Here is a 261,608-nt window from a genome sequence, read left to right as displayed (position 1 = left end):
TCTGGCCCAAGAAGACACTTTGGTGTCCTTTTAAAATTATAGAATGAATGTTAACTCCTTTGGGGCCCCTACTTTTTAGTTCCCAGCTATTTTTCTTTGGAAGAAGCCTCCAAACAGTAGAGTGTAAAGGTTCCACCACAAATCCGCAAAGCCCTTATCTGCAGAGACATAAGCGCGAAGACTAATTTGCGCCGTTCGAAGCGCTAAGGAAAAACGTGACCCTACCGCAATGGGGGGTTGGTACCTGTGAGACTGAGCCTCCGAATCAGGCTGGTGGAAGGACGTTCTGCTGGGGTAGGGGCGTGTCGGTTATCTGACCGTCTGGTCGTGGCTGGGAGGACCTTCTTGTTTTTGTCCTCCACCAGAAGCAGGTCCAGCGAGGCACCGAACAGTTTGTCCCCAACATAGTCTGCTCCTGCAAGGTGCCATTTGTCTCGGGACTCCGCCTGCCAGTGGCGCAACCACAGTAAGCGCCTGGATGCTACAGAGGAAGATAAAGCTCGGGACGCATACTTAACTGCATCCAGGGTGGCATCCACAGAGAATTGTGTGGCTGCCAACACCTTCAAAATGGCTTGCAGCAGTTGCACCTCCGTGGCCGGTGTTCTGTCCCTCAGCTCTTCCAGCCACAACACTGTGGATCTGTTAAAAAAGGAAGCAGAAGCAGCCGCCCTAATGGCCCAGGTTATTGCCTGAAATGTTTTACGTATCACGGTTTCCGCCTTCTTATCCTCTGGCTTAAGACAGTTTGCAATGTCTCCCATCACCACGGATGAGGCTGAGACTAGAGTGGCAATCGGGTTGTCCACCTCCGGGAGCTGGAGTGCCTGGTCAAAGGTGGGGTTGAGGTTATAGAACCTCCGCTCATTGCCCCCCGGATTGGGGAAAGACCCTGGTTTAACCCACTGGGATTTTAGGACCTCCATGAACATCTCTGGAGTTGGAGTCTCCTCCTTTTTTACCGGGGGTCTATGAAAGGGGCCATTTTTCCTCCCCTTACTGGTGCTAGGTGTGGCAGTGGTCGGCCTGGGTTCTGGAGGGGGATCCAGGTCTGCTGTGTCCCTGGCCTTACGGAGTAGGGAACTAAATAAGGAGGGGGGAAACAGGCCCGTGATGTTGGGGGCCTCTGTAGACTGAGCATTCTCATCCTCAGAGAACCCCACGTCTTTCAGCTCCCCTTCTTCTAAATCTGAGGCTTCGCTGGCAGTGGAGGGAGAAGGGGACCTGTGCTCTCTGGGCACAGAGGCTCTGGGAAGAGTCTGATGATCTCTGGGCTGGTCCCGGGATGATCCCTGTTGTGAGGCCTGGGGTTGGTGCTGCATCCCAGCGGCCATCACTTGAGCTAAGGCCCTGGCTAAAACCTCCTGGAAACTCTCAGGTAACTCTGGGTGTGGCACGACAAAACTGCGGTCCACTAAAGCGTGCCTGATTAAAGTGCGTCGCTGACGTCATCAGCAGCGTGACAACAGCGACCGCGGAGAAAAAAGGGCCCTTTAAAAAGCGCTTTGAAAGCAAGCTGATTCATGTTAAGGTAAGGGTTAGGTTTAGGGTTAGGGTTAGGGTTAGGTTAAGGGTTAGGGTTAGGGTTAGGTTAAGGGTTAGGTTTAGGGTTAGGTTAAGGGTTAGCGTTAGGTTTAGCGTTAGGTTAAGGGTTAGGTTTAGGGTTAGGTTTAGGGTTAGGTTAAGGGTTAGGTTTCGGGGGGTTAGGTTTAGGTGTTAATTTTAGGTTTAGCGCTCAAAGCGTGCTTTTTTCGTTGCGCTGTGATGACGTCAGGTACGCGGTTTCATCAAGCGCGCTTTAGTCGAACGCGGTTTTGTGTTGGAACCAACTCTGGGAGGGCAGGGCGGAGCTCTGGAGGTTGCAGGTGATCCCTTGCCTCTGGTGAACTTGGTGCCAGCCTGGGCCTAGCTGGGCTGGAAACCCTGCAACCAAAGGGATCCCCCCTCGTTTCAGAGGAATGAGCAGGCGAAAGGGGGGGCGGCGAAATGGAGCTATGCCTTCTGCCTGAGCTCCTGAGGGAGCCAGAAGAGGATGCCTGGGCCTCTGCCAGTGCAGGAAGCCTGCGGGGGGAGCGTGACCTAGAAGGCGATGGGCTGATGGTCGCCCTAAATCTCCTAGATGAGGCCCTGGTAGCTCTGCCTCCTTTAGGGTGACTCTCCTTAGTGGATGCCCTGGGGGTGTCCTTCCTGGTGGGGGACCTCCCTCTGGTGGCCTGGGAAGCTCCCCTGGAGGTCCCTTCAGCTGGATCTGGGTCCCCTAGGGATCTCTGCCCAGCACCCCCGCTCCTCGCCGCGTCCACCTTGCACTTACTCTTTTTCCCGCTCATCTCTCCTCTCTCTGCCGGCTCAGCTGCTGACACGAGCCTCCTCAGGCTTCTTCTTCCAGCCGCTGATCCGCCGTTCGAGTGCCAGCCTGCACCGAATTCAGGCCCCTCTGCGGATCCACCGGCATAGTGGGGGGCTGCTCTAGGGCTCTTCTGGACTCCTTGGTGCTTCTTGAGCGCTCCCGGCTACAGTAGATGATTGCCGGTCACGTGCTCAGCCACGTGCTCCAATTCAAAATGGCAGCCGCCGGCCTGCGACCTGAGCCTCTCTGAAGCTGGAGAGTGCTGGGGCGATCCTCTGTGGATCCCCGGTCCTCCAGAGTCCTAATCAGGCGGCTGAAGTGCGAAGGCCTCTCCATGCACTCCGATCAGTGCGGAGGTTTCCTTCCCTCTTGTGCGACCGTCGCTAGCAGCGCTGAGCATGTTGGAGGAGAGATGCAGCGCTGGATCTTCTTGGTGAGATGAAAAATGCTAGAGAAAAACCTACACTAGAAAAACCTCTAGATTTCCAAAGTGAGGGAGAATCAGAAAACACTCCTTCTGGGCTGGAGTCTGAGGTTAATCTGGGGGAGCAAGAGGAGGATCAGAGGCGTGGCTTCAAAAGATTATCCTCAGACTCCAGGGCAAAAGGGCTGGGTTAATACCCAACTGTTACTCCTCCCACACCTCACTCTGGAAACAATGATATAGTGACAATGATCATAGTCCAGGAAAGAGACGAGACAGCAGAAAGAATGGAGGAAAAGTTAGAACAGACAAACCACCAAATATCCAAGAGGACAAGAACATTTCTTTGAAAGACATAAAAATTGGACCACAATGGGATAATCTGGAAGAGGTTTTTGAAAGAGAGAAAGGGGTAGGGGCAGGGGTGGGTTCCTACCGGTTCGCACCGGTTCTTGCGATCCGGTTCGTCAGTGAACCCGGAAGTAATTAACTTCCGGGTTCCTAGCTCCTAGCCCCTGTCGCTGGGTGCCTGCAGGGTTTTTCTTTTTAAAAAACGCCTCTCCGGAGAGGAAGCCCTGTCAAAGCGCACCTTTCCCGCCTCGGCGGCTGCAGGGACCACCCCACCGCTTTACCTTCCTCCTCCTCCTCCTCCCCTTCCGCCCGCAGCAGCAGCAATGGCAGCCGAGCCGGGAAAGGAGCGCTTTGGCAGGGCTGTCAAAGCGCACCTTTCCCCCGTCGGCGGCTGCAGGGACCATCCCGCCGCTTTATTTTCTTCCTCCTCCTCCTCTCCTTCCGCCCGCAGCAGCAGCAATGGCAGCCGAGCCGGGAAAGGAGCGCTTTGGCAGGGCTGTCAAAGCGCACCTTTCCCACGTCGGTGGCTGCAGGGACCATCCCGCCGCTTTATTTTCTTCCTCCTCCTCCTCTCCTTCCGCCCGCAGCAGCAGCAATGGCAGCCGAGCCGGGAAAGGAGCGCTTTGGCAGGGCTGTCAAAGCGCACCTTTCCCGCGTCGGCGGCTGCAGGGACCATCCCGCCGCTTTATTTTCTTCCTCCTCCTCCTCTCCTTCCGCCCGCAGCAGCAGCAATGGCAGCCGAGCCGGGAAAGGAGCGCTTTGGCAGGGCTGTCAAAGCGCACCTTTCCCGCGTCGGCGGCTGCAGGGACCATCTCGCCGCTTTATTTTCTTCCTCCTCCTCCTCTCCTTCCGCCCGCAGCAGCAGCAATGGCAGCCGAGCCGGGAAAGGAGCGCTTTGGCAGGGCTGTCAAAGCGCACCTTTCCCGCGTCGGCGGCTGCAGGGACCATCCCGCCGCTTTATTTTCTTCCTCCTCCTCCTCTCCTTCCGCCCGCAGCAGCAGCAATGGCAGCCGAGCCGGGAAAGGAGCGCTTTGGCAGGGCTGTCAAAGCGCACCTTTCCCGCGTCGGCGGCTGCAGGGACCATCCCGCCGCTTTATTTTCTTCCTCCTCCTCCTCTCCTTCCGCCCGCAGCAGCAGCAATGGCAGCCGAGCCGGGAAAGGAGCGCTTTGGCAGGGCTGTCAAAGCGCACCTTTCCCGCGTCGGCGGCTGCAGGGACCATCCCGCCGCTTTATTTTCTTCCTCCTCCTCCTCTCCTTCCGCCCGCAGCAGCAGCAATGGCAGCCGAGCCGGGAAAGGAGCGCTTTGGCAGGGCTGTCAAAGCGCACCTTTCCCGCGTCGGCGGCTGCAGGGACCATCCCGCCGCTTTATTTTCTTCCTCCTCCTCCTCTCCTTCCGCCCGCAGCAGCAGCAATGGCAGCCGAGCCGGGAAAGGAGCGCTTTGGCAGGGCTGTCAAAGCGCACCTTTCCCGCGTCGGCGGCTGCAGGGACCATCCCGCCGCTTTATTTTCTTCCTCCTCCTCCTCTCCTTCCGCCCGCAGCAGCAGCAATGGTAGCCGAGCCGGGAAAGGAGCACTTTTGCAGGGCTTCCGCCGCGCCCCCAAGGACCGCTGACCTCGCGCTGCCGTTTCTTCTTCTTCCCCGGCCTTCCCAGTTAGCTTGCTTGAAGCTCCGAGGAGGCGGGAGGAGGGTCGCAGGAGTGGAAGTGGGGGGAGGTCTTCCCGGCCGGGAAGAGCTGAGAGGCTGCCGGCCCCTTTCGCAGGAAAGTTAACTTTTCTTGGCGAAATCCTGCCCCCCCCCCCGCGTGGGTGAGCTGTCCTCTTCCCGTAAGCCGCCCGGAGTTACCTGTGTGTGAGGTGGGCTGCCCTATGCATTTGCGTGTATGCGCTGGAAAGAGAGTGAAAAAGAGAGGGAGAAATAATTATATTAATTAGATAGATCAGTCTTTCTCCACCTTGGAGACTTGAAAGTGTGTGGACTTCAACTCCCAGAAAGGGAGTTGGGAGAAAGGGAGAAAGGAGGAGAGAATGAAAGGAAGATGGGGGAAAGAAGAAAGAGGTAAGGAGAGGAGGATGGAAAGGAGAGAAAGAGGGGGAGAGATGGTAGAAAGGGGAAGAGGAAGAGCAGGAGTAGGAGAAAGGTAAGGGAAGAAGGAAGGGGAAGGAGAGGAAGAAGGAGGAAAGTAGAGAAGGGAGGGAGAAAAGAAAGGGAAAATAAGGTGGTGTTATAACAGGAGGAAGGGATGGTAAACAAAGCAACCCAAACTGTATATTATAACCTATTAAACGAAATAATAAATGTATAAGAATGATAAATGTTAAAACACTTGTAACCAAACGACATGCTATATGTGATGATGGGTTTTTTTCTTTTTGTTTTGTTTTGTTTTTATTGTTGTGGGCATGTGTCGTCTATGTAACAAAAAAAATTAAAAAAAATATTTTTATAAAAAGGTGGAGAAACACTGAGATAGATGATAATGAGGGAGGGAGAGGGAGAGAGAGAGAGAGACCATAACTAGATAGACAGATAGGCAGGCAGATAGACGGATGGATAGAGAGAAAGAGAGAGAGATAGGTAGGCAAGCAGATAGATGGATGGAGAAAGAGAGGGGGAAAGAGGGAGAGGGATACCATAACTAGATAGGCAGTCAGTTAGACAGATGGATGGATGGATAGAGAGAGAGAGGATGTATATAATTAAGGTGACCAGACGTCCCTAGCGAGGTCGCGGGCTGGCAGTAACTGCCGCGGCCTAGCTCCCCCCCCCTCCGGTCAATGGTGTCCCTCTTTATCAATCTGAAAATCTGGTCACCTTACTTGTTTAGGTAATTCTGAGGTGGTTGATGGTTCTGTGAGTGCCTGTCCTTTATAATTTTCCACATTGCCTTGATGGTTTTTATTCCAGTGACTTTGTCTTTCCTGTTCTTAGGCTTAGGAAAAAAAAAACTGGTTTCATTGGCAGTCTTTTTTTTTGGGGGGGTGGGTATTTTTTTGGTGTTTTCCTAGCACTGTCATAGTTTGTGGGTGTGGGTGGGTGTGTAATGTCCCACAGTTATCTATGCATTAATAATGATCTAGTAATATTAATAATATCTAGTAATTAGTAATATCTAGTAATAACATCGTCTTGGACACTCCCATCCGGTCACATGGGCGGCAAGCCACTCCCATCAGGTCACATGGGCGGCAAGCCACTCCCATCCAGTCACATGGGCGGCAAGCCACTCCCATCCGGTCACATGGGCGGCAAGCCACTCCCACAAAGGAGGCCACGCCCACAGAGGTGGTTCGAACAATTTTTGAAACCCACCCCTGGGTAGGGGTGAATATTTTGGAGATCTGGCAGCCTAGAAGGATAGAGATGGGAGAAATACTTAAATGGAATAATGTTGCTAGAGACAAGGATCCAAGAGAGGAGTATGGGAGGAATGTCAAAAAATGAATAGAACTGGGCAAGAGATGATAGAAAATAATTATTTCTTTCTTTTTTAGAAAAAAGATGGCCTGATTAAAAACTAGAAATAGATGTAGAAATAAGAATATGCATCTTGAAAGGGGCGATGCCTTAATTAAATATGCGTATTATTAGGATTAGTAAGATTGACTTGATTAGAAGTCAGAATAGAGGTAGAAGTAAGAATTAGAGGGAATTTAAGCAGTTATAATATCTATATAAATTACTAGTTAGGGATGCAGTGGCTCAGTGGCTAAGACACTGAGCTTGTCAATCAGAAAGGTCGGCAGTTCGGTGGTTCGAATCCCTAGTGCTGCTCAAAGGGATTTAGCTCCCATTACTTGTTCCAGCTTCTACCAATCTGGCAGTTCAAAAGCATGTAAAAATGCAAGTAGAAAAATAGGAGCCATCTTTGGTGGGAAGGTAACAGCATTCCTTCAGCATTGAGTCATGCCAGCCACATGACCATGGAGACGTCTTTGGAGGGCGCTGGGTCTTCGGCTTTGAAACAGAGATGAGCACCTCCCCCTAGAGTCAGGAAAACTAGCACATATGTGCGGGGGAACCTTTACCTTTACTAATAACTAGAAAGTTGAGAGATTGAAAGATGGTATTAGTATGCATGTTTAAGAAGATTATTAATATTAGAATGGAACATGGAAACATTGAATAACTAAAACCATCTAGTATGTTAATATTAGATTATAAAAGTTTGATTAATGTTAACAATTGACTGCTATTTGTATTAATGAGTTATACTCAGTGGCCACACTGTTCATGTATTGCTGTTGTTTTATGTTTAAAAATCCAATAAAACATTTTTTTAAAAAAGCCACTTGGGTGAAGAGTCAAAATTTACATTTTTGCAGATAGGCTAATTAGAAAACTCCATGAGAAAAATCCCAAGAGGGCAAAAGGACAACTGGGTGATGGCAGGGGTGGCTAGAGGGGGAAAAAAAAACTCTGTGCATTTGGTACTTCTTACTCACTAGGGGGGAGAGCTGACTGTCAACTTCAAACCGAACCTGGCAGCAGCCATTTTTCTGCTCCTCAGTTGCCACACAGAAAGGGAAGGCGGGTGGGAGGAGATTGGAATGAGTTATTAGACACTACAGACAGCCATGTTCATGAGGTCACCAAGGTTATCTCTATGGGCAACAATAAGGTTGGGGAAGGAACACCTGAAGAGCCCGGCAATTAATCCAATTGGTCAGTGTCACTGTGACTCTTGGGTATGGGGTTATTTCCTAGTTTAATTATATTGAAACTGCGGGAAGGATTTAGAATTTGTTTTCCTTTGAAGCTGTGCTGATATAATATGATGTAAAGAAAACCTTTGAGAAGAAGCTGTGGGAAACAGAGTATTGTTTTTACCAAATTATAAGAAGACATGCTGGCCTGTGAAGAAAATACATTGTATATATTTCTAATCTCATGAGCTAGGCTGAAGTTTGAGAATTGCATGTAGCAAAACCTCCGCTATGCTAGAAACCAGCCTTAACCAGAATGTACTGATATGCTAGTTATTCTGGAGACAACCCTTAGGAACTAGGACCATAAAAAGAAATTCGTAAATAAGGACAGGGGGAGATAGAATTAGAGTAGTGGAAGATGTAACCAGGGGCGGAGATAATGTATTCATTTTAGACACTTTGAATAGGTTGTGACGGCATGAATAATAAAGGCAATGGTGGGAGGAAAATTTGGTGGGAGGTAAATTTCTAACTGCAGTAAAGAATATCCACCCTTGCACAGTCAGTCAGGTGGTACAGGCTAGTCGTATTCTCCAGAAGTCGTAGATTTGGCCTGACTCGCCCTGCACCAGGCAGGAGCAGCCCAGCAGGGTAGCCGAGAGCAGCATGGCAGAGGGCAAAGAGCCCCCGCAAGCCAACAGCAGCATGGGATCTGGTGGCTTGCATCCCAGAGTTCTAAAGGAACTGGCAGATGTCATCTCAGAACCACTGCATCACATATTTCAAAAATCCTGGAGCACCGGGGAACTACCAGAGAACTGGAAAAGAGTAGATGTGATTCCCATCTTCACAAAAGGAAAAATAAGATATAACCCTTGCCCTAACCCAGGAAACTACAGATCAATCAACCTAACATCAATACGTGGGAATACCTAGATAGTGATGCTAAACTGTGTTTAATATTTTTCCAGATCTCCTTTTCCTCCAGGGGGTTGGCATGTTAAGAACCACTTAGCTCCTTTCAGATCATATCACTATGAATAGGGAAGGGTGGAATCGTGAGTCTGGAAACCATTACCGCTGCAGGTGCTGGGAAGATGGACTATTCTCCTAAATTGGTGGAGACAGTGGTCATGCATGGGTTAATTCAGTCAGTAACCAATAGAACTGAGTCTACCAAAGTGATGTTATCGCCTCTGAGGAGCATGCTCCCGCATTTTTTAGATTCAGTTCGATTGGAACTGGCTGTGCTAATTGCTTTCTCCTCAACTATTTCTTAAAAATTGGAAATTGTAATTGGATTTATCAAAATTACTAAGCAAATTGGTCCTTCTAAATTGTCTCTCTGGTCTGGGCTCCTTTAAAATCTCTCAATGGCCCCTGGGGCTGGAGAGTATTTATTGCGCTTAATTGCAGGCTTGCCTGTGAAAGTTTCCGGGCTTCTGCGGCTTAGAATTTCACCAGAAGCAGCTGAAATCGTCAGGAGACTCCTATCTCCTTAGCGGGGAAATGCCAGGCCCCTGCCTTGCTGCCCGCGCCGCTAATTGCCACCTCTGCCTCCAGGAACCTCCAAACGCCACGGGGAGCTTCATATCAGCAGCAGAGCCTCCTGCGGCTGCCTCCGCTCCTGCCCCTTGTCGCTCCGGCAAGCTTTAAAGGTCTGCGGTGTCAGGACTGCAATTATATTCCTTTTAGAATTTTGGCCTGCCACTTTCTCTTATTTCAATATGCTGTTTCATTAGTATAGTTGATGGGAGGGGGGAATAGACAGGAGTGAGATTGTGGAATGTATTGTTATCATTCTTTTCTAGAAGCTCAAGGTCATATTTTGTCTCCGTACTTTCACACCTGACCAGAAGCAGCTGGGTGTGGGTGCCAGTGTGGAAGAAGAAGATTGGACTATGTGATGGATTGTGGGTGTGGGGACAAGATCATGAACTTTTAACTGGGTGGAATTCTGATGTCATTTCCAGTATTGGGATTAACACAGATGTGTTAAGATGTCTGCTTTATTAAATTGGAACTTTAAGGATTGTTTTGCCTTTGATTCTGATTTAATTCTACATGATACTTGGAATGCTGACATTACCCCAATACTCTTTTCAAAATAAATCACCAGCAGCCCCTCCCTCACGGGGGGCGGGGCAGGTGAGGGTTGCTGTTTTCCCAACACGAGCCACCCAGTCAGTGTAAAATATCAGTGAACAATTAGGAGCCAGCCTTTTGAGATAAGAAGCTGAGATGAGATGCAATTCTTCAAATCTTCAAAGACGAAGGAGTTTTCTGTTTTAAAATTTATTGCCGCTGGCAAGAAGCCCAGCCTGTGGGGAATGGAAAGAAGAGGCAGGAAGGAGCTTATTCTCAATGCAGAGAAAGGATGGCCAGCTGATCTGATGAATGGAGATCCCAGCCACCCTCAAGCAGCCAGCTCCGATGACCTTCCCAGACCTTTCCGGACAACTAAACATACTACCCCTCCTTCCCCCCAGCCAAGGCTTGGAAAAACCCCTGGAGATTTTGACTCCTTCCAAACGGGGGTAATTGAAATGAACCAATGCCCTGCAATTGAGATGAAGACAGAATCCCTATCAAGATGGCATTTTCAACCCAGCCAGGAAGAAGGGATTTGGCCAGCATCTTTCACTTGCCAGCCACCAGAAATTGGGCTGCAGCTAGTGGATGAAGTACCACTAAACTGGATTTTCTTCCCAGAGTATGGATGGTTAAGATGCCAGTGGGCACCTCCAAGACTATCAACATGGGAAAGTCCGCCAAGCCAGCAGAGGGGCCCTTGGGCCAGAAATCCTCCAAGCCAGCGGAGGGGCCCTTGGCACATAAAACCCCCTAACCAGCCATCATTGGGTGAACTGCAACCTGTGAATCAGGCATCCTCGGGATGGGTCTTAATCTCAGGTCATAGATGGAAGAGATTCCAATTGGTACCTGCCCTTCCTCAGCAGATGGCACCATGGCAGACAACTGGACAGTGGCCAACCGAGGGATTGACCTCCCCACCGGTTCGTCTCCCCTACAATGCCCCAAAAGGTTCTTGCCCAACCTTCCTTCAGAGAAATGTTCTCAACAATGGAAGAAGGGATTACCAAGGGGCAAGCTACAGAATGGACGGTGGAAAATTGTGATGAGGCGGTTCCTAAGTTTAGAGATGTAACTAGGTCCCTTTCCTCATGGGGGCCAATAAAATACCACCTCAGCCGTCAACTTGGCCACAAAGCGTCAGAGTGCTTGGCTCCAGCCCCATTGCCACAAATGTGTGCACCAACTGCCACGGCGGAAAAGAGAAGGCCCCCAGGTGCCATTACAAAAGAGTCATTTGGGCCAACAACCTCTAGAAGAGGATCCCCAACTTAAGGTGACAAAGAGTCCTACCAAGGGGGAGGCCTCAGGAGGAAAAGGGTCAACAATCTCTGGAAGAGGATCCCCAACTTAAGGTGACGAAGAGTCCAACCAAGGGGGAGTCCTCGGAGGAGGAAAATGCTGAAGATGACCCAATGGTGAATGCACCCATCTGCCCCTTCTCCCTCCAAGTCAACCTCCAAGTGCCTAAGAAGTTGAAGCAGTTGTGAGCACCAGTTGCGCTTGATGCTTAATCAGCATGTCGATTGTCAAGCAACTAGGCATTAGCACAAGACCTCTAGCCTGTCCCATTCGGGGTGAACAGGTAGATGGAACGCTAATTGGAGGGGCCCAAGCCACGTTAGTAACTGAACTGGTGAAGTTACAAGTGGGCCGCCACTGCGAGCTTCTCAGATTCATTGTGGCTCCAGAGATGCCGGAAAAAATAATCTTGGGGCTTGCATGGCTTGACAAGTGGAAGCCTACGATAAACTGGGAAGACGGTGGTAGGAAATTGATGATAGTGGTTGAGCCGCTACCACCGGTGGAGGAAAACGGCCAGCCAGGGATGATTGAATCCAAAAGCCCAGAACCTGCAGCAGAGACAAAAAACCCAGCTGTCCAACAAGAACCCAAAAACTTGTTGGTGGATGTCTTGACAAGAAAACCGCAGCATGACAGTAATGGAAGCCAGGATAAGTTGATGACAGCTATGAAATTGGCGCTCCCAACAGACCAGTCTGGACTGCTACAACAAGTGGCCAGCCCTAACAGACCATGGGAAGAGGTCACAATGGACTTCATCGTGCAACTCCCAGACAGCAGTGGAAACAGAGTAATCTGGACAGTTATGGACTTGGTTTCTAAGCAGGCTCACTTCATCGCTTGATCAGAGTTGCCCTCCGCAAAATATTAGCAAAAATGTTTGTGAAACACATTTATCGCCTGAGGTTCAGAGGTTCATCCCAGCATGAACTGTGCAGTAGAGAGAGCCAATGCGGTAGTGGAAAAATACACTCGGTGTTTTGTGGACTATCAGCAAGACAACTGGTCAGACTTGCTACCCTTCGGCAAAGTGGTGTACAACGATGTGGTTCACAGCAGCACTGGATTTATTCCTTTCCAGATCGTGGCCCAACAAAACTGCGCTCGTCAAAATAGCGGTGTCAAAACCGCATCGCTAAAGCGGCGACGTCATCACTGTGGCGACAACAGCGCGGTGACAGAAGGGAGCTTTAAAACAGCGCGGCGGCAGAAAGCCAATTTAAATTAAGGTAAGGGTTAGGATTAGGTTTAGGTTTAGGTTTAGATTTAGGGTTAGGTTAGGGTTAGGTTTAGGGTGCTGAGTGTTTTGGAAGGCGCGGATTTGCCCTCCGTGGTTATGTCGTCGCGCTAGGGTCGCCTTTTTCCTTAGCGCTTCGGACGGCGCAGATTTGCCCTCCGCGCTTGTCGGCGCGGATAAGGGCTTCGCGGTTTTGTCGGTGAACCCTTTCCAGATTACCAGTGGCATGGAATTTGTTCCCATGCCTGAGCTGCCTAGAGACCCTCCCTCCTCCATGTCTTTGAATGAATGGATGGACATGCTAAAGAAAGGATGGGAGAATACGAAGAAGTCTATAGCAGTTGCAGCAGAAGCCTACCAGAAGCAAGCTGATAAACACTGCTCGCTCCAGAACCCCTTCCTTGCGGGGGACAAAGTTTTTGTGTCTACCAAATACTTAAGATTAGGAATGCCTAGCAAGGAATTTGGTCCAAAATTTCTAGGTCCATTCCCAATAGTGAAGATAGTTAACCCATTTACAATTCAGTTCAGTCCACCCAGAAGTCTAGGGAAATTTGGCCCAGAATGTCATTGTAGCTTGTTGAAACCAGTAAATGGGTCTACCATAAGAGCATCCACCCAAGCTTTCTCTCCTCCTTTACAGGTAGAAGGGGAAACACTATCTATAGTGATAGGAGGGGAACCACAATCTGAAGTGGAAAAGATTGTAGACTCTAGGTTGAATAGGGGTCGCTTGCAGTATTTAGTGCAATGGAAGGGTTACCCTTTGTCTGAAGCCACTTGGGTGAAAAGCTGGAACTTAAAAGTGGAAAAGTTATTAGAACAATTCCACGAGAAGTTTCCGATAAGCCAAAGGGTCCCCTAGGGGTGGAAGTAGGTGGTTAATTTTTTATATGTTAACTTTTATGTTGTTCTCTTTTTAGGAAATGTTTTTCTTCTGAGGAGAGGCCGCCTGTCAGGCCTGCATTTATATTCCTTTTAGAATTTTGGCCTGCCACACTTTCTCTAATTTCATTATGCTGTTTCTTTAAGTATAGTCAATGGAAGGGGGGAATAGAAAGAGTAGGATTTTGGAATGTATTGTTTTTCATTCTTTGCTAGAAGCAAGGTCATCCTTTGTCTCCACACTATTACACCTGGCCGGAAGAAGCTGGGCATGGACGCCAGTGTGGAAGGAGGAGATTGGACCATGTGATGGACTGTGGGTGTGGGGACAAGATCATGAACTTTTAACTGGGTGGGATTCTGATGTAACTTCCAGAGTTGGAATCCCCACAGCTATGTGCCAACATGCCTGCTTTATTAAATTGGAACTTTAATCATAGTTTTGCCTTCGACTCTTGATTTAATTCTACATGGTATTTGGAATGCTGACATCCATCTCTTCAGGAGGATGACAGGGCCCCTCAGGCCCCAGCTAAGAAGGCCAAGTCTAAGATCAAACACGCTGAACCTCGCATATTCCAGGACCAAGGGCCTATTCATTCCAGTCCCCTTCCTGATTTTTCTTCGGATTCGGAGGATGACTTCTCCCCTGCTGCATTCATCCTGCAGCCCGAGGAGGCTAGGGGCACAGACGCCTTAGCCAACAGTGGGGACGATTCAGATTATGGCAGGAGCGTTACTCCTGATGAGGATCCCCTCTACTGGGGAAATATTTCTCCCACTCCCCGTCGGTGCCGTTCTTACTCGCCAGGCATGGCTGATATGATCTCTGAGGCCATAGAACGTGGTATTGCAGCCAGCCCTAAACACAGGTCCTCTAATCCTTCTGCTTCTCGCAGGTCTGCTTCTTCCTCTAGTTCCAGGTGCAGGGATGGTGATCTCTCGGCTTCTTCTTCACACGAGCTGCCTGGCACTTCCAATCAACCATCAGTGTTCGGGGAAGAGGAACGCCTTGCAAGAGACTCGGATCTCTCGGAGGATGAAGGCCTACCTCCCGACTCAACTCCCTTTGTTGTTTTGTTTAAACCTGCTGTCTTTCGTTCTCTCCTTCTCAAGGCCAAAAAGATCGCAGGCATTCCCTCTTCAAAGGCACCTCAGAGTTCGGAAGCTGACAAGGCTGATACCACTGACCAACTCTTCATTAGCCTACAGTGGAAAAGGAGGTTCTTCATAGATGTTGTCCAGAATCAATGGGCTTCTCCAGGTACCGGATCCTTTCCCAATGCTTCAGACAAGTGCCTGTACAATGTTGCTCCTGATCTTGCCAAGGCTTTGGAGGTACCGTCTATTGATTTACCGGTAATTGCCCTTTCCTCCTCCAATGCAGCCTCAGCAGCACCGGAGGAGGTTCTGCGACCGGAAGACAAGAGGTTAGAACAAACTCTGGTCAAGGGTCACCAGGCCTCAGCTTGGTCCATTAGAGTGGGCGCCTCAGTCTCCTTCTTTAATCGCTCCGCTCTCCTATGGCTGAGACAACTCCAGGCTCGCCTTCCGGCCAGGGATTCCAGGGCTTGCAGGGACATTAACAAAATTAAGGTGGCCCTGGAATACACAGCAGATGCCTCCTTGAACGCGGGCAGATTTGCTTTCAAGTCCATTGCATCTTTCGTCTCCACCCACTGGCAGAAGTGGCTGCCTGGAGAATCTCCCAATAGGAGGACGTCTGGCGGCCTTCGCGAATCGTTGGGACGACATCACCAATGACCCACAATCAGATTCGGCCTCCTGGATTTGCGCTCCAGCCCTCCGAACCACTTTGTCACGTGTCCAATCTCCAGGGACCCTCAAAAAAGGCTCCTGGTAGAGCAGGCCGTCCAATATCTGCTCCAGATTCGGGCCATTCAACCTGTACCTCCAGGTCAGGAGGGACGAGGGTTTTATTCTTGTCTTTTTATCGTGCCAAAGTCTTCGAGGGGCTGGAGGGCAATCCTCGATCTCAAATTTTTAAATCAATTCATCAGATACAGGAGATTCAAGATGTACTCTCTCCTATCAATTCTGGAGAGTGTTCGCAGAAACAATCTCCTCACATCTGTGGACCTTACGGAGGCTTAACTCCACATGCCAATTCACAGGCGGCACAGGCGGTTCCTCCGCTTTGTGCATGCGGGACTCCACTTCCAATACTGGGCCCTCCCCTTCGGGCTATCCTCAGTGCTGAGGGTCTTTACGAAAGTTCTGTCAGCTGTAGCAGCCCATCTGCAAGCCAGACCCATCCGGATCATCTGCTACCTGGACAACATCCTGTTGTTGTCCAGGTCATGCACCCAGGCCCTCAGGGATCTCCAGGACACCCTTCAGGTATTAGGGGAAGTGGTGTTCTCCATCAATCGGGAGCCCTCATAGATTCTTCCCAAGGCATGGTTTTCCTGTCCCAGGAACACCAGAGCAGGGAGTTATCCAAGGAGGTACGAGGGAGATGGTGGGTCCTTCTTCTTCAGCTGTCCCAACTGCTGGGGGAGATGGTCTTCTGCTTCTCCATTGTCTCTTGGGCACGGCTTCACAGCCGCTGTCTCCAGTGGTTTCTTCTGCCATTCCAGAAGACCAATAGCAGCTGTTCCCTAGTGAAGGTCAATCTGACCCCAGAGGTCCTGCTATCCCTGGACTGGTGGATCTCCCCGCCCATAGCTCAGGGCTCTCTTTTCAGGGATCCTCCATGCCTCGTAGTGACAACGGACGCGAGCCTGACAGGTTGGGGGGCTCACCTGGAGGATCAGGTAGCTCAGAGGCTTTGGTCTGAATCCGACCTCTCCCACAGTATGAACTGGCTGCAGCTGAGGGCCATCCATCTAGCCCTCTTTCATTTCCAGACCTCTCTTCAGAACAGACATATGCTGATCCGAACAGACAACACTATGGCCAAGGCGCATGTCAACTGCCGGGGGGGACGAGAGCCGTGTCTCTCATGGAGTCTGCCTTTCATCTAGGAACTTGGGCGGAGGCCAACTTTCTCTCCCTACACGCCGAACACATCTCAGGCTCAGACAACACTACAGCAGACTGGTTGAGCTGCACAACAATCGACCTTGCGGAGTGGAGCCTGAATCGCCACATATTTCACCAGCTGTCGTCCAGGTACGGGACTCCAATCTGGATCTCTTCGCAACATCATCCAACAACCAGTTGCCAAGGTACCTGTCTTGATACACGACACCAGGCACAGAAGAGACAGACGGTCTCAGGTGCAGGTGGCCTCGCGGTCTCCTGTACGCCTTCCCTCCCTTCCCCCTAATACAGAGGGTGATTCAGAAAGTGATAGAAGATGCCAAACTCCTAATCACCTCTCATTGGCCACGCCGGCCATGGTATGCAGACCTGATCAAACTGTCAGTGGAACCTCAGTGGTCCTTACCAATGATCCCATCCCTCCTTCATCAGGGCTCCATTCTCCTCCCCGACCTGCGCTGGCTACACCTAACCGGCTGAGCGGGCGGTCCTGAGGACGGATAACCTTTCCGAGACTGTAATCCATACTATTCGGGCCTCCCGCTGCCCAGCTGCCAATAGGATATACGAATCTACATGGCAGACTTTCGCAACGTTGTGCCTAGGGTGAGGGAAGGATCCCTTGAAGACTGCAGTACCCCAGCTTCTAGAATTTTTGCTGCAGGGTCTTGATAAAGGGCTTTCTCCGAATACCTTGCGGCGGCAGGTATCGGCTCTCCCCTCAGTTCTCTCTCACCACCAGGATGAACCCCTCTCATTGCATCCTCACATCCTTAGATTCCTGAAGGGAGTGTCCAATCTCTGCCCCCGTCACACGCTGGTTCCCCTCCTGGGATCTGCCCAAGGTCCTCGACTTCCTTATGGAGCCACCCTTTGAACCCCTCAGGTCAGCGACTTTGCATTACCTCACTCTCAAAACTGCCTTTCTGGTGGCCATAACATCGGCATGAAGGGTGTCAGAACTGGTGGCTCTTTCCATCCGGGCTGACTTGTGCATCTTCTACCCAGACTGTGTGGTCCTTTGCATCGACCCCACCTTTGTTCCGAAAGTGAATTCAGCATTCCATTGCTCTCTGGATCTCACCCGCCCAAATTTCTGCCCGGATCCATCTCACAGTCTGGAGCGCAAATGGCATAAGCTAGATGTCAGGCGTGCTCTTAAGACCTACATTGCCAAGACGGCTGTCTTCAGACGCAGCAAAGCCCTCTTCGTCTCTTTCCACTCTACCAACAAGGGTCTAAAAACCTCTCCTTCCATGACTGGCTGATGGATCAGGTCTGCCATTGCTCAAACATACATCACGCATCATCTCCCTCCTCCACCCAACACTACGGCTCATTCCACGCGCAGTGGGGCCATGTCAGCAGCATGGGTGCGGCAGGCCTCACCCTTCTGTGGAGGAGACCTGTAAGGCAGCGACCTGGGCTACCCCTAATTCCTTTATAAGATAGATCAATATGCATCTGCGGATGCTGCTTTCGGATGGCAAGTGCTCCAGCAAGTCCTTCCGTCCTCTAGTTCTTCATTCCCTCCCGGGGACACACCAGCTTTGGTATGTCCCATGCATGACCGCTGTCTCCACCAACTTAAGAGAATGGGGCGTTGGTTCTTACTTGATAACTCCCTTCTCTGGGCAGGTGGAGACAGCGTTCATCCCCACCCTTAGAATTCTGGCCTACCTCGCAGGGGTGTTCTAGGAGCATGTTGTGTTGAATCTGGAAAGCTATTGTTCACGCACAGCAGTCTAATCTCCATCAAGAAAAGTGGGAGCATGCTCCTCAGAGGCGATGACATCACTTTGGTAGACTCAGTTCTATTGGTTACTGACTGAGTTAACCCATGCATGACCGCTGTCTCCACTTGTCCAGAGAAGGGGTGTATCAGGTAAGAACCAATGCCCCATTCCCATACCATAATTGGACAATGTGAACATCCAGGGGTTGGGAGAAAGGAAAGCTATTGTTTAATCTTTGCACGGGAAAACCAGAGCTGGTTTTGTTTCTTCAGTGCCGAAATGGTGTATCCAATTGTTTTACTTTTGGGAATTCAAAGCTCCTGAATATTTATTTGTTTTGGGTCTTCTAGTTGACACATACTAAGACTGGTTCAAGTTATTGGCAAATTCCCTCCAGATGCTCCTGATTCTGAATGAGCTTCAGCAGCTGAAAACAAACCTCCCACCGCTGTGCCTGTTTTTTGTTTTAATATTCATTTGCCTTCAAATATTTTAACAAATGCAATCAACAAGATGTGTTTACTTGGGGTAAACTACTGCTTCTATAAAGTATCCCATCTCTTGCAATGAGCGAAGCATTTTCAAAGCAAAATGGTATGATTTTTATAGCAGGTAGGCAACTGCTTGCGAAATTGTAAAAGTGTGGCTGAAGAATGTCATTTTCACCAAGAACATCCGGTTTCTTGTGAATGGTGCCCATTCACTTTCTGAAACTTTATACATACATTTCCCATTGAACACCATATATATGGTAACCATAGAATGTAATGTAAGGCATTTGCACTTTGACATTAATCCTGTGCCTTTTTGCTTGGAATCTTTCACTAAAGAGGCCAGGTCTTCTTTCTGAATAATGAATATACAACATGCTAGGTTTGTGAGGGATACTGGAAAGTCAAACAACATCCCAGAACAAGGCAACAGCATACAATTTGTGCATTATAGCCAAGAAACCTACAAGGACATGACCATAATGTCAGCCAGACTTGAGCTCATCTGATTAGCTGAGCATGACTATAGAAGACGGCTCAGATTTGGTTCATGCTTCAATTGGATACCACTTGGAAACCAGGAAAATACTGCAGGTTCCAATCTGGGTCACTGATAAAAAAGGTAAAGAAATCCCTGCAGATTTTATTTTACTATTTGTTGCCAACTCTAGGGGGCAGTGCTATTCTGTTTCAAGTCCTGAACCAACACTGCCTGAAGATATTTCCATGGTCATATGACCAGCATGTTACAGAGAGCTGTTACCTTCCCACCGAAATGGTATCTATTTATCTACTCACATTTGCATATTTTCAAACTGCTAGGTTGGCAGGAGCTGGGGGAGGACAAGAGTTCAACCTGTCATGTGATACACAGGTCTTGAACCCAGATTTCAGCCAACAAGGCCAGCTGAGGCACCACTGAGCCCCTGCTCTATCACTGGAGGTTTTCAAAAATAGATAGACCTCTTTGACTGGGATGGTATAAGGTTTCCTGCTTGAAGAGGGGTTTGGACTGAAGACTTCTAAGATCCTTTCCAGCCATAAGTTTCTACATTCTGTGTTCATCTTACCCAATTCCCCATAGTTTCCTAAGTACTGTATTGTGAATCCTGAACTTTTTGGAATTAACCTTGAGTGGGGCCTCAATTTTGACTTCATGTAATAAAAGTCCTTTTAACATTGTGCTTATTTTTCTGTTAGTTTAAAAATAAAATGAAAAATGTTTTGCTTTTCTGATGAGCTGTAATGTGGAAGGTGTTCAGAGAACAAGAGACATTTGCTGCTTGTCATGACTTTAATGTTTAACTGCAGAAGGCATACATACAAGAAGTGGGAGAACTAAAGCCCAAGAGAACTAGAAAGGCTACAAAATACAACACATGGACCAATACATTTACAAAACATTCAAAATCCTTACAAAATGGGCTGTATTGGTCCTTTTTGTTCTTTTTACAAACTCAAACTTTGTGGCCATAGGGGAGCAGTTAACAGATTCACATCCTCCCCCTCCCAAATTTACAAGCATAAAGAAAGGAAATCTATAGGCCTGGTCATTTCTTTTACTAAAAGGATCAGCCCTTTTCCAAAGAGCTGGAAGTTTATCTCTGCCAAGGAGAGCCGGACTCTACTGGCTGGCCTCAGGTGGCAGGATCTGGTACGGGAAAAGCAACATCCTGAATCCCAACACTCTCCCACCTTCCCCTTAATAATAGGATCCTGAGCATCCTGTCTTTTTGGAGAATTTTGTGATTTAGAAGTCCCACCCCCAAGAAAAATAAGTTACATAATATTTAAACTGGCTTTTCCATACTCTTTGGGAGTCCGGGAATGTCAGATAAGCAGATCTGCCCCAGACAAGGGCTTGGCATCAGCAGCCACCACTTTATTATAAGCTGGTCAGGCACACATTATGTGTGAAACACAATATGCACAAATCCAAAGTTCCAACAAATATTTCTATTCTGTGTATTTACAATAGTTCAAAATTATATTCACAGTATCTTCTCAATTTTGGCCAAGAATGAGAAACTTTGTTTTCAACTTTGTAACATGCCCACGTAGGAGGAGATTTCAGGCCAAAAGACCTATGGTTTAAGCCCAAGAGGGGGGGAGGGAAGGCAGCCCCACCCATTTTCTTCTGTCAGCTTGATACAAAGCTCCAGGCTGGCACCATCCCCATAAAGTTCGCTTTTTCTAGCTGGCTCCAGTTCCTTCCATTACTTGCTGTGCCTGTTTCTGCCCCATACAACACTGTGCGACTGACTGGAACAGCCTAGAACAAGGAGGAAGGACTTAATTTCAAGACAAATAGATTAATCTCCCAATACAGTCATGAGGCTTCAAATTTACTCACTTTTCAATTTCTGGAGCACAGTGAACAAACTCATGGTTCCAGAATTTAAATGCTGGATTTTTAATCAATTCAATGAAGGTGATTAAGAGACCCCAGGGATGAGGCCTATTTACAATCAGTCGTTCTAACAAAACCCTGTAAAAAAAAAAAACCAAGATAAAATTATGAAAAAAGGCAAAAAGTAGAAACAATTACAAAGCCTTTTAGGGTAAACAGCAATAGCTCACTAAAGTAGCTGCAGTGACTGTCAACATCTTAATTTTAGATCTGGAGCTTGCGCTCCCCTTAAAACCTAACAGGCATAATCTGGCTTTCTGGTTAAGGAGATTTTTTTTTTGCAACTTTTGGCCTGCAGAGGGGTAAAAACCTGCTTATCTCTTGAGTCTCATATCTTCTGCTCATTTTCAACAGTACCTGGTGATCTGCTCTTGAATAGCTTCTGTATTGGCTTCTGCAAACAAGTAAAGCATGGTGCAGCTGAAGTAATGCGTGTGGCTGTTGGGATACCGCAACTGATTGGCAATTGCATTCAAGAAGAGGTACCGACCTGGAATGGAGCACCAAGAAAAAATGACAGAAAAGACAGGTTTGCTTTTGTCTAACATGTAGTGCACAAAGTGTGGTGCCCTATATTTTGTGCAAACTGGGAAGAGGCTCAGAAAATTGGCCAGGTTTACACAACTCAAATGAGTCAGCCATTCTTCCCACCATCAACAAACATTTTGTGTGGGATTATAAAACAAAGGATGCTGGTGTCCAGCTGTGCACAGGTAGTCCAGAGAGGCCCTGCTTTTGCTCTAGTCTCAGCAGGGAGCAAGGAAAGCCAACAAATTCTCCAGGAAAGAGGTTGGCTGCCAGAGGAAGCTTCTTTGGCCATAAGCATGTCACTGGCTGCAAGGGTAGTAAGAATGTTGGGGTTTTGATACATGCAATTTTGTGAGTTACATTGCTATCCAGCATGTTTCAGGGGGCATTTCATGATGGAGGCTGGGTTACCTAAGGGATCATCTTCTCTCAGTCAGGACCCCTAAAAGAAGCTACTTTCCCCAGGTCCTGTACTTTGCAACACTTATAATAATCTCCATGCTTTTGGGGGATAATAGATATTGATGGGGACTGTGGGGGAAACAGACTATCTGGATTCCTGTCAATCAGAATTCAGAATAGTCATGAGGTAGTCAAGGTGCCCCTCTTGACTACCCATGGCCATGTTATCCTGCTGGGTCATTGCAGGAGCTGGCAGCGTTTATTCAGGGGTTCCACTTCTGCCTAGTTCAGTTCAGATATAATCTAAGAGAGCAACTTGAGGCTGCGGTTGCTCCAGAAGACTTAAAAATGTCTCTCCATATTACTGGAAGAAGGGGTCTATGGTGATCCCACTATTTGGAATTTCCCCTGGTGGTCACCTTCAAAATATTCTGAAAAAGCAGCCAAATGATGCCTAATTTGTCAACATTCTCTTTCTTTAGAATGCTATTTACAGCCCACCTTTCTCTTCTTAACCTCTCAAACGAGAGGGATGTGGATTGCATTATGCCATGTCCTCACGCATGAGGGTTCACATGAGTCCCAAAAAGAATGAGAATAATCATCCTCCTTGTGGCCAGTATAAGTTAAATAGTTGTCACTCTAGTTGTGAAATAGTTGTAGTTAAATAAAAACCATTTTTGGAAGCTTAGTTAATAAAGGATGGTTTCATGACCCGTAAAATCATATTGGCTGCTTTGTTCCTGAACCCCCTCCTGCTTCTGGATTACCTTCTGTGTCCAGATCAACAGCAAGGTTCTGGAAGATGTCCATGTGGGCTGAATGAGTGATGGTGCTCATGGACGGTGTGCTGCCCTTATTATGAATGTGTGCAATTGCTTGTGTACCAACATAAAGCACCAATGCATTGATCAGCTGAATATTGTAACGATTGCCAGGCTCATTTGATACCTGGTGGAACAAAGGCAAAGGGAGGAGAATCATTCATCATTCTAAGGAAGAGTGAAATTTGATAAAGTTCTGGGAGTGAGCAGTTTCTACGCTTTTCCTACCAAGCAAGACAACTTAAATATACAAGATTTTAAAAACAGTGATATCTGCGACATATTAAGCATGTAATGCAGTAAAACCTAAACCTTGCTGGCTTTAAAAAAATGTCCAGGTGGGCGGGGTGCGGGTCTGAAGTGTGAGGGACTGTCCCAGGAATTAGACTTGCTTAATAAAACACCCATCTGTATCCTGAGAGCAAATGTCTAGTACCACTCACTACAAATTTGATCTTGACAAAGGTCTCACCTGCAAGTTGCTACGCAGGTCGGAGAGGAATGTGACTGGAGAACGAGTTTTGAGATAGGAATCCAAATCCTTCTTGAACTGAGGTGGCATCACACCAGTAAAATTGGTGAGGATCCGTGGAGCAATATTGATCTCGCTCAGCATGTCAACCTGTCAGGAATGCACCAACAATTTTAGCACTGTCTAAAAGACTGCAGTTAGCATGTTTCTTAAGTAGCACAAAGTAAGTTTACAGGTAGTTCCTGTAAATCACTGAATGGTCCTCAACCATTCAGTGATTATTTGAACTTGCAAATGGCACTGAAAAAAGTGACTTATGATCATTTTTTCACATTTACAACTGTTCAAGCATTTCCATGGTCACGTGATCAAAATTCAGACACTTGACAACTGGCATGCATTTATGATGGTTACAGCGTCCCAGGATCACGTGATCCTTTTTGCAACGTTCTGACAGGCAAAGTCAATGCAGAAGCCAGATTAGCTTAATAACTGTGTTACTTAGCAATGGAAATTTTAGTTATAAATCAAGGACTACCTGATATATACACAAGGCATGTCAACTTTTCCTTTAGCAATATTTTAATTCATAGTTTACTCCTATATTTGTGAGAAAGTTTAAAGAGCCATAGGAATCTTTTAATCACGTCTCCAATGTGACCATTGGGATATAAAAGCAAGATTTCTTTGACAAGATTATCCAAATGGCAAGATGGCTGCTTTGGTCCTTCAGGCATCTCAAAACCACTGGTTGCTTCCTGCTCTTCAGGACAAAAGCCTTCCCTGCGCAGACCCCCTGAGCTCCTTAGATCTCGAGGCTTGTAACAACTGCACTTCATCCAGGGGTGCTGAGACATTCTTTTTCCCCCATTCAAGGTTTCTTATTTTTTAACACAAATTATACATATTATAGGAACAAAGAGTTGTCCGGGTCTTTTCTTTTACATCCTCTTTTTATATCACAGTTTTGTTTTCACTTTCAGATGAATTATTCTCTTCCATCATTTTTCATCTTTATAGTTATTTTTTCTTAATACATAAACAATATCTTCAATTTCCCTTTCAAAGTTACACCAACATTTCATTTCTTATTTTCTCCATTGATATATTTTGCTATAAACAGCATACTTTCTCTAATTCAATTTAAGCATACAGAGCATTTTTTCAATTTTTTTCTACCATTAACAATATACTATCATTTCTTTGTTTCTTAATTAGTTACATAACAATAACAATCTTACTACTATTCTCTTTAGTCTACTAATGTAATTCCCCCCCCCTTCTTCCTCTTTTAATCATTTTCTCTTGGGCTCCCAAAATCCCAGTTTTAATTCTTTTCCTCCTTTTCCCCTTCCCCTAACTTCTTCTTTTCTCTATTTTTTGTGGTTGTTGTATCTTTTCTTCAGACTATTTACTTTTTTTTTATTCTAGTAACTTTCCCCAGGGTTTTCCCTGTTTTCCTCCTTTCCTTACTATTTTGTGGTGGGTTTTTTTGTGAGATCTCCTCCTTTGTCTACTTTTCCTTTGTGACTGTAAATCCTAGTGAAATCGTCTATCTGCATTTTATTTTCAATTCTTCTTTTACCTAATTTGTGTCCTCTATTTCTTGTTCTGTATGTTCCCTTTGATTTCCTAGCTTTTCTTTACCAATTAAAGTTTCATGTGCACTTTTCAGCATCAGGAATAATTTTTCATACATCCAAATCTCCATTATGCAAGTTTAACTATTTTAACAGATTTTTAAATTTTTGGGTTATACCACATTTAGTTGCAAATTTAGGATCTTCCAGATTCTGTTGCTCAATTTTAAAATTAGTCCAGTCCAGTTCACATTAAGGTTTCCTGTCTCTTCAACAGCTGTAGCGTGGCAGAAGAAAGGGGGGGAGCGGACATTGCTCTCCCTCCCTTGGGTCAGCAGCGAACGGACGGAGTTAGATAGAAGAAAGGAAGTGATAGATCTTGAGAACTGCTTAAGGATGTTAGAAAGCGAATTGGAAGTCATTGGTGTTTAACTTTCACTCTATGCCTAGGATTTTCTTGGTAACTTGGTGACTTTTGAGAATCGCTTAGATTTGCTTTCGAAGCCAGGAACTTAAAAGAAAATACATTGAATTAATTGTCTGCGTTGCTGTCTAGTAACAAACAGTACCCAGTAAAAGATGCCTAAGAAGAGTTGACCTTGAAAACATTGTGGATAATAACGAACTGATAAAAGTCCTTTAGAAGAAATAAATAAGACCAGCTGTGTAAACATTACCCTGCTTTCCCTTGCTACATTATAATGGGCTGCTGAAACTGCCTTCCTGATAGTGTGTGCTTCCCCTTCTTCCTAAGGGTGGGGGGGTGGGAAAAGAAATTTGGATAACCCAGACAACTCATACTAAAGGTTCCTCTTTTTTTCCTTCTCTCTAGTCATTTGGCTATGTTGGGTCATTTTTTACCTGCTCAATTTTTATCTTTTTATCTCATTTTTTTTAACCTCTTGCAATGAGGTGTAGATTACCATTATGGAATTAATTTTGCGGAGGTTTTTTCTCCCCCATTTTTTTTTGGGGGGGGGGAGGTGAGTGCCTTTTGACCAATATTTTTTAATGTGTATTTTTTCCCCCTGTTCCCTATTTTTTCCCCCCTTTTGTTACTTCATGTGGCCATTATAAAGCAAATAGATTAAGGTAGCAAGAACCTGAAGACGGGGCCCAAGAACAGGGGGCGTGGTGCTTGGGCCGGTGTGGGCGACTCCAGGACTATAATTAATCTACTAACCTATTTTTTGGATTACAAAACTTGATTACAACTTAAATACAACAATGTCACATCCAAATACCAAGATGAAGAAAATAACATCATATGTGTCTGCAACAACCACCCTGCCTGCCTTTGACACAGAAATCAGCAGGCATAGGGACATAACAAGACAAAGCTATTTTGGAGCTAAAAAGTATGTTGCAAGACATACATGCGGATATCAAGGAGCAGATAAACAGAGTAGAAGAAAAAGAGGGCAAAGAAGAAGACGAATTGAAAGAAGTCAAGGAAATGATGGGGAAAAATGAGCAGAGGCTGCAGAAGGTGGAAGAAAAGGCTGGGATAACAGAGAAAAAAAGTGGAGATGGATTATAGGCTGACAGCAATTGATAATTGATGTATTCTTATTTTCTTATTTTCAGGCCCATTATTTCCTGGTCATCTCTAATTTTTATTAACAGTAACTACAAGGTTAGAATGAATAATAGAGGTGATAACAGGTAACTTTGTCTTACCCCCTTTGCAATATTAAATTTTTTGGTGGTATTGGCATTTATTACTACTTTAACTTTTTGGGTTGTGTATATTTTTTCCACCATCTTTAAGAATTTCTCCCCAAAATTCATATTCTCCCAATTGTAAAATAATAAACCTCCAATTTATATTATCAAAAGCTTTTGGGGCATCCAAGAAAATTAATGTGGCTTGCTTTCCGAGGTGGGTAAGTCCACAAGTCTTAAAGTTGTCAAGTTTGGAGACTCCTGCTTTATAGACCTGTCAAAGTTGTAAATGTGAGAATCACTGTCTTATCTGTGAAGGGTTGCTAAACAAATTACTACATGAGAACTAGCTGCAACACCAGTCTTGAATCTGTCAATGTTACAGAACTTGCAGTTTATTTATTTATTGAATGGTGCCCATCTCATAACAAACAACTCTGGATGGCTTCCAGCAATGAAACAATAAAATCCTAATACATAAATATCTTTAAAAAAAATGAAAGTACCAAGTATCTTACCTTAAGATTGGGAGTGAAGGGGTCAGGAAGCCTCATATTACGTGGAAAGGCACTCAAAATCAGATTTCTTAGCTGAATACAGTTTGGAGGAATTACATCACAAAATCCATAGTGGTAATCACAAAGGAATTCTGGGAAATCGTGTAATAATACCAGTAACACACGCAGTGTCCCCTATAAATAGGAACATTAAGAGGAGAAATTACCCATCTATCATGAGAGAGTGTGAGAAATAGCAGAACTGCAGTTATTTATTTAGCATATGGCATGTCACACAGACTAGCAATATATATTAACATTTCATATAAATGTTAAAAAGTTCTATGTTGAAATACCAATGTCTAGGCCATCTAACCACTGAAGCGGAGCATCATTTATATTAAAATATCAGATACTGGACCGGTAGATGCCCTCAGCTTTCAGCCAGTCATGGTGTGATCTACAGTGTGAAAGAGCTCCGGCAGACACCCTGTGAGGTGCAAATCCTATTCAGGATTGTCCATTGCTGATGTAGTTCAAAGCCTGGCCCCTTTTTTGTGGCGTCATTTATATGCCTTCCTATGTCTGGGTGTTTGGCAACCCATTTGGCTTTCTATTGGGAATCGATGTTAAAATTGCTGGGCAGATGTTGTGCAAGGGCCAATGGAGACTTCCTGGATTAGAGTCTTCTGGCTGATAAATGAGAGGTCGGCATGCACTAGTAGGAGTTGTTCATAATTTTTGCAAACTGAAAGTCAAAAGATATGGACTCTACCAATGAGTTATATGATCAGTCATAATGGAAAAATCCTAGAAATATCACTGATGACTTTACTGTAATCAACTAATTTTGTTAGAAGTGGCACTAATGAGCATTCAGATCATATGTGCATTTAAATTCCTTGGTTTCAACTAGATTTAAGAGTGTGTGTTTTAAACAACAGTAAACAAGTAATACAGCAATCTTTACATGGGAAACTGTAAGGAAAAGCATTCTGTTAACTACTTCAGTTTGTTAAAGGAATTAACTAGCCATTCTACTTTATTCTGGTCTATTCCAATTTCCCTTCTTCCCCTCTTCAAACTGTCTCCTAATTTACCTTGTACAAAATTTGCATAGGCTTGGCAAGTTCCACATTTCTCAGGAAAGGAGCCAAATATTTAAATAGGTCAATCAAAAGTTGTGCATACATGGGCCAACCCTAGAAAGAGAAAGAAAGGAATGAGAGCAATGCCATTTTTGTTAGTATGTTCCCAACACTTTCCATTTAACTCCAGTGATTAAACAACTTCTATTCAACAGCAAATCAGGAAGATTCTAAGGATCTTCAAGGTCTCAGAAACCAATATAAAAGCATACATTGGAGGGAAGTGAAACAATGAATTGGTTTGCCTGGATTGTTTTAATAAATGTTAAATTTATTTCCTACTCCGGGCAGCTTACAACAATAAAATGGAAAAAAGTAAAAAAAAAAGAAAGAGTAAACATAACAATAATAACACAATCAACAACAGACGTACAATAATAGGAAATTAAAAATATTTTTGTCAAACTTGCCCAAAGAGCTACAGTAAAGCATATCAGAAGGTCTACTTCAATGGCTATATCGAATATAGCATTGTCCTATATTGGATGAAAAACCAAGAAACTTTGCTACAGTATATTGCAAACTTCTTTCATGATCCTTTGCTAAGTCCCTGCTTCAGCATCATGTGTCAGTACAAATCGAACTAAGGCTAGAACCACAGCAGCTTTCAAAGCACAATTCTCTCATTTCAAAGCAAAGTAACTTTGATTCCTAGGAAGCCTATGCTGAGAGCAAAGGGGGGCTGTTTTCTATATTTAACTAAAGAACACTACCCTGGGGCCTAAAAGTCTCAAATTAAGGAAGACTGAGAGATGATTTTGATGGTCTTGATCTTGAAAGGTGCCAGGAATAAGGGGCCGAATGACACAGGAAGATGGTCTGATTCCCAGCATCTGGTTGAGGGAGGTTAACATACAGCCTTTATCCATTCTATCTTATTCAGGATGAAGGTTGCGACCACTTGACCACTGATTTCTTCAGTGTTGCACTTGAATGGTGCTGGGAAAGAACATGGGAAATCCCAGAACTTTTCTAATAATTTGAAACTGACAGCATGACGTGGAGGTCAATAGATAAACATAGATTCTGTGGTCTTCAAACCTTTTCCCCCACAGCTGTGTCAAGTGTTTGTGTGGCACGCTTGCACAGCAACCGCCTGGCAATGATTCGAAGAGCAGGTAGCAGTTGTGGCTAGGAAAGCCTTTATGCAGTTTATCCTCTCTTGGATTAGGAATCCCTGTGCTCAGTCACTCAGGTCATCTCACGTTTAACGATTGCAACAAACTCTACATGGGGCTACCCTAGAAGAGTACTCTACAGAGAAGCTACAGTTGGCACAAAATTCAACTTTGTGCTCAGTTCTTGGGAGCCCTTTGCCATCTTCGTTAATTTAAAGTCAATTTTAATGTTAATATTTATTATTTCAATATTTAAATGTTTTATTTTATTGATTTTGCTTTGTTGTTAGTCACGAGAAGGGCATTGTATAAATTAATAAAAGGTCAGCCAAAGGAGACTGTTTGGTGACCCAGACGGCTCAGAGCCTGGGTGTGGCTTAGGTTCACTGATCTGTATATACTGTATATGAGTGCTTCTGTGAGTTCTGGCTTCTGCTGCAAGGGTATTGTATAAATGCATAGTGCTTTATATTATTGTATATAAGCATGTTTCTTTTATACATGAATCCTACTGAATTATTTACTTGTGTGCTGGTTGAATAACTGCAAATTCTAATAAAAGGTTACAGGTATCCATTATGCATTTATCTCAATGGCATATAATCCTTCAATCAATCCAACCAGAATAGACCTTGGAGGTCTTCTAGTCCAGCTCAAGTAGAAGATCCTATATCATTTCAGACAAGTGACTGTCCAGTCTTTTCTTAAAAAATCCCCAGCATTGAAGCACCCACAACTTCTAAAGACAAGCAGTTCCACTGCTTAACTGTCCTCATGGTTAGACAGTTTCTCCTTAATTCCAGGTTGCTTCTCTCCTTGATTAGTTTCCCTCCATTGCTTCTTGTCCTGCCTCCTGGTTAATAAATTGACCCCCTTCTTTGTGGCAGTTCCTCAAATACTGGAAGATTGCTATCATGTCACTCCTAGTCCTTCTTTTCTCTAGATTGGCCAAATCCAAATCCTGCAACTAAAACTGCATGTGTTTTAGTCTCCAGGCCTTTAATCATCTTACTTGTTCTTCTTTATACTTTTTCCAATCTCAACATATTTTTTGTAATATGGTGACCAAAACTGGATGCAGTATTCCAGGTGTGGCCTTACTAAGGCTTTATAAAGTGGTACTAATACTTCACGTGATTTAGATTCTATGCCTCTCTTTATACATTGTTGTATTAGTTTTTTGCTATTTTCTTCTTTTTATGATGATTATTAAAAACAACTTGGAGGGAAAAAGAACATTCCTAGTCCACTGAACAGATAAAGATGTGCTACCGAGGGGATGAGCTGGTCCAGCCTCAAGCTGGCAGGTCTGTTGAGAAGGCCTTGTTCCTGTATAAACAGTTAATTTCTATGAATGGGCTCTATATGTACAAAACATATAGAATGAAAACATGACCAAACTTGTTTATGATTTAACTTGCTTCCATGAAGCAAAATTGAGTTTTGATATCTTAAAACAAACAAACTAAACTTCTAACCTACTTCCATATGGCAAGCTCTTCAACCTTGGGAACTTTTAAGACTTGTGGACTTCAACTCCCAGAGTTGAGAGAATTCTGGGAATTGAAGTCCACAAGTCTTAAAGTTCCCAAGATTAGAGATCTCTGTCTTATGGAAAGATAGGAAGTAATTATATTAAACATCATACAGTCATATAACCCAAATCTACAACCAAGATTCATTTTGATACTCTGCCAAAGCTTCATAAGTAAGAAAAGATAAACTACAGTCACACCTTCTGCTGTGGTGTATGTGCCAGCATCCTTGCAATAAATATCCGATGGGAGATCAGTTCTAACCAAGCATAAACAAAACCTGGAGCTTTTGTAGGTCGCAGGATGTGAAATGTATTGCTAAAATAAAAATATAGTGATCAGTGAAATATTAACCAGTTAAAAATCTGCATTATAATCTAAGATCATCATCAATAACAGCAACAAATGGAAACTATGATATAAATAGCTTTTTCTAAAAATAAAAAGCTGACTTTTATATCACATTATACCACAGAAATGTAAATATCATTAGATGAAAAGAGAAAACCAGAAATTTCAGAAATCAATTTTCATGGTCTCTGGAAAAAGGTATTTTAAAAAATTATTCCTTCTCTTGAAGACCTTATGTTCCAAATTATATCAGTATTATCAGATCACAACATATAGATTAAAATAGATACAATTTTCTTTAAAAGCATACTAAGTCATTCTCTAAGAAATGAAGTTGACTCAAAAGCAATTAAATCTACTATCTCTTTATTTAAGAGGCACTCATAATAAAAGTGCATTGAAAGGTAGTCCACAACTTATAACCCGACAGTTTCGTGACTGCTCAAAGTTACAAAGGCACTGAAAAAGGGACATGACTGGTTCTTGCACTTATGACCACTGCAGCATCTCCATGCTGAAATAATCAAAATTTAGGCATTTGACAACCGGCATGTATGTAAATTGGTTGCAGCATTCCAAGCATACATGATCGCCATTGTGACCTTCCTAGCTGGCTTCTGACAAGCAAAGTCAAAGGTTTCCCTTAATGATGAGATTCACTCAACAACTGATTCATTCAAAAACCGTGTATCAGCATTGACTTCATTTAGTAATCAGGAAAGGAAACCACTGGACTCCATTTGAATTGAAATCAAGTGTACTTTTACTAATTATAAATGAACAGTTGCAAAGCAAAGCTGGTTAATTAGGCGCGAAAGCGGATAATATCAAGTACAACTCAATGCCCTCCCCTTGTCACCCCTGTACATAGTCCAATTATAATGCACCCAGCTGTCAGGTGGGAGATAACTTCAAAAAGTCTCATCAGGATGGAATGCCGGACCGTTGGCCTTGGCGGGAAACTCCTTTCTTCCACATGCGCAGTAAGGTGGTCAGATCAGCGACTAGAAACTTTCCTCCAGCACATAATGATTCCCCTCCCAGATCCCATGCCCCCCCCCCCCCGTTTCAATGACAGCCGAAGCAGCAGCAAAGCAGAGGCTGACACCGTGGCAAAAAAATTTGTAAAATCAGGCATGAGTCACTTTAACAATGGCTTGCTTAGCAACAGAAAATCTGGTCCCGATTGTTGTAAATTGAGGACTACCAGTATTGCAACTTGTTTTAATTGCTAGGTCCATAAAACCATCTGTAATATACCAATCAGACTTGCTTTTCATATATTGCTATTTCTAGATTTCCACAAATGCTTTTACCTTTCCATTTGGTTTCTATTTGGTTAATAGAGTGGTTTGAGTAATGAATCTTTACTTACTGAGGGACAGTAAGTAAGCACAAGAGGAGCATTTGATCACCTCTGCCCATCATCTCCCCTGCTTATAAGAGACAGCCCTGTAACTCTGGCTTATTGCCACATGCTGTCTGTTTTCAGGGGCTCTTCTACACCTACCAGAAAGCTGTGAGGGTCTGAAAGTTGATAGTTTCCAGGACATGTTCAGGAGCATTTAATTCTAACAGTAACATGATGAAAATGCGGTGGTAGGGAAGTTGCTGAAATTCACTCTGACGAACATCATGATCCTGTAAAAGGACTCCCACTACTATCCCAAGAACCTGTAAATGCAAAGGAATGAATTGACTCAGCATGTGATAAAATCACTTTGAAATTTTACCTTCTACAAAGGTAGAATTAGCGAAAACCCTTATAAATAACAGTTTACGGAATATTTTATTTTTAAATGTTAAAAATATTTTATTTGGGGGAATATTTCCCCTTTATCTGGTTGTAGATATCTATGGCAAAGTGACTAAGTACTTATCCATTCTTTTATTTTTCCCTTATTTAACAGAGCACAAATTCATCTCATATTCATAAATATATTCCTTAAGTAGTCAAAACATTTACTATCTAATAGCAATCCATACAAGTATGCCAGTATTCCACAGGCTAAGGGTCAGAAACACTGAATTTCTCAACAGGTAGGTATGCAGTACCAATTTATACACTTCGTGTTTGTAACACCATGTTGTGTTAGTGGAATAATGTCAATGTTTTATAGCTCCCCACACAGCTTATCATCTGGGGAAAATAAGGACACCACTAACCTTATTAAGCAGGTTGATTTTTGTGACTGTGTTGGTAGCCTCTCCAGAGTGCTTCACCAAGAGTGCAATAAGGCGCACAAAGGCATCCAGGTTGTGATAGCACTTGGCACGGATCATAGTGGGGTTTGCAGCAGGATTGTGCTGCTGCTCAGCTTGAGCACGATAGCTGATTTCAACACACATTTCAGTGCAAAGACGGAAGAATCTTGTGATCAAGTCATCAGTTTTCAGGATTCCTTGTTGATGCATCTGTTTGGGGATGGCAATGAATTCATATTTAACAAAATGTATTTTTAATACAAAGTAGTACTGATGTTCTACAGAGCATGTTGGAAGGCCGTGAGTATAATTGGCTAATGATGGATTAAATCTCAGCATTCTGCTCACTAGGTGTCGCTGCTTTAGCAGAGTAAGGAAGATACTCAGAGATTATTCACACCCTGGTCAGTGTCTCTTTGCACTTCTACCTTCGAAGCATAACCAGCCGAACAAATAGGTTTAAAAATAGTTTTTATCCTTGGGCTTTCAGATTCTTAAAACACAACCACAATCACTTTACGCACAGGTGGAAACATATGACTGGGTTCCCCCTTCCCTAATTACTTGCATAGGCATTATTCTTTATACTATTTATGTTGTTTGTATTTTTTGTCATGGATTGCACCAGTGAGGCTAAAGTCAATTTTGTTATATACATGATGTACAATGACAATAAAGGCTATACATTAACACTTGGGGTGCATTATCGATGTCAGTTATAAAGAACCAGGCAAGCACTGTGGAGCTGTGTGCTGGCTGGGAGGCCCACAGGGTCAGTTTGCCCTGTTGGTTGAGATCCTAATGCTATACCCTCATGGGGTAAGATAAAGGAAAGGTCACTCAGACCCAAGAAAAGGTGGAAGGATCGCATCAAGGAAGGCATTGCCCTGAAGATGTCCTGGATTGACCCAAATGGAGATGGCTTTGCTGACAAGTGGACCCTGCTATAGCGTGGGGATAACACAGCCCTTATGGTCAGTCCTGCTGACAAGAGGACCATTCCCATTTCCATGAAGAGAAAGGAAGACTGACAAGCAACTTGAGCACTTCTTGTGCGCTCTAAAGTGAGGCACCATTTATAGTAAGGAATGCTCTCAAGAGACTGAAGAAACTGATATTTCATTCAGAATGAAGCATACAACATACAAACTACTTATTGACAATGACAGTATTTCAATGTCAACTTATTCAATAGCAATACCAAATTTGTTTATTCTAATGAATCTGACTCCATAAAAAGTTTTCTATTTACATTTAATGCTAAAGTATGACAGACATTGCAAACTGAATGCAAATATAATATTAATTATATATAACTGTACCATTTAAACATAAATGAGAAAAGGGAATTAAAAGTATGTGGCCAGCTATGGATTCTAAATATCCTGGAGTTATAAAGCTAAGACAACAGAAATAAATATAAATTCATTCTTAGATTGATGCATACTATAAGTCATCTTTCACAAAGCACACCTGGGATATATACATTGTAAAAAGAGCAGAAAGGTAGCTTCACTAACACTGTTGCCGTGGACTCAGTAATAAAACATTCATATTCAAATACATTTTCAGACCTGTTAAGTATAGAACTTAATTTTGTGTCACTATATCGCACAAAATATTACCTTCAGGGAATGCTAGCAAGGTGTGATACTTATCAATGCCAGCAAGTGAAACCTAGAGAGTTCATGAGCTCTACTAAAAGAAACCATCATTTCCATTAAGAAAGCATTCACTAGTCTTTTATTGTCTGAAATATTAATATTTATCTCACAGTGTTATTCTTTGAAGATGTAATATTTCAGAATAAAATCTTATTTTTTGGAGGGTTCAGGGGAAATTTCATGTAAACATGTCATAAAATCAATCTATACTGAAGCAAATTGAAAAAAAAAACCACCAAAATGTTCAAGGTCAATCAGTATAGAAGACAGGGTTTTTGCTTTACATCTCTTAGCTTATATCAATGAAGTTTTTAAAAAACACTGTTAGCTCCTTGGCAATTTTTAACTTAAATGTTCAGTTTATTCTGTTATCTCTATTCCAACTGTGAACAAGGCATACAAGTACCCCTCTTCAGACAAGGGCTCTGAGCCAATAGGTAATAGATGAGCATGAAATGACAAAGGTGGATTTAAGAGAAATCTGAAGCAGTGGATATTAAATATATTCAGGCAAGGGTGGGTCTCTCTGCAAACATGTCTAATTTGTTTCATCCAACAATACTGACAATTACTGTCAGGGATCCTTGGTATTCTCTGAGTTTGGTTGTTTTCTTGCAGACATTTCATTGCCATACTAGGTCACATCACCAGTGCTAGTAAGAAGTGGGGTTTGCTCTCAGTTGTTATTCTAGTGCAGTGATGGTGAACGTTTTCAGCACTAAGTGCCCAAACCGCATGCGCATGCCAGAGCCCTGGAAAGCTGAAGAGTAACTGGTCGGGTTTTTTGGGTTTCTGGCGCATGCATGCATGCTGGTCAGCTGGTTTTTGCATGTGCTGGAAACCCAAAGACTAGGTAGCCATTGCATGCATGCACACTGGCCAGCTGGTCTTCAGGTTTCCGGCACGCCAACGCACACAATGGCTGGCATGTATGCGTGTACTGGAAACCAGAAGAGCAGCTGGTGACAGCGCGTGTGCCCACGCATGCCATAGGTTCACGATCACAGTTCTAGTGGCTTACTCTGTCAGTGTTGGTGTGGTTGTAGAAGTTCTTTGGTGGGGCTGTTTACTGTTGGCGTGTTTGGCAGTTCCTTGGGGTATTGTTCACTTGATTATTGTCTGATTTTAATCTTGGAGTTACTCTATGCTCATCTGGGTACTGAATAATGATGTGGAAGTGTTTTGGCCCTTTTGTTATAATCCCATCAAGATCCCAAGGCAGCAGCCTACGCAAGGGTGTTGAAAGTAGCATCTTTAAGGGAAAAGGATCTGCCAGGCATTCCCAAAGTGGTCACCACAATACCTATTCAGTTATGGTTGGCAGCAAACTTTAACCAAAGCTCAGCAAACTTTGTTCTCTTTTGCTTTCTGCCTGTTTTTATTAGCATCCTGTAAAATGTTCTCTCTATTTATAACTTTACATGACTTAACTTTGTTTGCTATTTCATACATACTGTTTATTTTTTGCTCTGCATCTGATTTAAGCTTATAATTTAATGATGAAAGTAGGTAATTTTCATTCAAACTATTTAATATGGAATTTAGTACAATGATGCGACAGAATTAATATACAATTCTTTACAAGTTCCATAATCATTATGTCATAGTTTTGTTGAAAAAAAGCACCTCTCTTTCCCCAAGTTCTACCTGTCCAACAAATGCAGAGAAGGCTTTGGTGCTGTCCCTGCCAGCGGCTGCAGAATGGTAAAGATTTACCCACTCCCTCAGGAGATACTCTGCCTTCTCCCTCAGACCTGGAGGATCATCATATTCTGAGGCTTGAGAGATCCCAGAATGCATCATAAAGTTGGGACCGCCATGAGCACGATCAATCATGGCTTCATAGTTGGATCGTACCACTTCCATCAACTGTGGCAACCTGTAAATATGAAAGTGACATGGTCGGCTTCTGTACAGCTAGAGCCCATCCATAGCATACATTATTTTAACACTTGCATCTCATTTTTCCTCAACACATGCCATATACGGGTAAATCCCAAGTTACAAATGTGCCTGCCAATTACACTGGTAACCCAAGGATTTGATCATGTTAAATGAACGTGATCCCTTCCTGCTTTCCCCAATGCATTTGTTAATTGAATGTGCCGTTAAGTGCACATGAGATATCTCAGGGTGGGGAAGACTATGGAGGGCTTAGTGCTGGAACAGGCCACTTGCTTCTGAACACCCAAGGATTATCTCATGTTCTGCTTACAATCGCCCATCCCATTATCAATCACTCACTTGCCTTTCAAGGAGTTCCAGAAGAGGCTGACTGCTCCTTCTTTCTCGTGAGCTGTCTCCTCTCCAGCCTTTCTGCCATGGGATTTGCATGGCAATGTGGTTTTCTTGCTTGCCCTCGGTGCTCCAAAAGCAGAGTGATAACGAAAGAGGCAGAGTGGGGCAAGTGTGCTCTGCTCAGCTTGGTTGATGCACTGAGGTTGCCTGTGCAGGACAGCCAATCCGCTTTTAGAGCGCCAAGCAGCCTTGGTGAGTCTGAAAGAGCACTTCAGGCCTCCGTCCCCTTTGCAAAAACTTTTGGTGTGAAGAACGGAAGCCTTCGGGGCATGATCTCATGCCCTTGCAGGACTCCGTGCTCCACACTAAAAGCTTTTGCAAAGGGGATTGAAGTCTTTGGAGGGATGATCTCACACCGCTGTCTGTGCAAAAAGCTTTTGCAACAGCTACACCAGCGTCTGAGAAGATGTCAGCTTTTCTACCATATGGCCCTGACTCTGCAGATCTTCAAAAGGTAAGGAGGGAGTGATTGGTGAGGAGATGGGGATGAGCCTAGCAGGGCCAGTGCCTGTTAGGTCCATGTTTTCGGGGGCGGGGGGGGGGATAGGCAGGGGCAATGTTGCAGTCTCTCAGTGGTCAGTTGTAAGGATAACAACTACCGTGGTGCTGCAACATTCAGAACTTTGGGACTGTGTCGTAAGTACTTTTGGGAGTGATGTCATTTGAACCATTGCTAAGCGAACTGTTGTAACTCAAGGACTACCTGTATTATCCTGTTTTTTTCTTCCAAAGGAAATTGACAAATTATCTAAGTCAAATGCATGAATGATAATAACAGGTAGCTCTCAAATTATGACAATTGAGCCCAAAATTTCTGTTGCTGAGAGACATTTGTTAATTAGTAACACAGTTGTTAAGAAAATCAGGCTTCCCCATTGATTTTGCTCATCAGAAGATCACAAAAGGACCCTAGGTGCAATGTAACTGTCATAAATGTGACCAGTTGTCTGGCATCTGAATTTTGATCACGAGACTATGGCTAGAATGGTCATAAGGGTGAAAAACATAATTCACTTTTTTCAGTTCCATTTTAACTTGAATGGTCACTAAATGAACTATATAAGGTGATGACTATCTGTATTAAGTATTGTGGACAACACAGTGAGCCTAAACAGATTCCAGATCGGATAGGATAGCATTCTCTGCCATTCCTGACCCAGGAAGAACATGGGGTGGGAATGACAGAGCAGCTATTTCTGCAAACAGCCATCAGCTTCTCTGGTCACACACACACAACAAACGCCTGAGCATTACCCTTCTGGAGCATTTCCCCTGGAGTGAGCATTTATCCTCATTCAGAGTTTCAATTGGTCTGGAACAAATCTGCTTCTGTCATGTGAGCCCACACTTCTCTCATCCACCAGCAGAATCTTCACCAGCTGCATTGCAAACGCCATGCCATGTAGTTCAAGCCGTTCTCCATGGACTATAAAGAGCATAGATGCCAAAAAGAATGAGCCATTTCCATCCCAGAGCATCTGTATTGTCTTAATGAAAGCCAATGTCAACAACTCACCTGAGCCAGGTGAAGGTCGTACTGTTGCATGTTAACTAGATGGTTACGAATCAGGAGCTCCACTGCTTCTACGTTGTATTTATATTCATCTCGACACTCAATCAGACATCTGGAAAATATTGTCACTTTCTCATGTTAATTTAATTTTCTTCTAACTCTTAGCAGGCAAAGATTGATTAATCTCTGCTTCATGTCTATTCAGCTTAAGCAGACACAGGTCATGTCTTGGCTTGCGGCGAGGAGGTCAGCAAGAAGTAGTAGCAAATCAGTTCTAGCTGAGCCGTCCACAAAGGACAGAAAACAGCTAAAACAAAACCATTTGGGGTAATAATAAAACCACCACAAGCTTTACCTGCCGCACAGCAATAACTTTCAAAGCCGAGGTGGCGCAGTGGTTAAATGCAGCACTGCAGGCTACTTCAGCTGACTGCAGTTCTGTGGTTTGGCTGTTCAAATCTCACCGGCTCAGGGTTTGATTCAGTCTTCCATCCTCCCGAGGTGGGTAAATGAGGACCCGGATTGTTGTTGGAGGCAATATGCTGACTCTGTAAACCGCTTAGAGAGGGTTGAAAGCCCTATGAAGCGGTATATAAGTCTACCTGCTATTGCTATTGCTAATGTCATTTGTTGTGACTTCACAGGAAGGATTCAGAGGAAGTAAAAAAACAGAAAGATACTATAACTAACTAAATGTTTATGGAGATTCTCAGGCATCCTGGTCATGGTTGTCCCAAAGGTGCTTTTTTCAAGGCAACTGAACTGTATGGTTTTTCTTTGAAAACATTTCGCTTCTCATCCAAGAAGCTTCTTCAGCTCTGACTGGATGGTGGGGAATGGAAGGATTTATATTCTTTGCAGACAACTGGTCATTTGCATTCTTTAGTGACTTGTCAAAACCACTTGGAGGTTTATCTGTGTCGTCAGGGTCATCTATGTGGTGCAAATGGGTTTGGAGCCTTCTAGGAACTGTTGAAAGGACCGTGTTGTAGATTGGAAATAGATGATGTTGCATCCCTCCCCCTTTGTTGAGAGAGGGCTGGCAGTTCACTTTTGACAAAAATGGTCTCTTTAATCCCTCTTTCAAACCAGTGATCCTCTCTGTCCAAAACTTTTTTGTCTTCAAAAGAGTGGCCTTTGCCTTTTAAATACAGGTGGACTGCTGAATCTAGTCCTCATGTGTTTGTTTTGCTATGTTGTGCCATGCGTTTATGAAGTGGTTGTTTTGTTTCCCCAATCTACAGATCTGCACATGGCTCGCTGCATTGTACTGCATATACCACGTTGCTCAGTTTCTATCTGTTTTATCCTTGAGGTGGATAAGCTTCTGCTTTAGTGTATTCTTTGGTTTGAAAAACCTTATCATCAAAACCTTTAACATCACAGTAGTCCAAGTCTATGGCCCAACCTCTGGTGCTGAAAAGGATGAAGTTGACTGGTTCTATGAAGCCCTACAACACCTTCTAGAATTAACATCAAAAATGATGTCACCATCATGGGGGATTAGAATGCTAAAGTAGGAAGCCAAAAGATAACTGAAATAACAGGCGAATTTGGCCTTGGAGAAATGAAGCAGGGCACAGGCTGGTAGAATTTTGTCAAGAGAATATGATGGTCATAGCAAACCCTCTTTTCCAACAACCCATGAGATGATTCTATACATGGACATCACCAGACGGTCCACACAGAAATCAGATTGCCTATGTGCTCTGCAGTCAAAAATGAGAAGCTCTATACAGTCAGTAAAAACAAGATCAGGAGTTGACTGTGGCTCAGATCATGAGCTTCTTGTCACAAAATTTAGGCTTAAATTGAAGAAAGTAGAGAAAAGCACTAGGCCACTCAGATATGAACTAAATCATATCCCTGGTGAATATACAGTAGAGGTGACAAATAGATTTAAGGAATTAGATCTGATAGACAGAGTGCCTGAAGAACTATGCACAGTGGTTCGCAACATTATACAAGAGGTAGCAACTAAAACTATCCCGAAGAAAAAGAAATGCAAGAGAGCAAAATGACTGCCTGAGAAAGCTTTACAAATAGCTGAAGAAAGAAGGGAAGCAAAAGGCAAGGGAATGCAGAATTCCGGAGAATAGCTAGAAGAGATAAGAATACCTTCTTAAATGAATAGTGCAAAGAATTAGAAGAAAACAATAGAATAGGGAGGACCAGAGATTTCTTGCAGAGTTCTCTGCAAGAAAATTGGAGATATGAAGGGAAGGTTTCATGCAAAGATGGGCATGATAAAGGACCAAAATGGCAGGGACCAAGAGAGGCGGAAGAGATTAAGAAGAGGTGGCAAAATTACACAAAAGAACTGTACAAGAGTTAGCTTAACATCCCTGATAACCACAATGGGGTGGTCACTGACCTTGAGCAAGACATCCTGGAATGTGAAGTCAAATAGGCCTTAGGAAGTCTGAGCCAACAACAAAGCCAGTGGAGGTGACAGTATTCCAGCTGAGCTATTCAAAATCTTAAAAGACAATGGAGTAAAAGTGCTACACCCAATTTGCCAGTAAATTTGGAAAACTTAACAGTGGCCATAGGATAGGAAAAAGTCAGTTTACATTCCAATTCCAAAGAAGGGCAATGCCAAAGAATGTTCAAACTACTGCACCATTGCACTCATTTCACAGGAGGATCTTCAGCCAACATAACATACATGCACACTTCAAATCCAAGAATAACACTAAGGCAGAAGCTTGTCTACTCCAAGGATAAAACACCTGCATTTAAAAGACAGGCCACTCTTTTGAAGACAACGAAGTCCATATTTTGGATAGAGAGGATCGCTGGTTTGAAAAAGGGGTTAAAGAGGCCATCCGTGTCAAAATTGAACAGCCAGCCCTCTCTCAACAGAGGGGGAGGGATGCGACATCATCTATCTCCAATCTACAAAACAGTCCTTTCAACAGTTCCAAGAAGGCTCCACACCCATTTGCACCACTCAGATGACCCTGACATCACCTATCTCCAGGTGGCTTTGACAATTCACTAAAAGAATGCAAATGATCAGCTGTCTGCAAGGAGTATAAATCCTTCCATTCCCCACCATCCAGTTAGAGCTGAAGATGCTTCTTGGATGAGAAGTGAAATGTTTTCAAAGAAAATCCAGAAAATCCTGTGGCCTCTTGAAAAAATCACCTTTGGTTATAAGCAACTAAGTTTGATTTCTGTCATTTTTGTGAGATGGTATAATTCATTGTTTCTCAGATATAACCTGTTTCAATAGTCATCTCAGAATATATTAATTATACCAGAGGCATTTCTTTTATTCTTTTAAGGAGATTAGAACAATACTCACACAGCAGCACTAAGTGCACTATATAACCTTATACAGAACTAAGAGCAACATTAAGCCTGAATTCATCAGGACAACATTTGTACACTCAGCAATTACAAAAATATTTTATAGGAGGTATTCTGCAAATCCAAAGATTCAATCAAATCCAAATCTATGCAAAAGCCCCAAATAGTTACTTCGATTGGACTAAGCTTGGGAGAAAAAACCCACATTCAGAGAGCTTTCTGTCAGCCTCAGAATAAAATCCAGTTTTATACAAAACATTGGTGGGGGCGGGGGGGGGGGGGGAGAGACAGAAGACAAGGCAGTTTTGAATACATTTTGCTCAGCAGAAAAACCGAATTGTTTTTTTAGTTTTGAAATGTAACAGCATGTGTTCTATATCTACTCAGAGCTTTCTTTTGGAGACGGTTGATACTTATGCAAATCCTGCTTGGCTTACTTGATGAGAGATATTAGAGTTAAGCCAGATTTATACTGGAAAAGTACACTGATGTACAATATTCCCTCTAATTTTTTTTTCAGTGTGTGCCGAAAAGTCTAGTGTTTGAGCGGCACATTTTCATGCCTGAGATTTTTTTTTAGCCATAATTGCCATCAGAGCACATGTTGGGGAGGGGGGCAAGGAGGAAAAGGGTCCCCTTCCTCTCCCTCAGACCCCTCAGGAAGGAAGGAAGGGAAGGGGGAGCGAAAGGAAAGAAAATGGGAAAGAAGAAAAGGAAAGGAAAAGAGAAAGGAAAGGAGAAAGGAAAGAGGAAAAGAAGGAAAGGAAATGGGAAAGAAGAAAGGAAAGGAAATGGGAAAGAAGGAAAGGATGAAAAAGGGAGGGAAAGGGAAGGGAAAAGAAAAAGAGAAAGGAAAAGGAAATAAGGAAAGGAAAGGAAAAGAGAAAGGAAAGGAAAAGAGAAAGGAAAGAAAAAAGGAAAAGAAATTGAAAAGAAGGAAAGGAAAAAGGAAAGGAAAAGAGAAAGGAAATGGAAAAGAAGGAAAGAAAATGGAAAAGAAGGAAAGGAAGGAGAAAGGAAAGGAAAAAGGAAAGGAAAAAGAAAGGAAGATAGAAGGACAGAAAGGGAAAGGAAAAAGTGGAATGGATTGGTACTGCTCAAAAATCAAGTCTCAAGATCCCATGGACCCCTTTGTCTCAGGCAGTCCAACTCCACGCTGCTTCCCTCTCTCCACAAAGCGAAGGGATCACAGAAAGACTGCCGAGCCCAGAAGGGGGCTCCAGATGACGCAATGCCTGAGAAACCCTGGATGTGCAGAGAAACGCAGGCTACAACCAGCAAATCGCATTTTCCCAGGAACCAACGAAGCCGCAGAGGACTAATGGAAATTCTCCCTTCTGCAGTGTCATCGGTCTCCGGGCAGTCTTCCTTGATTTCACCAATCACCAGATGGAGGAGAGAGTTTGGTGCAGAGAGAGGAGGGAGGGAGGGGGGATATTTTCAGTCATATTTTAAGGCATTAAAAAACAATGTGCGGCAGTTTGAAACTTCTGCGTGGTGTTTTCTTGTATTGTGCGCAGCCGTGCATCTTACAGGGAACATTGCTGATGTACTTTTTAAAATGTCATAACAAAGAATTTTTAACAGTCTTATAGCCAGAGAAGCTTGTGTTTCAACGTGGGGCTTGCTTTTTTGCTTAAATTGTTCTTATTGTATCCTATAGGAATTTTAAAAGAGCGATTTTTTTAAAATTAAGTTTTCTATGGGTCAGTAATGGAATAGGAGCTTCAAACATTTTGAAGACTTATTCTACAGTAGAGAGCCTATGACACCTTTGCTCCATTTTTTGTTTGACTAAATTCAACACAGAAGGACCTTCTGACTGGACCGTTTCATCCCATATTCAAAACAACATACTTTTTCAGCTTCATGCATTTATTTTATAGAGATTGTCTTTTGAAGGTGCATGAATCCTAGTCCTGATACTTTTTCTTCTACATTGGCTTTTTTTCTGGGAAAACTATGATGTAAAAACCATGTGATGATCTTTCAAAACTCCCCCACCCCCGCGTCATGATGATGACTGACCTTGTTATCTGCTTATTACACCAGGGAGAGCCATAGGCACGGCCATCTTGCAGGGCTTTTAATACAAGCAAATGACATTCGCGGTACCGGAGGAGGAGATCTGCATCTGCACCACTGGTGGCATCTAATAATCCTTCAACCGCCTGTCAGAAGAAAAAAACATTTCTTAATGGATTTTCTGGAAGAAAAAAATTAGTTCTCTCTTCAGACTGGATTTTATATCTTTTAAGAATATAATGAAATAGTTAACAACTCACTTCTTTTATGATGCACAAGCCCCACAAAACCTATAAAGGTAAGTCTTCAACTTACAACCATTCAGTGATCATTCAAAATTACAATGGCACTGAAAAAAATGACTTATGACTGATTTTCACACTTATTATCTATGGAGCATCCCCAGAGTCACATGATCAAAATTCAGGAGCTTGGCAACTGCTATGTATTTATGACAGTTGCACTATCTCAGGGTCATGGGATCACCATTTGTAACCTCCCCAGCTGGCTTCTGACAAGTAAGGTAATATGGGAAGTCAGTATTGGTTAATGCTTAATTGCTTAATGATTCACTTAACAATTAGCATTTTGCTTAACAACTAGGGGGAAATAGGTAGTAAAATGGGGCAAAATTCACTTAACTATCTTGCCTAGCAATGAAAATTTTGGGCTCAGTTGTGGTCTTAAGTTAAAGATTATCTGCAGTAGGGTTGATTCTGTCCTGAATAGATGCAATTCACCTTCTGTTTTCAAAAAAGACAATCCCAACATTTATCTTTTTATCCAGATTTATATTTCCACAGGGATGGATGGTTCTATTCTCCCCTGCCTTGGTTAAAGCACTCTTGGAGTACCATGCCCAGTTCTGATGGGCACAATACAAAGAGGACAATGAGCAACTGGAAACAGTACCGGTAGTCCTCAACTTACAAGTTTGTTTATTGACCGTTCAAAGTTACAACAGTACTGAAAAAAGTGACTTGACCATTTTTCACGCTTACCACTGTTGCAGCATCCTCATGGTCATGTGATCAAAATTTAGACGCTTGGCAACTGACTCATATTTATAACGGTTGCAGCATTCCGGGATCATATGATCACTTTTTGAGACCAAGCAAAGCCAATGAGGAAACTTGATAAACTTTACAACTGTGTTATTAATTTAACAACTGCAGTGATTTGCTTAACAACTATGACAAGAAAGATTGAAAATGGGGCAAAACTCGCTTAACGGTATTGCTTAGCAGCAAAAGTTTGGATTCAACTGTGGTCATAAGTCAAGACCAGCTGTCTACACAGAAGACTAAGATGATGAGAGGCTTGAAAGCTCAATCCTACGAAGGACACTTAATTGGGTACATTTAGGCCAAGGGTGTCAAACTGGCGGTGTCACGTGATGTATCACAACTTTCCCCCCCTTCACTAAACCAGGTGTGGACAGCACGTGATGCATTTGGCCCACAGGCCACAAGGTTGACAGCCCTGATTTAAAGAACAAAAGGGGTGACAAAAGGATCTTTTAATGCTTAAAGGACTATCACAGGAAAGATCCGGCAAAAGCAGCTCCAAATGACCACCAAGGAAAGGGTTGAGCAGGGAGTCACTTAGCCCTGCATAAAGGTATGTTGCCAGTACCTCGGAAAGGCCTCTTGGCAGGCAGTGAAACCAGTGTCAGCAGGCCAAAATGGTTGTCTGCGAAAGTAGGGCAAGGATCTGTGGTCCACTTGCCTGTAGCTATAAGGCTTCTTATCTTTGGTTTACACTAAGATGGGATCTAGAGGCTCCCCGAAAAGATTGCCTCCCTTGAAGGGAGTTGATGCCAGATGCCATTTTCACCTCATATCGGCCTGCCAATGACAGAGCCACGAGAGGCAACGCAAAGTTACATTAAATGCTAACGTTCGCAAGGTGAACTTGGCCGCGTTGAGGGTGGCATCTGCAGAAAATTCATTGGCTGCAACCAACTTATCGTGGCGTAGTCTAGTCTCCTCTGGGAAAACCCTGGCTAATAGCTTGCTGAGCCAGAGGTCCTATTGAAGGAGGCCGCTGTAGTTGCCTTGATTTCCCATGCGGAGGCCTGGTGAGTCTTGTGGAAAGAGGTTTCAGTTTCTGCCTTTTTATCCTCCACCTTCATACCCTCTGTCAGATCAGAAGGAAGGAGAGCTGAGGAGGCCAGAGATGCTATCCAAGCATGTACCTTAGGCCATTGGAATAGCTCCTCTAGGCCCGAGCCTACTATATAGGCACGTCTGTTGCTTCTGCTAGGGGCCACAACAGAACTTGGCTGAGTCCATTGATGTTGAACCATGTCAATGAACAATTGTGGGGACGGGATTATGTCATGTTCCACAGAGGCTCAGCGAACAGACGTTCACCTGGGTCCTGTGGTTCCTTGCATGGTTCTGTGGAACAGCCTGTCACTCCCGTATTGGTTGTAGATCTGGCCTTATAAAGGAGAGATTTAAAGGGGGCTGGTCTGAACAGGCTGGTGAAGGTGTGTCTATCTGGGGCTATAACCTTGTCCTCTGACAATTCCTGGTCATCAACCTCCCCTTCTTCTACTAGTGATTGCTAAGAATGATGGCCTTGGGGAATGGAGCTTTTGCAGAGATATCAGCTCCACATCCATCTGGGCCTGATGATGGGATCAGTTCTGGCTGATTGGGAAAAAGCTGGCTTCTACATTGAAGGGCTGCCTCTACTCCTTGAACTATGGCCTCAGAAATATAATTATGCATTTATTGAGTTAGGCTAGAGCCTGGGTTCTCCCCTGAACAGAGCCCCGTTGCTGTTGGGGTGAAAGTTGCTGAGGGATCTGAAACCCTGGAACCTCTGCTAAGTCTCTACCTGCAGCTGATAAGCAAGCAAAAAGAGTGAAATCCTCTTCAAAGTAAGCTGCCTGTAACACTGGAGGCTCAGAAATGCCATCAAGAGACCAATATTGTCCCTCTCTAGGCTGAGGAGAAGGATCAGACTTTGGTGGAATAGAGATTTTTGCTTCCCCTAGTGAGGCCCTCTGTGCCTTGGTGAACTGTTTTTGGCATCGACTGGAATCCCTGTCTGAGGCAATTGGAGGCTTTTGGGATGAAAGGCCTTGAGATCTTGCACTCTTTTGAGCCCCTTTGGTGATAGATTTAGCCACTCTAGAGCTTGTCCTCCCTGAATGTCAGTCGGGAGAATAACTAGGCCAAGTATTCTTCCCTGTTGGGCGACAATCCATCATCTTTAATATAAGGCTCGCCATGTGTTAAAAAAGAAGGCCTGTCAAAGCGCAATAACTCACCATCTCCTACTGGGGAATGAGGCTTGAACTGGTCCAGCGGCTCTAAAATGCGTGCTAGATTGTTTCAAAATCCCTGGATTGTGACCAAGTTCTCTGACAGTGACTCTGGGGTAGATGCGCCTCTGTGCACTGAGAGCCACGTTGCGGTCAGGGCTGGTGCTCTTCCTGCGGCCCCCTACCTGACGTGAAAATGATGGTGGCGACTGAGCCGAAGGAGCACCTAAAGCGCGAAGCCTGACAGCCCGTTATTGACCACTTCCTGTCTGTGCCGCTGTTCCCAGGTGGTCTGGGGGCTTCTAATCTGTTCTGCTGTTCCCAGGCGGTCTAGCTGTTACAGGCAGCCTGCCGATGAGGGCTAAAATGGCAGTGGCCAAGGAGGAAGGTTTTGGCGTGAAGCCGGCAAGTCGACAGTAAGCGCTTCAACTCTTTGCTGCGGTTTGCTCCTTGGTATTAGCTGGGGCAGCAGTGCCTCGGGGGGCTTATGGAGCCGAGGTTGGTTCCTCAAGACTCAAGGGAAGCGACTTCTCATCCGACAAGAAGTTATGTGATCCCGAAGGAACACAGCGAGCCGCAAAGTGGATAAATGCCCTTTAACGCCTATTCTCTGACTTCTCAAGGTGTCTACTGAAGAACCTGAGAAATGATGGAGAAATTTCTGTATTTCTGCTCAGTTGACTAAGAGACGAATTAGTCACGTCTCTTTGGGCTCAGACTGAGTTGAGAAACTGGAAGCAGTCGAACCAAGGAGGTGTAGCCAAATTTTTTCAAACTCAGTGGGCAGATAGACAGAAGTTAACCCACGCTTGGATTCTCCAAGCAGTGCACAGAACATACAAGGACTCCTGCTTTATAATTTGGTTCAGCATTTTCATTACTTAACCATGGAAAGACCATTGGTTTACCTGAACTGCGAGAGAATCCAAGCATGGGTTAACTTTTGTCCATTTACCTTGAGACTGAGTTAGAAAAGTCTTGGCTATGCCTCCTCTGGCCGGAAGGGTGCAGTTATTTCATGGAGGCGCAGCCGATCTGAGAGATGGAAATAAGGTAAGTTATGGAAAAATGAGTTACAGGTGAGTAGCCCCAGACCCAGGACTGAAGAGCCACAAGTGTGAGGTTGGATTCTTCCAAAGTGCACACAGAAGGACCGTTCAGGTAAGCCAATGGTCTTTCTCCTGTGCACTGCTTGGAGAATCCAAGCATGGGATATGCCAAAGCAGAGAGTCTTAAGGGTGGGTACTAGAACGGTCTGCGGTCGCAGGAATGTCAATAACCCTATGTAGTACATGTTGCCCAAATGATGCCTCAGCGGAGGCAAACACATCCAGTTTATAATGTTTAATGAAGGGTGATGCAGATGACCAAGTCGCCGCCCTGCATATCTCCTTCACAGAAGCTTGTGTTGCCCAGGCAGTCGTGGTAGTTGTACTCCTGGTGGAGTGGGCCGTTATACATCTGGGTACTGGCCTAGCCTGGATTTCATAGGCCTGGGTGATGCAGGCCTTCCACCAATGCCCCATAATGCTGGATGACACCTGCCCGATGGTCGCAGGTTGAAAGGAGACAAATAACGATTCCATTTTTCAGAAGGATGCTGTACCGACGCAGAGCCCACCTCACATTGATGTGGTGCCACCTTCTCTTGCGTGGGTGGACAGGTTGCGGGCAGAAGTTCAGGAGAATAACCTCCTGTGCCCTGTGAAACCACAAGTTGATTTTGGGCAAGAAGGAGGTGTCTAGCCACAAAACAACTCTGTCAGGATGAAATATGCAGAGATTTGAGGATATTCCTTTCCTTTCTCCTTCCTTTCCTTTTCTTCTTTTCCATTTTCTTTCCTTCTTTTCCATTTCCTTTCCTTTCTCTTTTCCTTTCTCTTTTTCTTTTCCCTTCCCTTTCCCTCCCTTTTTCATCTTTTCCTTTCATTTCTCTTTTCCTTTCCTGCTCCAAACCTCTTTACAGAATCAGGTCAGAGTAGTGGAAAAAACAATCCAAAGAGCTCCACAAAGAAGACTGCATTGTTCAGAGTCGATCCCATGCTGGGAGCAACCTCAAATTTCTCACAATCTCAGAGCCATAAAAGTTGGCATGAAACCAGGGTAGCGGTTACACCAGCCTCACCGAGGACCATGTCCGCACTAGAGAGCTCAGCCCAAGTGATCGAGTATGTAACAAAAATCAAACAAAGCAAATGACGAGGAGAAGCAAGGAATATTCCTGTTTCTCTCTAAATGCGCCTGGGTAGTGGCAGACTGGGGGAAACAAGCACACTGACCCGCATCCAAGGAGTAGACAATAATTCCATAGTCACAACACAGGAAAAGATCACCAATACAAAATAAAAATATAATACCTCAAATTAAAACCTAAACCTAGTAAAAAAATTAAAACCTAAATAATATAGCTAGAGCTTAATTATTTAGGCTGGACTGAGTTAAAAAACTGCACTCTTCCAGCCAGAGGAGGTGTGGCCAAGACTTTTCTAACTCAGTCTGAAGGCAAAGGGGCAAAAGTTAACCCATGCTTGGATTCTCCAAGCAGCGCACAGGAGAATCAAGCAATTTATAAGCAGATAGTAGATAATTTCAAAAATGGACAATGTTTGCATTTATTGAGGAAAGCAACTGGCTTCACCAAAGAGGCTGGGTTTGAATTCTTTTCAACATTTTATACACTTGAGGGTAACGCTTAAGTGAGATGGCAGACAAGTTAATATTACTAGTAGTAGCACCAGCAGATGATGTGCCGGAATCTAAGGTTGTATGTAAACAAGTAAAATGTAATAAATAAATAGGCTGATTAAGTAACTTCAGTCTGACTGGTAAGCGGCTCACTGGAAAGAAAAGTCCACCAATGAAGACTCTACCGATCTACCTCTCATCTTATCTAGTCATCCATTTCACAAACTCTGGGTATCGTATAACAAGGCTAAAATGTTTAAATTAATAAATAGTAAAACAGTAATCATTACTATTACAAAAAACCCTATAAAAGACACAACTAATAAGGAAAAAAAGTGAGGAAATGTTAATTATAGGGGAGCCAACCAATAATTCCCAGGTCCTGTATTAAGACCATCCTCTCTGCTTGTAACTGTAGCCACCATGGAAATTTGACCAAGCACAACCAAAGGCAGCTAGTTTTCCAGCTTTCTTGCTAGGAAATCCTCCAATGGGAGTTCTTCTTAAGAACAGGTAGGAAGCTCAGTCTTCCCTGATTCTTCAGATAGGGACTTTGTAGGGACATATCCTTATCATCTTTTTAGAGGTGCTTGCACTCCACTATGTTTATGGAGACTCAGCAACTATTCTCTCCCCCAAAAAGTGACCATGTTTAACCTGCAGTTTATGCACATACCTTCTGTAGCAATCCAAGGGCTGCAATAGCATCTCGAGAATTACGAGCCACAACGACAGCCTCCAAAAGGCTCCGCAGAGCTTGGGTCTGGGGATTCATGGCCAAAGTGTGGGGAACAGACTGCAGGTGCTGCTCCAGCTCTGCCATGCATTTATCATAGATCTGTGCCACGTCATCAGTTGCCCAGGCTTGCTATATTGGGATGAACCAAAGATGCAGTCAGATCACTGAGGAACGATCATTTTAAATGCTTGCTTTAAAAAAAATGCCTTTGGATTAGTTTGCATCAGGAGCAGTATCTATCAGTGTCTTCAAAAATATTGTTGTTCAAATGGACACTGCTGATCTTCAAAGCCCCTTCCAACTCTTACATTCAGTGATTCTATGAAATGGATAAACATTAAGCATTTAATACAGGGGTCCCCAAACTTGGCAACTTTCAAACTTGTGGGCTTCAACTAAGACTTGTGGAACTGAAGTCCACAAGTCTTAAAGTTGCCAAGTTTGAAGGCCTTGCTTTAATAGATCATACATGATTTTTATATTTCCCTCTACTGTAGTATGTGACTTTTGAAGAATAGCACTATTCTTCAGAAGCCACTGGATAAGACCTTGAACGGCCTTTTCTGACTCGAGTGGACAGCTACCTTCATAGGCTGGGCCAGGATTCCTGTTGGTTGACTTGAATCATTTGTTGGCAGGAAACCAGGAACATTCCGTGCAAATTCTTCATATACAGCTAGCTGCTTTGGGTCCACACCACCAACCTTAAAAAACAAATAATGAATGTCAGTAAAATATTTCCACAGCTGTATTCACATCAAGATTCAAACTCCTATATTTGAGAGTGGATTTCTTAATTACTCTTGCTTGCAATTACTTCAGGAAAGGAGACTACAGTTACTGAAGAATCTACTGATAAAGATATTCAACTAAAATTTATCACTTTAAGAGCAGATCTTTCTAGTTTAGACGTTTTCCTGCTATTTTCAGGTATATTTAATGCTACTTTCACACAAATACTATAGAACTGAGCAGTTGCTTTCAGCATGATTCTACTATGACAAATGATATAGTGAATAACAACTTCCCAGCCGCACAAGGGAATGCAGAAGGTGAAGAGGCTGCTGGGACTTTCATTTCAGCAATGGCAGGAGAGCTACACTCCCAGCCCCCACAGCAGTTGAAAGAATACTCCAATAGATATGCACAACTTTTGCTTCATGGGGGTTAAAAGCAAAAAATACACCAACTTTCAAACACAACTTCTTTACAATCAACTTCTTCAACAAGTCCACAGAGGAAGAGAAAGCAAAAGATACACAGCATCAGTAGAGGCCTGCAGTTTGTATTATTGCTAGAAATCTAGCTCTGTATTACATGTATACAGTACACATCACTCACCAAGCTCAATCTGCCTGATGACAATTTCCAGGTCTTAGGCAACTAGCAGAAGAGCAGGCAAGAAAGGGATTCCACCTGGTTGGTTTTCTGCAAGCTATTAAAAACAGAATTATTCCAAAGAGTATTTGGAATATGAAGTATCTCCTCTGGTTTTGGTTCTCTATTTATATGTTAACTGCTGACTATCTGTTTTATAGGTGCATAATGAATATTTAATGTATTGTTCCGTATGGTGTCTTCATTTGTACTTATTACACTTATGATAAACATTTTATCATTATTTATTATCATACATATTATCAAGTGTCTCTTTATTGCTCCAGGAAGAACCTGAATATATATTTTTTAAAAAGTTAGGTCCTATTTGGAACAAGGCAGAGAATAACAGATTCTGCTTTGATGAATCATGGTGTCTAAAGGAAAAGTTATTGAATCTATAAGGCCCATGTTTGAATGGACACTGTGGTACAGACAAATAACTTACTTTCTAACAGTATGCTGATATCAAAAATTTCCTTCTCCATCATGAAGAGGGAAAAGCTTTCAGCTGAGCAGATTTTAATGACCAGAGAGTCACAGAAGCAGCTTTGGAGCCAGGGCCAGGGTTGGAGAAATAGAGCCCGCTGAGTGTTGGGGTCAAATCCACCTTGGCCAACTGTCTCCATAGGAGAAGAAAGAAAATGAAGACACCAAGACTGGAAATGAAAAGTTTTCATCTCTTCAAATCTCAGGGTTTACATCTTGGCATTGAGGAAGCCATAATCATCAGAGCTGCTAAGTTCAGAAGGGCATCTCAGCTATATTGCTATCCCTAAGCTCTCCACTCTCTGCTAGCTTTGGAAATGACATGAAAATCTGTGGGAGGAGATTGGACCTCAGAAATTATCCTGAAGTCGAAATTGACACTTTCAGATATCGTAAACAGCAGCAGCCCAGAACATGCTAGAACTGCCCGCAGGCAACTGCTCACAGCAGAAGTCAGACGCAGGGCAAAGCAAGGCCAGGATGGGACTTCTGCAAGTGTGGAAACAGAACATAAATTCTGTCAGGCTGATATTTCTCTATTTTTTATTCTGTTTTTTAAAATATTTTGACTGCCAAGAGTCACAAGACTGGTTTGGAGTCAGTCAGGTGGTGCCTAAAGAATATATGGTGCTTGGAATAGTTAACAAGTATAATCAATAACAAACTGTTGTGGGATGTGTGGCTCTTTAATTAATTTAAATAAATAAATTTAAAGTAATTAAAACAAGAAAAAGCAATAAGAAAAACATTATCTAAAATCAATCAGTACATCATTTAAAACAACTGAGAAGACAAAATGGCTGGATGAGAAGGATATCTGTTCCACACAAGTTCTTATTACTTCTACTGACCCTGATAACAGAGCTTTTAGTGTGTCCTTGGATGTCAGAGATAAAAAGAAACTACCCAGAATTAAATCTATGGGGAAAGATGCTGGTTTCCAACAAGAAAAAGTGAGACCCTCTCTGAATGTCTTGCAAATAATAGCATAAAATTAAAGTATAAAAGTGATTATACAGGCAACAAGGCCATAAATTGCCACCATTTGGGCAGCCTCCCCATGCTCCTCTGAACAGCCATATTTTCACAGCTGTTGGAAAATGTAATACAAAAGTGATAGTCCAAATATCTGTGTGCAGACTGCTTCAGAGATGGTGAGATGAGGTTCACTAAGAAGTCTGGAGCCTGAAATTCCTGCAAGCCCCCAAATTCAGAAGCCCCAGAAGCCATCAAACAACCATACAGATAGTGTCAGGCCTGCAAGCCATCTTTTCTTTTTTTGGACTTTAAGCCTGCCACACTTTCTATTATTCTACTATTCATTTTTTATTGTGGAAAAATGGGAGGGGGGAATTATATGGAGTTGGTTGATATGTAGCCATAACAAAATTCTTTCTAGAAAGCCAAGGTCATCCTTTGTCTCTGCACCTGGCCGGAACTGGATGGGTGAAAGCTGCCAGCATGGCAATGGAAGATTGGACCATGTGACGGATTTGTAGGTGTGGGGGCAGGATCTTGAACTTTCAACTGGGTGGGAAAACCTGGAAGCTTTCAGATTCGGGTTATCCCAGATTTGCCAACATGGCTCCCTTAATAAATTGAAGCTTTGAGGAATCCTTTGCCTTGGACTCTGATTTACTTTTGGATGCTATTTAGAACCTTGACAACCCTCAACTGGCATCTATGTACTACAATATGAAAAGACTGTTCTATGTGCACTGCAGGAGAATCCAAGCATGGGTTTTATTTTGTCTGCTTGTCCAGACTGAATTGGAAGAAAACTTGACCACGTCTCCTCTACTTGGCAGAACTCAGTTTTTTCAATGAAGGCGTGGCTGGTTTGAGAAATGAAATCAAATGTGGTGAGTCCTGTTGTCCTGGAACATCCTGACTGCCATTCTTGAAGTGACCCTGGACCGAGTCGGTCATCAGAGCGGGGTTGGATTCTCCTGCAGCGCACTTAGAATGACTGTTCAGGTAAGCCAACAGTGCCAACTCCTGTGCGCTGCTTAGAAAATCCAAGCATGGGATATGACCACGCATAGTGTCCTAAGGGAGGGGTGCAGACCGGTCCAGGGTCCTGGAATCTGAATGAACCACCTGCAACACCTGTTTCTCAAAGGACGCCGAGGCAAAAATATCCCGTTTGTAACACATGATGAATGCGATGGAGATGACCACATCCTGCATATTTCTTCAACGGAAACATGCAATGCCCAAGCTGCGGTTCTGGCAGTACTCCAGGTGGAGTGGGCCATAATACAGTGAGGCAATGGTCTGGCCTGGATCTCGTAGGCCTTGGCTATAGAGGCCTTTAACCACCAACCCAAAGTGGTAGGAGTCACTTTCTGACTCATAGATGCAGGTTGAAAAACCACAAATAAGGATTCAGTCCTCCTGAAAGATGCCGTTCATTTGACGTACCTACATAGGGCCCTCCTTACGTCGAGATGTTGCCACTTTCTCTCGAGAGGATGCTTAGGACGTGGGCAGAAGCCTGGGAGGACAGCCTCCTGGGCCCTATGAAACCACGAATTAACCTTTGTCAAAAAAGAAAGGTGTAGTCATAGGGCCACTCTATCTTGGCAGACTAGCTCTGAGACCCTCCTGGCCAAGGTAATGGCCACAAGGAAAACAACTTTGATAGTCAGAAATCCGAGGTTGATGGTCCATAACTGCCCGAACGGAGTGGAGGTCAGGGCCTGGAGCACGATGGACAAGTTCCAAGTGGGGTAGTGATGTACCTGATTTTTGAAGCTCCTTTCAGGAAGGTACGCACCCTATAGTGATGAACCAGAGTATGACCATCACCATCCGGAAATACCGTTGATAGCATGGCCAACTGTCTAAGAAGAGTGTTGAGAGACAGCCCCCTGTCAAGTCCATCCTGTAAAAATTCAAAAACCTGTGGAATTGAAGTAGTCATGGGAATTATACGCACCAAACGGCACCAGCTGCAGAAGGCAGTCCAGGTGGCATTATATATACGTTGGTGGAAAGTCGTCTGGCCGCCTGAATTGTCAGGATGACTCTCCTGGATAAATTCTCTCATGTCAAGATATCCCCAGCCAATTGAAGCCACTGGGGCTCCGGATGGAGTAGGGCCCCCTGGCTGAGGGACATCTTGTCGTCTGGAATCCTCCAGGTCTAGCATTTGAGAGGTTGACCAGGTCGGCATACCAAAGGCGTTGGGGCCAATGGAGAGCAATGAGCAGCACCTCCGTTCTCTCCACAAACACGTTGCAAATTACTCTCGGAATGAGCGGGAGAGGCGGAAAAGTGTACAGTAGCCCCTGGGGCCAAAGGCTACAAAGAGCATTAACCTCTTCTGCCCCCAGCACCAGGAACCTGGTGAAAAACCTCGGGAGATGAGCATTGGTCGGATGAGTGAACAGGTACACAGTCGGTTGACCGAATCTGCGGGACAGCTCCTGAAACAGAGCAGGATGAAGCTGCCATTCCACGTGGTCCACCATGGCCCTGCTCAACCAATCCGCCTGTACATTCACGATCCTGGAGATGTGTTCTGCCCCAAGCAATAGAATGTGCGACTCTGCTCAAAGTCGCACATTCCTGTAGCATGAGAGACCTGGAGTGGGTGGCCCCCAGACAACTGATATGGGCTTTCATGGCCATAACGTCAGTGAGGATCAGAATGTGCCGTCCCATGACCAACTCCCAGAAGCATAGGAGGATGAGATGGGTGGCCTGGAGCTCCAATCATGATATTGATATTGTTCACTAGGTCTTGTGAACTCCAGCATCCCTGAGCCACCCGAGTCTGGGCGCTCCATCCGAATAGATTAGATTAGATTAGATTAGAAGGTTTATTTATATGCCGCCCTTTTCCCTGGGGGGACTCAGGGCGGCTCACAATCCAAAGGAAAGGGGGGAAAACAGACTTTTTACATATAAGACAATACATAATTAAAACACAACATTCATACCATTCGGGCGGGTTACAATCTTTAGCCCCAGGCCTGACGGGATAGCCAGTTTCTGAGGGCTGTGCGGAAGGTCTGGAGGGTGGTGAGGGTACGAATCTCCACGGGGAGATCGTTCCATTGGGTCGGAGCTACCACCGAGAAGGCTCTCCTCCGCGTGGTTGCCAGTCGGCATTGACCAGCGGATGGAACTCGGAGGAGGCCTAATCGATGAGATCTAATAGGTCGTGTGGAGGTAATTGGCAGGAGGCGGTCTCTCAAGTACCCAGATCCACTACCATGGAGGGCTTTATGGGTGGCAAGTAGCACCTTGAAGCGTATCCAGAGATCGACAGGTAGCCAGTGCAGCTCGCGGAGGATAGGTGTTACGTGGGTGAAGCGAGGTGCACCCACAATCGCTCGCGCGGCTGCATTCTGGACTAGCTGAAGTCGCCGAATACTCCTCAAGGGCAGCCCCATGTAGAGCATGTTGCAGTACTCCAGCCTAGAGGTCACAAGGGCACGAGTGACTGTTGTGAGAGCCTCCCGGTTCAGGTAGGGGCGCAACTGGTGCACCAGGCGAACCTGGGCAAATGCCCCCCTGGTCACAGCTGACAAATGGTGTTCGAAAGTCAGCTGTGGGTCCAGGAGGACTCCCAAGTTGCGGACCCTGTCTGAGGGGTGTAATGTTTGACCCCCCAGCCTGAGGGGGGGTCAAATTTCAAATTTTTTGGCAAGTATTCCAATTTGGAATACTTGCCAAATTGGCGGGAGGGAAACACAACAGCCACTCGGTCTTATCTGGGTTGAGCACAAGTTTGTTAGCCCTCATCCAGTCCCTAACAGCTTCAAGTCCCTGGCTCATCACGTCCACCGCTTCATTGAGTTGGCACGGGGCGGACAGATACAGCTGGGTATCGTCCGCATACTGGTGGTATTTTATCCCGTGCCGAATGATCTCGCCCAGCGGTTTCATGTAGATGTTGAAAAGTAGGGGAGACAAGACCGAACCCTGCGGCACCCCATATGTTAGGGGCCTAGGGGTCGATCTCTGCCCTCCGACTAACACCGACTGCGACCTGTCTGAGAGGTAAGAGGAGAACCACTGCAAAACAGTGCCTCCCACCCCCATCTCTCGCAGTCGTTGCAGAAGGATACCATGGTCGATGGTATCGAAAGCCGCTGAGAGGTCAAGGAGAACCAGGATGGAGGTGAAGCCTCCGTCCCTGGCTCTCCAGAGGTCATTGGTCAATGCGACCAAAGCGGTTTCTGTGCTGTAGCCAGGCCTGAAGCCAGACTGGAATGGGTCAAGATAGCTAGCTTCCTCCAAGGCCCGCTGGAGCTGAAAGGCTACCACCTTCTCAACAACTTTCCCCACAAAGGGGAGGTTGGAGACTGGACAGTAATTGTTAAGAACGGCTGGATCCAAAGATGGTTTCTTCAGGAGGGGTCTCACCACCGCTGCTTTAAGTGCGGGGGGAAAGACCCCCTCCCAAAGGGAGGCGGCAACAACCGCCTGGATCCAGCCCTGTGTCACCTCCCTGCTGTTGACAACCAGCCGGGAGGGGCACGGGTCCAGTACACATTTGGAGGCACTCACAGCTCTCATGGCCTTGTCCACGTCCCCAGGGGCAACATCCTGAAACTCAACCCAGCGATGGTCTACCAGATTATCCCCTTGTGCCTCGGCTGTATCTGCAGAATCTGAGTCCAACTCCGACCGAAACCGAGCAACTTTGTCCGCTAAGAACTGGACGCAATCTTCAGCCCTACCCTGCAGGGGATCCCCCGTATCCCTCCTATTTAGGAGGGAACGGGTTATCCTAAACAGGGCGGCTGGGTGCGACTCAGCGGAGGCAATCAAGGTGGCAATATAAGATCTTTTTGCCGTCCTAATTGCCCTGATGTAATCCTTGATGCACGATGTTAGAAGTGTTAGAATAGACTGGCATCGGATGTTGTGATGCAGTCCGGCTCCTTGAATAGGCATCCTTTCTGCAGAAAGGAAGAACTCCACCAACTTAGAAATCTGATCACCTTGGGTGGCACCCGAACCCTGAGGTTGAAACTGCTGCTGCCCCTCTGTTGATACCGAAGCAAGAACCACTGCAGGTGTCATGCGTGTAACCTTATATCTATGCAGGATATCAATTTCCCTAGGAGTTTGGAATGGACTGCCAAATGTACTGACCTCTGGATGAGAAGCTGATTCAACTGGGCGTGGATGCTGGAACACTGTTCCTGGGAGAGGTAGACCTCACAGCATGCGGTGTCTATCACTGTTCTCAAATACAGTAGCTTGGTGGACAGCAGCAGGTGATTTTTTCCCATATTCTCAAAAAACCCTTGGCTTTGCAATGATCATAGTGCACAGATCTACATGTGCCTGCTGTGGTGACAACAACTGTATCAAGTTGTTGTCGAAATAACATTGGAGACTTATGGGCAGCAACCTGAGATGGGCTGCCATGGCTGCCAGCAGTTTGGTGAAGATCCTGGGGGCCAATGACAGGCCGAATGGCAGGGCCCTGGTTTGATAGTGGTGCCCTGTGAAATAAAATCTCAGGAACCTTCTGTGGGAGAGCCGGGTGGGCACATGAAGGTAGGCTTCCTTGATGTCCACGGACGTCAGTAGATCTCCCTGATTGATGCGGCCCAGGATGGAGTGTAGGGACTGCATCTTGAAGCGTTTGTACAGCAAGTGAACATTGAGCTGCTTGAGATCTAGGATGGCTCTCTATCCCCACTCCACCCCGAGTTCTTGGGAACCAGAAAAAGGATAGAGTAAAGCCTCTGACCTTCCTGTCCTGATGGAACCAGCTCGATGGCGAGAATGTCCAATAGATCTCAATGTCCATGAAGCCCTTCTTGACCTGAAACCGTGAAACGGGCATCTGATGAACCATCTCGGGGGGGGGGGGGTGGACAGGAACTCTAAAGTGAGGCCTAGCCGTACCGTCTCCAGTATCCATGTGTCCATGGTGGTCAGTTCCCATTGGCTGATGAAATGTGTTAACCAGAGTAGGAGTCACTTGTATCTACGAAAGGGCCGGTTACAAGACCCTCAAAATGACCGCCTCATCTGAGGTGGCTGCTGTTGCTGTCTACCTCAATCTCTGAATCTTGATCTATCCTGAGGCCGATCAGGACCCTGGTAATAGGACCTATGATGCTGGGGTCCAGTAAACCCCGACTCTGCCCAAAAGGGCTGCTGCCGAAAATACAACTGTACTCTGCGGTTGGCACGCCCATGCATGAAAGAAAGCACATTGTGTTTGTTCCTATTCTCAACTAGAATGGGATTCAGAGCCTCCCTGAGTAGCTTGCCCCCTTTAAAAGGTGCAGCAGCGAGGCGCCATTTGGAGCACATGTCCGCTTGCTAGTGTCATAGCCACAGGAGGCGTCGGGAAGTGACATTGGATGCCATGGCCCTCAACACAAACTTCGCTGCATTAAGAGTTGCATCAGAAGAGAACTCAACAGCTGCTACTAATTTGTTTACCTCTTGATGTAGACGCATATCCTCAGCTGCTTAAGCCAGACGAGGGAAGTTCTGTTGAACAAGGATGCAGGAGTTGCCGCACAGATTGCCCAGGCAGCCGCCTGATTCATCTTGTGGAGAGTCAACTCTGCTTTGCAATCTTCCGTCTTCAACCCTTCTGATACATCCAAGGACACCATGGCAGAGGAGGCCAGAGCAGTCACTGGAGTATCTACAGATGGAATCTGGAGGAGCCGCTCCAGATCGAGACCTGGCCCATATAATCTCTGGTCATTATTATTAGGGGGAGGAATGGCCGCGGGTTGGGACCACTCTATCTCGTAACATCCAGGAACAGTTTTGGGAAAGGTATGGCCTCCTGCTCTAGGACTGGCTCAGAGAACAGCCGCTCCATAGGATCCAATCCCAACGAGGGCTTAACTGGAGTACCTGTATTGGCCGTAGTTCTGGCCTTGAATAACAAGAAATTTGAATAAAGTGGGCCTGAAAAGCTCTGAAAACGTGGGCCTGTCAGGAGTCAGGCCTTCACCTTCTGATAATTCCTGTTCTCCCAAATCCTCTTTTGCAAGTGAAGCCTTGCTACGCAGTGATGGCAATGAAGAAGGATCCCGTAGGGGAGCTGAAAGTGACCTAAACTGACCTAGGGAAGGCCTTGCCCTACGCTGTAGCTCAGAATCTACTTCCTGTGATATGGCTACAGAAATCAGGTTCCTGATTTTCCTGGGAAGACTCATAAGCTGACTGTCCTCCGAATGGAGCCCTGCTGCCATGGGAGTGAACATGGCCTCAGGTGTGGGGTATCTGGCCACTGACTCAGGGCCAAGACCCAATGCAGATAGGCACGGAGGGGAAGCAGGGCCCAAACCTACATCCTCTGTTGAAGGCCCTGAATATTGATATTATCAATCTCAAGTCGCTTCTAGGGCTGGAGGAGGCACCTGGATCGAAAGAGAGGGCAAGGACTCCAATGGTAATGCTGGAGGGGGCCTGTTGGCCTCTGCTCCTCTTGTGGCTTTGGAGAATTGTTTCTCCAATGCCTGCTGCCTACGTTTGGCATCATTCTGAGCAGCAGCAGATCTGGATTTGGTCCTGGATCTGCTGGTTGTGCCCCTAGTAGTAGGCCTGTCTGCCCTGGCAGTCGATGCCGCTGTAGGCGGTAGACTCCTGGGAGAAGCCTCCGCTCTAACCGCGCTGGTGGAAATGTGTAGCATGTGGGATACTCAGGACAGCACTAGAAACCTGGAAGAGGCTCCCTGCAACAGGACCAAATTGGGCCTGCGGTTTCAAAAGCCGCACACTCACTGCGATGGCTCCACTAGGCTAGAGGTTCAATAATATAGGCGCAACCAGGAAGTTCACAGAAATAAAGAATAAAGTCTGAATTTCCGATAAGAAAGTCTGCACTGATCTGATCCGATGAAAGAGTCATGAGAACTCAGCGACGCTACCTCCTCCAATACTGCTGAACTTGTGACTGGTTTTGCAAACCAAAATGGCATCTGAGTAACATAACAGCTCTTCTGGCTCCAAGAAAACAACCGCAAAATTCAAAATGGAAACAAAAAGGCCGTGAGAGCGGTGTACCAGCTCCCCAGCACTGAAAGACACCCACACAGTCTGAAATGGCTTGAAGATGGTGGACCAATCTTCCAAACGCCGGAATCACAAGCTGCGCTCTTTAAATTGTGAGGGAAGCTCAAGAACAGCCTACCGATCTCCCAGTGCCCAAACGAGACAATTAGCGGCGGAAGGGCTAGCCTGGATGGTCAGGAAATAACGCCCGGTTGCAAAAATCCGTCAAGAGACCTTGGAATCAAAAGGGAGTGGTGGCGGTTCTAACCAACTGGCTGGGAAAATAACTGCGATAGTGACCTTTTAGAGACCGAGTGCCCAAACTACCACTTATTTATCGCAAAGTGCCAACACTGCAATTAAACCTGAATACTGAGGTTTTACTACCTAATTTAATGATAAACAAGGCAGAGTTCAGCAATTGTTCTAAGAAAAACATGATAAATGCACTTTTATGCCTTCATTTTTTTCTGTTTTTGAAATATTACGTTTAGTAACAATAAAAAACTGAAAAACCTCTGTAATATCATTTCTTTCCCTCCCTCTCTCTCTGCCTGTTTCTCTTTCCCTCTTTCTCCCTTTCTTTCCCTCCCCTTCTCTTTCCTTCTGCCTGTTTCTCTTTCCCTTCCTCTTCCCTGCTCTCCCTCCCTCTTTCCCCCTCTACCCCTTTCTCTCTCCACTTTCTTTCCCTCCTCTTCTCTCTCTCCCTCCCTCCCTTTCCCCCACTCTCTTTTCCTCCCTCTTTCCATCTTTGTCTGGTTCTCTCTTCTTCCTCTCCCTTTTTTCCTGCCTCTCCCTTTCCCTTTCCCTGCCTCTCTCTGTTTCTCTCTTTCTCTCCCTCCCTCTCTCCACCCGGGGGCGGGGGGGGGGGGGGGGAAGAATCCCTGAACTGGTGCTAGGTGTTGGGGATCTGACGTCTGAAGGCCAACAAGGCCAGGAGCAGCGTGCCTATGCTCAGCTGGTCTGCTGAGAGCTCAGCTGGCCTGCTGAGAGCTCAGCTGGCCTGCTGAGAGCTCAGCTGGCTGGTGGGGAGACAGGGCATCCTAACAAAGACGGCTCTGCAGAAAAAACAACCAGAAGGCAAGAGTGAGCCCACACTGAAGCAGGGTCGCATTATGGCTCTGCATTGTAATGGGCTCCAGGAGGAGGAGGGGACCCTGTCTCCCCCATTGTGAAGCGCACTAAATTTCACTCTGCTGCACAAGGGGCAGGCCAGGGAGGCAACAACAGTAAATGCACCGCCATGAAGACAGATTGCTGTTTCACACATTTTTTTTAGTCCTGCAAACAATGGCGAGAAATGTGATGGAGAAATGTAATCAACTCAGATCTTCTACTGATCTCTTCTGGTGTCAACATGCTGTGGTAAAATTGAGCTTTGATGACAGGGCTGAAGCCATTTGAAACTGGATCCTCCGAGAAGTTCAAATTAAATATCTGACGTGGTAAATATATGAGAAGATGCTTCATGCTACTCAAGAACATTGTACTACTTTATATTTGCATATCTATGAATCCACTTTCCTTAGGTAATCCAAATGTCCTAAGGAGGTAGCCTGGTACTCTTAACCTAATGTAGGAAACGTACAATGTGGTCAGAATTCATAGTCATAGTCAAGAGAAGACAAGACTTCATTATCCTGGGCTACTGTGGCTGAAAGTAGCATGGCCACTTAAGGAACAATTTATCCTTAGCTTCCTACTCTCCTGTTAGCTTGGGGATATAGTACTATTGCTCGCTGGAGCAGTTTCAAAGCTGTAATGGTTTCTTCTTGAATTGTCTTGAAATGAAATTCTACCTGATTTCTAAAAGACAAATTTAACTGAAAAGCATTCACTACTTTTTGATATACAGGTAGCCAAAAATACATGTGATACTGAAAACGTACAAAAGTAATGTACAATACAATATCATGTCCAAAATATACCGTTTCCCTGAAAATAAGCCCTCCCTGGATAAGCCCAATCATGCTTTTGAGCACATGGGCTAAAATAAGCCCTCCCCTGAAAATAAGCCCTCTCCAAAAATATTGCAACACAACGGCAGCTGTGAGGTGACCTCCCCAAAAATTAGGCCAAGCACTTATTTCGGGGATCAAAAGAAAATAAGATCCTTATTTTCGGGGAAACACAGTATGTAGGTGAGCAATTTCATTTGACACCCACTAATTTCTTGTTCACAGGTAGAAGACTTCAAGATGCTTTGCAGGACTAATTTCTCACCTTCAGTCTGATCTGTTCTGGCATCCGCTCAGCCTGGTAAGTCAAAACTACAGGATCACAGTACCTGCGGCCCTCTTGCCGGGCATGTTTTCGGAGCTCAAATTCCTATTAAAGAAAAAAGAAAGAGGTGAATGACAGGAGGACTACATAAGATTGCCAGAGCCATAAACCAACCAGATACTTACAGTTGCCAGCCTCTTATCCATTTCAGGACCTGCTTTTTCCACCGCTGTTTTCTGAATGAAGCAGCAGGCCAACTCACAGTTATCTTGAGCCAACTGGGCTGCAGCCTGCTCCATCATCTCCCTCTGCTGTGGTGAAGCTGCCTGTTAAAAACTCAGACATTAGAAGTGGACGGTGCCCATCTTACAGACTTCACTTTATATGGCTTAACATGAACAAGTCTGTTTAACCAATTATATTTTCTTTTTAAGTTAAGGGTTCAATGTGATAGAGTTCAGTGGAGCTTACTCTTAAGAGCACAGAGTGTTTTCTATGATAGAGATCTCTTCCCTCATTGGTTATAGAGAATCAAAAATTAAATCTGTAAGAACTGATTGAGTTCAATGACACACTCCATCTATTTTCTCTGGCAATTAGGAAATCCTATTTGCAAATGGACATTTTTCTCAGTTATTACTTCTAATTTTGCTCAAATCTATCAAATTTTACATAGGCTCTAAATTAGACAGTAAAACTCAACATTCACTCAACATTCGGGAGGGGCAAAAATAAGATTATCCCCAGGCCTGACGGGCTAGCCAGTTCTTGAGGGCTGTGCGGAAGGCCTGGACGGTGGTGAGGGTACGAATCTCCACGGGGAGATTGTTCCATAGTGTCGGAGCCGCAACAGAGAAGGCTCTCCTCCGAGTAGTCGCCAGTCGGCACTGACTGGCGGATGGAATACGGAGGAGGCCAACTCTATGCGATCTGATGGGACGCAGGGAGGTGATTGGCAGAAGGCGGTCTCTCAAATAGCCAGATCCACTACCATGGAGCGCTTTATAGGTGGTGAGTAGGACCTTGAAGTGCACCCGGAGATCAACAGGTAGCCAGTGCAGCTCACGGAGGATCGGTGTTATGTGGGCGAACCGTGGTGCGCCCACGATCACTCGCGCGGCCGCATTCTGGACTAGCTGAAGTCTTTGGATGCTCTTCAAGGGCAGCCCCATGTAGAGCACATTACAGTATTCCAGCCTGGAGATCACAAGGGCTCGAGTGACTGTTGTGAGGGCCTCCCGATTCAGGTAGGGCCGCAACTGGCGCACCAGGCGAACCTGGGCAAATGCCCCCCTGGTCACAGCTGAGAGATGGTGGTCAAAAGTTAGCTGTGAATCCAGGAGGACTCCCAAGTTGCGGGCCCTTTCTGAGGGGTGTAAATTTTGTCCCCCCAGCCTGAGTGATGGTATGTTGGTCAAATTTTTGGGAGGGAAACACAACAGCCACTCGGTCTTGTCTGGGTTGAGTATCAGCTTGTTTGCTCTCATCCAGTCTTTAACGGCTTCCAGACCCCGGTTCATCACGTCCACCGCTTCATTGAGTTGGCACGGGGCGGACAGATACAACTGTGTATCGTCCGCATATTGGTGGTATTTTATCCCATGCCTTCGGATGATCTCGCCCAGCGGTTTCATGTAAATGTTAAATAGTAGGGGGGATAAGACCGACCCCTGAGGCACCCCATAAGTTAGGGGCCTCAGGGACGATCTCTGCCCCCCCACCAACACCGACTGCGACCTGTCCGAGAGATAGGAGGAGAACCACTGCAAGACAGTGCCGCCCACCCCTATCTCCCGCAGTCGTCGCAGAAGGATACCATGGTCGATGGTATCGAAAGCCGCTGAGAGGTCCAGGAGAACTAGGATGGAAGCATGGCCTCCATCCCTAGCTCTCCAGAGATCATCAGTCAATGCGACCAAAGCGGTTTCTATGCGCTATCACAAACTGCTCCCAAACTGGAGGATTTTCTTTCAGAAACTAGCAGAGCTGCCAGAGCAATGGACCTCAAAGGACAAACAGAATGATCCTTTCCTGAAATGGTAGGATGTGCATACTGCTGCCATATTCCTTTTAAAGAAAAGTTGCCTGCATGCCGAATTTCATCTATTAAACAGCCATACCAAGTTTTCAGATGAAAACACATGAATTTATATACAATGGCTACATGTTCTGCATTTCTTAATCTGAGCTGGTCACATACTCTAAGAAATCCTGTATTACAGACTTCGTAGGAAAATTAAATTGTATGCCAACAATATATTAAATTATGATTTAATTATAACATGCCCAGCATAAAATTATTTCAGGATTTTCCAATTTGCAATAAATTTCATCAGATGTAAGTAAGTATTAATTGTTGAGATTGATTTTCTTCAGAAATTATTTTAATACAAAATACATTTGTGATTAATTGCTGTCACCCTCTTGTTCAAATGCAGGATACTACGTTTAATCTTAATTATGATTTGTTTCTAACCAATTCAATATACTCTAAAAGAGGTATGTTTCAATAAATCATAGTTAATCTAAATTCTGCATGCTATTTGAATTTTAAATTGTAGTTAATTTTAAAAGCTTCCTGGAATCACTGCCGTTTTAAAGAATTTCACTTAAATATGCCTTCATCAGACATGCAATCTTATCAGACTGGTACATACAGTCCATTTTCCCTTAAGCCCTCAGAGCAGAGGAATAGGAATTTTACATTAGGTCTTACTCATGTATAGGCTTTATGCAACCTTCACACCATCTTTTGTGGTGGTGGGATTTTCTCTTATTTTTATGCAAGTTTATATCCTGTGCACTTTATCTAATTGGGATCTGTCAGACATAGGTAGACAGATACTATTCTGTGGCTTACATGTCTGGCTATTTACATCTAATGAGTCTAAGATAGGATGAAACAAATCACGTGGTGTTTCTTGGTGGCCAATCTCATTCTTTGAAATACCCTTGAAAGTATCAATGGCAATCTTTATGTAAGAACTATTGACCTGAACGTTCAAGTACATCCTAAAAATGCTAAAATATAATGCCAAAACTGCATCCTAAAAATACTTTCAACTCCCTTTGTTCCAGACAGCCTTTCTTGTGAACAATACACTTACCCGCAATGCAGTGGCAAAGCTGTTCTTTAGGTTGGTTGCAATGCTCATCAACAAGGGCTCCCTGCAGGTAATCATGGCCATGCCAGCTGTCAGGTTCCTCATCATGTGATGTGCTGCCACACGCATGCGTGACTCTTCTGAGTCCAGTGCAAAATCCTTCCTCACTATCTGTTCACAAGTAGTCATGGCAATTTTAATTGAGCGATCCACTACTGGATGAACCAGTTCTTGAACTGCACGCTCGATGGCTTGGCGCACACACTGCTTTAACTGTGGATGGGCTTGGAACAAGGGAATCTGAAAAGAGAACAGCCGTTACAATCCATCTTGTCTAGCTTTAACACCAATACACACAAGTAACACCCATCCCAGCCCACAGGAAAGCTGATACTTACAGTTGGGTTCAGAGCAATGTGTGGAGCTAGCCCTCCTAGGGAGTATACGTTGATATCATGGTAACTGTATTGTGGCTGTGGAGGAACAGTAGCTGTGCATGTGGTGCTGGTAGCAGAAGTTGTGGAAGTAGCTAAAAAATTCAAGAGCATAAGAATTTTCCCCCAGATTTTTTAAATTAAACATGCATTCAGTAACATAGTTGATGTATTAGGAGCCGTGGTGACACAGTAGTTAGAATGCAGTACTGCAGGATACTTCTGCTGACTCTGTAAACCGCTTAGAGAGGGCTGGAAAGCACTGTGAAGCAGTATATAAGTCTAAGTGCTATTGCTATTACTAGAAATAAAATGCTTCATTATAATAACAGAAAAGTCAAGTAAGTGTAATAGAAAACATAGCTCTGCTCAATTTTACAATTGCATTAGTAAATATTAAAAAATTATAATTATTTAGAATACCCAATATATTGAGTAGAAGTCCAAATAAAAGCTATGTTGGCACTGGCAATGACAATGACAATGGATACCCATCCATTGTCATTGCCAATGCTAATTGTCCCAACATCAATAAACAATGTGTGCTTCATAACCACCACCAGAGATGCTTCTTGAAAGACAAGCAGGTGTCACTGGGTACTTAAATAAGTGCACACAGTTGCCTGTAATACATGGAACAGACTCCCTGCACTTATCCTTCCTATTTGAACATGTGAGAAGGTCTTCTAGGAGGTGTATCAAGCAGAACCAGGTTTTCTATCTTCATATATAGGGGTATCTCCTCTCCTCATCAGGGGAGGGGGACAATTTAAAGCACAACTGGGAAAAGAGGATCCTAATGATATAGGAAAAAATGTGGGTCTGTTTTTCAGAACTAATATGCAGCATAAGGTTTTTTTCAGATGTCCACTAAGAGAAATGCATCTGAATATATCTGGTAGATTACCATGAAAGTAATCCTGTCAGCATCAAAGAGAACTGGGTTTTATAACTAGTGCACCTTCTTTAACTCCTCTAATGCTTGTGTTACAGACTGAAGGAATTATGTAAAAGCTTATGATTCAGAGTTTGGAATAACAGTTGATTACAAATGGAATACAAGCTAAAAACAATAGGTGAGATGCACAGCATATAAATCCAGTAATAAACAAACAAACGGCAAAAGCAATTTTTGGTTGCATCCACAGAAACACAGTTCCCAACCATGTCAAAAGAAATGCAGTTCCATTCTATCCTGCTTGAAGTACTGGGTCCAGTTCTGTTTATCACAGAAAAATGTCTCTAGCACTCTGCAGACCTTCGGAGATCACCGCCCTATGTTCTCTGCCTAAAGCTCTGGTTGGTCTAAAGCACAACTCAGGATGAGGAACTCTGCCTCTATACTTACCCAAGCCTCAATAATGCATGGTATTCAAGACTAGAAGCTGTAACAGAAGACTATCAGATCTTACTTCAGAAATGAGGTTTGGGGCCCCAAGAGTGGACTGGCATCAAATTTGATCTTTCTTCCTATGTCTCCAACCATAAATTCCTCTAGGTATCATTGCCATGAGCATCCTCCCTCCTGTCCACTTCCACCAACTTCATGAACCTCATAATGCCCCATGGAGGCATTATTTCCATCTTCAATCTACCAAACCCCTATAACAACCACATCCTCTCTTCCAAAGGACTGTTCTCTAATGCCCCCATGGATCAGGCCAAGACATTGTATCCAGCATCTTACTTTTTATAGAGGTCAGTTGGGTAACTGTGGCACTCACAAAGAGGAGGTTAGGATCTGCCATTGTTCCCTGCAACTAGTATTTGGTTCTACACTCTCCCCATGTTGAAGGTAATACTAAATCTTCGAGACCAACAGCCCTTGATAGACCTGTTCTTCACCAATGTTTATAGTGCTTAAAACTCATCACCAAGCAACCAAGAAAAGAAGACATAGCAGCAGACTTTTCTTTTTGTTTTTAAGTATTTTGAGTTCATATGAAGCTGGTACATAAGATTGGTGACAATTGTTAACAAAGAATAAATCTGAGAACAACCTTGTTTTACTCATCACTCTGGGAAATACAAATTATATTAGTATAGTGCAGACAAGAATTATTCTGATACTTACTGGTAGTAGTAATAGGTGGTAATTCTTCTACTTGTTTTATATCCTTCTTTGGAGCAGATAACTGTTCATCCAGGTTTTTCAACCGGTCCTTGTCTTTTAGGAGACTACCAGGTTTTAGATCATTGATGTCAAGGGCCAGGTTTTTGCAGAGCACTTCAATTTCAAACTTCAGATTCAGCTGTACAATATTTAATAATTTCAGATTTAATAATGTAATGATTTTAAGCTATACAGTCATTTTTCACAATTATGTCCATACACCATTCCAAATCATGGCATGCTCTGCAAAATAATTATTTCTTTCAAGGTAAGATTACATAGAAAATTAAATTGTGCTAGGAACATAAAATAAAAGTAACTGAATTACAACTGCTAACAATTGCCTCAGGAAAATACTCTTGGTCTAATATTTTGATCAAATTTAATAACATTCAGCAGTTGAGCTCAAACCTTGAAGCAAATTCATGTTCTAAACAAGAGACAGCTGAAAACTATAAGTAACTTAAACACAATTTACCTTTAAGTCATGCTCCTGATGAAGTTCTGCAAGAACATTCATGATTGCCATGGTCCATGGATTTGGGGGTCTGAAAACCTATAAGGTGAGAATGAAGAGAAAATCAGCACCCTGGTGTTAAAAATGGCATTGGGGAACATAAAATAGAATTGACACTACTACATATTAAAACGGAAGCAGCACAATTCTATCCAAAGCCGAGTAGTGGTTTGCCATCGGACTGCAATCTTAAATGCCAAAGGAATGGAGTGATTGGGGGTGGGGTGGGTGGGGTGTAGCTTAGCAGAATCACAGATTTTCCACTCTTGCCCCATTTTCTAAGCAGAAGATGCCCAATATACTTATTTACTCCAATAAAAATTGATATCCTCTCATTTGAATGCATATGGATTTGGGACAGCTTTTTTCGACTGATGAGGACAAATCTATGTAAGGGCTGAACAAAAGCTTTGTGGGCATTTTCTATGATCAATATATTAAGTGGCGACTGACACAGAAAATCACATAGAATTAATGCCACCAAGCAAAAAGTATACTGTGTTTTTGGCTCATTTCCACTTTTTAGAGTGGAATTCTGGTTTTCTCCCTTCAACATTATAGTTGGTTTAAGAAGGTTTAAAGGTTAACCCTGTCTAGTCATGCTGTGTTCATCTCCATTTCTCAGCCGAGGGAGCCTGCATTGTGTGAGATACTTCTGTCATCAAGTGGTCAGCATGAAATATGGAATGCAATAACTTTCCTGCTGCATGCATTTGCATGCTTTTGAACTGCTAGGTTCAGCTCGTCAGAGATTAAAATCCAGGAAAAGCTTTTTAGGCTGATGGAAAACTTTGAAGAATTTGAAAGTGAAGTGGACCTATGGAAAGCTACAAAGAACCAACACTGGATGGAACCAACAGAGGAGCTGGCACCTGGGTCTGGCAAAAGCTGGGAAGTATGGAAATCATTGAATAGACTGTGCATGGGTAGGATTCAGAGCCCCTCTGAATAAATGGGGCTATTTGGTTGCTTCTGTTCTTTGCAATTGTGGTGACATGCAAACAACAACACATATGTATATCTGCCCTTTATATTCTGACTAGGATACACTTGATGACCTCCTGACAGCATGCCATGGCCCCATCAGAACAAATGTGGGATCCAACCTCAGAATAACTCTGTCAGTATGAATGATGCAAAGGTCCGCCCTGACAGACAAGGCCGCCAGTTCAGAACCCTCCGAGCAGACTTGATTGAAACGCTGTCTTCAGAGTCAGATGGTGAAGACTTGCTTGACGGAGAGGTTCGAATGGCGCCTCCGTCAAGGCCCGAAGAACCAGAGGTAAGTCCCAAGACGGGTAACGGTGGACCGGTCAGGGGCTGACATTAGAGGCTCCCTTCAGGAAGCTCTTGACCTGCGGATGTTGGCTCAAGGGGCGGGAGGACCCCTTGCCGAGGACCGTGGACAAGGCCGCAACCTGATGGCGGAGGGTGTTGGGAGCTAACCCCTTGTCCAACCCCTCCTGCAAAAAATCCAGCAACTCTGGAACAGAGGCTGAGACGTCCCTTACACCTGTTCTCTGGCACCAGGCTGAAAAAGCAGCCCAGGTGGCATCATATATTCTGGTGGTGGATGGTCTCCTGGACACCTGGATAGTACAAATGACCTTGTCTGAGAGTCTTTGTTTCCTCAGGAGTTCCCTCTCAAGTGCCAGACGGCTAACTGCAACCACTGGGGATCCGGGTGGCTGATGGCTCCCTGGCAGAGGGAGATCTGGACTTGAGGAATTCTCCATGGTCTCTGTACAGAGACACCTACTAGGTCCACATACCAGGACCTCCTGGGCCAATGGGACACGACCAGGAGGACTTCCGCTTCCTCTGCCAGTATCTTGATCACAACCTGCGGAATGAGTGGCAGAGGGGGGAATGCGTACAAAAGTCCTGGGGGGCCACTTGCATCTCAGCGTATCCGTCCTCTCCGCCAATGGTGAACGGTATTGGGAGAAGAATCGTGGCAGATGTGTATTGGTGTGGCAAAGAGGTCTACTTGCGGTTTGCCGAACCCCCTCATGATCTGCTGGAACAGGTCCGGATGCAGCTGCCATTCGGTGTGGTCGATCTGTTGTCTGCTTAGCCAATCTGCCTCCTGATTGCTGGTCCCGGAGATGTGGTCCGCTTTTATGGACGCCAGGTGGCGTTCTGCCCACTTACCCAGCGCCTCCGCCTCCGTCATGAGCTTCTTGGAGTGAGTCCTGCCCTGCCTGTTTATGTGGACCTTGGTGGCCACGTTGTCTGTCAGCAATAGAACATGTTGACCCACAACCAGGTGCGAGAACTGTTGTAAGGTGTGGCGAGCGGCCCTCAGCTCCAGCCAGTTTATGCTCTGGGCATCTTCCCCCTGGTTCCACAGACCTTGAGTGAGCTGGCCCTGACAGTGACCCCCCCCCCCCCAGCCGACCAGACTAGTGTCTGTGGTTACCACGATCCTTTCGGTTTCTTTGAAGAGACACCCCTTCTCGACCGCTGTCGTCCTCCACCAAGAGAGGGACCGGAGGACCTTGGGGGGGGGGGGGGAGAGACTCATCTTCCTTGAGGAATTGCTGGTTTTGGCCCTCTGCATCGGCAGGAGGAACCACTGTAGTTCCCTGGCATGGAGTCGTGCCCAGGGAACCACCTTCAGACAGGAGATCATGATACCGAGAAGTTGTGATAGCATGATGATCGGGATAGATCTGGATCTCCGACACTGCTATCTTGCGCCTGGGGTTCTGCAGTCGGTCTGGAGAGAGGAAGACCTGACAAGTGACTGAGTCTATGACCGCGCCTAGGTGTTGAATGCGCGTGGTCAGCTCCAAATGGCTCTTATCCATGTTCACAGAGAAGCCGTGTTGTTGCAATGTGAGTATGGTCAGCTGAACGTCCTGCCTGGCTTGACTTCGGCTGCTGGAGTGTATGATGATCTCGTCCAGATAGCACTCCAGACAGATTGGATGGTTCCTGAGATGGCCTGCCACCACAGCAAGGATCTTTATGACTGTCCTGGGTGCGGATGAGAGGCCGAAGGGAAGGGCCCTGTACTGGTAGTGCCTCCCATCGTAGAAAAACCTCAGGAACCGTCTGTGAGCCCCGTGGATCGGAACATGCAGGTAGGCCTCCTTCAGATCCATTGACGTGAGTAGATCTCCCCGCCTTATGCACTCCAGGATCGAGTGGAGGGACTGCATTTTGAATTTCTTGTAGGCCAGATGCTGATTCAGACATTTTAGATCCAATATGGCCCTCCATCCACCTGAGTTTTGGGGTACTAGGAAGAAGATGGAGTAGAATCCCTGCCTCTCCTGACCCTGGGGTACGGGTTCTATTGCCCTGATCTGTAGAATGACCGTTGACTTACTGAACGGTCCTTCTACGTGCGCTGCGAGGGGAATCCAAGCATGGGTTAACTTTGTCCATTAGCCTAGAGACTGGGTTATGTAAATGTTGACCACGCCTCCTCTGACTGGATGGGTCAGAGGAGGTTTGTACGAAGTAAGCCATTGAAAGATGTGTATCAATGTCACTTATGGCCGTAGCCAAGAACAGAAAGTCAATAGTAATATTCAGAGTAAGTCAAGTCAGTAAGTAGAATAAGGTCAGTCATTGAGTCAGAGTCCTGAGATAGCCCTGGTCAGTCGCAGCTGCGGGCAGGTTTGGATTCCCCTCGCAGCGCACATAGAAGGACCGTTCAGGTAAGTCAACGGTTGTTCTCCTGTGCGCTGCTTGGGGAATCCAAGCATGGGACATGCCAAAGCAATTAAGTTCCAGGGCGGGAGCTAGGCTGGTCAGGGTCCTCTGTAGAAGGAAGCACCCATTGCAACACTCGCCGCCCAAAGGAGGCCTCAGCTGAGGCATACACGTCAACCTTGTAGTGTCTAATGAATGGTGATGGCGACGACCAGGTAGCTGCCCTGAAAATCTCTTCCACTGAGGCTTGTGTAGCCCAGGCCGCTGTGGTAGCCGCACTGGTAGAATGAGAAGTAATGCGCCTGGGGACAGGTCAGGAATGACTGTCATAAGCAAGAGCGATGCATGCCTTTAACCATCGGCCGATGGTATGGGAAGACACCTTCTGCCCCATGGATGATGGCTGAAAGGAAACAAAAACGCCTCTGACCTTCTGAACGATGCAGTGCGTTTCACATACCACTGAAGAGTTCTGCGGACATCCAGGTGATGCCACTGGCGTTCCTGCAGATGGGAAGGGCGGGGCAGAAGTCCGGGAGAATGAGCTCCTGAGCTCTGTGGAACAACGTGTTGATCTTTGGGAGGAAGGCCGGATCCAAGCTAAGGACGACTCTGTAGGGATGGAATATGCAGAGGTCCGCATGAACAGAGAGTGCCGCTAGCTCAGACACCCTCTTGGCCGATGTGATAGCTACCAAGAACAGCGTCTTAAGTGTCAGTAACCGGAGGCTGATGGAATGAATGGGCTCGAATGGAGAGGTTGTGAGAGCCCTGAGGACCAAGGTCAAGTCCCAGGTAGGGTAACAGTGCATGGTCTGGGGTCTGAGATTAGCTGCACCCTTCAGGAAGGATCTGACCCTTGAGTATTGAGACAATGAACGGCCCTGGCCGCCCCCAATCACCGTGGCTAAGGCTGCGACCTGTCGGCAAAGTGTGCTGGGTGCTAAACCCTTGTCAAGTCCCGTTTGCAAAAAGTCCAAGACTTGGGGCACCGAAGCCTTGATATGAGACTGACAGGTGCATGAGGTCTTCGTACCAGGGACGTCGGGACCACATCGGAGCCACCAACAGAACTTCCACCTGCTCTGTCAGGATCTTTTGACCTGCTCTGTCAGGAGGATCGGGAGAGGTGGGAAAGCATAGAGAAGGCCGTCCGGCCATGGGCTGCATAGAGCATCCACCCTCTCCGCCCTGGGAGTCTCGTACCTGGTGTAAAATCGCGGTAGTTGTGAGGCTGTGCAAACAGGTCTACCTTGGGTTGGCCGAACCGGCGAGAGAGGTCCTGGAATAGGTCAGGGTGGAGTTGTCACTCCGCTTGATCCACGGTGGCTCTGCTCAGCCAGTCTGCCTGTGTGTTGGAAACGCCCGAGATGTGTTCTGCCCGAATTGACAGTTGTTCTCTGCCCAGTGATGTAGTCTCTCCGCCTCCAACATCAGGGCCCTGGAGTGGGTGCCCCCTTGGCGGTTGACGTGGTTGTGTGACATTATGCCCCGGAACTCTTGGAGGGCTAGCCGGATGGCCCGGAGCTCCAGCCAATTGATGCTGTTTCTCAGCTCTTGATTCGACCAGCAGCCCTGTGTGATTCAGTCCAGGGCATGGGCCCCCCACCCGAAGAGACTGGCATCCGTCGTAACTTGGATGCGGTCCGGTTCCTTGAATGGACACCCTTTGAGAAGTTTGGAGGATGTCCACCACCGGAGGGACCTGTGAGGCTTGGGCGGGAGCCAAACCTTGATCTGGGAATGGCTGATGTGTGCCCTCTGGAAGGGAAGCAGGAACCATTGAAGTGGACATGCATGGAACCTGGCCCAGGGAACAATGTTTATACAGGAAATCATTTTCCCAAGTAGTTGGGAAAGCGTTGCCAGTGGTAAGAGATAATACCTAATTCGCTAGGTGTTGGATGCTCTGTCGCCGTGGAGGTATGCCTCCTTGATGTCGACTGATGTCATCATGCTGCCCTGGCGGATGGATGCTAAGATGCTTTTGAGGGATTGCGTCTTGAACCTTTGATACTTGATGTACAGATTGAGCCTTTTCAAATCTAGGATGGCCCGCCATCCCCCCTGAGTTCTTGGGCACTAGGAATAAGATTGAATAAAAGCCTAGCCCTCCTAACCCTTTGGAACCTGCTCTATGGTGTTGATGGAGATAAGGTGTTGTATTTATGGTGTCCATGAGACGCGTTTTCACCGAAAACCTGGGTACAAGGCACTTGATGAACCGCCTCGGGGGAATGGAGAGAAATTCTAGAGTGAGACCCAGCCTCACGACCTGAAGGGCCCAGGCGTCGGACGTGGTCTCTACCCACTGATGAGAAGGCCAGGAGACGCCCGTCCATGGGTTCCTCCCCTTGTGAGTCACCGGTACCTTTGAAAGGACTGGTTGCTGGCCCCATGAAATGGCCTTCTGGCCTGGGATTGTGCCTGGTTCTGCTGGCGGCCCCTATCCCTGGCCCCTATGCGATCCTGACCGCAGTTCTGCGGCTGGGTAAAGGCCCTGTTATAGTGGGGAACATAAGGGGTGGTAGTGAATCCAGAATCACCGGCGCGAAAGGGCTGGCGCCTATTGTAAGGCTGTTGTCTCCTGTTGGCGCGCCCACTAGTGGAAGGGAGGACCTTGCACTTATCCCTAGTCTCAATGAGAATTGGGTCGAGAACGGATCCGAACAAGGCCCCACCTTTGTGGAAGCAAGGCGCCACTTGGATTTAACATCAGCCTGCCAATGGCGAAGCCATAGCAAGCGCCGGGTCGCAACATTGGACACAACAGCCCGGGATGCAATTTTTTCCGCATTAAGAGTGGCATCTGCAGAGAACTCCAGGGCTGCCATCAATTTGGTAACATCTTGGTTAAGACGCATGTCATCAGGGGCAAGTCTACCCTGCAACTGCCTGAGCCAGACCAAGGAAATCCTATTAAAGAAGGACGCTGCAGTAGCAGCATGTAAGACCCAGGTCTTTCGAATGATTAACTCGGCCTTACAGTCTTCCGCCTTCAGAAATCTCTGATGGAATTAAGGTTGGGAAAGCTAGAGCAGCAACGGGTGGGTCCACTGTTGGGAATTGCAGAATACCCTCTAATTCTGGAGTGGAAGTGTACAATTTCCTATCCCTATTGCTGGGTGGAGTAACCGCAGTCGGTTGATCCCATTGCTTTTGAACAAGATCTAGAAACAGCTTGGGGGAGGGAATAACCTCCTGCAGTGAAACCTGTTCAGCAAAAAGGTGTTCAGTTGCATCTAGGCCAACTGCAGTGCTAGCCTGAGAGGACGCCTCCCCCATGTGAGTGGTGGTCTTTGCCTTATACAAGAGAGACTTAAACAGCGTGGGGTGAAATAATCCAGAGGAATTAGGCTGATCCAGAGCCAATCCTTCATCATCAGAGAAATCCCTGTCTATTACCTCACCTTTTTCCACCAAGGCCGAATCCTCACTATAGATTGAGGGAAGAGGTGAGGATGGGCCTGCCTGAAGATCTGGGAGATCCACCTGCAGGGCCTGGGGATTAGGCCCACTCTGGGTACTGGGGGCTCCAGGAGCCTGAGCTCTGCGATGCAGCTCAGCATCCACACCCCTGGATATCGCTGCAGAGATCATCTGATAGAGATCTGGGGGAAGGCCTAGATCTTGGCCTTCCACAGGCTTCAGGCCTGCAGCATTAGGGTAAAAGTAGCAGAAGGCCCAGCACGTGGGATTGCGTAGGCCGAAGCTGCACTGGCTTCCGAAAGGACCGGAGTGGATTGAGGCCCCAATGCCCCCTCCCCAGAAATAGAAGCCTGGGGTAAGGGAAGATCCGGTGACCAACCCTGATTCCCTGCTGGGCGCAGTGAGGGGACTGGTGAAATACGTTGAGGAAGCAACACTGGGGGTGAATTGGAAACCACCCCAGTGGCCTTAGCTGCTGCCTTGGGCTTGTCTTTTCACCTATGGTCTCTATCCGGAGTTGCGGATGCGTCCCGAGGCTTTTGATTGGAGGCCCTGGTAGCGGCCCTGCCGGGCCTCGAGCTAACCCCAGCCTAAGGAGGGGATTGGGATTCAGTAGAGGGATCTACAATACCTCCTGAGGTGGATTGGTCAGCCATTATTACTGCAAGAAGTGAAAAGGCTCAACCGCACTGTATCGCAAGGTGTTAAATGCACCAACGGAAGCAGGCCGCGTGGCAAGAAGGAACTGCGCTAGAACGATCCTCTCACTAAGCTAGCCAAGCTGAAGTGAGGGAAATGGGAGGAACCAATGACTCAGCGGCTCCTTTGGGCGCGTAAGGCTCGCAACACCCCTTCCGGTTGCTTTCGGGCGTGCACGTGAAAAAATGTCCCAAAATGGCGACTGTAACTGTGGCGCGAAATTTGAATCTGGCCAGCAGCCAACGATGCCGCCCTCAGGCTCTCCACCATGTGGATGCCTTCGGCGGAGCCAGCGCGCTAGCACGAACGAGCGGCGGCCGGCCAATAAACACGGGGAAAATACCACGCCGCGGCAAACGCGCAAACGGGCAGAAAGTGGCAAAGCGATCCCACGCTGGCAACCGCGACTGCTGAGCTCACAGCATAACAGCTCCTATAAGCCTGCAATTACCTGGCCCCAGACGCTGTATGAGCGCTGAAAGGTCTGGGCTGGCAGCGAACTGCCACCTCTCCCTTTAGCCTTGCAACAAACATTTCTGAAGTGCTCCTAGCGATCTGTTGAATCCAAGAATAGATGAGAATTTTGTCGATTAGTCTAGAGAAAATTGGTATACGTCTCTTCTGGCTGGACTGAGTTAAAAAACTGACCCATCCAGTCAGAGGAGGTGTGGTCAACATTTACATAATTCAGTCTCTAGGCTAATGGACAAAGTTAACCCATGCTTCGATTCCCCAAGCAGCGCACAGGGGAAGGTGGAGGATTTCTGCCTGCATGAGATCCCTTTTCAGGCGGCTTTTTGGTGTCGGGCACCGAATGAACGACCTCTGGGGAAAGGACAGAAACTCTTAACACTAGGCCCCTCCAGATCGTGTTGAGGACCCAGGAGTCTGTGGTGATCTCCTTCCACACGTCAGCGTACACTTGGAGCCGACCCTCTATGGGAGGATCCCTGTGGTGGTCTTTTGCCCCTGTGGAACTGACCGAAAGAGTTCCCGCCCCTGTATGGCTTCCAAAAGGACTGCTGTTGCTGCCTATAGCAATAGCAGTAGACTTATATACCGCTTCATAGGGCTTTCAGCCCTCTCTAAGCGGTTTACAGAGAGTCAGCATATTGCCCCCAACAATCTGGGTCCTCATTTTACCCACCTCGGAAGGATGGAAGGCTGAGTCAACCCTGAGCCGGTGGGATTTGAACCGCTGAACTGCTGATCTAGCAGTAGCCTGCAGTGCTGCATTTAACCACTGCGCCATCTCGGCTCTAATGTAATCCGAAGGAGCCCCTTTCCTGACCTCTGTCCCCACCCTGGGAATAGGGTCTATGGTAAGTGGAAGAGGTGGATGGTTGGTTAGTATCCTGGTTCCGAAAGGATTGGTTTTGAAAGGAACCAGAGTTCTTACGTTAGTTCTTTTTCAAAGTAGCCGGGAGGACCTTCTGTTTGTCCTTCGTTTCGCTGACAAACTTATCTAGGGCGTCCCAAAGAGTTGCCCCCCTTTAAACGGAGCCGAGGCGAGTTTCCAGTTAGCCTTCATGTCGGCCTGCCAGTGGCGAAGCCACAGCAGCTGACACGAGGTAACGTTGGATGCCAACGCCCTAGAGGCAAATTTAGCAGCATTCAACGAGGCATCTGCCGAATACTCAACTGCTGTAATTATCTTGCTGAGGTCATGCTTCCACCGGGATCCCCTGGTGGGAGGCTTAGCCCTCAACTGTCTCAGCCAGAGAAGGGACACTCTGATGAAGAAAGAAGCCAAGGTGGATGCCCTGATAGCCCAGGCGGCTGCCTGGTGCATCTTGTGGCACGCCTTCTCAGATCTTTTATTCTCTACCTTAAGACCCTCTAGGAGATCAGCCGGCAGGTTTGAAGTAGAAGTCAAGGAAACCACCAGGGCATCCACCTCGGGCAATTTCAATACGCCCTCCATCTTACCCTCAACAGAATAAAGGGATTTGTTCCCTCCACTAGGATTGGTCAACGTACTGGGCTGGGCCCACTGACATTGGACAGCATTCATGAATAGGTCCGGGACAGGACTGACCTCCTGAGTAGGAGTTGTCTCCTTGAATAGACCCTCCTCGGGATCTCTGGAAGAAGAGGGCGTAACTGGCATACCTTGGGAGCTGAGCCCAATTCACTAGCTGCTTTGGCATTATGTAGGATAGATTTAAACAAGGTCAGCTTGAACAGGCCAGTGAAGGCCGGCTTCTCAGGGGGAAGATCCTCATCTTCCAATAACACAAAAGCCTTCAGCCTCCTCTTCCTCCTCCCAAATTGACTTCTCCGTGGCCACTGAAGTGCCCAGAGAGGCCGGCGCCTGAATAGGACTATTGTCTCGGGCCCGCTTAGATTTGGATGAGCCAGGTTTACTGGCCTCCCTGTGCTTCATGCCCTCGGCTATGCCCTAGGAAATAGCAATAGAAATGATCTCCCTCATTTCGGCTGACAGAACAGGTCCCTTGTCCTCCCTGGCATGAGAACCAGGACGGACAGGCCTGCTCCTGCGACTCCCAGCGCTACTCCCTTCCTCCGGCGGAAGTAGGCTCTGGAAGGGCTCCAGTTCTTCCCTGAGGGACGAACTTGGGGAGTCTGGATACCCCCATGATGCATCTGGGGAGGAGGCCCTGGACCCTTCCCCCATGGGAGATGGAGATCTGCTGCCCTGAGGGGATTGGGAGTCCCCGCCCCCCCAGGAGGTGGGTGAGCCTGGCTTTTGTCCTGCCAGAACAGGGGATACCTGCCGCTGTGGGGCCTTGGCCTCCACAGCTTCTTGCTTCCGGGGGCTCTCCTTGGTCTTGCTAGTGGCCCCAGAAGCCTCCGGGGAGGCTTTCATGGTGGTGCCTTTCCCTCCCTTACTGCCCTTGGGGGGAACCTCAATCCTGCTGCGCTTGGCGGAGGGCCCTGCCTGCACCTCCGTTCCATCGTCTGCCATGCTTCCTGACCGAAGAGAAGTTTCGCAGCTGATAGGCACCAGACGCTTAGCCAGCCGGCAGAAGCACATCCACGGATCCTCAGTGGAGGGAGGGCCATCCAAGGGTCGGAAGCCTCCCTTCCAGACACCCCCAGGAGAACTGGGCATAGGAAATGAAAGACAGGCCTGGCCGGCGTCCAAGACAAGACCTGAGCTTTCCGGCGGCGATCCACAGCTGAGGGGCTCGGGCAATCTCACTTGCGATCCGACGGCACGCTCCAAACGACCTGCTCTGCATGAGACTCAAGAAAAAATCGCAGCCGCTGCGCCCGCAGCTCTAAGCAAAAAAGCCTGTGAACTACCAAAATGGCCGCTGCCGTCCCTGCCGATCGTATGGAGCACCGCTGCAGCCGCCGGGGCGCCCAGCCACCGGCGCGGCTCTCTAAACGCAGCGGAGGGGGACCCACACGGTTCGAGAAGCCTCCTGCCCGTCCCCTTGCTCGCCGGCTACCACCGGACAAGCTACTCACTGTTTCCCGCCCCGCATGCGACCAGCGGGCAGAGAAACGGACCAGCGTCCTCTCAGCGGATACAATTAAGTAGAAGGTATGAAGATATCGTAGAATAGTGAAAAGGAAAAAAATTTGTAGAGAAATCAAGCTTGGGGAGTCCAGATATCTGCTCTAGGATTGGAGCGCTCCAAAAAACAGTACAAATGGGCAGACTGAGTTTTAAAACTGAAATGGAGGCAAAGGGAGGCGTGGCCAAGAGAGAAAAAACTCACTCAGTCCTAGGGCAGATAGACTGTGTTAACCCACGCTTGGACTCTCTAAGCAGCGCACTGGAGAACGACCGGAGAAGTAAGACAAAGGAGTCCCAGGTCCCTTGGGTCTGAGAAGGGTTGCTCACAAAGGACAGAGGGCGCAGGATGATCAAGCAAGGAGGGAGGAGAAATGGTTTGGTTACATATAAAGATTAATAAAAAAGAACTAAATTATGATAATGGATACAGTCAAATAAAGGAGAGATAATGATAACAATGTATATATAGGTATGGGTACAACGTGGGGAAATTGGATGTAAATTGTAATCAGTGATTTGGAAAGGAAGATTAGAAACCTTTGTTACTAAATGTTATTGATGTTTAGCTAGAATAGGCCTTAAGGAATAGTGTTATTGGGATACTAGAAATAGTAAATGAGATGCCAGTATGTGGTTATGTCTTGAGTTTTGGTATGTTTTATGATGGACATTTAAACAATTATAGTCAAATGAGAATGGGAGATGATGGTAATACGTACAAATATATTTGATTTAAAATACTAGAATTAATATGAATCATGGGTGACTGTGAAAGAAATGCACGAAGTTTTTTTGTAACCAACTGATACACTTTCTACAGTATGTTAAGAAAGAGGAATTTTTGTGTGTTTGTTCTGAAAACTAAAAATAAACTTTTAATTAAAAAAAAGCAAGGAGGGAGGAGAGGACAGGCAACAATAGCAATAAGTTAGACTTTTATATAAGTCTAACAGCAGTTAGACTTATATACCGCTTCATAGGGCTTTCAGCCCTCTCTAAGCGGTTTACAGAGTCAGCATATCGCCCCCACAGTCTGGGTCCTCATTTCTCCCACCTTGGAAGGATGGAAGGCTGAATCAACCTTGAGCTGGTGAGATTAGAACCGCTGAACTGCAGATAACAGTCAGCTAAAGTGGCCTGCAGTACTGCACCCTAACCACTGCGCCACCTCGGCTCTAAGACACAGAGGAGAGGAGAGGAGCTCCAGAGACGAGCAATCCACCCCCACCAATCCTGAGAATGGTGGGATCAGCGCAGGGCGACCTGATAACTTGGGTGCCTTGCCCCTCTTTAGAAGGGTCTCCTGGGGAATGAGATTTAAAGACACCCCAGGAACAAGTGTTGCCTTTTTCCAGTCCCACATGCTGTTACCAACGTCTTGATACTTTATTATGCCTTGCCTTGCCTTGCTTGGCTATGTGCAAGTTCGCAGTGACAGAGTTCTGCTCTGGGTTGTGCTGTAGTCCCAGTGACCTCTTCTTGTGATAAGGAGTCCTTGGAACCAAATTCCCTGAACTGTGGTTGCTCTCAGAACTGTGTTCCTCTCTGGACTAATTGCAGCCAGGAACTATTGGAGGTGGGCTAGGGTTAAGTTTAGAACTTTGCTCCTGGACTTGCAGTGAATGGTGGGACTTTTGGGGGAAAGTTGGAGCAATAAAAGTTCCGGCTCTGTTGCTACCATGCCCAGCCCTAGGTCATCACACAGCACAACAGAACACAAAGTTAAAGTTGCTAGTTGCTAGTTTCTGGGCAAGATTTAACTTGTACATATTTTAACATAATTGTTATGCTGTGTAGTATGCCTTATTTTAATTCTGATGTTTCTGACACAAATAAACTGTTTGCTTGGCAGAAGCTGAGGTAAGTAACAGGAGCTTATCCCATTTAAGACAATGTTTCAAATCCAACTTCAGGATCTCATTGTGGACATGTCACAAGATACTTAGAAACTATTAAAGTTAAATTTATTTTCTTCTTCTGTAAAAGAAATTTGTGGAAGGTTCTTACTTCTATACGTAATTTGCATTCTAAGTACTCTGTGCTTTAGACTTACCACACTTCTTACACTGGATTCCAATACTTTAGCAACAAATGGCACAACATACAGCAATTCCTGCTGTCCTTTTACATAAGCTTCTAGCAGCAAAGATTTGACATCCAAGTCCTAAAATAAACAAATGATGAAGACAATGTCAGAAGCTAAATTGGTTTCTTTTACATATTTCATTTATTCTTTATATGTGCTGTGTTTGTAGGTCAATGCAGAAGCCAGGGAACAAGAAAATATGCAAGGATCCTCACCGTGTGCAAGATGGGCTTATTCTTTGCCAGTGTTATCATCCCCAGCCAGTGACCCAGGTTCTTCAGCAACGAACGGTCTGAGAAGTTGGCAGCAGCTTTATCCGATGTAAGCAACACCTACGTTTTTTCCAACATAAGAGAGAGCTTTTGTCAACAAGGAGTGTAAATATGACATGATAGCAAAACTCTTCTGGGAATGCCCAAGCTATTCAGCATACTGTCTGATAAAGATTACAGCCTCAGCTCACTTCTTTGACACACGGGGGCCACTCTACTATGTTCTGCCATTCTGTGGCTTCTTGACCTGCGAATACATTACTCATAAGGACAATATCTGGGATTCCCATTTAACAAAAACATTCTGCACTTCATGTGATTGACACAATGGAAGGCCTTTGTTAATTAATGGAGCATAAATTGACTTCTTTGGTTTTCTCCATTTTCCAGTGTATATTATAAATAATGCCTTGTATGTCTTGCCATTTTCTAAAGCCATCTTGAACATCTGAGATCTGTTTTTCTTTTTGTGTAGGCCTCTAATTTGCATTGGATGGAGCTGATAACACCTTATTATAAACAGAAAAATAATGAAGGAGGGAGGAGTTATGTATGTTACATTACATAATCATGAGGAGTGGTTTGTTCACTTTAAATTAATGCACTCCATATCTGTTACACAATTGATCTACTCTTGCAAAGTGCAAGGATGAAAATATGACTGTGTATGGCACCCACCTTGATATTTCTGTATGTTTCATTCAAAACCATTTTATTAAATTCTGGATTTTTAAGAGTGTCAAGGAAATTTGAATAAAGACTATGGAAGTTTGGCTCAATGCTAACTCTCTTCATCACGAGATATTGTGAAACCCAAGGCATGAATTCTTCTTTCACCGTTTCCTTCAGTTCCTCAACCTGGCTCCATAAACAAAAAAGGAACAGAAAGGGATTAATGAAGTAATAGGACTGGAAATGATTCCGTAACTCATATAGATGAGGGATTATAAAGATCTGAAATAAAACAATAACTCCTGAAAATTTTAAGTTGCCAAAATGTGTATTCTGTTTTGAATAAATTGCTCAAATACAAATTATACTAAGGTATTTAAATTCTGCAAGTTTTCTTTTGAAAAACATTAAAATTTGTGGCACCTTGGTCTTTCCAAAAAGCCCCTTAGAACAATTGTGTTACTAAACACATATTTGCTTATGCACACCGATAGAATGAAGGTTTACAGAACAATAACTTTAAAAACTCATCAATTGCAAATAAAATTGTTTTACAGGAAGCTGGCCTAAGATAACCTTTAACATCTTAAAATATATGGATATGTGGGAAAATAACAAGTGCAATGTTGAAGAAGTTCCAGATTTACATTTCAAAGACTGCTACATCAATATAACCATATTTAAACATTCCCAGGAAGAAACAGAAGAATGGTGGGAAAAGAAAGCCTTCACGTATGCAAACAATATCAGGTCAGTTAGTCACTCCTTTTTTTGTATGTGACTATAACACAGGAAGTCTCTCTATACTCCCCTCCAAATCAGAGTTAAATTTGTACAATATTTACCTTCTGAGTCATGTTGGATTGAGACAAATTATTAAAGATAAAAGCAATCTTTTCTTGAACATTTTCAGGAGGTTCTACAATCCTCTCTGTTTGATCAGTGGCTACTAGCAGAGTATCAATGTTGGTTGTATTAATAGAAGGCTGCAAAAGACAAATCACATGAGTTAATGAATATGAGTTAATTTAATTAGGAATGCATTCACAGGCATTCTTAGATAACAGGAAGTCCCAAAAATGATACGATCCAGAGAGGCCTTGATGCCACACTCTACCGTGGCGAACAGAAACTAAAATCCTCCCTTGGAGAACCAACAATAAATGAAGTTTGCTAGATTCATGCAATGTAGCTGTTTAAGAGAAGCCTTTCTACATCCCAATGAAAGCAATAATCAAGAAGTCCAGTCAGATCTTCCTTGGCTTAACTGCTGTTATCTCTGGTTGTGCACAAAGACATGGAATGAGCTGATCATGGGAATCAATTCCTCTCATGGCCAGATTCCCTGGGAAGGGGGGGGGGAGACAACATGACAGAGGGACACTTTAACCTGAAGAATTTCCATCCTTGTTTTAAAGCAAGACAACTGATAAGATATTTGAAGAGCTGCAAAGCAAAAAGGCAGGCAGAGAGCAGAATGTAGGCAATAATTGGTATAAGTAATACAATTGAGTTAATTATATACAGGGAGTCCTTAACTTACAACCACAACTGAGACCACTTTCTGCTGCAAGGTAGCTATTAAGTGAATCACATCTGATTTTATGACTTATTTTGCCTTGATTGTTAAGCAAATCATTGCAGTTGTTAAGTGAATCACTAAGATCATTAAACGAATTCAGCTTTCCCCATTGCCTTTGTCCGTCAGAAGCCAGCTGGGAAAGTTGCAAAAGGAAGTCACATTTGGATTGTGTGACATGGGCATGCTGTCACGGTGGTAAGGACTGATTATAAATGGAGGACTACCTGAAAGGCATTAAATACAGCAAAGCAACTTGGCTGTTTGACTATGTCATTATTTAAGGACCAAAGGTTTCGGTTTCAAATGACAAATTAAACAATTACATTCATTCATCCCAAACCTCCTTCATGTGCTTCCTGCAAGATGCATGGAAGCAAAGACTTACTGGCACATCTTTCTTGAAGCTGACTCGACCCACAGGCGCAATGGCTGTCTTTGCCACAGTGCTGGTGGTGGTGGCGGTGGTGACTACAGTGCTAACCTGGCCGGCGAGAGGCGTCTTTGCTGGGGCCTGGGCCTGAGCCTGGGCCTGGGCCAGGGCAATACTTCCAGGGGTGGTGATGGACCCCTGCATCTTCACAGGAGGATCTCTTGATTGCTGTCCATATTCAATGTACTTCAACAGACAAGGAAAGGTTGTTAAAATTCATAAACAACAATCCTTAATCCTAGAAGCCCTTGCAAAAATTTCTAATCTTGATACGTGACTAAATAAAATAGTTATTTTATTTCACGCATAACATCTACAGAGATCATGCAATCACTGATATACAAATTTGGTTTAAATGAAGTTTCAGCAAATACATAAATTTGTCTCAAACTACCAGCAGGAATATTGAAGTTTGCAAATACTAGAGGGAAGTTCTTGCATATTTCAAGAAAGCAAACAAAGAATCCAGGGGAAAAGCATTCTAAATCAAACAGCCTTGGAAAAAAAACCCCAAAGGTTTCTGTAATAACTTAAGAAGCCAACTTCCATTTTGAACAAATAATGAGTACAGAAATTCTGAAGTAATAGAATAATCTTTATAGTTGACCATATGTTTTTAATCCCAGGTAAAAAAGTACAATAAGACTACTTCATACAGAAACCCTTCCAACTGGCATAAGATTAATGCAGAGGTCCTAAACCTTTTGGGTTTGTAGTATTACAAGACCATCAAAAACTTAACTCCCCTGTTCTTCTTCTGGGCAACAGGCATTTGTTCCACCCCTTTCATAATTCTTTATAAAACATCTGGCAAAAATTAGAAGGAGTTCAAGTAACTATAATATACTGAGAGTTAAAGCTACAGCAATTTTCCATGCAGAAACTTGTTTTCCTTCCCTTAAATGATGAGAGATTGTTGCAAAGAATTTTTATAATTCCTTACATGCCTCTTTGTGTTACTGAACACAAGCATAATTTGTTTCATATTGCTTTACTCCCCTTATTGATTTACTTTCCATAAATTTGTTAATACACACCTCCTGCAGGTGATGAGGGAACTGTATAAAGTGACTAATAGAAGCCAGGTGCTGACAATACTGAGGGTAGTCCTTCAATCTGTCAATAAAATTAGCTATTAGTAGTAGGAAATAAACAGTCTGAGCCACAACTATTAACACAATATAGAAACCGTTAATATTTGCAAAAACAGCCATGCCATTGCCTCATGAATGTTTTGCTTCTGATCAGCAATTAAAAATAAGCCGAGAGGGAAAGTCAAGGAGGGAAGTGACAAAAGCAGTATTGTAGCATTGCGACACAAGGTCTCCACCTTCGGTATATGCACCCTGATGTCCTATACATAAAGTCACATGACTGTGCAATAGTTAAACTCTGCTTTGATCATTTTGATGAAAGCATCAGATCCTGCAGACACCTTTGCCAACAATTACTTTAAAAAGACTGAGCTAATAGTTGTGACTACATGTTGCTAAGAAATAACCTATTGCAAACAAGCCAATTTATCAGGCAAAGGTTCATTTTTATAGCAAGGAAAATACAGCCACAGTAACAGATTTTCATATGTGACTGGAATCTTCAGCAAAGACCAACTCTGCAGAGATCATTTCCCCAAGAACTCTTATGGACAGAATATTTCTTTTCATTTCAATATAACCAACAGTAAAATAATCCCGTGCTGTGGAGTGTCCAAGCCATACTGACCTTATAAATAGATAACTTTGGCATTCTTTTACTATGAGCACACTGGCCCACATTAAAAATGAAATTCTGTTGCCTGCTCTTAAAGGAAAGTATATATCTACTCACATATACACATGCTATATACATATATACCTGCACCACACATGCACACACACACACACCACATCCATTTTGAATACAAAGCTCACAAGATTAATGTTAAGTTTAATGGAACAAAACTGTAACTGAATCTAGATGTTCTGCTTCCTCTCAGACGGTAACAAGGAAAACGGGTTGTGAAGAGGTGTAGTGTCCCAGAAAATCCTGCGGATTCTGCTCAAACAATGTTTATATGCTATGGCCTGGACAGAAGGAAGTGAACTACCAATTATCTTTTCTGCCATCCTCACCACTCTCCACCCTGCCTTCAATAATGCTTCCAAACCAGACAATAATGCAACATGACAGGATGCTCTCGATCGTTCCTATATAGAAAGTGGTAAGGACAGAGGAAGATGTTGTCTTATGCAATGCAGAAAATGCAGGCGCTGCTGTGCCTGCTTCACCAATATCTCACTGTCAAGCTAGTCTACTCTTGATGCTGTTAACCACCTCCACAGCTGAACCATTAATACATAGAGGTGTGTGGCTGTGGCTGTGCCTGCTTTTTCTGAAATTGATAATGATCTCTTTAGTTTTTTCTATGTTTTTTCTATGAGATGTTTTTGCTACACTAGTCCACTAAACCTTCTACCTCCTTGCCTGTTTGTCATCTTGAATAAGGCCCACTACTGTCATATCACCCGCAAACTTCACAATATGGTTGGCGCTAAACCTAGCACAACAGTCATGGGTCAATAAGATGAACAACAGCGGACTTAGCACACAGCCCTAGGAGACCTGTGTTGAAGAAAATGGTGTTAGAAATATTAGTCCCAACTCGCACATACTGGGATATATCAATAAGAAAATCAAGAATCCAGTTGCACAAAGGAGTATTAAAGCCTAAAAGGCTCAGTTTGTTTACAAGATGCTGAGAGATGATTGTTCTATATGCGCTGCAGGAGAATCCAAGGAATGTGTTAATTTCGGTCTGCTTGCCCAGAGACTGAATTGAAGAATTCTTGACCACGCCTCCTCCACTTGGCAGCTCAGTTTTTCAATGAAGACATGGCAGGTCCGAGAGATAAAACCACATAAGTTGAATTCTGGAACATCGGCACCTAGTTCTAGTAGAGAACATGGAACGAGCTGGTCTTCGGGTGGGGTCTTTCTCCTGTGCACTACTTGAAGAATCCAAGGAATGGGATATGCCCAAGCATAATGTCCTAAGGGCGGGATGTAGACCGGTCCAGGGTCCCAGAGTCCGAGTGAACCGCCTGTAATACCTGCTTTCCAAAAGAAGCATCAGCTGAAGCTGGGTCAAGCCACGGTTGTAGCTACACTCCTGGTGGAGTGAGCCGCAATGCGGCGTGACAAAGGTCTGGCTTGGATCTTGTATGCTTTGGATATACAGGCCTTTAATTACTGACCTATGGTGGAAGAAGACACCTTCTGACCTATAGAGCCTGGCTGGAAAGCACTGAGTAAGGAGTCAGTCTTTCTGAAGGATGCTGTGTGCTTGACGTACTGCCGTAGGGGCCTCCGAACATCGAGGTGATGCCATTTCTGCTCGAGTGGATGTATTAGATGAGGACAGAAGTCAGGAAGTACAATTTCTTGGGCTCTATGAAACCACAAATTGACCTTTGTCAAGAAGGAAGTATCAAGTCATAGGACCACTCTGTCAGGGTGGAAAATGCAGAGGTCATCGCAGACCAAAAGGGCCGCCAGTTCAGAGATCCTTCTGGCCAAAGAAATGGCCACGAGAAAAACCACTTTAAAAGTCAGAAAGCAACTTTGATGGTACATATGGGCTTAAACAGAGCCAATGTAAGGGCCTAAAGAATGAAAGACAGGTCCCAAGACAGATAACAATGCACCACAGGTGGCCTAAGATTTGAAGCTACCCTCAAAAAGGCCGTACCCTAGGATGATGAGCCAGGGTGTGACTGGTCTTACCCGGAAAAAAAGTCGAAAGCACCGCCAATTGCCTTCTCAGAGTGTTGATCACCAGTCCCCTGCCTAGTCTGTCTTGCAGTAACTCCAACACCTGCAGAATAGAAGCAGTCCTTGGAATGATTCTATGGGGACGGCACCATTTGCAGAAGGCAGACCATGCTGCGTTGTAAATACACATGGTAGAGGGCCGCCTGGATGGTCTGGATGACCTGTCTAGAAAAGTTGTCCCGTTTCAGGATATCCCCTTCAAGTGCCAGACGGCCAATTGAAGCCACTGTGGCTCCCGGTGGAGTAGGACCCCATGGCTGAGGGATATTCTGTCGTCCAGGATTCTCCAGGATCTGGCAATGGAGAGACTGACCAGGTTGGCGTAACAAGAGCGACATGGCCAGTGGGGGAAACGAGCAATACTTCTGCCCTCTCCACCAGTATCTTGCGAATCACCCTCCGGATTAGCGGGAGAGGTGGAAAAGCGTACAACAGCCCGAGGCCAGGGACCACGAAGGGCGTTGACCCCTTCCGCCCTGGGAGTTGAAGAACCGTGGTAAGTGGGCATTCTCTAAGGCTCGTTGCCTGTGCTGGGCATCTTTATTGGCCACAGCAGCCTTGGACTTAGCCTTAGATCTGCCGGCTGTGCCCCTTGTAGAGGGCCTTCCTACCCTGGCAAATGAGGTTGCCGGCAATGGTGGGCTTTCGGGAGAAACCTCTGCACCAGCCACGTGAGCAGTCATCCGATCTGCCATTGTTGTGAACTGATAGCCTCCCAGGGTGGTAGGGTAAATGCAAACCTGTAACCGACACCCTGTGATCCTAACTGCCAAGTTATAAAATGGCCACTCAGTGCGGTAACTCCGCTAGACAAGTCAGAGGTAGACACTGTGAGAAGATCGGCTGGAGAAAGATTGACTCTCAAGGCAAATGGAACCAACCGTAACGGAAAAACAAAGCGAGATCGCAACCACGCTGTCGTTCTTGTTGTTGCCTTGCTTGAAATGCACTTTGGGGAGACAAAATGGTGGCTGCAACATGTAATAGGTTGTTTGGCACCAAAAAAAAGCTGGGAAATTCAAATTACAGGAAGCAAGACACAGCTGCAGCAAGGCGCCACCAACGCAGACAGGTGACTCGAAGATGGCGCACCAAGCTTCAGAACACACCAAAAAAAAAAACACGACGCACACTTTAGAGCCAGGAAGGACCCGAGAACAGCGTACCGATCTCTCAGCACCCGGGAAAAACAATTAGCAGTGAACGGGCTAGCCCAAGCGATCAGACATTAGCGCCCTGGCTGCAAAATCTGTCTATCCGAACCTGGAAATGAAAACGTGGTGGCGGTCATTTCTGGCAGACTGGGGAAAACCAGCAGTCTCACTTCAGCACCCCACTAACATCAGACAACCAGGCTAAATAGATAACCAGTGCACTGCAAAAATAATCCAATTCTTTGAAATATTGCCAACTGAGCTGGAGAAAACTTGATTACATCTCTCGGACCAGTCATGCCTCCATTGAAAAACTGAGCTGCCAAGTAGAGGAGACGTGGTCAAGATTTCTTCAATTCAGTTTCTGGGCAAGCAGACCGAAACTAACCCATTCCTTGGATTCTCCAAGCAGCACAGGAGAATGAGTGTTTCTTTCCTCTAAGTGTGCCAAGCTCAGATGGAGAACAGAAGAAATAGCATGCTCTGTAGAGTGATTTGGAGGGTAAGCAAAGTGAAGCAAGTCAAATGCTGGAGGGAGACTGGATACAATCAGCCTTCCAAAACATTCCATTATGATGGATGTACCTTTTTTTTGGAGTATAAGACACCTTAGTTTTTGAGGAGGAAAATAAGAAAAAAAAATTCTGCCTGTCTACCAGGTATTCATCTGGCTAACGTCCTCAGCCTGGTCAGCTTCAGCACATTAGTTCACTGGTTATGAGCTGTAGTTGGGGGTGATAAGCAAGTTTCAAAAGCACAGCTGATCATCGCAGAAATGGTCTTTCTCCTGTGGGCTGCTTGGAAAATCCAAGCATGGGATATGGCAAAGCATAGATTCGTAAGGACGGAAGCTAGATTGGTCCAGGGTCTCAGAATTGGAAAGAACCCTCTGCAGCACATGTGACCCGAATGAATCCAGTTTATAATGCTTGATGAATTGCGATGGGAATGACCAGGTTGTTGCCCTGCAGATCTCTACAACAGAAGGTTGCGTTGCCCAGGCTGCAGTGGTAGCTGCACTCTTGGTGGAGTGAGCTGTGATACGCCAAGGCCTGACCTGGGCTATGCACACCTTCAACCAGCGCACCACTGTGTTAGGTGTTATCTTCTGACCCATAAATGCTGGCTGAAAGGAAACAAACAATGATTTGGTCTTGCTAAAGGATGCTGTTCACTTGACATACCTACAGAGGGCCCTCCATACATTGATGTGGTGCAACCTTTTCTCTTGTGGATGTGTGAGCCGCGGATAGAAATCCGGGAGAATAATCTCCTGGGCCCTGTGAAATCATGAGTTGACTTTGGACAAGAAGGAAGGGTCTAGCTATAACACAACTCTGTCAGCATGGGAGATGCAGAGATCGTTGCGCAATGAAAGGGCCACCGGCTCCGAAATCCCCCTGACCAAGGTGATAGCCATAAGGAAGGTGGTTTTAAGAGTTAACAGTCAAAGGCTCATGGTGCATAATGGCTTGGACGGTGTGGAGGTGAGAGCCTGTAGCATGATGGACAATTCCCAAGTAGGGAAACGATGCACCACGGGTGACCTGTGATTCGCTGCCTCTTTCAGGAAACTGTGCACCCGTGGGTGGTGAGTAAGGGTATGGCCCTCCCCGTTCGAAAGAACCATAGACAAGGCAGTCAGCTGACAACGCAGAGTGTCAAGACCCTGTCTAACCCATCCTGCAAAAATTCCAACACCTGTGGAACTGAAGCAGGCCTGGGAACATGTCCAGAGAGGCACTATCTGCAAAATGCAGTCCAGGTGGCATTGTATATGCGTGTTGTGGAAGGTCTTCTGGCCGCCTGAATCGTGTGGATGACTCTCCTGGAGAAGTTGTCCCGCACTACAATATCCTTTTCAAGTACCAGACGGCAAGTTGCAGTCACTGGGGTTCCAGATGGAGTAGGGCCCTCTGGCTGAGGGATATCCTGTCCTCCGGAATTCTCCAGGGCCTGGTGATTGAGAGATTGACCAGGTTGGCATACCAGGGGCGTCTGGGCCAGTGGGGAGAGACAAACAGGACCTCCGACCTCTCCGCAAGCACCTTCTGAATGACCCTCGGGATGAGAGGCAGAGGTGGGAAGGCGTACAGCAAGCCCTGTAGCCAGGGACTGCAAAGAGTGTTGACGCCTTCTGCCCCCAGTATGGGAAACCTGTCGAAAAGTCTTGGTAGGTGAGTGTTGTTGGGATGGTTAAACAGGTCCATGGTTGGCTGGCCAAACCTGTGAGACAGGTCCTAGAACAGATCCGGATGAAGATGCCATTCCGCGTGGTCCATTGTGGCCCTGCTCAGCCAATCCGCTTGCATGTTTGCAGTCGCGGAGATGTGCTCTGCTTTGATCGATAGAATGTGCGACTCCGCCCAGAGATGCAGTATCTCCGCCTCCTGCCTGAGGGACCTGGAGTGAGTTCCCCCCTGGTGATTGATATGAGTCTTTATGGCCACGTTGTTGGTGACGATCAGGACGTGGCGCCCCATCACTAGGTCCTGAAAGTTCTGAAGGGCGAGGCAGATGGCCAGGAGCTCTAGCCAGTTTATGTTGTTCGGCAACTCCTCTGGGCTCCAGCACCCCTGAGCTAACAGAGATTGGGCATGGGCTCCCTACCCAAATAGACTGGCATCGGAGGTTACTGAAAGGACCGCTGTCTCACTGACCTCTGTGACTGCAGATGACTTACCAGCGATCGAATGCTGGAGTACCACTCCTGGGAAAGGTAGACCTCATAGACTTCGGAACTGATCACAGCCCCAAGGTGTAGTAGTAGACTGGTGGATGGCTGCAGATGACTCTTTTGTAGATTCACAGAGAACCTGTGTTGCTGGAGGACCTGTATTGTGGTGTGAAGGTCTCGACTTCCCTACGTGGGGGACGACTGTACTAATATGTCGTCAAGGTAACACTGTATCCTGATTGGCAACGACCATAGATATGCCACAACAGCTGCCAACAGCTTCGTGAAAGTCCTGGGGGCGATGACAGGCCAAATGGCAGAGCCCTGTACTGATAATGGCGCCCTGCAAAGTGGAATCTCAGAAACCTTCTATGCGACTGATGGATGGGCACATGGAGATAAGCCTCCTTGATGACTACGGAAGTCTTCCAATCTCCCTGATGGATGCAGCCCAGGATTGGAGGAACTACATCTTGAAGTGCTTGTACGCCAAGTGCACATTGAGCTTTTCAAAATCTAAACTGACTCTCCACCCGCCCAAGCTCTTCAGGATGAAAAATAGGATTGAGAAAAACCCCAATCCCTCTTGCCCCGATGGAACTGGTTCGATAGCGAGAATGTCCAACTGGTGTTGGATCTTGGTATCTATGACACCGTTCTTGACCTGGTACCTGGGTATCTGATGAAATGTCTCGGGGGAGTGGTGAGACATTCTAGAGTAAGGCCCAGCCTTACTGTCTGCAACACCCAAGCGTCCATGGTGGTCACCTCCCATTGGCTCCTGAAATGCCTTAACTCAGTGGTCCCCAACCTTTTTATCACCGCGGACCAGTCAGCCTTTGATAATTTTACCGTGGCCCGCTGAGCGCGCGCAGGGGTGGGGAGGCGTTGTTCGCGACGACACATTGTCGCAGGTACACGTCAGCTTTGGGCCACACGTGCGTACCTGCGCGGGGCTCTCTTCCCTGGAGCCTTTGCGCACGGCCCAGGAGCTTTTGCGCACAGCCCAGGAGCCTTTGCGCTGCAGCGATCATGTCCCCCGGCCGCTGCAGCGATCATGGCCCCCGGCCGCTGCAGCGATCATGGCCCCTGGCCGCTGTGCGGCCCGGTGCCAGGTACTCCACGGCCCGGCACCGGTCCGCGGACCGGGGGTTGGGGACCACTGCCTTAACTGATTGCCAATGGGACGAACTGATTGGGAGTAACTTATATCTGCGAAAGGGCCGGTTGCCAGACCCTCAAAATGGCCACCTAGCCTGAGGCTGTTGTTGTTCCCTGTCCCTATCACAAAATCTCAACCTGTCCTGGAATCTGTTGGGGGCTTGGGGGATATGACTGGTGATACTGGGGTGTATATGGGAAGCATTGAACCCCTTGTCTGCCAAAAGGACTGATGCCGAAAATAGAGTTGGGCCCTACGGTCTGTGTGAGAAAGAAAGTACCTTGCGCTTGTCCCTAGTCTCCTCTAGTGCTTCTCCAAACAGTGTGCCACCCTTGAAGGGCGCAGAGGCCACATGTCACTTAGAATGCATGTCCGCCTGCCAGGGGTGGAGCCACAGGAGACGATGAGACAAATTAAATGCTATTGCCCTAGAAATAAACTTAGCTGCATTGAGAGTAGCGTCAGATGAGAACGCCACAGCTGCCACCAAGTTGTTTATATCTTGGTGCAGATGGAGATTCTCAGGAGATATTCTGGCCTGCAATTGTCTGAGTCAAAGTAGGGGAGTCTTATTAAAAAAGGACGCTGCTGTAGCACTCAAAGCACCCAGGCAGCCACCTGATGCATCTTGTGAAGCATCATCTCTGCTTTGCGATCCTCCGATACATCTGATGGAACAATGGCCAATGAGGCCAGGGTACTGGGAGATTTACAGGTGAGATCTGAAGGACACCCTCCAAGTCTGGTCTGGAACTATAAAGTTTCTGATCATTACTGCTTGGAGGAATAGAACGCAGCTGGGCCCACTGTTTGTGAAAACATCCAGGAAGAGTTTGGCAGATGGTATGATCTCCTGTTCCAGAAATTGTTCCGTTAAGAGGTGTTCCATAGGATCCAACCCCATCGAGGTCCCAGCTGGGGTGGCAGAATCCCGCATACTGGCTGTGGTCTTAGCTTTGTATAAAAGAGATTTAAACGAAGTGGGCTGGGGAGGGCAAAAACAAGCAAAGAATGGCCTGTTTTTGTCCCCACCCCCAGCTTCCAGGAGCACTCTACAAAGCTTGGCATACCCCCCCCCCCACTTTTTTTTTGTTGCAAAAAACGAGGCATGCAGACGGTTTGGGAGGCCTGCAGAGTGCAAAAACATTACTCCGGTGCATCTTATAGTCTGAAAAATATGGTAAATGCACATGTGAACTGTATGTACTGGTATACTCTATCATTCAACCATTCAAAGGGAGCAGTATGTAGAACAGAGAATTATCATTAGTCATCATTTTAGCAAAGATTGAAAATCCTACAGCCAGGATCTTCAAATCAAATCTTGTACCTATGTCTGGGTTAGAAACATTACCTTCGTTCTAAAATGTGAAATCTTTTTATTAATCTAAATGTCTATTGGATGTATATATTTGTTATAGAATTCATCTAACAATCGCAATATGAAGTTTATTTTAAATATTCAATATATCACCAATTTTGTAAATCTAAATATACTGCTAAAGGGGATCTATATAAAGATTCCCTCAAACATTTCTGAAAAAAATTAACAAAGAAATAAAAAGATACCCACCTATTTTTAAATCTATCTAGTGCAGCAATTCCAAAATAGTACATTTTGGATGTAAAAGGCTTTCGTAAGGCTTCAAGCACGTAGCGCAGGGCCAGGCCCAGGGCCATATAGGTTACCAATCCCTTCTCAATTATCCCACCAAAGAGGCAGGCTGTTATGTGGAGCTCTTTATCAGGATATTGTGGGAAAAATCGATATTCTTCAAATAAATTCCTCAGCATACAGTTAAATACTTCTCGCTCCCGTTTAATGTTAGAGTCCTTAAATCTCTGTAGCATTTCTAACACCTGTAAGAAAATCAGAATGTTATAAAGAAAATTCATTTGTGCAGAGCCCTACATAAAATGTAAAGTTTTTTTAGTTAATCCAGCTAAAGTTTGGCTAGAGCTCACTGTAAACAAACTCATAAACATAACTTTCATTTGTTAAGCTTGTTATCACAAGATTTTAAAAATAATTATTACATTCTTTTAAGGAAGAAAAGGTCAAGCTTGCCACAAGTTGACCTTGACTCCTGATGAGTTCATGGAACATTCAGTTAAAATTCAGTTATCTGACCATCTTTGTTTTTTCAAGACAACCCAGGTCAGCGGCCATCTGCTATGATATATTACAGTTATGTTTCTTAATACTGATGAATCACAAAATGAGTGTATTTTAAAGGGACTATAAAATGATTCAACTGATACTTTTAAGCCTTCCTGACATTTAAAGATGGAAAAATTCGGTGTCAGCCTCTATATCCTTGCTTGCTATCAGCTGCCATAGTAATGGGGAGGGAGGGGGTTTCAGTATTTGGGAGGGGAATTGTGCTGGAGGAGATATCTCAGGACGAGGAGGGAGTTTTGTTCTCACCATCTTCTGTGCATGCTGAATGGTCTTGTTTAGGCCTGGTCAAGGTCAACCGTCTCTGCATACCAGATGGATGAGGCCATCTGAAGATGCACCCCACATTACACCATTGGGGGCTGGAGATTGGACATATAGCTTGGGGTTGTTGGGGAGGTATTTGGGTAAACTTTTGATATGTACAATTCACGCCTTTAGCCCCAGAACTTGCTTTACTTTCGTTGTATTCACTTCAAATTCAGTAAAAGTACCTTTTCTCTAAAACCATGGAGTTGGGGATTTCCTCTCTTGAATTTTGAAGGAGGCACATCTGACTTTAAGCATGATCTCTTTGCAGCCATCCCGGAGTTAAACCTACCGAGGGGGTTGCACAAATCATGTCTAACCAATGCAGAGATCAGGAGGACCTGGGTGCTGCTGGATTCTCTCCTCCCCTGGCTCATCCTGACTGGGAAGAAATGGAGTGGATGGCTGAACTGAAACTTGAGGTCCGGCCCAGATGGTCATTGGGAGTGGGATGGATGGATGTTCCAGAGGATATTCCCACAGGACTTACAACCACCCGAAGCCAGCGGGTACAGGCTGTCTGGCAGGAAGTCGACAAAAAGGACCTTCTGCTGACACAAGCTTTATTCTTCTTGCACAAAGCCCTTGAAAGTCGGAGAATGCATGAAAGGTACACCTTACCGGAGTGTGGAGGGGCTGAGCAGGCGGGGAGGAGGGGGAGACAAAGCCCCAGCCAACCCAGAATCAGCCCTGGGAGCTCAACCAGGACCAATGCAGGAGGCCGGAGCTCTAGCAACAACAGTGGCCCAGCCATCCCCCCCCCTCCCCAGGGGGGTTAGCTCCATGAAGGCTCCGAATTCCAAAGATTCCTCCGCTAGGAGTGAAATATGGAGGGGATCCTAAAGTGCTGGGATTTTTCTTAGCTCAAGTTTGGAACTACATGCAAGAGTATCAGAAGGATTTTGCATCAGAAGCCGCAAAAGTGAAATGTGTTACCATGGTGTTGGAGGGTGCCGCAGTTGAGTGGATGGTCACCCTTCACAATGATTACCCAAAGCTGAGAGTTTACGATAGTTTTATTACAGCTCTGAGAGCACGCTTTGAAGACCCCCTTGCTGATCAGAAGGCAAGGACCAGGATGAAATCCTTAGCCCAGGATCGGAAATCAGTGGCAGGATACACTCAGGAGTTTTGCGAGCTGGCTGTATACATGCGGGGATGGTCGCAGAAGGTCCTGATGGAGAGTTACAAAGATAGTCTTTAACGATGACGTCTACCAGCTCTGTGTTAACTGAGGGGCTCCCTGAGACTTTCAGCGCTGGTATGTGTTGGCTGCGGATGTGGAAATTGATCTGGCCAGAAACCAACACTGTGTGTGTGTGGGGTGGGGGGTAGCAGTTAGAGCAAAAACCCCTCCTCTGCTTCGAGAGAGGCTCCTAGAGCGACAAAGGGAGAGCCAGCAACCAAGCCCAGGTCGACGGCATGTTTCAGATGTGGGAAGGAAGGACACCAGGTTGCCAATTGCTAGGCTAAGCCTGGCCATAAACTGACCTCAGCTGGAGGGAAAAAGGGGGAGAAGCAGCCAGTAAAACATCACAAAACAGCTACAAAAGATGTGGAAGTTGTTGAGTTCGCTCCTCCAGACCTGGAGCAGTTGGGAACTCCAGCCACCCCAGGAGAAAGCGAAACCGACTCCAATGACGACCTCCTGATACGTCTGCATGTGCAACTGGTGCACAAGGGAAGATACTGGCCCTTTTAGACTCTGGTTGTACCAGATGTGTTATTAGCCCAGAGGTGGTGGAGAAAATGGAGCTAAGACTGAGAACAATGAAAGTACCCATTGCTTTTTGCCAGCTGGATGGGTCAGTAGCTGCCGGGGGGGGGGGGGGATTTTGTGATTGAACCAGTGGAGAAATGGATGGGAGACCATCGAGAGATTTTAAGTTTCATCATCATACGTGGGATGAAACGGCCCCTCACACTTGGATTACCCTGGCTACGAAAGTGGAACCCTGAGGTGAATTGGAGGAAGGGACTGCTACACATCCATTCCATCCAGCAGGGAAAGGTGGCCAAAGCTACGAAGTAACTGGCAGCAGTCACAAGCAAGAGAAGTGAGCAGGAGGAGAAAATCCCCGAGGAATATTGGGAGCTCAGGGAGGCATTTAGCAAAAGGGCTTCTGATAAAGTCCCACCCCATCGCCCTACGGACTGCAGTATAGAAATCCTCCCTGGGGTGAAATATTCTGACACTTCTGCCTTAAGTAGATTAAGTAGGCATGCAAAGGAAAAAAATATTCCAGACTGGAATGTATCCTTAAAATTGGGTTCAGTTAAAGCCTGAATTGTTTTCAAAAATACCACTGTAGGTTTACTTGCTAAGACACTCTTATTATCTAGCATATAATAAGGGATACTTAATAAAATGCATCAGCAATGAGATTTACTAATAGTTTAATGTTTAAAATATAGGTAGTCCTCACTCACCAACTACAATTTGAACCAACTCTTTTGGTAAGCGGTACAGTCATTAAGTACAAATCAAGTGACCATACCAATTTATGACATTAGTGGTCATTAAGTGAATAACCACTAGTCGGTAAAAGTGATGTGATGTAACCATCTCTTGGACTTTCTGTTTCTATAGCAATAGCAGTAGACTTATATACCGCTTCATAGGGCTTTCAGCCCTCTCTAAGCGGTTTACAGAGAGTCAGCATATTGCCCCCAACAATCTGGGTCCTCATTTTACCCACCTCGGAAGGATGGAAGGCTGAGTCAACCCTGAGCCGGTGAGATTTGAACCGCTGAACTGCTGATCTAGCAGTAGCCTGCAGTGCTGCATTTAACCACTGCACCACCTTGGCCTTCCCATGGATTTTGCTTATATAGTCAGCTTTGAAAGTCAGAAATGGTGATCACATTGCAGGATACTGCAGCCATAGTAAATGAACATGTTGCTAAGTACTGAAATTGTGATCACATGACTGTGGGGATGCCACAATGGCTGCAACTAAGAGAACCATTTGTAAGTCTCATTTTTCACTGCTGTTGCAAGGTTGAAAGGCCTCTGAATAAGTGGTCGGTAAGTGAGAACTACCTGCAGCAATTTTGTTTTGCATACAGCATGTACTGAAAATGCAAAGGGTCGCTGTAACTCTACAAAAGCATTATTTCAAAACTTTCAATATTTATTATCTTGCAACCCAACAGAAAGTACCATTGTCAGCACCTGCCATGCCAGGAGTTTGATAATACTTGAAATAAAAGCATTTGCTCTCCAAACTCACCTCATCTACAGACATGGTGGGATGGGGTGGGTGATTATAAATACGCTGAAAATAGCTGTTGGCTTCATCATCAATCTCTTTGCTAAAGTGCTGATTAGCCTCTGGCCATACCTGAGATAAGTCAGCTGTTGGAAAAAGGCATGTACAAATTAAGATCATGAAATGCTGGAAAATGCATTAATTTTATGGCACCAAGTTAACAGAAGCCACCATACAGTGTTTCAACTGCCTGTACCAGTCAGGGAAGTCATTGGCACACAGCACACTGATTAGCAGAGGCTGAAAGGTGGTCATGATCCAAAAAAGCAAACATATCTCAGATGAGGATGCTCTACGTCAGAGAGGAGATTTGGGAAGAGGTTGACAGCACAACCTTGGCACAAAATATAAAGTAGAACACAACTTAATAATTGTGGGGGAGTTAAGTACCTAGGTCACATCATTAGTGCTAGGTTGTCATCATCATTGGTAGACTAGCTCTGACTATGTGACCTAGTTTATATAATGAAATGTCTGCAAGAAACAAACCGAGCTCAAAAAATACAAAAGCTAAAGATGTTTGGAACAAAGTACTCTCGATTTAACAGAACAAAAAATAAATTATTCAGTAACAGCCACAACCATTGAGAGAAAAATAAGTGAAGTATTTGCAGAATCAGTTGGGTAGTGGTTAAGATTAGAAACTGGGAATCTCTGAGTTCTAATTTTGTCTTAGGCATGAAGCCACCTGGGTGATGTTGGGCACTCTCTTGGCCCTAAAAAACAAGCAATGGCAAACCATTTTTGAAAATGTTGCCAATAAAACCAAAAAGGCTTATTCAACCAACGCACAGGAATATTTGTGCAGGTGGAAGAAAGGATTATTCAATATTAATATATCCTACAGGATATATTACAAAAATATTGGAAATTCCAGTAAGACAACAATCTAGCATACTGTGTGGCTCCAAACAGGACACAAAAGGTACACATTTTGGAATGGTCTTTGGATTCCCACACAATATGAGTGAACATCTGTGGGAAGATCTCAAACATGCTGTACATTAAAATAGTCTTGAGAACTGAACTGGAACAGTTCCTTAAGGAAATGGGAGGGGTTTTTCAAAAGAAAAGAAAAGAAAAGAAAAGAGAAGAGAAGAGAAGAGAAAAGAAAGAACAGAGAGACCTCTTTAGCCGGCTAAAGGAAATTTTGGGAGCTGTAATTTATTTTAAAGGGAGCGTTAAAAAGTACTGGCTGAAAGGGTGTCCACAGCTCTGCACCTGCCAGAGTCCTTTTTTATTACATATACAGCACCATCCACCCCTACAGCCTAAATCAACAAAGCTGTGGGCTGATCAACAATCAAACATCACCACTTACAAGGTTTCACCTTACTCTGCTGGAATGTTGGCTGGTTCAGTCCTGATGTGTTCAGCTTTCTTGGCACAAATGGATCATTATTCACTGCAGGGAGGCCAAGGTTCCCAGTTCCAATACCCAGACTACCTGTTGTGAGACCACCTACTGAAAAAAGAAAATTATTATTTCTGACTTTAGAACAGTATATTTATCCTTGAAAAGATACCCTTGATAAGGCCAACTGTTGATTGATTGACATTATATATCTATATCTACACAATTTATTTATTTATATTTCATATTTCTTAGCTGCCCATTCCAAACAGGCCTGGTGGTGCAGTGGTTAGAATGCAGTATTGCAGACAAATTCTGCCCACAGCCAGAAGTTCAGTCCTGACCGGCTCAATTCATCCTTCTGAGGTAAATAAAACAAGGACCCAGATTGTTGGGGGCAATACACTAACACTTGTAAATCACTTAGGGAGAGTGCTGTAAAGTATCATGGAGCACTATATAAATCTAAGTGCTATCGTTATTGCTATTTCCTTTGATATAATGATCCAATGTACAAAGGAGTGTTCAAATTATAGGACTGAAGGATTCTGCTACCCTAAAAATATAAAGGGTAGAGGTCAACGATAGTGATAGTTTTGTACATGCCAAATAGCACTAGTTATACTGAAATAGCTTCCTCTATTTTGCATGTATTCAGAAATGCATTATTGCAAATCCCATCTTCCCCCAACCCTTTCATCTGCAAGCTCAGAAAATTTGGGCTTTGGGAATAGGAAGCAGTATCCCTTCAAAAAGAACTGATTCTTGGGAACAGAAGGCCATCTGTAGAGTTTCTGGATACAAATAAGAAAATGTAACAAAGATAAGTTTCATCTTGTGAGAAAGGAGCAAGGGTATTTAATATCTGGCTCCAAAAGGAGGCTGAAGCAGAGTACCTGGAAGTTGCGAAGAAAGCCCACCAATCCCGCTAAAAGGTGCGTTCTGGGTTTGTGTAGAAAGCGGTGGAAATGCTTTTGCTGGTGACTGAGGAGTACTAAAAGCAGAACTCAGGTTTGGAGGAAATCCAGGCACACTCTGGGTATGAGGAACTGTTGGGCCACCTAAACTGAGAGATGCCATCCCAGCAGCAAGTGGATCAATCTGACAAGAATAAAACATCAAGGAAAAGAAAACAGTTATTTATATATTTGTATCAAATGGTTTATCATCTTTATTTAGATCACACCTGTCAAATCAGTAACATTTTGCATCAAATCCTAACATGATAGGTTTGTTCCTACCAACATAAGAAGAATCATGAAGATCAGATCCGAAAGCCCATCTGGAGTGGCCTTTTGTCCCCCAAATGCCAATCATCAGCTCTGAAAAGCTAAAAAATCAACTGGAGTTTTGCCTACAAAACTGGAAATTAGACGATACACAGAATGGCCCTAAAGACTGAAGGTAATCTACGCTCTGAGACTAGAAAGAGACAGGACATAAAAACAATAAGCAGAGGTAGTCAGAAAGGTTAAGATGAGAAATACACACAGCAGAGCTATCTGGAGAGGGAAAATGCCATAAGCCAAAGTGAACTTGGAATTGAAAGTGTACATAAATTAAAGCATAAATAAAGGACAGTTGGTGGAAAGCAATGAGTTTGACGCGGCCTCTGAACATATCAGCACAATAAATAAGAGTGAAGTCACTTTATCCATCAGAGACACTTCTGCAGAATTCTGTTGATGGCTTTTAGATTATAAATTAACTGTCAACTCTCAAAATGACTTTAGCTGAAGCCATTTTTTTTTACTTCGTTTCTTAGTTGCCATACATAAGGGGGGAGGGGAACTACAGGATATGGGGTAATTTCCTCCCAGATGCCAGACATAGTGATAAGGCCCATGAGAATCACGGTTGTCTCAATGTGACCTCACAACAGCTGGAGGGAGTAGCTGAGCAGCCTGCCATTCACCTGGTTGGTTAACATGACTAGTGACAATAGGGGGAAGGGAGTAATTACAACAAAACATTGGAAATATTTAGAGTTAATTTCATATTTGAATGTGCTAATATGATGTATCCAATATAAAATGGATCTTTGAGAAAATCCACAGCCTCAGAGTTCTGAGTTCATTCGGCCCATTACTTGGAACCATGACTTTAACATGCAAGACAACTTTCAAAGAGCAGTTCAGCTTGAGAGGCAAAGAGCCCTATTATCACAAGCCCTTACAATCTAGCACTGATGCTTGGCCTGAGAAGCTGTAAAGGGCTAATCAGGTTCAAAGGCTGTGCTTAACCTGCAAGGTAACATTCACCATGCCAAGAAAACAGGATGAACTCTTTTTCAATGAGACTGAATTCTGTACACCGAAAAACCAATAGGCAAAAGAACTATTTATCTGCTGCTCTCATGCTTGCTACATACCTGCAGAGGGGAGATGGCATCCAGGCTGCTAGCACTGGGGGGACGTCCTTTGGGCATCACGCCAGGCGGTGGCTGTCTGGCTTTGTTCACTACATTGCTGCAGTTCGCTACCATGGTGAGAATAGTTTCCGACAGCTCTTGTGATACACTTCTAATGGAGAAACCAAGTCATTTTTACTAATAATTACCAGAAAGTCAGTTTGTTTTAGTACTGTTCCAAGAACTACATTTGGTCCTGGCTATAAACATGGCTAGATGGAAAGGATAGCAAATTCTCTATCTTATTTATTTATTTAGTATATGGAGAATACATGGACTTATAGTAGTTCAAATATTAATGTCCAGTCCACTCAGCAATTCAAGTACAGGATAGTCGATGTTGAAAAAATCAGACATTGGGCTGGTGTAAGCTCTGGACATTCGGACACAATGAGACGGATATTTTGTCGAGTAGCACCACAATCACATGGAGGGATAGAGACAAGACCCCACTTAAACAATAAGTCCTGGCAGACACTATGTTGGGTACAGATTATGTTCAGAATTGATCAATGCTGGCGAAGAAGGTCAAAACCTGGCATCTTTTGTGTAACTGCCGGGACTAAAAGTCAGGGGTTCTACGAAGATGTCTGGCTGCCTTAGAACTGGCTTGTTTGAGCCTAGATCTCTTTCTCCCAATGCATTCTAATATCCTCTTGTATAACTGAGGGACAAAAAGCTCAACCTATTTTAACAGTTTTTTTCCAGTAAGCAAAAGCTGAAGGACATGAAAGAATCTCAAAGATAGCTGATGAACTTAGTTGTCAGGGATTGAGACGTTGGTTATGCCTACATCTAGGAAGTGAATGATTGTATTGATAGTTCCTTTTTATTTTTAAAAAAGTTTTGTATGGCTTCCCAACTTACAGCACAATTCTGGGCTGTCACAACAACAAACTTACAAAATCATAAAACTGTCTGAGGAGGAGCCAACGTTGCAACGATACAGACGTGCGGTCTCAATGCTCTGAGACCGCAGCCGATACTTTTGCCGCTGGATGGTCCAATCGAACCTAAACTGTCCCGCATAGATGGTGAACAGAAAGAATATGTCTTGCTGATCTCAGGGACATCGCAAAGTTCCTGATCAATGCAAGAGACGTTCTTCAAGCCAGCGACAAAAAATCCAGCCAAGGCTGATGAAGTCGGGGCGGCTCCAAAACGGAAGGATACGGAAAGAGAAAGTGTTTCCAGCTGGTGACGAATTTTTACCGTTTTAAGAGAGACTGCCTATAAAAAACTTAAAATTAATTTAAATTGGAGAACAGAAGAAATAAGCAGCGAAATTAAGTTTGGAATGGTTTTGGACAGTGAGTTATCTTACTTTTTAAATGCTATGTTGATGGATGGAATTTATGCAAGCTTTTTAAAACGAATGGATTAAGTTTTCTTCTTCTATTTTTTTTCTTTTATTATTCTTTGTAATCTATGGACTAAAATTCTCTTTCATTACTGTGGGTATTTTTCTAACTCATTCAAGAATAGGACCTTTTTTAAAACTTGAAATACAAAAAAGATACAAAAAGAAACAAAATTTTTTGCAACAATAACCCTGCTACTTGGAGGCTGGAGGTATTGGAAATGAAATACTTTTACTTTTCTTGCTGACTGTCCTGGTTTGGTGCTCCAAGGTCTCACTGCTTGTTTATAGAGAGTGATAAGAGGAAGGGCATGCAGATGTCCCTTTGAAGTATATCTTCAACCAGAGAAAAGTGAAAATAAAACTTTATTGTGAATCTATGCTTAATCTGATGAGTCCCCCTCGGGGGAAAAGGGCGGCATACAAATGAAATAAACAGTTAATCTTGTAAAAACCTTCCACGCTAGAGCAGCAGTGTTTGTTAGCTGGAGATAATGGCACAATTTCAACAGCAGAAAGAAACTTTAAGCCTGCAAAAGATATTTTTAGAAATTCAGAAATTCTCAAACACATTTGAGAGGACAGAGAAGAAGTTGGAAGACTTAGAGCACCTAACAGTAAAATATGATGAAGAAGTTGGAGATGTTTATCAAGTGGAAAAAGTGGAGGTTATAATCCTAAAAACCGAAGAGGAAAATGACCATAAAGAAATTAAACTTGCTGATATTTATGGTGATTGTTTTGTTTCTGGAAATGGAAAGAGTGGAATACTGAAAGAGGAATTAAATGGAGGGGAACTCTACCCCAGATGGCAAGACACAGAAGAAGAAAAAACAAAAGAATTTATGGATTTAAAGAGAGAATTTTTATTAGCAACATCATTGATAACACTACTGGCAATCAAAGATAAGCTGATTAAGGAAACAGAAGAAGGACATCGAAATTACATGAGAGATTTTATAAGCAAGGAGTTGCTAAGAGGAGTCCATACAAATTTGATTAAGGAGATGATTAGAGGACTGACACCACAAATGGCAGAAGACATGAGACTGTTTTGCTACTGGAAAGATACAGGTTGATAGATGGAAGTATGTAATTTAAAACTAGTTAAACTTAGTGAAATTTAGTGACAATAGATATAGTTAAATAATTGATAATGATAATAATGTATACAATGTGGAGTGTTATGATAAGTAATAATTGGATATGAATATTGAATGGTACCCATGAAAGGAAGATTAGAAATTTTTTTGGATTATATATAAAGGTTAATAAAAAAGAACTAAGTTAGATTCAATTAAGTCTTGATTATTAGGGGGAAAAATACAGGATATAGTCAAATAAAGGAGGGATAATGAGAACAACATAAATGTATTTAGAGAGATTTTTTAGAGATTTTATTAATATTTGTAGGCCGCCCTTTTCCCTGAGGGGACTCAGGGCGGCTCACATAAAATCGGGGATGTATGTATGTATGTATGTATGTATACGTACAACATAAGGAAACAATGTAAATTCTATACAGTGATTTGGAAAGAAGGGTTAGAAAATTTTGTTACTAAATATTATGGATGTTTAGCTAGAATAGGACATAAGGATTCAGTACTGTACAGGATGTCAATGCACCTCTATCCAGAGTCACAAAATGGTATAACACCAGACTGGGGGGACAGGGGGCAAAACCCAAAGCTCCTGTGCCGTGCCAGAGTTGAGTTGAACACTGTTCCTCACCCACCTCTCCCGGAGCATCTTACAGCCTCCAGGCACTCAGACATCCCTGCAACAGCATCATCTGCCCGGCTAGGGACTGGACATCCTCAACATACTGAGGATACTGGCTCTTGTGCCATCGATTGACTTTTCCCAGTGGCTTCATGTAGATATTAAAGAGGAGATGCAAGAGACATGACCCTTCAGGTACTCTGCATGCTCTCAAAAAAGGAGAAACATCGCCAAACAACATCTCCCATTCCTAGCCCGAAGCCAGCCCTGAAGGACACAATGGTTGATGGTACTGAAAGCACAAGAAAACACAGAGTGCCAGGATGATTGTACCACCCTGTCCAGTCTACCAAAGGTCATCTGCATTTGCAACCAATGCCATCTCAGTACTGTACACCAGCCTGAATCCAGCATGAAAAGAGTCCAAATAACCTATTGTATTTTTCGTACTGTAAGACGTGCCTACCTTTTGGAGCGGAAAACAAAAAAAAATCTGCCTCTGCCTCCCAGCAATTTGCGTCCTTGCAGCAAACAGCTTGGTCAGCTTCAGCACAGCCTGATTTAGCATGAGCATGCTGATTGGCAGTTGGATTGGACTCCCAGAATACCACCGATCAGCTGTTCCAGGCAGCGGGGATCGCCACTGGCCATCGCCGCCTCCGCACACCCCATTTTCAGCCTCTGCGTGCCCCATTTGTGGCCTGTTACAGGCACTGCCACCTACAAACAGGACGCGTGGCGGCGATCATGCAGCCTGAAACAACTAATTGGGGGTATTTGAGAAGGCCGATCCAACTGCCAATCAGGTGCTCGTGTTAAATCAGGCTGTGACACAAATTGCTGGGAGGCAGAGGCCGAAGGGTGCGGGCCAGTGGGTGGGTGGGGCTTTGGCAACATTTGCTCTATAAGACATCACCACCCACTTTTGGTGTGTATGTACCTATGCATCTTATTGACCAAAAAATATGGCATTTCCTCCAAGGCCCTCAATGGCCGAGTACCAATTCCCCCTCTCAACAATCTGTTCTAAAAATGAGTCTGAACTAAAGTTATCCAACACTGTTGAGTCCAAGGATGGCCTTCTGAGAAGGGAGCATGCTACAACCCTTCAAAAACTGATGATGCCACCCCCTCAGATGAAGAGGTAACCAAAGTGCTATCTATGATTCTACATTTCTGGGAAGTTACAGAATGATTAGAAGAAATTCAGAGGAAAACATCTAAGGATATGCCAAACCATGACAGGTTTAGATTGAAAAACCTAGGGCGGTCAGGCTGGAGAAAAAAAGATGATGGGAAGATATGATGAAATTATGTGGAGATTCATAAACAAAATAGGGAAGGTGGTCAAGAACTACCTTCTCCAACTACAGACACCAGATCCAAAATGGCAAGTTGCAGCTACATGTAATTTGTTTAAATATAGGAAAACTTCCTGACTGTAAAACATTGATGTGAATGTTGTGGGTACTTCATCTCTATATGGTTTAAAGGAGAGGGTTAACATGCTGTACATGCCTTCCAAAGGTCATCCACAGGTTTACCCAATGCCATCTCAGTACTGTATACCAGTACTGTATCCCAGACTGACAAGGGTCCAATAATCCACTTGATTCTCTGAAGTTGAGCAGTAACCATCCTCTCAACAGCCTTCCTCAAAAAGGAACTTTGGAGATTGGATGAAAGTTATCTAACATAATTGGGTCTAAGGATGGCCTCTTGAGAAGGGGTCACAGACCCTTCTGTCATTCACCTCATCATTTTACATGGAAGGAAATAATCTTATACTAAGCATGGTTACACCTAACTAGTACTTGGAAATGCATCAAGAGACTCCAGACAACACAGGGAAGAAAGCAGCACTAAAAACACCTCCATATTGCTGCCAAGAAAATTACCGTATTTTTCAGAGTATAAGACGCACCTTTTTCTTCAAAAAAGAGGCTAAAAATCTGGATGCGTCTTATACGCTGAATACAGCATTTTTTTGCCTCCTGAAGCCCCGCCCCTTCACCAAAATGGCTGTGCATACCCCTATGGAGGCTTTCATAGAGCTCCTGGGGGCTGGGGAGGGCAGAAGTGAGCAAAAAAATGGGCCGTTTTGCGCCTCCCAGCAGCACTCTATAAGCCTCCACAAGGGTGGATTTTTTTTGACAAAAATGGGCTGTTTTGGGGAGGTTGGCAGAGTGCAAAAACTTTTCCCCCCCTTTTGGGAAGCTCTTTAACTGATTGATGAGAATTACATTTATCAAGTGCTCTGCCAGTAGAAACAAAGTCTTAGGTGCTGCAGATTGTCAGCGATTTCCTTCTCCAGCACATGGATAAATACACTTAGAAACATCTACCTACCTACCTACTCTCTCCCTACCTATCTACTATATTTCTCTCTCCCCCTCTCTATCTATCTACGTACCTACCTACTCTCTCTCTCCCTACCTATCTACTGTATTTCTCTCTATTTCTCTCTCTATTCCTCTACCTACCAACCTACCTACTCTTTCTCTCCCTATCTACTGTATTTCCCTCTATCTCTTTCTATTTCTCTATCTATCCCACCTACCTACACACCTCTTTCTCTCTCCCTACCTACTGTATTTCTCTCTCTCTCTATCCCTTTCTATCTCTCTATCCACCCACCTACTTTAAAAAAAAACTTTTCAAAACCTTGGTGCATCTTATATTCCGAAAAATACGGTACCCAAGAAATAATGATGAATCCATTTTGACTCTGTAATATGTAAATTTTAAACGCAGATCCAATATGGGATATATAAATAGAAGAAAATATCATTTATTGGTTTAAGACAAATAATATTTTGCATATTAACAATGTTGAGGATTATCCATGTGTTCTATATTTAAAATTCATACCTCTTTTCAACTTTGTCCACAAAGTTCTTACCTCAATCTTATTAACCAAGTGGATGAGTAGCTGAGCCACAGAATATCACACTCTGAACTCCCCCTCCTCTGCTTTAGCCCCTAAACAGACATTCTTTTAAAGACGACCATAATTTGCTTACCCAGCACAAGCCTGAAGGCAAGCTAGCATTGTTGCTAGGGTCTCTGGTGGAAGTTGAGCACTTTTGGGCTGGTCTTTCTCTGGAGCAAGACCACCCAAGATAGAGGGACATCTTCTTTTCAAGAAAGTCATACAAGCTTGGATGAAGGGCTCCTAAGGAGGAGAAGTGCAAAACTGTAAGAGATGCATATAGTATCACGAAAATAGCTTCATATTTATAAAAAAAACAAATAAAGGCAGGAAATAAATAAATAGAAGTAGATAAGCATTGAGTGAGTTAAAGTTCAACACATTTCATGTCATACTTTGCACACATGAACAGGACATTTTAAAATAAGCAACGGTTTTCATCAGAAAACAATTTGCAGAATGAATTAAGAAAACCTTACTTACCCCATGCTCTCGAATTTTATCTGTGAGCCATTTGTCTAGTTTGAGGTATTCCCGCCGAGAGGCAAGGGCAGCAAGGTCAATAACAAAGGCAAATGGAGTACCATTCAGCAGCATAGACAAAGCCTAAAAAAAAAAAAAGCTGCTAGTCCATATGGCAAGCCTGACTTCTCTACTAGCCTTCCTGGCCTTCCTGTAGTGGTCTGCAAATTCATTTCCACTGCACAGCATTTGTGGTGGGAAGAAAGCAACATGTCTTCCCAGGTGGAAGTTCTTTGGGAATCCTAAAAATCCTAAAAAATAGCAGGGTGAATGTAGGGTGTGTGCTAGAGAAATGAATGGCCCCAAGAAGGACATGTCTGCTGAAGACGGAAAGGTGTTCAGAAGCAGAAATCTAGTCATCCTTCTCATTTTTCCTTCACCTGAAACAATCGTCATCTTCAGCATCACAATTGGTGGCTATATCCTTCTAGTTCAGATTTACCATTGTTTCACCCTGGACCAGGAACTGCAGGTATTTTGATGGAGCTCTCAATAATATTGGAATATACTGAATATTTGAAAGCTAATATACTGGAAGAATGAAAGCTAATAGTTTGTAAAGGTTCCACCACAAATCCGCGAAGCCCTTCTGCGCGGAGACATAAGCGCGAAGACTAATTCGCGCCATTCTAAGCGCTAAGGAAAAACGCGACCCTACCGCAATGACATAATCGCGGAGGGCAAAATTGCGCATTCCCAAGCACTCAGTACCCTAAACCTAACCCTAAACCTAACCCTAAACCTAACCCTAAACCTAACGCTAAACCTAACCCTAAAACAAACCCCTAAACCTAATCCTAACGCTTACCTTAAATGAAGTCGGCTTTCTACCGCGGCGCCGTTTTAAAGCGTCCTTCTGTTGCCGCGCTGTTGTCGTGGCGGTGATGACGTCGCGGCTTTAGCGCCGCAATTTTGACATTCGCGCTTATGTCGTGCCACGGTTTGTAAATACCATCTCACAAACTACTAACTAACAATTAATTAATTAATTAGTGGAATAACTTGCCTCCAGAAGTTGTGAATGCCGAACAGTGGAAGTTTTTAAGAAGAGATTGGACAACCATTTGTCTGAAATGTTATAGGGTTTCCTGCCTGAGCAAGCATTAGACTAGAAGACCTCCAAAGTACCTTCCAACTATCCTACCCTACCCTACCTTACCCATATAACCGCTAATGGACTATTCTAAATAATAACTAATGGACTAGAAGATCTCCAAAGCAAATATAATTATTTGAGAACTGAAGTACCTTGTTCATCTGTCAAATCCAACATCAATGTATTATATTATGGCTACCTAGATTCTCTTGCACAAACTGGGGAATAGTTTGGCTTGGGAGCAGCTTAAGTGCAGGGCTGTCTCTCCCCAGATGTATCTACCTATCCCATTAGATCCAGGAGGGCCATGGTCTGTATTCAATCTACCAGGGAAGTAGACTCAGGATGAGATCTTTTCTTCTGGAACACATTCCCCTGGAGAACATACTCACCCTAACCCTGCTGGCCATTTTGAAAGAACTTAAAAGATCTGGTTTTGTTACTAAACCTAGGCTAAGCCCAAATTATGGTTGCAGATTTTTTTTCTCCCCTTGATATAATGTTTATTTCCTTTTTTGTTCTTCTTGTTATTTTTATCCTCTTTATATATGTGGTCTGTACACATACACAAAAGCTATCATTAACAAACACAATCAAGTCATTAGATAACAAATATGCAAGACATTCAGAGTAAAAATGTTCAGAAAACACAAAAATCTATTTAAAAATAAGTAAATAGCCACTGCACCACAATGGCTCTTATCATATATGTCAATAATGTCACTATTATATGTTAATATTGAGATAAAGTATAAAATCTATGAAAATTTAATAGCTGTGGTTCCTGCTCTGATGTTTCATTATTTTAAATTTGGCTGTGATTTTTCTAATCTAGCAACTGAAAAACCTTGAAAAGTTTTACAGCATTTTAATTGCTAAAATTAAACAGATACATTCCTTATTTTTAAGTTTGGGATTCAATCTTCTAAATAAATGCAATATACTAAATCTGGTAGGCATTTAATTACTTGATTAGTAATGGTATTGTATGTCCCCAAGGTATTATGCCAAAAAAATACAGCATTACCGTACGACTGCTACTAGTGAAAGTATGGTCCTCTTTTTTACTATTTGGAAGAATAATCCCGATATATATGTCCCAGTCTAACTAGAGAAATATGGTTGAGTATCAATAGTTAAGTTCCCAATCTTTCATAAGAGCCTAAAGACCTGGCTCTGCCAGATAGCTTGGGGATCCAATAGCGGAGCATCCCAGTGGAGGTGGTTGAGCGATTAACAACAGCTACAACCTCCCCCTCATCCTGCCCCCACTCTCCCCATCTTTTAATAATTCATCTTTTATGATTGAGCAACCAATAAATTTCGCCAATAAATAAAATAAATAAATACATCTCAAAACTGTTGTTGAGGGAAAATAGGAGAAAGGTATGTTGAATATATCTGCTCTCTTGAGTTATTTATAAAAATAATAAAGGTGGGATACACTGACTTAAAGAAATGTGCACAAAAAAAACAACAACAAGCAGCTTTCCTCTGGGCCAGAACTGCATGTTTGGCACCAACACTAGTACTATAATGATCCAAAATAGAAGCAACAAAAAAAATTAGACTCACCTTCAAGTCTTGGGCCACATCTAGAATACGTGATAATTTTGCTTGGTCATATTGTTCTCCTCTCATGTACCATTCTGCCATGGCATGCATGATGAGCTGACGAATCGAGGGGGACTGACCCTAAGAACATAGTTAAATGTTAGTCTATTCCCATAATTAATTAGTTGTTGGCTTGGTGAAAGAGACCAGATCCTTGCTTCCAGAGGTGGGTGTCACATAATATAACAACCGGTTTGCCCAGGACCGAAAATGTGAGCATGCTGGCTCTCCTTTATTCCTGGCTCTGCTAAACATCAAAGAGAGCTGGGAAATCATCAGGCTATTTAGAGTGAACTCCAACACTCTAGACCAGGGGTGTCAAACTCATTTTCACTGAGGGCTGCATCAGCATTGTGTTTGACCTCAGGGGGTCTGGGTGGGTGAGGTCAGGGTGGGCATGGCCAGCTCGATGTCACTTGTGTCGAGGGTGCCTGTGGTGGCCTAAGAGCTCTGCAAGCAAAAATGGGCTCCTGAACTCTGTTTTCGGCTGCAACGACCACCTGCAACCCTCCGTCAGCAAAAACCGATCTCGGGAGGGCCACCTGCAGCCTTCACGAGCTCCGTTTTCAGCTGCAGCAGCCTCCTGCAACCCTCTGCCAGTGATAACAGAGCTCAGGAGGGCCACATGAGGCCCTCCCAACCTCCATTTTTTGCTGGCAGAGGCACCGCGAGCCGGTCTTTCGCTGTTTCCACGCTGGCCCTTTAGGCCAGATCGAAGCACCCCACAGGTCGGATACGGCCCCTGGGCCTTGAGTTTGACACCCCTGTTCTAGACAATCTCTCTCAATGACTTCATAGCATACAACAGGGTCCCCAACCCCCGGCCCACAAATCGGCCACCAGTCCACAGCGTGCCAGAAACTGGGCCACACAAATGAGTGAAGCCCCATCTACAGACATGTGGGATGCAGGCAGACTGCGTAACCACGTCTCCCCGGTTCACAGAAATGCCTCTTTCCACATAGCCGGTCCTTGGTGTTGAAAAGGTTGGAGGCCACTGGCATATTCAACAACAGAGTGCAGCTCGAAACACATCACATAACTTAAACCATACTGACACCATTCTTCTGAGCCCAAAGAAAAAGCAAGAGATCTCCACTTTTGCCCTTACCTGCCCGTGCCATGCATAATGCAAGATGATAGCAGAATTTGGGTGGTTGCCAAGGAAAATGGGCATAAGTGTGGAGATGAGTTCATGACGCAAAGTATGCCAAGAAGTGTTGATCTGTAGCAAAGCCAAGACCAACATATCTGGACAGTGCTTGATAGGGAAACTGAAGAGCTGCTTGACTTGTTCATACTGGCCCACCTCTGCCAACCGCAACAGGGACTCAATCAAATCTAGGCTCTTCCTAACAAAGAAGAAACAAAATTGAAATCTATGAGCAAGTTCGCATGACTTTAGCTTTACTTGTGACTATCAAATACTTCTACATTTATACTTGCAATGAAAATGCTGCTATCCTTTGTACACATCAATGAAGATCACCTTCTAATAAAATCCCATTTGGATTCTTAGAGTATAATGTCCCACAGGAGACTGCTTTGAAAAGTGTACAACTGGCCCAGAATATGACAGCCAGATTGATCCTGCACCTGCTTATGATGTACATTGGATTCCTTCCTAAAATAGCTAGTCTGCTTCTGGATGCAATTCAAAACACTAATTATCGCACAGAAAATCCCACATTTCTGAGACCCAAAAGACTATATTCACTTTGTACACTGGAAATATTTGTGAACTGGCTCTTTTAAAGAGTTTTAATTGTCCTGAATTATTCTGGTGTTTGACTACATTTATCAGTGGAAAGAGCTTGAAAATAAATGTTCAAAGCTTGGAAAAGGAAGGCTAAAAATTAAAAACATAGGCTGCGAAGGCTTCAGAGTTACATAAGTCCCTCCTAGAGTCTCTCATCTCTCATGATTGCAAAGTATAAAAAATAGGATCATCCATGGAATTTACACATCTAATGTTTATGCAACTGATTATAGTCTAGCCAATACATTTAGTGCTTGGAACTATTCCCCTACTAACCTTACAATTTAATTTATTTAACATATCACCTTTATTATTTTTATAAATAACACAAGGCCGCAAACATACCTAACATTTCTTTTTCTTTCCTTTTTCCCCATAGCAACCCTATATGGTAGTTTGGATTGGGTGAGAGTGACTGGCCCAAAGTCACCGAACTGGCTTTCGTGCCTAAAGCGGCACTAGACTTCAATGTCCCCTGGTTTCTATCTGGTGCCTTAACCAAACTGCCCCTCTTTGGTTGATTCATATAACTATCTGTGCTTTTGCAGCTTCAAAAAATTATTTCCATCAGAGAGGTCTCATGATAAATCCTGTCCTCACTATGACCCGGCCAAGCAAGTGCATTTTAAGAAAAGCAGTGCTGCTTACCATGTGGCAATTTCTCGATTATCATCCTCAGGTGGTGCTTTCAAGATCTCCGTTGAAACAGTATGACAGGGATAGTCAGCAAAACAGAAGATCTCTGGGTTAATGAGGGAATACTGAATGAATGAGAGCTGCAAAAAATGACATCATTGAAACCATCATTTCAGGCCTTTAACCACATTACATGTGGATCATCTTTTCCTTCACATTTTGTCCCCATTCTTATGCATTTAGAATATTTTTTTATTTTTCCTGCTGGCTTCAGAACAAAATTTAAAAAATCAATTTATTCTCTTGCCACAAACCAATGTATCATTTGTAACACTGAATTATTGCATTATTAGAAAGGAGAAAAATCTCTATGCCTAAAGCTCAGTTTCTAAAGCAAATATTTTATTCCTTGCAGCTCTCAAAGTTAAGTTTAATTTTAGTTAATATCTATGATTAGTAAAGATGTTGTGATTGTTGATATTTCCCTTGCTAGAAATCCTAATTCTTTGAAATCTAATAATATGTACTGATAGTCCCAAGTATTCATTCACAAGCTTATCATTTGAAAGATTAGCTATTTTAAAAAAAATCTAGATCATATTACACCCAAGTAAAGACTCGTGAATTAACAAATAAGTAAATCTCATAAACAGTAGTATAGTCATTAGAAAAAAAATGAAAATGGGGGAAAAAACAGAGAGCTGTATTTTACCTGGCCTTCGGCATGTTTCCAAGGTCTGTATATTAGGTCAACTGGAAAAACCTCCAGTCCTAATCCTCGCTGAACTCCAAATACTACAATTTGCAGGCCCTTGCTATCACGAATTTGAAATCCAGGGTGGTCTAGCTCATAGGTTACTTCCTTGAAGTTTAAGGTTGGGTTCTGCAGAGGATATAAAGAGGTAGTAGTTTAATATGCAATATTTCCCACTTTTCCATGGATTAACGTAGCACAGTCAGCCTCCCAGAAGATAAAAAAAAATCAAGAAGAGTATGCTGGAAGGAATCTGATTCCCCTCCCTTGCCACTGATGATGTTTTAGGTTTCCTACATGAAGAGCAGCTATCCACAGCCTCGGAAATCAAGAAATTAGACTCCAGGCCCTCTGCAAGGGAAGGAGGAGCCCCACCTCTGCCCTGGACCAAAGGGAGGCAGTGACTGCAGATACCCTTACTGAGAGAGGAGTTGAAGCAGCCTTCTCTGACTGGATAATTTGTCAAGAGAACAAGTCAGCTCTTCCTCCCTCAAAGACATATACGGTATGAACAAAAAATATTTTAAGACTCTTTACATCCACTGAGAGTTAGCCCATTCTCTTGATCTACTAGAGAATTCAAATGACTCAGCCAGACACAAACTTAAGGACATTACAAGGATCTATGAAGGGCTGGAAAGAAAAATGGAGGAACTAGATCCAGAGAGAACAAAAAATGTATTGGAAGCCATCAAGTAATCATCATACACTGCAAACTTTAGGTTTTTGGATAATCGGACACATTTTCAAGGCAGCAGACTCCTGGCAAAAGATGGGCTGCATCTCACAAAACTGGGAAGAATATGTTTGAACGACAACATGCAAATCTGAAAGCTATGGAGAAAGGAGAAAATAGTCCAGAAAACAGCACGAGGTCAAGCACTGAGAATGGGATGGGGTTGGAAGAAGTCTGCAGAACACAGAGGCACCCAGGATCTCCATGTTTGCTATACAAATAACACACAGCATGGAGAAGAAGCAAGTTCTTAACCAGAAAAGGCTGGCTTAGCAGGCATTACTGAAACACTTGGGAACACTCCTGAATGGTATGTAAGGGCAGAATCTATTCAAAAGTAAGAGCAGACAGAAGGATGAGTAGCACTCTATGTGAAATTGCACACATACTGAAAACCAGCAAAAGGTCCAGTTCAGAGCATCTGGGTTATATCACAGGCAGTAATGGGGTTGGAGTTGTCACGTAGCAGAAGACCTGGATAAGATCTTCTGGACATATGACAAAGTTTTCAAGAGAGGCTGCAATGAAGGATCTCTATGCAATCTAGGACACAAGATCTATGGTCTCAGGAGAGTCAATTTTAACCAGCTTGGAGAAGGACTAAACTGGATCCCATGGAAAACCTCCTTCAGCTCAAACAGTGTACACAGATCCTGGAACTTGAAGGCTGGAGTCAACCTTGAGCCTGGTGAATGCCAAATTGGAGTCAGCAGAAGTAACCTCCAGTACTGCACTCTAACCACTGCGCCACTGCAGTACAACCAGGCATCGCTCCAAATGAATATGGGGGCAATTTAGGAAATCATTGTGGTGGCATTTAAATTGAACTAAGAGTTAAAGGAGATCGAGAGCAGGGGTATCCAACAGGCCGTGGCCTGTTCGAAACTAGGCCACAGAGGCTGGGCAACTGAAATGTGCATGAATTTTCTCCACTGCTTGAGGAAACTTCGTGAATGATCACAAGTGCCCTCTGCTCTAGTGCGAGTATGGGTGGAAAACATGAGTGGAAAGCATACACACTGCTCACATAAAGCAAAGGCACAAAAGGGGGGTGTTGCAGAAAATAGGAGGGGAAACAGGGAGCTTTACTTTGGGGGCCTGGAATAAATCAAACCCTTAACATGATAGCAAACCCTAGGAAAGCATCAGGATTACTCCAAATCACTGGACTACCACAAATGAGTTTAAATCACTAAGAACAGTTCCTGAATGAACTTGGGACTGTCAGTTTGGTGCCTTCTTCTCTGATCATCTATTTTATGGAGATTCTCACATCCAGGTCACAGTTGTCCCAAAGGTGTTTTGCCAACTCCTAAAGTTGCCATGGTGAGGAAAGGGGGGGGGGGAAACACATTCCACGCATACTTTCGGCTAGAATCAGATCTCAGATTACTGCAGCAGATTTGGGAGGGGTGCACCTCATTGGGGAATGTGATTTATGAAACAGACTGAGGGAGGGAAGAACAGGGGGTAAAGTTCAACTATAACTCAAATAAGACTCAGATCTGACTGTAAAAGGTCTTGCCAAAATAAATGCTCCTAATAGATGACTTATTTTCTTTTGAAATTTGGCTCGAGACTCCTGAATCAATTAGGGCATTTTTGGAAACCTGACATGTTTTTTCAAGACGCACTGGACTTTGTTTTTTCTTCAAGACAGTTCGCTTCTCATCCAAGATAACTACACTGCTGAGCTGAAACCCTGCCTACCAACAAAGAAAAGGGAAATGGAAAGAAAAGAACCAAAACACACCAAGGAAGCCATCAGAACATGTGACTATCCCAAGTGGGCCTTCATCAAATCCTCCAAAAAGACCCAGTAGGAGCTTCAAAGCATACAAAGAGACAATAAATGAAGGAACATTGCCATTCCATACATTGCAAAAATATTGGAAAAGCTCAGGAGGATCTTCAGCTAACACATATAACATATGTGCACACTTCAGGAAATACCCAGAAGCGCCCCGGCGAGAACAGCTGGGAAAATAGGAGCTCTGCCAAGCTACACGAAAAGCCAGCTGGCAAGCTGTTGTTGAGAGGTCCTTTGTGGACTGGAACCATCCTGAAGGGACGGGGCACAAGGAGAGGCGCTTTGGATGCCTGCAGGGAGCGAGGCAAGCTCCCCAACAGGTCTGACTCAAAGCTCTCTGGAGCCCTTCTTGACCTGGCACCTGGGGACAGGGCATCCGATGAAATAGCAATAGCAATAGCAATAGCAGTAGACTTATATACCGCTTCATAGGCCTTTCAGGCCTCTCTAAGCGGTTTACAGAGAGTCAGCATATTGCCCCCAACAATCTGGGTCCTCATTTTACCCACCTCGGAAGGATGGAAGGCTGAGTCAACCCTGAGCCGGTGAGATTTGAACCGCTGACCTGCTGATCTAGCAGTAGCCTGCAGTGCTGCATTTAACCACTGCGCCACCTTGGCTCTAAAATGTCTCGAGGGGCTGCAAAATATTTCAAGCGACCACAAATGGGTAGATCTGTTGGAGTGTCACTTGAACCTATGAAAGGGCTGGTTATTGGACCCTTGATATGGCCACCTGGTTGGAGATTGCTGCTGTTGCTGCCTACCTCTGTTCCTGAACCTTGATCTGTCCTGAGATTAGTCAGGCCCTTGAAGGTAGTATCGATGATACTGGGATGCATTGAAACCCGGATCTCCCGCCTGAAAGGACTGTTAACCTGCGGTCGGCTTGTCTGTATGTGTATGGGAGAACCTTACGCTTGTCCCTAGTCTCCACAAGGATGGGATCTAGTGCCTCTCCAAATAGTGTGTCACCCCTAAGGACGCAGAAGCCAGGCCCCATTTGTAATGCATGTCCGCCTGCCAGTGGTGAAGCCAAAAGAGACATTGGGCCATCACATTAGATGCAAACCTGGCAGCATTAAGAGTTGCATCAGAGGAGAATTCCACGGCTGCTACCAATTTGTTTATGTCCTGGTGCAGCTGCAGATTCTCAGCTGATAGTCTGGCCTGCAATTGTCTAAGCCAAACCAGGGAAGTTGGTTTATTAAAAAGGAGGCAGCTGTAGCCGCTCGAAGCGTCCAGGCGGCTGCCTGATGCGTCTTGCAGAGTGTCTGCCTTGCGGTTTTCCGCCTTTAGCCCCTCCGATACAATGGATGGTACAATGGTAGATGAGGGCAAGGAGGCTATGGGAGGATCTACAGTCAGGAGCTGCTGGAGTCCCCCTCCCTCAGGCCCGGACCGCAACTGTAAAGTTTCCAGTCATTGTTGCTAGGTGGAAGGATGGAACCAGGCTGGGTCCACTTCTCTGGATGATGGCCAGGAACAGCTTTGGAGATAGTATAACTTCCTGTTCAGGGACCTGCTTTGAAAAGAGGCGCTCTGTCGGATCCAACCCCAACAAAGCTTCAGCTGGGACAGCAGTACATCCCATATTGGCCATGGTCATGGTCTTGTACAAAAGAGATTTAAACAAGGGGGATCGGGAGAGTCCAGAGAAAGCAGGTCTGTCAGGCAGCGGCCTCTCATCCTCCAACAATTCCTGTTCACCTAGATCCGTGGCACGCAGAGCCCTCACTGCGGGTACGTCAACCATTCCAGCCCAGCTCCACTAGCATGCAAATGCAGGCGTGCCTCCCGCCAGCCAGCTGGTTTTCGGGCCAATGCCGAGGGCAAGGGACGCATGAGCATGCGCGGAGGGGGGGGCACTCACACTGCGCAGCAAATTCCGGTGGGCTGGAAGTGAGTGTGAATGGCTTGGAGACTTATCCACATCTGAACTTGCAAACTGCCAATATTGCCTGGGTTTCGCCCTCTCTTTCCTGTGTGGGTAAGTCCCCAAACTTAGAATGCGGTGTGTGTGTGTGTGTGCACACACATGCTCAGCTGCCAGCAGTTTGGGAAGGTGGGGGGCTTGTGGGGCACCAAACTGTCCCCATGTCGAGTTAGCCAGGGCAACTTGCTCCACCCCCAAGTCAGTTGCGCCCAGTGATCGGTGTCGAGCCGGATACACCCACCCGGTCATGCCCAGCTGGGATCACCCAGCCACACCCTCCTGGCCATTGTGAGTCATCATACTCTTATATGCAACTGTCTTTTGAGGGCAACCATAATGCTGATGCAACCCTCAATGAAATTAAATTTGACACCTCTAATCTAAATAAATAGCATGCATGTGTGGCAAAGGATATTTTTTTATCAAGACAAAAAAAAAAAAACTGCAACTTGTGCCACAACAGTAACACCCCAGTAGTCATTAAATGAGCAATAGTTTCTTAATTCCAGAAATACATTTGGGTTTCATTTTATGAACATACCAGTTCTTTAAGCACATCAATCAAAACTTCAACATTCCATGGATGAGTCCTGTGTTCCATCATTTTATCTCTTCCATCACTCCAAATTCCACTTCCAGGGGCAGAAATAGACTGCAAATTAAACATGTACATGCATGTTTATATTACTTTTAGAGAGTAAATGTATTTTGGAGATGAATAAAATATTTAACTCATGTAGATGGATTCATTCTCCCAGCTCCCATGAGGTAAACTTTCAAAGCATGTCAAAATTTGTAGCAAAGAAACCCGCTTTTATCCTTTTTTCATTTACATTTATTATCCTGACAAATCATATTTAAATAAGTCTTCCTCAGCCTACTGATAAACTTTCTAGGCAAAAGTACCGTTGGATGTCCACTTGCAGACCTAACTCTGTCCGTGATTGGTATTCTGTCCCAATACACCACCTTCTGCCTTCATTTTATATTGCTAAACCATCCTGCATTAATGGCAGCTGTAAGACACCAGTAGCGACCACTGAACTAGGGAAGGAGCTGCCATGATCTCCAAGCACGTATTCAACAAACTGCTTCTGTATGTCTATAAGACAGATTTAAATAATCAGTAAGTTGAAAGCACAAACCAGACAATTTTAATGGGCAGTGTTTTAAAAAAAAAAAAGTCAGTTCCCTACTCACTCACTTTAAAGTCAATTAAAATTCTAATCATTTATAACAGAGGGATGGGTAATAATGTAAGTCTTACATTCAAGGACATTTACTTAGTGCCTACCAAGACCCCTATCTCTATTTCTTAAATACAGGCAGTCCTTGTCTAGTGATCAAACAGTGGACGGGTAATTGCTTGTTAAAGCAGTCACTAAGTTAAACTGCGATTGTGCTTTGACCTTACCCTCACTTTCCTTTGCTTTACAGACCTGTAAAGTTTCTATATGCAAGGATTGGTTGTAAAGTTTCTATTCATCACTGTTGAACTGCAAATTGCCATTAAATGAAGACTACTGTATTGCTTTCATTTTTACAAGGTAAAACAGAACCAGCCAGACACCCATGAACCATCCTCATTTCCAGTTTGCCTTCTGATAATGTCTGATGTGGACTTTCAACAGTGACCACGACAGTTTGTGCTATCAAAGGGGTTGTTATTGTGGCCCTCCAGCGGCAGCGGAGCTGGTAGCAGACTCAGACAGTGAGGAGATTGGGGAGGAACATGCGCCAGTCCTGGATGTCTGGGAAAGGCCTGATGTGTGCTCTGCATCAGAGGCAGAGATGGGACGGGGCCAACCAACAGTTATCAGCTGCCTTCGGTGTTGGTTATCATTGAGCAGAAGAAGAACTGGAGACTGTTCCAATGTGCGCATGCACAGAGCTGCCAGGAGAAGGGAACAGCTAAGGAACAAGGGCCAAACTAGGAAGCAAATGCACGTGGATGGTGAATGGCTCCTCCCATAGGGAATAAAGAGGAACGACAGGGGAGGGGAGTTTGCAGGAGACAATTAGTTCAATTCATTAGGATGAAGATCTATTCCTGACTTCTTGCCAAGTAACTGTTGCTACAGCATGGCATTTGAAAATATAGGCCTGGCAACTCTAAAAGCCTAATAAAGATCTGTAGTTGTGAAATCTCATGAAAGACTGTTTGCTGGAGAGGAATTCCCTTTAACTTAAATAAAGAGGTTTTATCTGGACAAGGTGTCTGCTTCATGATCTTGGGAAGCCTAGATCAGAACAGGTGTGTTCTCCAGAAAAAAAAACCCTAATTTTTGACAGTGCTAAAGCCCCTTTTAGTTTTTTTTACCTGTAATGGAATACCATCTGTCAATCCAGAAGTTGCCGAGCCATCATTCCCAAAACCCTGGCAACCTGGGCAGCTGTAACCTCTCCAAACACCAAACTGTGTGATGATACTGGCGACATTCTTCCCACGCTAACGTATGAAGATGATATGTTTGTTTTATTTAAAAATATTACATTGCCCATATTAAATAACTTATACAATATGGGGCTTATACAAGTCAACAAATGCATAGTAATGTGAAGATCTCAGAAATAAAAATAGGTTCTAAAATTATTTGAAAAAGTCCATTGGCTTACCTCAACAGTTGTTCTCTGTGCACTGCGGGAGAATCCAAGTGTGGTTAAATTTCAGCCAATTAGCTTAGGAGGACTAGTTGAAAAAGTCTTTACCACAACCTCTCTTGGCTTCCGGAAGTCAGTTTTTTAAAGAAGCACAGAATGTCCAAGATGGTGTAAAATGAATGTCCAAGATGGTGTAAAATGAAGTCAACAAATCCGTCCACAAATCCTGGACCAGCCGGGCACAGGGCGGGTTTGGGAATCTCCCGCAGCGCACAGAGAAACAGCCGTTCAGGTAAGTCAACAGACTTTCTCCTGTGTGCTGCTTGGAGAACCCAGCATGAGACATACCCAAGCTAACAAGTCTCATGGGCATGAAGAGGTCTGGTCCAGGCTTATGGATTCCGATTGAACCTCTGCATATCCTGTTGCCAAATGCCGCCTCAGCTGAGGCAATTTGTCCAATTTGTAATGTTTGTTGAAGGGCGACAGAGAAGACCATGTTGCCACCCTGCATATTTTTTTCTAATGATGCCTGTGTGGTCCAAGCTGCTGTGGTGGCCGCACTCTTAATGAAGGTAGGCAGTTACACATCTGAAGTAAAGGTCGAGATTGGTGTTCATATACTACTGCTATGCAATAGCAATATAGCAGTAGACTTATAGACCGCTTCATAGGCCTTTCAGGCCTCTCTAAGCGGTTTAACAGAGAGTCAGCATATTGCCCCCAACAATCTGGGGTCCTCATTTGACCCACCTCGGAAGGATGGAAGGCGGAGTCAACCCTGAGCCGGTGAGAGTTGAACCGCTGACCTGCTGATCTAGCAGTAGCCTGCAGTGCTGGCTTTTAAACCACTGCGCCACCTTGGCTGCCTTTAGCCATCGACCGATGGTAGAAGGCGTCACTTTTCTGGAACAAAATGAAGAGGGGCCTCTGATCTTGAAAAGCCCGCTACGCGCTTAACATTGTGAAGAGCCTGACGGACATGTAGGAGGTGCCAGTTACATTCCAGGTATGGCTCGTCCTAGGACAAAAATTCGGAGGATGACCTCCTGGCCCTGGTGAAACAGGAGTGACCTTCGGAAGGGAATGACAGATCCAAACTAAGGCCGACTGTGTCCTGCATGAAGAATACATAGGTCCTCTCTGGCCAAGAGGGCTGCCAGCTCCAACACTCTCCTGGCCGATGGTGATGGCGACGAGGAAAACCACTTTAAAGGTCAGCAAACAAAAGGCTGGATGGCCTTAACGGTTCAATTGCAGGAGATATGAGTGCCTGTAACCAAGAGTCAAGTCCCAGGTGGTATACAGATGGACTACAGGAGGCTTGATGTTGTCGCCCCCTTGAGGAAGGTACGTAACCTAGGATGGGTGACAAGAGTATGAGAGTCCACCGACGGCATGACTGTGGACAACAACCGCAACTTTCCTCTGAAGGGTAGTTAGTGCCAACCCTTTATCCAGTCTGTCCTGTAAAAATTCTAAGACCTAAGGTACTGAAGCTGACAACTGGGTCCAGCGCCTGTCTGCGGCTCCACCTGGAGAAGGGTTGCCCACGGTGCCCTGTATATCCTATGTAGTAGAAGGTCGTCTGGCCGCCTGGAGGTCTGGATGACCCTCCTGGAGAGTTCGGGCCGCGCCTCAAGATGTCCCCTTATGTGCTAATTGAAGCCATTGTGCCCCGGAGTAGTATGGCCCCTTGGCTGAGGACAATCCTGTTGTTGGGAATCCACCAAAGGCACAAGATGGACAGGTTGACGAGGTCGGTGTACCAGGTGTGCCTGGGCCAGTGGGGAGCTACGAGGAACACTTCCGCTCCCTCCCGCAATATCTTCCAGATGACTCTCGGAATGAGAGGCAAGGGGAAGGCATACAGCAACCCCCTCCCAGGCTTTGTCCACTCCTTGGACAAAGAAATCTCAGAGCTGAGTGTTCATTAGATGGGCAAACAAATCCACTGTTGGCTGGCCGAATCGATAGGACAGGTCATGGAACAGATCTGGATGCAACTGCCACTCCGAATCATCCACAGTCGACCTACTCAGCCAGTCTGCTTGGACGCTTGCAATCTCAGATAGGTGCTCCCCCCCTAATGGATGGGTGTGGAGCTCCACCCACCAAAAGCGCGCGAAGCAGCTAATGGTCGCCGTTGTTGCTGGGTAGATCAGAAACCGCTAGCGGAAAAACGCCCACGAAGCTTCAGTAGGATGGCGGTCGGGGGTGGGAGCCTCCCCCACCGCTTGCCAGCAGCCGCTGGACAAGCGGCTCGCACGCCCTGACCGTTTGCGACCAGCGGGTGACAGGGCTGGCTTCTCAGCTGTCAATCAAACCTGCACAATACTCTTGTTGATAAATATGAAGAAAGCTGGTCAAAATGCAATTGGGAACCCCAGCCTATCTGTTCTTGAACTGGAGCACTCCCAAAACAGTCCCAACATGCGGACTGAGTTTTTAAACTGAACATGGAGAGGCAAAGGGAGGCTAGGTCAAGAAAATCATTACTCAGTCCAAGGGCAGATAGGCTGTGTTAACCACACGCTTGGACTCTCCAAGCAGCGCACTGGAGAACAGCGATGTGTAACACTGCAGTTCATTTGTGGCTAGGTGGCGATTCTAGCCTGATCTCTCTTTTCACCTTCTCCAAAACTAAGCCCATTGTACCTGAAAGAACACCTCTCCTTCAAGATTCTCACCTCAGCCTATGTTAAACAAGGTGTCCTCATGTGCTGAGATATGAGTGACAGATACTCAAAGCAGGTCTTCTCTCCTGTAATCCTCAAAAGTTCTGAAATACTCTCACCAGGCCTTTTTAATTGTTTATAATTCTGGCTGAATTTTAAGATGACTTTAGGTCCAAAATTTTGATGGATGAGTAACTAAGTAACTTGAATATCTTTCCAAGGCCTTCCCAAAAATATATCAGTTACTGAAGATTTTATGTGTCCAGATATAAACATTTCTGTTCCACCTTCATGTGAGCTTCAGGATAAGGCATGGTCTGTTTATGTCCACTTAGAGCTCCAGACACCTCACTCTGCAATCCCTTGGGGACTTCTGGACTCTTGCTTGAAGCAACATTTCAAGCACTTTCTTTTTTGGTAAATACTTGGGCTCCAATATAAAACCCGCAGTCAGATTTGGAGAATAACAGACACGTGGAACAACCTTCTGAGATTTAAATAGCACAGAGCAGTGATTAAATAACTATTTGAAAATAGAGCAATCAGTTATTTCTTGGCTTGAGTGGGAAAGATCCAGGTATCCTCCTCAAATCTCAAAGGCGGAGATTACTAAGCAAAAGTACCATCACATGGATGTTCTAGATCAGTGGGTCTCAACCTTCCTAATGCCGCGACCCTTTAATACAGTTCCTCATGTTGTGGTGACCCTCAACCATAAAATTATTTTATGTTTTCCATATTTTTTTGAAAATGTTTTTTCCGATGGTCTTAGGCGACCCCTGTGAAAGGGTCCGTCGACCCCCCAAAGGGGTCCTGACCCACAGGTTGAGAACCACTGTTCTAAATGGAGCATTACATTATATATTTAATCACATCAATATTGCACAAGTTTGGCATTCTCCTACAATGCTGTATGTTGTAACTCCCAAGATTTAAATTATCTTTATTTCATTCTGAAAAACACTTTGAATAATTCAGTGAAATACCTTGTACAAAAGCCATAGCCAACTTCCTGCATGAAGTCTGCAAGAGAACTCTCCATCATGGTTTTTGCTATCCCTCCAGAGTCAGGCAGGATCCTGTCCATTAGAATGTCCCGTTTTCAGGGTATAGGAGTGGTGCAAGCACCACAGGGCAACGCTCCTGAGGGAAATCTAGGGATGGAAAAAAAATTAGCATTCACAATGGGCACATACACAAAAACAGGTTCTGTTATCATGTCTGTTTTTTATTCTAAATCATGCTATTAAGCAATTAATTGTTAATTGTCCAAAATTTCATTCCATGTGTTATGGTTGGGATTTACTAACATTATTCTTCACTGCCTTTTTTTAATTTCATGTAAAACTGAATTGTTGATTTCATTTAAAAAACTCTTAATGATCCTGGCATTTCAAGTACATCTGAAATTTCTAAAACAGGGGTCAGCAACCTTCCTCCATTGGGGCCAGAAGTCACACTTATGAGTGGATGGCGAGTTGCTCTCTCCCACTTTCTCATTTTCTTTTGAGACTACAGGCCAGATGATATTAGGTGGTGGGCCATATCCGTCTAATAAATCATAGGTTGACAATTTCTGTGCTATTGTTTTGTCAATAGATATTTTAAGTATATACTTAATGATTTAGATATGCAAAACACACCCTCTCAGAATCATTAAAGGTATCCTTTGCTTGGCATAGAATTTCTAATTATTTATTAAATTTATGTGCTTGCTCATCACCAATTCAGGATTATTCTACAGTACTAATTTCTCATGTGATCCCAGACAAAAATTTAACTGCTTGCCAATTAACAGCGAAAAGTGCAGCTTTCAAGGCTGAGAAAGATATAACTGTTTACTGTGATGAGTCCATGATTTGGGATTAGATATTTGTTCTCTAAGCAAGACTACAAGTATTGTTCATTCCATAGAAACATGGATGTTAAAATAAATACCTGATGAAAAGTCTAGTAGATAAGCCAGCACTTCTAACCAGCGCTTTGAACTGCACATGACAGCCTACTAAAAGCTAGGGTAGTTTGTGAGTCAAAGGGGTACATGGCTGTATCACAAAATGCTTAAAAGTGCCCACACTGCTCATCCTGAACCAGTTGCAAGTTTCAAATGCAAGAGCAGTCCCATATAGCAAGGGTCTCCAATCTTGGAATTTTAAGATTTATGACTTCCAAAACTCCCAACCATGCTGGCTGAGGAATTCTGGGAGTTGAGGTCTACAAGTTGTAAAGTTGCCAAGGATGGAGACCCTAACCCTAACCCCTGCCACATAGAACACTTTATAGTAATCCAACTAAAATGTGACTGTATTTACTTTGAGTAGCCTCCCTCATACAAATATGGACACAACCTGTGCAAAGGCTTTTCTAGACCCCTGCTTTTGGAGTAGGAGCCATGAGTCCCAGAAGACTCATATCTTGTGCACCTGCAGTCTGGGGGAGGCAACCACATTCAGAGCTAAAGATGGAAAATCTCTGGACTTGGGAGCCTCAAAACCCCCAACCAGTCAGTTTTGTCAGGGTCAGACTGGCCTGTTCTCCTCCATTTGGTGCCTCATAGCCTGTAGACAAAGGGACACAGGTTCAGTGCCCCCACTGAGCTGACCCTGGAAAAAGGAAAACTACCACAGACTTGAGTCTCCCACTCCTAATCCCCAGATCCAGTCCAGAAGAATACTGTGGTGAGATAGAGCAGTGTTTTTCAACCACTGTGCCGCGGCACACTAGTGTGCCGTGACATAGTGTATGGTGTGCCGAGGGAGAATTACTTTATATATAGTCAATATAGGCACAGAGTTAAAATTTTTTAACATTTTCTAATGGTGGTGTGCCTCGTGATTTTTTTCATGAAAAAAGTGTGCCTTTGCACAAAAAAGGTTGAAAAACACTGAGATAGAGGATGGCCTTGAAGAACTGAGAGAACATCCACTCCCAAAGAAGTGATCAAATAAATAAGGCTTCATCTCAGGACAAAATGATTTATGCAAACAACACGGAGGGGCCACCACAAACCCCAATTCATAGGAAGATTTAAAAAGGGGAAGCACATTGAGATGTGCAAGATTCAGAGGTTGGTTGCTCCCTGTCCAGCCCAGATTGGCCAAACCAGTAGTGGTGGAGGCAGGAGGCTCCGCCCATCCGCCTGGATGCTTCTGCACGAGCAAACCAGTAGTGCCGGGACTTGAAACTCACCTCTGGCAAGGTTCTATTATCATAGCTGTTTTAGTTAAAAAAGCTTTAGACCCATATGCTATTTCTTTCTTGGTCTCATGTATCTTGCACGGCTGACAATAATGTGACCATCAGAAACCATTGAGATATCAAGACAGATCAACATGAACCCCTTCCCTATCACCAGCTGAGGTCATCAGCAAGTGGAATCATGCACCCCAGGGATGCAACAACCCAGAGAACTCCACCTAATTTTTCAAATAGACACATAATGGGCATAACTTACCTCTGCGCAATGTTTTGAGGAAAGCCTCAATTTGTTCCTGTCCAACCCCAAAGGTTCCCTTCTGCCCAAAAGAAGATGGGAAGAAGGAGGTGCAAGACTTCTATTGCAATATCTTGGAAGCCACCTTCTTGATTGCCACTGACGTCTGCGTCAATATATGAGCGCAGAAGATCAGGAAGCTTCTGTTTAATAAACTGAGCAGCTTGAAAGGAAAAAAAAAGACAAATAGGCAGCAATTAACAGTTGCTTTAGGAATAAACATAAATGTTTTTCTTCTGATTTAAAAGGAACACATGTGCATTGTTTAGGTTATCTCACAAGAGCTCCATATCACAGAAACACTCAGCGTGACCGCCTAAAAAGACTGTTGGCTTACCTGAACGATCGTGCTATGTGTGCTGTGGGAGAATCCAAGCATGGGTTTAACTTTGTCCATTTGCCTTGAGACCAAAAGTCTTGGCCACGCCTCTTCTGGCTGGAAGAGTTCAGTTTTTTACGAAGGCGCAGGCAATCTGAGAAATGCAAATGTATTCCTACAGGTAGGTTCTGTAGGAATACAACCACAGACCCTGGATCTGACAGTCACAAGGGTGAGGTTGGAGTCTTCTGCAGCGCACATAGAACGACTATTCAGGTAAGCCCATGGTCTTTCTCTTATGTACTGCTTAGAGAATCCAAGCATGGGATATGTCAAAGCATAGAGTCTTAAGGGAGGGAACTGGTCTGGTCCAGGGTCTCAGGAGCAGCAATAACCCTCTGCAGTACACATCATCCAAAAGAGGCTCGGCAGAGGCAAAAACATCCAGCTTATAATGCTTGACGGAGATGACTAAGTCGCCACCCTCTAAGGGAAGCTTGAGGTGCTCAGGCAACGATGGTAGTTGCACTCCTGGTGGAGTGAGCTGTAATACGTCTGGGCACTGGCTTGGCCTGGATCCCATAAGCCTTCAACCACGGTGTTAGATGTCGCCTTCTGACCCATGGATGCTGGCTGAAAGGAGACGGATAATGATTCTGTCTGCTCGACATACCTACGGAGAGCCCTCCTTACATCGATATAATGCCACCTTCTCTCGCACAGGTACATAGGCATGTGAGTAATGTTTGGAAGAATAATCTCCTGGGCCCTCTGAAAGCACGAGTTGATTTTGGGCAAGAAGGAGGGGTCTAGCCACAAAACAACTCTGTCAGGATGAAATATGCAGAGATCTGGGCATACCAACTGGACCAAAATCCTCCTGATCAAGGTGATGGCCACGAAGAAGGCAGTTTAAGAGTCAACAGTCATAGGCTGATGGTGCTTAATGACTCGAACGGAGTGAAGGTGAGAGCCTGCAACACGATGGACAACTTCCAGGTAGGGAAGCGATGCACCATGTGTGGTCTGAGGTTCACTGTCCACTTCAGGAAGGAAGGCACCCGTCGGTGGTGAGCAAGAATCTGGCCCTCTTTGCTCGAGACAACTGTGAATAGGGCAGCCAACTGACGATGCAGAGTGTTAAGAGTTAGGCCCCTGCTAGCCCATCCTGCAAAAAAATCCAATACCTGTGGTACCGAAGCAGATTTGGGATCTATGCGTTTAGAGCGGCACCATCTGCAAAGCGAAGTCCAAGTGGCATTGTATATGTGCGTGGTGGAAGGTCTCTTCTGGCTGCCTGAATCGTGTGGATGACTCTCCTGGAGAAATTGTCCTGCACTAAAATATCCCTTTCAAATACCAGATGGCAAGTTGCAATTACTGGGGCTCTAGATTGAGAAGTGCTCCCTGGCTGAGGGATATCCTGTCTACAGGAAGGTTGACCAAGTCAGTGTACCAGGGACATCTGGGCCAGTGGAGGGCAATGAGCAGGACCAAGTACCTCTCCGCAAGTACCTTCCAAATGACCCTTGGGATGAGAGGTAGAGAGGGAAATGTGTACAGCATGCCCTGTGGCCAGGCAATGCAATGAGCGTTGACACCTTCTGCCCCGGGAAACCTGGCAAAGAACCTCAGGAGGTGAGTATTGCTGGGATGGACGAACAGGTTCACACTCAGTTGGCTGAACCTGTGGGTCAGCTCCTGGAACAGGTCCGGATGGAGGCGCCATTCCATTTGGCAACCGTGTCCTTGCTCAGCCAGTCCGCTTGTATGTTCGCAGTCCCGGAAATGTGCTCTGCCCTGGCTGATAGAATGTGTCGCTCTGCCCGGAGATGTAGCACCTCCGCCTCCCGCATGGGGGCCCTTGAGTGCATGCCCCCTTGGTGGTTGATGTGAGCCTTGGTGGCCACGTTGTTGGTAAGGATCAGGACATGGCACCCTCTCACTAGATTCTGAAAGTTCTGAAGAGTTTGTTCAGGAGGTCCGCTGGGCTCTAACGTCCCTGGGTGACCAGAGTTTGGGTATTGGATATGGACTCCCACCTGAATAGACTGGCATTGGTTGTTACTGTGATGCGATCCCTGAAAAGGCACACCTTCTAAAGCGCCAGACCAATGACCGGATTAGCCTGGGTGGTAATCGAACCCTAGTGTTGGAGCTGCTGGTGTGGCCCCTCTGAAACAGGAGCAAGAACCATTGGAGGGTTCGTACATGTAGTCGTGCCCAGGGAACAATGTTTATACACATCATTTTCCCCGGAGTTGGAACAGACTGATAAGGACACTGACCTCTGCAGCAGCAATTGATTCACCAGCGCCCGGATGCTGCCACGTCTCTCCTGAGAAAGGTAGACCATGCATGCATTTGAATCGATCACAGCTCCCAGATGCAGTAAACTGGTGGATGGCTGGAGATGGCTCATTTGAAAGTTCACGGAGAACCGGTGTTGCTGGAAGACCTGAATTGTAATGTGAAGGTCTCGACGTGCGTGCGCTGCGAACGATGACTATATTAAGATGTTGTCGAGATAACACTGTATCCTGAGTGGGAATTATTGTAGATGCGTGGCCACCATTGCCAGCAGCTTCGTGAAAATCCGGGGAACAAATGACAGGCCGAATGGCAGGGCCTTGTACTGGTAATGTCGCCCTGCAAAGTGGAATCTCAGAAACTGATGTGCCTGATGTGTCTCTGCTTTGCAATCCTCTGTTTTAACCATCTGACACATCGGATGGAACAATGGCCGGTGAGGCCAGGGATGCTACTGGGGGACCCACAAGATGAATCTGTAGCAAACCCTCCAATTCTGGCCCAGAGCTATAAAGTCTTCGGTCATTGTTGCTGGGAGGAGGGATAGAACTGGGCTGCTCCCACTGCCTCTGGATAACATCCAGGAAGAGTTTGGGAGATGGTATGACCTCCTGCTCTGAACTTGTTCCGTGAAGAGGCGCTCCATAGGATCTAACCCAACAGAGGTTTCAGCGAGGATGGCAGAACCCTCCATGTTAGCTGTAGTTTTAGCCTTTTATAATAGTGATTTAAAAAAAGGTGGGGCAGAATAGGCCTGAGAAGGGATCCAGCCCTCATCTTCTGATAATTCCTGGTCGCCTAAGTCCTCCTCCCCCGCAAGCAAATCCTCACTGTGAAGGGAATGGAGGGGTTAAGGAGAATCTAGAGGTACCGACAAGGCCCTGGTCGAGGTATGCAACCTAGAGGCCTGCCCCCTGCGCTGCAGTTCAGAATCAATCCCCTGAGATATGGCTGCAGAGATGAGACCACAAATCTCCATAGGAAGACTCTGGGGTTGTTCCTCCTCCAGATGCAGCCCCGCCACTGTAGGGCAGAAGGTAGCCACTGGTGCTGAGCCTGGCTGCAGGATCGGGAGTCAGATCCATTCCTGAAAGACAAGATGGGAAGCGGGCCCCAATCCAACCTCCTCTGTTAACAACTCCTGGGAAATGGTGACATCAGGTGACCATCCCTGAGCAGTGTCCAGAGCACGGGGTGAATCAGGCGGAGTGGGAGGAGTGTGTGTCCAATGTCAAAGCCGGAGGAGAGCTGCTGCCCTCTGGAGGCCTTGGAGAATTGCTTCTCCCATGCCTTCTGCCTCCTTTTAGCATCCCTATCAGCAGCTGCAGAAGTGGCCTGAGCCACCGACCCGCTTGCGTGGGACCTGGTAGAAGTGCCCCTGATGGTAGGCCTACCCACCCTGGCACTAGAAGACCCTGGTGTAGGCTACGTTCTTGGGGAAACCTCTGCCCCGGTGCTGCTACCTGAAATGGAATGATCTAAGAGTCACTAGCCCACCCATAGGATGTAGAGACATCAGAATGAAAGATTAGCAATAAACGGAAAGGCCTGGACAACAGGAACCCGGCTCTCTGTATAACCCTTCCAGGGAAGTGGTGGCAGCAAATGTAGCGGCTGGGCTGCCTACTCCAAACCTCTTCAATAGTCCAAACAAACTCTGGTTGAGCAAAGATGGGGAAAAACTTTCCCTGAAGAGCTCAGGAACAATGACCGCACTGAAAAGAGCCGATCTGTGCAATGGCATGAGAGCAGCGAACCAACCCTCCTGGCGCCAAAAAACCCCATTGCTGTTTCAAATCGCAACAAATCAAAATGGCAGGAGCTGTAACGGAACCCCCTAAAAGCAGTTGTCCCTTAAGAAAAGGTGCGGAATTTGAACCTGCAACAAAATGGAGAGGGAACGGCGTACTGGCTCCCCGTGCTCCGAAAATAATTGCTGCAGCCCTTGAAATAATGGATAATAATGAGGCGGCACGAAACCGGCATACTGGCTCTCCCAATGTCGCCAAAACCAATCCACGATTGAGGAAAGCTAGCTAGTGATCAGGCAGTATCTTCAGCTGCCAAAAAACTCCGTGGCGCAAGGGAAACAGCAATCAAATATTCCTGCCGCCCAGTGGCGCCTGAGTAGAAGAAGTTCTAGCCAGCGGACCAGGAGAAACCAGCGCACTCACCCGCAGCCAATACATAAACAAAATTCCGGAACAAAGCAAGCCAGAAATTAATAAAAAACAGTACAACGAATCAAGAACACCAAAATATAAACCAAAAAAACCCCAAATGAATTAGAAATTCTAGCTAAATAATCTTTGCCTAGATTGAACTAGAGAAAAATTATTTACATCTCTCCAAGGCTGGACTGAGTTAAAAATTGAACTCTTCCAGCCAGAGGAGGCGTGGCCAAGACTTTTTCCTAACTCAGTCTCAAGGCAAATGGACAAAGTTAAACCCATGCTTGGATTCTCCAAGCAGCGCATAGGAGAAAACAACATTGTCTGAAGTTCGGAATTTTGTTTACACATTAAATTCAAGGGGTAGCCTATTAAAAAGGGGAAAGAAACTGTTAGCATGCTAGGCAATGGCTTGGGGGCTATAGTAAATGATACAAAGGAGTCCTTGGTTAACAACCACACTGCTCCTCAGAGATCTGGCCATTGCAGCATCCCATGCCGGTAACATGGCTTCTGACAAGCAAAATCAATGGTGATGCTCAATAGATATCACAAATGGCAATCATGTGAAGTCTCCGCTCAATGACCCACAATGATTGCTTAACAATGGCAACAGGCCATTAGCATTACTAAGCATCATTACATAACCTCATGCTTTATGTCCAGTTCCAATTGCCCTTGTTAGCTGAGGACTACCAGTACAGACATTATTATATTATTATAGAACACCTACTAGAGGTAAAACAGGACATGCATAGGTATAGTGAATTAGTATGTGCTTTCCAGTTAATCTTGTATCTCAGCATGCTTGGGGAAGATATTTTTTTATGCAAATCAGCATCTGGAGCTACAGATTTGACTTCCTACAGATACATAACATTAGTATTAGATGTAGTTATTTTTGTGGTTTACTATGTTCTCTGTATTATTCGAATAAAGAAATGCTGAACTACATTAATGGCTAAGTACTGGTATGTTTGTTGCAAACAAAACCATTATGTTAAAAATTCAGGAAGAAGTTTCTACACAGTTATCATTTATCTTACCAAAAACTTGTAGATCAGGATTGAAAGAGTTCAACAAAGCAAGACCAAAAATACCTATTAATAAAGAGAAGTTAAAAGTTAATGTATTATAATTCAGTACTATCAAACCTGGGTATGCTTATTCTTAAGAAAACTGGGGGAATATGATAGCACTACTAAAATTCCTGAAAGATGACAACACAGAAGAGAAACATGGCCAATTCTGTATCAAATCAGTATGCATAGAGTAATGGGTATAATGTTGCAAAGAGATATTTCAATTAAGTTTTGGAAAAATCCTGAATCATAAGAACAATCCTGACCGTGGAACCAGAAAGGGAATGAACTCCCATTACTGTATGCCTTATGCTTGGGACACTTTAAATTTGAATTCCTGCATTGAGCAAGAGTGTGGATCGGGAGGACTTCACTGCTTCCTTCCCACCATGCTTCTAATGACAAACCAGGATTGGTAACTAGATAGATGAAAGGGAAACCCCAAGACTGAATACTGATGCTCTATGCCCCACTTTTGAATCCCTCCCCAATATGCCCAATAGATTCCATTCATCCAGGGGAGCAAAATTATGCGGGTGATGCTAGCATTCTGAAGTACAGAAACAACAAATATTACAGGCAGTCAAGAAGTAGAAGGTAAAGTGGAGGATGTGCTGGTGATTGTCTCCTACTTATTTCTAAAGGCTACGAGAAGCATACTAGCTGGGGTGTTTCTAGGATTCCATCATGATGTGGATTCTCTCTCTCTCTCCTCTCCCTCCCCCCCTCTCTCTCTCTCTCACACACACACACACACACACACTGCTGAGCGCATAAGAATAGAACAGTAAGCCCACCTCTTGAACTTTGCTTAATTGATCACTTTGCTCAGCTGGGTGAATAGATGGGGTGATGGCTTAAGGACTCTGAAAGAAACAAGAATGTTGTACACAATTTTAATAGAAGGAAAAAGACAAAAATTATGAAAGCAAAAAAATATCTAACTTCTAAAGAACTCTCTGTCCAACCAGTGTTCGGCAGCTGGCACACAACTATAGAGCACACTCCACAGTGGCCACTGCCGGAAGACTCAGCAGCCAATATCGGAGTTTGGAAGCCGAAGAAGTTATGCTCAAGAGTGCTGTGCTGGTGGTGGCGGTGCCCTGGCCCTGCAGGGTGAGCTCAGCCAGGACATGGTGAGGCTTGGAGGCATGCGAGCTGGGGGCTAAACATGTGCTCACACAATCACCCTCTCCAGCCGGGCAGAGCGCCATGTGCCAAGTGCTGAATGTGCCAAGCAGCGGGAGCTGGTGGCTTCGGGATACTGCTAGGTCAGTGAATGGTGCTCTGCCCAGCTGGAGAGGGAGCTCCTGAGGCTGTGCCTGGCACTTCGGGAGTCCATTCGCAAGAAAGCAGCCATCGGCAACTCCCCTCTCCAGCTGGGCACAGTGCCCACTGACCAACCTAGCGGTATCCCCAAGACATCAAGCAACGTGCCTTTGCTAGGCTGATGAGTGGCGCTCTGCCTGGCCGGAGGGGGGAGGTTGACCAGGGGGGCTTATTTTTGGAGGAGGGTTATATTTTTGCTCCCCCGAAAAATATTGGCAATGGCCTTATTTTCAGGACATGTCGTATTTTCAGGGAAACACGGTACAAGGACACGGATGAGAGCGAACACTGGATGAGAGCGAACAAGCTGATACTCAACCCAGACAAGACCGAGTGGCTGTTGTGTTTCCCTCCCAAAAATTTGACCACCATACCATCACTCAGGCTGGGGGACAAATTTAAACCCCTCAGAAGGGCCCGCAACTTGGGAGTCCTCCTGGATTCACAGCTAACTTTTGACCACCATCTCTCAGCTGTGACCAGGGGGCATTTGCCCAGGTTCGCCTGGTGCGCCAGTTGCGGCCCTACCTGAATCGGGAGGCCCTCACAACAGTCACTCGAGCCCTTGTGATCTCTAGGCTGGAATACTGTAATGTGCTCTACATGGGGCTGCCCTTGAAGAGCATCCGAAGACTTCAGCTAGTCCAGAATGCGGCCGCGCGAGTGATCGTGGGCGCACCACGGTTCGCCCACATAACACCGATCCTCCGTGAGCTGCACTGGCTACCTGTTGGTCCCCGGGTGCACTTCAAGGTCTTACTCACCACCTATAAGCGCTCCATGGTAGTGGATCTGGCTATTTGAGAGACCGCCTTCTGCCAATTACCTCCCTGCGTCCCATCCGATCGCATAGAGTTGGCCTCCTCCGTATTCCATCCGCCAGTCAGTGCCGACTGGCGACTACTCGGAGGAGAGGCCTTCTCTGTTGCGGCTCCGACACTATGGAACAATCTCCCTGTGGAGATTCGTACCCTCACCACCGTCCAGGCCTTCCGTACAGCCCTCAAGAACTGGCTAACCCGTCAGGCCTGGGATAATCTTATTTCGCCCCTCCCGAATGCTGAGTGAATGTTGAGTTTTATTGTTTAATTTACTTTGTGCACATTTCTTTTTTTGTATTGTCCTACACTCCCCTTCCTTTTTTGATTGTAAGCCGCCCTGAGTCCCCTCAGGGAAAAGGGCGGCCTATAAATAAACTACAAACAAACAAACAAACAAAAAAAACACTGAGCAACCCCTACTGAAATATAAGATCACATTTATCAAGGCTATCTCAACTGCAAATGATTCTCCTTCCTATTTCATCCAATCAAGTCTCTGTAACCTTATTGTTAACATTTCTGACTAACACATTTAATAGCCTTAGGTTTCCATGAGATTAGATACACATGACAACAGGAGCCAAGGTGGCGCAGTGGTTAGGGTGCAGTACAGAAGGCCACTTCAGCTGACTGTTATCTGCAGTTCAGCGGTTCTAATCTCACCGGCTCAAGGTTGACTCAGCCTTCCATCCTTCCGGGTGGGTGAAATGAGGACCCAGACTGTGGGGGCGATAGGCTGACTCTGTAAACCGCTTAGAGAGGGCTGAAAGCCCTATGAAGCAGTATATAAGTCTAACTGCTATTGCTATTGCTAGGACTGAGCTAAGATTTAGATTGCATGAGGTGGAGAGAACATCTGTAATATGCTAAAAACTCAGTGTGTCTGTTACAAACTTTCTGAGGTTGGCTGAATTTTTTCCCCCTTCTTTCTTCTCCATAACTCCAATATAATTTCCATGTCAATCTAATTACTTTTATATCTGATGAAGTGAGTTGCAGCACACAATAAACTCATGTCTTTTAATAAAATGTGTTAGTCAGAAAAGTTATTTCCACTTTCTCTTGATTGTTAGCTACTATAGATTAACACAACTTTCCTATGATGCTGATGACTAAAATTATGTTTAGCTTACACTCTATCTTTTAAGTTCATATTGCACAAACAGACCACTGTGGCATACCACCCTTTAAGATTGGAGCATCTCCTGTAATCTTTTAAAGTTGCTTCTCCTAGCTACATTTTTATGTTTGTTTAATTTTTATACTTTAATTAATTGCTGCTTGAGTCTGATATGCACAAATTAAGATTTCAATATCACATAATCTTCAAACATTCTTAAAGGGCTAAAACTAATGTTTGCTGTCATAAATTATGTAACACTGGCTGAAAAGTGCAACAAATTATGACTTGTTTATACAAACCTTTTGATAATGCAATGGATTTTCAATAGCATAGGACAGTGTTGAAATGAAGTTTGGCTTTGTAATCAATGATGCACACTCCTGGATCAGAAACTGAGTCTGAAAGAAAGGACATGGTTATATAAAAGATGTTTTCTCTGAACCTGACAATATGAATTATAAAACATAATTCATATGACTACTAGTTTTAACTATTTTTCCACTAATGTATAAGAAATACTTTTTATATTTATTTATTTATTTATTTATTTATTTATTTATTTAACGGATTTACTGCCAACGTGCTGTAAGCTTTCCTAGAGAGGAGCTATTCTAGGCAGCTTACAACAATAAAATAGAAATGAAAAGAAGTGTAAAGATAACAGTAGCAAGGAAAACAGAAGAATAGGGCATTGGTACTTACCTGATACGCCTTTTCTCATAGTGGGGGGGGGGGGGGAAGTATCCAGAATGGGTGACCTTGTCATCTCGTGATTGGATGAGTCAGATAAGCTCTTTGGGCAACGCCCCCTGGCCACCAGGTATTCCCCATATTTGACAAAGAGCTCTATCCGACTCGTTGGCACCATTCACTCCAGACTCTTATTCAGTTCTTAGCTTTTATCGTCTTCAGCAGCAATATTTATATAACTTCATAAACAATGAACATAACACTTAGTCGTACAAACATAGTCAGGGAGGGACTGGATACTCCTCCCCCACTATGAGAAGAGGTGTTTCAGGTAAGTATCAACGCCCTTTCTCCATAGTGAGGGGGGAGGAGTATCCAGAATGGGACGTACCAAAGCCTGCACGCCTTAGGGAGGGAGACCCCTGAGCCCCATGTCCCCCACTCACGCCAGTTGAGGCATGGGCCCTGCCCTGTGAACCGCCTGCAAACACCCTGTGGCCAAAGAGGCTTCTGCCGAGGCAAGAGTCCAGTTTATAGTTCCTAGCAAAGGGAGAGGGGAAATCCCACGTGGCAGCCCTGCAGATTTCGGCCATGGATGCCTGCGTGGCCCAGGCTGTGGATGTGGCTGTGCTCTGCGTGGAGTGAGCTGTGATATGATTGGTGTCTGTAAACCCTGTGATTGGTATGCAGTGGCAATGCAGTTCGCAACCACCTGCCTATTGTGGTGGAAGTCACCTTGTTACCCAGGACCCTGGTTGAAAAGGAGGACAAACAGAAGTTCGGATTTCCTGTTTGGCCTAGTTCTCCTGAGGTAAATCCTCAGAGCCCTCCTTACGCCCAGAGTGTGCCACATCTTCTCCAACGGGTGAGAAGGGTCTGGACAGGAGTTGGGCAAATCAATTCCTGGGCTCGATGGAAGCAGGGGCCCACCTTGGGGATGAAGGACGGATCCAGTCATAACCCCACCCTGTCTTGGTGGAAGATGCAGAGATCCTCTCTGGTGGACAGAGCTTGCAGTTCGGTATATCCGCCTGGCGGAGGAGATGGCCACCAGAAAGTCCACCGTAAGAGTCAGGAACTTAAGGGAACTGTTCGTACAAGCTCAAATGGAGGGCCTGTAGGAGCGTCCCCTACCTTGTGTAAGTCCCACGTAGGGTACCTGAATACCGTGTGCGGTTTGGGGTTGGAAGCCCCCTTGAGGAATTGCCTGACCATAGGATAGTGAGTCAGGCTCTGGTTCCTGCCACCCAGGAGAACTGACAAGATGGCTGAAACCCTATCTCCTAATCGTGTTAGGAGCTAACCCTCTGTCCCAGGCCTGCCTGGAGGAAGTCTAGAATCTGAGGCACTGAGGCCTGGATAGGATTGTACCCCAGGGAGTTACACCATGAGGCAAAGGCCCGCCATATGGAGCCATAGATACGCTCTGTGGAGGCTGTGCAGGCAGTCTGGATAGTCCTGCATCACCCTGGGGGGGAAGAGGTCTTTCCCCAGGATGCTCCGCTCAAGAGCTAAGCGGTCAGCTGGAGCCATTGAGGGTCTGGGTGCTCCAGCGACCCCTGGTTAAGGGATATCCCCTCCTGGGGGATTCTCCAGGGCCTCTCCCCTGAAAGCAACTGGAGATCTGCAAACCACGGCCTCCGGGGCCAGTGAGGCGCCAACAGAACTCCTTCTGCCCCCTCCCGAAGGATTTTCTGTATGACCCTGGGGATCAGGGGTAAGGGCGGAAAGATTATACCGACGACCCCTGGGCCAGAGGCTTCGCAGAGCATCCACCCCTTCTGCCCCCCATGCCTGGTACCTAGAGAAGAACCTCGGGAGCTGAGTGTTGAGGGGCGTGGCGAATAAGTCGACCTCTGGCCGCCCGAAGCACTCCGCCAGCTCCTTGAAGATTGCTGGCTGCAGCTTCCGCTCCAAATTGTCCACCTCGGTCTGGCTGAGCCAGTCGGCTCTGATGTTCTCCACCCCTGCTATATGTTCTGCCTCAGCGAATGCTGTCTAAGATCATAGGCTATCTGAGGTGCTTCTGCGATTTCTCATAGTCGGACATCCCATTCTGAGTTTGTGGCGGGTTCTGGCATGGGGACCAGCCTGTCTGATCCTTTTTGCCATGGCTAGAAAGGTGCTATGATTTCTATGACTAGGATTAGCTCAAAAAATTTTTTGAATGTAGACACAGACGAAGTTCACTGGTCAGCCGCTAGAGTGTGTGTAAAGATGAAGTGAGGAAAGCTAAGGCTCACAATGAAGAAAGGCTTGCCACAAGGTTAAAAAAAATACAAAAAGGCTTCTTCCAACATGTTAAAAACAAGAAAAAAGTTAGGGAAACCATAGGTCCATTGCTGGGAGAAAATGGCAAGAAGGTGACAAGCAACAGGAGAAAGCAGAACTATTTAACTCATGTTTGGCATCTGTCTTTACCCAAAGGGATAAAACAGTCCAACCTGTCAAACACAGCACCACAAAAATCAGATTAGGAACACAAGTTGAAATAGGGAAGAAAATGGTAAGTGCGCACCTGTCTACCCTAGACGAGTTCCAATCACCAGGACCAGATAAAATACTAGATAAAATAGAAGAACGTGGGTTAGACAGCATCACACCAGATGGATTTGTAACTGGCTGACCAACTGCACTCAACATGTAGTCCTCAATGGAACTGCATCTGCACGGAGGGTTGTATGCAGTGGAGTACCCCAAGGCTTTGTTTGGGCCCAGTACTCTTCAACATCTTCATCAATGATTTGGATGAGGGTGTTAGGTATGTAAGCTAACAGTTGGGTTAGCAATATATAAGCCATGATAGTAGTACTGTTTCTTTAAGTACTGCTGTAATGTGATTGGATGCTGTTACCTCAAGCGGTCATAAGATGGAGCCAGAATGACTGTTAGCTCTCTGTTTCTTAAATGCTGATAGGTGGGGGAACTCATCAAATTGGCAGGTGACCCCAAGCTGGCAGGAATAGCCAACACTCCAGAAGACAGGCTAAAGATACAGAAGGATCTTGACACACTTGAACATTGGGCACTATCTGATAAAATGAAATTCAATGGACTAAGGTTCTACATTTAGGCAACAAAAACGAAATGCACAGGTACCGTATAGGTGGTACCTTGCTCAACAGTAGTAACTATGAAAGGGATCTTGGCGTCCTAGTGGACACCATTTAAATATGAGACAGCAGTGTGCAGCAGCTGCCAAAAAGGCCAACACAGTTCTAGGCTGCATAAACAGAGGGATAGAATCAAGATCACGTGAAGTGTTAATACCACTTTATAATGTCTTGGTAAGACCACACTTGAAATATTGCATTCAGTTTTGGTCACCACAATGTAGAAAGGATGTGGAGACTCTAGAAAGAGTGCAGAGAAGAGCAACAAAGATGATTAGGGGACTGGAAGCTAAACATATGAAGAACGGTTGCAGGAACTGGATCTGTCTAGTTTAATGAAAGAAGGACTAGGGGAGACAGGATAGCAGTGTTCCAATATCTCAGGGCTTGTCACAACAAGAGGAGTCAAACTATTCTCCAAGGCACCTGAGGGTAGAACAAGAGCAATGGGTGGAAACTAATCCAGGAGAGAAGCCACCTAGAAGGGGGGGGGGAGAAATTTCCTGACAGTTAGAACAATTAATCAGTAGAACAGCTTGCCTCCAGAAGTTGTGAATGCCCCAACACTGGAAGTCTTTAAGATGATGTTGGATAACCATTTGTCTGAAATGGTATAGGATTTCCTGCCTAGGCAAGGGTTTGGACTAGAAGACCTCCAAGGTCCCTTCCAACTCTGCTATTGTATTGTATAGTATTGCATCGTATTTTGCTCTTTGCCTAGTCGCCCCCACCCTTGGATGGACCTTCAGGGGTAATCTCTAACCTGATTGGAGGCTCTTCTGCCCCTCCAGTGGGGCTGCAGGTTTAGAAGCGAGGACTAGATTCCTGCCTGTGTCCTCTCAGCAGGGGGCCACCATCTTAGGCCACTTGGGGCCTCTCCTCCCCCTTCTTTCCAAATGGTTCTGTGGGACAAATACAATAGCCCTGCCCTCAGGACTTTGAAAAACAGCTTGTGCTACTAAGAGCTGCTGCTCTCACCTGTGGCCTCCTGCTGTTAACAGCAGATTGCTGAGAACCTTCTGCCCCCCCCTTCCGCTGCTTTTTTTTCTCTTCCTTAAAGGGGAAGTTTTTTGTTAAAGGGAAGACCTTCTTTAAAGGGGAAGCCTCAGCATTATCTGAGCCTAGTTGCCCTGTCTGGGCTTCTCCGCTAGTCAGGCACTCAGAAAAGGATTGAATAGAGGTTGCATAAATCGTGATAGCAAGGTTGCCGGAACACAGGATTACAAAGCCAAAGGGAATCCTCACCTGGAGGGCCGCTTCTGTAGCCCTGCCAGATGAAGAGAAATCTGGTAATCTTTCCTCAGTTTCCAGGGGTGGGTGGGTGTCATCCTGCTGCTGGCCTTATGGCAGATGCCTCTGCCTTTCACATTTGGAGGTAGGCTTGGAGTGGGGGGGATTGATACACAGCCTGCCTCTTTAGCCCCCTTGATGGAGATATGCCTTTTGGCCTTTGCTTGCCTCCCACACCCTTAGCTGCTCTCTAATCTTTTAAGTGCTGCAGGGCTGAGAGCTCCGCTCCTGCCAGCCTCCTCTGAGCTGCTGGGGGGCGCCATCTTGGATTTCAAAATGGCCCCCGGCTCCAAATTCAAAAAGCTCCTCTTTGTTGGAGCACATGGAAATGGCTTGTGCCTTTGTAGGCTGTCATGTGGCTTCCGCTGCCGCTGGAGGCTCTCTTTCCTCGCCTTTCTCTGCCTCCCGCAGCTCTTTCTGAACCTCTCCAGCTCTTACCTTGTTTCTCTGGTGATCACTGCCAGCGCAGGCCCTCCGGGGCTTTTGAACAAGCCACGGTCTGTCCCTCAACCCGAGGGGAGTGCGGGGGAGCGCTCCTGCACTTGTAGAGCCTCCGCAGCAGGCTTACCTCCAGGAGGCTTGTGCCCCTCTCCATCCTGCTTGCCCGACACAGGTCCTCACTCAGGTGAGGACTCCGGTCTCACTTAGTGGCCAGGGCAGTGTGCCCTGACTCCGGTCTCACTCAGTGACCAGGGCAGCGTGCTGCCTAGGGGCTTGTGGCAGTCCAGTGGCAGGAGGAGGCTGTAGCGCGGTACAGGGAGGTAAGATTCACAGATCCAAGTATTTTTTGCTTAAATTCCTTGCAAATTGCTGGCAATCCAGAATGGGTGAACTGTCCAGTGAGTGGATTGAGTCGATAACTGGGGAATACCTGGTGGGCCAGGGGCATGTCCCAAAGGCTTATCTGACTCAATCCAATCAATGAGAGGACAAGGTCAACCCAGTCTGGATACTCCTCCCCCTTCATTATGGAGAATAAAAGAGTTGAAGGCACAGGCCTTTTTGGTAGGAATTCCACTTTGAAACCCACTCAGGGTCACCAGATTCTCCTCCAAATAGCTAGGTATGTAGATACATACAGATAGTCCCTGGCATGGGAACTTCTTTCAAAGTGAAGGGACCTTACTAGGAGTGGAACGTCCCTTGCAAAGCCAAGTGATTGTTAAGCAAAACATCATAGGATTGCTGCACAGTTTAGCAATGGCTGACCTGGTAATCCAGATAGCAGCCATTAGGTCAGACACAGGCCCATCTCCTGCCCAGTGCCTCATCCCTACTCCAAGGTGTTCTGACCTAGGCTTCTGAGAAAGCATAAATCACAATCTTAGTCCCAAAACCCTCTTTATTCATATGGCTGTAAATTATGGTCATTAACAGTCCGCAAGCCATTCACAAATATAAGGTTCCGACAGATGTCTGCTTGAGTTGCCACAATCTTTCAGGGAAATGTTGATAAACACCCATCTTATCTCCCTTGGAATGCTGCCAGAGACCTAATGCCAAATGCAGAGCAAGGTCAAACTTAACAGAGTGAAACAGAACTTTTCAAAGCTTGAACCGACCAGATGACTAATTGCTTCCTGCAAAAGCTCCCTCTTATTCCTCTTTTATGTCTTATGGGAGGGGCCAATCATTTCCAAGCCTTATAGTCAACCTGTTTTTCTTAAGTGTTCTTGTCTTCTGGCAGCTCTGCATATGTGCCAGTGGTGGGTTCCGGATCCCATTCCAACCCATATGGTTGGAACAGGCCGGCATTGCCTACATGGATGCATGTAGAATGGTATCTGGTGCTCTGGGCAGGCTCTGGTACTCCCGTCAGACTCCGGAGGCAGCAAATAACTACCAGATGGCCTTGGTCCCCTCTCTGCCTCTGACGCAGAGCCCTCAATGAGCCTTCACTAGACTTCAGGACCGGCCTATGTTCCCCCCCAATTTCCTCAGTGTCCGAATCTGCTGCCAGCTCTGCTGGCCGTTGGCGGGCAACAGCACAAAGCTCCATCACCATGTCAGGCTTGCTTCTGCTTCAATTGCCCTCACCTAACTTCCCCTTCCCATTTCTGCCCACTGAACATCCTGCCTCGCTGTGGCTACCCCCAACTGACCTTCTCTATCTCTTCCTTCTGCCACTAACAAGGACTCCTGGCCAAGGTAGCTGCTGGCCATTCACAAACCTTTGGTGGCATAGTGTAAGGCAGCCAAAACCATAGAGGGGTTGTGTGTGCAACTGAAGCGCAGGCTACAATTATAAATATGGGTGGGCTGCCAAGTGCCTGAATGTGATTATAGAGGTAGCTGTATCTTCCAGGACCAGGCCAAACTCCCTCAGTAACCCTTAGTAGCTTTGGGAAACTCACAGAAATCAACAAAATAAATACAATCAATACAATAAATACCAACCCATAATCTTGATGAAGGGAGGAATTTCCCTGCCCCTTGCCAAAGACCTGGGTGAAAAGCTTCATGAGTGGGGGTATCCAGATCTCAGGGGGGGGAGTGGAGAGACACCACCTCATTCCAGAGGGCAGGTACTATTACAGTCCTGAGAGGAGATATTGTTTAACTGAAGGAACCAAGAGGGCACCAACCCCGCTGGATCAAGTTGGCCAGACCGATGTTATGGGAGAGAGGCCCTATGGCATGTAGGACTTTACAGGTAAGGATCAGCATCTTGAATTGCACCCAGAAGCAAATGACAAACAATGCACTTGTAAAGTTGTTACATGGGCACACTATTGTGGCCTGTGTCACTGGGGTATTCAAGGGCAACCCCATGTAGTGAATAGTGTAGTAGTCAAAATTCAAGACAAACATAAAGAGCAAAATAATAGAAAATTCTTCACTTCAACTTACCTGATGGAAATCTTTACCGCTACTTTTACCATCGCCACTGAAATCCACATGAGAAAAGAGACAGCGTAGCAAATGCCTGTCTGCTTCAGGTCCGTGCCGGTTCACAATCTAAGATGCATAAAATAACCCACAATTATCTTCAAGAGCAAAGCTGAAACTATAGACATGGTCTGCAGATAAAATGTAAGCCAAGATTGAAGCTTTAGTTAGGCACCTAGGTATCTTCAGGACCATTTCCCCCCTAGAAAAGGATTCCCCCAATATATCTTGGGGAAGGGGGGGGGGCTAAGGACATACAGGCTCCTGAAGTCTGCAACTGTGTCCCCTGGAAGTGTCCTCAAGTAGGATCCTTGCAGAAGTTAAGTTCTGCCAGAGGGCATTTGGAATTTATTTGATATATTCATATGCCACCTGTCCCACTGACATGACTTTGTCACTCAAAGAGTTAAAAAACAGGAAGAAAAAAATCCCTGAAATACAATCCCATTGAAAACAAGAGATAAACCAACTTTGCAGGCATGAACTCTCAGGACAGATTTCTGATACCTTTCAAAAGGCCAGCAGAATGTTAAGGAAGAATGTTCCAGAGGATGGGTTCTGGGGCAGACAAGCTCTCATTCTGCCTCTACCAGATGGTACTCTTTGGGGGCAGAGTCAGAGCATACCTTGCCTGCCAGCTCTGACAGGATGGGCAGACATCACTGGAGAGAGAGGATCCCAGATGTAACACAGCCCCAAGACACAAAGGGCTTTAGCCCCCCAACCTCCAAATTTCACCCAGAAGTACACTAACACTCAATGCAGCTCATGGAACATGGTGTCCATGAACAAGTGACTGACACTCATAACTGCCTGCGCTGTTGCACAGTGCAAGCTTCCAACTGTTTTTCAAGGGCAGCCCCATTATTGCATTGCAATAATCCAAGTGGGAGATGATTAAGGTGTGAGTAACCATGAGCAGGGCTTCCCTATCCAGGAATGGATGCATATCACAAAGCTGTGCAAAGTCCCTCTTGATCATGGCTGCCACCCTGTATTTCAAGCAAGAGCCCAAGACTAGGAGAATCTCCATGCATGCACAAAGGATCTGCCCAAGTAGAACTTAGAACTGAGTAGAATTCAAAACAAGGGGTGGAACATTCCTAGAACCAGGAAACCCAAAGCCATTCAATCTTACTAGGGTTGAGCCTTTTGTTCCCCAATCTCCTGGACAGTGACAGGACCTCCATACCATCACCTGGACAGCCTGGGACAGAGATGACTATCTGGGTATTATTAGCAGACTGTTTATACCTTCCTTCGATCCCATGGATGATCTCACCTTCATGTAGATGGTTCAACAGGAAAGGAGAGAGCACCCAATCCTGTGGTACTCCAAATAACAGACCACAAACTGGACCTCCCTTCCTCTATCATTACCAACTGGAACTGACTCAAAAATAAGAGAACAGCACAATACTGTGTCACCAAACCTCTCCCCCCTCAAAAGCCAGTCCAGAAGGATACCATGAATGATGGTGTTGAAAGCTGCTGAGAGATCAAGAGCAAGGTCAAAACTTCCCCTGTCCTATTCCTGCCAGGGATCAATAATAGAATTCTTTATTGGCCAAGTGTGATACAAGGAATTTGTCTTTGGTGCATATGCTCTCAGTGTACATAAAAAGACAATATATTTGTCAAGAATCATAACGTACAACAAACATAAGGGAATGCCATCATTGTCATCTCATACCTGGGCCTGAATCCTGACTAAAAGGAGTCCAGATAATCCACTTCTTCTATAGTTCCTTGAAGCTGCTGTGGAATCAACTTCTCCACCTTACCCCAAAGGTAAAGGTTGGAAACTCAATATAAATTGTCTGTGGTGTTCATGACGGCCTCTTTAGGGGAGGAGCCTCCTTAACAGACAATGGAACCATCTCTCAAAGAGGATTTAACCACTACTACGATTGTTATCTCCCAAGGCCTTAGCCAACTAGGGAGACATACATCTATTACCGAGCTGGCATAGGTAACAACCAGAACCTTATCTATTTCCTCAGGTCAAAAAGAATTACAGTCAGGAAAAGGAGGCAATTTGCTTTCAAAATGTGTGCATCCTAATATAAAAACTGAATTACCTGCCTCAATTCCTCTACTAGAATGGTTTTATATAGCTTATGTTTTTAACCTGAAAAATAGCAAACATACTTTTTAGTGTAACTAAAAATTAACTGTATATTTACCTTAAATGCTAAATATAAGAAAAGGTGCTTTTTAGAGTAGCAATATATTCCAGAGAACATTTTATTCATCCTACAGTCTTATCCAGAAATATCAAAGGTGTTTGTTGTAGCAATGCAATCAAAATTATGGAAAATATCTGAAAAGACAGACTGGCCAAAAAACACAGGGTGGATTCAAAACCTCTACTCTTACTCTGAGAGAGAAAAAATGGAGCAAAGCACTTATTGGCACTGACTCAGCACTTTTGACACTTCTGACAGTAAACAAAATTAAGCGCAAGAATTTTAATAAGTGGTAAATGAACTTAGTCCAAGCCATCTAACACAATTTGGATACTAATCTGGAAACAGCAAACTATCAGTTGATGTCACCAGTTGAAACACAGCTTTCACCAAATGGATTACAATAAGACTCATGTTTGTTATATGAAGAAATTCAAGTAGTAGTATTGAAAAGCAGTGGTACAAAATAAGCTGAGAATAAGCTTATCTTCTTTCCACCACAATTTCAAAGTAGTGTGGTGCTCCCCACTTACATGTTGTATTTCCTGCTGGCTGGCTCGGTAGTTTTTCTTAGTTAAATGTCCACCAGGTAGCTGATTTGAGACAAGGCCAGCGAGAGCGAGTCAAGATTCATTGCTGGTTGGGGCGGAAGCAGGCGGCCGAGCCCGGCGCAAAATCACCATTATTCCCCTTTAGTCACCTCAGAGACAGGTTAATTTTTTTCCACTCAGCCTGTATCTCAAATTATGTTGTATCTTTAGTTCTTCTTTCCTAATACTCCCACTATGTCCTGAAACATGGCACCTGAAAAATAAAGCAGACACTTTTTAAAAAATTAGCATTAATAAATAATACTACCATACATTTTATTCTGAACAATGATGGGAGTTGCAAATTTAAGCTTAACACATGATGATGTAGACCAAATCTGAGAGAAGGCACATTTGGACACCCAATCCATACATTATTTCCTATGCACAGAAATTTCCTAAAATATGAGGGTAATTTTTTATATTTCATCGTTCATTCACTGAACATTCTATTAATCCTGCAATAAAATGGTATATTGTCATGTTAAATATATGAATTCTAATTCTGTAAACCGCCCAGCCACTCAGATAAAGTAAAAGACAAAAAGACACTGATTTTAAAAAAAAACCAGATTGCCAGATTACTAACCACCTGACCATACTATGTTTAAGAAGTGTCACTGCATTATGCAAGTAACAACCAGGTGGCAAAATGCGGACCTTGGGAGATAAAGGACGCTACCCCAGCAGTACACTGTTCCAGGGGAAGGGCTATATCCAGCTTAGTGGCAATCTCCCTTTCAAGGAAATTGAACTATAGAGAGAAGCTAGAAATCCTGATGGCATCAGTATATCAGTACAATATTTCTCCCTGGGCTTCTGCACCTAATTGATGAACCTAGTGGTAGAGACACCAACCCCCACATTTCAATGAAAGTCACCCAGATTCCCCAATAGGATCCAGAAGGATGATTGGGGCATCATCTTGGGATTCTTTTTGATCTGGGGTCTGCAATGAAGGGGATAGGTTGCTCTTTACATTGTTACCCCAGGCTAGACTGGTGATGGTGTTGAAGTCCTGTTCCAGCCTAGAAGCTACAAATGTCTGGATGTGAGATAACAGATTTAAAGTGAATTCCTAGCAAGTCAGTTTGTCCATCAAGATTCTCTCTCTGTTTCAGTGGTGTTTCTTGAAGGACACTACCTACAAAACAGATTTGTGATTTTCCTGGACGTATACTTTTGAGGGGTCCTTGGTATTGTGTGCTTGGTTATTTTCTTGCAGACGTTTCATTACCCAAACTAGGTAACATCAGTGCTAGTATAGTACTCATGATGTTACCTATTGTATTTCTTGGAGTATAAGATACACCTTTCCCCCCAAAAATGAGGGTGAAAATCTAGGTCTTATAATGGAATACAGCATTTTTGGCCTAGCGAAACCTCGCCCACTTTGCAAAAATGGACGTGCAAAGGGTTTGGAAAATGCTCCTGGGAGCTGAGGAGGGCAAAAATGAGCAAAAATGGCCGTTTTTTGCTCATTTATTTCTCCCCCAGCCCCTAGGAGCACTCTACAGGCCTCTCAAAGCTCTGTATGCTTTTTTCTTTTTGCCAAAATGAGGCGTGCAGAGGGTTTGAGAGGCATGCAGAGTACAAAAACTTTTTTAAAAAATTACCTCTTCAAAATAATGGTGCATCTTATACTCCGGTGCATCTTATAGTCTGAAAATATGGTAATTCATGTAATGAAACATCTGCAAGAAAACCACCAAACTCCAGAGAGCATCAAGGACCTCCCATTTCAACTCTGAGCTACAAATATTCTCTTTTATTGCTACTTATATGCTTCATGGCCAGGAAGGCTTTGGCTGATGTCCTGCCTATGATGCTACCCAGAGTGGGAGGATTTTGCTACAGTGAATCACACAGCATCACCACTTCTCTACTTGACTACTGAAATGTACTGTATGTGAGGCAGTCTTGCAGAAGCTTGACTACTGGCACAATACTATAAGCACTATGAAATAAATAACTTTCAGCACTTCAAGGAATACACAAAAACCCTAAAATTAGCAGAGAATAGTATGAGAGTATTTGAAGTAATGCTTTGGATATGTGTTTGAACATATGGGGCAGAATGTTCTAAAACCAGTAGCTGGTCTTAATTTCAGAGGTCCTGGCACACAGGAGAACTGCCAGAAAACTGGAAAAGAGCTGATGTGGTTCTAATCTTCAAAAGATTTTAAAAAAGTAGATCCAGAAAACTAGACCAACCAGCTTGACATTCGTTTGTGAGAAATTTTTGAAAAAGATAGTCAAACAGTAGATTTGTGAGCATCTAGAAACAAATAAGGTGATTATTGGAAGCCAGCACGGGTTTGTTAAAATAAACGTAATTGCCTTATTTGATAAAATAACTAAATTATTGGATCAGGGAAATGCTGTGGATAGAGTATACTTGGACTTCAGTAAGACATTTGACAAAGTAGACCACAGCCTACTTCTTGATAAGATAGAACAATGTGGAATAGAGTGTCTCACCACCAGATGGATTCACAGTTGGCTGTCCAACCGTGTTCAGCGGATCCTCAATGGAGCTACATCTACATGGAGAGAAGCATGCAGTGGGCTACCTAAAGGTTTGGTCTTGGGCCCAGTATTCTTCAACATCGACATATTGATCTAGATGAGGGGACAGAAGGGAAACTAGCAAATCTGCAAATGACACCAAGATGGGGGAAATCGAGAACACTTTGAAAGGTAGACTCAAGATTCAGAAGGACCTTGACAGACTTTAGTATAAGCCCTATTCAACAAGATGGAGTTCAGTAGTGAGAAAAGTAAATCCTGCATTTAGACAGGAAAAACAGTTATAGAATAGGAGGCACCTGGCTCAACAGCTGTTAACTATGAAAAGGATCTAGGAGTCCTAGTGGACCACTACTTAAGTATGAGCCAGCAATGTGTTGCAGCTGCCAAAATGATTGGCTACGGAAGGGGTGTCAAACTCACAATCCATGAGCCAAATGTGTCATGCACTGGCCACACCCACCTCCATTTTAGCAAAGAAGGGGAAAGTTGCAATATGTCACTTGACGATGTGTCATCACGAGTTTGATACCCCTGGGATAAGGGAATAGGCATGTTTAGCCTAATAAAGAGGGGAAACAACATAGCAGTCTTCCAATATTTGAAAGGCTGTCATAGGGAAGAAGCTGTCGATTTATTCTCTGTAGCATCTGAGTGCAGGACAAGACGCGATAGAAGCTCATCAAGAGGAAGATTCAATCTGGAAATAAGGAGGAATTTCCTGACAATAAGAACAATTAAGCAATGGAGCAGCTTAACTCCTGTGCAGGGGTATTCCATCGCTGGTTTTCAAGAAAACATTGGATAACCATTTGTCTGGGATGATATAAGGTTTCCTGCCATGGGCAAGGAGTTGGACTAGAAGACCTCCAAGGTCCATTCCAGTCCTATGATTCATATTAGCAATGCACAGATATAATTAACACTGTAAACAAATTTAATAAATAAATATTGGGCATAAATGGTTAGTATCGTCAACAATAGCCCTAAAATAAGAGTCAAAGTAATTCTGTTAAAGAAGAAGGGTCAAATACTTTCAAGCCAATGTATGGGGAAAATGTTAAACTCATTGTCAGTTAAATTCACTGCTGCTAAAAGGTTACTAAATCTAATATTTCATATACTTTTCCAACAAATATGTGTGAATGGAGCATGTTCAATAGAGGTAGTCCTTGACTTACAAGAGTTCATTTAGTGACTGTTCAAAGTTACAACAGCACTGAAAAAGTAACTTATGACCATTTTTCACATTTATAATTGTTGCAGCGTCCCCATGGTCATGTGATCAAAATTCAGATGCTTAGCAACTGACTCATATTTATGATGGTTGCAGTATCCCAGAGTCATGTAATCACTTTCTTAAACCTTCTGACAAGCCAATGAGGAAAGTAAATTCACTTACACCTCTCTATCCCTCTATCTACCTACTTTTTTAAAAAATTGCCTCTTCAAAACCTGGGTTTGTCTTATACTCTGAAAAATACGGTACTATGTCACTAACTTAACAATTGCAACAATTCACTTAACTGTAGGTTATAAAATGAGGCAAAATTCACTTAACTGTCTCGCTTTTGGGCTCAATTGTGGTTGTAAGTCAAAGTCAAAGTAAAAAAAAAGTCAAAAAATTGCTCATCAATTGCTCGTCACTGTAATACTGGAAGCTTATAGAGTTAGAAGATTCACAAACTTTCTCTTACCACTTTAAGACCTCAACCAGTAACAGCCATGGCATGTGGAAAATTGTGGTTTGAGTAGGAGTAAATGAATTACCAAATAAATGTAAAAGATAGATGCACTGTGTATTTATGAAACTAAGAGAATGGGAAAGTATATAAGGTAGTCTGCTTTTCTGGAGCAGGGTTTATAAATATATTCAGAGAAGTGAAGGTATGTTAATTATGAATTATGAAAGGCCTTAAACCAGAAAATATGAATTTCTATTCAGATTCTCCTCTTCAGGCTCAGATACACACTCCTATCTTTATGATCCCCAACATATACAACATCTTTTCCATTTCCTTCTTTCCCATGCAACAAAGCACCCACAGCGCATTCCTATTATTTATAATTCTTCTGTCTGGCTCCCTCCTTTGTGAGCCTTCTTCATACAGATATGTTCAAGAATGTAGGTTTTACCATAAAGCTAGTTTCTTTTTCTTTTTAAAGGAACCTATGTCAATATTTGCATTACTACCATCAAGAGTGTTATCATTTCACAAAAAGAATCTTAAAACCCTGGCAACTGTAAGTCACAGAATATTAAAACCAAAATTAACAATTGCCTAACTACATAAATTGAACTTAGTTGCTTTCATGTTGGTAAAGATTTCAGTTCAGTATTCATCTTAATTGGCAGAAAGCATAAAGAACTAGAATTATTCAACATGCTTAGAAATAGCACGATGAAACAGATTCAGCAACATTTTTAAAAAGAGCAGCTTTAGTTGACACAAGGGAACATCTTCTAAAAACTCAAGGGAACACACAGAACATTCCTTTTGTTGATTTGGACTCTGGACATCTAGCTTGGTCTATGTTAACTAGCAGCTGCTTTCCAGGGCTTTAAGAAAAGAATTTTTCCAACTCTATCTGGAGCTATTAAGGATTCAAATTGAGATATTTGTATTCATAACATATCAGGACTTTGAAAAAGATGCTACTAATCCTTAGTCCGGTTCTGCAGTCAAAACCCCAAGATACTGATGTTTTAGAAGATCTAAAGGGCTTCATATAATATTGATCAATGGCACATTCAGAACACTGAAATTCACATAAATATTCCAAGTCTACTTTCAAAACTGAACAGATGAACAAAAACACTAATGAAGTTGCTGTCCAGAGGGAAAAGTTGCTGTCCATGAGGGAAAAATTCTATATACTGTTAAACCTAACAGGATAACAGAGCTGGAGGGGACCTTGGAGGTTTTCTAGGCCAACCATACTGCTCAAGCAGAGGCCCAGCTGACCTACCATAATTTTAATTATCTTCATCATGAACAACACCCAATATATATAATATCACACTTACAATTATGTTGGTATGCTACAAATGACAACACAAAAATACAGAAAGATTATGAATCTCAGGCAATCTTCCTATGAGATGACTTGAGTTACCTGCTTTTGATAAGTACATTCTTATCAATGCCAAATCATACCTAACAAGAAAGGGATTGGGTTAAAATTACAATAGGAATATCAATTACACAGTGTTGATGTAAAGATGCTGGATTAGGCATTTACAATAAAAACCCAAGGAAATGTAACATTGTAGCAAAATTTTCACTCTAATTCTATCATACCTATATATGTCTACATTCCTAATGTCATGTATTCTAATATGGGGTATTAGTTAGAAGCTTAACATTGAAGCTACCACCAAATGAACTTCTGGAAACTCTGAAAATATCTCTGTGCAGAGTGTATTTCAGAAGGTCTAACCCTATTGTAACTAAGGAATGTGCAACTGTTGCCAGAGATAGCTAAAGCTAAAACATTAAACAAAGTAATAAAAATGCATTCCTACCCAGTACCTAGAAATCTAGCAGTTGGTAATCGAAGTACATTCCCAGAGTATGAATCTACTTGCTCAGAGGAAATGTGACACCATATAGAATAAGCCAATTCACAATTACTAATTACTGGTTTTCCAACACCCAACACAACTTACTTCTCTTGAGACCAATACACCAAAAACAATTCCTTGTGTCCAATCACACTTGGCCAATAATAATTCTATTCTATTCTAATTATAGCTTGTGTAGCCTCCTCCAGATCATTGCTGAATTAGTGTACAATAAAGTCATTACAATTGGACAGGAAGAATATTGTCATAATCATAATTAAGAGGCACCTCATCCCTAAGTTCCCACAATATGTCTCAAGAGTTTCATTAAGAAACAAGTTGGAATCTAACAGCAGAAGAGCTGTCCCTTCAGGATGACCTGGAAAACTAACAGGAAGAAACAAACCAATTCTATGGGCCCCAATTAACTAGGCTACCCTAGAAAGCATAATAGTAACTGAAGGAATGCTCATTACTGACAATCAAGATGACAATCACATATCCTTCTATTGGAAGAATAGGAGTTAAGTTACAAACCATGATACATGAGGCAAAGATATTAAACGAATGCTACAAATGCTTCCATAATATTTACAGATAAAACTGCAAGACTTATTACCAAAGAATTATAGCGGAGCCCATATCTGAATCAGCGGCTTCCCCATTTACAGCTTATTTTTATTTGTATCCCGCATTTATTGATTTTACAAAAAAGTGGAGAACATATCCAACACACCTATTTTCCCCACAATAAAATGAGTTGGGCTGTGATTTGCCCAAGTCACCCACTTGGCTTTCATGGCTAACCCAGGGTCTCTCTTGTTTTCTGTCTTATCAATTTCCATAAACTCTAGATTAAAAAACTATTCTGTATGCTAGAATACTACAACAGAGATCTTGTTCAATCAAGAACATTATCAGCAGTTGCAGAACCGAGACTGGAACGGTTATTTTTAATCCTGCCATTGTCTTACAATCTGGCAATTTCACGGGCACAGGCCTTCAATCGCCACTTGCCGAAGTTCCTCGGCGTTCAATACTCTTCCCCCCCCCCGGAAGAGAGGCGCGCCTTGGGCACCCAGAATGGTAGGGAACCAGGAGCTCTGACTGACGCGGCCAAGGGCTGAACTTTCCGGAACACCTTCCTCCTGGAGTCCTGCAGGAACCGCCCGGGAGGAGGAATCCTGCCCCGCCGAAAAAGCGGCCCCGCCACCCGCGTCCGCTCAACCGCTCGAGGGACGCTCGGGTCTGAGGCGGCGGCGGCAGCCGAGAGCCCTGGACCGCCACGTGCCACCCGAGAGAAGGGCAGCGGCGTCCCCGGGAAGCGTCGCGGGGAACTGCGCTTAGCCCGCCGCTGCCACGGGAGACCACCGACCTCCCGGCAGCTGAAAGAAGGGCCGCGGCAGAGGCCTCCACGCTCAGCTGCGAAGCCTCCGGGATGGCCGGCAGACCGCTCCCTTCCCCAGGCGCGTTGAAAATTCCGCCGCTTTCCAGCCTGAGGCGCAGACGCGGAGCTCACCTCGGGTGGCTCGGGGCGAGAGGTCTCGGGCCAAACCAGGCACCGGACTAGCCGCTCGCGTTCTCCTAGTCGGCTCTCGAGCTGGTCCCCAAACAAAATGGCGACCGGGGCCGCGCGCTCACGTCGCGGCCTTTCTCTTCCCGTCTTCCTCTGCGCAGGACGCAAAGCAAGGAGGCGGGACCTAGATCTAAAGCTCAATCCGCCTGCGCGGAAACAACTTTGACCAATCAAAGACCTATCCCGACTGGTGCTCGAGTCCGCCTCCAGTTTTCTACCCAATCCCTAGGAGGACACCCCGATGTCGCCTTTGCACTCTCGTCGACGGAGGGACGCAAAAATACCCTCATGGAGTTGACGGGGACGGAAAATGGGCGGGGACGATTAAACTCAGAAGACCTTGCGGAGTTGGTTTCCGACTGCGATTGGATAGTTTAAGTATGGAGCCCGGCAAGGCCAATCGCAGCGCGGCGCTGGGAAGCGATCGCGTCAGTCGCGAGGGCAGACGCGCGTGCGCAACGGGCGGAGGCGGGCGAAAGCCTGGGGTCTCCTTCAGAAAGGGCGCCTGGTTTCGGCGAGGAGGGCGGGGCGGGCGGACTGACGGCACGAGAAAGCGAGGTCGGGCGTGGGGGGGCTTCTTCCGGCCAGCGGCTCAGGCATGGCTTGATGGCGTGAGGAAGTGGCGGGCCGGGCTTGTACTGCGGCACCATGTGTCCGGCACCCTGCGGAGACGGAGGCAAGAAAGGCGAGCGATGAGGCAGAAGGAAAGGGGCAGCTTGCCTATTTGCGACCAGGGGCGGGTGCCATGTGCAGAGTCAACGAGGAGGCCGCTCAGAAGGGCACGCCTCCCGCTAGCTGCCCGCCCGTGCCGGGGCCGCCCTTCCCCGGGATCCCTCCCCTTCCCGCTGAAGAGCCCGTGTGCATTGGATTAGGAGAAGGGTCGGGACTGGTGGTGTTGCCCTCACTAAGCAGTACGGTCACCTGATACCCACGCCTTTACAATCACATGGATGGCCACCGGCCCCCGTTGTCATAACTCGAGGATAACTCCCATAGATATAGTCCTCGATTACGACCACAATGGAGCCCATAATTTGTTGCTCAGCGAAATATTGGGAATTTTGCCCCATTTTACAACAATTCTTGCCACAGTTGTTCAGCAGATCACTGCAGTTGTTATATTAGTAACAGTCATAAAATAAAACGGCTTCCCCATTGACTTTACTTGTCTCACAAAGGTGATCATGTGACTCAGGATACTTCCTCATAAATATGAGTCAGTTGCTAAGCGGCCAAATTTTGATCATGTGACCATGGATGCAGCAACAGTCGTAAGTGTAAGACGCACCATCATAAGTGATCATAAGTCACTTTGTTCAGTACCATTGTAACTTTGAACATCACTAAATGAACTGTTGTAAGTTGGGGACTACCTATATTTTATTGTAACTGATTCCTGGAGCAAAATACCATGTTAGTTTCACACATCCCACAAAGTTGGAACCAAATAAGTTGCATTAGAATGCAGCATTGCAGGCTAATTCTGCCTGCTGCTGGCAGTTCGAATCTCACTAGGCTCAAGATTGACTCCGCCTTCCATCCTTCCGTGGTCAGTAAAATGAGGATCTAGATTCTTGGAGGCAGTATGCTGACTGTAAAACGCTTAGAGAGGGCTGTAAAGCAATGAAGCAGCATATAGTCTTAAGTGTATTCTATTATGGCTTAGTGTGATGTGAAAATTCAGCCTTTGTTTTGGTGATCAGTGCTGGAGCTGTTTTCCACAAGTTCTTCCATAAAGCTAAGATGGGAGGTTTTTGACAGCCGCAGCCATTATAACAAGTATTCAGTGTAGTGGGAGAATCAAAACATCTCCACTTTGCCATAGAGGTTGTTTCCAAGGATTGAACACTACTTTTTTCAACTATACAAGTGCCATTGTGCCTTGAAAAACAACACTGATCCCTTAATAAAGTACCGTATTTTTTGCACTATAAGACACATTGGACCGTAGATGCACATTAGCTTTAGAGAAGCGGGGGAGGAAATCTTGACACTTCTTCCCAGCATCTATCCAGTATTCATCTGGCTAGCATCCTTGCAGCAGACAGCAAACAGCCTGGTCAGCTTCAGCATGTTATCGCAGCTCCAGCATGTGATTTGGCAGAGCTCCACTCCATTGCGCCCACCACCAGACAACTGAGCTGAGCTGCTGTTGCTGCCGCCAGGGAACACTGGAACCTTCACTGCCAATCAGCTGATTGGCAGTTGGATCAGCCTCCCAGAATACCGCTGCTCAGCTGTTCTAGGTGGTGCATTGCCACCGATTTGCCACTGCCGAATGCAGTAATTGGCGGAGGCAGCGATTCCTGCCACCTAAAACAGCTGATTGGCAGTATTCTGGGAGCCCGATCCAACTGCCGCTCGGTAGCAAGGCTCTAGTGGCGGCGAATGATGGCAGTAAGGACGGGCGGCGATGACAGGCAATGGTGAATGCCGCTGCTGCACCCCACCACCACCACAATATTTGCTCTATAAGATGCACAGATATGTCCACTCACTTTCGCGGGGTGGGGGGAGGGGATGTGTCTTTTTACATACATATATATATATATATATATATATATATATATATATATATATATATATTTTTGTTACATAGACAACATATACACACAACAATATAAAAAGAAAAAAGAAAAAAAAACACACAAAAGAAAAAAAAACAAAGCCCATCATCACATACAGCATGTCGTTTGGTTACAGGTGTTTTAACATCATTCTTATACATTATTATTTCATTTAATAGGTTATAATTTAGTATCGTTCTTATTCCCCTACCTGTGGCAATCCATCCCAACTACATTTCCCCACACACACACACACACCATATCTCTCTGTTATATATATATTTAATACACACAACAAGAAAAGAAAAGAAAAAAAACATCATTACATACAGCATGTTGTTTGGTTACAAGTGTTTTAACATCCACATCCTCGAATAGTATTTACCATCTCAGACTTTCATCTAGTATAACTAAAAACCTCATTTTCATTCTACAATATATATTCAGTTACCATTAGTATTGTTTTTTTCCAGAAAATATACTTATGTTCATTATTATCCTTGTACTTCATACCTTCAAAACAGAGATCTTATTCGTTCATTTTTCAACAAAACATCACTACATATATATACCAGTTTTCAGTTATTCCCTTATTAAAATTGTTTATCAGCAGCAAAATATCATTATAATACGTTCCTAACAATATACATTATATCACCAGACCTCTATTAAATATACATAAAATCATTATTATCCTTATCCTTTTTAAGCAAAAAATTCTAAAATATTCAATTCATTGATATATTAATTTTTCATTGTATCGTTGTTAGATTATTTCACAGCATAGTTGTATCATCATTTAACTTCTTCAATTAAAGCATAAGTATATCATTTTTCATTTCCAAGGTTTTTTTTTTCCCCTAGCCACCGATAAAACAAATCCCCATATCTTATAAAATTGCTCATCCTCTTGCTCTCTAATTTCAAATGTCAATTTACTCATTTCAGCACAGTCCATTATTTTTCGGATAACTTCTTCTGTTTTGGTATTGTTTCGTTTTTTCAGTTTTTGCAAATACAATTCTGGCTGCTGCTAACACATTTACAATCAAATATTTTAAGTCTTTGTTGTAGATTTCTGGTATGATCCCCAATAAAAAGACCTCTGGTTTAAAGTCTATTTGTTTGTGTGTCATTTTCTCCAACTACATGTGGATTTTAGTGGAGGGGATGTGTCTTATAGTGTGAAAAATACAGTAATCATTAGCTTCTAAGGATAGGGGAAAAGAGAGACTTTGGCCTTTTTGATGTGAATCTTGACAAGAATGACTGTTAGAATTGTCCACTGACCTTTATAGTGAGGAATGTGATGTTTTGGAATTCCTTGAAAAATCTGGTGTCTCCTGCTTGAGCAGGGGGTTGGAATAGAAGACCTCCAAGGTCCCTTCCACTTTGTTATTCTGTATGAAAGTGTCTCCTGCCTGAGTAGGGGGTTGAATTAGATGGTCTCCAAGGTCCCTTCCAGGTCTGTTATTCTGAAAGTGTCTCCTGCTTGAGCAGGGGGTTAAACTAGATGACATCCAAGGTTCCTTCCAGCCAGTGACATGCGGTGAGGTTTATGGCTGATGAGGCACTGACACAGTGGTGGGGTTTCAAATTTTTTTAGACTTGTGGACTTCAACTCCCAGAATTCCACAGCCAGGCATGCTCAGTTCCGATTTAAAGCAACAGCATTTGTTTTTCTCCTTGCAAAATAAGTTTCCTTTTTTCTTTTTCTTCTCCTTTCCCCCTCCTTCCTTCCTCTCTCCCTCCCCCCTCTCTCAAACACACACACACACAGAAGTTGGATTGGACTATCTCTCCTACCTCCTTCCCTCTCTCACTCTCTCACTCACTCTCAAACAAACACAGACACACACAAAGTTGGATTGGAGGGAGAGCACCAGCGAGGATACCACAGGAGGAAGCAGGAAGCCAGTCAAAGAGCCAAATGTGCTCACACATACTTTCCCCCAGCCCTGGAAGGATCCAGCCCAGCTTCACTGATTACAGGTTTGAAAAGGCAATGTGGCTCTACCTGCAATCAAACTACACTTGGGGAGGGAGAGCACAAGCGAGCCAGGGTCCTTCCCTCCAGCCTTTGCCCAAAACCCCACACCAGGAGGATGAAGTTTGAATTCCTCCCCCTCCCTCCGACCCACACGTACCTTTTCCAGCTGTTTCAGAGATTTCAACTCTGCTCTTGCCTCGTGTCCTCTGAAGAAGCCCCACCCAAAAAGCGCCCTCTACTGTGAGGCAGGAGGATGGCGTGCCTCACCTACGTCAGGAATTTTTAGGGTTTTAACCCTTGCTTAACTCTGCTTGAGTAATCATAAAACACCTAAAGTCAGACTAGATAAGACACACCATTCTCCTGCTCATAGTAGAGGGCGCTTTTTTAGACAGTTAAGCAGAGTCATCCACGGTGAAGCAACAACTAGCTCAGCTTTTTCCTTTTACATTTTTTTTCTTTTCATGATGGGAGTGGTGAGGCTGTGTCTCCCCTGCCTCACCTGACTGCACATCACTGCTTCCAGCTCTGTTATGGCCAAAACTTGGTAACTTGAAGACTTGTGGACTTCAACTCCCAGGATTCCCCCAGCCAGCACAGGCCAAACTTGGGTACTTGAACACTTGTGGACTTCGTCTCTCAGAATTCCCCCAGCCAGCACAGGCCAACTTGGGTACTTGAACACTTGTGGACTTCATCTCCCAGAATTCCCACAGCCGGCACAGGCCAAACTTGGGTACTTGAACACTTGTGGACTTCAACTCACAGAATTTCCCCAGCCAGCGCAGGCCAAACTTGAGAACTTGAAGACTTATGGACTTCAACTCACAGAATACCCCACCCCAACTGTCAGCCTCTGCTTTGCTGCTGCTTCGGCTGCCATTGAAACGGGGAGGTGGGGGGCATGGTATTTGGGAAGGAAATCATTATGTGCTGGAGGAAGATTCTAGATGCTGGTCTGACCATCTCATTGTGCATGCGGAGGAAGGGAGTTTCCCGCCAAAGTTAACTGTCCAGCATTCCATCCTGGTGATGTTTTTGAAGATATCTCCCACCTGACAGTTGGGTGAATTATAATTGGACTATGGACTGGGGTGCCAAGGGCGGGGATTGAACTATACATGATATTCTTTGCTTTCACGCCTAATTAATCAGATTCAGCTTTGCTACGCTACTTTTCGTTTGTAATTAGTAAAAGTACACTTAATCTCAAGCAAATGGAGTTGAGTGGTTTCTTTCCTGATTATTTATTATTATTATTATTATTATATTATTATTATTATTATTATTATTATTACACAGACAACAATGGGAAAGGGAGAAGATGGGGAAAAAAGGGGGGGGAGGGGAAACCCATCTTCACATACAATATGTCGTTTGATCACAGGTGCATCCCTACTAAGTTTATACATCCCGTATCTCTCTGTTGTATATTTAATAAACACCACAATAAGCTAGGGTTTAAAAAAAAATAAAAATAAAACAAGAAAAAAAAGGGCGGGAGAGGCCAAAAAGGACAAAAAAAAAGTCCAAAAAGGAAAAAAAAAACCATCATCACATGCAGCATGTCGTTTGGTTACGGTTGTTTAACATCTACATCTTCAAATAATATTTACCATCTCAGATATTTCCTCTAATGTAACTAAAGGCCTCATTTTCCTGCTACAATATATATTCAGTTAACATTAGCATTGTTTTCCCCCAGAGAGTATACTTCTATTCATTGTTAACCTTGCATTTCATACCTTCAAACAGAGATCTTATTCCTTCATTGTTCAACAAGGCATCGCTGCCTATGTATACCAGTTTTCATTTGTTCCCCTATTAGAATTGCCTTATCAGCAGCGAAATATCATTATAGTAAGTTCTTAACCTTATACATTATATCACCAGACCTTATATTAGTACTTCCTTATATCATTGTTGAATTATTTCACAGCATAATTATATCATCATTTACTTTTTCCAACTAAGGCATGAGTGTATCATTTTTCATTTCCAAAATTTTGTTTTTTTCCCCTTAGCCATTGATAAAACAAGTCCCATATCTTATAAAATTGTTCATCCTCTTGCTCTCTAATTTCAAATGTCAATTTACTCATTTCGGCACAGTCCATTATTTTTCGAATAACTTCTTCCTCTTTTGGTATTGTTTCATTTTTCCAGTTTTTTGCAAATACAATTCTGGCTGCTGTTAACACATTTACAATCAAATATTTTAAGTCTTTGTTGTAGGTTTCTGGTAAAATTCCCAATAAAAAGACCTCTGGTTTAAAGTCTATTTGTTTGTGTATCATTTTCTCCAACCACATGTGGATTTAGTCCAGTATCTTTTAGCTTCAGTGCAAGTCCACCACATGTGGTAGTATGAGCCAGGTATCTGGTGACATTTCCAACACTTTTCTGATTTATTCTTGAACATTCTTGCGATTCTGGTCGGGGGTAGATGCCACCTGTAAAACATCTTATATAAGTTTTCTCTATATGCAGTAGACATTGTCATTTTGTAATTTTGAGACCACAATTTCTGCCAATTCTCTAAATCAATCCCATACTTAAAATTTTTTCCCCAAGCAATCATAGTTTCTTTAACTTGTTCTTCATGCAATTTAAACTCCAATAAATATCCATATAGCTTTTTAATTGCTTTTTCATCAGTACCTGTTAGAATTTTGTCTAGCTCAGTCATTTGTTATAGAGACCTTTGGTTTTTCTATCTTCATTATATCTAGATTGTATCTGTACATATGAATACCAGTTCATTTCCATCCCTTCTTGCTTCAACTCTTGACTAGATTTGAGCTCACCCTCTGTATTCAATAATTCTGTATATCTAACTGTTTGTTCCTTTTTATGTATTATCGGATACGAAAATGCTTCAATTGTTGATGTCCAGACTGGAATTTTAAATAATGTAATTTTTTAATCTTTTCCCAATTTAACAACAACGCCTCCCTTATATAATGTCTTCTAAAATAACCATGTGGTTTAGTTCCCTTATACCATAAGAAAGCATGCCATCCCAACAGCAAATCGTGACCTTCTACGTTCAATAATCTAGAGTTTTTTAATGATATCCACTCCTTAATCCACATCAGGTTTGCTGCCTGATAGTATAGCTCCCAATCGGGTAACCCAAAACCTCCTCTTAATCTAACATCTTGTAGTAATTTAAGTTTTATTCTAGCTTTTTTCCCTTGCCAAATAAATTTCAAAACTATTTTATTTAAATCTAGAAAAAAAATCCTTACCCAGTCTGATTGGGATTGTCTGAAACAGATATAGAATTCTAGGTAAAATGTTCATTTTAATTGTAGAAATTCTTCCCATCATTGATAAATGCAAGTTTTCCCATTTCTCCAAATCGATTGCTATTTGTCGTTTTAATCTGGTATAATTATCCTCTTTAAGAGTGCTACATCTAGGTGATAAATGTATCCCCAAATATTTAATCTTACTTGTGTTTGAATCTGCAACATTTCTGACAACTGTTCCTTTTGTGTAGCTGGGATATTCTTTGTCATGATCTTTGTTTTATCTTTGTTTATTTTCAAGCCTGCTACTTCTCCATATTCCTCTATTCTTTCTAACAATTTGAGTGCGGTTTCTAATGGATCTTCAAGAATAAAAACTAAGTCGTCTGCGAACGCTTGCAATTTATTCTCTTCTCTCTTAATTTTCATTCCTCTTATTTCTTCTTCTTCTCTGATCTTTCTATTTAAGACCTCTAGTGTTAGGACAAAGAGTAGCGGTGATAGTGGGCAGCCTTGTCTTGTACCTCTCTTTATTTCAATCGGTTCTGTTAGTTCTCCATTTACCATTATCTTTGCTGCTTGTTTCTGGTATATCGTTCGTATAGTTTGAGTGAATTTCTTGCCAAAGTTCATCTGCTCCAGTTGCAAAAACATAAACTGCCAATTCACATTATCAAAGGTCTTCTGCGCATCGAGGAACATCAGTGCCAATTGTTTTTCTGGGTGGGCCTCATAGTATTCCAAGGTATTCAAAATTATTCTCATATTGCCTTTGATTTGTCTTTTAAGTAAAAAGCCATTTTGATCTGAATGGATGAAGCCATTTAAGTATTTTTTAAGTCTCTCAGCTAGTATAGATGCAAATAGCTTGTAGTCTGAATTTAATAAAGAAATTGGTCTATAATTCTTGATTTGTGTTAAATCAGTCTCTTCCTTGGGTAGTAATGTGATATACGCTTCTGACCATGACTTCGGTATTTGGTTCTCAGTCATCACTTCATTCATGACTTGTAGGAGTGGGAGGGTCAATATTTCTTCAAATGTTCTGTAGAATTCCACGGGTAGGCCATCTGGTCCTGGGGCTTTCCCATTATTTTGTTTTTTAAGTGCCTCTGTTAGCTCCATCATTGTTATTTTACTTTCTAACATTGTTCTAGTTTCATCTGGTACCTGCGGGAGATTGGCATCTTGTAGATACTTTTTGACTCGTCCCTCCTCCACCTTCTCTTGTTCATAGAGTTTAACGTAGTAGTCGTGTATAATATTTTTTTTCGGTATTTCCATACTGAATTTCTCCTTGTTTATCTCTTAGTTGAAGTATTTTCTTTGTTTCTCTCTCTTTTTTCATCTTATATGCCAACCACCTGCCTGGTTTGTTCGCATTTTCAAAATAATTCTGTTCGGCACCTCTAATTTTTTGTGCCAGTTCTTCCTTTTCTAATAGGTCCATTTTGTGTTTAATTATGTCCATTTTTATTTTAACATCTTTTTTTTGTGGTGCTCTCTGTAGATCTCTTTCAAGTGTTTTATAGTCATTGTCTAGAGCTTTATCTTTCCTGATTATTAAATGAAGTAGCATCTGACACCAACTCTGTGAAGTATCTCCTGCTTGAGCAGGGGATTGGAATAGAAGACGTCCAAGGTTCCTTCCAGCTCTGTTATTCTGTATGGAAGTGTCTCCTGCTTGAGCAGGGGGTTGGACTAAATGACCACCGTCCCTTCCAATTCTGTTATTCTGAAGGTTTCTGTTGTTTGAGCAGGGGGTTGGAATGGAAAACCTCCAAGGGTCCCTTCCAACTTTGTTGATGAGACAACCATTTGTTCAGAATAGTATTGAGTCTTCTGCTTGAGCTGGAGGTTGGACTAGAAGACCTCCAAGGTCCCTTCCAACCTAGTTACTCTGCATCTGTATCCACGTATCAAGGACCCATGAAAGGCAGATGTTGTGGTTTGATGGGGTTAAAGGCATTGCATATCTTTCTAATTTGTTATCTTCTCCAGTTTTTTCTCTCTGCTGTCTCCCAGATACTGCCACTCTCCCCTTTTATTATTTTTATGGCTTGTCACTCAATCAGCCAAATATTTAGATTGCATTTGGCATTTTGGTCGACCTATCCCTGTAGCTCAGGGTTAAACTCAGAATGTGCATGCGCAAGGAAGATGGCTGCCTGAGCTTGCCGCTCAGGTTCTGAGAAAGAAGAAACGGCCAAAAAATTAACCTGTGCCAAAGCCAGAGTCTGCCGAAAGTGAAGATTGTTTAAGACCAAGGCAAGAGGGTTTCGGAAAGCCAACTACCTAGAAGAACGCTGCTCCGAACGGCTCCCAAACGGTGCTGCTGCTCCTCACGGACGGTAACTCCAGCTCCGATCGCTGTGGCCTCGGCTCGCTACCACAGGGCGCCGCTGGGCTTGTATTGGGGCATCGACTTCAGCTTCGTTTGTGCTCTACAGCCTCGGGGGGTTGGTGAGTTGGTGCTGGGATGTCATGGGACTGGGCGGCCGGTCTTCTTTATCGCCGCTGCTGCTGTCCCGGATGCACCCCCCCTTTCTCCATCGCGGCCTTTCTGCCTCTTTGCCACCACCGCTGCGGGCCTTCGTTCCTTTGCCCCACACTCCGGCTGCTGCTACCTCAGCTTTTCTTAGACGCTATGGCTGGCTTCCCGCTGCTGTTTGCCGCTGCCATCCGCCACTGTCTTGGGCGTGCCTCTTCGGGCGACGTTGCTCTCTGGCTGCCCTCGCCCTCAGTGCCGCCACCTTGGGAGGAGCTGGGGCGCCTGAGATAAAGCGACCGTCTTCCTCCGCCGCCACCACTCCTGGTTCCTGCCCTGGCTCCTCCCTCCCTCTTCTTCTCCTCCGTTTCGATCTTGGACAACGCTGACGTGAGGGATTTTTCTGCTCGCCACTCCGGCTGTTGCAGCGGCCATGGAGATCTTTGTGCCTTGTGTTTCATTCTGTGATACACAACCTTCGCAGAAGAAGAGGATGGGGGACGAGGAGGACGTGGACAGGGAGCCTGCCCCCCCAACTGGCGTCAACCCCCTCAGCCACTTCAGACTTTCAGACTTCTTCTATTCTTCTGGACTCCGCAGGGGAGAAGAGTGAGAGCGAGGAACCCCCCTCTCTCAAACTGTTACCAATTCCACCCATTTTAAATTTGCGCTAACCGCCTTGCGGGTTAAGAACTGCATTTATCTTCTTTGCTGACTGTATGTATGTATGAATGTGAGAGAGAATGTTCCCACCTTTTAAATTGATTAATTTTTATACTATTATCTTGTATTTTAATGATTATTGTGGGCTGTGTATGAGGAAGGTGTCTGTTTGTTGTGTATAATAGGACCGGGTGTGCGACCTGGTGCCCCCTCCACTGAGTGCAGACACAGAAGTGGATGGGGGCCCAGATTCGCCCCCTGTCCTGGAATGAATGATGAGTGTGGCCTGTCGGGAAGAATGAGGGCCATGGGAGGGGGGTGGAGGTCTACGGAGATGGGGGAGGGTCAGAGCATTTCGGTTACGACTGGGAGGGGCAGATATGACGGGAGCTGTAGGGCTGGCCATTACAGGGGAAGAAGGACTCGCTACATCCCAGCGATTCCTTGTTCCGGCCCTACTGGCTCAACTCAAGGGCCTGGTGGCAGAGGAGATCAAGGCCCTGGTCTCAGGTTGCTGCTGCTAAATGCCAGGTCTGTAGTAAATAAAGCTCTCCTCGTCCGGGACTTAATACTAGACAGGGAGGCAGACCTTACATGTATAACTGAAACCTGGCTGGGCCAAGAGGGAGGAGTCCCCCTCTCAGAAATGTGCCCAGATGGGTTCCAGGTGCCAGAAAAGGGGTGGGGGAGTGGCAGTTATTATCCGAAGGTTGTTAGCTCCTCACAGGATCCCCGCCCCTGAGATTGGGGTGTGTGAGTCTCTCCTCCTGAAGTTGCACCTAGGGGTTCAATTGGGCTTGTTTCTGACGTACCTACCTCCCAGCTGCGTCACAACAGCCCTGCCTGCGCTCCTAGAGGCAGTAGCCGGGTTGGCGGTGGAGTTCCCCAGACTGATGGTACTGGGGGACTTTAACCTGCCATCCCTAGATGAACACTCTGACGGAGCACAGGAGTTCATGGCTTCCATGACAACCATGGACTTGACCCAAGTAGTTCAGGGTCCAATTCATAGAGCGGGACACACACTTGACCTTGTATTTCTCTCGGGGCAGTGGAGACGTGATCTTGAATTAAGGGGAATAGAGATCTCGCCCTTGTCATGGTCAGATCACTCCTTTCTGAGGCTTGACTTTAGGACGCTACTCCCCCATTGCAGGGAGGTGGAGCCGATTAAGTGGTTCCGCCCCAGGCGCCTGATGGACCCGGAAGGATTTCAGAAGGAGCTTGGAGGGATACCTGACTCCCTTGCCCACAATCCGACAGAGTCCTTAGTCGCGGCCTGGAATGTTGCGGCGGCTGAGGCACTGGATCGGATTGCGCCTTTGTGGCCTCTCCGCGGCAGTGGATCCAGGAGGGCACCTTGGTTTACCGAGGAACTCTGGGAGATGAAGCGCCAAAATAGATGCCTAGAGAGACGCTGGAGGGCTAGTAACTCCAAATCTGACCGAACACTATTAAGAGCCTTTATTAGGACTTATTTAGTGGCAATACGGGCGGCAAAATGTACATATTTTTCCGCTCTTATTGCATAGATATAGATATAGATAGATATAGATAAATTTATTTATAGGCCGCCCTTTTCCCTGAGGGGACTCAGCGCGGCTGACAACGTATAGGGAAGGGAGTACACACAATGACATATAAAAACAGTACGTAATTAAAAATAGAAGCAAAATTCATCATTCGAGAGGGGACGGATTATAATCTTTAACCCCAGGCCTGACGGGATAGCCAGATCTTGAGGGCTGTGCGGAAGGTCTGGAGGGTGGTGAGGGTACGAATCTCCACGGGGAGATCGTTCCAAAGGGTCGGAGCTACTACTGAAAAGGCTCTCCTCCACGTAGTTGCCAGTCGACACTGACTGGCGGACGGAACTCGGAGGAGGCCTAATCTGTGTGATCTGATAGGTCGCAGGGAGGTAATTGGCAGGAGGCGGTCTCTCAAGTACCCAGATCCACTACCATGGAGGGCTTTATGGGTGGTAAGTAGCACCTTGAAGCGCACCCGGAGATCAACAGGTAGCCAGCGCAGCTCGCGGAGGATAGGTGTTATGTGGGCGAACCGAGATGCACCCACAATCACTCGCGCGGCCGCATTCTGTACTAGCTGAAGTCGCCGGATGCTCTTCAAGGGCAGCCCCATGTAGAGCACGTTGCAGTATTCCAGCCTAGAGGTCACAAGGGCACGAGTGACTGTTGTGAGAGCCTCCCGGTTCAGGTAGGGTCGCAACTGGCGCACCAGGCGAACCTGGGCAAATGCCCCCCTGGTCACAGCCGACAGATGGTGATCAAAGGTCAGCTGTGGGTCCAGGAGGACTCCCAAGTTGCGAACCCTGTCTGAGGGGTATAATATTTGGCCCCCCAGCCTGAGTGATGGAATGCTAGCCAAATTATTGGGAGGGAAACACAACAGCCACTCAGTCTTTTCCGGGTTGAGTACAAGCTTGTTAGCCCTCATCCAGTCCCTAACGGCTTCAAGACCCCGGTTCATCACGTCCACCGCTTCATTGAGTTGGCACGGGGCGGACAGATACAACTGGATATCGTCCGCGTATTGGTGGTATCTTATCCCGTGCCTCCGAATGATCTCGCCCAGCGGTTTCATGTAGATGTTAAATAGTAGGGGGGACAAGACCGACCCCTGCGGCACCCCATATGTTAGGGGCCTAGGGGTTGATCTCTGCCCCCCCAACCAACACCGACTGCGACCTGTCCGAGAGGTAGGAGGAGAACCACTGCAAAACAGTGCCTCCCACCCCCACCTCCCGCAGTCGTCGCAGAATCTTGCCCAGCCGCTCTGTTTAGGGTGACCCACTCCCTCCTGAAAGGTGAGGAAGCAGGGAAACCCCTGCAGGGAAGAACTGAGGAATTTGTTCAGTTTCTGTCGGATAAATCACTCAGATTCGGGTAGACCTGGACTCTACTTGGGCAGTACCAGCTGAGATGCCGAGGGAGAGTCTTAGTCAGATTTGCTGGGATGAGTTCGAGTTTGTCACCCCTGAGGAAGTGGACAAGGCCATGAGAGCGATGAGTGCCTCCACCTGTTTACTGGACCCATGCCCTTCCTGGCTGGTTTTGACCAGCAGGGAGGTAACACGAGGCTGGCTCCAGATGATTACGAACGCATCTTTACAGTAGGGGTCTTTCCCGCAACCATTAAAGGAAGCGGTGGTAAGGCTCCTCCTTAAGAAGCCTTCTCTGGACCCAGCTATTCTTAAGAACTATCGTCCTGTCTCCAACCTTCCTTTTTTGGGAAAGGTTGTTGAGAAGGTGGTGGCGCTTCAACTCCGGCGGACCTTGAATAAAGCAGATTATCTAGACTCCTTTCAGTCTGGTTTCAGGCCTGGGTACAGCACAGAAACCTCTTTGGTCGCACTGACCGATGATCTCTGGTGGGCCAGGGATAGAGGACATTCCTCTATCCTGGTGCTTCTTGACCTCTCAGCGGCCGATACCATCGACCATCGTATTCTCTGCGATGGTTGGAGGACTTGGGAGTGAGGGGCACCATTTTACCGTGATTCTCCTCTTACCTCTCTGACAGGTTGCAGTCGGTGTTGGTCGGGGGACAAAGGTCAACCCCTAGGCTCCTTAAATGTGGTGTGCCGCAGGGCTTGGTCTTGTCCCCCCTCCTATTTAACATCTACATGAAGCCACTGGGCGAGATCATTCGACAGCACGTGGTTAGGTATCATCAGTATGCTGATGATACACAATTGTATCTCTCTGCCCCATGCCAGCTCAGTGTAGCAGCGGACATGATGTGCCAATGTCTGGAAGCTGTTAGGATCTGGATGGGGGTAAACAAACTCATACTCAATCCTGACAAGATTGAGGGGCTGTGGATGTTGCCCCCGAAGGACAGTCCAGACAATCCATCCTTGATCCTGGGGGGTGAAAACTTACACCCCTCAGAGAGGGCCCGCAATTTGGGGGTCCTCCTGGATTCACAGCTGACACTGGAACACCACTTGTCGGCTGTGACCAGGGGGGCCTTTGCCCAGGTTCGCCTGGTGCATCATTTGCGGCCCTACTTGGGTTGGGAGGCACTCCAAATGGTCACTCACGCCCTAGTCACCTCAAGGCTGGATTACTGCAACGCGCTCTACATGGGGCTACACTTGAAAAGTGTTTGGAGACTGCAACTAGTCCAGAATGCAGCCGCGCGAGCGATATTGGGTGTACCTAGGTACACCCACGTTACACCTATCCTCTGCGAGCTGCACTGGCTACCTATTGGTCTCCGGATGCAATTCAAGGTGTTGGTCATTGCCTTTAAAGCCCTACATGGCTTAGGGCCCGCATACCTGCGAGATCGCCTACTGCCGCATTCCTCCCAATGGCCAGTAAGATCCCACAGGGTGGGCCTCCTCCAGATGCCATTAGCCAGACAATGTCGGCTGGCGGCTCCCCAAAGGAGAGCCTTCTCTGTGGCTGCTCTGACCCTTTGGAATGAGCTACCCCCAGAAATCCGGACCTTACCCACTCTCATGGCCTTCAGAAAAGCTGTTAAAACCTGGCTATTCCAGCAGGCCTGGGGCTATTGACCTCACTGTTGAGGTCCAGCCCCGATCAAAACGAATGTATGTGTGTTGATTTTAACCTGTTCCATTTTATTTTTTTAGTATTTTTTTTCCCTTGTAAGTCGCCCGGAGTCCTACGGGATTGGGCGGCCTATAAATCAAATAAATAAATAAATAAATAAATAATAAATAAATAAATAAATAAATAAATAAATAATAGTTAATAGTTAATAGTTAATAGTAAATAGTAAATAGTAAATAGTAAATAGTAAATAGTAAATAGTAAATAAATAAATAAATAAATAAATAAATAAATAAATAAATAAATAAATAAATAAAGCTGGGCTCCTTGCTCCCCTCTGCACTTGGTTGTTTCATTGCAGGCTTTTCGTGAACCTACTAGGTTACATCACCAATGTTAGTGAGTGCCGGGTTTGATCTCTTGTATATATACAGTAGCTTGCCTTGCACGTATGGTTTTCTCCTTGGTAATTCCTCAATTTAAGATACTTTTCTCTCTGTCTGCAGAGACTTGGCAGCAGTGGCTCCTGGCCGGAGGGATCTGCGTAGGCGGATGGGCCACGAACTACCTGCCTTTCTTCCTGATGGTGAAGAACCTCTTTGTTTACCATTACCTGCCGGCTGTCACTTTCCATATTCTTCTGATCCCCGTTGTTCTACAGCACACCAGCGACTTCCTTTGCAGGTAGGACAGCTGGTGTTGTGGCCCTCCAGCGTAGCTGGTGGCAGACTCAGACAAAGGCAGAGAGAGGGCCGAGGCCATCTGGCTGCAATCAGGTGCCGTCAAAGTCAGACAGCTTTGAGGCAGAAGGACAGCTGGAGCCTGTTCCTGACATGCGCACGCACATCTGCCAGGAGAACAGCTAAAGAAGGGGGTGGACTTGGGAGGAAGGCCACAGGTGGACAACGAACGGCCCCTCCTATAGGGAATAAAAGAGGAGCCATTTTAGCCTTCCGAATAATCTTGCTCGCTCTTCCCTGCATTCTTCTACAGTCTTATCCTCCTTTTTTTACGCTTGCCTCTCTGTCGGACAGATCCAGGCTTTACAAGAGCACACATAGTGCTTTGGTGGCGGCCTGGACGTCTTCGGTCTATCTGACGTACCACACCTTCTGCCCGCTCACCTACGAAATCTGAGTTGCAGGCTCTATGTTGGAAGGATAGCTGGGATATTTTGATCCGCAAACGCTGACCAAGCCCGAGAGAAATGGATGGCGGAGATGACATCCGGGATCGGACGACCAAGAAAAAGAGAAAATAATTCATATGAATGATTTCTTCCATTTTGGACCAGAAAACCATATTGTCGAATTGGAAATGCCCGTAGAATGGATTTGCAGCATTTCTCTCTCCCCTCCCCCGTTTTTGTTGCAAATGTAAAATTTGTTCCAAAAGATAGCAATGTAGTTGGACTCGTGGCGAAAGAAGGAACAGCAGCCCTTAATTTTTTTATCTTTCAAGAAGAGCAAGCCCTGTTTTGTTTAAATCTTTTTAATATGTTTTATGACTTCGTTGTTAGCTGTATATAGGATTAATTTGCATAAATTAGCATTATAGGATTCCGGTAGTTGGTTTAGGTACCACGATCGAAATAGTTGATAAGGAGCACAATCGTAGGTAGGGAATCATTTTTTGGGGCTCCAAAAATGTTTTGCCTCCAATGCCCCCAAAAGCTTGATTTTTAAAAAGAGCAAGAATTACAATACGTAACACATCCGTGCTATTTCTGATAATAGAACAAGAAAATGCAAATGCCATAACGGAATGGAAGAGGTTTATTGGTGTTCAGAATTGCAGAGCAGTTTGCCTATGGCAGGTGAGTTTACAGACAACATCGCCATCTCGTGGCAAAGGAAGAAATAGCAGCCCTTAAAATTTGTGTCTTTCCACATTACAGGGTCAAGGTCAGGGGGTTAGGGTTTAGAGGTTTAGGGGTTTGGGGGCTTAGGGGTTAGGGTCATGGTCATGGTCCCGGTCCTGGTCCATGTCAGGGTCCGGGTCGGGGTCTGTGGGTCAGGATCGGAGTCAGGGTTTGCATTCAGGTTAGGGTTCGGGTGCGTGTGCAGGTTCAGGTTAGGGTTCAGGTTCATGTTCGGGTTAGGATTAGGGTTATGGTCATGGTTCGGGTTAGGGTCAGGTCCCAGTCCTGGTCCGCATCAGGGTCCGGGTCGGGGTCCAGCGTCTGGGTCAGGGTCCTTGTCCGGGTCTGAGTCAGGGTCAAGTTCGGGTTAGTGTAGGGTTACGGTTAGGGTGCTGGATAGGATTAGGGTTAGGGTTAAAGTTAGGGTTAGGGTTACGGTTCGGGTGTGTGTGCAGGTTCAGGTCAGGGTTCAGGTTCATGTTCGGGTTTGGATTCGGGTTAGGGTTAGGGTTAGGGTCATGGTTTGGGTTAGTGTCAGGGTCCCAGTCCTAGTCTGCGTCAGGCTCCGGGTCGTGGAGCATCAGGGTCAGGGTCCTTGTCCAGGACCGAGTCAGGGTCAATTTCGGGTTAGGGTAGGGTTAGGGTTTGGGTCCGTGTGCATGTGCATGTGCATGTGCGGGTTCAGGTTAGGGTTCAGGTTCGGGTTCGGGTTAGGGTCATGGTTCAGGTTAGGGTCAGGGTCCCAGTCCTGGTCCACGTCAGGGTTCGGGTCAGGGTCCGGGGTCAGGATCGGGGTCAGGATCGGGGTCAGGGTTCGGGTTCAGGTTAGGGTTAGGGATAGGTTTATGGTTAGGGTTCGGGTGTGTGTGCCGGTTCAGGTTAGGGTTCAGGTTGAGGTTCATGTTCGGGTTAGGGTTATGGTCCCGGTCCTGGTCCGCGTTAGGGTCCTTGTCCAGGTCCGAGTTTGGGTTAGGGTATGGTTAGGGTTAGGGGGTGGGTTACAATTAGGGTTAGTGTTAATATTAGGGTTAGGGTTTGGCGTTAGGGTTAGGGTTAGGGTCATGGCTAAGGTTAGGGTCAGGGTCCCGGTCCTGGTCCATGTCAGGATTGGGATCAGGGTTTGGGTTTGGGTTTGGGTTCGGGTTAGGGTAGGGTTATGGTTAGGGTGCGGGTTAGGATTAGGGTTAGAGTTAAAGTTAGGGTTAGGGTTGAGGTTAGGGTTAGGGTCAGGGTTAGGGTGTGTGTGCGTGTGTGGGTTCAGGTTAGGGTTCAGGTTCAGGTTGATGTTCGGGTTAGGGTTAGGCTTAGGCTTAGGGTTGAACTTAGGGTTAGGGTGAGAGTTACGGTTTGGATTCGTGTGCGGGTTCAGGTTAGGGTTCAGGTTCAGGTTCACGTTTGGGTGCGGGTTAGGGTCAGGGTTAGGATTAGGGTCATGGTTCGGATTAGTGTCGGGGTCCCGGTCCCGGTCCTGGTCCGCGTCAGGGTCTGGGTTGGGGTCCAGCATTGGGGTCAGGGTGCTTGTCCAGGACCGAGTCAGGGTCAAGTTCGGGTTTGGGTAGGGTTAGGGCTAGGGCTAGGGTTTGGGTGCGTGTGCATGTGCATGTGTGGGTTCAGGTCAGGGTCCCGGTCCTGGTCTGCATCAGGGTCCAGCGTTGGGGTCAGGGTCCATGTCCAGGTCCGAGTCAGGGTCAAGGTTAGGGTCCGGGGTGAGGATCGGGGTCAAGATTTGGGTTCAGGTTAGGGTTACGGTGAGGCTTAGGGTCAGGGTCAGGATAGGGTCAGGGTCCTTGCCCTGGTCCACATCAGGGTCCGGGTCGGGGTCTGGGGTCAGGATGAGGGTCAGTGTCAGGGTTCGGGTTCACGTTAGGGTTAGGGGTTAGGGTTAGGGTTAGAGTTTGGGTGCGTGTGCATGTGCATGTGCGGGTTCAGCTTAAGGTTCAGGTTCATGTTCGGGTTAGGGTCATGTTTTGGGTTAGTGTCAGGGTCCCGGTCCTAGTCCGCGTCAGGGTCTGGGTCAGGGTCAGGGTCCAGCATTAGGGTCAGGGTCGTTGTCCGGGACCGAGTCAGGGTCAAGTTCGGGTTAGGGTAAGGTTAGGGCTAGGGTTCGGGTGCGTGTCCATGTGCGGGTTCAGGTCAGGGTCCCGGTCCTGGTCTGCATCAGGGTCTGGGTCAGGGTCCAGCGTTGGAGTCAGGGTCTTTGTCAGGGTCAAGTTAGGGTTAGCGTTAGGGGTAGGGCTAGTATTAGGGTTAGGATCCGGGTCCGGTTACATGTTAGGGTTAGGGTTAGGGTTAGGGTAAGGGTTTGGGTTAGGGTTAGGGTTAGGGTTAGGAATAGTGTTAATGTTAGGGTTCGGGTCATGGTTCAGATTAGGGTCGGGGTCCCGGTTCTGGTCGACGTCAGGGTCCGGATTGGGTCCGGTGTCAGAATCGGGGTCAGGGTTCGGGTTCAGTTTAGAGTTAGGGTTACGGTTAGGGTTAGCGTCAGGATCTGGCTCGGAGTCTAGCATTGGGGTCAGGGTCTTTGTGCGGGTCTGAGTCAGGGTCAAGTTTGGGATAGGGTGGGGTTAGGGTGAGGGTTAGTGTTAGGGTTAGGAATAAGGTTAGGGTTAGGTTTAGGGTTAAGGTTAGGAATAGGGTTAGGGTTCGGGGTAGGGTTAGGGTTAGGGTTCAGGTCATGGTTCAGATTAGGGTCAGGGTCCCGGTCATGGTTGACGTCAGGGTCCGGATCGGGGTCTGGGGTCAGGATCGGGGTCAGGGTTCAGGTTCGGGTTATGGTTATGGTTACGGTTAGCTTTAGGGTTAGGCTTAGGGTCATGGTTCAGGTTAGGGTCAGGGCCACATCAGGGTCCAGATTGGGGTCTGGGGTCAGGATCGGGGTCAGGGTTTGGGTTCAGGTTAGGGTTAGGGTTAGCGTTAGGGTTACAGTTAGGGTTAGGGTTAGGGTTAGGGTCATGGTTCAGGTTAGGGTCAGGGCCACATCAGGGTCCGGATCGGGGTCAGGATCGGGGTCAGGGTTTGGGTTCAGGTTAGGGTTAGGGTTAGGATTAGCGTTAGGGTTAGGGTCATGGTTCAGGTTAGGGTCAGGGCCACATCAGGGTCCGGATCGGGGTCCGGGGTCAGGATCGGGGTCAGGGTTTGGGTTCAGGTTAGGGTTAGGGTTAGGGTTAGCGTTAGGGTTACAGTTACGGTTAGGGTTAGGGTTAGGGTTAGGGTTAGGGTTAGGGTTAGGGTTAGGGTTAGGGTTAGGGTTAGGGTTAGGGTTCAGGTTAGGGTCAGGGCCAGATCAGGGTCCAGATTGGGGTCTGGGGTCAGGATCGGGGTCAGGGTTTGGGTTCAGGTTAGGGTTAGCGTTAGGGTTACAGTTAGGGTTCGGGTTAGGGTTCAGGTCATGGTTCAGATTAGGGTCAGGGTCCCGGTCCTGGTGGATGTCAGGGTCCGGATCGGGGTCCGGGGTCAGGATCGAGGTCAGGGTTCGGGTGAAGGTTAGGGTGAAGGTTAGGGTTTGGGTAGGGTTAGGGTGAGGGTTGGGGTTGGGTTTGGGTTTGGGTTTGGGGTTAGGGTTAGGAATAGGGTTAGGGTTCAGGTTAGTTTAGGGTTAGGGTTCAGGTCATGGTTCAGATTAGGGTCATGGTCCCGCTCCAGGTCGAAGTCAGGGTCCGGATCGGGGTCCGGGATCAGGATCTGGGTCAGGGTTAGGTTAGGTTTATGGTTACAGTTACGGTTCTGGTTACGGTTACGGTTAGGGTTATTTTAGGGTTACAGTTAGGGTTAGGGTTCGGGTTCGGGTCATGGTTCAGATTAGGGTCATGGTCCCGGTCCTGGTCCACATCAGGATCCGGATCAGGATCCGGGGTCAGGATCAAGGTAAGGGTTCAGGTGAGGGTTAGGGTGAGGGTTAGGGTTAGGGTTTGGGTAGGGTGAGGGTTGGGGTTGGGGTTGGGTTGGGTTGGGTTGGGGTTGGGGTTGGGGTTGGGGTTAGGAATAGGGTTAGGGTTACGGTTAGGGTTAGGGTCATGGTTCAGATTAGGGTCCCGGTCCTGGTCGAAGTCAGGGTCCAGATCGGAGTCTGGGGTCAGGGTTCGGGGTCAGGTTAGGGTTAGGGTAAGGGCTTGGGTTAGGGTTAGGGTAAGATTTAGGGTGAGGGTGAGAGTTAGAGTGAGGGTGAGGTTTAGGGTTACGGTTAGGGCTGGGTTAGGGTTATGGTTATGGTTAGAGTTTGGGTCTCTGTGTGTGTGCGTGTTCAGGTTAGGGTTCAGGTTCCAGTTCAGTTTCATGTTCATGTTCGGGTTAGGTTTAGGGTCATGGTTCGGGTTAGGGTCAGGGTCCTGGTCCTGGTCCACGTCAGGATCTGGCTCAGAGTCCAGCGTCGGGGTCAGGGGCCTTGTGCGTGTCTGAGTCAGGGTCAAGTTCAGGATAGGGTAGGGTTATGGTTAGGGTTATGGTTAGGGTGCGGGTTGGGTTAGGCTCAGGCTCAGGGTCAGGGTCTGGATCGGGATCCGGGGTCAGGATCGGGGTACGGTTTGGGTTCAGGTTAGGGTTAGGGTAAGGGTAAGGGTTAGGGTTAAGGTTAAGGTTAGGGTCAGAGTCAGGCTCCGGATTGGGATCGGGGTCAGGATCAGGTCAGGGTTTGGGTTTGGGTTACGGTGAGGATGAGGTTTGGGGTTTGGGCAGGGTTGGGGTTGGGGATGGGGATGGGGTTGGGGTTGGGGTTGGGGTTAGGAATAGGGTTAGGGTTAGGGTTAGGGTTTGGGTCATGGTTCAGATTAGGGTCAGGGTCCCGGTCCTGGTCAACTTCAGGGTACGGATTGAGGTCCGGGGTCAGGATCGGGGTCAGGGTTTGGGTTCAGGTTAGGGTTAGGGTTAGCATTACGGCTGCGCTTACGGTTACGGTTAGGGTTAGCTTTAGGGTTAGGGTTCAAGTTAGGGTCAGGGCCACGGTCCACGTCAGGGTGCGGATCGGGATCCAAGGTCTGGATCCGGGGTCATATGCTGAACTGTTTCGTTACAATGCTAATTTTTTGAAACCTTCTGCAAATTTTCTGCAAAGTCCTACGAAGTTTATAAAAAAAAAAAAAAGGGAGGAACAGCCGGCCAGCAGTTTCTTATTAATTAGTTTCACTTCTCTGAAGAGTTTACAAGACTTTCCTCTTATCAACTTTGCTAATATATATTTCTGATATAGAGAAGTCCAAAATGGCACTGAATATGCCAAGCTGCTTCATTACAATGCCTTTTTTTCCTCTCTGAAACCTTTTGAAAAATCCTAAAGAGCTAACAAAGGGGTGATTTAATACCTCTTTTTTCGTAAGCTGCACAGCCGGCCAGTAGAGTTTGATTAATTGCTTGAAGATAAGACTTATAATGGCATCAAAATTAAATCATGGGCTGAAACCTCCTCCTAGAAGCACATCCCCCATACCTGGCACAAAGTTGCAGCCTCCACCCTCTATGCCCCCTACTGGAGATGTGCTAACGAAGGAACTTTTTTTGGAAACCTTCAGAGAATTCAGAGAGGAGATAAAGCAGGAAATAAAAGAGTTTAAGGTGTACTTATATGATAAACTTGATACTAGGATTGCCAAAATAAATGATGATATGCTGGTAACTGTACTGACAGAACATGTTTCTGGAATTAAAGATAACCTAGAGGTTCTTAATGAAGCTAATATCAATTTGTCATCCCAAACTGAGGTGGTGCAACAAAAAGTTGAAAACGCTGAAAAACAAATTATTATGATACAGTACAGGCAGATGGAGCTGGCATTAAGAGTCAGAGGGTTGCGTGAGGATAAACACGAGAACTTGAAACAGATTTTTTCAGGGGCTTTTGATTGTCTGGTGGGAAAACCAGAGTGCAACTTTGATTGGCAGATTGATAAAGTTTATCGCGTTAATTCTTAGGCGGCGAAACAGAAGCAACTTCCCCGAGATGTAGTTATATACTTCACCACAAGAGAGTTCAGAAACATGATACTACAAGAGTCTTATAACACCAGGCTTCAAATTGGGGGCCAGGACTTGATTGTTTTGAAAGAAATACCACCTCAAATGTTAAGAGCCAGGAGAGACTATGCTTTTTTAGTGGAAGAACTCAGAAACCATCAGATACAGTACAGATGGGATGTATCATTTGGTATTATAATTACATTTGACAAGCAAAGATATCGTCTCAACTCCGTATGGAAAGCTCATGATTTTTATCACAATATTCTGAAGGTGGGACACTCTGCAACATCTGGATCTGGAGAAAGACCACAAGAAGGACAAGATAGACAGCAAACCACACAAGTACCAGATAAGATGTACCATCTTCCCTTCCCGGAAGGGCAAGGTGTCATGGAACAAAGACCTAGCCATATGACTACCAGACGAATGGAAAAACAAGCTAAAAGGCAACAACCTCAACAATCACGAGCCATCGATCAAGGAGTTACAGCAACAAGCTCAGAAGCCGTGGGAGGAGCTAGGCCAAAGGTTAAACAGGCCATGCAGGAGGCTCTAAAAAAGCTTCAGGTAACCAAAGATGACAACTAAGATTTTAACATGGAATGTCAATGGACTGAACTCTCCACAGAAGAGAAAGAAAATATTTCACTATCTTAAACAGTTCAAGAATAATATAATTTGTTTGTAAGAAACTCATATCAAATCAACTGATCAAAAATATTTGCTTAACCCCAAACTGGGTCAACATTTTGTAACCTCTGCTACGGAAAAGAAAAATGGTATAGTTGTATACTTAAGAAAAGACATCAAAGCTGAACTAATTGAAGCAGATCCCTTTATATCGTGCTAGATCTAATCTTAGAAGGGAAAAAGACATTACTTTTGGGAATTTATGCTCCTAATCAACAGCAAGACGGATTCTATAGAAATCTTCATGCTAAATTAGTACAGTGGGACTTATAAGTCTTGAATACTATTGGGTGACTGGAACGGTGTGATCGATACTAAAAGAGATAGGAAGACCTCTCGCCCAAATACTAAAACCCGAGCTACGGTACCCAAACCTTTTTTGACATGATGGACGACTTTGAATTGAGAGATATTTGGCGAGAAAGAAACGCAGAGGAATATGATTTCACCTTCTTTTCTGATAGACATCAATCCCTTTCAAGGATTGATTTTATACTAATCACTAATGATTTACTTTCTAGGGTGAAGAAGACAAAGATTGCGGCTAGGGTCCTTTCGGATCATAACCCAGTTTGGATGGAATTGGGAAGGGCAGTGCAGGCAAGAAGGTCTTGGAGGCTGAATGAAAACTTATTCAGATATGAAAAGTACATTAATGATTGTAAAAAATTGTTATCTGAATACTTTGTTTTGAATATGAATAAGGGTACACCTATGGAATTTGTATGGGATGCAAGCAAAGCATATATGAGAGGAGTACTGATGAATATAAACAAATTATATAGACATAAACAAGGGCTAAAACGAACAGAATTGGAAGAGGAAATTAAAGGGAAAGAGTTGGAGTTAACATTGAATCCAGGCGATACAAAGGTTAAGGAAGCAATTACCATATTAAAATCTCAATTTGACATGTTGATCTCTGACCAGGTAGCCACTAGTTTATTATATGCAAAACACAACACTTTTTGTAATGCAAATAAACCAGGCAGATGGTTAGCTTATCAGATTAGGAGAAAAAAGGAAAACTCAAAATGTAACCAAACTGATTTATAGAGGGAAGGAGGTGTTTCAACAGGAGGAGATTCAAAAGGCATTTCGGGAATTTTTTACAGAATTGTATAAAGGGGATAAAATTAAGGGTTTAGATATAGACAAATACTTAGATAAAGAGAAAATACCCTTAGTTAGAGAAGAGCACAGGCAAAAGTTGAACCAACCAATAACCTCGGGGGAAATCTTGCAGATAATTAAGCAATTAAAGTTAGGGAAAGCGCCAGGTACAGATGGCTTGACAGTGGTTTACTATAAAATTTACAGTTAGAAATGGTAGAACCTCTTAGAGAATTATTTAATAAGATTCAAACGGAAGGTAAAGTGCCTCCATCTTGGAAGACAGCGTTTATATCTTTGATACCCAAAGAAGATCAAGATACTACCCAACCAAAAAATTATAGACCTATCTCATTACTTAATGTAGATTATAAAATTTTTACTAAAATACTAGCAAATAGGTTAATGCTGGTTATTCAACAATTGATACACACCGACCAAACAGGTTTTATACAGGGGAGACAGATGAAGAGTAATGTTAGACTAATTATTAATGCATTAGAATATTTGGGAAAGAACAACCAAATTCCTGCTGCGTTCATATTTCTGGATGCTGAGAAGGCCTTTGATCGAGTTAACTGGCAATTTCTGTTGAAGATATTGCAAAAAATGCAGATAGGAGATAACTTTTTACAGTCAATTAAAGCAATATACCAACAGCAAACAGCTCAAATCATAGTCAACGGAAGTTTAACAGACCCTTTTCAAATTGGAAAAGGTACAAGACAGGGCTGTCCTTTGTCCCCACTATTGTTCATTATAACTTTGGAAGTATTGTTGAATAAAATACGGGGCTTGGATGGTTTAAAAGGGATCAAGATTAGGCAGCAAGAATACGGAGTCCGCGCTTTTGCGGATGATTTGGTCATAATATTGGAACAACCACAGGAATCTAGTATGGTTTTAATGAATACGATTAATCAATATGATCAAGTGTCTGGTTTTAAAATAAATTTAGGAAAAACAAAAATATTAGCTATAAATATGAATACTAAACAAAAGGAAGAACTAGGAGGGATGCTAGGATGTGAGGTAGTCAAAAAAGTCAAATATCTTGGGGTTAATATTTTAACCTTAAACGGGAAATTATGTAAGCACAATTATGAACCACTTTGACATAGTATACAGCTAGAGATGAAAAAATGGGAGAAATTGCACTTATCTTTGCTGGGTAGGATAGCGGCAGTGAAAATGAACATTTTACCAAAATTTTTATTTCTCTTCCAAATGTTACCTATACTTAAAAAAAGATGCGAATCTTTTAGAATGGCAGAAGGGTATCAACAAATTTGTATGGGCAGGAAAGAAGCCGAGGGTAAAGATGAAAATAATGCAAGATGTACGCGAGAGGGGAGGCTTGAAATTACCTAATCTAAAATTATATTATGATGCAGTGGCGCTATCTGCAATTAGTAATTGGACTCATTTAACCAACGATAGAATACTGAATATCGAGGGACACGATCTGGTATATGGTTGGCATGCTTACTTGTTATTCAACAAAAAATTGGATAAGAATTTTAAAAGTCATATTTTAAGAAATGCTTTACTGCGGGTCTGGAAAAAATACCAATATAAACTAAATGACAAGATACCCATGTGGGCAATTCCTAGACATGCAATTGAAAATATGAACATAACACAAAAACAGGATAGAACCACCTACAGACAGCTTCTCACTTTGGAAAGGGGGGTACTACAATTAAAATCTTTAGAGGTATTGAAAGAGAAGGTAGTTCAAACATGGTTCCAGTATGGGCGATTACAGGCCATGTGGAAAATAGACCAAAAAAGTGGTTTTATCCAAGTTGAGGATAATTTGTTTAAACAAATAAGAGATCAAAGTTTAATGCATATAAAGAGGATATATAATGTATTAATACAGATGGATTTGGAAACAGAATTAGTTAAAGATTGTATGATAAAGTGGGCTCAAAATATTGAAGAACCAATAATGTTGGACACATGGGAAAGAATATGGGTAAGAAATGTGAAATTTACACAAGCACAAAACCTGAGAGAAAATTTTTGTAAGATGTTCTATAGATCGCATTTAGATCCTAAAAAGCTGGCTTCTATGTATCCGAATGTACAGCCTAAATGTTGGAGGTGTGGTTCTCTTGATGCTACATATTTTCATATATGGTGGACCTGTCAAAAGGTTAAGGCATTTTGGATAAAAATGTGGTGGATTATGCAAAATATCTTTAAAAGAAGGATAAAGTTTACTCCTCAGTTATTTTTACTAGGTATATGTACTGACTTTACAGTAGTAGAGACTAACTTGGTTCTGCACCTAATAACGGCAGCAAGACTGTTGGTGGCGCAATACTGGAAGAAGGAAGACTTGCCTACAACTCAAGAATGGACATTGAAAGTTACAAACCTAGCCGAGATGGCTAAAATATCGGCATATCTTAAAGATCATTCAAATGAGAGATATAAACGAGACTGGAAAAAATGGATTGACTATATACAAAACAAATACGGGACTAAGAAATTCCAGATAGCTTATGCTTAAGATCAGGAATAATCTAAACTGTTCAAAGTTAGTGCAACAGGAAGAAGCTGAGTTCAATGTAGAGATGTTATTAACTTCTTTTTTTATTTCTTTTGTCTTAATATATTTTAGACTGTGTTTGTTAAAAATCTATACCGTGTACGGGCTCTGGAAAGTCGGGGGGGAGGGAGGGCGGTGTTAGGGGGAGGGGGAGGGGGGATATATAGTATGCGTTAGATTTCAGCGCGATTTCACACGTATACTGTTTCTCTTTAATTTCACTGTAAAAATAGGACAAGCTGAATATATTGACATATAGTAGAAATACACCAAAGGGAGGAGTAGCGGGATAGAAGAAAGAGGGGTAGAGATGGCGGGAGAGAGGATTGGAGGGAGGGTGAGAAGGAAGGGAGGGAGTGGACTGGGAGAGAGGAGTGGTAGAGGGGGAGGGGAAGTAGGGTAGAGGGGAATGATGGAGGAAGATGGAAAGTCGGAGGGGGGCGAAAGAAAGAGGTGTATGGAGGGTTGAAGAGGTACAGTGGGTTTCTATTTTGGGGGGTATTGTTGACAAGAGGAATTGCTGTGTTTATTGTTTAATGTTGTATGGCCCCGGTTATGCACAGTATATATGTGACTGTATGTAAATGGAAAATGGAAAATAAAAACACATTTTACGAGTGTGAGTTTTAAATCTTTTTTTCTTGTTGGAAAGAGAACACTCTAAATTTGGAAACTTAGTTTAAAATAAGGCTGATTAGTGAGAAAAGCGGCGAGAATAAATGTTGCCAATTGAAAGATTTTTTTTGTTCCTTTTTTAATCTTTGGAAACCGGGTTGGACTTTCTTGTAATTTAAATCGGCTTTTTGTGCTCCTCTTTTTGTTCTCGATATTTTAACTTTGAACCTTGTGGGGACATTGAATTTAAACCTAAAGTGCTTTGAAGATCTGTCTTTTGTTTTCTTTTAGCTTTTTGGTTGTATTTCAACAATTAGTAATTAGCAATCGCTACGGAAGTTTTAACAAAGCTAATGCAAGCTACAAGCTACAAGCTAACACTGCCATCTAGCGGATTTGAACTATTGTTACCAAAATTTCCCCTGTAATTCATTTGAAAGCGTTATTTACACAGGTGTTACTGTTTCCTTATCTGGACTTCTGTTGACTAAACAACAGAGCTGTGATGGAGCTGAGAATGACCTTGAAAAGACTTTTATCTTGGGGGGGTGGGGGGAAAGAGTCTGAAAATACTATTTGTTTTAGCTTGGTGGCATCCTTTCTCTTTTCAACATTATTTTCATACCATTTTGTTGGGGAGATATTGACATTGATTTTTTTCTTTTTTGTTCATTCTTTTTGACCTTTTGACTACTTACACTTTTTTTCCCACTTGCGGCTTGAAGCACCCCTCCTTTTTTTGGAGGGGGGTTTCTTTTCTTATTTTATATCTTTTTTTTGAAGACATTGGGACATCAATAGATGGCTCACTTTAAATTTTGAGCAAAATAGTTTGAAGAGTTTTTTCTTTTTTTTCCTTTTTTCCTTTCTTCCTTTCTTTCTTTCTCTTTCTTTTTTCCCTTCTTTCCTTATCTCTTCTTCTTCTCTCTTTTGTCCCCTACGTATTTCACCCATTGTACTTATAATCTTCCACCCTCTAATACTAATTGACTATGAGTAGAAAAGCAACCGCTCTTGGCTCTACATCAACTTCTGCCTCCTCACCTGTGGGAGACCAGAGGACAACACAGCCAATGCTCCAGCATGAAAAAGAGAAGGAAGCAAATTTTGAAACACTTATGCAAGTGATGCAGAAAATGCAAGCAGGACTTGACAGTAAGGATGATAAGTTAGACACCCTTGTAAAGAAGTTTGAGAGTATGGGAAAAAAATGGAGGTAATGGAACAACAAAACCAAAGCATAGTACAAAAAGTTAATAAAATGGAAGGGAAAATTGAAAGTATGCACAACTGGATGACGAAATATGAAGACAGGATTCAAAAAATTGAAAATAAAATCCAAGAAGGAGAGAAGAAACCGAGAAGCAGAGAGCAGACTAAGCGATGTTGAAAGAGAGAGTAGTGGAATATTAAGATGGGAGATGGATAGGTCTGAATTCTTCTTAAGATTTCAAAACATAGAAGAAGAAAAAGGAGAGAACTTAGTTCAGATAATATCAAAAATTTTGATAGATGTTCTGGAGATATCTCAGCATAAAATAATAGAAATTATAGATGAAAGCTTTCGAGTATATACAAGATATGCAATGAGAAATGCTCTCCCAAGGGAAGTGCATGTAAGATTTACTAAGAAAACAATTAAATAACAAATCTTACAGAAATTGAGAGATAGAAAATTAGAATATAAAGGTAAGGAGATTGTAGTTCTCAAACAAATTCCGAGAGAGGTGAGAGAGAGGAGAAGAGAATACCAATTCCTGACCAAAGTATTGATTAAAAAAGGTGTTAATTACAGATGGCTCATATCGGAAGGTTTACTATGTACATGGCAAGGACAAAGACACAGGATAGATACAATCAAGAAGGCAGAAGCTTTTTACAAAGAATACTTTAGAGAAATGGCTGAGAAAACTGGGAAAGATGACTCAGTGGCACAACTACTGGAACTACCTACAACCGCGACTGAAAAAATAGAAGGAGCAGTAGGTGGAATTGAGAAAGAAGGGGCGGTGGGAGGTGGAAGCCGTAAAGAAAAACGAGAACCCAGATCTACTAGAACGATAAACCCTGTATATAAAGTATAAACATGGAAGAAAGAAAAATGATTACAATTAACATTAATGGACTTAATTCAGTAACTAAAAGAAAGAAAATATTTTATAAATTAGAGAAATTACAACTTGACATAATTTGCCTACAAGAAGTACATATCCAAAAGAAATATGAACACTTATTAATTCAACCAAAGCTTGGGAAAATGTTTTCATCACTGGTGAACTGCAAGAAAAGAGGAGTGATCTTCTATATTAAAGGCAACATTCCAGCAAAATTAGTCTATGCATAGGAAGAGGGAAGAATTCTGATGGTGGAAATTATGGATACTAAAAAAACACTCCTAATCGGAATCTACGCCCCCAATGAAAACAAGACGAATTCTACAAAAAATTACATAAAAAAATTCTGGACTAGACTACGTTGAATTTGTATGATGGGAGACTTTAATGGCATTGTGAATCAAAATATGGACTATAAAACACACAAAACAAAAAAATTAAATAGAAAGCTTCTGCCGAAATCCTTCTTTAGGATGATAGATGAAGTAAATCTAAAAGATATATAGAGAGAAAGAAATGCTAAAAAAGAACATACACCTTCTACTCAAATAGACACTCATCATTTTCTAGAATAGATATGATATGGACCTCAGCAGAGTTGAGCTGTAATATAAAAGAAATTGAGATTGGAGCAAGTACCTGGGCGGACCACAATCCAATTTCAACTAAATGGAAAGGCCAAGGGCAAGATCTAGATGGACATTAAATAATACTATATTGAAAGAAAAAGATTTGTACAAAAAATGGAAAAAGAGCTAGTCCTTTTCTTTAAAGAAAATAGGAAAGAAGATACATCACTGCAGAATCTCTGGGATACAATGAAGGCTATTATTAGAGGTTCGATAATAGACTACACAAGGAAGAGAAACTTAAGAAAAGACAAATGCATAAAGCTTTAGATAATGATTATAAAATACTTGAAAGAGAACTACAGAGAGCATCACAAAAAAAAGATGTCAAAATAAAAATGGACATAATAATTAAACATAAAAGGACCTACTAGAAAAGGAAGAACTGGCACAAAAAATTAGAGGTGCTAAACAGAATTATTTTGAAAATGCGAATAAACCAGGCAGGTGGTTGGCATATAAGCTGAAAAAAGAGAGAGAAACAAACGAAAATATTTCAACTAAGAGATAAACAAGGACAAATTCAGTATGGAAATATTGAGAAAAAAAGTATTATACAAGACTACTATGCTAAACTCTATGAACAAGAGAAGGTGGAGGAGGGACGAGTCAAAAAGTACTTACAAGATGCTAATCTCCCCCAGATATCAAATGAAATTAGAACAATGTTAGAAAGTAAAATAACAATGATGGAGCTAACATATGCACTTAAAAAACAAAACAATGGGAAAGTCCCAGGACCAGATGGACTACCTGTGGAATTTTACAGAACATTTGAAGAAAACACTGACCCTTCCACTCCTACAAGTCATGAATGAAGTGATGTTTGAGAGCAAAATACCGAAGTCATGGTCAGAAGCATATATCACATTACTACCTAAGGAAGAGACCGATCTAACACAAATTGAGAAGTATAGACCAATTTCCTTATTAAAGCTATTTGCATCGATACTAGCTGAGAGACTCAAAAAATATTTAAATGGCTTCATCCACTTAGATCAAAATGGCTTCTTACCTAAAAGACAAATTAAAGACAACATGAGAATGATTTTGAATACTTTGGAATACTAATGAGGCCCACCCTGAAAAACAAATGGCATTGATGTTTCTCGATGCGCAGAAGGCTTTTGACAATGTGAATTGGCAATGTATGTTTTTACAACTGGAGCAGATGAATTTTGGCAAGAAATTTACTCAAACCTATACGAATGATATATCAGAAACAAGCAGCAAAGATAATGGTAAATGGAGAATTAACAGATCCTATTGAAATAAAGAGAGGTACGAGACAAGGCTGCCCATTATCACCACTACTCTTTGTCTTAACATTAGAGGTCCTAAACAGAAAGATCAGAGAAGAAGAAGAAATAAGAGGAATGAAAATTAAGAGAGAAGAGTATAGTTACAAGCGTTTGCAGATGACCTAGTTTTTATCCTTGAAGATCCATTAGAAACACCCAAGCACCCAAATTGCTAGAAAGAATAGAGGAATATGGAGAAGTAGCAGGCTTGAAAATCAACAAAGATAAAACAAAGATTATGACAAAGAATATCCCAGCAACACAAAAGGAAGAGTTGTCAGAAACGTTGCAGATTCAAATTACAAGTAAGGTTAATATTTGGGGATATACCTGGATCCTGACCCAACCCCAACCCTATCCCTAACCTAACCCGAACCCTAACCCTAACATGAAATCGGACCCGGACCCAGACCCTACCCTATACTAGCACTAGCACTAGCCCTAACCCTAACCCTAACCCACATCTGAACCCTAATACTAAACTTACCCCTAACCCTAACATGAACCCGGACCCTCACCCTAACCCTTAACCCTAATCTAACCCTAACCCTAAACCCTAATCCTACCCTAACATGAACCCAAGCCAGACCTGGACCCTCACCCTAACCCTAAAGCGAACCCACCCAAACCCGGATCCTGACCTGGACCCTAACTCTAACCCAAACCCTAACACTAAAATAACCCTAACATGAACCCGAACCCTGACCCTAACCCTAACCCTAAAGCGAAACCCTACCCAAACCCTAACCTAACACGAAGCTGAACCCTGACTCTGACCCTAACCCTAACAAAAACCCTGACCCTAAGCCTAACCCTAACCCTACAAGAACGCGAACCCGAACCAGGACCCTGGCCCTGACCCTCACCCTGAACCAGACCGGACCTGACCGTGACCCAGACCTGGACCCGGACCCTGTCCCGGACCCTGACCCTGACCCTGACCCTGACCCTGACCCTGACCCTGACCCAGACCCTGACCCGGACCCTGACCCTAACACTAACCTTAACATGAATCTGAACCTGGACCCTGATCCTGACCCTGTCCCTGACCCTAACAAAACCCGAACCCGGACCCCGACCCGGACCCCGACCCTGACCCTGACCCCGACCCGGACCCGGACCCGGACCCGGACCCTGACCTGGTACCAGAACCGGACCCCGACCTGGAACCAGAACCGACCCCAACCCTGACCGGGACCCCGACCCGGCCCTGACCGAACCAGAACCGGACCCAGACCCTGACCGGGACCCAGACCCAGACCCTGACCCGACCACGACCCGGACCCTGACACTGACCTAACCCTAACCCTAACCCTAACCCTACCCTAACCCTAACCCTAACCCTAACAAGGACCCGGACCGGGACCCAGTTTGACCCTACCCTAACCTAACAAAACCCTGACCCAGACCCGGATCCTGACCCAGACCACGACCACGACCCGGACCCGGACCTGGACCCGGATCCGGACCCGGACCCAGACCCGGACCCGGACCCGGACCCGGACCCGGACCTGAACCCGGACCCGGACCCGGACCCTGACCCTCACCCAGACCCTGACCCCGACCCTGACCCTAACCCTAACCCTAACCCTAACCCTAACCCTAACCCTAACCCTAACCCTAACCCTAACCCTAACCCTAACCCTAACCCAACCTAACCCTAACCCTAACCCTAACCCAACCCACCCTACCCTAACCCTAACCCTAACCCTAACCCTAACCCTAACCCTAACCCTAACCCTAACCCTAAGAAGTTGAACCCGGACCTGGACCCGGACCCTGACCCTGACCCAAAGCCTTACCCTAACCCTCAACCTAACCCTTACAAGAACCCGAACCAGGACCCTGGCCGGCTGCCCTGGCCCTGGCCCTGATCCTGACCCCGACCAGGACCCCGACCAGAACTGGACTCGGACCCTGACCCGGACCCTGACCCGGACCCTGACCATGACCCTGACCCTGACCCTGACCCTGACCCAGACCCTTACCCAGACCAGGACCTGGACCCTGACCCTTACCCTGACCCTAGCCATAACCCTAACCCTAACCCTAACATGAATCCGAATCCGAACCCGGACCCAAACCCAGACCCTAACCCTAACCCTAACCCTAACATGAATCTGATCCCAGACCCGGACACTGATCCTGACCCTGACCCTGACCCTAACCTGTTGTGACTCAGTAGTTCTGCTGAGAGTTTTTTCAGGATACAAAATTCAGTATGCAGCTGGGGCTTGTGGGAGGAAGTTTGGAGATGAAAGGACGGATGCTGCACCCCCAGTCACTGGAGTTGTTCCTTCGTGCGTGCCTTGGTTTGTACAACATTGCTTTATTTATGCCTGTTACACTTGGATAAGTGCTTTGGGGTTTCATGTAAACCTGATCTGTGAAGACTGTGGAAGAACTGCAGCATTTGTAAGAGCTTTTGTTTGAATTCTTATCGGAGATTTGTGTTTATGTTATTTTCTGGGCTCGAAGCCAGTTTAACTGAAAACTGATAAACAAAAGACTTTTAAATTGCCTGCCTGCGTTGTTAATGAGCCGAGAAGGGGGGGGACAGAACACTAACCCTAACAAGAACTCGAACCCGGACCCTGACCGTGACCCGGACCCTGACCACGACTCCGACCCTGAACCTGACCCTGACCCTGACCCCGAACCGGACCTGGACCCGGACCCAACCCCACCACAAGCTGGACCCAGACCCTGACCCGGAACAAGACCCTGACCCTGACCCAGACCGGAACCTGACCCTTACCCTGACCCTAGCCATAACCCTAACCCTAACATGAACGTAAACCCGGACCCTGACCCCGACCCTGACCCTAACAAGAACCCGGACCCTGACCCTGACCCTGGCACTAATCCTAACAACAACCCGAACCCTGAACCTAACCCTAACCCTAACCCTAACAAGAAGCCGAACCCGAACCAGGACCCTGGCCCTGGCCCTGACCCTGATCCCGAACCAGACCCCTACCCGGAACCAGAACCGGACTCGGACCTGGACCCTGACCCAGACCCCGACCCTGACCCTATCCCTAACCCTAACCCTAACATGAATCCGGACCCTGACCCTGTCCCTAACCCTTACCCTAACAAAACCGGACCCCGACCCAGAACCAGACTCGGACCCCGACCCTGACCCTGACCCTAACCCTAATAAGAACCTGAACCAGACCCTGACGCGGACCCTAACCCAGACCATGACCATGAGCCTGACCCTGACCCTGACCCTAGCCATTACCCTAACCCTAACAAGAACCCTGACCCTGACACGGACCCGGACCCGACCTAACCCTAATCCTCACCCTAACCCTAACAAAACCCTGACCCTGACTCTGACCCTGACCCTGACCCCGAACTGGACCCCAACCCGGACCGGGAACCCAACCCTGACCTGGACCTCGACCCTGACCCGGAACCAGAACCGGACCCAGATCCTGACCCAGACCACGACCACGACACGGACCCGGACCCTGACCCTGACTCTGACCCTGACCCTAAACCTCACCCTCACTCTAACCCTAATATGAACCTGAACCCGGACCCGGACCCTTACCCTAAACCCTAACCCTTACCCTGACCCCGACCCCGACCCTGACCCTGACCCTGACCCTGACCCTGACCCTGACCCTCAGCATATAACCCTAATCCTAATCCTAACCCCTAACCCTACAAGGACTCGGACCCTGACCCTGACCCTAACAAGAACCTGAACCCGAACCTGGACCCGGACCCTGACCCTGACCCAAAGCCTTACCCTAACCCTCACTCTAACCCTAACCCTAACAAGAACCTGAACCAGGACCCTGGCCCTGGCCCTGACCCTGACCCCGAACCGGACCCTGAACCGGACCCCGACCAGGACCCCGACCCGGAACCAGAACTGGACTCGGACCTGGACCCGGACCCTGACCCAGACCCTTACCCAGACCACAACAGGACCCTGCCCCTGCCCCTAGCCATAACCATAACCCTAGCCCTAACATGAATCCGGACCTGAACCCGGACCTGAACCCGGACCCGAACCCTAACATGAATCCAAACCCAGACTGGACACTGATCCTGACCCTGACCCTAACCTAACAAAACCTGAACCCTGACCCGACTCGGACCCTGACCCTGACCCCGATCACGACCCCGGACCCAGACCCTGACCCTGACTTTAACCCTAACCCTAATATGAACCCAAACCCAGACCCTGATCCTGACCCGGACCCTGACCCTGCCCCAGACCACGACCCTGACCCTGACCCTAACACGAACCCGGACGCTGACCCTGACCCTAACCCTAACCCTAACAAAAACCCGAACCTGAACCCTTACCAGGACCCTGACCCTGACCCTAACCCTGGCCCTGATCCAGACCCCGACCCAGAACCAGAACCGGACTCAGACCCTGACCCGGACCCTGACCCTGGCCCTGGCCCTGGCTCTGACCCTGACCCTGAACCGGACCCTGATCCAGACCCCGACCCGAACCAGAACGGACTCAGACCCTGACCCAGACCCTGACCCTGACCCTGATCCAGACCCCGACCCAGAACCAGAACTAGACTCAGACCCTGACCCGGACCCTGACCCTAAGCCTAACCCTAACAAGAACACGAACCTGAACCAGGACCCTGACCCTGGCCCTGACCCTGACCCCGAACCGGACCCTGACCCGGACCACGACCCCAACCCGGAACCTGGCCCTGACCCTAGCCATAACGCTAACCCTAACATGAATTCAAACCCAGACCCAAACCCGAATCCGGACCTGGACCCGGACCCTAACCCTGACCCTGACCCTAGCCATAACCCTAACCGTAACCCTAACATGAATTCAAACCCAGACCCAAACCCAAATCCGGACTTGGACCCGGACCCGAACCCTGACCCGCACCCGGACCCTGACCCTAACCCTAACATGAATGCGAACCCGGACCCTGACCCTGACCCTGACCCTGACCCTAACAAGAACCCAAACCCGGACTCTGACCCTGACCCTGACACTAATCCTAACAAGAACCCGGACCCTGACCCTAACCCTAACCCTAACAACAACCCGAACCTTGACCCTGATCCTAACCCTAACCCTAACAAGAAGCTGAACCAGGACCCTGGCCCTGGCCCTGGCCCTTACCCTGACCCCAAACCAGACCCCGACCCCGACCACAAGCCAGACCCTGACCCGGAACAAGACCCGAACCCTGACCCTGACCCTGATCCTGTCCCTAACCCTAACCCTAACAAAACCTGACCCCAACCCGGACCCCGACCCGGAACCAGAACCAGACTCGGACCCTGACCCGGACCCTGACCTTGCCACCGATAAAACAAATCCCATATCTTATAAAATTGCTCATCCTCTTGTTCTCTAATTTCAAATGTCAATTTACTCATTTCAGCACAATCCATTATTTTTCGGATAACTTCTTCCTGTTTTGGTATTGTTTCGTTTTTCCAGGTTTTGCAAATACAATTCTGGCTGCTGTTAACACATTTATAATCAAATATTTTAAGTCTTTGTTGTAGATTTCTGGTATGATCCCCAATAAAAAGACCTCTGATTTAAAGTCTATTTGTTTGTGTGTCATTTTCTCCAACCACATGTGGATTTTAGTCCAGTATCTTTTAGCTTCAGTGTAAGTCCACCACATGTGGTAGTATGAACCCGGTATCTGGTGACATTTCCAACACTTTTCTGATTTATTCTTGAACATTCTTGCGATTCTGGTTGGGGATAGGTGCCACCTGTAAAACATCTTATACAAGTTTTCTCTGTATGCTGTAGACATTGTCATTTTGTAATTTTGAGACCACAATTTCTGCCAATTCTCTAAGTCAAGCCCATACCTAAAGTTTTTCCCCCAAGCTATCATAGTTTCTTTAACTTGTTCTTCTTGCAATTTAAACTCCAATAAATATCCATATAGTTTTTTAATTACTTTTTCATCAGTGCCTGTTAAAATTTGTCTAACTCAGTCATTTTATTATAAGACCTTTGGTTTTTCTATCTTCATTATATCTAGATTGTATCTGTACTTTTTAGTATTTAGTATTTTTAGTATTTTATTGTCACTTATAGGCCGCCCTTTTCCTGAGGGGACTCAGGGCAGCTTACAACTCATGGGAAGGGGGTGCAAGACAAAACGTAAAATAATATGTGAGTACAAATAAAATAGCAATAAAACACAACATTCATTCAACATTCGGGTGGGGTTATGAAGATCTTATCCCCAGGCCTGGCGGGATAGCCAGATCTTAAGGGCTGTGCGGAAGCTCTGGACTGTGGTGAGGGTGCGAATCTCTACGGGGAGATCGTTCCAAAGGGTCGGAGCTGCTACTGAGAAGGCTCTCCTCCGCATAGTCGCCAGTCGGCACTGACTGGCGGATGGAACTCGGAGGAGGCCCACTCTGTGCGATCTGATGGGACGAAGGGAGGTAATCGGCAGAAGGTACATATGAATACCAGTTCATTTCCATCCCTTCTTGTTTCAACTCTTGAATAGATTTGAGCTCACCCTCTGCATTCAATAATTCTATATATCTAACTGTTTGTTCCTTTTTATATATTATTGGATATGAAAATGCTTCAATTGTTGATATCCAGACTGGAATTTTCAAATAGTGTAATCTTTTTACCTTTTCCCAGTTTAATAGCAACGCCTCCCTTATATAATGTCTTCTAAAGTAACCATGTGCTTTAGTTCCATTATACCATAAGAAAGCATGCCATCCCAACAATAAGTCATGACCTTCTACATTCAATAATCTAGAGTTTTTTTAATGATATCCACTCCTTAATCCACATCAAGTTTGTTGCTTGATAGTATAGCTCCCAATCGGGTAGGCCAAATCCTCCTCTAGATCTAGCATCTTGTAGTAGTTTAAGTTTTATTCTAGCTTTTTTCCCTTGCCAAATAAATTTCAAAACTATTTTATTTAAATCTTGAAAAAAATCCTTACCCAATCTGATTGGGATTTTCTGAAACAGGTATAGAATTCTAGGTAAAATGTTCATTTTAATTGTAGAAATTCTTCCCATCATTGATAAGTGCAGGTTTTCCCATTTCTCCAGATCAATTGCTATTTGTTGTTTTAGTCTGGTATAGTTGTCCTCCTTAAGAGTGCTACATCTAGGTGATAGGTATATCCCCAAATATTTAACCTTACTTGTAATTTGAATCTGCAACGTTTCTGACAACTCTTCCTTTTGTGTTGCTGGGATATTCTTTGTCATAATCTTTGTTTTACCTTTGTTTATTTTCAAGCCTGCTACTTCTCCATATTCCTCTATTCTTTCTAGCAATTTGGGTGCTGTTTCTAATGGATCTTCAAGGATAAAAACTAAGTCATCTGCAACTTCGTCGTTGAGGCCGCCTATCCCCCTCCTCCCGCTCCGCTTTTGATTGAGGGTGAGCAACATTTCGAAGTCCGTGAGATTTTAGACTCTCGTAAGCGTCGGAACCGTATCCAGTACCTGGTGGCTTGGAAGCATTTCCGACCTTCTCACACTGTATGGGTTGATGGGTCCCATGTTCGAGCGCCTCGACTGCTCCACACGTTCTCTCGCTTATCCTGACAAGCCCTGAATTTGGACATTCTCCTAATTTTCCTTTTTCTTTTTTTTCTTCCCTCCCCCTTTCCCTTTTTCGTGTCTTGTTGTCTGTCTGTTTCTTTGTGTTCTTTCGTTTCTGCAGGTCTGACCACCCTTTTCTGGAGGAGGGCCGGATGTCAGCCGCTGCTTTGCTGCTGCTTCTGCTGTCATTGAAACGGGGAGGGGGGTCATGGTATCTGGGAGGGGAATCATTATGTGCTGGAGGAAGTTTCTAGTGGCTGATCTGACCACCTTACTGCGCATGTGGAAGAAGGGAGTTTCCTGCCAAGGCCAACTGTCCGGCATTCCATCCTGATGACACTTTTTGAAGTTGTCTCCCACCTGACAGTTGGGTGCATTATAATTGGACTATGTACAGGGGTGCCAAGGGGAGGGGATTGAATTGTACTTGATATTATCCGCTTTCGCGCCTAATTAACCAGACTCAGCTTTGCTTTGCAACTGTTCATTTATAATTAGTAAAAGTACACTTGATTTCAATCCAAATGGAGTCCAGTGGTTTCTTTCCTGATTACTAAATGAAGTCAATGCTGACACAATCCATAATTTAACATCTTTTTCATGCCTTGATTGGATTTGAAAATACGGCCACCAGGATAAGTTCATCTCCTGACTCTGCAATTGTCTGGATTTAAGCTCACCCTTTTAATCTAAAATATCCTTTAACATACACATTTTCCCTAATTTATAAGATTTGGATATATTATTGCCTCCATTGGAGAGAGCCAGACTGTTACTTCCCTATAATGTTGTAGCTTAATTTTTTCCCAAACGTTAAGCAACACTCTCCTTTGGAAATATTTGCGCCTCATTTCTGCCATGCCAGCCTAATTGCAAGTTATACCTTTCTAGTAACAATTGTCTTCTGTTATTTAAATTTACCCAATCTTTTAGCGAGGTAAGAGCTGCAATCTGATAATATTTCTCAGTCTGGGAGCCCAAAACCACCACTATTCCTAGAGTCCTATAGTAATTTCAATTTTATTCTTGATTTTTTACTTTGCCAAATATACTTCAGTCATTTTATTTAGTTTTCAAAAAAATACTTTTCTAATTTTACTGGTATGGTTTGGAATAAAAAAAGTAGTTTTGGTAATATGTTCATTTTTCACAACTGCAATTCTCCCTATCATCGATAACTGTACATTCTTCCCCTTTCCAAATCTGTTTTAATTTGTTGCATCAGCTTTGTATAATGATGGTAATGATGGTTCCACACGGTGTTAAGAAAATAGCAAGGTATTTAACATTTTTTCTATCTGTAAAGCCAATTTTTTCTGTCAATTCCTTTTTCTGTTTGTTGGTGTGATTTTTGACTAATACCTTGGTTTTATCTTTATTTATTTTCATCCATGCCACTTCTCCATATTCCTCAATTTTCTTTATCAATTTTTGACCAGTTTCTATGGGTTCAGACTCACTCTTAATAGCCCCCACTTTTCTTAATGGGCCATTAAGGCAGTCTATTCTACATAACAGCGAGTTCCCGCTTCAACTCAGGGTGATGGGATTAAGGCATGATAGTATTAGACCTTTACCCAACTCACCACATGGCATCTGGGAACTCAGCCAAACTTGGACTCAAAACAACTAGAGAGTTGCCCCTGCATGGCCTCATGGGAGTCTGACAACCAATCAGAATACATTTCTTACACAGGGACAGTAAACAGAGAGGTGGGGGTCGAACTGAGTATAAAAAACCCAGCAAGTCCCTTTTTTCTCTCTCTTTTTTTCTTCACCCAACATCTGGAAGCATGTGATCCCCATTTTCTGTTCAGGACCTCAAACCATGTGGTCCTGTCCACTATTGAACCCAGAAGGACATTTCTTCCAACAACTTCTAATGTTAAAATAAATAGTAATGGGGAGAGGGTTCCTTTTGTATACCAAAACTTTCTGTCACATTTCCAATACTTTTGCATTCTGTTGAGTGTCTTATTATATTCATAAATTTCCCACCAAATTCCATATGACTTAATTGTTGCAACATAAATTGCTAGTTTATATTATCGAATGTTTTTTGTGCGTCCAGGAATATTCACGCTAGTTGTTTATCATTATGTATTTTGTAATATTCTAGTACATCCATAATTATTCTGATATATTTCTTGTCTCTTAGATATCTGGGTGTGAATTCATTTAAAAAGCCTTTTAATCTTTCTGCAATGATTGATGCGAAAATTTTAGTCCGTTTAATAACGAAATCAGCCTATAATTTTTTATTTGGGTTATGGCCAAATCTTTGGGATCAGGTCTCTTTGTGTTCAGAATTTTGGCTTCCGTTAATACTTCATTGTATACTTCTAGCATTGACAGAATCAAGGTACCTGCCACGGCCTTCACTTAATAACCAAGAAAGAAACCACTCAACTCCGTTTTGCAGAATTAAGTGTACTTTTACTGATTAAAAGTAATAAGAAGCTAAGCAAAGCTGGATCTGAGCAAAAGAGCGTGAAAGCAGTAGATATCAATACATGATTCATTCCCCTCCCCTTGGTACTCCAGTCCATAGTCCAATCATATATCTCCACAGCCATCAGGTGGGAGACATCTTCAAAAATCATCATCAGGTTGGAATGCTGGACAGTTGGCCTGGGCGGGAAACTCCCCTCCTTCCACATGGGCAAATGAATGGTGTGAACAACTCCCAAGTAACAGTCCTCCTGTACAGATTATTCCCTCGCCCAAATACCATGCCTTCCCTCCCTGTTTCATGGCAGCCAAAAAGCAAGCAGCAAAACAGAGGCTGACATCACCTTCTAATTCTTTATATATTTCTACTGATAGACCATCTGGTCTGCTTGGAAAGATGGTTTAATGGTGGACAGGACCACATGGCTTGAGTCCTGAACAGAAAGGGGTGGGTCATGCTTCCAGATGTTGGGTGAAGAAGCGAAGAGAATGAAGGGCTGAAAGTTCCTGGCTTTATACTTTCTGTTTGGCCCCACCTCTCTGTTCCCTGTTCCTGTGTAAGAAAATGTATTCTGATTGGTTGTCAGACTCCCATGGGGCCATGCAGGGGCAACTCTTTAGGCTGTGTTTTGAGTCCAAGTTTGAGTTACCAGATGCCATGTAGTGAGTTTCTGTGGAAAGCTAATCCTTCCTTTATTATGTAAAGTAGACTAGCTCAGGCTTTAATGCCTCATTGACAAAGAGCAGGAAGCTGCAGGGAGCTACTCTGTCTTTAAACCATGTTCTCCCTTTTCACATTCAGGAAAATATTCTGCCTTTTCCATATTTCCCAGGATATTTCATTTTTCTCAGAGGGGGGTGCTAACTTCCTACATAAGGAAAACAAGTACTATCAAGGTTCAGTGCAAGCCAAATTTGCACTGTATTTCAGTGTAACTAGTATTCCAAACTAATGAGTCTTAAATGTCTGGCTAAAATAGATAGTACTTCTATCAGAAGATTTAACCTTGTGCTTCTTCACCTGGGCAGAGCTCCCATATTTTTATATATATTTATACAATATTTTTATCCCCATAAACACTAGAAAAGCAAGCAAACATAATAATGAATAATGAAACAACACTTTTTGCCCCTTTTTTCCTTTCCTTAAGCGGGAAACTCTTTAATGAACTCTTCCGGGGCGGGAAACTCTTTAATGAGCTTTCTGGGCATTCAGCCAAGAGCAATTATCACCTCGCGAAAGTATTCCAATCTGAATCAGACCTCCCCAACCCCAACGCTTGCCTGAAGGAAACTGAGGACACTCAACTGATAGAAACTCCCTGCCTTTCCCTTAAGGAATTGTTTATAAAAAATAGAAATTAAGTAGTCACAGGAAATCTCTGCCCTGCCCCTGATAGGATTATTTCCCAAATAGAAACTGGACAAAAGAAATACCTCTTGAGGCAGGAAGGGAAGCCTGGACAGATAGCCAACGGACAGATAGCCAACACAAAAAAAAGAAACATCAACCCACATTGTCCCAGGGTAGAAAAACATAAAACCAGGACTTGGGACCCCAGAAAGGTCCTTGCAAGGCAGGAATGCTGAAGCCACTTTTGCCTTTCTATAATAAAACCTATCTTGCTGTCTTCAAATCCTTTCATCGTTGGCTTCTCCAAGCTGGACCGGACCGGAAAATTCTTCCAACACTTCCATTTAAAGAAGAAAAGCATAGTTCAGACTATTTCTATGATTTCTTGCTCCTATATTCCCTACATTATTTTCTTTTAGGAAATGCTTTTCTTCTGAGGAGACACCACCTGTCAGGCCTGCAGCCATCTTTTCTTTGGATCTTTGGCCTGCCACACTTTCTATTATTCTACTATGCTGTTTCTATTGTGAGAAATGGGGGGGGATGGTACAGAGTTAAATGCTATGTAACCAAAATAAAATTCCTTTCTAGAAAGCCAAGGTCATCCTTTGTCTGCATCTCTGCACCTGTCCGAAACTGGATGGGTGTAGGGCAGTGGAAGATTGGACCTTGTGGGTGTGGGAGCAAGATCATGAACTTTCAACTGGGTGAGGAAAACTGAGAAGCTTTCAGACTTGGGTTTTCCCAGATATGTCAACATGGCTGTCTTAATAAATTGGAACTTTGAGCAATACTTTGCCTTGGACTCTGATTTAATTTGGGATGCTATTTGGAACCCTGGCATGTGGTTCCACAGTGAAAGTGCAGATCTGCAAAGGAGCAGGATTTAAGTTTTCCAGAGCCAGGGATGCCGTGACAAGACGACGTGCGATCTCAAAGCTCTGAGATCGCACTCGATACTTTTATTGCTGGGGGGTTCCAACGGACCTAAATCATCCCAAAGAGATGGTGAACAGGAAGATTACATCTTGCTGATCTCGGGGATATCGCAAAATCTCCGAGAAAAGCAGGTCTAAAGTCTTCGGCTGGTAGTAAAAATTCCAGTCTTTCAAGGCTGACAAAGTCAGGGCAATATGGAGGAGAAGTGTTAAGTTGGTAAGAAACTTTTAATGTTTTTTTAAAAAACGGACTGCCTAAAAAATCTTAAAACTAACTTAAATCAAAGAATAGAAGAACTTAGTGGCGATTTTGATCTTTCTAATGGTTTTGGACAGTGGTTATCTTACTTTTTAAATGTTATTTACATGGATTGATTCTAAGTAAACCTTTTCAAATGGATGGATTACTCTAACATTTCTTCTGACTCTCTTGTAAGCTACAAATTGACTACAAATTGACTGTTTACATCTTGACACCTTTATTGCTTGGCTGTTCTGGCTTAAGATCTGATAAGATTGTACAGCTGTTCCTTTGTAGTTTGCTTTCACTTGCGAGTGTTTCAGTCTTGCTGAGCTTTTAAGAAAAAGTACAACTGCGTATAAACATGGCGTCTCTTCAAGCGTCTCTCCAAGTGATACTTTCAGCTTTGAAGAGGGTGTTTGATACAGAGGAAAGAATTGAGAGAAAATTGGATTATTTGGTGTATTTGGCAACAAATTGTGATGAAAAAACTGAGGATGTTCATCAAATACAAAATAAGAAGATGGAAATTCAAAAAATTGAAATGGAAAACGGAGATAAAGAGTTTGAGCTTGTTGATATTTGTGGCAATTGGTTTATTTCTGAGGGAGGAAAGAATGGAATATTTGAAGAGGAATTAAATGGAGAGAAAATTTATTTCAAAGGACAGGACATAGAAGGAGAAGAAAGCATTAAAGAACTTATGGACTATGAAATACTATTTGCAAAATATTTGATAACACTGCTGAGAATTAAAGACAAGCTGATAAAGGAAAAAAAAGGAGGGCGTCAACATTATATGAGAGATACTACAAACAAGAAGGTGCAAAGATCACTTCATAGAGACTTGTTTAAAAAGATGTTTGGAGAATTGGATCCACAAATGGCAGTAGATATAAGATTGTTTTGTTATTGGAGAGATACAGGTTGATAGATGGAAGTGTATAATTCAAAATTAGCTAAACTTAGTTAAATCCAGTGGTAATAGGTATAGTTAAATAAAAATTGATAATGATAGTAATGTATACAATGTTGAGCTGTTATGATAAATAATAATTGGATATGAGAAGGGAAGGTTAGAAATATTTTTGGACTATATATAAAGATTATTAATAACAATATAATTATAATAAAAAACAAAACTAGATACAGTTAAGTTTTAACTAATAGGGGGAAAATGTTATGATATAGGATATAGTTAAATAAAGAAAGGATAATGATAATAAATTATATACATGGAGGATTAGAAAATTTTGGTATTAAATATTATGGATGTTTAGCTAAAACAGGATATGAGGACTTAATGTTAATGGAGGATTTTACAAATAAGTAAATGAAATGCCAGCATGTGCTTATGTATTGAATCTTGGTATATTTAAGGATGAAGGATGTTAAATAACTATAGTCAAATAAAAGTGGAGGTATGATGATGTTAATATAGTAAATATTTGAGTTAAGATATTTGAATTAATATGAATTATATTTGATGATGGTGTGTTTGTTTTGAAAATAAATAAAATTAAAAAAAAAGTTTTCCAGAGCCAGGAGAACGAGAATATGTGTTTCTTTCTCAAATCTGAGTTCGGATTCAAAATCAGGTTTATACATAGAAAGGTTGAATCCACAAAGAAGCAAGATTTGGGCTTTCCAGAACCAGGAGAATATTTATTTCTGCCTCAAATCTGAGCTCCTGTCAAAAATCAGGCTTTGTGGCCTAATTGGGTTGTAGTTCCACAGTGAAAGCACGGATCCACAAAGAAGCGGGATTTAAGCTTCCCGGAGCCAGGAGAATGAGAATATGTTTCTTTCTGAAATCTGAACTCACGTCCAAAATCAGTCTTTCTGGCCAAATTGAGATGTTCTTCCACAGGGAAAGATTGAATCCACAAAGAAGCAGAATTTAAACTTTCCAGAGCCAGAAATACGAGAATATGTGTTTCTTTCTCAAATTTGAGCTCACGTCCAAAGTCGTGGATTGGGTTTTCCCAGATATGTCAGCATGGCTGTCTTAATAAATTGGAACGTTGAGCAATACTTTGCCTTGGACTCTGATTTAATTTCTGGCTGTGACTCCACAGGGAAATCTCGGGTCCGCAAAGCAGCAGGATTTAATTTTCCAGAGTGAGGAGAAGAGGAATATGGGTTTCTTTCTCAAATCTGAGCTCATGTCCAAAATCAGGCTTTCTGCCCGAATTGAATGTTTGAATGTTTATTTCATTTATATGCTGCCCTTTTCCCCCGAAGGGGGAAAATTGAATTGTGACCACAGCGAAAGGTCGAAAATGCAGGGAAGCGGGATTTAAGCTTTCCGGAGCCAGGAGAATGATTATGTTTTTTTTCTCAAATCTGAGATTGCATCCAAAATCAGGCTTTCTGGCCGAATTGAGCGCTCCACAGGAAAAGCTCAGATCTGCAAAGAAGCGTGGTTTAAGTTTTTCGGAGTGAGGAGAAAGGGAATATGGGTTTCCTTCCCAAATCTGAGCTCGTGTCCAATATCAGGCTTTCTGCCCGAATTGAGTTCTGACTCCACAGGGAAAGCTCAGATCCACAAACAAGCAGGAAGCACAGCTTCCCCTGTGCAATCAGAACTCAATTCAGCCAGAAAACCTGCTTTTGGACGCGAGTTCAGATTTGAGAAAGAAATACATATTTTCGTTCTTCCAGCTCCCTGAGTTCTACCACCAGTTGAGGTCTGTCTTTTGTAACTCACAGCGAATGCTTTCATCCCCAAAGAAGCTATATTTAAGCATTCCAGAGCCAGGAGAACATGTTTTACTTTCTCAAATCTGAGGTCTTGGGTCCAGAATCAGATATTATCTCTGAATTGTTCTACCAGGAATTCTGAGATATTCCAGTGGTAACTCCTCAGGGAAAGCTGGGATCCTCAAATGAAGTGGCATTTAAGCTTCCCAGATCCAGGAGAATATGTGTTTCTGAAATCTGAGCTCCAGATCAAAATCAGAGTTTCTGGCTGAATTGAGGTCTAACTTCACAGGGAAAGCTCGGATCTGCAAATGCAGTATTTAATCTTTCCGGAGCAAGGGGAACAAGAATATGTGTTTCTTTCTCACATCTGAGCTCTTGGGTCTGAATTGATTTCTACCAGCAATTCTGAAATATGCCTTGAACTAACTCCTCAGGAAAAGCAGATCTGCAAAGAAGCGGTATTTAAGCATTCTGGACCAGGGGAACACGAATATTTTTTTGTTTGTCAAATCTGAGATCTTGGGTCTGAATTACCAGCAATTCGAGATATACCTTAGGTTACTACCTTGAAGAAGGATCTGAATCTTCTAGGTACTTTTAGCATCTAGGTACTCAGAAATGGGTAGAAACAGCTATTAAGGGCATACAGAATTTCAAACATCAAAGCAGGGGTGTCAAAGTAGATTTCTTTGAGGGCTAGATCAGCATTGGGGTTTCCTCTACAGGCCAGCAGAGAGAAGGCGGGTGACAAAAATGGGCTGCATGGAGTTTCTGTGAGGCCCCAGCACCCCCTGTTTTCAGACTCCATGGCTCCTGCAGCATTGTCAGCCCAAAACAGCTCATTTGACCTCCCTGCAGCCTGTTTTTGGCCAGGAGGCCATTTTCTTGGTTTTCACTGTGCTGCAGGAACCCATTACCGGATTATCGAAAAATAAATTGCATCCAATACTCTGAACAATCAACAAATTACTTTGTGCAAATATAACTGCTAGGTTTTCAATTAGCCAAGTTAAGTTTACTTTGTGGATACCATCAAAAGATTTTATTTATTTCATTTGCATTTGGATTAAAAAAAACCTATAATGAAACTGTGACAGAAATCCAAGTAAGAATACAGTAGAATAACATGGGCACAGTGTTATTTGCCCAGCTGTTGCCTTTGTCAAGAATAGAAGTAGAAGAAGTATGTGTGGTAGCATCAAAAAAGATGCTGGTTGTTACAGCTCCAGAACTATCATTGTTTGGGCTTCCAGGAGCACCATCTTCATTGCCCTTTCCTGGGAGATGAATTGGCCCACCTCCAAAAATAGTAGAAATAGTACTTCTGGTGCTTCCAGAAATTGTGATCTTCTGAGAGATATTTCCAGTGGCATTATTCTGGCTGTTACCTTCAGAACCATTATGAACATGTGTTGCTTGTCTTCAAGGTTATGTTTGGCGCTACGCATGGGAATAGAAACTGTAGATTCCTTAAAGATGCTTGTTGTATCATTAATACGAATATTGCTAGTTACATCTTCAGAGCTGTTGCTTGTAAAATCACTCTGAATTTTTACAGAAAAACCTCCAAGAATGGGACTTATAACATCTGTTGAAGGTGTGGCATCTTTGTATCTATCATTATCAGAAGCAATGCTAGGAACAACCCCAGAGATGGTATTTTGAGGAATGTCATATGTGATACCTCCAGGGATGGTAACTAAAGTGCCTATGTGGTCAGGAATACCTATAGTAATATTGCTTGAGAAACCATCCAGGAAGAGTAGTTTTATTTTCAATGTTATTGTCAGTGACACTGCTAGGAATGTGAACTGTGGAACCTATAGGAATTGTGCTTTTAAATATATTAAATATGGGATCACTGGAAATTTTGGCCACCATTAACAATACTAATTGTGGCAGTAGCATCTCTAGGTTTATAAATGAGAGAAACTCCATTGTTGCTAATGGCACTTCCCAGGTTTTTGTTTGTACCAGGAACACTTGCCGTAGTGCCTTCAGGAACGTGACTAATTGCACCTCCAGAAATATTGCCAATTGTGCCCTCATGTACTGCTTTATGATCATATCCCATTGCAATTTTTTTAGCATTAGGTGTGGTGCTTTGAAATATATTTCCAGTGGTACTTGTGGAGAAAGGAGTTGTGACTCTTCCAGAGATGTAATACATGGCCCCATTTCCAGGGCTGTGAGTGATGGAAATTTTATGTTTGTTTTCTGTTGCATCATAAATTTTAGGGATTGTATCACCTCCATTAACATTACCTGTGATCTCACCAGATAGATTGCCATGAAGTATATTATATGTGGAATTCTTTAGGCTGGGAATATATTCACCTTCTCTTGTATTTCTAAGTACTGAAGCTGTGATACTTTTAAGAATGTTGACCGTGGCACCTCTTACCATCTGAAACGTGGTACTACTGGAAAATTTACTAGCAACTCCATTACGACTGCGAACTGAGGTATCTTCAGGAACATTGTTTATGACATTACCAAGGATATTTGTAGTAGTACCTCTAGGAATGTTATTTCCTGTGGTACCTCTAAGATTGTGAGTTATGTTGTGTGTAGGGATGCTAGTTGCAGCATTGCCATGGATGTGAATTGTGGTATCTTCAAAGTATTTGCTCATGGCATCTCCAGGGATGTTGCTAGATCTCACACTAGGAAAGTGAGCCGTGATCCTTTCTAAGATTTTGCCAGCTGTATTTCCAAGAATGTTTCTTGTAAAAGTACTGGTAATGTTGTTGGTAACACCTCCAGTTGGAGTGCTTCTGGAGGTGTAATCTGAGATAATTCCAGGCAGGTCCATGGCACCATTAATGCTAGTAGGTATAGAGCTTTTAAGGATATATTTCACCACACTATGAGATACGTTTTCATTCTTGCTTTCAAGAATGTGAATTGTATGTCGGTTGACAGTAACATCTGCAGGGTTGTGAGTTATGGCAACTTCGTAGATACTGCCTTTAGCATTACTAGAATCGTTCTCCACAGTAATTCCTAGAGAGTGTGTTCTACTATCCATTAGGATATTTTCAGTGGTATATCCAGGAATATGAGTTGTATCAGTTCCATAGAAGTTAGCTGGGATACTTTTAGTAACATCATTTGTGGCATCTCTAAGGGTATTCATTCTGGCACTTTGGGGACTGGTAAATCTAGGACTTCTAATACTTTGCAAAATATTCTTTGTGGCACCTCCAGGGATAGGAATTTGTTTATTTGCCATATTTTCAAAGAAACCACTGGTGTTTCTAAGATTATGAATTGTGGTGTGTCCTGTAGTGTCCATTTCCCTGCTTCTGAGCTTATTACCTGGAGAACTTTCTAGGTTTTGTTTAGTAGTGTCCCTTAGAACATGTGATTTGCTAGTCTGATGGGGAAAAGTTATCCCAATTCTGTGCTTGCTGTGTGTTTCATCTTGATAGTTGTACTTTGTCACCCTTGCAGGGATATGAATTGTTGCTAAAATCAAAATGAAAAACTAAAATCAAATTGAAATAATACAAAAAACTCTGTTTCAGTTATCAATATCTCGAACAGAACTAGCCAAATGTTTGGGTCTTCAACCTGGGCTACTTCCTTTCCAGCCAAGAAGCCCAGTGTCTTAACTGCTGAGCCATCACAGCCATTTAATAGAAAATAATACACAAAGTCCTAGAAAATCTGCTGCACTTTTTCATCTTACAAGAGTCCATCACAAAACTCTAATTAGGAGAAACATAATTACAGGACTCATCTAGCATTCACAAAGCTGTTCAAAATTTTTAGGATATTCCCTCTGGATAATATATAAAAACCACAAATCATGTTTCTTTCACTATTTTACTTCATTATTTCATTTGGCTAAATTATGATTTATTCAAGCAACTCAGAGAATGGCACATTGAACACATTGTTATGAAAGTGTGAATAGCCCGCCACAGTTCATATAATGCATACTGCAGAACCTCAAATGTGTGTTTCAGATTGATATCCAAATTAAGCTATAATTTACTGGTAGATTATTTTGTTTTATTATAGCAGAAAAATATACCTTTAATGTTAGGATGATGTCTTCCAGAATAGCATAGATGTTTGGCCTTGACAAGTTCTTCCTGTTGTTTAATAAGACTAGAATGAAGAGCAGTGATAGCCTTCAAGCTGATAAAAATGTAGAGCAGATTTTTAATATTAGTTCTTTCAAAGGGATTGATAATAGGAAATCTATTTCAAATTATGCCTTAGAGAAAAGACATCAGCATTTTGAAGACTCAAGACCCATGATGATCTTTTGTCCTTGTTTACTTAATGCATGTAATTTAATGCTAAACATATAGAATGAGCATGGCACGACAAAACCGCACTACGCAAAATAGCGGAGATTAAATCGCGTCGCTAAAGCCGCAACGTCATCATCGCGCGTCATCACCACCGCGACAACAGCGCGGCGACAGAAGGGCATTCTACATACTTCGTTCTTTGCTTCCAAAGGTAGCCCTCCTCTCATCCAGCTGACAGCGGTAGCGGGCACGGGGCAAAGTGGGCTGCCCAGCAGCAGCAGCCCGCAGGAAGGGTCCAGCACAGCCGCGGGGGCAGGAACAGCTGCGGGGGCAGCAGGAAGCCTGCGGGGGGGCTGAGTGGGGCCGCCGACGCCGGTGGCGGAGGAGGACGCAGCAGCGGTGGCGGCTGAGGCTCTCCCAGGGCCGGCAAAGCGTTGCCCAGCGGAGGCAGGCCGCCCTCTTCTTCCTCAACAACATCTCCTTGGACGGGCGGCGGCCGCTGCCGGGCAAGCCCGCTTCGCCAGCCCCGGGAGAGCCTCAGCCACCGCCGCCGCCTGCCCTGCCTCTTCCTCCGGGGGAGGCGCCGGCGGCGGAGGCTGCCCATCCAAGGAGATGTTTTGAGGAAGAAGGCGGCCTGCCTCCGCCGGGCAAGCCCGCTTCGCCGGCCCCCGGAGAGCCTCAGCCGCCGCCGCTGCCGCGTCCTCCTCCACCGCCGGCGTCGGCGTCCCTGCTCGGGCTTCCTGCTGCCCCCCGCAGCTGAGCTGGACCCTTCCCGCGGGCTGCTGCTGCTGGGCAGCCCGCTTTGCCCCGTGCCCGCTGCCGCTGTCAGCTGGAGGAGGAGGGCTACCTTTGGAGGCAAAGAACGAAGCATGTAGAACGCCCTTCTGTCGCCGTGCTGTTGTCGCGGCGGTAGGGTCGTTTTTTTCTTAGCGTTTCAGACGCCGCGGATTTGCCTCCGCGCTTATGTCGGCGCGGATAAGGGCATCGCGGTTTTGTGGTGGAACCAGAATGAGTACTGCAGTGGTGGGTTTAAAAATTTTTTTAGAACCTATTCTGTAGATGTGGCCTATTTTGTGAGTGTGGCTTAGTGGTCATGTGACCGTGGGAGTGACCAACTTGTAAAATGTGGTGAAAATCATTTAACAATACTCTTGCTTAGCAACCAAAATTTTGGGCTCTATTGTGATCATGTTCTTTCTTTCTTTCTTTCTTTTTCTTTTTTCTTTCTTTCTTTTTTCTTTTCTTTCTTTCTTTTTCTTCTTCTTTCTTTCTTTCTTCTTTCTTGTTCCTTCCTTTCTTGTCTCTCCCTCGTTCCTTCCTTCCTTTTTTCTTCCTTCCTTCTTGTGTCTCTCTTTTTTTCTCTTTTTCTCTCCTTTCCTTCCTTTTTAATCTCTTACTCTTTCTTTCTCACTCCCCCCCCCCACACATACACCTTCCAGTTGGCGATAATTTCTGTTTTGCTGGCTGGGAGGCTGAAAAGAAGCTTCGGTTACCCTGCTGCCTGTGGCACTTCACTTGCTGCAGCTCGGACACCAGGGAGGCAGGAGTAGCACTGACCGGGTTTGGGGAAGGGTCGTTCCTTCTGCTCAGTTTACGGACAGTTTCACGTCTGCAGCTGATTTCTTCCTGGCCAAAAAGGCGCCTTTTCGGTCCCAGCGGGGCTTCTGGAAGAGAGTGGCCAAAGCGGCTTCACTCTCCTCCTCCTGCCAGCCGAAGGAAAAGCCCCAAGGAGATATTGGATATTTTAAATTCATTGATTGGCTTACTAAATTAAAAGGATTGAGGTGGCTGTAGAGGGGGCTGTCTAACATTAGCCACCCCACAAGGGGCCGGATCACTGGTCCGGCGTTACAATCTAGGCTAGCTCTCTGCCAAGTGTAGTAAAATAGATAGGTGAGGAGCGGCTGGCATCCGGAAGCAATCAACAAGTACCGTTTGGCTCACGCGGAACCTAGCCCGTTCTACCGGAAAGTCACCACTTGGCTTTAGTGCAGATTATAGCCATTGTGGAGAGAGCCAGCCAGCCGCCCCTACATGAGTCGAGCCATCCATTGAGGCCGATTTTCTGCGCTTATCTCTGTTCCGATCTGCACTTGAATCATCTGTAGCCGCTTGACAGGGTAATTACCGGCTGCACCCTGAGGTGATTGAATTTGTATCAATATCTCCCTGAGGCTTTTCCTTTGGCTGGTAGAAGGAGAGTGAAGCCACTTCGGCCACTCTCTTCCAGAAGCCCCACTGGAACCAAAAAGGTGCCCTTTTGGCCAGGAAGAGATCAGTTGCGGATGTGGAACCATGCATAAGCTGAGCAGAAAGAACAGTCCTTCTCCACTCCAGACCAAGTTGTGTAAGGCAAGAGAGACAGGTGGCCGGGCGCATGACTCTGCCTGGGAAAACATAGAAGGTGCAGAATCAGCTCTGCCAGAAGGCAAAAAGGTTTGGAGTTCCCTGCGCGCACACCAGCCAAAACGTCCTGGGAGGCTTCTGCTGGCGGGCGAGGGGGGGTGATCGGAACAGAGATAAGTGGAGAAAATCAGCCTCAATGCGGCAGCTCGGCTCGTGTAGTGGTGGCTGGCTGGCTGGCTCCCCAATGGCTGTAATCTGCACTAAAAGCTGAGCTATGACTTTCTGGTAGAACGGACTAGGTTCTGCGTGAGCCAAACGGTACTTGTTGATCACTCTCAGATGTCAGCCACTCCTCACCTATCTATTTGCTACACTCAGCAGAGAGCTAGCCTAGATCGTAACGCCAGACTGATGATCTGGCCCTTGTGGGGTGGTTAATGTTAGACACTCCCCTCTACAGCCGCCTCAATCCTTTCAATTTAGTAAGCCAATCAATGAATTTAAAATATCCATTATCACTCCGGGGCTTTTCCTTCAGCTGCCAGGAAAACGTTGAAGGCACAGAATCAGCTCTGCCTAAAAGCAAAAAGGCTTGGAGCTCCCTCCGCGCACGCGCCAGCCAAAACCTCCTGGAAGAAGCCCCGGTGCGAGAAGGCACACTTAATTTTTTCAACCAGTACACGTGTACTGGACAGAACCACCTGGAACCATCTCTGGAGTATTGACTCCTGACCCAGCAAAAGCTTTTAATCCATCTTATCTTTAGGCTGCTTTGATAGGACTTCACTATGTATGTTTAGAATATTTACTCTAAATTTTGTCTTCTAGGGCCTAGAATTTTTGGAGTCCTTACCAACAAATTTATCGGCCTTATTGTAAACTCCTATGTCACATTCTACATTGTTCATATTATAAATTAATCTGATTAGTTATTAATCAATTGGACACCTCTTTCAGCCCTGGTCAAGAAACACTTTATGGTTGACTCACGTAGTGTGGAGATGACATGACAATTTGGGAGCCAGCTGGGAAAAGTGGACTGTCCTGGGATGTGGCAAGATGTTGGAAAACAAAAGGAAGTAGGCTTCTTTCCACTGAGAAGAGTTCATTGAGCTACCTTCTTTTTTGAGGAAAAAAAGTGCGTTTTCCAAGATTTCTTGCTGGATTTCAACAGTGAAGGCAGGAGAAGATTGCCTACATGGACCAGCTGTGTCTATGGTGCCCTGAACAAGAAACATAACTCAGTTTGCAACACTCACGAGGAAACACTCTACCATAGTTGCATTTCCACATGACATGTGAATTCAGTCAGCATAGTCAACATTGCAATATGCTTTCAGTGAGTTTCTCTGTGATTCTATGACTACAGAGAAGAAAACAACTGCACGGTCACACTTTGGACTAATTCTGAGAAACTGTAAAAAAAAAAAATGAGAAGCTTTCTGAAGCGTACATTAAAAAATTTAAAGTAAATGTAAGAGGCTCAAATTTTCACCCATTAATATGTAAATGATGCTTAGCAATTGTAACAGCTCACAGAACACCTCTCTCAGGGTGCATTAAATTCTTAAGGCATAAATGATGTAGAGTCTCCTGCTTGGGCAGGGTCCCTTCCATCTTTGTTAATCTAATCTATAACAGACTAGAGTCAGATGTTATATATTTGGATGGCTGTTTTGAGGGCAACAATACAGGCTGAAGAAATAGGCCTTCCAGTGGAAAAGAATCATCCCAAGATAAAAGAATCAAAACTTACCTGGCAAGGACCCCTTTGGAGTCTGGATAGATATTCACGGAGAGAGTAATAATTGCTAAAATTCTTGATCATTCCAATGGCATGCCTGGCAAGAGTTACATTCTGCAACATCTGAGCGATGTTGGTAAAGTCAGCTGTTTGTTTAGGGCTGATATAGACAGGTTTCTCCACCTGAAGATTTAATTATAATGAATTAATCTTTCTTTTTGCTACCATAAGCTTTGGTTCCACTGTTTTACAGCACTTCGGCTGAAAAACAGAACCAGTTCACATATGCAGGATGAAGAATACACTCTAATCACATGGCCAATATGATACGTATCCCATTGCCTGCTGCGCTGGAGCGGAGGGATTCCAGTGCAGCAGGCAATGGGGTGCACGTGCATGGCCGACATGAAGAACAGAGTGTCACAGCGGCAACGGTCACAGGACTGAAGCTCTTTTTTGGTGTGTTTGAGAAGTGGAGGCCAGTAGTTTTCGGCGCAAGAAGCCTGCAGCCAGCTGCTGCTGCAGGCTCAATCCCGGCTGGCAAAAAGAGGTGGTGGCTAGGAGGCTTCTCACACTGAAAAAGAGAGGCGGCAGCTGCAAGCATCTCGTGACAAGTGGGGCACGATGTGGGCTGGCGGGGAGCCAAAGGTGACGGCTCAGTGGTGATGGGTCAGCCCTAGCTTTCCTTCCCTGGCAGCCAGTCGTGGGAGGAAGGTAAGGTCTCGTTGCCAGGCGAAGCAAAAGGCAGTTGTGGGGGAGGAAGCAGGGAGATTGAGTAAGGGCCAAGGTTTCTAAAGGAGGGAAAACAGACACGTGGTGAAGGAGAGCAGGCGCCAGGCAGCATGGAGGAGGCGGCTCTGGAAATGCTGGAGTCGGGGAATGGTGCATTCTCCTACATGGCCAGGCAAACAGTGAGTGGGCAGAGGCCAGGGCCTCAGGGAATGCTGTATCCCTGGGCCCCAGCCCCCAACCCAAGGCGAAGGGCCAGTGGGCAACATACTTACCTTTGGTGAGCCGAGCAGAGTGGACGAGAAGCAGAGGCGACTGGTGAGACGATGAGTGAGTGGGTGGGGCAAGTGGCAAGCAGGTGGGTGGGGCCAGCCATAGGTTGTATTTACCAGTTTGATGAACCAGTTAAAATCCTACATGGATTTGCAACTGGCTGAATATGCAGTTCTCAGTGGAACTATATCTAAATTGAGGGAAGCATGCAGTGGGCTACCACTAGGTTCTGTTGGGCCCAGTGCTTTTCAACATCTTCATAAATTATCTAGATGAGGAGACAGAAGTGGAATTCATCAAATTTGCAGATGACACCAATTGCTAACCCTTTAGAAGGTATAGAAGGATCTTGGACTTAACACTGGGTTCTATCCAACAAAATGCAATCCAGTGATGAAAAAAGTAAGGTCTTAACTTTAGGCAAGAAAAACCAAATGCTCAACAGCAATGCTGGTAAAGAGATGTAGGTATCATAGTGAACATTTAGTTATGTGCCACCGGTATGCTGCAGCTGCCAAAACAACCAATGCAGTCCTAGGATGCATTAACAGCAGGTTAGTATCAAGATCACATTAAGTTCTAGTGTTGCATTGGTAAGATCACACTTGGTACATTGTGTCCAATTCTGGTTACTGTGATACAAAAAAGATGTTGCGACTCTAGAAAGAGTGCAGAGAAAAGCAACAAAATGATTAGGAGATTGGAGGCTAAACAAATGATGAATCGTTGTGTGAACTAGGTATGTCTAGTTTAATAAAGAGGACTTAGGAGTGCCCTGGAGAGGACTGATATTTGAGGAGCTGCCAGAGAAGGCTTGGTTTTTTTTTTGACATTCTCTAAAGCATTTGAGGGCAGGATAAAAATTAATACATGGAAATGTAAGAAGATTCTCAATTATCCAGATCATGGTTGTCCCAAAGGTGCTTTTTCCAAAAGGCAACTAGACTTTCTTTTCTTTCTTTTGAAATTCTGAAAAAACTGAGAAGTGAAATGTTTTCAAAGAAAAAAAAAACCAAGAAAGTCCAGTTGCCTTTTGGGAAATGAGCCTTTGGGATAATGGATTAAAGATTACCAAAAGAGAAATCCAACCTAGCATTAAGGGAAAATTTCCTGACACTGAGAGAATGGCTTCCCTTCAGAAGTTATAGGTGCTCCATTACTGGAGATTTCAAGAAGAGATTAGAAAGCCATTTGTCCAGAATGGTATAGATCTCAGGCTTCAGCAGGGGGTTGGACTAAAAGACCCCCCAAGGTCTCTTCCAACTGTGTTATTCTAAGTACAGTACATGTATGGGATTGTGTTGCTTTGAAAATAAACTAGGAGTCCGATTGTGTTGTGACACCTTCCTATGCACAGAGTTTGGCCAATTGTTAAAAACCTGATCAGACCTAGGCCATAGTGGTAGAGCTAATAAAACTTGCTCCTGCTCTTTTTTGAACACTGCAAGTTTGCTCCAGCAACACAAACAGATAAACCTAAATAATAACTAAATTATCCAGGCATCTGTGAAAAACCATCTAGCAATTAAAGGAATTTTACACGTGTTTCACATAAATTATTTATATATATAAGGGTGTGTGTGTTAAATAATACCCCCCCCCCAAATCCTGCTGTGCTGCTTTATTGTAGTAGGGAGGTAGTGTTGGGAAACTACCAAGGAGGAGGGATCAAGAGGGTAGTAAACCTTGAGTTGTGCAGCTGCAAGAGAACTAGGAATCACACACACACACACACACACAAACACACACACGGACACCAGTCTAAGTTCCATAGAAGAGGTGAGAGGAAGCAGTGTGCGGAGATTCTTGAATTATATGTGGAATACAATGAAGTGGCCAACTTGAACCTTTCATGTGTGGATCCGGTTGCTTGGGCCTAGCAGGTGGGATGTTCCTGGGTTGGATGAACAAAAAATGCCAGGAATGAATCTCAAGGACACATATTCGCAGCAGGCATGAAGACAGGCATCACAGCTGAGCAGCTAAAGCAAGCAGGCCTCTGCATCAGGCAGCAGCACCAGATGAAAAGATTGGTGCTGTTGTGACAGACCTATGGCAGGTTGCATGGCATACTACTGAGGAAGTGCTGAGGGTTTTTCAGAGTTTATGATATTAAAGTCTTATTGCAACACAGGAAAATAAAACCTTAAACTGAAAAGACTGAATTACATGAAAGCTCGGAAGACAAAACCTCTGGTCCTGGTGACTGACCCAGATTGGATCCTGCAGCATTATCTTGGGACACGTATATTCGCCTTCATTGATGATTATTATTAATGTAGGTTGAATAATAATGGGATGATGCTAGTAAAATGGGTTCAATTATAATACTTATACACTTATCACGTATAATACCCTTTAATTAAGTAGTTGTGCATTGTCAGCCTAAGAGGGCAGTAGGCTATCATTTCATTGGCTAATTTTCTTCAGAGTTGTTTTGTGTCATCAAAAACTGCCTCAAGTCTATAAAGGCTATACAGAGGGTACCTATGATCTGAGTCTCATAGGTGCTTTTTCAAGAGGCAACTGGACTTTCTTGTTTTTCTTTGAAGATGTTTTGCTTCTCATCCAAGATGCTGTTTCAGCTCTGACTGGATGGTGGGGAATGGAAGGATTTATGATCCTTATAGATAGCTGGTCATTTGCATTCTTTTAGAGAGTTATTGAGGCCATTTAAATAAGGTGACCAGATTTTAACATTGGTAAAGAGGGACACCATTGACCGGGGGTCGGGTGGGTGGGTTCTTGATTAAAAATTTGGTCTATATGGTCCATGGATTTAGTGACCATTTGAACTTACTACTGCACTGAAAATAGTGACTTATGACCATTTTTCACACTTCTGACCATTGCAGCATGCCCACGGTCACATGATTTACATTCATAATGCTTGACAACCATTGCAATGTTCTTTCTGACAAGCAAAGTCAACAGAGAACCCAGATTCATTTTACAACCATGTTACTAATTTAACAACTGCAGTGATTCACTTAACAAATGGGACAAGAATAGTCCTAAAATGGGACAAAACTGACTTAACACATTTTTTGCTTAACTAGGTAAATGTTGGGCTCAATTGTGCTCATAAATTGAGGACTACTTGTATTCCAAGTCTAATCTGGACTTGACCCATGATGTCCCGGGAGATGGGATACCTCCATTCTTTTTCAATTTCACTTACCCAGGTAGAGGCGGCCACGACTGCAGCACCGACGCAGGCTGACGTTGAAGTCGACATAGAAGAGCAGGAGTGGGTGGCTGAAGTTGGTGCCGGGATTGGGGTCCAAAATCAGGACGGCGTCTTGGCCGGCAGGTGCGAGGACTGCTCGGTGAGGGTCGCCGCTGCTCTGGTTCTGGCTGGGGATGAAGGACACTCCAGGCTTGTCTCCCCAGCCGTCGGGCAGGAGCGCCGGCACTTTCTGACCTGGCCGGGCAGGTTCAGAGATATAGACTGCAGGGCCCGGCCCTTGCGAGAGCTGCACCGAACGTTGACACTAAGGCCACGGCAAGAGCCCACTGCGGTCGGGGCACTGAGTCTCCGCCACGTGCTTGAGCGCCACCACTGCCCAGCGCGCCACCCGCGCCTCAGAGAAGCGGCTCTCCGACGGGGTGGCAGGGCAGGACCAGGCCAGGGCGGCAGCAGCCAAGGTCAACAGCAGCGGGGTCATGGGGGAACCGGAGCCCTGGTGGACTGTGCCTGGCCAGCGGGACTCTCTCGAGTCCCCGCCCTGCCCTAGAGAAGGAGAAGAGGCAGATGGGAGCGCTCGTGACGAGGCTTCTCTCAATTGTTGGTTCTTAGGCTGCCCCCTTCGCGAGGAGCTACCCGCCCCACCTCCTCGGGCCGTCTCTTGGACCACATGGGTGGCTTCTTACTCACTGGAGCTCCACACGTTTTTTGCTCCCGCAGGCCAACTGAGAGGTTCCAGGGCAGCCCGGTCCCTCTCCAGAGAGCGCAAGGCACCGCGGGTCAACGAGGAGAGGAAAGTGAAGGCGGCGGCGGCAGCTTGGCAGACGACTGAATTCCTTGCTCAGGAGAGCCAAAGGGTATCCCCACGTTGTAACAGGCGGTTGCCCTCTGCCTCATTAGTCCTAGGGTTTCCCTACTCCTCCGTGTCTCTCTCCAAGATCAGCGTACCCCGAAGGGAACCTCCAAACGTGTAGATTGGGATAAGAAGTCAGAGACCTGATTTTTTCCCCACACTCGTCTCGACGTCACCACTGGAAGTGTCTAAAAATCGGGACGTGGGGACAAATTGTGAAAAATCAGGACTGTCCCGCCAAAAGCGGGACGTCTGGTCACCTTACATTTAAAAGTTTATCTTTGTCCTCAGAGTCACCTGAGTAGTGCAAATGGGTGTGGAGCCTTCTTAGAACTGCTGGAAGGACTGTGTTGTAGGCTGGAGATAGATGATGTTGTATCCCTCCCCAAATGACCAGCTATCTATAAGGATCATAAATCCTTCCATTCCCCACTATCCAGTCAGAGCTGAAACAGCATCTTGGATGAGAAGCAAAACATCTTCAAAGAAAAACAAGAAAGTCCAGTTGCCTCTTGAAAAAGCACCTATGAGACTCAGATCATAGGTACCCTCTGTATAGCCTTTATAGACTTGAGGCAGTTTTTGATGACACAAAACAACTCTGAAGAAAATTAGCCAATGAAATGATAGCCTACTGCCCTCTTAGGCTGACAATGCACAACTACTTAATTAAAGGGTATTATACGTGATAAGTGTATAAGTATTATAATTGAACCCATTTTACAAGCATCATCATTATTATTCAACCTACTGGAAGGACTGTGTTGTAGGCTGGAGATAGATGATGTTGTATCCCACCCCTTTTTCAAACCCACAATCCTCTCTGTACAAAATGGGATTTTGCTGTTTTCAAAAGAGTGCCCATTATCTTTTAAAGGCAGATGGACTGCTGACTCTTGTCTTTATGGGTTTTCTCCTATGTTGTGCCAGGAGTTTATGAAGTGGTTGTTTTTTTACCAATGTACAGATCTGCACATGTCCAATGCAAGAGAATCTAGTATATAATTACTAATTAAAGGCTCTGATTAGTCTATAATTTTGGGATCACATTAATCACCTTTCTTATACTTTGGGATATTAAGTCAATTTTAGACAATCCGTGCCACCTTTGGCCATCCTCTCAGAAACATTTCCTTACGAGATTCCTCAATTCTGCCAACAATGACAAAACTTCTAATATACTTCCTTCACTGGAAGAGGTAGAATACATTCAGAAAAATATCTGCCTTGAAAATAGCCACTATTGAACTTTCTGGTACAGTCAAACATCAGCACAGGAAATAAATCAGCACATAAAACTGTTTTATGACAATATTTATATTATAAAATGTTTTATAAAAAACTTTTGTGGCACTTTGGTTCAAAAATTGTTTCTTATGATGTACAGTTTTGCCCAGTTAAAGGTTACAGGAATGGTAGTTTTAGTAGTATATACATAGATGTTATTTATGCCTGTAAAAAGGGGAACAAGCATAGAAAGCCATGTGTAATCTCCAATTTAAAATAAGGAAACAAGAAAGTCTTCCAAAAGACAATTGAACTCAGAAAGAAGTTGCAGCTACTGTAGTGTGGAAAATAAGATTCCAGGTGCTACAAGGGTTTTAGAAGGCCAAGGCACAGAAGCCCATTGCTGCTACATGCTGAATATTTGAGAAAGCCAAAGAAAATAGATTTCTGGGGGGAATATGGCAAACTGAAGACAGCTCTGTGAAATTGACAACCATGACAAGAACCAAGGAATTGCTGAGCAGGCTGATTCCTTGGAACCTGTCCAAATAAGAAGACGACTGAAGCATTATTGTGCTTGGGATGGCTGCTTCCCACAAAGATACCAATTGGAAGAAAAGGCCTCCCATTTCCATCCCACTTAACTCATCCAGAGGAATATCATGATCATTTCAATATCATATTGAAAACATCTGAGAGTCAAAATGGATATATTATCCCATCCTGAGGTCATTTACAAGTGTGATCAATGATTGCCATTGATCACCCAGGTACATCCTGGCCTGAATCCCAAATGCTGTAGATTCTATTCTTGGAAATCTTGGAACCTCTTTAATTCTATTGGGGATGTATGGGAGAAAATGTGGGAAATTAATGTTCAATTTACACTGTGACATAATTTAAGAGACAACTTTTATGAAATGATGAATCAAGGCTATGACACCAGTTGAACCATCAAAAATGTGTGCTGAAAGTGTGAAGAAGGACTTATTAAATGGATTTGTAAGAAGCGTGAATGAGACATCAACTTGCTGATACACCTTATATGGATAGATCCATAGAGAGTCTATCAGGATGTTCTTCAGACTAGAGACGTGTGGCTAGATGGTAATCAAGAGGAAAACATCAGTTACAAGTACCTTGATAACTCACAGTCACATGGGAACCATGAGGAGGAGGAAAGGAAAACAACACCATCCCACTACCACCAAAGGATCAGACAAATCTGAAAATCCAGCTTAATGGGAATCCTGTGCCCTGCCCACCATCAGATAGCTGCTGGTATAGTGAGCTGGCCAAAGCAGGCATGGAATTTCCAGATGTGAAAATCTGGAAGCTCCTCACAATGTATAGAGGTTTCCACCGCAAGTCTGACACCCAGAGACTATACATTAGCTAGAAAAAGGACAGTCAAGATCTAGTGAATATCAAGGTTGCTGTCCTGGATGAAACCCAGAGCATCCAGGAGTGTTATCAGTAAGATGGCACCTGAAGATGAGTTGCTGAGAGAATGCCTGAGGCAGCAGCAGACAAAGGAGGAAGATCAAGCAGAGGAAGTGGCAAAACAAGATAAGACCTTGTATGGGATGTATCATCAATAGCTGAAGTGACAAACTTTGGAGAATCCTACTGGAAAGGGTTAGACTAAAAGACGGCATTGAGGCACTGATCATAGCAGCACAAATACATGAATTAAGTGCCAGAGCCATAGAAGCAGGGGTTCTACCCCCAATAGACAGGGTCCAAATGCAGACTATGCAGAGAGGCTTCAGAGACTGTCCAACACAAAGTTGCAGAATGTAAGTTGCAGGCAGGAACAGCATACACTGAGTGGCACAATCAAGTGGCTGGCCCTGATAGTGCAGTGGTTAGAGCACTGCAGGCTACTTCTGCTGATTGTTGGCTGCCAGCAGTTCGGCCGTTTCAGTCTTGCCGGCTCAAAGTTGACTCAGCCTTCCATCTTTCCGAGGTTGGTAAAATTAGGATCCAGATTGGGGGCAATATGCTGACACTGTAAACCACTTAAAGAGGGCTGTAAAGCACTGTGAAACAGTATATTTGTCTATACTGTCTATATCCATGATGGCAAACCAATGGCACACGTGCCAGAAGTGACATGCAGAACCATCTCTCCGGGCATGCCAGCCGTCACCTGTTGGCTCTTCCAGCTGGTCTTTGCGCACATGGAAGTGCCGGAAACCAGAAGAGCAGCTCCCTGGCATGCATGTGTGCCGGGAAACTGAGCTTCCGGTTTCTGGCATGCACATGCACGCTGGACAGCTGGTCTTCATGCATGCATGCATGCAAATCAGAAACCAGAAGACCAGGTGACTGGCACACATGTGCGCGCCGAAAACCAGAAGCTCAGCTTTTAGGAATGCACATGTCCACTAGGAACTGCTCTTCTGGTTTCTGGTGTGCATGGGCACACTCATGTTTCAGCACTCGGTACCAAAAAGGTTCACCAAACTGATCTATAATTGTGTATAGGAACATCTTTACAAAATATGGGCTAGAGAATAAGAAAGCCAAGATTATGTGAAGCTTCCAGATCCAGGCAGTCTGAATGTTGGAACTTGACCTTAAACAGAGGAGGAAGAGAAGAGAGAAGAAAGAGAGAGAAAAGAGAGGAATAGAAGAAATGAAAAAGTGTACATTAACCACCTGCTTTAGACCTTGAAGCTCGAGAGACTGTTACTATGCCCTAATAGGGAGGTGACCAACTACAGTTTCTTTTTCTCTCCCTCGCTTAATAAACCTCTTATGGAAGATGAATATGGTGTAAATACTATGCATAACATCTGTATTATAGAGAATCTCAAATAAGAAGCAGTTGCTATGAATATTTATGTGAACATGATGTGAATATATATGCTAATGATACTGCATTGCCAATTATTATTAAAGAAAGAAATTGTGGGAAACTACATTGTGGGAAATTGTAGGATTGAAAATTAACTATAAAATATTGTTTATAAATATTATTTCTACTCCCAGAAGGAAATTAAGAAAAATAGGACATTGTATCTGTCTAAAGTGAGTAGGAATCAATATTCTTAAATATGGACAGTCAGATGGGCAGCATACACATGTAATAAATGCAGTTCAGAGTCCTCTAAAGCAGGGGTCCCCAAGCCCTGGTCCTGGCCTACTGCTGGACAGCCTGTTTGAAATTGGGCTGTGGAAGTGGTGGGTGAGAGCGCGCGAAACCATTAACATTATTGGAAAATTTAGTTAAGATCCCAGGAACATTTACTATCATTATTTAGTGTAAGGTGACCAGATTTTCAGATTGGTAAAGAGGGACACCTTTGACCGGGGGGGGGGGGGGGGGGGCTTGATTAAAAAAATTATATGGAGCAACAAAAATTTTCATACAACGCAAAAATAGTATTGTAATATTTTTATTTCAACATAACTACAATTTACAAATATAAATTGTAACTGTTGCCAAACATCAAAATTTTGATCACGTGACCATGCTGCAATGGTCGCTAAGTGTGAAAATGGTCGCTAAGTGTGAAAAATGATCATCAGTCCCTTTTTTCAATGCCATTGCAACTTTGGTCACTAAATGAACTGTTTGAAAGCTAAGGCTAGCTTGCATTATAATGCCTTATGGTAGCTTACATTTTCAAGAGAGAGAAGCTAAACTCCTAAACACGCAAGGAATTTGTCTTTGGTGAATATGCTCTCAGTGTACATAAAGAAAAATATAATAGAATACATTCATCAAGAATCATAAGCTACAACACTTAGTGATGGTCACTAAAGCCTGGAGGGGCTGTATGTTCCTCGGTGCTTCTTAAAACAGTATATGTTAAATAGAATAAACAGAGTTGGAAGGTACCTTGGAGATCTTCTAGTCCAACCCCCTGCTTAGGAAGGAACCCTACACCATTTCAGAAAAATGGTTACCACATCTTTTAAAAACTTCCAGTGTTGGAACATTCACAACTTCTCTCCTTGATTAGTTTCCACCCATTGCTTCTTGTTCTACCCTCACGTACTTTGAAGAATAGTTTGACTCCCTCTTCTTTGTGGCAACCCCTGAGATATGAAACACTGCTATCATGTCTCTCCTAGTCCTTCTTTTCATTAGTGGTTCAGGCACCAGACAAGAAATCAGGAGTTTCTAGTCCCATTTTGGACATGAAAACCTGCTTGGATGAAATGAGGCCAGTCACTCTTTTTTCCCCTTCTTTCCTTCCTTCCTCCTTTCCTTCCTTCCTTCCTTCCTTCCTTCCTTCCTTCCTTCCTTCTCCCTTCCTTTCTTCCTCCTTTCCTTCCTTCTTTTCCTTCCTTCCTTGTTTCCTTCCCTTTCTTTCCTTTCCTTCCTTCTTTCCTTCCTTCCCTAACTTCCCCCCCCCCCTTTCTCTGTTGTGGGAGTTGGAAGGAGCATTAGATCTGCTCACGCCTTAAAAGTGGGATTTTTTTAAAATGGCTTTTTTAAAAAAAGTGATTTCAGTCGGGATGCCTTTAGTACTCGCCCCATCCGTCCTCCCATCTTCCTTCCAAAAAGTTGATTTAAAAAGCCAGCGATCTGCGCCCGCTTCTCCAGCGTTCCTGATTCAGGGGCAGAGGTGCCTGGGCGCGCCCTGTTCCCCCCTCAAGGCTTCATGTTAAAGCCAAAAAGGACCTCCACAGAGATGGCTCTGGGTCTGGGAAGGCAGGGCAGGGAGGGACGCTGGAGAGCAGCTTTCGCCTACAGCCTTGGGGGGGAGGGGGGTGTTTGCAACCCTGCCCTGCTTGGCGCCCTCATTGCTTGAAATGGGGTGCTCCTTTTGGGGGGGGATGCAGGAGGTCCAAATAAGAGGCGGGCTCAGCCTCCGCTGGGATGGAGCAAGCAGAAGGAAAGGCAAGAGCAGGGGGGGATGGGACTTTGCTGGCAGTTGCAAAGCAGCCTTCCCCCGATTGCCTTCCCCCACGCCTCCCAACCCTTTCAAAAGCCACCCCCATCACCAGCCTCTCCCAACCGGATCCCGCCTGCCTCCCCTTGGCTCACCCAGACCAGATTGACAGCGGCTTGCACGGCATGGCTGCAGAAGAGCAGCGCCCAAAAGAAGCAGAGGAAAAAAAAAAACTTCCGATGGCTGAGCTGCTTGGCCCAAGACCTAACCTCCTTACCATCGCTCTCCCTGCAGAAAAAACAGGGTGTCTCGGCGCACGCACCCGCAAAAGGGGAGGGAGGGAGGGAAACACTGCCCTCTAAAGGCCACATCAGGAATGACACTTTAGAGAATTTTTTTTTTCACAGCGTCCTTTTAAAATTGATTTTCTTTCTTTTGGAAAATCGGTACTTTTTCAATACGCGACGGGACGCGGGAAAAATTATTGAAACACGTGCCTGTCCCGCCAGATGCGGGACGTCTGGTCACCCTAATTTAGTGAGACAATTGATAGAACTGAAAACACAACTGTTTTAATACAGTTACTGCAATGTTGGCTATCACACAATACTGACAAATATTGTTAGATCTCTGTTGTTAGATCTCTGGTGTGAAAATGGTCAAAGATTGTTGTTATGGAAAAATTAAGGTATAAAAGTTGGGGTACATGCGATATATTAGAAAAATTACCTTTGATTTGATTTGGCAAGAGATATTCTTTTTGCAAAGGTAATAGGCCAAATTCTTTTTCTTTATCCCTATATATACAAAAATTGTTGTTGCAGTCTTAATTTGTTCTTAGATCTTTCTAATAATTTTGTTAATTCTTTTGTGATATTTTTAACATTTAACTACTTTCTTTTACTCTATTATTAGTTTTATTGCATTTTATTATCTATTGCCAAGTCATATGTTTCTCACACTATATCTGCAGTTTGATTTGTTTTTTAAGCAAAATAAAGTTAACTTAAAAAGGGAAAGATGTGTAAGCATTTCAAGAAAGCATGAAGCAGCAATCCACTCCAATTGTTTTGAAGATTCCTTTTATTGATAAGCATGGAATAAAATATGGAGACATGAAACTGCACATGCCTGCTATGATTACCATAAAGATAGATAAATCAGGTTTAATTTGAAGGACATTGACAAAGATAAGTACATTGTTCTTTAAAAGATCTAAAAATCTCTTTTCATACAATAGCGGCTGGACCCTTGAGTCTTTATGCCAATGCAAAATATTTTACTAAATTTCCTAATCTATCAGTTAATATGAAATATGACTTTCATCATCTCAGATAAGGTTGTACTTGATAGGGATAAAGAGAACTATATTTCCAAATATATCTGAAGCTGTGTTGATTGGAAAACAAAAACAAATCCAATCCAGATTAAAGTCATATGCTTGCTTTAGAAATAAATACATCACTCCTTTGCTTTTTTAATCCAAAGACAGTAAACTAAATAAAAATCAGGAAAAAAATGTTGCCTAGATTACTACTACTGGTAGTAATTAAATTTATTTATTTATTTATTAGACTTATAGACTGCTTCATAGGGCTTTCAGCCCTCTCTAAGCGGTTTACAGATTTTTAGCAAATTGAGTCAGCAAATTGCCCCCACAGTCTGGGTCCTCATTTCACCCACCTCGGAAGGATGGAAGGCTGAGTCAACCTTGAGCCGGTGAGATTTGAACTGCTGAACTGCAGATAACAGTCAGCTGAAGTGGCCTGCAGTACTGCACCTAACCACTTAAAGGTAGGATATTGGTGGAAAGGCAATTCTGTTACCAAACAAGCTGTTATTTAAAATTTAAAATAATCTATAAATTGGAGATGCAAAAAGAAGAAAAGAAAAACAAAGAATAAATTCAAAGTTGAAAAAGGACAATTTTTGTATGACAAGTGTCTTTTTTCAGTAGCAAGCCTGATGAAACTGTTATCTGATTGGAAAACAATGATAGCCTTCCACGCATACATATGTGTGTTTGTGTTGTGTGTTGTGTGTGGTGTGTGTGTGTGTAATTTTTTATTCCACCTTTACTATTTTATAAATAAGTCAAACTGGCAAACATACTTCATATTCTTTCCTCCTCCTGTTTTGGGCTGAGAGAGAATGACTGGCCCAAACTCACCCAGTAAGCTTTAATGCCTAAAGTGGGATTAGAATTTAGTTTCCCAGTTTCTAACCTGTCTACTAGACCAAACTGGCTTTCTTGCAGAGGACAGAGAGGTTTGTAAGAGTACATTTAAAAATGCATCCAAAACCAGGTTTGACTATAGCAGCATGACGGTTAAGACCTGAAAAGGATTTTACTGAAAATAAATCAGCCAAGAGCCACATTAACTGAATATGATAGGCGTTCCTGACTAATAGATTGGCATTAACTGGCGAAAGACTTTGGAAATCTAGTATATACTGGGAGAAGAAAATATATACCCAGAAGGAGAATATACTAACATTTATGTATAATGCAATAATTGGGTTATTATTACAACAGTTAGGGAAGATAGTTGTCTGAATTTTCAAAAATTAAAGATTGAACAAACATTATCAGATAGCAGAGGAGGAGTTCTTATTCAGGGACACTGATTTGAAAAACTTACTCCATTAAGTTCTGGGTAAAAAGCTTGAAGTTCACTAGTTTAGCCATCGAACAAAACTTTCCCAAATTCTTCAACAGTAGATCTTTGATATCAATCGTCCCTCCATCACATGCTGACCCTGCAAAAGAGGCAGTGATTAGATTTCATATAAGGAAAGCTCTAATAAAGTTCATTCACTAAGACACAAATATTTGGACGTCCACCAGATGGCAGCAAAGGAATGTTTTCTATATCACTTTGATGTCATCTAGAATAGAGGCTGGCAACTTGCTGATTGAGCAAAGTTGTTGGTGGTTTGAAGAACTGCTAGGTACATCCAAACTACATCAAAATCATGTAGGGAATACATCAAAACTGTGCGCCAAGGTTGCAAAGTGTTGGCTGAGTACACAGAAAAGTTCCATGACCTGGCATGTTGACTCAATGACTAGCTGGAGGACATCCTCATCAGCTGTTTCAAGGATGGATTGTCGACGATGTCAACTCTCAGTGTTGTCATGGGGACAGAATGGGGGGGGATGCATTTCACGCATACTGTTGGCTGGAGTCAGATCTCAGATTACTGTAGCCGATTGGGAGGGGTGCATCTTATAAGGTAATGTGATTACATTGCACTATAAGGTGCACCCCTCCCAACTGGCTATAGTAATATGACACAGACTGAGAGGAGGGAAGGAACAGGGGTAAAGTTAGAGATAAATCAAACAAAGCAGAGGCTTTGACTGAGAACAGAGCTTGCCTAATGGTGCTCCTAATAAATGATTGGTTTTGTATTGAAAACTTGACTCGATAGTTATGAATCAATTAGGGCATTTTTTAGGAAATCTGACAGGCAATTTGTACAACACCTGCATCTTAGGAGAGCTCATTCAATTCTCTATGACTGGTATGTCTTGGTGGAATAGGTAGAAATCAATCTGTAAAGAGCAATTATCACCTGACACATCATGGAAAATTCACCCGCAGAAAAGACAGAGGCATCAAACCACAAAACCTGCAGCCATGCTTCACTGCCCACTTCAAATGCAGCCAGGAAGGGCACCAGACAGTGGAGTGCAAGACCCACCGTCATGCCAATGAAAACCACTCTGGGTCCTGCAGGGAAGGCCACCAAGGTGCCACAGGCTAGGGAGATAGTCAATTTCAAAATGTCATCAAAATGGGACAAGGGAACTCCAAATCTACTCCCTGACACATTAGCCCATTTAGCTAAGGGCAGGATATCACTAAACTGGACCAGTGAGAAGCTTACTATTGTGTCAGGATTAGGGAGGGGGACGAAGGGAAAACAGCTTTCAACTGTCTGCTAGGGTGTTTCCAGTTCAAGGTCCTCGCTTTTGGCCTCCAGAGCGCCCCTGGTGTTTTTTAATGCAATTAATTAATGAGCACCTGTACAACAGGGTATTGGTGTATTTAGATAACATTTTAGTTACACCAAGGCAAAGGTGGACATGTAATGTTGGTAAGGACTGTACTTAAAAAACTACAAGTCACTAAGTAGAACACCAAATTCTTCAAGTGAGAGTTTCACCAGAGCAAAATAGACTATTTAGGTTATCACAATCTCACACAAAGGAATTGAAAAAAAAAAGAAAGAAGTCCAAGCAGTGTTGGGAAGTGGGGCCCCACCCCGAAACAGGAAGCTATTGCAGAGCCACCAGTTCATCCCAACTGGATAAAAGTAAAACTGCAAACTATATGGAAATCCGGGCTTGGGTCTCTAAGTTGAAGTGTTGGTACACCCAAACTTTATTAAATCGGGGAAAGTATAACATATAAGAATATATTAAGTGAAAGAGGGGAATTAAAATATAGAAAAGAATTACAAAGAAGAAGTAGAATTGGAATGGTGGGAATACTTGCAAATTCAATCATGCTATATGAAAGATAGAAAGGAATGGGGTATCAAGAAAGAATTAATGACACTGGATAAAATTTATTAGGAATGATGAATAGGTGATAAGAAAATTTATCAATATTATTGAAATATAGAATGGCGGAAGAACAAGTGAAGGAAACTATGGTAATGTGGGCCAAGAACTTTGGTTACAACATTGAACTGGCAAGATGTATGGGAGAGAAATAAGAAATTAACACTAGCCATCTCGTTATTAAAGAAAACTATTTTATAAATATTTTATAGGTGGCACCTCCCTCCTACAAGGTTAGCAAAAATGAATAAGAATTGATCTCTGCAGTGTTGAAAATGTAACTTGGCCATTAGGATCTTTTTATTATATGTGGTGATTATGTACAAAAGTCAAAGGAATTTTGGCGTCAGATAAAGACATGGTTGGGAAGAGATGTTAGATCAAAGATAGACTTAAAACCATAACTATTCCTATTAAGAATTACAAAAGAAAAATATAGTAAATGATTGATATATCTAATGCTGCATGTCATAACCGCAACAAGATTGGTTTATGCGGTAATGAAGAAATTTTGGTCTGTGCAGAAATGCACAGACTAACACTAGAAATCAAAATAAAGATGAGAGAATATTATGAATTTGGAACAAAATGTATCAATGGTTGGAAATGAGGAAAGGAGTCGGAACAGAATATACTGAGGATTTGCAAATTGGAACTGGATAATACCTAGACAAATATACAAAGGAGGACAAGGGATATGTTATAAGATCAAACTAGCTATGTACGATAAGTAGAAGCTTTATTTGATGTTATGCTAAAATATGTGTGGAAATGACAAAGCCAGAAAGGTCACTCTATGTCCAATGTTTTAATGTTTATTTAATAAAAGTTATTTTTTTTAAAAAGTGATGTGGCCATCAGGGTTGTGTTACTAAAAAAAACCAAAAATATGTATACACACAAGCATTGCAAAATTAAACATATTAAACATATTAGAAACTTGCGCTTTCTCTTTTCTTTCTTTTCCATTTAACCAGACAGCAACGCATGGCCGGGTACAGCTAGTATCCCAATAAACATAAATGATATTCTGTTGCTTTTACCTTCTTCTCTCCCTGTTTATTTGTTTTGTTCTGCAGGACTAACATCGCTGTTCAGGGCCCCAGCATGTCACCATTGTGTCCTGCCATTCTGTTGGAGGGGGAGGGAGGAAGGCTCACTGGCATTTTTGCATGCTTTTGTTTTTGCTGTAACCACTGGGAGTTAGGAAGATGTCTTCGGAGATGAAGCAAACTCCCACCCAGCTGGTTCCAGCCTGGTTCAAAGGCTGTCATGCCTGAGAGTGACCTGTTATCTGCCTAGCACCTCAGTGTTCCCAAAACACTGGGAATGGCATCACATTGGCTGCCTGTGGATTGGTCAGAGGAGTTGGGTTGGGGCAGAGGTGGGTTCCTACCAGTTCGCACCTATTCGGTAGAACCGGTTCGTCAAATCTACCGAACCGGTTAGAAGAGGTTCCACCAGTGGACCCGGAAAGCAGGCCACATCTACAGAAGAGGTTCCCAAAATTTTTGAAACCCACCACTGGTTTGGGGAAACAGAACAATTGCTTTGTGCTTTGCACAGGACCTTCAGATTTTGCCTGATTTCACTGCAACTACTTTCTCTCAGTAAAAGTTATTTTGATTTCAACTCAATGGAGTCAATAGTTTTGCTTTCCTGAGGGACCAGTTGGGGCAGGTCCTTACAGCATCTTCACTATGCTTCGCTAAGCTGGCTGGCATCCTGCCATTAACAGAGGGAGGGTGGCAAAGCATTTTGGGAAAGTTGTGCAGGAGGATATAAAGGGGGGTGGGTGGGCACTGACAAAGCCCAGAGGTGGATCCAGACCAAACTGGGTGGATCCAGTCGCGAAAAGACACCTAGTCTTGGGATGCAAAGCCATTTTAAGACAAGGCTGAAATCAAAGTGGTTCCCAAAACATCACACTGGGATGCTGATAATCTGGTTGAGGGGGGAGGCCCATGGAAGGGGGAAAACTTATACCTTTGTATAGGAATACTCTGTTCTAGCTTTGCATTTACTGCAACCACTAACTTTTAGTAAAAGATAGCAATAGCAATAGCAGTTAGACGTTAGATGGCCATTGCAGAAATATATGTTGTATGCCAATTGCACCTAATTCCTAGATTGGGAGGCTTACTTATGGTCACTGACACTTCACCTCCCAATTAGACAATTGCAATGTACCTTTGAAGAATATTTGGAAGATTCAGTTGGTTCAGAGTATAGCAACATGTGCAATATTGGAGCATTAAGGTCCTGTACACTCATATCAAATCATGGCTACAAGAGTTGCATTGGGTGCAGTATGTGTCCAAGTGCAATTCAAGGTTTGGTTGCCACCTTCAAGGTCCTACATAGTTGCAGGACTTCTCTCCCCAATGGTTGTGTTTTATAGTTGGTTGATGTTTTTATTTTGAGGCTGTGGTGGTGCAGTGGTTAGAATGCAGTTTTACAGGCCGATTCTGCCAACTGGCAGCAGTTTGATTCTCATTGGCTCAAGATTGACTCATCCTTCCATCCTTCCAAGATCGTTAAAATGAGGCCCCAGATTGTTGGGGACAACATGTGATTCTGTAAACCATTTGGAGAGGGCTGTAAAGCACTGTGAAGCAGTATATAAGTCTAAGTGCTATTGATATTGCTATTATTTTGTTTGCTGTCCAGAGTTTCACTGAATAGATGGCTAGTCAAATAAATCTGATAAAAAAATCTAAATGATGAGTTCCATTCACAGAAACTGGAAACATTTAATTCCCCTCCTCACTTTTGTTTAATTAAATAAAGTTTCCAGACAAGGTCAGTAATTGGAGGTCAATAATTCATAACTGAGAATGGTTGTTCAGTGGCCAAATGGAGGGGTACAAAGAGGAGGAGGAATATGGAGATGGAGAAGCAGATATGAAGGGACTTCCAGTTGTACTTCCAGCACCTTCGGAAGCCTGACCTGTAAGCTCTGCAGTCACCTCCAACCTCTCCCTGTCAGAGGGTCCAAATTTGGACCCTAAAGGGGTGGTGAAGTAAGGGGGATGCCTGGCAGGTCAAGGAGGACCGCATATCTCCTCCATGACTTGGAAAGCCCCCTCATCTGAAGACGAGGAACAGCAGCAGTCAAAATAGACACCACGAAGCCAGGGACAGCCTGAAAACCCAAGATTATGCTGGAGCGGAATGGACTGTGATCTGTGTGAGAAAATATTTTTTATTGGAAATTGACCCTCAGAAATCCAAGGGGGAAGCATATTTAAAGCTATTTGTTGAAGCTGCGAATGGGCAAATAGGAAAAATATCAGAGAATTGAAGAAGGAAAAAATTGGCTTTTAAAATAACAAATAGAAACTCAAAGCTAAAAGACATGGTATTGGGAGCATTTTAAAATGATGGAATTAAAGACCCAAATTTCTCTTTACAAACATTGCTCAATTATTGGATTTATAATTTAAAAATAATTGAAATTGGAACTGTCAATGATATTGTAGAGAGGCTGAAGCTGACAGAAGCGAGAGCACCATCTGCTGATGAAAAGGGAAATATGCAAGCTTTGAAATAACTCTTCAAAAAGATTGGAAATATCTGTTGGACAGAGACCTACTCTAAGACCAATAGAGATTGGATTATTAACTAAAGTCCTCAGTTAAGAACCTCTCAACATCATTGAATATTATTGAACATATAAAGTAATTTGAAGAGGCTTGGATAACCTCCTGGTGAATTTAAATGTTTGGACTATTGATGAGATATTTACAATTGTGACTTGGAAGTTCGGCTTTTTGAATTAATGAACTCTGAACAGTGGACTAAAAAAGAGATTGACTAAACACAGACACAACACAAGATGGAAGTGAGGAGAACCTAAATAGAATGGAGCTTTTTCAAAACATTGAGAAAATATTTGATTGTATAGGGAAATGTAATACAAAGACTAATGCAATAGCAATAGCAATAGCAGTAGACTTATATACCGCTTCATAGGCCTTTCAGGCCTCTCTAAGCGGTTTACAGAGAGTCAGCATATTGCCCCCAACAATCTGGGTCCTCATTTTACCCACCTCGGAAGGATGGAAGGCTGAGTCAACCCTGAGCCGGTGAGATTTGAACCGCTGACCTGCTGATCTAGCAGTAGCCTGCAGTGCTGCATTTAACCACTGCACCACCTTGGCTCTGGATAATGATCAGGACAAGGAAGAAAGAATGGAGCCACCAGAAGAAACAGAGGGGAAAGCAGAGAGAAATCAGCAAGAAGATAACAAGGAGGAGATGTTGCCAAAATGAATAGTGATTAAGAAACTAAAAAAGGAAGGAAATAATGTAAAAGACCTAAAAAGGGAGTGGGAGAAACAGGAAGAGAACTGGGGAAAAGAGATAGGAGGTGGAATGGATAGTTCTGGAATTAGACAGTGGAAAAGAGTAGAGTTGGGAGAAAAAGTTAGATAGAGGGAATAGAAGACCTAAGGGACAAATAAGGGAGGAAAACTAAAAAGAAAGTAAGATTAAAGTTTCGAATGTGGGTAAGAGAGAATGGATAAGGGAAAATAGACTAAAATAATATTTTTATAAATATATTTCAATAATGTGTATTAATATCAGAACTGTACAGGTTGGATTATTATTTTAACAGTGATAGATATCAGGATAATGTTTTAATATAATGGATATGAAGAATTGGAAAAATAGATTTCGAATGACTGTACTACTAAATATGTATAAAATATGAACAACAATGGAAGGTTAGAACTTAATAATGGGTGATTAGGGATATCTATCTATCTATCTATCTATCTATCTATCTATCTATCTATCTATCTATCTATCTATCTATCCCTAATCACCCATATATATATGTATTAATAGTAGAATTAATATTAGTCCAATACTGTTTTTTCCATAAAGCACAGAAAAGAATATCTCTTTCTTGGAATCTATGTCTCAGATGGTTCTGCCTTACATCTGCAATGGTATTATGGAGTGATACATTTACAATTTATTATTTCTAAACTAGGTGTTGCTTCCACTACTTACCTGAGACAGCAAACTGGGCAGTCAAGTAAGTCTTCTGAAATCCATATACATCTTGCCTCTTCCTGCTTGACAACGTTGAGTAAACGCTGTCTAGAGCTTTCACACTGGAGGAAAATACAGTCATGATTTGGCTTCAGAATAGCCTGACTTCAGTCCATTAAGTAAATTTGTGCATGAAGCATGTTTAGAACTTCAGGCTCACAAACCTGTCGATTTTGCCAATGCAAAATATAAATGCATATTTTATTCATAGTAGGTATTCTAACTATTTCACAAATATATTATACATTTCACATAAACTCTTCAGAATATAGAATAATTTTAACTGTGGCCTGTAGAAGCAGGTATGAATCAATCTGTTGGTATCTATGGTCACACTAAGATTTGAATCCATTATGCCCTGCCTCACATTTTCTATTCTTAGTGGATATGTTCTCCATTATTTCTGCATCCTTTGGGTGCAATTGAGAGTCTCTTTTTTCTGCTTCTAACAATGCATAATATTACACAGTATGAATATTGGATCATATTTTAAATATACTATTAAAAGAGCAAGATTTTTTGTGGAGAAACGCAACACTTAACTTTTGAATGGCATGCTGAAGGCCATGCTCTAAAACATAATATGGGATGCAGGGCAAAGGCTATTTTAATTTACTTTAGTGGAAATAAAATAAATTAAAACAGCCTGTCAGCCTCTGCTTCGCTGCTGTTTTTCGGCTGCCATTGAAACGGGGAGGGGGGGCATGGTATTTGGGAGGGGAATCATTATGTGCTGGAGGATTGTTATTAGAAGCTGTCTTGACCATCTCTCTGCGCATGTGGAAGAAGGGAGTTTCTGCCAAGGCCAACTGTCCAGCATTCCAGCCTGATGATGCTTTTTGAAGATATCTCCCACCTGACAGTTGGGTGAATTATTATTGGACTATGAAATGGGGTGCCAAGGGGAGGGGATTGAATTATATATGATATCCATTGCTTTCGCGCCAATTTACTCAGACTCAGCTTTGCTTTGCTACTCATCGTTTGTAATTAGTAAAAGTACACTTAATTCTCAGAATGGAGTTGAGTGGTTTCTTTCCTGATTATTAAATGAAGGAGCACCTGACAATAAGCTGCAAAACTTCATTAATTAGTTGCATGAAGACCGCTGGCGCCCCCTGGAGGCAAAATGGCATTACTCGAAACTGGAAACAACCAAGGGGGCAGGAAAAAATTGAGGGGGAGGAAAGAATTCCGAAGGAATACTGGGACCTGAAAGATGTTTTCAGTGAAAAATCTTCTGATAAGTTGCCCCCTCATAGGGCCACAGATTGCACCATTGATATTCTACCTGGGGTGAAGCTCCCGAAACCCCAAATATATTCAATGACCCCTAGGGAGATGGATGAAATGAGGAAATTCATTGATAAAAACTTGGAAAGGGGCTTCATTGAACCAGCGAGGCCCAAGGGAGCTGCCCAGTGTTGTTCAGAGAAAAGATTATGTGTGAACATGTTAGCCCAACTAGGGAAGGGGAGAATTTTCACTAAATTGGATCTACGAGAAGCATACTATCGGGTCAGAATTAAGGAGGGGACAAATGGAAAACTCCTTTCAACTGCCCCCTTGGTTGTTTCCAGTTTCGAGTAATGCCATTTGACCTCCAGGGGGTGCCAGCGGTCTTCATGCAACTAATGAAGTTTTGCATGACAATCTTTACAAAGGCGTGATGGTCTATTTAGACGATATCCTTATTTACATGGAAACACGTGAAGAACATGTGAAGCTTGTTCGCACTGTTCTGAAGAAACTCTGTGCTGCAGAACTTTATGCCAAATTGTCCAAGTGCGAATTTTATCAGGAGAGGGTTGATTACCTGGGCTATCGGATCTCCCACAAGGGAATAGAAATGGACGCAACAAAGGTTAAGGCTGTCACTGAATGGGAGGCCCCCCGCACACATAAACAATTACAGAGGTTTTGGGGGTTTGCTAACTTCTATCGTCAATTTATTCCCTCATTCGCTAAGATAGCTCTCCCTATCACTAACCTCCTTAAATTGAAAGGAGGAGCAAAGCTCAAACCTAGCAAACCATTGAACTGGACTATGGAATGTCAGGCTGCTTTTGAAAAGTTGAAAGGGGATTGAATTACACATGATATCCATTGCTTTCACACCAATTTACTCAGCTTTGCTTTGCTACTCATCATTTTTTATTAGTAAAAGTACACTTAATTCTAAGAATGGAGTTGAGTGGTTTCTTTCCTGATTATTAAATGAAGGAGCACCTGACACAGCCTTTGCCCTGCATTCTTTACTATGTTTTAGAGCATGGCCTTCAGCATACCACTCAGAAGTCAAATGTGGTGCTCTCAAAATAATTACTGTAATTAGTACTTAGCAATAGTACTTAGATGCCACTTCATAGTGCTTTATAGCCCTCTCTAAGTGGTTTACAGAGTCAGCATATTGCCCCCAACAATTTGGCTCATAATTTACCCACCTTGGAAAGATGGAAGGCTGAAGGGAGGGAACCTTGAGCCTGGTGAGATTTGAATTACCACATTGCAGGCAGTCAGCAGTCAGTAGAAGTTGCCTGCAGTACTGCACTCTAACCACTGTGGCCCCGTGGCTCATAATTAAATATTCTCTTTTTTGATATTTAATACTCTTTTCCCACTATCATTTTTAAAAATGGCAACAATTTTCTGTGATTTCTGTTTTTAATTATGAGAAATAGAGTGAAGTGACGCCAGAAGTGGCTTGCAATGAAAGTCCCCCACCCCCCATCTGTAAAATTGAAGCTCCATTCCTTTTTTTAAATGTTCTGTGATGAACGCAAAAGATTCCATTCTCTCATTTTGACCATCCCATTGCCAGCTCGAGTAATAAACTTTGGTGGATGTGCCTAATCAATTTTTTTTTCACAAAAGCAACAGTCAGTTCAAAAGAAGAAAGCTGATGCCTTTATTTCCTATCTTGTTTGGGAGTGACTCTACTCTGACGTTTTTGCTTGCAAAACAAGGGCTCAATTGGTCAAGAAAAGCACACCAGACCAATTTGGATGAATGTGAAAATTAAATTATTATTTTTGTAATCACTCTTTTCAGAATTTTGTGATATTGTTTCAAAAATATTAATTCCACTTTTATTAAATATTACATGTGAGGGAGGCTTCCTCTTGAAGTGAGCAGGGTGAAAACACTGACATGAGCAAAAAGGATTGATGATATACATCATCAATCAAGAGATCTGCCTCTCCTAAATTAAACACTCTGAAGTTTCCAGGGGTTAAAGAGATTCAAGCCATGGTCATTGCGTACTTACACTGCTTGGAAATATGGACAGGACATGTCCAGTGGCAGCAATTCCAGCATGGTTCCATTGATACCTGGCAGCAAGATGTTGAGTCTTTCTAGCCACCCAGCCATGTCTTTCAAAGAAAGAGCTGACACTTGGGGAAAGTTGATCTCTGCTGACAGCATCATCAGGGCATCCCTGATATTGATGTTGCTTAGCAAATCATGATTCTAGAGAAAAAAGCAGGAGAGAGCAGAAGCTGATGGTATATTTGTTCAAGATAGGCAATATATTTAGGGTAGGGAGAGAGATCAGTGAAAGATTTAATCCAATTTCCTACTGTAATTTCCCACATTGTAAACCAATGAAAAATTTGGTGAGTTTTGAATATTTCGAAGAAATTATTAGCTAGAGAACAAATAGGCCTAAAAAGTAGAGGGAAATTGGCCAAAAGGAAGGATAGGCAATTTGATACCAAAATTAACATAACTTTTCCCCAGCATACTTTCAAGCTTTTTTAACTTCCAAGAACATTTCCCTCTAGCTGAATTCCTGACCATTAGTGATAAAAGAATATCAGTGGATGCTAGCTTGTTTAAAGCATCAGATTTATTCCTAAGAATGCTTTTGGCTTCCATGTAGGCTCTACAAGGATTCTTAGAAAAGCAAAACAGCAAAGGGACCAATATGTGATTAGAGACTATGCCTATCTCCCTCTGCCCAAAGTCTAAGGTAAGCTGGGTGGCAGAAGACATTCTTAGAGGGCTTGATGGTGGGATCAGCAAGAGAGGGACAAATTGGACAAGAAAGGCCTGCAATCAAAGCCCCACCTCTAAGCTATGTGACAGTCACAGCATCGTTGTCCTTGCTTCTGCACTGATGCCATGACTAGTGTTTTATCTATTTTAACACAAACACACCACCTCCAGCACCCCTCTGTGTCTAGAACCTTTCCTGACCTTCATTACAAAGGAGTTGAACTCATCCAAATAAATGCCAAGGAACTGGTCTGCATCTGCTTTCTTCTTGATAGTCTGGAACACGTGCTTCATGGCTGAAGTGCTGTAGATGGTATGGCTTTGAACTGACAGCTCCGCCAAGGCTCTTGCAGAGAACAACTCCAAGGAATCTGACTGTATTTAGAAAATCAGAACAAGGTGTAGTTGAAAGTGAGGTGGTGCTCAGGCTTGGAATCTTGTTAGCCCTACAAGTTAGACAGACTAAGAAACCAATGCCATATAGTGCAGGACTACTTTAATTGTAAAGCTATATAGTAACAGCATTTTGCACTCTGAATGTGTTTGCCCCTCCCATTTTTCTTCATGTAGTCTAGGGAGAGGCTTGTCTGACATTTCTTGGTGTGGGCTTAAGTCTGCTTATTATACCAATAATAAACCCTAAAGCAAACTAGTGTTGACTGACAACTTCCCCTCCCCCTGGAAACAAGCATTAGATCACAAGCTGGGCTCTTATGGGCTCTCACTGGTATTCTTAATGTCCTTAGGCTTCAACCAAGCAAAGCAAGTAGTAATCAATAGAATGAAGGATATGGAGTTCTAAGAAGAACTAAATAGGTTGCCTCTCCACAGTAGGGACAGAATCAAACAGGGTGCATGGGAATTGCCAAGATAGCTACATAAATGATCTGATCTTCCCAAAACAAAGAATAGCTTTCTTCAGAACTAGATTTAACATTCTCCCCTCAGCACTCCTCCAGGGCAGGAAAAAGAGAACACCAATAGCATAATGGGTGTGTATATAGCAATAGCAGTTAGACTTATATACCGCTTCATAGGGCTTTCAGCCCTCTCTAAACGGTTTACAGAGTCAGCATATTGCCCCCAACAACAATCCAGGTTCTCATTTTACCCATCTCGGAAGGATGGAAGGCTGAGTCAACCCTGAGCCGGTGAGATTTGAACAGCCGAACTGCAGTCAGCTGAAGTAGCCTGCAGTGCTGCATTTAACCACTGTGCCACCTGGGATCTGTCCATGAACACATGAAGATATCTCACATGTTTTCTTGTACTGTGAGTTATATAGAGTTTATAGGTCAGCATATATTGTCCCCTTACTAGAGAGATTGCTAGGGAGGGCAGACAATTTTTACTCCTCCAGGACTCAAACCTGTATATCACGTATGCAATAGCAACATTCTGTGTTGCTGCAATGTCCACAAGAAAAAAATTGGTTACAGAATTATAGCTGTCAGTTTATACCAATTTTTTGGAGATATCTCTAGCAATTTTTGGAACATTATCTTTACTCACATACTATAGGCTTTTCACCCACATAAACTAGGAATTGACCCTAACAGCTTGCGAACATTTATTTTCTTAACAGGGTTGTTATTATTCACTATTAATGTTGGTACAATTTTTTTTTAATATATTGTAAAAAGTAATGTCTGTTGTTGGTCTATGACCGTAATAAAGATATTTTCATTTCTTTTCTTTTTTCTATTCTATTCTATCTTTAAAAAGGGAGAGCCTGTAATCTGCAACTTCTACACTGCAGAAACATTTGGACCACACATCTTAATCAGGGTAAAGCAATAGAAGCAATTTACGTAGACTTCTGCAAAGCCTCTGATTCAGTGGTGCACGACAGACTACTCTTGAAACTAAGTTCTTATGGCATCTCTGGATCCCTGCACAAGTGGATAAGTGGCATCTCTGGATCCCTATTTGACGCATTCCTGTCAAACAGTCAACAAATAGGGAGGGTCCTATCAGTTAACAGAGGTGTCCCCCAGGCAGCGTTTTAACACCCACACTATTTCTGCTTTACATCAATGACCTATCATATTAAAAGCAGTTGTGTCCTCTTTGCTGATGACATAAAATTATTTAACACCACTGACAATACTGCTGCCCTACAAAGTGACCTTGACAATGTGTCAGAATGGTCATGCAATTGGCAATTCCAAATTTCAAGTAATAAATGCTCTGTCCTACACATTGGCAATAACAATCAGAACACCAAATACAAGTTGGGTGGAAACAAGCTCGTAGACGACCCTCACTCTGTCAAGCATCTAGGAGTCCTCATCTCAAATGATCTAAGCCCCAGAGCTCACTGGAACAGCATTGCCAAAAAGGCATTAAGAGTTGTTAACTTAATTTTGCGAAGCTTCTCTGGTGACACTGTATTGCTAAATAGGGCATACAAAACCTTTGCCAAGACCAATTCATGAATACAGCTCATTCGCCTGGAACCTATCAATGATTTCTTCAACTTCAACCAGCGTTGAAGGGGCAAACAATTGATACAAACTCAAAGGGAACCACTTCAAACTCTATTGCAGAACATATAACTTAAGCAACAGAGTGGTCAATGCCTGGAATGCTCTACTTGACTCTGTTGTTACATCCTCTAACCCTCACAGCTTCAATCTCAAACTGTCAACCTTGGATCTCAACCCATTCCTAAGAGGTTTGTAAAGGGAGCATGCATAAGTGCACCAGCATGCCTACCACCCCTGTCTTACTGTCCCCATTTATCTGTATTTACTTCTTTTGTTCATGTTTATGTTCATACTTATACTTGTTATCTTCTACATTTTTGTCAAACAAACAAACAAACATTTGGCCACTGTCTTGATAGACTCTTCCTGTCCTTCAGTGACTTACTGATGAACTTACTTCCAGGTCTAAGTATATAGGTGTGTCAAGATACGCTGAGATTGGCTAGGTGCTGCGATCTGCTGGATAAATACTAGTCAAGTCCACTTCACATAGGCTCACTCAAGGCAAGTGTTCTATTGAAGCACTTGTTTTAGGTGATAATAAATTGGTAATCACAAGATTTTTCACTGCTCTTGCAGGCACAGGTGGTTAAGAATGGCATCTAGGCTAGTAAATAGGCTCTGGAAGGAGGTACAGAAATCTCCAACTCTTTCCTGCACACTAGTACAAAATTTTGCAAGCTAAAACTTGGGTGGGAAGGATGGAAACAGCTTATGTGGCTGTTTCACCTGTTTGACCTCATTAACTGTGAAGACAACTGAAAGTTAAGGACTCCTTGCCTGTAATCTTAAAACACATCAGCAGAATTGGGAAGGATGGTTAAATAATAATTCTGAAGACTGAATGAAATTGGCTCAAAAGTCACTGTAAGATGGGGAGCATATAAATTTAATAATAAAAAACAAAAACAAAAACAAAACCCCTATTGATGTTTTTTACTGACAAGGAACAAAGTTTAGACTCCCACAGACCACAAAATTCTCACCCCATGGAAGTTGCTTTTTAGTGCAGTGAAATCCGAGTATGAGCCATAAATGGTGAAAGGTCCAAAGAATCTTGTCAGCCATTGTCTGTCTGTGGAGATCTCCTGTGCACAAGCAGAGTCTATGGCAAAGAGAAAGCAGTCAGGAATCCAGATGCTTGCAGAAACAACTACTTATCATACCAGGTTATCACTAACATCCAACTTGCCAGGTGGTGTTCGATTTCAGCTTCCACACTTGTCTAGCTGGCTAGCAAAGCATGTTGAAAATTGAAGTGCAAAGTATTTGTTATCTAAGAATAAATCCTAAAGTTAGGAAAGCTACAGCTGGACAAAAACTTCTGAAAGTGCTTAAGGGTAGAGCCTTTAGTAGATTGGAACACAGCTTCTGTGCTACAGCTACAGAAGGAATTTGTCTGCTTGGCATTAACCTATACCAAGGATGTGTTAGATCAATTTTGGTAATTTCAACTCTCAGTATTCTGCTGCCAGAAAGGTCATTTCTGAGAATTGAAGCTCACTAAAGACATAAACTAGAATTCCTAGTACTCTTCCCTAACCATTGTAAGATAGAGTAAGATAGAATGACTGCTCACAGTTCTGATCAAGCAACCTCTGAATGTTGTTGCTCAAATTAACTTGCCTCTAACTGCCCCATTGCCCATTCCAGCTTTAACCCAGCATTGGATTCAGAGAAAGCAGTCAACCAGCTCCTCTTTCCAGATGCTGACCTTGCCTTGTACCCCTTTGCTAAAGAAAAGATTTAGATATTTCTCAAAATAGAAGATCTTTCAAATGGGGCTTTGCCTCCTTACATCAACCCATCTCACTCAATCAGGCAGGGAAGATATGCTACAGACCCCATCAGTCAAATAATTTCAACTAAGCAGGGGCTAGGAAGAGAACCTTCTTTGCTGTTGCCTCTGCATTAAGGAAACATCTTGTCCCCAGAGATGAAGTGAGCCTCCACTCTGCTGGTCTTCCTCAAATGGGTCAAAACATGGCTGTGCAGCCTTGGGAAGGGGGGGGGGATAGAGGACCATAGAATTGGGGGGGGGGGCTGGCAGGCCCCGTGAGAACCACCCACACCTGTATGAACCATCACTAAATGTCCATCTTGGAACTTTTTACCTTTCTGAAATTTTATATTATTATATTTTCTAGTTTAAAATGCTTAATCTTAAATTAATTTTATTATTTTAATGTTAATGTTATATTATAGGAAGGCCATCCCCTCCCAAGATTAAAATATTCTTTAGTCTTAATATTAAAAAGAGGCAGGATAGAATATTTCCCCTAAAGGAGAAATGGAGAAAAATCTTAACAAAGGCAGAAAGCAGCCCTAATCTTCCTGCCACAGGAAAACAGCCTCAAGCAGAAACTTGAGAAACAGGTTAATCTCTAGAAATGGAGATTTTGTAGTGGGCCAATCTATTAAAAAAAGAACACAATAGGCAAGCGGAAGCTGACAAGATTAGCTCAGACCTAGGATTTGCATTTCCCCAGCCATATAGGAAACTGGCAACAGCCATTAAAATATTGAAGGACATATTCTTGCACAGGAACAGGCGTATTAATCACAAAGCCCCAAAGAATGCAAAAAAGCCCACCTACCTCAACCCCATTTTGTCAGTTACCTCAGAAACATGCTGCTGTCACTAAAGTTTCTGAGTACCAAATAAACTGAGACCTTCTTTCCTGCAGCCTGCCTCCATTTTATTTCCAGCATGGAAACCAGACCAGATTTTTCATCAAACAATATGTTGTATATAAATTGAGTACATAGTGCCCACAGCCCCTATCTGAAGGATATCGATGGTTTAAAAAAATAATTAATTTCTTCAGGAAGTAAGAGTTAAAATATGCAAAACATTTGGGGCATAAACCTTTTGGCACATCTGGTTAGATTTATGGTTTATGGTTTATGGTTTTATTATTTATAGGCCGCCCTTTTCCCTGAGGGGACTCAGGGCGGCTTACAATATATAGGGAGGGGAGTACAAGACAGTAAGACATAAAACAATACATAAGTAAAAATAGTACACAACATTCATCATTCGGGTGGGGACGGATTACGATCTTTATCCCCAGGCCTGACGGGATAGCCAGGTCTTGAGGGCTGTGCGGAAGGTCTGGAGGGTGGTGAGGGTACGAATCTCCACGGGGAGATCGTTCCAAAGGGTCGGAGCTACTACTGAAAAGGCTCTCCTCCGCGTAGTTGCCAGTCGACAACTTTGGGTTATCTTTTTTTCTTTTTTGTACACTTTTTGTTTTGTTATGTAGGAAGTTATCACCCAGCCCTCTCCCAGAAAAATGAAGTATCCTAGGAAATATTGAAAAGGCAGAATATTTCTCTGAATGTGAAAAGGAAGAAACATGTTTTAAAAGACAGAATAGCTGCTTGCAGCTTCCTGCCCATCCCCCTTTGTCAATGAGCCATTAAAGCCTAAAATAGTCCATTTACATAATAAAGAGTTCTCCCCTTCAGCTCCAGGGGATGGGATTAAGGCATGATAAAATTAGCCCTTTACCCAACTCGCCACATGGCATCTGAGAACTCAACCAAACCTGGATTCAAAATGCAGCCTAGAGAGTTGTCCCTGCATGGCCCCATGGGAGTCTGACAACCAAACAGAATACAAGCTCAAGATCAAAGGCCAGAGAGGGCATAAAGCCAGGGACTCAGCTTCTCTTCCGCCCTTCTCTTCTCCACTAACATTGAAGCATGTGATCACCTTTTCTGTTCAGGACTCAAGCCATGTGGTCCTATCCACCATTAAAACCATCTTTCCAAGCAGCCTCCATGTCTCCAGTGTCTTTTCCCCCACTTGGAGCTGAACCCAGAAGGACATTTCTTCCAACAGTTACTTATATATGTTTTTCTGTTTCCTTTGTTTTGTATTATGTTCTTGTTGATAAAGCATAATATATACAAGAAACAAGTGTAACAATAGTTGATATTGTGCATAGACATCCATGGAATTATAAAAAAAAAAAGTCCATAGAGTGAACACAGATGCATGATATTCCTGCCACTCCAAAAAACCAACTGGGACTTCAATTATGCAACCATGACTGCCATCTTGCCTTGGATGGCCCTCTTTTGTGGTTTGTACCTAAACTGGAACCTAGGTGTTTCTAAATTTAGCTCTTTATAAGGAAAGAAGTGGGGATATTGCATTCCATTTAGGAACCAAAATGCCTGATGTGATGAGGTGGGGTGGGTTAGGGTTATGTGGGGGGAGAACAGGAGCAAAAATCAAAGGCTCGGGGCTTTGTTGCTGATGGTGCAGGTAGATTTCGGCAGTGACAGTGTTAAATGAGGTGGGGGAATGGAGAGGAGTGAAGGGGGAAAGCTGGTACGCAGCCTCTGCAGAGGAAGACAACCCTAACCTTATTTCCTAACTGTACAAATTCACTCCTGGTTCACCCAGGATATTAGACTGCTTGGTTGAAATTTCAGGAAAGTAGTTTCAAACTTCAGATTTCTGGAAGCGAAAGCTGTTAGAACTGTTGGGAGAAATGTCCTTCTGGATTCAGCTCCAAGTGGGGGAAAAGACAATGGAGACATGGCGGCTGTCCATTTCTGATCCAGGGAAATGTAATATTCTGCCTTTTCAATATTTCTTAGGCTATTTCATTTTTTCATTTTTCTATAAGAGGGGTGGATGCTAACTTCCTACAGAACCTTTAACCCTTGGAACTTTTTGTTTCAAAGGTGGGCGGATGGTTTAGTGGACTTTTGCACTGAGCTTGTACGCTTGAATCAGAAGATTTATGGGATTCTTTAAAATTTACATAATCCACAATTTAAGATCCAGCAACATCTAAAAACAGCTGGCACATACATCACCCATCGAAAATCTGAAACCTTGCATTCAATTTGATTTAATAATAAACATTTAGTCTCCTTCAAGCAGAGCATCTTTGATAAATGACCTCAGATATTTGAAGAATAAAAACTCTTATATTTGGAAGATTGAGTGGATCAAATATTTGTTCACCTGAATTTTGTACATGGAAATGGAGAACCCGCTTTATAAAAGAATATATATCTTCAGGGTTTTCAAATGTGTTGTTGCCATGGTGGTCCTTTAAAGTGCTCACTCTGCAAAATCATGAAGGAAAAATTATTTTATTTAGATTTGAATATAAATGAATTAAATTTTGCCATCTTGAACTTACACACAAATTGAAATATAACTATTGTTTGAAGTGCCATATATTACTGAAGTTTTCGATGCATTTACTAATTAAAATCTAATTAAAAGGCATAGATAGCTACATACATAAATCTGCAGTAGTTGTATCATGCACCAATCCTGACAATAAGACAATAAGATAAAACACTGAGCACAAAAAGAAAACAAATAAAATGAAAGGTGCCTAAAAATAACCCAGAGTCAAAAGCAGGTTCAAAGAAAAAGACAAAATTAATAATGGTTGGAAACATCTCTTTCTCTGAAAGAGGGTATTACAAATAGTGCAGCCTCCATTTAGAACAGTGATGGCGAACCTATGACACGCGTGTCAGTGCTGACACGCGTAGCCATTTGGGGTGACACGCACAGGATTTCATGCGATTCATCCTCGGCTCCTGCACGGCCGCCGAGGATGAAAGAATCTGTGCTGGAGGAACGGGGGGGGGGGGCGGGACGTGTGATCTCCCCCGCCCACACTCACTTTCTGAGCGCAGGGGCTGCTGGTAAGGCGTGCGTGCCGTGCGCACACACGTCATCAGCGCGGCGAGGGAGGACCCGCAGGAGAGGAGCGCGCGAACAGTGCGCGCCTCTCTCCAGTCAGGCCGGCACAGAGAGTCTACTCCTGGGACTGTTGGTTATGACCGCACCACAGCAGGGAACAGCGGAGTGCCAACGGGAACTGTGAGCGCCATTAGCAGCAACTATAAATTGCGCAAAATTATGTTTTTGTCGAAGTGACACACAACGCGAGTTATGCTCGATTTTTTGCCGATTTTTGACACACCACGCCAAAAAGGTTGCCCATCACTGATTTAGAAGGCTTGTCCCCTAATCAGTCTGGGAGCCTCAACAGATGCCCTCTAGAGATCTTGATTGCATGACTCTGTCCTAGTTGTCTATGCCACACAGGGCTTTAAAGTTAATAGTCAATACCTTAAATCTGGCCCAGAAGGACACTGACAACAAATGCAGTAATTTGTTGTTTTTCTTTGCTACAGTGGGATACTCATAAATGTAGTTATTACTTTCTGCACCATCTGTACCCTTTGGGTCATTTCCAAAGGTAGTTTCATATACAGAACATTATATGCCATCTATAATTTATTTGCAACATCCATGTAAAAGTGTATTATATTAGGTATATTATTTGCAAGGATTGAGTATATTAGATAACATTGGTGGAAAAAAAAATACCTTTGGAAGAGTTGTGCACTAAATGATATACAAATCTTAGCACAAATTTGGAAAGGCATGTCCATGCTTGATAAACTGAAATTGACCAGTTCACAAAAAGGAGGAACTATAACAAAAACAATTTTACCTATTTGCAGATTTAAAAATGCTACCCAATTATTATTAATAGCATTCCCATGTGGTTGGTTCCAAGTTGTTGGAGCTTATTATAACAGAATAAAAGAGTTGAAAGGGAGTTTGGAGGCTCTAGCCTAGTCCAATCTCTGCTCAAGCAGGAGACCATATACTATTCCACATAAGTGGCTGTCCAGTCTCTTCTTAAAAGCCTCCAGTGATGGAGCTTCCACAACTTCTGGAGGCAAGCTATTCCACTGGTTAATTGTTCTCAGTGATAGGAAATTTTCTAGGTTCCATAGTTCTGATTAGTTTCCAATCATTATTTCTTGTCCTGCTTTCTGGTGTTTGGAAAATAGTTTGACCATCTTGTCTTTGTAGGAGCCCCTCAAATATTGGAATAGTATTATTTGAGAAAATATACGGTACTTTGGATGAAAGGCACAGAATTGTACGTACATGGCTGCAAGGGAATCACAGCTCAGGTCACTAGGTAGGAAACCAAGATTCTGGGCATTCAGGCTACTCAGGAAAAAGTGGAGCCGTTGTCCAAACCATGTGTCATAATCTGCTGGGGTGAAGAGATGGATGAAGCCACTCAAGTGACAGAAAACCTCATTCAGGATGAACCGCCTCATCTCCAAGTGGGGCAGTAGAGACAGATGATGCTTGGAGAACAAAGAAGAAAACACAATCTTAGGATGTTTCTTCCCAGCCAACAATTGTTGAGCAGAATTCCTTGAAACAGAAGTGTATTACTTTGAGAAGACACTGAGCATCCACTGAGGGTTAGAAAACTGATTGTGAACATGAGAATGGACTGAAACCCTGCCTTTTCATGTACCACTTAAAAGGGGTAGGCACCAATCATCCAGATGTGGCTGCCATCTTAACTTTTGCAACACCCTCCACTAATCCATGGTCATCCTACAACTGAGTGAAGGTGGCCCTTGTTATTAGCAGTCTTGTGCTAGACTTCTCTCCATGAAGGAGGCCATACCTCCTTTAAGGTGACATGTATGGGATGCATTACCTCTTCTCCAAGATGGTATCCAGGCCAAAATGTTCAGATCAAATTGAAATATTCAAGACTCATAGGATTCTGCTCTTTGGTCCCCAGAATTACATCATATTGTAACATTTGATTTTCCCAGTAGATTTGAAACAGCAGATTTTAGGAATAAAGCCGTCTAAATAGCTAAAAGCATCCAAGTCAATTGAATCTGATTCAGAAAGTTAACCCAATTTAAAGCTTAAGTTGGCACGCCTTCAGACTGAATAGCCAAATCAAGAGCCTAAAGGCACAATCAACAAAGTAAGAATTATGGACTTTAATGGCATTTTAATGCACAAATTAAGGTATAAAGTATACAACCTTGGAAACTGTGATAGGAATTTCCAGCCCTCTTGTGCAAGTGAATTTGTTAAAAGAGAGTCTTTGAACAATTAGAATCTTTTTTACAACAGGGGCTGTGTTGCCATTTATGAAATAAGTGAACTACAAATTTATAAAGATTTTTCAAATTACTCTGGAGGATTCGTGACTCTCATCCAGACTAAATAGCCAAACCAAATTGGAGGACTAAGTTCCTTCCATTGTAGTTTATCCCTCCAGCAACATGACACAGGTGCCAATGAAATCCAGTCCTGTCCCTGTCCCCTTATCATCAAGTTACTGAGGAAAAGAAGGAAACTGCCCCCCCCCCCCTGTGTGTGTGTAAGTGTGTGTATGTCTGACCTGGTTGGCAACAGCATTGAGAGCATCCATAAACTCTGCAATATCCTGTGATTCAAGAGCCCCAAAGACCTTCCGGGCTTTGTCTGTGTCACGCAGAACACCACCTACTAATGTGTAGTCAGCCAGTTGCCATGGAGAGAGACCTGCCACTGCATCCAGCTGTGGAAACAAATTCATGTGATTTTAAATCGAAGAAATTTAAGGCTGAACCCAATGTCCTTTCCAGCCTCCCTCCTTTTTCGTCTCCTCCTTTAGCCAATGCTTTATTTACTGCATTAAAATCTGGATTCAGGCCCGTCAGGTCTTGATAAGTGGCTAATTTGCTGAAGCATTTAAAATTGGCATTTAACCAGTCCAAGCTGCCCCGGGTATTTTCAATGCAAGGATCACCTGCAAAGACAAAAGGCAGCATCAGAAAAATGGTGTAATGCTTCTGTGGGCCTGTGAATTAAAGGGCTAAAAGGGGAGCAGATGTGGGATTACTTCTCACAGAGCACACAATTAAGAACCACACATATTACTTTTTCAACATTTTAAATTTAAAATCATTTTTCTAAATTTCTCAAAGTTTCTTGTCTCCCCCCCCCCCCACTTCTCTTTTCCATAGGGGATCTCTATAGAAATTAAATTAATAGAAATTAAAACACAAGCTAGTTTTAGATGAGAAATTTGTGTTTTTTGTATACATAAATTTAAATTTAGTTATTTGAAATACCCTGAGTTCTGCAATTCAGTTTGCCAAAACTGTAACAGAGGAAAGTCTTTATCAAAAGGCACATGCAGTGTTCATGACAACAATGTGTTTCATTTGGAAAAATATTTAGCAAAAAAAAATGAGGCAAAATTGGAAAGCAAACCTGCATGTATTAGGAAAGTGATTTCAGGACAAATATTTTTAAAAAAGGATTCTCAAGTATGAAGTATCAAATTTATCAAACTGAAAAAAGAGGAATTGTAAGGAATCGAAATTGATATATCTCTTATTCCACAGCAAAATGCAGGTTTAAAACAGTTTTAAATTCTATTGTGTTAATAGTTTGACATATTACTAATTTATTAAAAACAATAAAGTAAAAAAAATGTCCCAGTTAAATGATATAAAAATGTATGAAAAAGTAAAAGAAGAACATCACAAGGAAGCTCCATTTATGAAGACCAGGAGGCTTTTTCACTCCCACCTCCAAATAAATTACACTGTCTACAACTAGGGGAGACAAAATCCATGATCAACTCTTCAAATGTATGTAGATAACACATGTATCATATGGAATCCAAGAGCATCTGGAAGGAGTCAAAAAGTGGTACAACCCTGAGGGAGGAGCCAACGTCACGACGACACATCATGTGGACTCTATTTTTCTGTTTTAAGAAAGCAACTGACAGCACATTCTTGATAACTAGTAAGAGAGTTTGAGCTGCTTTGTGAGGGCCAATTTCTTTATAAAGTATAAAGGGTTTTCTTTACACATAGTCCTTGTTTAACAATTGCCTTGTTTAGTGATTGCTCTAATGTATAATGGTGCTGAAAAAGTAACTTTATGACCAGTCCTCTCATTACAACTGTCACTATGTCCTGTGGTCACATGATTGCTATTTGTATGCTTCACAACCGGCTTCCAACATGAAGACTCAATGGAGAAGTCGGTAATAAAATTGCAAGTCACATCCTGCAATATGTCACTTAATGAACTGCAGCAGAAGTGAGGTTGTAAGCAGTTGGCGATGAAATTCCTGGTCCCAAATGTGGCTGTTCAATGACGACTACCTATATAAGGGGAAGTATTTAAGCATACATCTATGGAGAGTCTCTGCCATCCAGGTCCTGGTTATTCTAAAGGGGTTATTAAGAGGCTACTAGACTCTGGTTTTCTTTCATCCTTTCATTTCTTTTCTCATCCAAGAAGCTTCTTTAGTTCCGATGGCTGACTCTGTGGCTGTGAGACCTACAATTGGTAGCTGTGCTGGTAGTTACTGCAAAGTTCAGTCCTTTGGCCAAATTATTTTCTGTTTGGGTTAGCTCTCTGTCAGACAGATTTCTCACCTATCGATCAGTTTTCTGACACATGTCCCTGTCCATCTGGGTTGGTTCTTCTGTTTTGTGTGTTTTTTTCTCGTCTAAGCTATAGGATAACAAATTTGCCTTTTTGTCATTCTTTGCTCTTGCTGTGTTGTGCTAGTTGCCCCTTCTTTATAAATTCTGTGACATGTTTCAATACTTCTGTTGGTAGAAACGATTTCAGTTCAAAATCTCAATTGTAAAATTAATTTGTCTTATTTTTTCATTGAGAGGTTGGAGCTGTGCTTTCTGAGGATGTTTTCTCCCGTGTCCCTTCATTGTTGAACACAGATGCAGAATGTTGGGGAGGAGTCTGTGTTGTCTTGCATTTCAAACTGCAGTGCAAACAGTTCCTGTAGTCTGCAATTTTTCTGGAAAGCCGTTCATCATCATCATCATCACACCATTTGAAGGGGGTTTCATCCCAAAGTGCATAGCTACATGTTTGCTAAATTGTCTGTGGAGATTCTCAATCATCCCTGGTTGTCATGGTTGTCCTAAACATGCTTTTTCAAGAGTCAGAGCAGAAGAAGCTTCTTGGATGAGAAGCGAAACATCTTCAAAGAAAAACAAGAAAGTCCAGTTGCCTCTTGAAAAAACACCTTTGGGATTATTTAAGCATACATGTTTGAAGTAGTGCAGTCCAAGCTTGTTCTCTATGCTGTTAAGTCCAGCCTGAGTTCTACCAGATTTGCTTTTTATTACAGTAGCCCTCTCAAAAAAAAGAAAAAGAAAAAGAAAATTGTAGTTCTTACCTCCTTGAGAAATCTTGGAAGTCAAATAGTCTATGGCAAACTTGTAAACATCTTGACAATTTTCTGGTGACATCTGTGAGAAACTCCTATCCAAGCCAGCCATTCTGAGCAGGGAGAAAAAGAGGAAACAGAGCAAATCTTTATGGTAGTAAATTTGGGTCTGGAATCAAATTTACGGTGATAGGGAGAATTTAGACTCCTAGATTTGGATATAGAATTCAGAAAAAAAGAGTTAGAATTTATTAATAATTAAAATAATATTACCACCAATGGGATACTAATTTGATATGGTTGTGGGGCATGCGTCCTCTGAGGTAGGTGAGAGCTAGCCAGAGAGCTAGCCAGCAACCATACTGGACAGATCTCAGCAGAGAACTATTCTATTATCCTATCCTATCCTATCCTATCCTATCCTATCCTATCCTCCTATCCTATCCTATCCTATCCTATCCTATCCTATCCTATCCTATCCTATCCTATCCTATCCTATCCTATCCCCTTATTCTATTTACTTGTTCTATTCTATTTCTTCATTCTATTTCCTTATTATTCTATTCTATTCTATTCTATTCCTGATTATATTCCATTCCATTTGTCAAGAGAATGAAGAATATTTTAAAGTTGAAACTCAGTGGAGAAAATACCATCGAGGCAAATTAATACCTGGTAATTCTAGTCATTAGATACACTGATGGAACAGAGGATTGGACTCAAGCAGTTCTGTGTATAGGAAGACCAGAAAAATAATGACAATGAATTATGCCCTTCATCTTCATAGCGATATTGACAGGCTTTACTTCACAAGGAAAATAGGAGGGTGAGTAATGTTGCAAATACATCAGATAACTGAAGAAGAAAGAAGAGCATTGGAAGAATATATGAAGGACAGTAAAGATATAGTGAATACTAGGAAGGCTTTCTGAGTACTGGAGAAATCAAACTGGCCTACAAGAAAGAGCAAATGAAGAACAGAATGGAGGCATGCAAAGACAAAGCATTACATGGCCAGAATATTAAAAAAAATAGGCTAAGGCAATAATAACAAGTTTTTGCAATGGCTAAAAGTAAGAAATTTGAAGAAAGACGTGGAGGGGTTAATTCTAGCTGCACAAGACCAAGCCTTAAGGAAAAATACATACAAAGTAGAATTGAGAAGACAGCTAGAGATAGCAAGTGCAAAGAAACTGAAGAAAAACAGTGGATCACTTGTTTAACTGTTATAAGAAGATCGTACAGACTGACTACAAGCAAGGGCATGACAAAGTAGCAACAATTTCCAATTGCATTGGAAGATCTGCAAGAAATGCCACTTGCTTGCAAGCAAGAACTAATGGGACCATAAAATAGAGAAGGTAATAGAAAATTAAGAAGCTAAAGTATTTTGAGTCTTTAGAATTCAAACTGACATAATACACCAGACTTAACAATTCACTACCTCAGAATTACAGGATTCTATCTGACATTTTCATTGAAAATGAGTTAAGAGTATGACAAGGTTCTATATACTGTGACTTAATTTTTTAACAACTTATTTCATAAAATTTCTAAATAGAGTTGCCAAAAATAGCAAAAGTACAAGGTTCCATTTACACTATCGCACAAAAACTCAGAACTACAAAGTTTTATTTGCAGCATCTAATTGTAGTGCTTGGCTGCTCCCATGTGACGGAGCAAGGATGGAACCTGCAGCGCCTAGTGTTGCCTCTGTTTCTGGACACGTGAATACTGAAATAATGTCTCTTTTCCATAACATGGAACATAAGTTCAGACTTATAAGAACCAAGTGGATCCGAGTATGTTCCAAAAACTGAAGATGACCAATCAGATATGGAACTTTTAATTGAAAACGAGTGACTATTCTAAAGTAGGATGTAAAGTGAGATTTGGACATTAAGTGTGAAACCTACTGGGTCAGGCTGGACAGCCTCTTGGGGCCCCTTTACTTTTATATTAAAAAGCCACAGACAGAATTGCAGCTTGCAAAAGAACAGGAAGCAAGTGCCTAACTGCAGAATTCAATAGTCTCACAAGACCACAAGGGTCAGCTAAAGTTCGCTTAGAGACACATACTCAGTACCTATGACTCAAGACAAAAGGAGAAGTAAGACCCCATCTCCTTATAACTTGATGGGAGGGGGGAATAGACAGGAGTAGGTTTGTGGAATGTGTTGTCATTCTTTTCTAGAAGACCAAGGTCATCTTTTGTCTCCGCACTTTTACACCTGACCGGAAGCAGCTGGGTGGAGATGACAGCGTGGAAGAAGATTGGACCATGTGATGGATTTGTGGGTGTGGGGACAAGATCATGAACTTTTAACTGGGTGGAATTCCAGGAAGCTCTTTAGAATTGGGATTACACAGATGTGCTAAGATGTCTGATTTATTAAATTGGAAATTTAAGGATCGTTTTGTCTTAGATTCTGATTTAATTCTATATGATACTTGGAACGCTGACAAATAGTAATAAAGGCCTTGGTGCCCCAAACAATTGGAGCACCACTTGAACACTATTGGCATTGACAGATTCATCATCACTCAATTGCAAAATGTGGCTTTACTCGAAACAGCTTCCATCCTACAATGGTACTTCTAATACCAACAAACATCCACATCTGCCTAACCCAGGTCCTTGGGAAGGACTCAATAGGCAGATATAAATGCCAAATCTAATTTGAACATCCGGTTGTCTGTGCAATGTATTTCATAATGTAAAATAATTTAAAAATAGTTTAATGATTACAATTTATTTCCCTTAGTCTCATTTGAAGCCCTGATAAATCTATCGATGAGTAAATTACTCACATAGTTTTGAAAGAGCCACAAGGGACAGTTTTGGGGATCATTGCAAGGATGGTGGTATTCATACTGGGCAGCCACAGAGTCAGCTTACTCTGGAACCAATCTTTATACTGGGAGACAGAGGCACTGAGGAGCAAATTGTGCATCTTGTAGAAAAAGGCTTCAAGCATCAAAAACCTCACTTCTGAGTTTTCCAGGAACATCATTCCCTTCTGACAAGAAGAAACACAACCAGACAATTCACATTAATCAAGATTTTCCCCTCAAAAGACAGGGGAAGGAGAGCACTGTGACCACAATCTTGATTTCTTTGACACCTCCCCCTTCAGATCCTCTAATTAACAATTCAACCAAAATGGCAGAGAAATGCAGACCATGCAATGAAAATAAAGTAAGTGCAGCTTTGGGAAGAACCCAATGGCCATTTTGCTTTTTCTTGCTAAGCAAGGGCATTCTGAGCTCTACTCTTGCGGTCCAAATCTCCCCTTTTGGGGTGAGGTTGCTGAAAAGCAAGGCCCAGCCAAGTTCATTGCTTCAGAAATCCTATTAGACTTTGGGGACTGTTTTTTATCCTATGCATTGGACCAAGAATATTCTTGAATATATTTCATTAATTATAATAAGCCAGAAGATATTCCAGATGCTTCATATGTCTCCCTAAATCAGAGCTGGGGGATCTTTTTGAGCCCTAACTGTACTTGGAATTAGTCTTGCATGGATTATCTTGCTTGCAAATGGGTGGAACTGAAGCAAGTAGCAGATCCATCAAAGCCAAAAAGGAGTGAAGCCTTCTATTCACTTTTCTGAATCCTCCTTTTTTGTACATTGTTATTTTCTCTCTCTTCCAACATCCTCTTTTCTCTTTTATATCTGCAACAGATTGTTGGGGATGGAGTATATCAATTCTTCTGCATCTGGATTGATCCCTTGCAAATGACTTCTGAAATCAGACTGCTCTGGCCTGAGGTTTAAATTGCTTAACCCAGTAACTAAAAAGGCTGCTTAGATAGTAGCATAGGGGAATCGTTGCAAAGAAAAGCAATAATGGTGACAAGAGGTCTAAAGGCTGCAGTTCTGAATCCCTGCAGGCAAAATGGTTTGAGGACAAAGCTTATAAAAGACAACTTACCTGTGAAGCAATGAGGACAAACTCTGACACAAAAGCAATGGTCTCTTCCAGAGGCCTATTCTCTAAAGGCATCAGAAGTGCCTGGACTGTATCAGGATTATTCAGGATGTTAGAGCCAAAAAAGACGTGAGCAAGTTGGGTGGAGGTGAGATTATCCTTCACCTCAAACTGGAAATATACGAGAAAGATATTGGTAAACCAATCTAGTTTTCTTGTGTGGAATTTTCTTTTATTACTAATAATGCCTTCATTTTTGTTGAATGTGATGTTGAGGTTAATCCTTTCTGAAGATTATATTGTGCACATATACCCAACTTGCATTTAAAGATAAATCCTAGATTTAAAAAAAATTCCCTCCATCATGGCTCTGGAAAAAGACAGTGAAAAGCTCACTTTTGGAGCTAAAATTAGCTTTCTAAACAGAGTTTCAATCTGTTAATTTCTTTTTAAAGAAATATTAGCTTTGGTTAGAGAGAACATTCTAACAGAAATAACATTTTAACATTTCTCAAGTTTGTTTAAATATGTGTCCTGAGATGTGACCAGTGGACCTGCATAGGGATAGTTTGCCACCTGCTGCATCAAATCAGTCTTGTTAATTCTCATGGTCTCCTGCTAATCTAATGAGAAGAAGCTTCAAGACTTCAAGAGTACCTATTGAGTTTTTTTCCCCACTTTCCCTAAAATGCTGTCATCAGACTTGAATATCTCTTAGTTTGCGTGGACTAAAGCCAACCAAGATGTGTTCCAGCCTTTCTTTCTTTGCTTACGACTTTTGAGCACCAAACAAGCATTAAAGTTTCTTTTTTGCTTCGCCAGTGAGCTAAGTGTTGAAGTCTTAAAAATGGCCAAGATTGGAGACCCCTGCTCTAGATCAATGGGCTGGGGAATTCTGGGAGTTGAAGTCCACACATCTTAGAGTTACCAAGATTGAGAAACTCTGCTGTAGACATTCCAGAGTCCTAGAACGTGATCTGTTTTGTCTCACCTTAACCATAGAGAAGCTAAGGCTAGAGAAAGACATCTTCAGGCTCCTATTATAGAACTTATGGTGACTTGAAAGATTGAAGATTCCTGTAGGTTACACTTCTTTTTTTCCCAGTACAAAGCCTTTTACTGCAAAAGGGCTCTGTGTCCTTTCTTGGACTAAACTGGGGAGAACAGAAGTAAAAGGAAGCTTTCTAATCAAATCTTAGATCATCTGCTTCTCAAACAGATTACCAAACCCACACTATGGCTATCTGTACCTTGAACAAGGGAGGCAAGTGACATCACAAGGGTTATGAGGTCATCAGAAGAGCTAAGTAGAGTTTAGGTGAAATTGGAAACTCATTCTGTCCCTAAGCCTGCCTTGCAGGTGGAATGATTTTGGCATTGGCAATATAGTCATTTGCTCCCTTTTGTTTAAATATGCTACTGTGTGTGTGCACATATATTATATTCTGTTAAATTATCTGAAATGATAAATTTTTTTAAAAAAAAGAATGGATTTGTCAGGAGGAATCCAACACTTTTGAAAACAGGAATATATAAAAGGAGGGTAAAAATGAGGAAGGTGCTAGGTTGTGATTTAAGACCCTCTCCCTTTCTACATACTTTTTTCGTAGAAAAGGACTAGATCTTCAGTCATAACATGCCCACCATCTTGCAGATTTTGATCTGCCCTCAGATACCCATGGTGTCCTATGCCTGACCCAATTATTTTTTTCATCCCTCATAAATAAGCTTTTTCTTCTTGAGTTGCTTTCAATAGCAGAGCACTTTTCTAATAAGTGCTAGTGCAAGTTCACATGATCAGCCCTGAAATTGATGAAAGGCAGCTTGACACTTAAGGCTTTTTTGCCATCTGAGCTGTTTGCGCTCCCACTGCAAGAGCACCAGGCAAATTGCCAGTGTTCGCAAATTCCTCTTTCTTGCAATCTCTTCCTTTCCAATGAGTGTCAACAGGAACATGAATGGACTTCTTGTTAATTATCTGAGCACCAGGATGAACATTCCAAAGGGGGGGGGGAGTGGGGAAAAGGAGCAGTAAGATTTGCCCTTTTACCTGGCATCTTTGTGAGTCAAATTCTGGAGACTCTACTTATTGTTTGACCTCAACCAGCTGTTGAGGGAGTGAATAATAGTTGGTCTTACCTGAATTGTATTTCTCATAGGATTGAGGAAGCATCTAGGAATGGGTTATTCTCACATCCAATCTGCCCAGAGACTGAGTTAAATTTGAAGCCACGCCTCTCTGCTTCCTATGCTTGGCTCTACTTTCAACAAAGGTCGCGGTTCCATGGAAAACCTGAACACAAGTCAGAAGGAAAAGGGACCCGCCTTCCCAGCCTCACTTGCTACCCAGAAGTCCTATAAACCTACATGCGAGGGACCTGGACGCTTCCCCAATCCTATAAGAAATACAGGTCAGGTAAGACCAACTGTTATTCTCTGTAGGAGATTGGGTTTGGGAGATGCCAAAGCTACCTACCAAGGAAGGGAACTAAGAAGCATGAGATGGCTGGGCTTCCAAAACACTGCAAAATCCTCCAACCGAATGAAGTTTCAGCTGAAGCATAGGCATCAAGGCGATAGTGTTTAATGAATGGCATGGGTGAAGCCCAACAAATTGCCCGACAGATGTCTTCAAACGGAGCCTGGGCAAACCAGGCTGCCAAACCTGCCGTGTTCCTTGTCGAGTGGGCAGCTATGACGGCCTGAATCTGAACACCCTGTGCCTGCGTTGGAAATAGCTGACCTGATACAATGCCCAATGGTGGATGGGGTGACCCTAGCCCCTAAGGATGAAGGATGGAAGGAGACGAACAGAGCTTCTGTTCGGCATAATGAAGCAATACGCCTAAGAGAAATGTCAATGCCTGATGGCCAACCTATGCCACGACCACTTTCTATGTGATCACAGGGCACCACTTCCTGTGCCCTATGAAAGGGCGAGTTGGTTTTAGGCAAAAGGGTGGGTCTAAATGCAGTACCATTCAATCCGTGTGAAACACACAGAGATCCGCCCTTGAAAACAAGGCATTCATCCGAGATACGTCTGACGGAAGTGACTGCCACTAAGACGACCAACTTGAGTGTGAGGTACTGTGTACTAACCATCCTCAGCAGCTCAAAATGTTCCTTCGTAAGAGCCTGAATCACTAAGGGTAAGTCCCATGTGGGAAACCTGTGGACAACCGGTGGCCTGAGATTAGCAGCCCCCTTAAGAAACTGTTTGATCACCGGATGCTGAGCAAGGGACCTGTTCCCCTTGCCCCCTAGCACTGTAGACAGTGTCGCCATCTGCCTAAGGATGATGTTGTGAGAAAGTTTTTTCTCCAACCCATCTTGTAGGAACTCTAAAATCTGAGGGACCGAGGGGCACAGCAGGAGTCACGTGTGTCCCCCTGCACCAAGTCACGAAGGTGACCCATGTGGTGTTAAAGATACGCGTGGTAGACTGTCTACATGAAGCCACAATCATTCCAATCACCCTATCAGAGAAGTTGGCCACCTTCAGATGTTCCCGCTCAAGCACCAGGTGGTCAACTGGAGCCACTGTGGAATCCTCAGGAATGAAGGGAAGGGGAGGAAAGACGTACAGGAGACCCTCCGGCCACCAGCAGCGCAGTGCATTCATGTCCTCTGCTCCCCGAGCCGGGAGATGAACCTGGGAAGCTAGCCGTTGGTCAGTGACATGAAGAGATCCACGAGTGGTTATCTGAATCTCCAAAAGATCCGCCGAAAAATGCTCGGCCTGAAGTTGCCACTCCCTGTGATCAATGGTGGCCCTGCTGAGCCAATCAGCCTGCTTGTTGTTCACACAGGAGATGTGCTCCGCCATCAAAGACAGAAATGATGTTCCACCCAGGTCCCCAGTTTGAAAGCCTCGTGCCACAGGGCCACCAAATGTGTGCCTCCTTGCTTGTTTATGTGAGACTTGGGGCTGCAACATTGTCTATCAGTGTCAACACATGGGTGGCGATTCGTGGTGCAAATTTCTGAGCACCAGATGGACCCTCTCAGTTCTAGCCATTTTTTATTGTGTCTTAAGACTGCCGGGGACCACTGACCATTCTGGTGTCAGAATGAGGCGTATCGGATCTCTGAAGACCGATCCTTTCTGAAGAGCTGGTGACAGCCACCACTGCAGGGACAAGAGGACCTGGGGTGGTACCTTGACCTTGAACGACGCATTGCTGGTGCCGTTGCGTTGATGTGGAAGAAGCAGCCACTGCAGCATCCGTGCATGGAGGCGAGCCCACGGCACTATGGCGATGCAGGAAATAATTTTCCCCAGCAGCTTGGACAGAAGGAGAACAGGGACAGACTGCTCCCTACAGACCTGCCTAACTAACTGGATAATGCTTTCCCTATGCTTAGTGGAAAAATAAATCTTACCCTCCGAAGCATCAATAATAGCCCCACGATGCTGCAGCCTATTGGAAGGAATCAAATTGCTCTTAGCAAAATTCACAGAAAACCCATGCTTCTGCAAGGTCCAAATGATCAAGGCTAGGTGAGACCCTGCCTGCTGGAACGACGATGCCTGAACTAAAATATCATCTAAATAACACTGAATGTGAACAGGCATTGAACAAAGGTGTGCAGCCAAGGTGGCAAGGACCTTGGTAAAGGTCCGTGGAGCTGAAGCAAGGCCAAAGGGAAGTGCCCTATATTGGTAGTAGATGCCCTTATAGGAAATCTCAAAAATCTCCTATGTTCTGGAAGAATCAAGATATGGAAGTAGGCCTCAGTAAGGTCCACTTGGCCTAATCCCTGCCAGAATGGTCTTCAAGGAGACCATTTTAAACTGTCTATATACAATGTGGAAATCCAAAAGTTTTAAATCCAAAATTGCTCCAGCCCCCCAACTTTTGGGAACCATGAGCAAATTGGAGTAAAACCCCAGTCCCTCTTAGTCCTTAGAAACCATCTCAATAGCCTGAATCTCCAGAAGGTGTTGAATGGCCACCTTCATGAGGTTCCGTTTCACGGGATTCTTCAAAGAAGAGAAAACCTGAAACCTGTTTGGGGAGGGGGTGGGAAATAAATTCCAGACGAAGTCCGAATCTAATGGTGTTGAGAACCCATTGGTTGGTGGTGATAGAATCCCACTGATCCGCGAACAAGGAGAGGAAACTGCCAATAGAAGGAATTGAGTCTGTTACTTTTCTCTGTGGAAGGGGCGACCACTTCCCCCTCGAAAAGGCCTCTTGTTCTGGGGTTGGTATCGGGACTTGTCTTGAGGATACGTCCTGTCTGGTTGCCTATCCTGTTGCCTATCGCTATGGGAAGGGAAATACCTAGATTGCTGGACCTCCTGATCTTGCAAGCAGAATGAAGGTCTGTGGTAATATGGGGCAGGCCTCTGGTCTGACCGCTTGGCTGCTGTGGACAAAACCTTCTTTTTATTCTTATCCTCCATGAGGATGCCCCAAACAACTGTGTTCCTGCATAAGCAGATGCCGTCAGGCACCATTTAGATTTGGCATCTGCTTGCCAGTTGCGAAGCCACAAAATCCTCCTGGAGGTCACTGATGT

The 261,608-nt window shown here is 44.1% G+C and overlaps 1 protein-coding gene across 1 annotated transcript; it reads right to left on the bottom strand.

Annotated features, from left to right (window-relative positions):
• Positions 1–19,798: 19,798 nt before the first annotated feature.
• CNOT1 (CCR4-NOT transcription complex subunit 1) lies at positions 19,799–158,012 on the bottom strand. The gene is given in 58 exon segments (XM_032230846.1): positions 19,799–20,795; positions 20,877–21,011; positions 21,291–21,423; positions 22,634–22,814; positions 23,160–23,309; positions 26,923–27,096; positions 28,002–28,103; positions 30,903–31,020; positions 32,564–32,727; positions 33,220–33,468; positions 36,570–36,801; positions 38,475–38,527; positions 38,530–38,562; positions 38,564–38,616; positions 38,619–38,646; positions 38,737–38,845; positions 44,077–44,219; positions 50,712–50,903; positions 51,359–51,478; positions 63,861–63,965; positions 64,046–64,186; positions 66,968–67,264; positions 67,363–67,493; positions 69,473–69,650; positions 69,990–70,067; positions 83,366–83,476; positions 83,614–83,730; positions 84,349–84,528; positions 85,188–85,328; positions 86,310–86,540; positions 87,392–87,470; positions 96,731–97,017; positions 100,879–101,003; positions 102,239–102,382; positions 103,168–103,372; positions 104,643–104,793; positions 110,787–110,938; positions 111,179–111,301; positions 113,889–114,008; positions 115,039–115,279; positions 116,335–116,462; positions 117,035–117,205; positions 122,099–122,209; positions 123,878–123,909; positions 123,912–123,963; positions 123,965–123,986; positions 127,243–127,260; positions 127,823–127,940; positions 127,943–127,990; positions 130,291–130,361; positions 130,363–130,492; positions 136,176–136,229; positions 136,998–137,075; positions 139,780–139,882; positions 147,428–147,535; positions 150,189–150,235; positions 150,238–150,459; positions 157,859–158,012. Coding segments are annotated over 57 exon segments (7,128 nt in total). The 5' UTR covers positions 150,290–150,459; positions 157,859–158,012; the 3' UTR covers positions 19,799–20,716.
• Positions 158,013–261,608: the final 103,596 nt, after the last annotated feature.

This window comes from Thamnophis elegans, chromosome 14 (assembly GCF_009769535.1).
Source record: "Thamnophis elegans isolate rThaEle1 chromosome 14, rThaEle1.pri, whole genome shotgun sequence".
NCBI lineage: Eukaryota > Metazoa > Chordata > Lepidosauria > Squamata > Colubridae > Thamnophis > Thamnophis elegans.
This window is presented reverse-complemented; position numbering and strand designations above follow the sequence as displayed.